Here is a 249,087-nt window from a genome sequence, read left to right as displayed (position 1 = left end):
CTCCCAGTCCGCAGACCTGCAGACTGTTTTTAACTCATTCCAGTAGAGCCCTTGGCGCCAGGCATCTTAGTAAAGCTTCTACTTTCCAGGTAGCTGGAGGAAATGTGCGTGGTGTGATCTGTGGTGGTGCACCTCCCCCTCTGCACCCCACTTTGCACAGTCCTAGGCCCCCAGTGCAACAGACCATCAGCAATAAGAGCGATGCTGATCCCATCCGGGGTGGCCAGTGTCCAAAATATCCAAGCGGGGGAGAGTAATACTTTTTTCTTCTGATCTTTTTTTTTGCCTAGTCACCATAAGACTATTTACTTGTAAGGCCAGTAAGAGCCTTCTCAGATGGTGCTTTTGAAGTTGATGATGCCGCTAATTTGCAAAGGGCTGTAAGGCAGGGATGGGCAAAACATGGCCTGGGGGCTGGATGCGGCCCACCAGGCCATTCTATCTGGCTTGTGGGGCCCCTAAAAATTTAGAAAATTAATATTAATCTGCCCTGGGCTGCCTGTCATGTGGCTCTCGATGGCTTGCTGAAACTCAGTAAGCAGCCCTGTGCCCAAAATAATTGCAGGCCCCTGCTCTAAAGTGTTTTGAAGTCACCAGATAGAGAGCACCAGAGAAGTACTGTCATGGGTGGATCTAGGATTTGGAAAAGGGGTGTGTGGAGGGGGAGGTGTGTCGTCACATAACCCCACACACTTTTCTTCAGCTAAAACAAAACTAGGAGCTTTACTAGTAGGCTAGGGGCTGGATGGAGAGTTTAGAAGGGATTAGGGAGAAGATGAGTCATGAAGGCAGGTGACTGACTCCCTGAGTGCTGCATGACTAGAAATGCTGGTGCCAGGCAATCTTGGAGTGGAGCAGGACTCAGGGACTGGTGGAGGTGCACCCCTCCCAGATTTGCCCTGGAGTATTACTGCTGTTAACTGGCACGTTGATACTACAGGTACTGGCAATTCTAGAAATAGGTTATAATGTAACTATAGAGAAGTCCTTTGAAACTGACAGTAAAGTAATTTCCAGGCAATAATATGAGGACAAGGATGATACCTGACAATGGACCAATAAGCCATAATGCATTATTTATTGACTGATGCAGTGATTTTAGGGTAATCTGTGGAGATGTAATGCTGTTTTTTTTTCTGTGGAGACAGCTAAAACATATTTGGACTGAGATTTCCATAGGAATCTAAGGGAGCTGGAGTTCAACAGACTCATAACTCCCTTTGTTTCCTTGGAAAATTACAGACCAAACATACTCTTAATTGTTGCAATCTTTTTTCGCTGAAGCAATTGCTGTAGTTGCCACAGCAATGCACATGATTCTGAATGGAAGCTGACATGTCCCTGTGAAGATCTCTACTGAGATGTGGTCCAGACTATGAATAAGCTTGAGGACCCCTTGAGGCAGACAAAACTAGGCACACTGACCTGTTAAGATATTTAGTATATTCATGCTGCCTCCTTAACTTAGGAACTAATCAGTCTGCTGTGCTCCCTATTTTACCTATTCAATTTACAGCTCCTTCTGTGTTGAATAGTTTAAAAAGCAATGTGATTACAAATCTGGTATTTATGGCTGTAGCTTCTTATTCATTTAAAAATAAAAATGGCTTCATTTTTTCAGGAAATACTGTACTTAGTTTTCCTTTTAAGTATATGCTTCCACAAAAGCAAATTTATGCTGCCTTGCCTTATTTACTTTTAATGTGCAGGAAGTGTTTTCTGTATACATATGTAGTGGTAATGAATAAAGAGGCTTTTGGTTAATTTTATTCAGCATTCAGCTTTAGGTTTAAAGGGTTCTTGCTCAAATTTGGCCAGTTTACAAAACCTAAAACTAGTAAAAATGTGACCTTTTAAAATTAAATTTCCATGGAAACCGCTATTTTAAAATATGCTTTCAACTGTAGCGGGGCTTTTTTCTTCCTGAGGAAACAATTTGAAATTGTATATAAACAGACAAAACTGCTGTAATGTGTTTTCACTGGCTTAAAAAAATGTAACAAGTTAACAGCATAAATTATGGAAAGTAAATGTAATTAAGTTCATGTTTACCAAGTTGAGAGGAGGGGAGTTACAGGAAAACAGGTGAAGATATAGACAATCAGGAGGATAAATGATAGGCTTTGAAACTGGAGGTTGTCTCTAAACTTAACTCGGAAAAGGAAAAGAACTCTAATGATTTGGATCAAGGAAGCAATGTGACTGTAAGCTCTGCTGGCACAGGGAAGTTTATTTCTTTACAGAGTACACCTGCTAATTACATCCCTTTTGTTACAAAGGAGTTTGTTTTCTTGTGATTGAATATGCACTCTCAGGTTTCTTCAAAATCTGTTTATGCAGATCTGGATGAAAAACTTGGGATTGTGATTCTACGGAATTCCCTCCACTTGACTGTACTGGGAGAATTAATATAAATTTGGATAAACCAAGGGGTTTAAAAGATGCATGGCAGAAGACACAACTTGGCTTCTTATCCAGGACGATTTTGCATAAGTGAAACAAAAGTAAATGAGACTGTATTGCTAATGCAGTAAAAATAACCACAGCATTTTCTGCATCTCTGTTTCAAGAGCTAGGAGTGTGGTGGTGTAGGACTCAATCCTGCTCTTCCTGAAGCCAGTGACAGATTTCCAGAGCCTTTTGTGGGAACCAGATTAGAACCAAAAAAGACAGTGGTGGAAAGAGGAAGGGAGGGATCAGGCTGTTTTCTACATAATTGAGGGGGCTTATTTCTTTCCTAAGAGTGGCTTTATGCCACTTCAGCATCAGGCTACCACTCTAAAGCTGGTTTGTGTTGAAATATCCTTAATTGCCACCTAAAGTCTTGTCCCTCTAGAGCTGTGTCTACACTGGAAGTGCTTTACCAGTGTAGTAACACTAATGTACTACACCAGGCAAGTCTGTAGTTTGGATCCAGCTATGCTGCCAAAAAATGCACTTTGGATGGGTACAGGACAGCTGCTCCTATTGGGAAAATTAAGCTATTCTGGGATAAGTACAGTTTTGGAAGTATATATACAGCTATGCAGGGGCATCTGCTGTCACAAGTTGAGTCAGTCAGGGATCAGACCTCACATCCCTAACAGCTGTGCTGACAGAACACTGTACTGTAGACTGAGCCTACAGTGAGGTTTCTGCCCATATGACTATCTTGATAAAACACACTAGTGCAGGTGGTGTTACATTGGTTTAACTGTCCTTAAATTGTTATTGCATCTGCTGTTTCAGGGAACTGCCATGTTCATACCACTATCAGAATGGCTATTCCAGTACAACTGCATATACACAAGGGTTAGCCATGCCCATGTGAAATAATCACACTGCTAGGCAGAGCCATGCTGTTAGAACACTTGTGCATGGACCAGTTGTTAGGATTTCCTACGCTACTTCCTTCCCCAGGTAAGAGGATGAATGATTGATTGGCTTTCTCACATCTCAGCCACTGCAGGTTGCCGTAATGCCTGCTGGGAACCCCTGGTGGTAGCATAGGTTAGAAACCTAAATATTGCTGTAGTTTAGGCCTGGGGACTCGCCTGCCACAAAGCAGCCCAGGGTTCATGGCAGTGCATTAGTGGTTTAAAACTGCCTTGGTGCCCTTCCTATGCTGTACTAACTACCCTTCAACTAGAGAAGGGGGGTGGATCACAATATTTAATTTTTGTTGTGACAATCTGTCTTGTTCTACAGCCGATGTTAACTTTTAACAGCAGAGCCCTTGTCTAAGAACTGTCATCAAAGCTGGGAAATGATGTAGTACTTCCATCCCCTGTTGTGTTCTTTACCTGCATGATGGCGGCTGATGGGAGGCACAGAATTATTTTCTATCTTCAGATACCAAGAAACAACTTCCAATCTAATCTTTACAGCTATCATTGGAATCAATGAGCTAAATATGAACAAGGTGCTCTAATTTCAGAATAAGTTTCTACACATGGCATTATTGAGTTTTAAATTCACACCTTTCCTTAATCTGAATTAACCTTCTATAGACTGCAGTTGGATTATTACTCTCCATCCACACCAAGTGACTTTTTAAATCCCTGTTACTTCAAACTATTAACTTGAATGGGTATTAAGAGCTATTCAACCATTTGCAGGATTAGACCATGTAATTTCATTGCAAGTCCAATCGTTCAACATCTTGCAGAAAATGTTTATCCGTTTGCGAGACTGTGCCTCTACTTCCACAACAGGGTTACTTGCATCTGTCTAAAAAAATACTAAAACAATCAAAGGGGTAATTATGTTAAGGGATTGGCCCAAACTAAGTTCCTATGCTTTACAGTGCATTAAATACCTCATTGTTCACAGAAGTCATGTTGCCAACAGCTAGCAAAGGCCAAAGCACATAAACAGGTCATAATCTCCACTTCTCTAGGTATGAATCATAAAGCATGTATATGACCACTTGCAGTTATTTTTTTCTGTCTTTTGTCAAAATTCAGATTTTAATCTGTTTAGTCATTTTGTGCCGTGAAAATTAAATTAAAATAAATTGCAGTGCAATTCATAGAGCTACTCCTAATATCAGAAATTATATGATGTCTATCTGCAATGTAATTTAATAATGTGTATATGAACCTACTGACTGATGATGTCTTTGAAATCAGTCTAAGAGGAGGGATACTGAGATCTGCAGACTGCAATACTCTTAACATTACTTAGCGAATATGTTTCCTGAACTAACTGAATGAGCACCCATTACATCTTGGGTAGAACTGAAAATTAGGAGGCAAATTGTTTGGTACATCAGGAGTATATAGAAGACAGCTGACTATACCATTCACAGTCTCAGTTTTCATTGAAATAAAGTTTTTTTGCACCTTCTGCTTGCAAAGTTGATGTAAAACATGAGTCAAGTATAAACTAATGCCTGCTCAAGTCTGCAAAAAACCTCAAGATAAAGGCTTTGAGAAGTGTAAGCCCCTTTAGTTGTCTGACTTTTAATCCCTGGAGATGCCATAATTTGCAGATATAAATTTGGCAGTTTTCTGAGATACAACAGAATTTGGCATCTTCGTGGCTGAATCCACAATTTAATTGTAGTCAGATCTGGATCTCTGCACCTTGCTGGGACTTGTCTGCCCTCCCTGTGAGGGGATATTAATTGGATTAGAAACCATATACTGCACAAACAAGCAGGACAGGGTTAAGAAGCTACAGCTAGCATAATCTACAATACAGACTTCTGATGGCATAGCTGACTCAGTTGGGAAAGGAAAGGAAGGTGTGATCCCTGATATGGTTGGCAGAATCCCCTAATGTAGATTCTGCTATCCAGTCAAAACTATAAGCTATTTGTATAGTATGTTTCATTGGAATAGAGTGCTCCTACAGCAATAGAAAGCATAGCTTTCCTGAATAAGCTGGGGTGGGTAGGGACTGTGGGTTGGGAGTGAGGGACCATACTGAGGAAATGAGGTCATACTGAAGAATGCTTGTGCGTGGAAAAAGGCACTTTTACTACATATATGTCTCTAGAGTCCTGTTTGCAGCCTAGGAATAGAGAAACCCTGAAGTGCGGCCTGCACAGCTCTTTGCCTTGGAGAACAGAACAACTGGAAAGACCTGGGCCGCAGAGAAGATGAAACTAATGGCAAGCTCCTTTTCTCCCCAGCATACGAGATGGGAGAAGGAGCTGGACTGTCCAAGGTTGACACCAATGTCATGGAGCCATTCAGAAAATGCATTAAAAATTCCGTGAAAAATATTAATTGTTGAACATAACCATTAATTTACTGAACATCAAGGACTATATTCAACTGCAAGCTATAGTTGTATTTTGGGGGAGGAAGGAAGAACATTTTATGAGCTAAATCAGCGTGGTAGAATTTAGGTGTTTGTAACACAAGATTACACAAGGCCCTCTCAATAACAGACAGAATACAGATGACTTCTAAATGGGTATTCTTAGTAACTTAATAACATTAAAGAACAAAAGGCATCTGCAGTTCCTGTACTGTGAACTGTCTTCAGAAACTGCTTTTCTATGTATAAAGCCCAGCTTCTAGCATATTGTGATTGCCATTGCACTATAAACAAAGAGCATTTAGATGGCTGTTAGCCACAAATATTATTAAAACAGGAGATGGAGAAATGTACCAGATCTTTTCCAGTGGTCATTACGTATAAAGGCACAAAACCTCACATAAAATGTTTCTGTTTTCATCACTTTAGTTAATTAGAGACACAACAGTAGATCCTCACAAAACTGTGATTATAAGCCTGATGGAAGGATGGGCTTTTGTATGGGAGATATTAAGACACTCTCACTGGTTAGGGATAAAAATCAAACAACAGAAAGTTAAAAGAATTTCTCCCAGATGCCCTATGCCTTCCTGTAACAGAAGAACAGGAAAGGGGTCAAAACTGAGGGGCATATTATATGTCAGTAGCCTGTGAATTCACAATAGAGGGGATTAAGATAAAAAAACAACAACAGGTAAATGAGGTTTTACAAGACACATGGCATCTATATTTAGAATGAGAAGCATGTTAGATACAAAACAGCACATGTAATTATTGTGGGCCATTACTTCAATTGGATCTCAACCTCGCATTTATAGGACACCACAATCCAACTTGCCTATACAAATGTATTTTGCACATGCAACAGCATGCCTAAATTGTTGAAGAACCAGACCCATTAACAGAAGTTGTGTGTACATTAAAATACCACAGAAGCAATTCATCCTATTTTTTCATAGCAAAAGAGAATCACTAGGAAAGTGAAGAAAATTTTTTTTTACTCTTTCTTAAACATCAATGGTTGAACAAACATTTAGATAGGTGCCTGTTAAGACTGACTGCTAGACCAGCAGTTCCCAAATGGGGCCACGATAAACAGGGACCTGGGGTTTTCTATTGGCTGCAGAAAAGCACAGATTTTCCCCTTTAGAGCAGAAAATAATGGATTTCTCCTTTAAAAGAGAAAAATGCGGGAAAATGCATAATTCCAGTCTGCAAGGGGCTGCTTGGCATGGGGTGGGCAGGGAGTAGGGGAGGGGAATCAGAAGCAGGGGTGTCATGTGCATGTGTGTGCGCACATGCATGTGCCAGCCAAAAGCAGCGGTGGAGAGCAGCTCCCACAGCTCTCTCCAGGTAAGTCTATGGGGGCAGGGGAGTAGGGGAAGGGCTAAGGGGGTGGTAGAGCACAGGCAACATGGGGGAGGAGGGCAGGGGGTCCAAGGTGACATGTCAGGGTGGGCATATGCTGGGCAGCAGGGCAGCCCACATCCTCCCCCCCCTTCATGGGCTCAGCTCTGGCTGTGGTGCCCATGGGGGAGTGAGGGCGGGGACAGCTGGGCATCAGTCTTCGCTCAGGATGCAGCAGCCTCTGCCTCCCACTGGCAGCAGCCGGGGCTCTGGCACTGCTGGGGTGGGGCAGAGAGCTACAGGGGCCCTGGCCTTGAGGCATCTGGGGGTAGGTGGGGTCTATGGGTTGGGAGTGAGGGACCATACTGAGGAAATGGGGTCATACTGAAGAAGTGGAGTCATAAATGGGGTCACGCTGAGGAAAAGTGTGGGAAGCACTGTACTAGACTATATTGATACAGCAACTCTGATCCATGCAACCATAGGGTGCTTATTCAAGCAAAATTCTTAATAAGTAACTTGTATTTTTTCTGCTTTATCCCCAGGTTAGAGGAAAGTATATGGAAAAAAAAATCAACAGAAACAACAGGCAACTATAAGTCATCCCAGCCCAAAGGAAAGGTAGCAAAAGGGCTGGGCAACCCCTGTGGCTAAGTAGGGGACTCAGACCTCCTGTATCTGAAAAGAGAAGCCTGCAAGGGTTGGAATTCACGTAACAGCACAAGGAGGCTTATTTGGCACTGGCCCCACCTGTAGGGAGTAAACTAGAAAAGCCCAGGTCTAAACTGACCTCAAATTGGCTACGGCAGGGACAACCAAACGGGGCAGCTGACAACCGACACCCAGGAAAAAGCTAATGTCCTTAATGACTACTTTGCATTAGTTTTCCACCAGCCCAAGGGGATCACCCTGCCTAACAAGATGCAGGATTGCCAGAACATGGGCAAACACACACCCATCATTGGTGAAGACCTCATGAAGGAACACCTTGAGAGGCTGGACACCCACAAATCAGTTAGTCTGGATAGCATGCACCCAAGAGTGCTAAAAGAACTGGTGGACATCGTAACACAGCCATTGGCAAGGATATTTAAGAACTTGTGGCACTTGGGTGAGGCTCCTGAGAATTGGAAGAGGGCCAGTGTGGTGCCCATCTTCAAGAAAGGGAGGAAGGAAGGATCCAGGGAACTACAGGCCAATCAGTTTGACCTCAATCCCTGGAAAGACATTGAAAAAAAAAAAAAAGAAACCATTAAGAACAAGCTAATGGAATGCAATATCCTGAAGAGTAGGCAACATGGCTTCATTGTGGGTATGTCTTGCCTGATGAACCTTATTTCCTTCTACAACCAGGTGACATGTCACCTGAACAAAGGAGTGGAGGTAGACATCTACTTGGGCTTGAAAAAAGCCTTTGACTTGGTCTCCCATGAAGTCCTCATAGTTAAACTGGGGAACTGGAGCTTCAACCTTAGTCTGATGGCTGGGGAACTGGCTCTGTGGCTGGACCCAGAGAGCGGTAGTCAATGGAATCGTACAAAAATGGTGCATGGTGACCAGTGATGTCCCCCAGGGCTCTGTACTCGGATCAGTACTTTTTAACATATTTACCAATGATCTGGGCTCAGGTATCAGAAATAAACTGGCTAAATTTGCTACCACCACCTAACTATGGGGAAGTATGGTCACACTACAGGACAGGTTGGCGGTTCAGGCCAACCTGGACAGGCTTGCAAGGTGGGCAGACCAAAACCTGATGGCATTCAACACGAAGAAATGCAAGGTGCTCCAATTTGGGGGTGGGGGGGAATCCATATCACACTTATAGGCTTAGCAGTGCTACACTTTCTAGCACCACAACCAAAAGGGACTTGGGGGTCATGACTGACCGCAAGATGAACATGAGCCACCAATGCAATCCTGCAGCTGGAAAAGCAAACAAAACCCTGGCTTGCATCTATCGATTCATGTCAAGTAAGACCCAGGGAGTCACCCTCCCTTTGTACTCAGCCTTAGTGAGGCCACAGTTGGAGTACTACATCCAGTTCTGGGCTCTGCACTTTAGGAAGGATATGGAGAAGCTTGAGAGAGTCCAGAGGAAAGCCATGCGCATGATCAGAGGAAAAGAGAACAAGTCTTATGAGTAAAGGCTGAGAGACATGAGACTCTTCAGCCTGGAAACGTGAAGGCTCAGGGGTGACTCGGTGGCAGCCTATAAATATATTAGGGGTGTGCGCCAGGAACTGGGAGAACATCTATTCACCAGGGCACCCTAAGGGAAGACAAAGTCTAAGAGTCACAAACTCTGGGAAGACCAGAGTAACTTCTTTACTATCTGAGTTCCCAAAGTCTGGAACAGACACCCCCGAGAAGTGGTGCAAGCACCTACTCTGGATGCCTTTGGATGATTGGATGCTTACCTTGCTGGGATCATTTGACCCCAGCAGACTTCCTGCCCTTGGGCAGGGGGCTGGACCCAATGATTTTGTGAGGTCCCTTCCAGCCCTAATGTGTATAAAATCTATGAAGTAAAGAGCAAATTCACTTTAAGCTGTCCTTAATAGAAATTATAAGATCAACAGAAAAATGTTGCACCTTTTGAAGGCTTGCATTAAGAAATCCAATGATAAAAAAAAAATCCATTAAAATCTTTAAAAGACAGAAGCAAGACATGACAAAAATAATCACTGGTGACATTTTTATTCAATTGATGTCACAAAAGCTTTGCAAAATAAACCATAAAAACAACAAAATAAGAGACAAAGCAAGTTTGTTTCATATTTACAGCCACCATATTTCAGACAGAGGTGACAGGAATATGTAAACCATACAACAATTTATTTTTTTAGAACAATTAGAGTTTATATTATATTATCTTTTTAACCACTGAAAGAAATCTGTGCATTCCCAACTGCCCAAGGTACCTGATTCCAATCCTCAGACTCTTCCTTGGAATGACTTTCACATATATATTTTAAATATATATATAAAAAAAAAAGTTAGAGACACTTTTATCTCTTTGTAAACAAACAAAAATCCTCAAGTTCATTTTTCCAGGCATTAATAAGGTAACACAATAGAATTAATACTAATGCTTTATTTTTTGGCTATTAAATTAAAAAAATATTGAGTGAAAGGTGAAAACAGACTAATTTAGGATTATCTTATTCTGTTGGATTCTGGATAACAATCAGGAAGTAGTCTTTATCTGTAAGAAAAAAAGGAAAGTTAGTGCCCCGTTATTAGTATTAATTTATTTATTACAATAAATAACTAATAAATAGGTCTTTTCATTCATATGTACTTAAATTCCTTTGCATATTAACATGCTATGAACAAATTAAAACCAACAGCAAAAACTCATTAATAAGCAAAGCAGCTTTAGCACACATATCCATGGCCAATCTTATCAGTCTCTCTAATTTTACCATGGACTAATGCAAGTAGCCTCTATGTAACGGGATGTTCCCAAGTAGCAGTCCCAGATTCTCTCTCAGAATTTGCTTCCAACTCATGCATGAACTCATGGAACAAAGGTGGGCTGAGCGCAACGGAAGTCCCTACATCCTGCAGGCAGATTACAGAATCACAAAATAGTAGGGTTGGAAGGAACTTCAAGATGTCATGTAATCCAACTCCCTGCTCAAGGCAGAATCATCCCTAAGCCATCCCCATCAAGTATTTGTCTAAGACTGCAAGACTACAGTCACCATACTTGTCTTTGGTCTGAAATAATGCTCACTACACCTTTTCTTCTTCCACATGGAGATTCAGGAGCACTGAATGCACATAAGCAGTGTATTTGGCACTAGCACACAAGGGTCCTCCTTGCCATGCGTAGACATTCTGCCCGAGTCATCACCTTTTCAACACAGCCCCCACCACAGCGCTGATCAGGGTGAGGGGCCATCTGTCCTAGGTGAATTGAAACCATATTGCCCCAATTTCTTGTGTGACACTTATCTGGTGACTGAATGAAACATGCAGACCTTCTCTTGGTTAGGTATTTTCTGCTTAAATTTCCACCAATGCTACCATTTAAGTGAAGTAAATGTGTTGGTAATCACTGCTGGCACCATAAGGTTCTTCAGTTTTACTCTGAAAAGTGGGAACAATGGTGGTAAATTAACCCTGTGTTAAAAGGGACTTTTTAGATTTGCCAGTCTAATCCCTCTGGTGCAGACAACCACACCCTATAATTCCTTTTCATAAACTGAACAGGCTCTATCCCATTCCATCTGGTCTGTGGGGCCCTTAAAAAATTTGAAAATTAACATTTTTCCATCTTTGGTTCTTGTAAAAAATGACAGGAACCAGGAGCAGTGGGACCCAGGGGAAGCCCGGTGGGCTCCCACAACAGCAAGGCCCACCCAGCCTGCCCGCCGCCCCAGCTGGAAGACCCAGCAGGGGCTTCTGGCCTGGGACCAGGGGCTGCACCAGTGCAGGAACCTCAGGTAAGTGTGTGTGTGTTGCAGGGGAAAGCGGCCCCTTGCCTGCCCCGTGACCGGTGCTCCCTGCTGCAGCTGCTCACAGCCCATGTGGGGCTGTCCTGAGCAGGCACAGGCAGCCCCATGCAGGCTGTGAGTGGCTGCAGCACAGGATGCTGGCCACGGGGCCGCTCCCCATCCCTGCCCCCATGCTCAGCACCAGCTTGTAACCCACCCCCGCTGCCAGCCTTGGCCCCGTGCTGGCTCTCTCCTGTGGGGCTGTGCCATGGTGACAGCAGCTGCAGCCCCCCTGCTTGCTGCACGGGGCAGTGTTGGCTGCAGCTGCCTGCCCGGAGCTTGCACACTGGGAAGCCCAGAGGCAATGGTGGCAAACACTGCCTGGTGCCCCATGCTGCAGCTGCTCACAGCCCATGTGGGGCTGCTTGTGCCTGCTCAAAACAAAAGAGGGCAGCGGGCACATGGCAGGATGCCCTACTTGTGCCCCCTGCCCCCCCAGCCAAAGCCCCTGGCACCCAGCCTGGGCTCTTAAGTTGTCAGCAGCTACCTAGAACCTGGGCCAGCTGCAAACATCTGCTGCTCCTCCGCCCCGGGCCCTGCCAGTGCCTGCTCAGGACAGCTCTGTGTGGGCTGCGAGCGCCAGCCACAGGGAAGGGGAGAGGCCACTTTTCCCTGCACTCAGCACCAGGTCGTTCCCTGCCACTGAGCAGGGAGTCGGGGCTGTGCCCTGCTCCCAGCCTGTACTGCGAGGGGCACTGGGAGTAAGTGGGTGCACAGGGCCCACACCAGTGTCCTGGGGCCAGCACCAGCGGGGCCCAGAGCAGGGCAGCAGGAGTACAGGGTCCCAGCTGGCAGGGCCTCTGTGGAGCCAGACCAGCTCCCTGCTCTCCCTGCTGGTGCAGCTCAACCCAGCTCCACAGACCCCTGGCAGCCTGCGCCGCTCTGGGTCCCTCTGTTGCTGCCCCCAAGACATTGGTCCCAAAATGGCGGGGCACCCACGTGGCCCTTGACACCTTGCCCAAACTGAGTAAGCGGCCCCATGCTCAAAATAATTGCCTGCTCCTGCTCTATCCTAAACTTAACCTCTTTGCCTCCTCACTCCCCTGGGGGGCTGTTCTAGAATCTCAATGCTCTGATGGCTGGAAGCCTTCTAATTTCCAGCCTAAATTAATTCATGGACAACTTATGCCTATTTGTTCTTGTGCCAATATAATATTTCATTTTAGCTCTTCTCCTTTCTTGGCGTTGCGCTTTTATGTATCTAAAGGAAATAATCACATCCCCCTTCAGCTTTTTTTTTTTTTTGCGCTAATCAAGGTAAGCTTGTCTAGTCTCCTCTGACACAAAGCTTGCCAATTCCCAGATCATCCCAGCAGCCCTTCCCTGCATATGTTCCAATTTGCATAATCTTTTCTGAACACAATACCCAAAACTTGTGCACTGTGTTCTAGATGGGGTCTTTTTAGGGTCTTATAAATATCTTTTAAGATTCCCCTACCTTTACTAGAAATACTTTGACTGATACATAATTGCATTTGCCTTTTTCACAGCCATACCATACTGATGGTTCAAACACCCTGTAATTAGCAAGTACCCTTGCCTCCTATATTATTTCTAATTTATATCAGTTGATCTTGGAATTAATCCCCAGTGCATTATCTTTTACTTTACACTGAAGAATTCATCCCAGTTCTACTACTGTTGTCCTCAAGGTCATCCTGTCCCTCCTGTGTCACATCCTGATAATTCTTGCTGGTGATACCTCCTAACTTCATGTCTTCAGCAAATTTCACCAGTAGTCCTACTTTTTTGTGCCAAGGTCCTTAAAGAAAATATTAAACAAGATCATTTCCTTGACTGATCCATGAGTAACTTCATTATTTTTCTGCAGCCCAATACTTCTTTCCACACAACCCCATTGTCACCCCTTAATTGAGTTCCTTAAACACTTTACAATTTTTGTACGAAACCCTAACTTCACTAGTTTAACTAACAGTTTTCCATATGACACTGAAGTCCAGATAAGAGCTAATGCAGTTTTGCTTTCTAGAACTGTAGCTCTCATACTTCTTTTGGATTGCATACATTTTTTCATAGAATCATAGATAATTAGTTGGGTGAACAAAGAGAATGCAGTGGATATAGTGTATCTGGATTTCAGTGAGGCGTTTCACAAAGTCCCACATGATTGTCTCATACACAAGTTGGAGAAACATGGACTAGATAAAACTACTATAAGGTGGATAGACAACTGGTTCAATAGCTACAAGCAAAGGGTAATTATAAATGCATCCATGTCAGAATGGCAGGAGACTTCAGGAGTCTCACAGAGGTATGCCCTCGGCCCTTGGCTGTTCAATGTATTCACTGATAGTTTAGATGCTGGAACAGAGAGCTTCTTAAGCAAATCTGCAAGACATGAAACTGAGTAGGACTGTGATCATACTGGAGGACAGGAATGCAATTCAGAAGGACCCTGACAGATTGGAAAACTGAGCTGTAGTTAACAGGATAAAATTCAATGCTGAACATGCAAGGTGCTATGTCTCAGGAAGAATAATCAAAAACACAAATACAAAATGGATGACAACCAGCTTGACAGCAGCACCTCAGAGAAAGATCTAGGAGTCTTAGTGGATTACAGACTCAATATGAGCCTGCAGCGTGATGCAGCTGCACAAAAAGGCAAATTTGATTTCAGGCTCTATGAACAGAAGCATTATGTGCAAGACAGGAGTTGACAGTGCCTTTCTACTTGGCACTGATGAGGCCTCATTTTGAGTACTATCAGCTGCACTGGTAGGAGATCATCAAGGACTAGCTATACCTACGTTATAGGGATTGCCCAATGCTTCTGGGCTTTGCTGGTTGCCATATGGAGCCAGAAAGGAATTGTAGCAGCAGGAGAGAAACAGGTCAGGGTTTTTTCCTCCCGCTTTCCTCAGAAGCACTGGGTATTGGCTGTAGCCAAAGCTGGGAGATTTTGACTCGGGTGTGCAAACTCTCCTGCTGGGACTAAAATCCAGAGGCTCCTGGTTAGAGAGACCTGCCCATCTGCTCAGGGGGACCACATTTGGGGTCAGGAAGAAATTTAACCCTAGGAAGGAATTTATGCTCAGACTGGTACAGACATTGACAGCTGTTGTACCCTTTCTTTAGGGTCAGGGTGCTTTCCCTTGTGACTGTGACAAGGTATGTGTTGTTTTGGTAACAGGCAAGACAAAAATTTGTATTGAACAGCCTGGATAGGAGTGATCCTGTCTCTGGCAGGGGGATGTGTAAGAACCTCCAGAGGACCTGTCTAATCTTACTTTTCTGTGGTTTTATGATTCTATATATCCCCCAAAGGATGTCTATACCCAAGTCTAGGAAACAGCTTTCTAGAAACCAGTGCTTGCATCACGGAAAAATCATGTTCATCTGACACACTACCCTTGGTAAATCCATGTTGCATATTCTTCTGTTTTCTATTTACAGCAATGTCTTTATTATTTTCTTCTTCAATATTTCTTTTAAAAGTCTTGAGGTTAAACCAATGAGCTTATAGATTCCTGGATCACTTCTCAACTCCTCCTTACGTATAACTGCTACATTTTTTGTTCTCTAGCCCGATGGTAACACTCACAAGTTGATAATTTATTTTGCTTCTCCCTCAGTTTTGGTGGTGTCCAGTTCTATACAATCATTTCCATTGGCCATCCAGTTCTTGCCTCCATGTTTAATATCACCATCCTAAGGGAGAGTAGTTCTAGGGGCATGCCTAGATTATCTTTAATCCTTACCTCATTCACCCTGCATAAGAGGCCCCATTACTTCTTCCCTTGCTCTCTTACTTACATGGCTGAAGAAGAACCTGTTTACTACATCCTTTGCAAGATCTAACTCAATTTGACTTTTGGAAATAGTCACTTTATTTCTACATTTCTTGACTTCTACAATACAGCTTTCCTTGCTGCTCAGTCATCTCTTCTATTCCTTGAAGATTCTCTTTTTATACCCAATTATTCCTCTTGATTATTTAGCTAGTTAAACCTGCAGCCTCTTCCCTACAAGTGCTTTTACTTGCTTAGGATGCAAGCCTCACATAACTTTTGTACCTTTGACTTAAAATAAGTTCAGGCATCCTCTAAATTCAAATGCTGGCGTTCTAGTTCACTCAAGTTTAAGGTCTTAAAATGGCAAACTTTGACAGTTACACATATATCTTTGGTTATCTTTTTGTATAAGTTAACTTGAATCAGCTCATAAACATTTGGTTCTAAGGTTGTTTTCTATGACCTGCTCTTCTGTAATGTCCTTGTTTCTTACCAAAGACCATTCTAAAAAGAGCATCACTTCTTGTGGGATCAGTGAACATTTGGTGAAGAAGTCTCTTAGCTATCATATCCATAGGAAAGTAGGGCTGGAAAGGAGCTCATATGGTCATCTAGTCCAGCCTCCTGCTCAAGGATGGATATTCTTGACTAAATCATCCCACTCAAGTGTCTTTCAAACCTGATTTTGAAAGTTTCCAAGGATGGAGATTCCACTTCTCTAGATAACCTGTTCCAATATCTAGCCACCATCATAATCAGAAAGTTCCTTGTAATCCCCAGCCTAAATTTCATCTACTGCAGCTTGAGGCTGTTACTCCTAACCCTGTTCCCCAAAGCCACAGAGAAAAGCCCATCCCCATCTTCTCTATAATCATTCTGCAGTACTTGAAGACTATTATCAAGTCCCCCCTCAGTCTTCTCTTTAGGTTAAATAACCATAGTTTTTTCAGCCTTCTGCTGAAGTCTTGTTGGTCTCTGCTGGAGTCTTTCCAAACTGTCCACATCTTTCTTGAAGTGCGTGGCCCAAAACTGGATACAGTACTCCAGGTGAGGTCTCACCAGCGCTGAATAGAGCAGAAGAACCACTTCCTTTGATTTGCAGGTGAAACTCCTGTTAATACAACTCAGTATGCTGTTAGCTGCTGCTTCTTTTTTTTTTTTTTTTTTGTAACAAGAGCATGCTGTTGGCTCATATTTAGCTCATGGTGCACTGTATCAACCAGGTCCTTCTCTGCACTACTGTAACCTATCCAGTTGTTAGGTAATGGGTATTAGTAGCATTTGTTCTTCAATTTATATCTGGAAAGTTAAAGTCTCCCATATTGACATGATCTCTTGGAAGAAAAGTAAAACTAACAATCCAGGGAATTTCTGTCTACATCCAATTTCAGTTCTGTAGGTTTACAGGAAAGTCCCAGCTCTACCCAAGCAGAATCTCTCACAGTATCTTTCCCCAAGTGAACCTGTCCCATACAGATTCTGATTTATCCATGCTGCCCCTTCTTATTTATTTGCAGTCCATCACATGACAAAGTCTGATATAGGCATGGCTCCAAATAAAGGGCTCCCTGCTCACAGAGCCTGTCTAACAATATGCTGCACTCTTCTGGTCCTGCATATCAGTGAATCTCAAGTAACTTCCCACTCCGGCTTGTTTCAGTAGTGAGTCTGGCCATATTAGTCTGGAGCCGCTCACAAAACATGTTCTGGAGATTTCCACCTCTTCTGCTTGTATGTTAACAAGACAACACAAGAGGTTTTGGTCTTCTTTCAAACCTGGTTTTACCGTGTGAAGTGGAAGAGGAGAAACCATTTCCAACACCCAAACAAAAGCAGCAAGCTGGAGTAATAGTCAAGGGAACCTGGAGTAAACCAACACCAGTTTCTTGGCTAAAGCTGGTATATATGCTACATTAGAAAGCAACTGATAAGACTCATTGTAACAGGCCTTTACAGATCCTGTGCCACAGGAGGCTTGATGGGGAAGTATGACAAATCCTGTGACAACAGGAGACTCTGAAGCCTGACATCATTGAATATTTAGGGCTCTCTTACCTGGAGCAACCATGATCTCATTTTTCTTGGAGCGAATCCGGAGGAATGTGAGGTCATTCTGAGGATCAATCTCTCTCACAGTGCTCCTTGCCTTCATAATGAAGCTGTGCATTAAGCCTGCATATTGCATTGTTGTGGAGTTGTCCACGGTGCTTTTGATAGGGATACCTGCAGAAAGATGTGGTAACTGTGGTAGGACAGCTGATAAGGATTAGGGTCATCCCAGATAGCCTGTGTACTCACTAGACTCCACTGTAAACCCCTTTAAACTTAAGTAGATTTTACAGTAAACATTTGAGATTTTTAAAAAACAAACAAACCATGGAGGCAAGTAAACTGTGGAAAGAGCAGGTGCAGAGCTTTTATTCAGACACCACCTTTTAAAGTTTGAGATCCAAACATCATTACACTCAGACAGTAATTCTTAGGCTGTGTTCAACAAAGAGCTTTCAAGCTATATTGTGCTGGTTTTCTCTTACTCCCAGCTGTTTCCATGCACCTCCAGCCTTCATTTCAAAGAGCATCTGCTCAGAGCAAGGAGCAGCTGCAACTAGAAGATGCTAATATTCAAATAGAGGGAAGACAAAAGAACTACCCCTGGGAACCATAGATGGTAGTCAGGCTAAGTGCTTCTCAGCAACGCAACCAACGCCTTCCATATGTTTGTGTAACTTTGATGGGTTTCATCTGACTGGGACAGCTTTAGTTTACAGCTAGGCTCCACAAGGGCAGCTCCTGTAGAGGTTGCTGCAGTTATATTAATAAAGCGGTAGGCAAAATATGGCCTGTGGACCAGAACTGGCCTCCAGAGAAATTTTGTCCAGCCCATGGTGGGTCCTTTGGTCCCACCTGGCCCAGGTGCTGTTTGGCTCACGCTGCATCCCACCACCCTCTGGGCATGCAGTGGGGCTGGGACAGCTTTGCAGCTGGACTGCCTTTCTAGGCAGTGGCGGCTCCTTCCAGCTGCCGCTGCCACTGGCCCCAGCCCCGTGGTACTGGCAAGAACCTGTGCGCACAGTCCGAACCCTGGCCTGCCCAGTGCCTGCTCCAGACTTGCCCGCCCATGATGAGATACAGTCAAATTGCCTTTCTGGGGAAAAGAAAACTTGTTGAGATCATTTGATCCATTTTTAAACAACAACTTCACTGGTCCTTAAGCTTCCTTTTCTAATTAAGCAACATCCTCAGAGCGCAGGACCAGACTGGCACAATACCTTCTGAATTAACAATAATGATTCCTTGGACTCCTTTCTGACTCTGAATCCGCTTTAGTGTTTCTTCCACCTCAGCCTGCAAAGGAAAGAAATGACAGAAAATAAAGCAACATGATGTCTTAAAGGTGTTATTTGCCTCCAAATAATGTTTTGTAATAATATATCTGAAAATAAAGCTGAGCCATTAAGACAATTCAAATAGATACTACTCATTTTGTGAATGCAAAGCACAGATTTCTTTGGGACTACCATATCATCAAAGCCTTTTTTTAGTTGCTTTCAAGCCCATTGTCTTCTCAAGTCATTTGTAATAACAACCCTTTGGAAGCTTCAAATCTGTTCTCTAATCTTTCCTTCTCCCCTCCTCCCAATACATCACACATTCATTTCTTATCATAGGTTTGCTTAGGAGTGCAAGACCATGGAATTTGCCATTATTGGGCGAGCAATTTGGGCTGCTAGACCTTCTTTTAACATTTGTAGTCACACTATGGATGGGATTTATTAACAAATTTTATGCACAGAATTTGGGGTTTATGATTTTTTTTAAAGGCAATTAAAAAAAACCATACGCAAAGGGAATAACCTGGACTTCATCTGTTAGCCTATAACAGAGATTCTACTAAATGAGCAATCAAAATCTAATTATTGCCACCAGTTTAATTTTACTATTCTACAGTCATTACATAATATTTGTGCCAAAGTATTACAAGTTGCTCTAAAGTAGCATCAGCTTCAAAAGATTTTGACAATTCTTTTAGAAATACTCAATCTGACCAATCAAATTTCACTTGGGTCCTCTCCAAGGCTACCACAAGATCAAGTCAATCATGGGTTGACTTTACACAGTACTGAGGATCACCCCATGAGTGGTTCTGGGCACTCTCAACCCCCATTAAAGAAAATGAAGGCAAACAGCAACTTTTCAGGAGCAAGCAAAACAGACTTTTACCAAAAAAAGAGGGGAAAGGAGAAGGGAAATCATGGCAAATGAGAAGAGGCAACGATGTCTAAAAGGCCAAGCTTAGCTATACTAACAATTTTATAGAGTATGTTTATAAGGAATGCAAGAATAAATCAATAAATCATAGACCTGCCACAGTTGTGCCAGAAGCCCCCTTCCCTTTTACATATAACCTACATGCAAATAAATGACTCTCTTTAAAGTCATAAGTGTCACCCCATTAGGGGGTGTTACTGGCTTAAAAAAAAGCCTTACTGGGGTAAACCAAACCTAAGAATTGGCAACTATGGACCTCACAAACTATTGCATACACTTTGTTTTTGCAAACTAAAGCTTGCCTGTCTCGTTCAGTATGGAAAAGCAAATGATTATCCAGTGAAGAAAATCATAAGGGCTGGGAAGGAGCAGGAGAAAATGATATAGGGCTGTACTCAAGTAGGGAATAAGAATACAGCTGGGTATCAGAAAAATAGGTTTATTGAAGAAGCAGTGCAAGGGAGTCCATTGATTAAAAGAAGAAAAAAAAAAACATATGGACAAAAAGAAAAAGGGGCAGTTGAGTTCTGGCTGCATGCCAGAGCAGTCAACAGCAGCTGTGGGTTACGGTGGCATGAGAAGCAATGCAGTGTGGTATGTCTGAAGTACTGATCAGATGGCTAAGGGAATGCTTAAGACTCCACATAACACTGAACCATCTCGGGAAAGTTTAAAATAGTTAAACAGCCTTGCTTATCTATCTGCTTAAGATTTAAACTAGATTTAAGCTCATCTGTATCATGCATGTCCATGACCTTACAATAAAAAGCTTCCCTTTCCAAAGCCTTTAAGATTTCTTCAGAAAAGCATGTGACAGACCATCAGCTATGGTTATGTCTCCATTTCCCTGATTCAGTTGCAGAAAGCTCTGGCTGTAGCCAGCAGCCACCACTTGCAAGCTGTCTCAAGCACATGCACACGCCTGTGCACCTCTGACTGCTCCATTACAGCAATGGTGCCACTACAGTGTGAAGAGTGCACAGGCCCAGGGGACAAGGCCGCGTAGTGCAGCTGGGAGCACCCTGCAGGAAGCTGCAAGTGGGGGCAGGGACGAGGCCGCCGGGGCCGGGGTCCTGCCCACTGTACCGCACGCAGCCAGGGGCCGCGGCCCACGCGAGTTTGGCCCCCGGGGGTGCGCAGCCGCCGAGGTGCAGCACAGACAAGGGCGCGCGGCTCCGGACACATCCCGGGGATCAGCCTACGAGGAGCTCGGCGCCGCGGGGCCAGGCCCGCCGGCCCGCGCTGCTCTGGGCTCTGCAGCCTCCGCGCAGGAAAGACGGCACCGCGGCCTAGAGCCCCGCCCCGCCCAAGTTTCCCTTGCACCAGGCAGCAGCTACAGCTCTTGGCTTCCCCCCTCGCCGCCCCGCAGCCCCTTGGCCGACGTGTCCGCCCGCGCTCACCATGGCGGACGGGACTGACCAGACCTTCCCCACAGCCGCCGCCCCAGCAAAGCCGTCACGACTCCACCGCGCATGTGTACCCAAGCCGGGGACACGGGACTCCGCCACCCAATGCCTCGCACGAAGAGGCAGTAGGAGGCGGGGCTAGGCAGCCTGCATCATTTCCTTCACTGCCCCGGAAGCGGAGCCTTAACACCTGCGCTTCTCCCGGAAGAGGCGGGGCTGGGGGCTCTGTGAGAGGCGCGTGAGGACCCGCTGGATAGCAGGTCGAAGCGAGGCGCGGGGCCTTAGGCCGGGGGCAATTATTTCGGGTGGAGGGCAGCTTTTTAGGGGCCCTGCAGGCCAGATAGAACAGCCTGGCAGGGTACATCCGGCCTATGGGCCGCACTTTGCCCAACCGTTCCAGGAGGTCATCTCTCACCTGTCCCGCCCAGCCAAGCGGCGCGCAGGCGCAGTCTGAGAGCCGGTGACAGGTGAACGCTTGTGGGCCAGGCCCGGCAGCAGCTCCAGAGTTGTCGAAGTTGTCTCGCAGCGTCCACTCGCCCCTGCCCCTGGTGGGAGTATGGGGGCGCTGATGGTACCTGCAGGAGGGAGCGGAGCATGGGTTTGTCTCCCAAACGGGAGCACAATTTGGGATCGCCCAGTACAAGCCCCGTCATGTTGCCCCCTGCACTCAGGCGCACTGCAGTTGCTTCCATCTGCTGCTTTGAGTGGCTTCCCACATGGAAACAGATATTGGTCTCAGTGTGTGCCCTGTGTTTCCTGTCCTAGCTGATGGGGACAGCCTGAGGCAGCAGTTCTGCTCTCCCTCCACCTGGCTGCTGTTAGGAGTCAGCCCATCAGGTTCTTAGAGAAGCCATGCAGATACTGGTATCTAAGCTTACCATGTGATGAAAGAGCAGTTCTCCCTCACCTTTTTGCACTCAGCAAACACCTATGCTGTTGTCTGTCCAATGTATTTAAACATCTAACTTTTTAGATGTTTAAAAAAACATGTGCTGCCTTTATAACACTTTCTCTCAAAACCTGATCTATTGTCCATCTATAGTGAGGGTAAGGTAAATGGTTTATAGCTTAGATCTAGGTGATTTGGCTTCATTATTTTGTATATATCAGTGTCATTCCTCTGGAAGAACATATAACCATGCCCTCCAGTTGCCTACACTGTCATATTCATGGAATATTTTAGCAAGTTTGGTAAACTTCAGCAACTAACTGGTTTCCTCCTGAAGGCCTCACAACCTGTACTGTGGTACATCTGCACAATATCTCCATGAATTTCTTTATGCACTATTTAATACCCCATCCCTTTCTCACTTTCAATCCTGACTTTGTGCCATTTTTCACACCTTGTTCTGTGCTTGGAACACCTTTCCCATTCAAGTTTGAGTCATTGCTCTTCACCTCAGAGCCTTGGATAAGAAATCAAAGATTTTGATGTCAAGATTTCAATAGGAAGTCAGTGGGTGGCTTGCTCCTTGACATGCTCAGCTTTGGGTCATCCATAATGCCTCACAGGAAGAGAAACCTAAAGGTAAAATGAGAAGAAAGTTTTTATTTATCCTCTGGGCTTCTTGGCACATCTGGTATTCCCCCTTTCTCTTCAGATTATGGATTTTTTTGGGGGACAAGCTCTGTCATGCTTGTATAACACTGACAGTAAAACAACAGGACAGCTGAAGCCCTGGGAAAAAGCATGTTCCTGTTGCTGAGCAGGACATAAGGATTGCTAACCATGTGCATTCAAAAATCAAATTAATCAGCCCCCACCTGCACAATCATGAGATGCACTTGAAAAGATGGGAAGCTTTTTTCAAAATTCAAGCTGGGGACTTTAGATTTACCTTCTGGATTCTGGTCATACAATTGAGATGAGGAACTATGTTGAAAATAGGAATGCAGCTGAGAACTGATGCAAGTAGTACTAGCTGATATAAAATACAAAGGACAGCAAAATTCTGGTAGTCTCTTCCTCCTATTTTACCAATTTGTTCAACAGTTTTTCATTTGGAATCTGTTTTGTGGTGTTGCTGAGATGCGATTAGCAAGCTAGCAGTTTTGGAACAGGAAACCAACACGTGCCTAATCAGCTCATGAGGTAGGGAATAATGTTTACAACATGTTGACATTTCCAGCAGGAGTGACTAGCTTTTCTGTTGAGATGAATTCTGCTAAACATATTTTAATAAAGTCTTTCCACTGCTTTATAATGATCACAAACATTGTTCTCCTGCATTGTAGAAAAAAAATAAAGATGTCCATGATTGGTTGCAGATTTTTTTTAACCAGCATGCTAGAGAACATCGTGTAGGAAACGGCTGCACAGTGCTGGGCAAATGAACTAATGATGTAAGGTCCTTTTTGAAAATAGGATTTATTGTAGCAGGTCAGTTGATGCATCTGTCATGTCTGGAACTGAGCCTCTAGCAGGATCTGATCTGCTATCGGATGCTTTGGAGAAAGTAGGAAACCCCTCTGACAAATCCTTTAAATAACTTTGCAGTCTGTAGATATGATGGGGGCAAGGCTGGGCAGAGGAGCAAATTCAAGTGAAGATTCACCCTTGCTTTGACAGAATACAACAGGATGGAATTGTTACTTTCATAAGGACATGAAATAATTCTGCAGGAAAGGGAGAGAATGGGTCAGTTAGCCCAGGCTGATGTGAAGGTCCTAGCATTCTTGAACCAGTACTTAACTTGATACTACAGCAGTACACTGGGACCAAAAGGCTGAATTTGTGCCAATGACTGTTCTACCCCCATAGAACCCTGCACTAGAATTTCATTGTCTGATCTTCCCCAACAGCGGAGTCCTAACCACAGGTAATTAATGGAATCTAATTAATGGTTCTCCATCTCTTGCGTTGGGCTTGTGCAGCTTCATCACAGATGGTAATATCCCTTCTCCTGTTATTTGTGTGTCCATTCTCATTCCCTATCCCCCAGCTTTACAGTCTGCACTAACCCTGCAAATCTTGAAGAGCTTCCAGAAGAGTTTCAGTGAGGTCAATGTCAATTTGTACCAAATTGTATAGGGATATGCAGGAAAAAAAAAAAACAGAAATAGGATGAGGCCCCATGAAACGACATCCTACCATTTCATGTTTTAAATGAAGGAGCTAGGGAACTCACATAATATCAATAATGCAAAAGTAGCATAAAACATGTCTTGTGCTAAAACATGTTCCTCCATATAGCTGTTTTCTTTTCCTGTCCACACAGGTTCCAGGAAGAACTGTAACATTAGTTCACAATCATGCATCACCCTGGAAGCAGAGACAAAATTGGTAATGCTGAAGATGTCATGCAGTCTTTTCTTATGTCATCTCCCTTCATTTCAAGGTCTAGGCCACTCTCTTCTTAACCTTTTTAGACTCAAGTCACTACTTAAGAGAATGCCAGCTCTTAGTTTTCACTCTTTTTTTACTACAGAAAAACAATAGAGCAATTCTTCATGTTGGAAAGAACTCAGAAAGACCCCAACAAATCAGAATGTTTTTGATGCCTATTTGAAATCTCGGGGCTTACCTTTTGAATTATACTTGTGCAGTTTACAGTGCTAACATGACATGGTACCCCTGAAAAGATCTCAAGGAAACCCATGGCAGCACTTTAGTTGAGTATCTGTGGTCTAGGCTTGGTCCTTTTAAGGTTCTGCAGTGTACTCAGACCTGAACTGTTGACAGACCAACATTCTCATCAAAAGGTAGGATCCAAAGGTTATAAAAAACAATTTAGAGATACGGGGGGATAAAGTAATTTTTCTAAATTACAGTTGTGACCAAATCACTCACGTTCTAGAACAAACCTGGAATAACATGATTACTTCACTGAGTTAACAATGGCAAAATTGTTCATGTAAGTGAACTGTTTCCAAGGAGACTTGCTAAGTAGAAGGTTTCAAACCAGGTTATAGGAAAGAAGAGCAGACAAATTCAATTCAATTTCAAACATAGTTTTCATACCAGCAAGGAATGATGACAGGAAGACCAGCTCTTTAAGTACTTTTATAAAAGTATTTGACTTACTGAGATACTGTTACAGTTACCTGAGTATTTCAAATTACAGTTCAAGGAAAATTCAACAATAGAATTTCAGTACAGTGTTTTACAATCCAGTGCTGCTGATCCCAGTTCATGTACTAGTTCACTAGAGCACATATACATAAACTAAGGTTTGGAAAGAAAATGAAAAGACACCATATAAAAGGGCCTGGAGATACCAGTATGGTGGATGGAATTTAAATTACAAATCCAGTGCAGGAAGTAGGAAAAACATGAACTGAAAGAGGAGGGGGGAATACCATAGTTTAATTTTAAGTATAATAAAAATACCAGTAAATTGCTCACAAATTTAATTTTTTTCTTACAGAAGCAAATGGATACATTAAAAATATATAAAACTTCATACTGAAGCAAATTTAAAGTAATGACTTATTTACTGCTCATTTCATTAATATTTTAATATTTCCTGAGCGACTAAAAAAATAAGGCCTTTTCCGCTTGGATCAGTTGGTATTCCTGAACACACCAGAGGCAGAATATCAGATCACAGGCTGCTAATTCATCTTAAGAAATTCAGATACATATTCAAGAATCTCTGCTGAAAATTGTACTGGGAGTCCAAAGTCAGTATGGCTTATCACCTGGCACACCACTTTGTGGGCTTATTCCCGTCTCCCCCAGTTCCCCACAAAGAGCAGAAGAGTGCACCAATTACTCATATTATTTCCTTTTTATTTCAACATAACATGCTGTAAAAAATTAACAGATGTTAGCATTGACAATGCTTACAAAGCAAATTGTGTTTTAAAAGCAATTTTTAATTTGGATTTCAGAAATATTGCTAATTTAACATTTAGAATAAACCTATTTTTAAATGTTAACATTCTGGTCAAAGTTCAATATTTCACTTTACAAATTTATTTGTCAGTAAAGTATTCTCTATTTGCAATATTTGCACATGACTTCTGGTGCTTGGGATATCCAGCCCCCTTTTCACCCACTCTAATACAGCAGTGAAGACATATAAACATGCCATTTAAATTAAAGGAAGAAATGGAGTAAGTGGAATCCCAGATTGCAAAAATATATACAAGCATTTACCGTTTTTCTGAACTAAACATTTCAACCATAAAAATATTTAACAGCCGCACCCTATAGAACTAGGGCTATGGCTGTTTCAATTATAACTATTCTTTATTTAAAAAATATAGGGCAGAAAGCCTTTTGGGTGATATTTGTACATTAACAATATTTCTAGGTCCCTACATGAATCATGAAACTTTATGTAGAACATAAACTATATTCCATAGCTTAATCTTGCATTATTTTTATTAATTTAATTTTATCTCTCCTGTAAATATGTTAAGATAACTAGACTTCATTATAAGAATTATCAACAGAAAAATATTTATAAGGCGTTTTTTTCTTTCTACGTAAGACATATGTTGCAAAATAGCCATCAGATGTTTTGGTAGTTGGCTGATGTACCTCCAGGTAAAACAATAAAGTCAGATCTTTTGTCACCCACCAATAAAATGATAGAATTGGGCCATTTCTGTAAAAACAATTCTTTTACATACATTTCTTAGAATATCTTGGGTAAAACACTCAGGGATCTAAGTACTCTCCCTTACAAGCACACACTGAGGGAGAATTGATCCCTTTACATGATCTGGGACAGAGAAACCTCACAGTAAATCAGGTTATAAAACGTTAGTGTTCTGGCTCTCTCTAGCCCTGGATCAACCTTTCCTTGGGGTTTAGATGGTAGGGATAACAGGAAGGTAACATTTTCAGACTTACAGTCCCTCATTTGTCCAGTTCCAGCTCTAATATTAGAAGCTTCTCAAATGGCTTCTATTGCTAGTCTTACACTGCAAGATATTCATTAGCATACACTATTGCCATTTCAAGTGCCATCTCTCTTTCTATAGATCCTACTGGAATTTAATAATCCGAAGGGAGGGAAAGACAAAGGAGAAAGTTTACCATACCCAGAAAGTGCATTCTTTCCAGAAGGGGAAGTACAATGTAAAATGCCAGACAATTCAAATAATTTAAATACTAGTGAATTATAAATGGAAGTGAAAGATGCATCAGTCCAAATCAGAGTAAGTAAACACTAGAACAGTTACTATTTAAAGGCAACTCAGGGATGAGTTACCTTGAAGTTAGTTTAAACGTCTTGAGAATTGTTGAATTTCTGGATACAGGAACATACAGAAGTCTAATCGGGGCCAAAACTGTCTAAATTGTGACAGTCTGTAAGCCAAGTACTGCATGTCATTTTTCCACCAAAATGTTAAATGACAGAAATTTGAGGCTGGTTTATAGCCACATTTTAGAATCCAGCTGCACTGCTATACTTCTTCCTGACACCAGATAAAACCTTACAAGAAACCATATGATTGCAAAACTTAACAGTAACATCAAGTCTACTTCCCATTAATACAATCTGACAGGAAACAGCAATCTATTAATAGGACTCTAATCAGTGCATTTCCTTGCAATCCCAGGTGGTCCTGTGTTTTGCAAGATGTGTGTTAAAGTACCACAGTGTTAATGTTGCACATGAAGTTGAGTGTGCATGCCTGTATATGCATGTATTACACAGAAAAGGATTAAAATTGTTCTGAGATAGGAGAGGGCACACAAAATGTACCAATAAACTCTGGCAGGCATAAAAATAAGCTAGAATAGGATATTTTAAGAACAAAAAAAGATATGCCATACACTTGTGCCATACTTCTACATCCTCTTAACAATGGTTTGAATCAAATCTCATGTGAGCAAACTCCAGCATGAGAAAAACAGTCAGGCCAATCTTCGACTAGAAACAAGAGCATAAGTAATGGAATCTGCTTAAAGTAAGTACCCAGAGGCTAAATACAAGCTGGCTCTAATAACACTGCTGTAAAGAGGCTTATGAGAATGCTGCAGCATTGCAGCTACCAATAGACTTCCCAGTGCCTCAGTAGCAAAAAATGCTACTCAAAAGGAAAGACAGACCAGTTTTAAAAAACTGTCATAAAGGATGCATTCTAATCAATGGACCATGAAATAAAGCAGTGCTCAGAGCAATTTTAAATCTCTGGTTAGGTCAGATTTCATTTGCAGCTGTATCATTTGCAGGTTTGATTGCTGGAAGTGCCCAGTGGAAATCCAGAAGTAATGGGGATAAAATCTGAGAAAACATCCATTTACTTACACATGAGTAATTGTTTAAATAAATCCAGGTCAAATCTACTTTACAATGAGGTGTGCAACAAGCAGAGGACGTGAAGAATGCAAATCGCACATTGAAACAGCATTCTTCAAGGTGCAAATTCACACAGGTGGTTACTCTTGCCCAAAACCTTCTGTTTCTTCAATTGCAAACAATAATTTTTCTTTCATCTGCTCATAACTCTTATAAGGTGGCAGATCCAAGCGGTTGAAACTGAAAATAAAAAATAGCTTGAGTACTAGGATGGGAATATAAAACCTCCCAAATCCCACAAACCAAACATGACTGTTCCACTGTTCCGTTAACAGAGCTGAGCCATGAATATAACTGAACAAACATACAGGATATTTTTAACACCCTACAATCCAGAGTGGAAATGATACTGAGTTCACAGGTATTTATTTTGTGGTTAGATGGAAGAAAACCCCTACAATTTACTTTTCATTGCGTCTGACTTACCAGACTGTTGCCTGTGAAAGTTTACGCTTCTCTGAATCAGTCTCTAAGGCCAGGTACAGATGTTACACTTTTAGCGGTAAAAGCGACTGGAAACTAATCTATACCCATAACAGAACAGAAGTTTGGCACGCAGACTGGTTTAGAAATGGCAGAACCTGGTCTAAGATTTGCATCTCCCAAACACACCGTGTGTGCTGTTCACTACTGATCTAAACTGTTGCTTACAGAAAAACGTGCAACTTAGATCGATTCCACCTTGGGCTTTTTGAATGCATGTACCTATCCTACGATGCTATCCTGCCTTTCCTTCTGCTTCATTTCAGACTAACACAGCTAACTACCTCTCTGAAAATTAACTGAAAACCAGGGTCTGCACACTGATGAAAGATGACTAGGGAATAAGGGTGTCGTTTTTTGGGTACAAAGCTTGACTCACTTTATAAGAGCCTTATTTTCTACAATTACAGTGGAGCTGTCTACAAAATAAGATTCCCCAACGTTAAAGTATCCCACGTTGGCTACCCAATATTAGTCATTTTTGAAAATGTCAGATCTGAAAAATTTGCACTAGTTAAAAATTACTTATTTTAAAATTAGATGCCCCAGGGTCAATGATCACACTGCTTTTTCTAGAAATGTTCTTACACAAGACAGCTGGTTGGGAGCTAAAATTAAGGCCTTGTTTATGGCAAGTCCAGTGGTAGGGGAAAGACCTGCTGTACAAAAAAATACTTGGGAATCAGAATTGCAACTATTCATACTTTCAGATTAGTCACAATAAAATATGGGACAAAAGGGCTGAGGATAATGTGCCTGCATCTCTACTCATAGCATGAAAAGTCTTCTCAGTGTATGCATTAGGCCTGTGCGAAGTGGCAAGTATTTGCTTTGGATTTAGCCAATTTGGAGGACAGTGATTCAATTCGGAGATTCGAATCACTGTCCCGATTTGAAGTGGCCGAATCAGATCTGAAAGATTCGGTTGCTGCCCTGGAGATTTGGCCATAGACTAAAGAGGCAGCAGACAGCTGCCACCAGCTGGTACATCTGTTGGGGTTGGGAAGGGGCACGGGGGAGGGAGGGATTGGGGCTGGGCAAGCTACCCAGCCAGGGCGAGGGGGTGTGTTACTGGGGCGAGGGGGTATGAGATTCAGACGTGGCAGTGCTTGGAGTGGAGGCTCTGCCCTGCTGCCACCTGCCGAGCCCGTGTTGGGGGCAGGATGCAGGTGTAACTTGCTCCAGGTGAAGTGGGGCAAGCTACAGCAGTGCATAGCCCCCACTCCCAACACTGCCATGCCTGCATCCTGTGTCCTCCTGCGCTGGCTGGCAAGCGGTGGCAGGGCAAAGTCTCCGCTCCTAGTGCTGATGTGGGTGCGGCAGTGCTGGGAATGGGGGCTATGGCCTGCTGGGCAAGCACAGCAGGGCAGAGCCCCCGCTTACAGCTCTGCTGTGCCTGCATCAGTGCTGGGAGTGGGGACTCCGCCCTGTTGCTGCTTGCCAGCTGGCATGGAGAAGTGGGGCACTGTCACGGCTTGCCAGCCGGTGCAAAAGGGTGCAGGATGTGGGTGCCTCTGCTCTGGGAGTGGGGGCTCTGCCCTGCCACGACTTGTCCAGCCAGGGCGGGGGGCTGTGGGATGTGGGTGCAGCAGCGCTGGCTATGCCCTCCTGCCTTCTGCCCAGAGCGAGCCCCTACTGAGTGCCCCCCGCCTCCCTCCCCGGCTGGGCAGCTTGTACCAACCCCAGCCCCAATCCCTCCCTCCCCCATGCTCCTTCCCCCCCCCCCCCAAACTCCAAAAGATTTATCAGCTGGAGGCAGCTGTTTCAGCTGCCTGTTTAGTCTATGGCCAAATTGCCAAATCTTTTCTGAATTGATTCAGGTGCGTCAAATCGATTTGGAGCTTTTAATAGGTCTCCTGATTCAATTCAGATTTGGAGATTCGGTCCCCGAATTGGGCCGAATCGCCTCCGAATCAAATTGGCTACCAAAGCTTTGCACAGCCCCAGTATGCATCACTTGTTCCTTCTCTAATGACCACTGATGAGTGACACACAACATAAATTCTGGCACATTTGCATGTCTATCCAGATGTGCCAAGCTCCATACTATCAACTGAGACAACCACAGTGTCAATCCAGCTGCAGAAGGGAACCAATTAGGATTGTCTGATGCTCACCATTTTTTTCTTAGTTTCACACATAAAGCACTTCTGCAGCATGCAGTGTTTGCTACTGCTAGTTAGGAAAGCCATTATGGGAGACAACTTCAGAAATGCATAACATAAAAAAAAACAAGCAAGTCCTAAGACTGATTCCTTACCCCATGGAGGTCTAAAATACAGCCTGTGTGCCAGGTCCAGCCCATGGAGCCACATCATTTGGCCCATGGTGCTTGAGTGGATCTATATGCCATGTGTGTCAGACTAGGCCTGTGTGCAGGGCCTGGGACCCAGGCTGCACATGGCACTGACTTCAAGACCTGCACTGCACACACCTGGGGCCAGTCTAGGACCTATCTGCCCTTCTCCACATGTTGGATTCAGTGCCAGTGGTGACTACTTTGCCAGTTCAGGATGTCAACTGCATGCAGTGCCTGCTTCAGCTGGTCTGGGGTGGCTGCTACACGCAGCATGGGTCCCACAGTGGCTATGGGATCTGGCATGTGGGGATGCAAGGTGTGGGGAGCAATCTCTGCTAAAATGTTATAAGTGGAGTAGTGGTTGTGGTTGCAAAGGATTATTAGAAACACAATAATAATCTAACAAGTACCCACCAAGTATGACTTCTAGGTAACCAGTTTTCTTTTCCAACTTTTTCAACACAGAACTTTTGGGGTCCATTGCTCCCTGCAATAAAAATCAAGCATTTTAAAAAAGTGTTCATTAATATTTGTAGTTGACATAAGAATGTGTAGGTTATATCTTACTTTTCTTAAGATGTCAAATAATTAAGATTCATATCAAATATAAAGCATCTCAGTAAGACACGTTTATCTTTAGGGGACAACAGAAGAATAAAGCCATCAGCCTCCAATTACTCATCTCTATCCAGATCAACCATCTGCATGATGAAATACACGAACTAAAAGAAACACACTTGAAGGAGGTATAGCAGCACTAGAGATCGATAATGTTTTTTTCCAGCCTGTTGTAATTTAATTACAAGAGGAATTTATGAGACTAGCTAAAGTAAATATATTTTGTACAATTCATGATAAAAGCAGCTGGTCATAAATAATCAAACAGTACTTCTGTCAATTTAAAATATTAGATAATATATTAGAAGGATTCTTCTGCATACCCATGAGGTCAGCAAATCCTCCAACTGGTAATCTGCACGTGCCAGTAACAAACTGTAATAGTCTCATTCTCTTCTCATTGTCAATTTCTTTTACAAACTGTAAGAAGATGCATATGAAACAGATATAGGTACATATTCTATACATATATGTTCAAAAAAAAGCATCAATTATACATTAACAAATGAATTACAATACTGTGAAAAGCTTCCACAGAAGTAATAATTTTATATTTTACACACTGCTTTTAATTTGACAGCAACTCACAAAATTGGAACATTATGATCTCCACTTAAGAGATGTCATAGACACTAGGGGCTGGAAGGGACCTCATGAGATTGAGTCCAGCCCCTCTGCCATAGGCAGCAAGTCTGCTGAGGTCAAATAATCCCAGCAAGATAAGCATCCAAACACCTTTTGAATGAGTCCAGAGTAGGTGCTTGCACCACCTCTGAGGGGCATCTGTTCCAGACCTGGGACACATGGACTGTAAAAGAATTTTTTTCTTATGTCCAGTCTAAATCGGCCTTCCAGGAGTTTGTGGCTGTTAGACCTTGTTATCCCTTGGGGAGTCCTGGTGAACAACTGTTCTCCCAGGTCCTGATGCACCCCTGATATACCTGTAGGCTGCCACCAAGTCCCCCCACCCCGAGCCTTCTCTTCTCCAGGTTGAAGAGTCCCAAGTCCCTTAGCCTCTCCTCATAAGGCTTGCCCTCTTGGCCTTTGATAGATGACAGGAGTGGGGGTGGAGGCTAGGTCACATGGGTATGTAGGTGACTTTGAATACAATAATACAATCACCTCCACTTGGAATAATATACACTTGATATTCACTTGATAGTCTTTGATCACTGGCTGAAAAAACTGGGCATCTATTGTTATAACAGGAATGTAGTCTCCCTTGGAATATACTCTCACTGTGGTGGCTGTATTAATAATGGAAGATGAGGAGAATGCAAAGTAATTTTGTTAACTGTAAGATTATATTCTGGCTGGATAATTAAGCAGTGATATACAACTCAAATAGCCAACAACCGTGTTTTCCAAGGCCGTGGGAATTATAAGGGAATACATATTGTGCTGCAGAAACTGAAGAAATGAATTTCAGGCTTGTCACGTATTAATGGTTGTTAGCAACATAATTTTGTTGCATCACCAGTTCAGATTCATATTTCATAGGAATGCCCTAAAGGAAGGGGGACAACTGAGTAGGAGTCTGGAATACAACTTGAGCTTGGACATCTGGAAGAGTCAAGAATGCTGAACTAACTATATTGACAGGACAAGTTTTAACAGGTTTCCTCCTTTTTGAAGGAATAGGCCTCTCTAAGCTTTGTTGCACTGTAGCAGACCATATAGAATACTTTATCATCAAGCTGAAGAACAGCAGTATTGGTGAGGCAACTACATTTTCACATTTATAGACGTTTTGGGCACTTACACACATGCAGGGAGGCTGCTTTGATGTGTTGTAAATCCAGCACATCAGAACAGACTCCATTAATCAAGTCTGCTGGAGTGCGGAAATTAACACGCTCCAGCAGCCTCCAATGTCACATGTATCAGCATCCCCATGCTGAAAAATGGTACTAGGGCACTTTGAACTAAAGCTTGAATAAGCTTTAGCTCAAAGTGCCCTGCTGCCATTTTTTCAGTGTGGGGACACAGATACACATGATGATCATACACTTTTAATTAGTGTGGCACATCTATAAACACCCTCAGACTTTTAGAATCTGTCAAAATTCTTATCTGTGAGGACTTATTTAAAAAATGTACAGCATAAGCCACTTGGATGCCTGTGGGTAATTATGGACAGCCATATGAATTGTGCAAATGAGAAGCCATTCAATAAATCCTGCTGATTTCTAGCTTAAAGGCAGCACTTAATCCTATTTAAGTCTAATAGCTAGTTTCTGCTAGAAGATGATGGGTCAGCTGTTCATACCTCATTAAGGCTTATTGCTGTGTTACTTACTGAGATGGATCCAACATTTTGCAAGGCTTGGGCTAGGACTTGTCTACCTCAGGTATGAGTTTACAGTATGAATTTACCTCTTTGCAACTGGGTACTTTACTGGCTGCCAAATAAGCCCTCTATATGTGGCTTAGACTGTATGATGGAAAGGCAGGCATGGCTGCAAACCTCTAGAAAAAACTGGGACAACTGTTTTAACAAGCAGGGTTTTAAGAAACATGATGGCTATTGAGTTCTGCTTCTTCAGTTGCTATACAAATATTATTCCTTAAAGCATTGTTTTCCATTTCTCTTGGAGACACTTAAGGTTGAAAATGATTTCCTGATGAGCTGAATATTCAGTCTTAACATTTATAACTTAACTTGTTTCAAACACTGAGTCATAGCATTGTCAACGAGTGGCTATGATGGATAAAAACAAGCAACTGGACTAGTTTAAAACATTATTTTTCTAAGGCCAGAACGTCAAACAGCTATTGATACTGAATACTTGCCACATGGTGATGCTAAAGGCAGACAGGTGAGTATCCTTAAGCATTAAGACAGATGGCTCCAAAAATATGAACTGCCAAATTAAAAAGCAAGCCATCAATAATGGGGGTAGTATATTGGGGCAAATAAAAATTCTTTATAGTTTTTAACATGTACATTAACTTTGGTTTGAAGGGTTGGCACTGAATGATTTGTTTGGCTGGATGCCACCTAGCAGGTGCTACTGGACTCTGGTAGAATTGTGCAGTCTTTACAAGACGAATATTTATGTCAGCTTTTTGGCTGTGAGCTTAGTGGAAGGCTTTTAAATTTCCTGGGTGTCATGGGATTGTGGCATACAATGACAAAGACAGCTTGGATCAGTTCTAATAAACTTTACAGGGAGAGGAGGTTTTGGGTTGTTGTCCAAGCCTACTCCTTGTGTCTGCATTAGTTTCAACTGGTGTGGTGATTACTTTCACAATCTCTGAAGGAATAAAATAATTGATCAAAATGGTAGCTTATGCTCAGGGTAACATCTATGCTGGATCTCTGTGGCAAAGATGGCACATATCCTGTTAACTGAAGTGAGAGGTGGTTAGGCATTTTTCTTGTGACATTCTCTGGGTACATGTCAATACTTGATCTGGCAGCCACTCTAGCCAGCCTGGTGCCTGTGGTGCTGATCCTGGAGTGGCTAGAACAGGTACCACATGCAGTGTAGTCCAACCAGAGCAGCAGCTGTGCGGAATGGCTGCCCAGAACGTGCAGCTTCTCGCGTTCAACCCAGCTACCCTATGACTATGCAGCAAGTGGTGCCTGCTTCAACCAATCTGGGACCTGCACTGCATACATTGTGTGCTGTGTTGGTCCCAGACCAGATGGAAAGAATGTTGCTTGCACTGTGTGTCCTAGAGCAGGCTCCATGTGCAGCACAGTCTGACTGGGGTGGCCACTACATGCAGTGCAGCTGCCATTCTGGCCAGACTTTGCCACATATGGCACCCATTCCAGCTGCCCAGGGTCCATTCATGTTGCGGGTGCCAGACCAGTTTGAGTGGCTGCTGGATCAGGTATGCTGGGGGAGGGTGGAGAGGAGCCCATGGGCCAGATCCAGTCCGCAGACTGGTCCTGTGCCACAGCTACATGCTGTGTCCTGTGTGGGTCAGATCAGACCCAGGAGTAGTGATGGGGCTGGATGGCAGGGCTCCACGGGCTGTGTGACACCTCCACACTAAAAGAACTTCTTTGCCTTAACCCACATTCAAACTGCATAGTAAAGTGCAGTGGTAACAGATGTTTTGCAATTTTGATTTCTGCTCATGAAGCTATGTTTTACATTTTAAAGTAAAGCAAAATTCAAATACAAACCTGCCAAAACCACACAATCTGCCTGCTTGTCCTGGTGTAATGCCGGTAGATGGTATGTCTTTGCCAGTCATTCAAGTCAATCTCTTGCATTCCACATAAAAGCACCTTTTTATGGGGGGGAATAAACATAAATGCATACAGTATTATTTTATTTCTATGGTTTTCACATGCTATAGCAAAGGATACCAATTGTGCTGAACTTGGAAATACCAAATATGACTGTGTGTTCACTTTTTATGTGAACCTCAAGTCTATAACGCAGCTACAAAGAAATATGTAATATAAGTGCCCTGTGGTAAACCATGCTGTCTCCTTTGTACATACCATTTTATTTTTCTTTATAAATAAAGGAAATAGAAGATTCTTTAGATATCACCAATTCTCAGTTCAAGTCAGCTGTGTTAGATACTAACCTCATCTACACTTGATTTTTTATGTGCTAGCTAAACCATTTTATATATTTGTTTCACTATCTGCATTGTCAGGCTACCCTTAAATGAAATTAACTTGAGCTGCTAGGGTTTTTTTGTTAAATAACTTATCTATACAATAAGAACCTAGAGAGGGCCTTTGAGAATGTACATATGGGGAATGTGTTAAATAAAGGCTGTGTACACACATTCGAATAATCTCGGATAACTCACCCACGTTTGTTCTCCTAGTAGAAAAAACCAACCCTACAGAATGCACAGACATTCAAATCCTGAGGCCCCGAAGAGCGAATAGTTTGCAGTGATGACAATGCAAGCAGAGGAAGGCCCTATGCACACATCTCTGCATGCTCTGCAGGATCCCTTGCAGATAGATGGCAGTAGTGCAGAGGGTGGCCCCGATTGGCTACCCCAGACTGCCCATGATCAGCCTGGGTTTCTCTGTAGCATGTCAGAGTTATGAAGGGGGTGTATTCTGGTCCTGCCGGCCGCAGCAAAGTCCTGTGAGCAACACACATCTCCCTGGGGTGAGGGATGTTAGAGGACCATGTTCTCTTTTGAGAGAAGCCAGGCATGTATAGACATTTACTCTCCTAGGAGAAACTCTTCTCAGATGATTTAACTTTGGCCGTTCCCAGGTTATTTTTCTTTTGGAGTGGCCATTTTTATTCAAGGAGAAAAATCCTGAACATCTGTACACTCATGGATTCTCTTGCAAGAGAATCCCAGGAGAAGTTGAATGTCTGTATGAGGCCAAAATGTTTAACAAAACATTTTCCCACCATCAGTTACTTCAACCATCACTGAGCGCTATTCTATAAAATGATAACTAGACATTTGCTTTTTGTTAAACTTGATATCAACTGTGCCCATGAATACCTCCCAAAATCCCTCACCTCTAGCTCCTTAGCATCAAAGTACTGCAAGTACTGTTGTGGAAGAATTTCATTGAAGCCTTCAAAGAAAGCTTGTGTCTGTTCTTCGACACCTCGGGAAAGTCTCCATTCTGCTACTAGTCTGGAAAAGGAAAATAAAAGGTGATGCGTCATTTATATGGTTTCGTGCTACCCTAATCTGCATTTCTTTTGTTAGCCTATTTTGTCATGAAGTCTTATAAGCTATGTTAAAGAATAGTATGGAAAGTTCTTGGGACAAAACACCATTGTAATCTGTAACCATATTTCAATTCAGTGCAAACCAGTACTGAAGTGAAAGTTAAAACCAACAGTTTCTGGCCACCCTGCTAAGAAAAGATGTAAAGGAGCTAAAAGGAGGCAGTATCTATCCAGTACTTACACTAAAGAATGCACAGCAGTCCCTCTGTATTTGAAAAAAAACAAAACAGCTGAATATTTAATATTCTCCCCGGAAATCTTAGCTATTAACCATGAACAGGTAAAAATTAGGTCAAGTTGTACTGGTGAAGATAAGTAGGACTGCTAGCTTACCAAGAAACGACTATGTCCATTTGGAAAGTTCCATATTTGTGTCTGTTAATCATGAAACTTTGCTCTGTGGCAGAAACTCCACTCTCCATAAATAAAAGGGTGAAAAGCAGGCAGGAGACCCGAAGAACCTGAACCCAGGGAGAAGCAGATATTATGCTAAATTCAAGCCTAACCTGTCAGGAGAACTGGAGTCTGAAGGAGAGATGGCTAATTTCTGACATTAATCCTAGCAACTCTGGAGACCTAAAGCAGGACACAGAGCAAGAGACAGTGGGAGTGCAGTAGAATCCAAGCTCTCCCTGGGTTGCTGGAAACTAGAAAAGAATAGGTTTTTGCAGGTCCTGTTTTTTCACCTTCTCCCCACACTAATACCTTTCGAAAAAGGAATGTGGTTCCCAACCAGTATGTGATTTAGAATATATATTCAGTCACACCTTTGTAAGACTTAGTGATATTTATTTACAAATGTTCAATTCAATTAGATACCTTGTCATAGTTCATACATACATCAAATGCCTCAATAACTTATCTCCAGAGACAAATCACAGAAATGATGAAAATTCCACCATACATTTGAAGAAATTCAGTTAATTCTATACCTGTCAGTATATTATGCATGTAAAGTAGTATTTCAGAAATGTCACATCTTAAAGTAGGCTTTTTGCACTGCTTTTAAAATTGGAAGAAGAGATTTCACTTAGAAGAAATGTATTTGGCCCATAATATCCCATGTTCTCTTTCCTAATGTCATGGTAACATTTTTTAACAGAATGTCTCCTCCTAGCATGAATGGAGGAGAGTAATAAAGTCATAATTCTACATTTATGACCAGGGATCCTAGTTTTCTCTGATACAAAATTGCAAATTCTCTGATAAAATATCTGTGATTAAAATTAAAGGACACTCACTCCCCACTACAGTCTCCCCAGCTCTCCTGGTGCCCCTCTTTCATGTGTGCATCTGTGTATGTGTTCACATGTGTATGTATGCACCTGTGCATATATACATGAGTATACATACCTCTCTGAACATATATGGGTGTGTATGCATGTGTATGTGTGGGTGCTGGACACACTCTCATGGGAGGCTGAGGGAGTGGGGAGGTGTTGGGGGAAGATGTGGAGTGGCCGCCTGGCTGGCTGTACAAGGACTGTGAATCAGCTATTGGTCCTTAAGGGAAGCCGCATATGGAGAAGCCAAGCCTGGTTGAGCCAGTAGCACTGCTTGGGTTCCATGTGCAGCCAACCTGGCACTCCAGCCCAGAGTGGGGAGGCTGCAAACCCCTTGCTCCTAGCCAGCTGCAACACAACCCCTCCCCCAATCCCAAGCTCCCAGCCCACTGCAAACCTCCAGCTGGCTGCAAAACTTCCCAGCTCCTGCAAACAACACCCCCCCAACTCTCAGCTGGCTGCAAAACCCCCAGCTCCTAGCAAACCTCCCCACTCCCTCAGCCCCCAGCCAGCTTCCCCCCCAGTCCTGCCCAGCAACCCCTCAGCCCCCTGCAAGCCCTACTTACTACTTCACAGGCTCCAGAAGGAAAGTGAGCCTGACCCAAAACTTGGGACTGACTAAAAGCCTCAGGCCCCCACCCTGCCCCCTCCCTCTGGGCAGGAACTCAGCCACCTGCAGAGAGCTCTTTGCAAAAGGGGGAAATCCACATTTTTTCTGATAAGACTGGGAAATCCATGGTTTTCTCTGTTTTTCCATGGGAAATTGAAAACCTAGAACCCTATTTATGACACAAGTTGTTTTTTCAGCTACAAGACTGTGAAGTCACAAATGAAGTATTACAACTTCAAGGCAGGACTAGCTAGAAGAAAACTAGTAAGAAGAGTTAATATTAAAGCTATTTTTGATCAACAGGCATTAAGATCATGAAAAGTATGAAGATGTAAACAGATGTTTTTAATCTGCATTTGAAAATATTCTGCATTATAATAATTTAATATAAAACAGACTCCTTAGTAGACGTCAAAATCATTCGGTTTCAGGGATGAATACATGCAGTGATTTGCCCAAAATTCTGATATCCAGATTTCTGTTTAACAGAGTGTATAAAATATTGAATCTGGACACCTTCAGAATAAGAGCAGGCCTTTCATTTTTTTCAGTATGACTTCAAAAAGTGATGTCCAAAATATTCTCACCTGCTCTAATAGTAAGTCATTCATAGAAAGCATTTTAGTGATACATTAAATTATGTAGCTACACAAGTTTAACTTTTGCAGTAACTAGAGAAAGAAACAGATAGAGGTAAAGGAATAATAATAATAATAATAATAATGTATCCTCATTTGTTCTTACCTAATATAGTCTTCTTTATTTTCCTCTGTGACCAGAATGTTGCTACCACCTTGTTTCAAATCATGGCTCTTGATTTCACCAAGAATTTCTTTATCAACAGAGAAGTACATTTCCAAGCCACATTCTTCTATATTGTTTTCTCTGGAAGTAAGAAACAAACAATATTTAGTTAAAGAAGTGTACAAAGGATGTGTCAAGTAAATGAGATTTCCATCCACAGCCTTAAGAAAATGTGCTTGGAGCTCATGTATTAAATTAAGAAAAGATTACTTACCTGTCTAATAATCGTGTTTCTTTAAGAGGTACTGTCCTTGTATCTACTGCACTGTTAGTACACTGTTAGCAGCCCTTTATCACTACTGAACGTGAAAAAAGAAGATCCTAGTATGTGTGATCTCTTCCAAATGATCTTAATGACAGTCTCAAAGATGGGCTCCATTTCTGAAGCTTCAGTGAGTTTTTTGAGTCTGCTGGAGATCAATTGAGACTGCTGGAGCGTTCCAATTAGAATGCTCCAATGTGCCTCACTATCTAATGCATTCAGCATCCCGCATTTCAAAATGACAGCAGGGGCATTTTAACTAAAACTTATCAAACAAATTTTAGTTAAACCGTACCTGTAGCCATTTTGAAATGTGGGACACTGAATACAAGTGACGCTGTGGCATTTTAGTTAGGGCAGCTGTCTGGGAGCTGCTCTAATTAAAATGATCCTGTCTCCACCCCCACCCTGGAGCATGTGTATAGACACCCTAAACTCCTCCAGATTAGAGGCTTGTTATAGAATTTCTGAGAATACCTCATCTGTTTTCTTATTCAAAATATTGCAGTCTTCAAAAAACAAGTCATAATGGAGTGGAGTTTTGAAGAACCAAACATCTTTACAGTGACTGCCATTTACTTATGTGCTATATATAAGCACTGCATTGACAGCCACCTTCAGCAATGTTTTTGCTATCAGATGGCTTTGCCTAGATTCCTATGGCAATCTGGCAATGAACTTGAGCAGAACTCCTATTAATAAGTCATATTTGGCCAGTTCAGTTTGGTAGACTCAGATATTCATAGGCAGACTGGAGCTGAAAAGATTTACTGCCAAACACGTGGACATGTCAAGAGCAGCAAGATCCACACACAGCATAAGGAGACAAGATCTTTCACTGATTGCTCCTACTACTCAAGAATGCGTTCAGTTGTAAATCAGGTTTTTTTTCATAACTTTCCTGAGTACAACTAGCCTTATTTATTGAAAGGACAAGGAAACCTGACATCCTGGACAACAGACCAGGATATGTAAGATATTGAGAAGTCTGTGTGCTGTATCTTGGACTACTTCAACTGGAACGGTTGAAGTCAAAACTGCCCTCCCTCATTAGATCTCGAAAGGAAGGCTTTGTAGTTGTCAAGTGTAGCTTATGACGACTTAGGAACTATATTTAAAAAAAATATGTGCAAGAAGACATCATTCAGTTACTTCTGGCTTCTCTTATATAGACATGCGTGAGTCACAGGCTTCAACCTGTTGTAGAGGAGAAACATCTTTTCTTGATACTTCAGGAGACAGAGACTGTGGTCTTCACTGAGTAGCTGGATACCATTCTCCTAAGATGGAGAATTCCCCAAAGGCCCCAGAGATAGTGATAAGATGTAGATGGTGGCATAGGAGATTAGTACCCAGGGTCTGAGTCTGTATATGAATTCTTATGTCCCTGATAGTGGTGAAAGTCTGATCTGGAGTCCTGCCTTCTATAAGACAGTCTATATAAGGACCTTACAGGAAAAGGCTCCTTCCTCTTTTCTAATCCTAATGAGGTAAAAGAATAGCTCTCAAAAACAATGCGCCCCCCTGCCAAATCATCAACCCCCACCCTTCCCCCAAAATAGAAAGAAAACAACAAAACAAAAACCCCCCATCAATAGAGGAACTGTTCTTATAGAAAAGCTAGAAACTTATATAGGATGTGATTCTGTTTTTCTGGCAAAATAGACTATAACAAGGTTGTTACTGAACTCTGCGCTGCACGCAGTAACTTTGTGCAACTTAATATTAATCAATGTTAAAACCAAGGCTGAAAGTAGCCAAGAAACTGTTACTGTAAACTGAGCTTTCACTGAAGTTAGGATCAGAGCCATAACTGCTATAGACATGGATACTACTGCAACAGTTGATAGGTTTGTCAGTACTGTGGTAATATGTAGGGCTGTTTGAAATTTCAGTCCCTGAAGCCATTTAGTAGAGATTCGGTTAAATTTGGTGGCTGAATTTCTGAATCCGAACAGAATCAGGTGACCCTTTAATCTCTCTGAATCAAACTGGAACCCTCTGAATCAATTCAAAAAGATTTGGTGATTCGGAAATAGACACAGTTTTAAATGTTTTTTTCTACACACCACGTGGTACCTTGAGGTTTGTGCACACTGAAATGGGCCATATTCGATTCAGATTTGGCCTGAATCAGGGACAGTGATTCAATTCATCAATTCACATCACTGTCCCCGATTTGATTCGGCTGAATCTAAAGATTCAATGCTGATTCAGATTATCAATGATTCGGCCACAGACATAGTTTTAAATGTTTTTTTGACATATCTCATGCACTTCTGGATCTGCTGGGGGGCCCCACTGCACCCCTCCTGGCTCGGACTGGTGCCTCCTGGGCCTGGGGGGGCCCCCGAGGTCCCCCCGTGGTCAATCACCGAACCGGGCCCCCACTCCGCATACTCCCCGGAAGACCTAGCAATGGGCTGAAAGTACTTCCAATCCACTGCGCTCCTGTGGGATGCTCCATCTGCCCCAACATTGCAGTGTTCAAGAGCCATGCCTGGTATCTTGAAGTATGTAGAAAACACTTTTAAAGCTGTGTCCTTAAAGCTCTCTATGGCCAAATCACCGATTCTCTGAATCAGCATCGAGTCTTCAGATTTGGATTCAGCCGAATCAAACTGGGGACAGTGATCTGAATCAACTAATCGAATCACTGTCCCCGATTCAGCCTTAATTTGAATCAAATATGGCCCATTTCGCACACCCCTAGCAATATGCCTACAACCTGCTTGAGTTACTTTGGAAGGCTTCAAGGCTTTATTAGCCTCTTGACAGTGGGCTTGGAAAAGGAATTCTGTGTCTTCTCCTTGCAGTTTTATGTGTTTTTGTTTTCAATGGATTTGCTCAAATCAGGTTTGATGACAGTCAACATTCTGTAGGAAAAGGAGCAGCAAGCATGCTTCTGGAAGATTTCATTTCTTCCTTCTACCCTGGGCAAACCTGGGTGAGGAGCATGCACCTTCTGAGAAAAAACATCTTGAGATGGTGTTTTTAGGCGTAATGTGAAACAAATGAAACAAATCTTCAAATGGCATGTCTATCAGTCACGTGCCCCTTTCCAAGGCAAACTGAGTATCTTGTGTGGCTTCATTTAATGACATAATTGCCTCACTTGGTGGACAATTATCAAAAAGCAGAAACTTGTGATTAATCATAACTGCATCAGTAGTGAATACTTCAAAGGAAAGATAAAATAGAGTTTCTTAATGGATTAAAAGCAGCAAAGTCTAATCTTTTTACTAGCTGTCCCTTTCTATTTATAGAGCAAGAGAAGGTTATTGGGTGCACTGTGCATACAATAAATTATGTAACTAAGGTTATGCAAAAAGCTTTGACTCACTCATGACCAGTGAAAGGAACTATATGGTAATTAAGACAACCCTGTGCTTTTTATGCCACTGAAGGAGATGAACCAATATACCAAATGGAAATATTTATTTAGATAGATGGGTGTGTGTGTTTGTGTAAATAAAATCACAAACTAGAAAGACTGCTGATTGCACATTTTCCCCAGGAAAGCATTTGTCTGACATGGCATGGAAACATTTCAGCAGTGTAATGTATACACAGGCCACACTATGACTAGTCAGATGACCCTGTGGAACACCTGCTGTCTGGGTTAGAGAGACCAGTTCTTGTAATTTTCATCTTTACATCTCTCAGGACCTTACCTAAGCTCCAGTTTCACAGAATCTCTTCTCAGACATTAAACAACTATTTAAGTTTCCATCAATTAATCTTGATACTGTATTTGGCATTTTTACAATGAGCTTTAGGCATAGAAATTCTTCCCCTCTGACCCAATCAATCAGTTTCTCACTAACTGTTAAATACAACTCAAGTCTTACCAGTACTCTAAACAGAATTTTCAAGGTTGACCTTTTTGAATATGCAATTATTGCTCACTTTCCCTCTTTTTAAGTCAACCCATCCTAACATTTTTTGTTAAGCCTTTAAGGTGTTTGAAAATTATGTTCTTAAAATAAGTTTATATAAGAGCATCTAGTACTCCACAAATGAAGGTTAATAAAAATTGTGCCATTTAATTTTTGCCTCCAATCACATCCACAGGATCCATCTTTTTCTTGCAATCCTATTATTAAAAAGCGGCAATAAATGTTACTAGCTGTCGAAGTCAAATTGATCTTTCCATTTACAATTTATTTCCATTTTTTTTTGGCAGAAGTTGAAAGGCTCTAATCTTCCCAAAATTTTAAATGCTGTAATGCTACATTTTAACTAGGGGTAAAATTTAACCTCTAAATTTGCTTTTTAAAAAAACCAGCATTCTAATGTTATGATGTTTTCTTGTTTTACACTCATTTCTAAAGCAGCTTTGGTTTAGAAGCTCCAGATTTATCTCCCTAGATACGGAGAAAGGTCTTTTAATGGGGAAAGTAGACATGGATGTGCAGAAGCAATAGTAGAATGACAAGATATATATGGGAGATGAAAAATACGAATGCTTTTGCGGTCGTTAAAGGGGATGCAGTGAACTACAGAAATCTTAGACTGAAAAAGGTAACTATTCAGAGCAGTGCTAAGCATTCAAGTGATTTAATGCTTTAGAAATAAAACTGATATTTTGGTCAAAAAGCAGGAATCAGGAGGGAAAATCAGGGTAATACAAGTGAGGTTGATTGATGAAGAATTATCAGAGAGTGAGGAATAGATTAAAATGCGTGGGCAAGCAATCTTCCTTTGGCTCCAAAGGCGTATGTTGAAACTTGGTTCTGGATCTGTACTGAAGGCCAACCCAAATCAAACCTGTTTGTTCAGACTAGGGAGTGAGAAGTTGCCAGCCATAAACAGTAACTACTTCACTGCCTAGAGAAGTAGTGTACCCTAATCACACTTACCCATGGGTCATCTAAGCTCAGGACTGGCTACTGAATAGGCTAGATCTATTAATTTAGTTCAATGTTTTGAAGTGCAGGAAGGTAAGGGAGGAAGAAAAAAATGCATTATTGTTTTTGTAAAGAAACTAACATTGAATTTGAATTTAACAGATTCCACTGAAACACCTTTCAGATTTACAGAAAACACATACAGATTAATGGTGCATGTTTAAAAAAAAAAAAATCAAATTATATAAGAACGTTCATCATTTCCATTCAACAATATATATGATTATGATTAATTTATTACAAGTTTCCTTTGTTTTATGCGGGTTCAGTATATGCAAATTCGCTCTTATGTGATGACCCTTTTTATACCAAAAATTTGTTAAATGCGAGGTAAATTCACTCTTATGTGATTGGTGTGATGGAAGCTGCTGCGCCGCACTCCCTGCCCACCCAGTGGTGGGACACACATGGCGTTGCACAGCTCTCAGGGCTGCTGGGCTCAAACTGCAGTGTACAGTGCCAGCCATCTCTGCCCCACACATAGATTGTTGGGCATGTGCCCCCCAGGCCTCCGCTTGTCCCACCACTTGGTTCAGTACCAAAATTGTCTTGTAAAAGTGGTAGAAATGGGTCTGGGGGTTAGCACAGTCAAGATCTTGGAACGTATCCCTGTTTGTTACATTGTAAAGTGGGTTACCTTTATGCAAATTTGAGTTCCATGCTGTTTTCCAGAAATGTATGAACAGCATAAAGTGAGGAAAGCCTGTATATTTAATTAGATTAATTAGAAGAAAAGTAGAACCAGAACACTAGTTTCTGAGCATAATGTTCAATGAACTATAAAGGACAACAAACTTTACTATTAACCAAATTACTCTATATATATTCTGAAACTGTAATAAAACAACAGTATAGTCAACAGTAGAGTACAGCTCATAATTATATTGTTCAGCATCAAACTGCAATAAAATGTGCTAAAACTGTTAGCATAAAAATAAATAAAACTTAATCTAAATATATTTGATTTCAGGAATGAAAAAAAAAATTAGAAACTCACTTTACCCAGATGAGGGAATTGTAAAACTCTGGATCAACAGATTCCAAATCCTTGAGTCCCACTGGCTTGTTGAGAATACGCTTGTAGAATGGCAGAGAGAATCCTGTATCAATGAATTTCCCATGAAACAAAGCCTGGAGAATATGAAAACAGAATGAAGGATTAACCCAAAGAAAGTTTGGTAACCTGGTATGACTACGATATTCCAGTATAGGGCATCAAATGAACCTTGGAGTCCAAAAGTATTATAATAGGTCTAGAGGCAAGAACTTGCGAGTGACATCTTCTATTGCAGGGGTCAGCAACCCTCGGCATGCGTGTCAAGCATGGCACGTGAGGCCATTTTCCTCGGCATGCACTGGGGTCAGGGAGGCAGCAGCTGTTGGCAGCCTCCCAGCTGCAGCCGGCCCCAGCTCTCGGTAGCTCAGGGATGGGCAAAATACGGCCTGTGGGCCACATCCGGCCCACAAGGCCATTTTATCTGGCCTGCGGGGCCCAGAAGAAATTTAGAAAATTAATATTTATCTGTCTTTGGTTTCTGTCAAAAATGACAGGAACCAGAGGCAGTAGGACTTAGGGGAAGCCCCAGCAGGCTCCAACAGCAGGGCCTGCCCTGCCCCACCAGCCAGAAGCCCCAGCAAAGACCATGTGGCTATGTCAGGGTGGAAACTAGATAAGGGGAGGGAGGGTGGGGGAGGACCCCGGGCAGGGAAGGAGCCCAGGGAAAAGTGGCCCCTCCCCTGCCCCGTGCTGCAGCCACTCGCAGCCTGCACAGGGCTGTCCTGAGCAGGCACATGCAGCCCTACACAGGCTGCAAGTGGCTGCAGTGCAGGGCAGGGGAGGAGCCACTTTTCCCACACAGCACCAGCTTGTAACCTACCCCTGCAGCCAGCCTGGGCCCCGCGCTGGCTCCAGACTCTCCTGTTGGGGCTGCGCATGGTGGCAGCAGCTGCAGTCCCCCCACTTGCCACGCTGGGCAGCGTTTACTGCTGCTGCTACCCTCCTGGACCTTGTGTACTGGGCAGCACAGAGGAGGCAGTGGCAAACACTGCCCAGTACAGCAAGCAGGGAGGGCCCACAGCTGCTTGTGCCACAGAACAGTCCCGAGACGTAAGCCCGGAGCCGGTGTGGGAGCGGATTATAAGCTGGTACTGAGCACAGGGCAAAGCAGCCCCTCGCCCGCCCCATGGCTGGCATCCCACGCTGCAGCTACTCGCAGCCCGTGAGTAGCTACAGTATGAGGAGCCGGCCACAGGGTAGGGGAGGGGCTGCTTTTCCCCATGATCAGCACCAGCTCTTTCTCTGCTGGGGAGCAGGGAGTCTGGGCTGCACATTGTCCCCAGCCTGTACCGAAGGGCTGGGGGGGGGAGGGAGGGGGTGCGGGGGCAGTGGGAGTGAGCTGGTATATGGGGCCCACACCACTGTTCCAGGGCCAGCGCCGGCGGGGCCCAGAGCAGGGCAGTAGGAGTACAGGGTCCTGGCTGGCAGGGATTCTACGAAGCCTGGCCAGCTCCCCCCTCTCCCTGCTGGTGCAGCCCAGTCCCATTCCACAGACCCCTGCCAGTCTGCCCGGTGCTGGCCCTGAGACATTGGTCCCAAAACATTGGGACACTGGTCCCAAGATGGTGACCAGGGGGCGGGGCACCTGTCAAGGGGTAGAGGTACCCATGCAGCCCTCAACAGCTTGCCAAAACTGGGTAAGCAGCCTTCTGCCCAAAATAACTGCCCACCCCTTGGGTAGTTGCTGCCAGCTGGGAGGCCGGGCCGCTCCCAGCAGGCAGCTGAGACACCGCAAACCCTGCTGGGAGCAGCCCGGGCTCTGTGGCTATCAGCAGCTACCCAGAGCCAGGGCCGGCTGCAGCTGAGATGCTACAAATAGCTGCTGCCTCCCAGCCCCAGCCCCAATGGGCGCAGTGCTGGCACCTGCTGCTTTCCTGGAGCCCGGGACCAGGACTAGGGCAGGAGGGGAGCAGCTGTTTGTAGCCTCCCGGCTGCAGCCAGCCCTGGCTCTGGGCAGCTGCTGACAGCCACAGAGCCCGGGCTGCTCCCACAGAATCCCTGCTGCAAGCAGCCCAGGCTCTGTGGCTGTCAGCAGCTATGCAGAACCTGGGCCAGCTGCAAACATCTGCTGCATCTCCATTCTGGGCCCAGCCCCAGCAGCCTCCCAGACCTGGACCCTGGCTCTGGGGAGGCAGCACATACCGCCAGTGCTCCCTGCTGTGCTGCCCTCGCTGCTTCTGCAAAGCAGTGTTGGAATCCAGTGCAGCAGGGCACAGAAAGCTACCTACTCCCAGCTCCCCACTGCAGGTGGGGGCAGCAGTGAGGGGCACAAGCCTGTGCTGCTGCCCATGCTACTCCTCTGCACAGGGGAAGTGTGGCAGGGCAGCGGGGAGCTTGGAACAGGCAGCTTTCTGTGCCCCCTGCTGTGCCTTGCCACACTGGGTTCCAGTGCTGCTTTGCAGAAGCAGTGAGGGCAGCACAGCGGGGAGCATTGCCAGTGTGTGCTGCCTCCCCAGAGCCTGGGGCCAGGTCTGGGAGGCAGCTGGCCCAGGTTCTGGGTAGCTGCTGACAGCCAGAGCCTGGGCTGGGGAGCAGGGGCAGCAGGGCATCCTGACATGTACCCCTTGCCCTCATTTTGTTTTTCTGGCATGCCAGCACTCCAGCATCTTCCAAGGTAGGCACTGTGGGGTTTTTTGGCACTCCGGACAAAAAATGTTGCCTACCCCTGTTCTATTGGATCAATGGCATGGCTGTGATAAAATCAGACAAGAATGCCTTGCATTTGAAAACCTGTCTAACTATCTCAACCATGCAGCTGGTCCATTAAAAGATATCACTCACAAGAATCCTTGCCTTTTGCATAATTTCTAGACCATAATTCTAACTCTACCACAAAATATCTAATACTACCATAATTATTATTGGTACATACATTGCCTGAATATATTAGTTGTTATATACAGACCACCTCATAACAGAATACTAAATAGTTTGTTCATGATTGGAAATAAATTTTGTTTTAAAATAATCATGGAAAAATTAGGATATTGTGGATGTGCATTGTTCTACTGTCTGAACTTACCATGGCAATAAATCTGCCAATAAAACGGAAGTATTTCAGATGGTCTGGATTTATGTAAGAAGCTGGGTTTATCTGTAAACAGTAGTTATCCTTGCCTGCATATTCAAACAGGCAATACATTGGGTTCAACACTTCATGAGACAACAGGAAGAACCATTCCCTGAAACCACACAAAAACAAACAAATCCAAATACATAAATAAAAGAGTGAGACATTATAAACTGTTCTTACTAGTACACACACTAAAGATTATTTTAGGAACTGTCAGCAGTTAAAACTGGTCTCCCTAGAAAAAGTTTAGGATACCTTATACATACTAGAATTGGGTATTCAAATTTGTCCATGGATATAGTACTATTGGTTCTAAAAAACAGTGCGTTTCTGATTAACAAACCAACAGCTACTAAGATGAAGACATCCCTGACTTAAACTTCAGATGTGTTTTATTTAAAAATTATTGCAATCACTTATGGAACAAGTATTCATACTCTGCCTCTATTCTTTTTAGAGACACTGGTTCAAGGATTCATCTTTTAACCTTAGGATCACAGCTAAATTTTAATTTGCAAATATATATCAAACATATATTTGATACTAATGGATAAAGCCTTAATTTGTTTATTGTTAAGCTTAAAAAAATGAACTGCTTCAAATATACTGATATCTTTTTGTCCTACAAACATTTTCATAATTTTATGATTTTGCAACAATAACTAAGGTTAATTTATAAGATTGTATCTAGAAAAAAAATGTTAAAACCAGACTGGCAGAGTGGTGCATACTGCTGCTTTGATTTACTTTGCCATATCCACATATATCCAAAGTTTCCCTTCCTGTCCACATTAATCTCTTTGGACTTGTAACAGTCTTGTTGGGTGAATTTTATGACCTCTACAAGTAAATGCATGCTTATTTATTATTTCAGTTAACCTCTGCTGTTAATTTGATCTGATGTATTATTGCAAAGTTGGGCAAATCTTGAACCTCTTGCTCTTAGTTTTCAGGTGCTTTCGGCTTAAGACATATTCACACAGTGGGATAAAACTGGTTTGTATGGTTTTATGAAAGGGGAAAATTATTCTGATTTTTTTTTAAGGCAGCCCTCATATCTCCTTGTGAAAGTTATTCACACCAAATATTGGCATAAAATTTAAATTATTCATATTTTTATTTTTAAAAATACAAAACAATAGTGATATGTTACCTTGCAACACCTCCATAGTCTAAACCTTCTTCTCCAGGGAAAATTACCCACAAACGTCGTCGCAGATCCTGAGGGCTGAAGCTCATTATCTTAGTCAAAGCAAAACAACAAAAAGATTTATGCCAAGAACAGTTATGAAAAATAAAAACAACTGTTCAGGACACACTGTTATTTGATATCAAACCTGATAGGGCCTGGACCTGAAATTCTCAATAACCATGAAACTGAGCTCAGAGGTTTGCAAAAAGTAGCCACTCAGGAAATGCTCATGAAATTTGACCTAGTCTTGAACACATTTTCAACTAGCAGACTAAAAGATAAAAGGTGTAACAGTAAGTGCAACAAAATGAAATAAAGATTATTAAATGGAACACACTTGACCTTGTTCAGCAGCTTGTCCTCAAAAAGGCAAGACTGTATTCCAACTCAGTGGCTAATCCACAGAGAAAACACAGGATGATTACACCCTGCCCCACGGCAAGATGTCATGCTGACAGGATACTAGCTAGAAGATATGGATTATGATAGGAAGTTCATAGGGGTATGTCAGAATAATTCTATAGTAATTATTATTCTATAAATCAGTTAATTTTTCACATCTTTTCCTTTTACAGTATTTTCTCAGACCATATATTTATAAGATAAAAACCAGCTTGCACTCGTGCAGTATTTTTCTTATACCAAGAAGAAACCTGAATGTTAAAACGATTTTCCCTAGTGCTGCTTTTGGCACAGCATATTTGTGAAAATACTGACTAGGTCAGAGATCATTTTCTAGTTTACTGAAAAACCCTACAAGTGGTGATTTTATATAAAACTTTGACTCAGCAAAGATGACTGTTTTTTCTTTCCCCATAGACCATATTTTTGAATGATCCTATGATCCATATTTCAAAATCTTTCCTAGTTGTCTGCAGTGGCTACAATGGATTCTACATTTATAAGAAACACAATTGTTTTTATAAATTCTGAACCAACCAGCATGAAAGGAAATATTTTTGCTCATATTTTTGTTATATTTCATTTAGATGTATTTTAAAACTCAGTTACAAATAAAGCAATAAAGCTTGCTTCGGGAGTCTGGAGTGACATCTGGATGACATGGTTGGCTCAATACTCCCGGTGTTTGCTTGTAGGAGAATGCTAACATTGGTGGATCTGTCTTCCCACTGGATTTGGATAATCTTCTGCAGGCAGTGTTTATGTTACTTCTCCAACAACTTTAAATGTCTCCTGTACACTGTCCATGTCTCCATTCTGTAGAGCAAGGTAGGGATCACAACTGCTTGATAAACCATGAGCATGGTTTCAGATCTGATGTTGCAATCTTCAAACACCTGTTTCTTCAAGCATCCAAAGGCTGCACTTGCACATTTGAGGTGATGTTGGATTCCTTCATCCATGTCAGCCTTTTGCTAGAGATGGTTTCTGAGGTACAGGAAATTCTTAATGTTCTCTAGAGTCTCACTGTGGATCTGGATTACTGGAGCTAGGGACTGCTCATTAGGAGCTGGCCTTAGTCTTCTGAATGTTAAGCATCAGTCCTATTTTCTTGTATGCTTTGGTAACAACACTGATGATTGCCTGAAGGTCTGCTTTCAAGTAAGCACAAGCTACAGCATCATCAGTATACTGGAGCTCAATGATTCAGGTCAGGGTGGTGCTGGTTTTGGCTTAGAGTTGGCTGACATTAAACAGTTTGCCATCCATTTAGTAGTTTATTTTCATTCCAGCTGGAACCTTGTTGGTGGTCAGATGTAGCACTGTGGCAAAGAATACCGAGAAGAGTGCTGGAGAGATGATGCAGCCTTGCTTAATCTCAAAAGGAACTGTGATAGATTCATTACTGAGAACCACCACCCATATCCTCATGGAGCAGGCAGAAATGGCAACAAATTTCAGTGGGTACCCATACTTCAGAAGGCTACTGCTCGGTTGACAGATGCTAAAGCTTTTGTGAGATCAAAGACGGCCATGTACAGAGGTGTATGTTGTTCCCGGCAATTTGCCTGTAGCTGGTGAACTATGAAAATCATGTCATTTGTGCCTCTGGATGCCCTAAAACCCACATTGAGATTCTGGGAGGAGCACTTTAGCAAGTGAAAGGAGATAGTTCATGAGGGTTCTTCCAATGATCTTTCCTATGGTGCACAGCAAGGGGATCCCCCTCCGTAGTTTCCAGTCAGACTTGTGTCCTTTCTTGAAGATTGTCACAATCATGGCATCCCTCAGGTCATCTAGAATTTCCTCATCATTCCAGACCCTTAAGATGAGGGCATGAAACTGTGATGTGAGCTCCTCTCCTCCCTGCTTAAAGATTTCTGCATGGTTTCCTTCTGCTCCAGATGCCTTGTAATTCTTCATTTGCTTGATGGCTTTCCTCACTTAATTGGAGAGATTTCGAGTTGATCTGCCTGCAGGTTATGGGATGGAGTTGGGAACACGCTTGGCAACAGCAGAATCTCATAGAATCATAGAAGTCGGGTCGGAAGGGACCTTGTAGATCTTCAAGTCCGACCCCCCGCCTGGGCGGGAGAAAAAACAAAACAAAACCAAAACAACCCCCAAAAACCAAAAACTGGACTCAAATGACTCCAGCCAGGTAGGCATCAAGCCTCTTCTTAAAGACCCCCAGGGTAGAAGCCAGGACCACTTCCCTTGGAAGTTGGTTCCAGCTCCTAGCCGCCCTAACTGTGAAGTAGTTCTTGTGGATGTCTAATCTAAATCTACTCTCCAAAAATTTGTGTCCATTGTTCCTTGTCATGCCAGGGGGCGCTAGGGGAAACAGTGTCTTCCCTAAACCCTTCTGGTCCCCCCTAGTGAGTTTATAGACAGTCACAAGGTCCCCCCTCAGCCTTCTCTTGTGAAGGCTGAACAGGTTTAGGTCCCACAGTCTTTCATTGTAGGGTCTGCCCTGTAGTCCCCGGATCATGTGGGTGGCCCTTCTCTGGACCCTCTCAATGTTGTCCACATCCCTCCTGAAATGGGGTGCACAGAACTGGACGCAGTACTCCAGCTGTGGCCTGACCAGCATCGCACAGAGGGGGAGGATCACCTCCCTGGCTCTACTTGAGATGCACCTGTGGATGCACGACAAGGTCCGGTTAGCCCTGCCAACCGTGACCTCACATTGTTGGCCCATGTTCATCATAGAGCCAGTAATGACTCCAAGATCCCTTTCTGCCTCCATGCTCTCAAAAAGGGAGTTTCCCATTCTATAAGTGTGCTGCTGGTTTGCCAGATCCACTTTCCTCCCTTTCTTGAAGATAAGCATGACATTGGCCTTCTTCCAATCTTCGGGCACTTCACCAGAGAGTCAGGAGTTCTCAAAGATCTGTGCCAGGGGCTGAGCTATGAAGGTAGCCAGCTCCTTCAGTACCCTTAGGTGTAAACTGTCAGGGCCGGCTGACTTGAAGGTATCCAGCCTCTCAAGGTGTTCCCTCATTAGGTCAGCTTTGATGGAGCGTAAGGAATCTCCCTCACCCGGGCATCCATGACCCACAGTGGGCAGGGGTGTCCCATGCGACTGGTGAAAAACTGATGCAAAGTACCCACTTAGCAAGTTTGCTTTTTCATGGGGGTCGGTTGTCAGTTGTCTCACCTGGTTCAGCAGAGGTCCAATATTGCCCTTGATTTTCCTCCGGCTCCCCACATATCTAAAAAAGGACTTCTTATTGTCCTTGATATTTATAGCTAGCTGGAGTTTCACCGTAGCCTTCGCTTTCATGGTTTGCTCTCTGCAGGTCTGGACCAGAGCAGAGTATTCCTCCTTGGTGGTGGTTCCAGTCCTCCACCCTTTGTAGGTCTTCCTTTTAAGATGCAGGAGGTCCGCTAGTTCCCTGGATACCCAAGGGTGGTGCTGTGCCCTTCTGCTGCCTTTCCTTCGAGATGAGATAGACTGCTTGCACATCCAGGATTGCTCCCTTGAGGAGCAACCACTCGTCCTGAACTCCTCTCCCCTTTGGGTTGTGGCCCTTTAGGGCCTCACTGACAAGCCTTCTTAGCTTGTCAAAGTCAGCTTTCCTGAAGTCGAGGACTTCTGTATTACTGACTGACTTGCCAGCTTTACGGCAGATGGTGAAGGTGATCAGCTCGTGGTCACTGTCACCTAGCTTCCCTTCGATCATTAGGTCACTGATTAGGTCATCCCCGGTTGCCAGTACCAGGTCGAGCAGCGCTTTACCTCTTGTTGGCCTGTAGACTTCCTGCTTCAGATAGGGGTCATCTATGCACGAAAGAAAGGTTTGCAACCACTTGGATTTGGCTGAGTGGTCCTCCCAGATGTCTGGGTAGTTAAAGTCTCCCATGACAACCATACACTGGGGAGCGTGTGGTCTCAGCCAATTCCCTGGCAAACTCCTGGTCAAGGTCTTGACCCTGGGTAAGGGGTCTGTAGTAGACTCCCACACCCTGGTATCCCCTGTGCCATGTTCCCCATGGATTTTAACCCAGAGGGTCTCAAGTCTTCTGCCATCATAAAATTGATTTTATCTGATTTGCCAGCAGGTGGCAATCCTGCAGAGCAAGCTCTGGGTGAGGTGTGCTCAGGCCCTGGCCTCTGCTGGCAGGCAGTGGCTTTGGCCTTGGCTGGCACCGCAGGGAATGCTGGGTGGAAGCAGCCTGGCCCATCTGGCCACCTGGGAGATGCAGTCTGGCCTGCCCAGGGCCTGTAGGGGTGGACTCCATCTCCCAGGCGTTGTGGAGGATGCTAGGCAGAAGCAGCTCCATCTGCCTGCCCAGCACTGTGCAGCACTAGCAGAGAGCAGGGTCCACTATACAGTGCCAGGTGGGCAGGCAGGGCTGCTTCAGCCCAGTGTCCCGCACCTGGGAGATGAAGTCCAGCCCTACAGGCCTTGAGCAAGTTGTGTTTGGATCCTGGCCTGTGCTGGTGGGTGCTGCCCAGAGTCTGTGGGGCTAGACTGAATTTTCCAGGTGCCACAGGAGGCACTTGGCAGAAGCAGCTCCGCCTGCCTGCCTGGCATCATATGGCATGCTGTAGGTGATCCACATTCTAACCTGGGTGGCTCTGGCTGCCATGGGGTTCTTGATGAGGCTGTTTCTGTCCAGTATTTTCCACAGCACCAGCAGAGACCAAGTCCAGGAGGGCGGGGGAGCAGATGGGCTTATGCTCCTGCTGCTGCTCTGACATTAGACCTGGCCTGGCTGTGGGAGTGTGCGCAGTCCTTAACAGCACACTAAACTCGTTAAGTGGCCCTCCAGCCCAAACAACTGCCCACTCCTGCTTTTGGATTAGCAAGTACTGGGGATTCCAAGGGAGACAGGCAACATTGTGTTGTCTAAAGAGAGAACTCTCCATTTTGTTGTACTGATTTGTCTAAGAATGGCTCTTTAGTTATGTATTTAGTCAGTGGTGCCCAATCCATCTGGCCCCATGGGCTGGATGACTGGCACAGAGCTGGCTGGATCAGGTCAGTGTTGGCGTGAGTCTGCAGTCAGACTGACCCCAAAGACTGATCTGGCCTATGTAGCTCCCCAGAGGCATAGCAAGGTTGCCCATGACCAGGACAACCTCAATGCATGGGGCAGCATTGGCTGCAACCATGCTAATGGCAGTGGTGCAATGGTGGTTATTTTTGCACCTTGCCCCTCAAAAAAAGACCCCTCATTCAGTTACTGGGGTTTGCCCTTGGTCTAGAAATTTGGCAGCAGGGAAGTGGTGGCAATGTTAATTGCCACCAGAAATGCAGCAATTGATGCTGCCACTGCTCACCCACAACAAGATTTCTGGATCCATGGGAAGCCCCACAGACCAGATGACTGGTTCAGTGGGCTGGCTCCAGCTCACAGGGAGTAGGTCAAGCACCACTGCACTTTTCTGTTCAAGACTTTCACTGAAGTGCATCTTTTGGTAGCACTGTGTATGTTGTCTGGTTAACTATCCTATGTAACTAAACTATCAGAACAAAATCTGACCCTCATTTTGCAAAATCATATCAGGTAGAATGGAATTATAATCAAAGGAAGCATTAACAGGTTTATTAGTTTGAAACATCAGAACCTTCTGGGCCAAGCTTGGACTAGCATGATAGTTAATGCTGAAACTTGCCCAAGTTTCCTCACAATCCTTGGAATTTACGGGAGCATGAACATCTAGTAATCTAGCCAGTAATCTACCTTGTGTCCAGAAGATGAAGATGGCAACCAAGAGTAAACCTGGACTCAAACTTCCTCTAGAAGACATTAATTTCTTGTTTTAGTCAGCTGCAAATATATCTAATTCTTTGACATCCCTACCTGCAAAAGATGCCTTGCAGGATTTAGTTCTTTACAGTCTACTTGTTCACAGATTAACAGCTGAGTTGATCTTTCAGGACATTGTGCAAGCCCCATAAATACACAGCCATTGATGTAATATGGTGTTGAATGTACCACTTCCACAAGCTAACAGCTTCTTTGCAGAGGAAAAATGACCATGCTTTTACCTGCATAGTGTTAGGGTGACAGTATTTGAATCTTGGGTAGCATTGGATTTGCAGCTGAATAAAAGGCTATCACCTGTGGCCTAGCAAAGCTGCTAACCACAAGGCAGAATGGTATGTTAAAAGTAACCGTGCAAAATGCTTAGGCAAGCATTTCCCTAACAATGTAGTACTGTTGTAAGATATATAGCTCATGATGTAAAAAGAACAGGAGGCAAACCACCAGCTACTGTTAGGAGATAAAGCAGAAGCAAGACCTTGGGGACGGTGAAAAAATCAGCAAGAAACTGCAAGTGACCAAAAGAAGAAGAGGTCAGAGTCTTAGGCATGCACTCATAACAAAAAGACATGTAAATATATGAAATGCATAGGTAATTCCATGCTACTGAAGTAAACAGTAAACAGAGGCGGAGTTTAAAATGGGAAGGACTAAGGGTAGAACAAAGGAGGGACAAAGTTGGGTAAATGTTAATGAGCATAAGCCAAGGTGTATAAGTATGGAAAGAACTAATATTTGTGGCTGCTCCCTGGTTTTTTTGGAGCTCCCCCGAAACCATCTCCACTTTGAATAAAGTTGTTGACGAACAATGTGTGCAGGTGATATGTGATGGCATTGATCTGTTGTCTCCCTAGTTGTTGGGCATCACATGGAGTTGGGGTCTTAGTATTACAAGAACTAATATTTTTGTCTGTATCATTTTACCTTCTTTAACTGGTTATCAGAAAAACTCAAGGCAGCTATTCAATTTCAGCTATAATGTTCAAAATATCTTCTCTATTCAGCTTCATACAATGAATAAACCAACCTGGCTTAATAATACAATACCTGCTGAAACGAATCCTCAAATAAAGTCTTTCTGCTCACTGTAATCTTTATGTGTTGTGGCATAGCCAGTTGCTGAAATGCACAAATGTTTCAAACATGAAATACACGTTGTTTTAAATCACTGTTTTAAACAACATTCAACAAAGTAACTGGAAATTGTAAAAGGGACACGGTCATCTCACTAGGCTAGAAAAGACAATAAACAGCAGGTTTGGATTTTCAACTTTTTCCTAGGAGCAATTTGTTATTCATGGCTACAGTAAAGCCCACAGGATCTCATATGACAGTTCTGAACTGGTTCCAATGACATAACATATTATTACCTCCTGCAAATCAAGAATTACGTCTCAATAAGAGAAACTCCCTACCCAAATTTTATTAAAAATTGAGAGTTTTGCACCACATTTATATTACATTTATCTTCCTCATAAAATACAAACCACCAAATAATTGATGCAGTATCTCTGCTAGTTCTCAAAGGCTCTTAACTCATTTTATGCTTTGGGCCTAAGAAGTTTTTGATCATATGCTAAAGACCAAGGTATTTTGTTCTCTTAACACATAGGAGGTTTTGAAAATCAAGAAGGTGCATCAGAATGAGACTATACCATCTTGTCCCATAGTACATGATTGATGTTTCAAAAACAAATCAAAATATATAGATTTTTTTGAAGCTTCTGGACTTTATACTTTATAGGTATGTTATCACAGATAAAATTGCATCTTACTTATCTTAACTTAAATCCACTATATTAGTCTTTGTATACACTTCTCAGAATTAACAGCAGAAAGAAATAAGATAAATTTCCCTTGATCAGTTTTGAAAGCTATTACTTGTACAAAACATCAATGAAAAGTGTACCTTCTTTGTTTTAAAAAACTTTAAAAGCAATACAGAAGTAGTTTAAACTTAATTTTAAAAACTCATGATAGTCTGTATTAATTATACATTTAGACTTTATTAACTTAAATCACTTTAATCCATGTTCTAAGTGCTTTCACTGTCACTATTTGACTGAAGCTTTACTGAATGCATTCTTAACATTTTTAATGTGAAATATTTTCTTTACCTGACACCAAAATCGGAAATATTGGACCTTTGCCTTGAAGTCGCGCACATAGGCTATCTGGGGTCCATTGTCTCTGGAACCAGGAAGAAAAAATAAGCTATGAAAATATTTCTGAAACTCATGATACCACTGCTTGCAAACTCTTACACCTATGCCAGTGCTCAGTAGCCTTTTAAAGCCACAGGCTGGATTGAGTTAGTTTGGGCCAGAGACAGGCAGGCACTGGGACCCAGCCACTCCTGCCAATTTTCCCTACAGTGGCACAGGGACAGAACCCACAGCCAAGGCTTGTCCCCATGGTGGCAGAAGAAAGTGCCTGCTGCCAAAATCCCTTGCTGCTGAATGCCACTGAAACCTTACGACTGCAGGCCATATAAAATGGTTCACAGGGGTTGTCAACCCCTGATCTATTTTGTCATTTCGTTTATCTGGTAGGCAAAGCAAAACCATTTTCTAACAGGAGGTGTTTGCTTGGAAAAAGCCATAGTTTGCTTTTTAAAAGAAAATCTGTGAGTAACTTAAATAAAGTGAGAGAGAGAGAGAGAGAGAGAGAGAGAGAGAGAGAGAGAGAGAGAGAGAGAGAATGTTCCTCTTACTGCTTGGCTGGAAGGATTTTAAACTTTCTGACATAAATTTGCAAAACATTTTAAGAGCTATTTATTAAAAACCCAATGTATGTTTTCTTAAAAAAAAAGAAAAGAACCATAAACCCAAAACAAACCAACCATCTAAACAAGCAAAAACACTTACAAAGCAGACTTTCCAGTGCGGGGATCTATGTATGTTGTAGTTCTTCTATTGTGATCCACAAAATATGGAATGCCATCTACTGTAAATCTCATTTCCCAGCCTTCTGGTAAGGGCTTCTCATTTAACTGACTATGGGGCACAAGAAAATACAAAGTAATCAAGTTAATGCATGCTATTAAAATAGCACATGAAAGGACAACAGAAATTAGGAAGAATGCTAGAAAAGTTCTGGAAGTTTCCAAGAGGAATTTTTGTTTGATTTTTATTCTGTCTGGTTTGAATCTTCCGTTCTAAAGCCAGATACCACTATCAGCACTAGTGTAACTGAGGTAAAGCTGGGTAGCACACTAGGTGCTGACTTGTGGGGGGGTGAAAAGGGGAAGAGAAAAATAGTCATTGCTACTGCTGGCTGGCCATACCACTGAAGCCAGCACCAGCACCAGCACCAGCACCCAGGAGCTACTCTGCCCCAAGCACTACTGTCATTATCTCTCTGATTATAAGGTCAGAGACTACCTCATCAGTTTTGCAGCTATTTTCTCTCCCCAAATTGAAGAGTTCTGTATGACAGTGAATGAAATTTAGGTTTAAAAAAAAAATCACAATTATTAAACAGAATTTGCTACTACTCATATTATCATCATCAGAAAGGTGAAAGATATAACAAATCAGAGTCCACATTCAAAAGGCAGATTATGCTGAACTTTGTGAAAATGACCAAGAAATGATAAAAGTAACTTAGAAATAGCAAAATAATACTGTTAAATTTTATACCAATCCTTTATAAATTTAAGATGGCCTCAGATCATGGGCAAGCAATATGTGGCGCACGGGCCAGATCTAGCCAGCAGTGGACTCCATATTCCAGCAGCCCCTGCCCTAAGGCTGGGGCTGGTCTCCATGGAGACCCCAGCCACACCTGCACACAGTGCAAGGCTGGGGTTGCCATGGAGACCGGCCCCAGCCACACTGGCAGGGTACTGCTGTGGCTGCTCCAGAGCTGCTGGGATCTTGCAGTGGGGGCAACTTCGTCTGGGGCAGGGCAGAGCTACGATCTGCAGCCTCCATGCTCCGGGCAGGGGTGCGCAAGCAGATCGTGACTTTGTCCTGGCTTGGGACCAGACTATTACCACGGCAAGAAGCTGGGGCAGAGCCTCAATCTGCTGCTTGCATGCCCCTTCCCAGAAACCAGCTCTGCCCTGGCCCTGGACCAAGCTGCCTCCATTGCAAGCTCGGAAGCAGCCCCCTGCCCTGCCAGCACAGCTGTGGCCAGTCTCTGTGGCAATCCCAGCCTTGCCCTATCACAGTGAAGGTGCAGCTGCAGTCTCCACGGAGACTGGCTCCAGCCATGTGGGCAGGGGCTGCTGGGAAATGGCATCTGGCTGCTGGCCGGATCTGCAATTCCTCCCCTCACCTCAGATACTGCATTTTAAATTTGATGTAATAAAAAATACCAGGGTTGTTCATGTCATCTCATTTGAAGTCAAGAGGAAGAACTATTAAAGTAAAAAGTCCTTTTATTAATTCCAACCCCCCAATAAAGTTCATAATGGCCTCTTATTTTTAAAAGATAGGGATTTTTTTCCATTTCTATCAGTGTTAAACAGTAAAAAGGTGTTGCTGTTAAGCAATGCTCTTGTAATAGTCTGCATGCTTTTTAAGTGAACTTGTCTGAAGAGACTGCAGAGAGCAGTAAGATATAATCCAATCCTTAGTTGCCAGAAATCATAGCCTCACAAGAAAGCAGGGCTGGAAGGTACCTCATGAGGTCATCTACTCCAGCCCCCTGCTCAAGGCAGGATCACCCCCCTAACTAAACCATCCCAAGCCAAGAGTCTGCCTAACCTGATCTTGAAAATTTCGATGGAGATTCTTGTCTGGGTAGCTTGTTCCAATGCTTACTGATCCTCATAGTCAGAAAATGCTTTCTAGTTCTCAGCCTGGCTAACATAATACTTATAAAAGTATATTAAAGTTTCATGTGAAATTATGTAAATTAAAATTCTTACCCTTGACTTCTGGGATCTTCCCACTGTGTGATACGTGTGTTGTGATTGACAAAATATACCCTGCCATTGTTATCAGTTCTTTTTTCTGAGAAGAAATTAAAATGTGAAATTTTAGTATATGTTTAAATTAACCCGAGGCTAAAAGAATCAATCAGCACAGCTACTGGCAATGTCTACTTTCTTTAGGGTATACAGCTCGTCTAAAACTTAACATAGCTGAATCTTCATCTTTTGGTCTCCAAATCATCAGTCCTTGCCAGTTTTTCCACAAGAGGATTCTAGGATATGCAACCTGGTAGTGGAAGGTACTGGACTGTATCATAACCAACCTTCAACAAGAATATTGAAGGTGTTCATCTGATAGAATCCTTAGAACCTAGTCCCTACTCTGAAGAGTTTCTCTATTTTGTATCCGTAGAACATCCAGCACAAGACGACCCTAATTCTGATAAAGAGCTTTGGACAGAGGCATAACACAAAAAAAGCATCCTAAAAATGACAGAATTTATGGCTATTTCTGCCCCTTTAAGAAATGCTTTTTTTCAGCAGGTACCCAAAGTAAGGTCTTTGACACGTTATATTTTTGTGATATATATGTTGTTTTCATAGTTTCTAGGGTCGGAAGGGACCTGAGCAGATCATCTAGTCCGACCCCCTGCCATGGCAGGAAATAATACTGGGGTCAAACAACCCCAGCAAGATGTGCATCTAACCTCCTCTTAAACACACCCAGGGTAGGAGCTAGCACCACTTCTCTGGGAAGCTGGTTCCAGACCCTAGCCGCCCTGACCATGAAGTAGCGCCTCCTGATATCTCACCTAAACCTACCCTCTGCCAGCTTGTAACCGTTATTCCTGGCCACTCCTGGGAGTGCTCGGGGGAACAGTGACTCCCCCAATGCCTGCTGATCCCCCCTGACTAGTTTATAACAGGCCACAAGTTCCCCCCTCAGCCTTCTCTTTTGGAGGCTGAACAGGTTCAGGTCCCGCAGCCTGTCCTCATAGGGCCTGCCCTGCTGCCCCCTGATCATGCGAGTGGCCCTCCTCTGGACCCTCTCGATGCTGACCACATCCCTTTTGAAGTGTGGCGCCCAGAACTGGACACAGTACTCCAGCTGCAGCCTGACCAGTGATAGAGGGGGAAGATCACCTCTTTGGACCTGCTCGAGATGCACCTGTGGATGCATACCAAGGTGTGGTTGGCCTTCCTAACTGCCGGCCCATGTTCATCTTGGAGTCAATGATGACCCCCAGATCCTTTTCTGCCTCCGTGCTGACAAGCGGGGAGTTCCCTAACCTGTAGGTATGGTGCTGGTTGTTCCTCCCCAGGTGCATCACCTTGCAGTTGTCTGTGTTGAAACCCATCCTATTTTCGTCTGCCCACCCTTGTAACTTGTCTAGGTCTGATTGTAGCCTGTTGCATCCTTCCAGTGTGCCCATGTCCCTCCACATCTTAGTGCCATCAGCAAATTTGAACAGGGTGCTTTTTACCCCCTCGTCCAAATCACTGATGAAGATGTCGAACAGCGCGGGCCCGAGGACCGAGCCCTGCGGAACCCCACTGCCCACGTCCTTCCAGGTTTTAGTGCAACAAAAGTGCATCCACACTTTGACTGCTGTTTTCTGTGCTAAAGAAAGGCACATCCACCACAAAAATGGCAGATCCGTGACAAAAAGTTGCTGTTTCAAACAACAACTTCTTTGTTGTACAAAACTTTTTCACACCAAACTTAACATCGTGCCAAGGGTGAGGGAGGAAGGGAGAGCAGCTGGCAAGTTTTCAGGGTACCTATCCGAGACATTACAGCAGCCATCGTGGCTGCCAAGGCTGGATCTTGCTGGATCTCTGGTAGTAGCTGTAGGCGTTTAATACGCATGGTCCAGGAGTGGGGTTGGGGGGGGGGGGGTGAGCGTGGGACATTTAGAGCTGCTGTAATTAAAAGCACCCAGAATGTCACATGTATCAGCACCCCTGCCACCATTTTTCAGCATGGGGATGCTGATACACATGATGCTGGAGCATGGTGATTACCATACTCCAGAAGACTCTATTAAGTGAGTCTGCTCTGATGCGCTGTAATTAAAGTCACCCTATGTTACTATGGCAATAAACACCACTATTGCCAGACCCCTAGGAAAAGCTAGGGTTTTGACAGGGGCAGCAATGCTTTCAGAACCGCCCCCATGCTGCTTTGTGGTGCTGAGCAGCCCTGATGTACCAGTGCCTTGCCCCATCCATGACATTGCCCCTTACTCCTGACCCACAGGCCCCCTGGCACTGCTGGTACCCTTCACTCCCAAGCCACAGCTCCCTCAGCCCCTCTAGCCCTATAGGTGCCCTGCACTCCCAACCCACAGATCCTTGGGCCATCCCAGTGCCCCTCACTCTCAACCCATAGCCCTCATGCCCCAACCCACAGTCCGCCACCCCCCAGTCCTGCTGGTGCCCCTCACTCTTGACCCGTGGGAGGTGGTGGCTGATGCAGCTGGAGTAAAGCATGGAGCCCAGCTCCCCCTCCCCTGCAGGCAGCATGGCTAGAGTTGAGCCTGGGAAGGGGAACGGGAGACAGGCTGCTGGCTGTGGGCTTAGGGGTCCCTGCCCTGCTACCCTCCCGCAGGTGCCTCTGCAGCCCAGGGGGTGGGACCCAGTGCAGCAGGACAGAGTGGGGCAGGGAAGCTTGGTGCTGCTGCCAGTAGCCCTGTGCCGCCATGACCAAGTGACCCCTGCCTGCCCAGCAGCAGTGGAGGGCAAAACTCTATGCCACTGGCATCACTATGACCAGGCAGGCAGAGGGTGCCTCATCATGGTGGTGCAGGGCTCCTGGTGGCAGCACTGAGCTTCCCTGCCCTGCTGCGTCGGGTCCTGACTGCTGGGTTGCAGAGACCCCCCCAGGAAGGGAAACAGGGCAGGTAGCCCTGAGTTCACAGCAGGCAGTCTGCCTCCAGGTCCACCCTGTGCACAAACCTGGGGGGTATGTGCCCCCCCATGCACTCCCCTGCCCTGGAAGTGTGCGTAGCAGTGGGGATCTGGCCCCCTGTCGGCCCCTGGACTAGCCACTCATGGCTCTGTCACACTTCTCACACAGGCCCTGTGGCTGTGCATTCCCACCTCAGGCCCCATGGACTGGCCTGGCTGGGCGGTGCCCCCAGCCCTGCACAACTCCTTCTCTTTCTACAATGTATCCTTCACTCCCCCACTCCCCATCTGACTTGGATAGAGCTGCAGGAGCTGCTCTCCATGCTGCCTGGCTGCCATGTCCATGTCTGTGCATGCACATGGCACCCCCTGCTTGATTGCCCTCCTCCTGCTCCCCCCAGTCCCAAGCAGCCCCTTGCAGGCTGGAACTCTGCCAGGCTGCAAGGGGAAACCCATGGTTTCAAGCATTTTTCTTTTTTAAAGGGGAAAAAACATCTTGCTCCTTTAAGAGGGAAAATCTGCACTTTTCCTTAAAAGGAAAAAAATCCACATTTTTCCATGGTAAGCATAAAACCTGGATCCCTACTTCTTAATTTTTGCTGCTGCAGCTGGCTTGCAGACACGCCATCAACTATTGTTATGACAGCAAGAGCTGTTTGAGTGAACCTATCCTCCTCACTAACAGGAACTCCTAGAGGCAGGGAAAGTTAAGAGACAGTGCTGTATTACTCCCTGCTTGGAGAACATGCTTTGCTGCAGCTTTGTCCCACTCCTACCAGGGGGCTGGCACCTGTGCATACCCCTCAGTGATATATTTTCTGTAGTGCTACAAACTGGAAAACTCCAGATTTGCACTTTACCAGTTCAGCTTACTTAGACTCAACAGTTTATTGCTCTCAATTTAAAAACCCATACATCTATTTTTTCCTTGCATTCCTTCACGTGATATTATAAATCCCAAACATCTGCGTTATTGTGATGGGTCTTCATCCCAACTGGCTAATGTAAGAGCTGGCAGAGGTCATCGCAGAGTCCTTGGCTTAGCTGTACGAGCATTTGTGGTAGTCTGGCCAGGTGCCGGGGGATTGGAAACTAGCTAACGTAGTCCCCATTTTTAAGAAAGGGAGGAAAGAAGACCCAAGTAACTGTAGGCCTGTAAGCCTCACCTCAGTACTCGGGAAGATCATAGAATCATAGAATCACAGAAGTCGGGTCGGAAGGGACCTTGCAGATCTTCAAGCCCGACCCCCCGCCCAGGCAGGAGAAAAAGACTGGACTCAAATGAGTCCAGCCAGGTAGTCATCAAGCCTCTTCTTAAAGATTCCCATGGTAGGAGCCAGCACCACTTCCCTAGGAAGTTGGTTCCAGCTCCTAGCCGCCCTAACTGTGAAGTAGTTCTTGTGGATGTCTAATCTAAATCTACTCTCTAATAAGTTGTGTCCATTGTTCCTTGTCATGCCAGGGGGCGCTAGGGGAAACAGCGTCTCCCCTAAACCCTTCTGGTCCCCCCTAGTGAGTTTATAGACAGTCACCAGGTCCCCCCTCAGCCTTCTCTTGTGAAGGCTGAACAGGTTTAGGTCCCGCAGTCTTTCAATGTAGGGTCTGCCCTGTAGTCCCTGGATCATGTGGGTGGCCCTCCTCTGGACACTTTCAATGTTGTCCACATCCCTCCTGAAATGGGGCGCACAGAACTGGACGCAGTACTCCAGCTGTGGCTTGACCAGTGTCGCATAGAGGGGGAAGATCACCTCCCTGGCTCTACTTGAGAAGCACCTGTGGATGCACGACAAGGTCCGGTTAGCCCTGCCAACCGTGACCTTGCATTGTCGGCCCATGTTCATCTTGGAGTCAGTAATGACTCCAAGATCCCTTTCTGCCTCCGTGCTCTCAAGAAGGGAGTTTCCCATTCTATAAGTGTGCTGCTGGTTACTACTGCCTAAGTGCAGCACCCTGCACTTATCAGTATTGAAACGCATCTTGTTTATGTCAGCCCACTCCTGTAACCTATCCAGGTCTTGCTGCAGTCTTTCCCTCCCTACTAGTGTGCTCACCTCACCCCAAATTTTGGTATCATCAGCGAATTTGAACAGGGTGCACTTTACCCTGTCCCCCAAATGGCTGATGAAGAAATTGAACAGCGTGGGCCCCAGGACCGAGCCCTGGGGGACTCCGCTGCCCACTTCCCCCTAGGTCAAATATGACCCATCCACCACCACCCTCTGAGTATGATCCTTGAGCCAATCGGCAATCCATCTGACTGCGTAGGCATCAATGCCACAGTCACCTAGTTTTTTAATGAGGATGGGGTGGGAGACGGTGTCAAAGGCCTGGCTGAAGTCTAGAAAGACTACGTCCATGGTGACACCTGCATCCATTGCTTTTGTGACCTCATCATAAAAGGCAATCAGGTCAGTCTGACAAGACCTGCCCCTAATAAAACCGTGCTGGTTGCCCTTAAGCATCATCTCTGAAGCCGGCCCATCACAGATGTGCTCCTTGAGGATCTTCTCAAAGAGTTTCTCAAGGACAGAGGTAAGACTGACTGGCCTATAGTTACCCGGGTCCTCCCTCTTCCCTTTTTTGAAGATGGGGACCATGTTAGCTATCTTCCAGTCATTTGGCACCTGACCCGAGCACCACGACTGCTTGTAGAGCCATGCCAAGGGCCCTGCAATAACCCCAGCTAGCTCCCTCAACACCCTGGGGTGGAGAGCATCTGGACCCGCTGACCTGAACACATCCAGCCACTCCAGAAGCTCTCTAACCCGCTCCTCCCCAACCTGAGGTCTGGAGGCATTCCCCTCCAGTCCATCTGGCATTCCAGCAGGGAAGTCCCGGTCCCTGCACAAGAATACGGACATGAAGAATTGGTTAAAGAGTTCCGCTTTCTCCTCTGGCGCAAACACCAGATTGCCCAGAGGATCTTGCAGGGGCCCCACATTACCCGGTGCCTTCTTCATCCTCCCTATGTATTTGAAAAAGGACTTTTTATTATCCTAGATCTTGGATGCTAGTCCTAGCTCTATGTCTGCCTTAGCTTTCCTGACAGCCCTCTTACAGGCCTGAGCAGAGGAAGTATACTCCTCTTTGGAGATAGCACCCCCCTTCCACTGGGTGTACGCCGCCTTTTTGGCAAGCAGGCATTCCCAGACGCCCTTGGTGAGCCAGGGCGGCTTCCGAGCACTCTTGCCCCCCTTGCTTCTTGTTGGGATGGACTCCCCCTGGGCCCTGAGTATCGTTTCCTTAAGGAACAACCACTCGTCTTGGACACTGAGTTGCCCTGCCGTCAAGGACCCCGGCGCCTCACCCACTAGTCTCAACTTGTTGAAGCTGGCCCTCCTAAAGTCTAGGGCTACCGTCTTGCTGCAGGCCCTTGACACCCTGCGCTGGATGGTGAATTCCAGCAAGCGATGATCGCTATCACCCAGGTGATCAAGAACCTGGAGGCCCCTTACCAGGTCATCTCCTGTGGCCAGGACCAGGTCCAACAGGGCGTTTCCTCTGGTGGGACTGTGCACCTCCTGGATTAAGGGGAGATCCTGTATCTTAGAGAAAATAATCAAGGAGCACATCTGTGGGGGGCCAGCAAGGGAGATCATGCTCAGGGGCAATCAGCGTGGGCTCACCAAAGGCAGGTCCTGCCTGACCAACCTGATTGCCTCTTTATGACCAGGTAACTAAATCCTTGGATGACGGTGTCTCTGTGGATGTAGTCTTTCTAGACTCAAAGAAGGCTTTTGACACTGTCTCTCACCACATTCTCATTAATAAATTACGTGACTGTGGCATTGATGCCTGCCTACACAGTTGGATGGGTAAAAAAACTGGATGATGGGGTGCACCCAGAGGGTAGTGGTGGATGGGTTGTACACAACCTGGTGAGATGTGAGCAGTGTGGTCCCGCAGGGCTCAGTCCTTGGACTTGCACTAACATCTTCACAAGCGACCACGATGAGGGCGCTGAAAGCACATTGTCCAAGTCTGCTGATGACACTAAGATGTGGGGCGTGGTGGGCACACTTGAAGGGAGAGAGCAAGGCTGCAACTAGATTTAGACAGACTACAAAAGTGGGCAGATGAGAATAGGATAGGGTTCAACATGGACAAATGCAGGGTGCTGCACGTTGGAAGAAAGAATCCACAGCATACATACAGGCTGGAGAGTTCCCCTCTTGAAAGCACAGAGGTAGAAAGGGATCTTGGAGTCATTATTGACTCCAAGATGAACATGAGCCACCAATGCCAGACTGCAGCCAGCAAGGCCAGCCATACCTTGTCATACATCCAAAAATGCATCTCAAGCCGGTCCAGAGAGGTGAGATACTCCCCCTCTGTGTGACACTGGTTAGGCCACAATTGGAGTACTGCGTCCAGTACTGGGCATCGCACTTTAAGAAGGATGTGGCCAGCCTGGAGAGAGAGTTCAGAGGAGGGCCACCCATTTGGTGAGAGGGCAGCAGGACAGGTCTTATGAGGAGAGACTGAGGGACCAGAACCTGTTCAGCCTTAGCAAGAGGAGGCTGAGGGGGGATCTGGTGGATGCCTACAGACTCATCAGGGGAGATCAAGAGCAAATAGGTAGAGCCCTTTTCTCCCTAGCACCACCGGGGATGACGAGGAACAATGGTAATAAGCTGATGGAGAATAGGTTTAGGTTAGAGATCAGGAGGCAATATTTTACAATTAGGTTGGCCAGAAACTGGAACCAACTTCCTAAGGAAGTGGTCCTCACTCCTACCTTGGGTAAATTCAAAAAGAGGTTACGTGATCACCTGTCTGGGGTCTTGTTAACCCAGCATTCATTCCTGCCTGTGGCGGGGGGTCAGGCTACATGATCTGTTCAGGTCCCTCCTGACCCTAGCTATTATAAGACCTGCAAAATGTGAAAGGGTTCTAAGATATGTATATAAGTACCAAGGAAGTATGGAAACATGAACAGTGGAACGAACTCACATATGCAAATTAAAAGGAGAAAATATAGCACAGGAATGAAAAATGTTTATGTCTACTAATTACATTATTTATTCATGCAGTCAGAGGAAAAATAACTTATTCTTAGTTAGGAGGAAGAATGGAAGTGGTCTTCTCCACTGAAAAACTGTATTTCTTCATGCAATATTATAAATTGCAATTGCCTGCATTATTGTTTTATGCACTGGACTATTACATATGTCCAGACTAGAAGCCCAAATGGCAATATTTTAATCTTTTAATTAATTGAGATTTCCAGAGTTAAACTTCTAGGTTTAACTCTGTGGAGTTTTTAAATTAACATCATTTTGATAACTATCTTGCTTATCTCACTAACCATCACTTAAATTCAGGAGCCGCTAATATTATGAACTGCTGGAATTAGAAAACAAGTTTTCATATCAACTTTTAAATAGGACTAAATTATATTGATTGCTAAAATTATGTTCAGAATGTATTTTATTTTTTGCAAAGATGCTTAGTTGGCAATACAAATGCTTTCACAACCACACAAACTTCAAAGCAATGTTTCGGTAATAGTAAGATAAACAAACAAAAAATCTGCATCATTAAAATGGTGAAGATGAAAAAGAAACATAAAAAAAGTCATGCTGTAATATAAAAATCACTAAAAGTGAAACAGAGTAATACTAGAATTTTATAATCCATTTTGAAATACTACACACAGGAAGTCCTTGACTTACAATGTTTATAAACTGACATCCTGTTTCAACTTTTTCACATCAGTTTCGGCTTTACAACGCTTGATCCGATGCAATGCCACGCCAATGAACAAGTTTGCCGCATTGCCCATCTCCCTGAAGAACATCTGTTCAAATTTCCCTGGACACTTTGTTTAAGAAAGCAGACAAGACTCCAGAAAAAATTTGCAACCAAGACTCCTGAGAAGACTCCAGTTAAGAGCCCTTCAAAAAGTCCAACCAAGAGCCCTTCAAAAAGTCCAGAAAAGTCACCTCAAAGAAGTCTTTCCAAATCAATATGATTGCTATTTACAATATAAATACATTAATGTAGCTACATTACTCACCTATTATTGAGCGAGTACAAAATTTTGGGTTATTTTTGGTGAAAATAGGGTATTGGGCCATCGTTCAAGAACCAATTGCACATTTATAACTTTGTTTCCTATGGGAAACTCGGTTCTGAGTTACACTGTTTCGACTTAAAAGTGGTTTTCAGGAACCAATTGTGTCGTAAGTCCAAGGACTGCCTGTAAATCTTGTCAGGACTTTTGAACTGGTGCTTTTGAACAGATTTAATTAGAACAGATTTTAAATCCATATTTTCAGTAAAGAAAGAGTACCATTAATCAAAATATTTGATAAAATAATTTGGCAAAGCATACTTAAACGTTTATTAAAGTTACATTTTAAAACACTATGTGAACAGGACTTACCCCATCCAGGTGGAAGAGGGCCAAGAGGATCAAATTCTTTGTTCTGTGTGGAAGTAAAGTCTTGGTTCTGCAGATTACAGACAGAAACCATGCATTAATAATTACTAAATGCCAACAATTTGATTTCTAGACCTCTAGTATAGCTATCATATATAGTTAAATAAATACATTCTTGATAATTTAACATGGGCAAAATTGATCAAAGGATTTTTTCCATATAAAAGGCTTAGATTCATTACAAACTGTTATTTCATTTGAGATCTTTAACCTTTTGGAATAAAGAGTCCAAAGCCATGGAATTATCTGTACTATTCCTAACTATTACTAAATAATTGTATCTTCAGTAACATATGACTAAATGGGTTTAAGCCCTTGCTCTTTGAAAAGTGCTTACAACACACAGAAGGAAATCAGGACTCAAAACCCAGGATATATTAAAGCTCAACAGGCAGGAAATACTATTCTTTGGGTTTTTACAGCTTCAACTAATTCCCTTTACTATTTTGTTTTGTGTGCAAATGATACTTAAGAAAACAGACCACTTTCCTTGATAAACTACCTTTAAGCAGTATCAGTAAATGCTGAAATCTATCATTCACTTTTGATCTGCATCAGATTTTGAATTATTTCAACTTCCCTTGCTTTTCCTAACATTTACACACCATTATTGCATTTTACCTATACAAAATGCCTCAGTTGCTTTGTTCACGTGAATTTTCTATCGTGTTCTTCCATTAGCACAGCATAAGTAAGTGATTAAGTAATTCTACTTAAGTTAAAAACCATGGGAACTGTATACAAATAGTTACCCTGAACAAGTTTCCAATCACTATATCATCTGCTTTGACAACAGCTGGTCTTAGACCAGTGGTGGGCAAAATATAGCCCGCAGGACATATCCAGCCTGCTAGGTTATTCTATCAGGCCCACAGGGCCCCTAAAAAAATTGAGAAAATTAATATTTATCTGTCCTTGGTTCCTGGCAGGCACAGGCAGCCCCACATGGGCTGTGAGTAGCTGCAGTGTGGGGAGCTGGCCATGGGGCAGGGCAGGGGACACTTTTCCGTGCACTCAGCACCAGCTTGTAACCCCAACCCCGCTGCCAATCTGGGCCCTGTGCGGCTCCAGGCTCACCTGGGAATGGGGGATGCCAGATAACAAAATATGTCGGTTAATTGAGTGGCATGGGCTGTCACTTCTCTTGCCATGTATGCGGTGTCGTGCCGCCCCACCCACGCCATTGCTGCTCCTCCTGCTGAATCACTGCTGGGCTGTTACGCCCCTGGGCTGTGGGGGCTCGGCAGCACAGGCTGCTTTGCCCTGGGCCGTGGGGGCTTGTAGAAACTGGAAGTGCCACAGTGGGCACTTCTGGTTTCACTTTATCTTACAAGCTGGCATGCTGGTTAATTCAGCATGCCAGCTTGTAAGATGCCAGTTAACAGAACTTTTATCAGACAATGGTCTTTGCCACAGACTTTTCACCACCTGTATTCAGTTAACATACAAACCACTGTATTGTGTCCCACTTCTAATCAGTCTATATGCATAACTATAAAAGCAAGAAAGGGAGTTAAGGTTGCCATTTACTTCTCATGTCCAGAAAGATGCATCTTCTTATTAATATATAATTATCATATAACACACAGAATGTGTTGCAATCTTAAGTCTGGCAACCTTATGGTGGGAAGCTTCTGACACCTTCCTTCCTAAACCCATGTACATACAGTTTCACAGAAGTGTGTAGAAGCAAGGGGGGAAAGGGAAAATGTTTGATTTGCTTGATATACAGTGGAGACTTGCGGGTGGGATTTGGGAAAGGGGATGCTCCTCCATAATACACTTTTAGTTTATACCAAAATACATTTCTCACCCCATATATGAATCTCTGATTAAACTGTTGCATAGCTCCTTGAAGCTGACTGCGTTGCAGTTGCCATTGCTCATAATTCCGGACAGATTCCAATGTGGGTCGCTGCCATGTTGTTGTTCTAGTGAAGTGATCAACATAATAAATTCTTCCCATGTTGTCAACTCGTCGTTCCCAGCTAAGGAATGCAAACAAGGGTCTCAACAGTATGCAGTGACCTCAAGGGCTCAGAAGCGATTTTAGAGTCAAGTTGGTGACAAGGCAAACAGAAGATAAGTCTGGAGGACATGGAGCTGTCTATCCTGGGGCCTGTCAGTGTCTCTCCATTCAATTTCTGGTTAAAACATCTAAACACCTGGAGAAACTAAACTCTAGAATGAAAGATTTAGTTTCACTTGGTTCTACTGAACCAGCCAGGTAGTCATTCCATTTGCAGTTCCTCAAGTACTGCAAGAACTGCTTTACACACCTATCAGGTTCTAGTAAGTCACTACTATTATTATTTAGTGATAATCTTTAGGGCTAGGATTGATGCACAAAGTAACTGCAGCCTATTGGCTTCTCTTAAAAAAACCCCCAACTTAGAATAACCTTTTCAGACCCCTTTGCATAAGATACTCAGTCATGCTCTTGGTACAATTCCATTTTGACTTCACAAAACCAAAAGAGTGCTCATATTATAATTGGTTCTCACTTCCTATCAACTGAAATAAAATTTAACAAAAATGTCAAGCTGTCATATGCTAATGTGAACATTATGTTAATGAAGTCTCCAGGTGAGAAGAATTGAAACCACCAAGTTTACAGTCACTAATTAACCTAGTAAAAATATTGCCAGGGGATTTGTTTCTCTTCGATACAGTATAACCTCATAATTCCAGCATCCTTAGGACCTAGCACCTGTCAGAAATTTGAAAATTCTGGATTTTTTAAACATAAGGAAAGTGCATAGCCTGGTGCAGCCTGGTGAGCTGGATGCCGGTTTGGGGAAGGTGTGGCTTTGCACATGGGGGCAGCTGCCACCATCTACCACCCCATGTCGCTGCTCCACATGCTGCTAGTCCTCCCCCACCCCCAACCACTCTGTGACTGGCTGCTAGGGTTACACCCGTCAAAAAAGGTTGAAAACCCCTGATATAGTGCATTTTTAAAAAGTGCTGGATTTTTGAGAATTCTGGAATTTTGAAAACCAGATTTATAAAGTTATACTGTGTTAGTTCTCACTGCTCTGTGTGTTCTTCTTTTATGTAAGATGCATGAGACTGTAAATCCAAGATAAATGAAGTGCAACCATAAAATTCTTTTGTTTCCCTATTTGTTTTAAAAAGATGCAAAGAAACTAAGAAAAGAACAAATATGATCCTGTTTAAAAGGTGTCATTGGTTGCTGGACTTTGAATTGAAAAAAGCTCTACTTTCTCAAAGCTCTACTGAAGATGTAGATGGAGAATGGTAACCTTGGGCACAGTAACAGGATGAAAAACAGAAAGATCAGGAGATAGGGTCAGATAGGGAAGTACTTATTCCAAGAAGCCTACTGAGTATATCATTTTTTGGAACTAAGGACCTTATGCTATTATTTATGGTAAAATTAGCTGTGGTTTTTGTTGGCTTTCTGCATGATAGTGTTGCCTATTTTCTTTAACCTTGACATGCCTAAAGATCCATTTTTCTTTATCTGTGGACATAGCTGCATAGTCTGACAGGGGATGGCAATCATTTGGGCCCCATGGGCGACATAGGAAGTTTAGCAGAGCTGTCGTGGGCTGGGTCACCTCCTGAGCCCCTGCAACAGCTCACCAAAACTCCCTCTGTGGGATGGGGCTGCGGGCTGGCAGGGAGCTGGAGTGGGAAGGGGGCTGGCACCTTGGATCAGCAACTCCAGGTCAGGGGTGGGTGGCAGCTGCAGCAGGGGCAGCACGGCCAGGGCCCCCACTGCCACCTCTATTGCCTCCAGGCTGCCCTTCTACCCTGAGAAGGGGCTGGAGCTGCTGTCCAGCTTTGGTGTTGGTAGCCTGGGGACAGAGGCAGTAGTGGCCAGGGAGAAGCTGCTGCTGAGCACCAGAAAAAAAGAGGGACCTTGCAGCAGTTGCAGCCACCTTTCTCTCGCTGCTGCCGGAGCCCTTCTCACTGAAGCTGCCCAGAGTCTGTGGGCTGGGGCAGCTGCAGTGAGAAGGACCCTGGCAACTGCAAAGAGGAGGTGGCCATGCCCACAGCCAGGTCTCACTTTTTCTTGGTGCCCAGCTGCAGCTTCTGTCTGGCTGCTGATGCTGAAGCTGGGCAGTGGCACAAAGTTGGGCAGCAGCTCTAGCCCTTCCTTGGGATAGAAGGGTGTCTCCATCTTCATGGCTGCCAGCCACTGCTGCCACCAGTCATCCTGGGTGTGTGGTGGATGGGTCCAGAGTGGGTGCTGCATGACCCGCAGCCAGGGCTGTGCACTCAGTCTGGGGCTCGGGCTCTGCCTGAGTGGGTCTCAGCTGGTCTCCATGAAGACCCTGGGACTTTGGGACAGTGACAGCACAGGCCCAGGGCAGAATAGTAATCTGCTCCCCACAGCTCCCGGGCTCTGCCCTGGCCCCGTGCTGTCACCTCCCCAAGATCCCAGGGTCTCCCCAGCCCCACCCACCCATCTAGCTCCCAGATCCCACTCCCTGCCAGCCCATGGCCCCATCCCAGCCCCCCAGCCAAGCGCCCTGCCCACATGGGTCCTGCCCTAGCAGTGGATGCAGGGCAGATGGGCCTGGGTCCAATGGCTGCTGGAAAGAACCACTGCTGCCAGGGCTGCCAGGAAACGGAGCCTGGCTGCTGAGTTGCCCCAGCTGTGATGTGCGCCCAGGAGCAGTAGGATGTGCAGAAGGCTGGACTTCACCTGGGCCAGTTGGGACCAAGGAACCTGCTGTTGGTTGGACAAAAATCCTTCTGTGGGCTGTATCCAGCCCATGGGCCATATTTTGCCCACCCCTGCTCTGACAGCAGAAGTGAATTCAGATTTTAAGTTGATAACTATACTTCCTTTTCCCCCTATACCTTCCTTCCACCCCTACAAATCCAACAAGCACATAGTGTAGATAAGACTTTTGTTTGCTTTTTTTTCCTTTTGTAAAGACCATTGGCAAAACAGAAGGAGGAGGGGAAAAATGCTTAGCCTCAGCTCTTATGCACAAGCACATATTACCTGTATAGGGGTAGAGATGGTCAGAAGATTCTGTGCTTAATATCTAACATTAACTGGATCACTACGCTTCCTGGGAACTGTCTACACTGGAGTGAACTAATGTGCTTGCACATGCTAATCTGAGACTCCACAAATATTTTTAGGTTATCCTAAAGCACTGTTTCTCCAGGAAACCAGACTTCTTATCCAGACTCACCCTGGAGGAAGAGGCTCTGGCCGATCCCAGGTTGTTCTTTTTTCAACATGATCCACGTAGTACACCCGACCATGCTGGTCCACTCTTTGTTCCCAACTGAAAAAATAGGTAAAAAACTGTTCCAACAATGCGTATGCTGTTTAAAGATAACAGAAGAAATACCTTCTTAATAAAATATTTGCCCTGTAAGCCACTTTTAATAAAACTAGAGCAGTGAATAGGGAGAAGCAAACAGGACAGTTTGCAAGCAGTTTGTGGGGAAAGAGGAGGAAGGGGAAGAGGAACCAGGCACCACATCCTGCTCTGAGAAGGTAACTGAGCCAGGGGTGCCTGTGTGCTCAGCTTGCTGAGGCTCAGCTGTTTGGTGGGTGTGTGTGCTTGGGTGTGTGCTCTGAGCAGCTGAGCAGACTGATTGCGATTGATTACTGCCTGGATGTGACAAAGAGCCCTAACAAAGGGGCCTTCCCAGTCCAGGCCCAGGAGAGGTATATAAGGAGGCAGACCAAGCAACCAGGGGAGCAGTAAATAGGGAGAAGCAAACACGATAGTTTGCACGGGCAGGCCCTGCAGCCTCTCCCTGCCTTCTGCTCATGTGGGGCTTTTGGCCTGCTGATATGTCCTCCATAGGAGGTTTATATTGAGCAGATTCTTTTTGGTATTGGGTGGTGGAACCGGAGCGTGCTCCATCCACTCCATGCATTGACCTGGTATTACAGTGCCTCCAGGACCGGTGCAAAAAACAAACAAACAAAAAAAACAAAAAAAAGTCTGCCAGCCAGTTTGGAGGTCAGTTTGCCACCCCTCTCTTTGAAGGGGAGCCTGAAAGGCAAGATTCTTTCCCCCCCTATGTAATTAGGACTAACTAAAAAGTTTAATTTTAGCAGCTAAAATTCAGCAGCTAGACAAAGATTCAAGCCTATTGTTTAAGTAGAGTCCAGAGTGAGGGGGAGTTTGCTTGGAAACTCACACATTCCTTCACTGTAAGCTTGCTGAGAGGAAAGAGGTTGGAGGGAAAAGGGAACTTTTCTGATCAAGGAACAGCAAACAGGCCAGCTACAGAGGAGTTAGCTAGGGAAGGTCTGCTTGGAGAGAGGGGCACAAAGTGAAAGGCAGCCAAGTAGAAGACCCAGAGACATGGCTGGAGGATGCTGCAATCCCATAGCCACTGCCACTTCCAGCTCTTCTTCTGCTTCCACCTATGAGGTGTCTGTCCAGGCAGGACCACATACCACTGAGGCTTCCCCCCAGGTCCTGGTTTGGTGCTGTGCAGACTGCAGCTTGCAGATTCCTCCCTGTGCCAGCCAGGTGGGGAAATGCCTGCAATGTGACTGGTGCCTTCTGATGATGTTCCTTAGGGAGAAGGGAAGGATACAGGAGGAGGTAGCAAAGCTCTGAAGCATCCTTCACCATGAGGACTTCATAGATTTCATACTGGAGGACACCTCTAGGACTGTGAAGGAAGGACTGCCAGAGGTGGTGCTAGAAAAGAAAAGGGCATGGACTATCAGGAAGGTGGAAGCTTGTATCTTTTGGCGGCAAGAAGTTGTTATCCCCACATTCAGTGGTTTGCCTGGAGAACAGATGTGGAGTGCTAACGAAAAGGAAGAGCCCATTCCATTGGTGGAAGAGACCAGGCCAGGAATCCCCAAGGTGGGGAGGATTGAGACTACTGCCATGAAGAAGCAGCAACTGGTGATGGTGGTTGGAGACTCCCTTCTGCAGGGGATGGAGGGATGCATCTGTTGGTGTTACCTGCCATTGCAGAAAGTCTGATGCTTGCCTGAAGCCCAGAGCCAAGAGATTACTGAGATCTGTCCAACTCTACTATCCCAAGCTGCTCATCCACATGGGCAATGATACCGTCAGAGGTGACCCTAACCATATCGAATGTGACAACAGGCCTCAGGTGCAAGGATGTAGGGGACAGTGGCATAGTAGTGTTTTCCTCAATCCTACCAGTCAAGGGGAAGGACCCTGGCAGGTGTGGACACATCCTTTGTATTGATGCATGGCTGTGCAGGTAGTGTCGGAGTAGGGATTCAGCTTCTTTGACCATGGGATATTGTTCCAAGAAGAAGGATTGCTAGGAAGAGATGGGATCCACCTGACAAAGAGAGGGAAGAGCATTCTTGCAGACAGGCTCACTAACCTAGTGAGGAGGGCTTTAAACTAGGTTTGCTAGGGGATGGAGAAGTAAGCCCTGATGTAAGTGGGGGACCTGGAAGAAGCAGAAGCAGGAGGCAGCAGCAGGGGAGGCTTCATTCTTCCTGAGAAAGTAGGCCAATCTGCTAGTCACTTCAGGTGTCTGTACATGAATGCACAGAGCCTGGGAAACAAGCAGGAAGAACTGAAAGTCCTCACACAGTCAAGGAACTAGGACGTGATTGGCATAACAGACTTGATGGGATAGCTCGCATGACAAGTTGAGTGCCCAAGGGGTTGGTCCTGGGGCTAGTTTTATTCAGTATCTTCATTAATGATCTGGAAGATGGGATGCATTTCAGGGTGATCTAGATAAATTGGAGGACTTGGCCAAAAGAAATCTCATGAAGTTCAGCAAGGACAAGTACAAAGTCCTGTACTTAGGACAGAACAATCCCATGTACCAGCACGGGCCAGGGACTGGCTGGCTAAGCAGCAACTCCGCAGAAAGGGACCTGGGGTTTACAGTGGACAATAAGCTGGATATGAGCCAACAGTGTGCCCTTCCTGCCAAGAAGCCTAACATCATACTAGGTTGCAGTAGTAGGAATGTTGCCAGCAGATCAAGGGAAGTAATTATTCCCCTCTATTCTGCACTGATGAAGCCACATCTGGAGTACTGTGTTTAGGTTTTGGCCCCCCTCTAAAGAAGGGATGTGGACAAGCTGAAGAGACTCCAGCAGAGAACAACAAAAATGGTTTGGTGGCTGGGGCACATGACTTATGAGGAGGGGCTGAGGGAACTGAGTTTATTTAGTCTACAGAAGAGAAGACTGAGGCGGGATTTGATAGCAGCCTTTCATTTTCTGAAGGGGGGTTGCAAAGAAGATGGAACTAGACTGTTCTCAGTGGTAGCAGATGACAGAACAAGGAGCAATGGTTTCAAGTTGCAGCAAGGGAGGTTTAAGTTGTATATTAGAAGAAACTCTCTCACTAGGAGGGTGGTGAAGCACTGGAACAGGTTACCTAGAGATGTGGTGGAATCTCCATCCTTGGAGGTTTTTAAGGCCTGGCTTGACAAGCCCCTGGCTGCAATGATCTAGTTGGAGATGGATCCTGCTTTGAGCAGGGGGTTGGACTAAATGACTCCTGAGGTCCTTTCCAACCCTAATTTTCTATGATATCTGCACCTATCAAAACGCTTTATAGAAGACAGTAATATAAAATAACATGTGCATTATATGTATAAGAAGTATTTTAAAAGAACTGCTTCAAGCATATTTTGAAGGCAGAAGGAAGTATCTACATAAACAGCAACCAAACTCCAACTAGACTAGTAACAATGGCCAGTAGCACTTTTGTGTGCGCGCGCATGTGTGCACGCAAGCATACGTGCATTTAATCCACCAAGTATCAATGATATCGGTCAATTTGAAATGGGGTCTAATCTTACAGTCCTAATTTGGCCTTCATCCATGTGATGTTAGTGGCACTGTCTCTAATATAAGAGCAACAACCTGGCACAAAAACTTGAATAAAATATAATTAAAGACTGAAGTATTTAAAATATGTAAAAGTTTAACCTTAATTCTCATACATACAGAGTTAGTGTGAACACCTAAAATGAACAGGAAGGCAAAATGAAAATGACAAACTGGCGAATGATAATCTGCAGATAGCTCATTTTACCTAAAGCGAACTAGCAGAATAGTTCAGAACTGTAGGGAAACTTCTGTCTCAACTTCTTGTTTCCAGTACAGAATATGTGCAATTCACTCAAATGACTATTCAAAAATCCTCATCTGAAAATTCAAGTTTCAGTAGACTTCCAGAGGAGTATAATACATTCATTTATTTATTTGTTAGTGTGTAATACAACTGCATTGCATTTAAGACAGATTTTAAAATGCCATTTTACAAGTCTAGAATACACTGAGGATGTTTCTTTGACCTTATGGACACCACCCATCTTGAGATATAATGTGGCTTTGAGCAGTTTACAGGGATTGAGATGAAGTATAGAGAATGTGCCAGGACAGAAAAGGGGGTGCATTTATGGCTAAGGAAGCAAACTGGAAACCTTCAATGAAGCCAGTGCAAACTTGCAGCTACTCTTGGCTTGAAATCTCACTTTCCATTCTACTCCATCATCTTCTGTTTCCTGCTGAAGAACAGAGCTGGGCAACTCATAGCAGAATGAATGGGAGATGATGATTTCCTATCATGGAGCCAAGTAGCAGCACTATACTGTATAGCGAGCTGCCAGGTTGTCACTTGAGTATAAAGGATTTAGGACTTTTGATACCTTGGTAGGAGGGCAAGTCAACTTAATATACTGATAATCATATTGCAATTTGATGGTGCTATTTAATAAATCAGCAGCAAAAGAGCAAAGATATAGTCATATTCAAGAGGTGATGCTTGATAAATGGGGTAGTTCATACTCCTCAGATCTATTGCTAGGCTGCCTACACGTCAAACTAGGCAATGTTTAATCAATTACTCCAGGGGCAGCCTGTGGTGGATTTCCATCCCCAATCTCTTCCCTGTCTCTCCTAATTTTTTTTCTCTCTTTCATTGTCTTCTTACCTGTCTATCACTCTGGCTGCTAAGCAACCAGCTCTGCCTGTGTGACCCAGATCAGGTGAGAGGCGGGGGTGGATCTTCCTTTATTGTTTTAAGCAGAGACCTCATGGCTTTGGGGTGGGGGGGCAGGGCAGGCTCAGTAGCCCCTTTCACTCCACCAGGTAGTCATGACGCATTTCAAATTAGTTGGCTAGCAACCAACAGCTGCTGGTCTTCACTGGGCCCCCATAGGTGATGTCAAAAGGTCTATAATAAGCTAAGACTGCGCAGGAGGTAGGCAGAGCAGCCGTGATGAAGAAACACACAGCAGCTGAAACATCTGCAGCTCTCTCTTTCAAGATGCTGAAGTGAGTAGACTGCTGCAACTTATCTAGATATATAGTTTGCTGTAAAGTAGATACATGATCAAAGGCTACTAGCCACACTGTCTGCTCTAGGGTTATTCTGTAATACTTCTGTATCCTGCACCCTTCCCCAAGCCTTCCATCTGTAACCAATAAAGTTCTTCACTGTACCAAGCGTGGTGGCTTTGTTGGGAGAGGCATGCCTTTGTGGCCCCTTGGTCTGGCTGACTAAGGGAGACTACTTTTTGTGCTTCAGGCTAAAGGAAGCACCCCAAGCTTTTGCAGTGGGTCAAGCACCCTCAAGATCTAACAAGGCCTGTGTGCCCCAGAGGGCACAGGGCCCAGAACAGACCATATCCCCTGGGTGGTTGTGGTGGTACCCCCAGGCTTGCAGGTGTGCTCTGAGAAGGGGGCTGGCTGAACGTGAAGCGCCCCCAGGGAGGCACTTGGAGTTTGGCAGGTAGACAAGGCGCAGTGAGGTGGGTGGCTCAGCACAGGAGCGCCCCCCTACTGTTCCGCCACACAGCCATCCTGAAGCATGAATACTGCAAGTTTCATGGGGTAACTTGTGTGTGTGACACATGGCAGATAGGGTATGAAGCAGAAAGCACAGCAGCAAGCTGGGTAGGGAGCACAGGACAGGGAACAAATCAGGCAAGGGAAGGCGTCTGCACTGGCACTTAGAGTGGGACTTAATCTGTGGCATGCCTGCCAAAATGGTTGGCTGCCACTGAACTACAGTGTTCAAATTGAAAAGGTTTTCTTCAGAGCCACAAAGTCTAGAAACTTTTTTCCAAAACCAAACACTTAGCTTAATCACAATTCTGCAGCAAGTAGCTGTTTTGGTGACAAATTCTACAGCCACAGAAAATAGAACATCTTGCTTATGAGAACTAGGTATTGGAAGTCAAAGGATCTAGATTATTTTGGAACCTTATATACCATGCATTGACTGCTCTCCTGAAATAAACAAACATGTTATCTTACAGAAATATATATTCTACAAGATTACAACCTCATTTGAAGACCCTCAATAAAAGGGTTTTACAGCACACCCATTTGGGCATTTGTTACCATTACCAAATATGAAACTATCAGTAAATTTAATCACCACATTTAATTTCTAATACCCAAAGGCTTATTAAACAAAGTAGATATTAAAAAATAAAAAACAGATCTTGATTTTGTTAGTGGGCAATACACAGAAACTATGGGTATTTATAGCAGGAATTATTAAAAAGAACTAAGAAATAGAACACCGAATCCTTACCCGGGTGGAAGAGGACCTTGATTGACTGTAGTGAGTGGCTGAGACGTAGGATTTACTGGCTGGACTTGTCTGGATACTGGAGGTGTCATCAAAGCAGAAGCTGCAGGAGCTGTTGGTTCACTTGTTGCCCCCTCAGGGCTCTGTTCTGAAGGTGTATTTGTAGCTGTACCTGGCAATGATCCTGTATTAGACGCATCATTTTCTGTGGATGTAGATGAAGGGCCACTGACACATGCTATGAAATCAGAGAAAAACAAACACCGACTCAACTGATTTCAGGTCTCATTAATGTTTAAGTCTTAAGCAATCCATTAATTAAACAGGGTAAAAAGGTTCAGTCACCTATTCTCTCTTTCTACTTCTGGGTTTTTCTGTGTTATGCCATCAGCAGAAAGGCTACATTCCTAGCACTAGCACCACCAAGACAGATTTTATATTTTCATGATGAGACTTTCCATTATCTTTAACATGACAATTTGCCCACATCCAATAAAAATAAATGTTTGTAATGGAATCCTTTACTTGCGTTAACTATATTTGTGTTTTTTTAAAAAAATGAACAATAATGAACAATAAAATACATACTCCTATGACACTATTATCTCTCATTCATTACTAACTGGGAAGGCTGTCAGAGGTACCAGCTTTAAAAACCTCTCTTTCAATGGGACCTCACTGTCTTCTAACACTTATACTGACACCACTGACAGATGTGCAGGGAGACCCCAAAGAATGCTGATCATGTAAATATCAGATGCTTATTCCCATAAGCAGTCCCCACACTGAAGGCAATCTGCTCTCTCAGCAGCACCACCTGGCTCCCTTATGACATCAATTGTAAGCACTGAGCTGGCTGGCAGCAGCTCTGGCCAGGCTGAGTATATAAGCCCAAAACCTTTGTTTGGATTTTGGCTGCTCAACACTTTCTTTCAATCTTTGACATTTGTGCCTTTTTCCTGCCTTGAACCCCAGTACCTCACTCCTGCTTCCTCTGCTATGTGTTCCGGATTCCCCGGCTCTTGACCTCTGAGCCTACCCTTGGCTATGACTTGGATATCAGACTAGGAACACAGCTTGGACTTCCTAGTTCTGATCCCTTTGTGCAGCTCGGCTCCTGATCTGTATTCCCTGCAGACTCAGATACAGATTTAAATTTGCACTCCTCAAGACTGCTTATGCCACAATCCTAACACTTTGACATTGCAGTAAAACATTTCTAACCAGAGGAACAATAATTAACCACCTCCCCGCCATCTTCTGGAAGTAATCCTTCAAAAAAAACCCTTTGCCTATAAGAATGTAATAATTTTTATCAAGAAAAATGTGATCAGCACATTTAATAAATGTTTGTGTCTGTTCAAATGCAGATTAATTCATAAATAGTTGATGTTTGACACTGCAATACATACCAACTACTGAAGCAGGTCTACGTGGGGTAGGTGGGGGGGGCCTAGAAGGCCTGGGAGGCCTGGAAGGTTTACAGTTTCCATTTGTGAGTAATGGCGAATCACTGCCATTAGCAGTCCTGTTTTCACTGGATCCTACATCCTCACTGCTTTCTACACCATTTGTGTTAGTCCTTTGTAGGAAGAGACAGAAACAAGAATTATCCTAGAAATGTATAGAAGATATCAGAACAGATAAATTAAACTATTAATACTTTAAATAAGAAAATTATTGAATATATTACAATATTATAAACCTCTCATACAATAAAATTACTGGTAATTTTTTGTAAAATATTACACTATGGCAATAACTGCTTCATAGTCTATTTCAGTCCCGACACACAGAATATACATTGTTTGCCATGTGTCAGACAGGTAATAGGTAAGGAATGAAGGGGTATAAGAGGCCACATTTGGAGGAATGTGTTATTGTAAACAGGAAAATACATGGGACTTAAACATTTGTAATAAATTCTCTTTCTGCTGGTAGCTTTCTTGGGATAAAAATGGTTTCATAAAAATAAGGCAATGAGTGAGTGATTCTCAAAAAATCATACATCTGTACCCTGGTACTGCTGGTTTTGTAATAAAACCTTATTAAAAAAGGAATTAAAAAAAAAGTCACAGGAAATGCTTATAGATTAATGCACATTATGTGTTCGGGATGTAACTGAGAAGATCCCCAAACTCATCTGGACCTCCGACCACCACCCTATGCTACTCATTCACGTGGGCACAAATGACATGGCTTGGAGCAATTCTGGCCAGGTCATGAGTGACTACAGTGCTCTGGGGGATGGGCTCAAGGGTCTGGAGGCTCAGGTAGTTTTTTCCTCAATCCTCCTGGTCATGGGTCTCGAAGGGAGAGTTGTATTGAAGAGGTCAACAAAAGACTCCGGCAGTGGTGCCAGCGTGAGAGGTTTGACTTTTCTGACCACAGTCTGCACTTCAGGGACAGAGGCAGTGGCTTGTTGAGGAGGGATGGCCTCTACCTCACCCTGAAAAGGAAGAAGTTCTTCTCGCCCATCCTGGCTGACCTACATGACAGGGCTTTAAACTGGGATTGCTGGGGGCAGGCAGTCAATAAACAGTTGTAGCCCAAGGGAACCCACTCCAAAAACAGTCCAAGGAAAGACCATGTCCCAGTACACAGGAAAGCCCAGGGCTTCCCACAGCAGCCTTAGCTGCCTGTACACAAACACCAGGAGTTTGGGAAACAAGCAAGAAGAACTGGCCCTCCTCCTGAGTGATGATGATAATGATTTTGTAGGGATAATGGAGACCTAGTGGGACTCCACCTACGACTGGTCCGTAGGTATAGAAGGCTATATCTTGTACAGGAGAGACCCAGTTGGGAAGAGGGGTGAGGGTGTACCTCTCTGTGAAGAAGCAGTATGCTTCCCTTCAAACTGAGTTTAGCAACCCAGGAAGGTGTCTTGAGACCCTCTGGGTTAAAAAAAGGGGGGGGACGGACACATGAGGAAGGGGATACAGTTGTAGGAGTCTATTATAGACCTCCCAACCAAAAGGAAGAGCTGGATCAACAATTCAATAGGAAACTGGCTGAGGTTGCACGCTTTCAATGCTTAGTCATCATGGAGGACTCCAACCTCCCCGACATCTTGTGGGAAAAGCATGCGGCCAAATCTGACTGGTCGTGTCGCTTCCTTGCTTGCACTGATGAGCTCTACCTAATGCACAGGGTATACGGGTTGACTAGAGGAAAGGCACTGCTGGATCTGGTTCTGGCCCAAGGGCGTGATCTGGTGAGTGATCTGAGGATCAAGGAGAAGCTCGGTGACAGTGACCATGAATTGATTACTTCCACTGTCCAACAGGGTGTGCAAATGTCTCAGTAAAACAGAAATCCTCAACTTTGAGACGGCTTGACTTTCAGAAACTCAAAAGACTGGCCAGCCAGGCACTAAGAGACCATGGCCCCTTAGAAAGGGGATTTCATGAGGAATGGTTGTTTCTTAAAAACACCATCCTCAAAGTACAAGGAAAGTCCATTCCATCCTGCAAGAAATGCAGTCAGTGGGCTGGGGAGCCCCTTTGGCTCAATAGAGAACTTTTGGACCTCCTGAAACTAAAGAGAGAAGCCTAGACCAGATGGAAAACAGGAATCATCACCAAGGAGGACTACACAGCACTAGCCCACACCTGTAGAGAGCAGACCAGAAAAGCCAAAGCTAGGGGTGCATTGATAGAGATTCTGGGGGCCAGTACCGATAGCCTATTTAAGGAATCATATTGCTGATACTGATTTGATTTCCGATACAGCTGCCTCCAGCTAGTAAGTCTGGTATGGTGGAAGGGGAGGGGAAGGGCAGATCAACACCCCTGGCAGTGAGGGAGGGGGCAGGGGCAAGTGCTGCCCAGGCGGGGTGGGGGGGCCCGGTGCCGCAGCTCATGGGGGGTGAGGTGGCTCCTGCCACTGCTTGCACCCCAGGAGGGCATGGGACTGTGTGCCACCTGGAACTATGCGGGGCAGTGCAGGCTACAGCCAGGGCTGTGTGGGGCTCTTCTTGGAGAGAGATGGGTTTGGAGGGGGTGCCGGCAGCGCAGGGAGGATGCTGCATCCATCCCAGATTTCACTTCGGTTCCACTCCTAGCGTTACAGCCACCAACTACCTGGCACTGCTCCGGCTCAACCACGGGCTGGGAAGAGCCCAGGCTGTGGCTGGTGGTAGCAGCACTGAGAGCTGACCTGCAGTGAAATTTGGGATGGATGCAGCATCCTCCCAGTGCTGTCAGCACCTGCTCCGAGCCCAGCCCCCAATAGGAAGAGCCCCACACAGCCCCAACTGCAGCCTGCCCTGCCCTGTGCGGATCTAGGGCCCCCCTGTGCTCTCCTGGGGTGCAAGCAGTGGCAGGAGCTCTCCCCTCCCCATGAGCCGCATCTCTGCCCCATCTGCGGCAGTGCCTGCCCCAGCCCCTCCTTGACCACAGGCATTGATAAGCCCCCCATGCCTTTTCCCTTTCCACCACACTGGACTGACCAGCTGGAGGCAGCTCTCCATGCTACTGACTCTGCTCCTTGCTGCCTGAGTGCTGTGCTGCAGCTGCACGCAGCATGAGCATTTATTGGCCAAATTACTGGCCCCATCGGGCTGATATCTGATACAGTGAATTTTCTTTATATTGGTAACAATCCAATATTGGACCAATGTATCGGTGCACCTCTAGCCAAGGCAAAAACCAAACTCAGGCTAGCCATGGGAATCAAGGAAAACAAAAAGTCCTTTTTCAGACATGTGGGAAGTCAGAGGAAAAACAAAGGCAACATTGAACCCCTGGCTAAATCAAATGGGGCAGCTGATGTCTAACGCTCAGGAAAAGGCCAGTCTCTTAAATGATTACCGTATTTTTCGGACCATAAGACACACCCGACCATAAGACGCACCCAGTTTTTATGGCAGGAGAGACTATGTGTGCCGGTGGCCGGCCATTTTTATTGCCGGCTCCCGGCCACCGGCACGGGCGCCGGCTTCCGGTGTAAACAAGCGGCGGATGTCCCGCTCGGGCTCCGCCGCCTCCGCGGGCAAGCTCCGCCCCGTCTCCCCGGGACACGGCATAAACAAGCGGCGGGTGTCCCGCTCGGGCTCCGCCGCCTCCGCGGGCAAGCTCCGCCCCGTCTCCCTGGGACACACACCTTCGGACCATAAGACCCACCCTCATTTTCCCCCCACTTCTGGGGGGGAAAAAAGTGCGTCTTATGGTCCGAAAAATACGGTACTTTGCATCGGTCTTCCACACATCCAAAGAGGTCACCGTGTCAGATTGGATGCAAAGCACCCAGGGGGCAGGAAATGGGTCCACAATTGATGTAGATAAAGTAAAGGAACATCTCGAGAGGCTCAACATCCACAAGTCTGCGGGCCCAGACAGAATGCACCGAGAGTCCTGAAGGACTTGTACATGTTCAGCTTTTTTAAGTAGTTCCTAAACTGTTCCTTCACAACTGAGAGCTGCTCACCTCTTCCCCAAACTGTGCTGCCACGTGCAGTAGTCTGGCAGCTGATTCTGCCTGTGAAGATTGAGGCAAAGGTGGCATTGAGCACTTCTGCCTTTTCTGCATCCTCTGAGATCATGCTCAGGGGCAATCAGCATGGGTTCATCAAAGGCAGGTCCTGCCTGACCAACCTAATTGCCTTTTATGACCAGGTGACTAAATCCTTGGATGACGGTGTCGCCGTGGACGTAGTCTTTCTAGACTTTAAGAAAGCCTTTGATACTGTTTCTCACCCCATCCTCATCAGTAAATTAAGCAACTGTGGCATAGATGCCTGCCTACACAGTTGGATGGGTAAAAAATTGGCTGACGGGGCATACCCAGACAGTAGTGGTGGATGGGTTCTATTCAACCTGGCGAGATGTGAGCAGTGGGGTACCCCAGAGCTCGGTCCTCAGGCCCGCACTGTTTAACATCTTCATCAGCGACTTGGATGCTTTCCTGACCTCTGATCATGCGCATGGCTCTTCTCTGGACTCTCTCAAGTTTCTCCACATCCTTTTTGAATTGTGGAGCCCAAAACGGAACGCAGTACTCCAGCTGCGGCCTCACCAAGGCTGAGTACAGGGGGAGAAGGACATCTCGGGATTTGCTTGAGAAGCATCTATGGATGCAAGCCAGCATTTTGGTCGCTTTACTAGCCGCAGCATTGCATTGCAGGCTCATGTTCATCTTGTGGTCAATGATGACCCCCAAGTCTCTTTTTTCTGTAGTGCTAGCCAACGTAGCACTGCCGAGCCTATAAGGGTGCTGCAGGTTTTTTCCCCTGAGGTGGAGAACCTTGGATTTTTCAGTGTTAAACACCATCGGGTTCTTGTCCGCCCATTTGCTGAGCTTGTCCAGGTCAGCCTGGATCACCCGCGTCTTCTGGCGCAGATGCTTTGCCGCAAAGTTTGGCATCATCAGCGAACTTGGTCAGTCCGCTCCTGACTCCAATGTCCACATCATTAATGAAGATGTTGAACGATATGGGTCCAAGGACAAAGCCTTGGGGAACACCACTGGTCACAGGACACCATGAGGAGTGACTTCCATCAATTACTACCCTCTGGGTCCGACCACAAAGCCAATTTCCCAGCCAGCAGATTGTGGTAGACCCAAGGCCACAACTGGCCACTTTCACCAAGAGGTGATCATGGGATACCAGACTGAAGGCTTTTTTGAGGTCAAGATATATGACATCAATCTCTTCTCCCTTGTCCAGGTGATAGGTCACCGGGTCGTAGAAGGAAATGAGATTGGTCAAGCAAGACCTATCCACAAAAAACCCGTGCTGGCTATCCCTCAGGATGTTGGCGTCTGCCAGTCCATTAAGGATGGCCTCTTTAATAAACTCTTCTAAGATCTTCCCTGGGATAGATGTTAGGCTGATGGGCCTGTAGTTTGCCAGATCCACTTTCCTCCCTTTCTTGAAGATAGGCACCACATTGGCCTTCTTCCAGTCTTTGGGCACTACACCAGAGCGCCAGGAGTTTTCAAAGATCCATACCAGGGGCTGGGCTATGATGCTCGCCAGCTCCTTGAGTACCCTGGAGGTGTAGATTGTCAGGGCCAGCTGACTTGAAGGTAGTTAGCTTCTCAAGATGCTCCTTCACGAATCCAGCATTTATGGAGGACAGGGGATCTCTCTCACCCAGACCTCCCTGTCCTGTAGCGGGCAGGGGTGTCCCAAGGGACCGATGAAAGACCGACGCAAAGTACCCATTTAATAGGTTGGCTTTTTCCTGGGCGTCAGTTGTGAGTTGCCCCATCTGCTTCAGCAGGAGTCCAATATTGCACTTGCTTTTCCTTCGGCTCCCCGCATATCTGAAAAAGGACTTTTTATTGTCCTTGACACTCGAAGCTAGTTGGAGTTCAGTTGGAGCCTTGGCTTTCCTGGTTTGCTCCCTGCAGGACTGGACCAGTGCAGAATAATCCTCCTTGGAGGTGAATCCCATCCTCCATCCTTTGTAGGCCTTTCTTTTTAGCCTCAGGAGGTCTGCTAGGTCCCTGGAGAGCCAGGGGGGCTGCTGTGCCCTCTTGCTCCCTTTCCTCCGAGATGGAATAGACGTAGCTTGTGTATGGAGGATCACTCCCTTGAGGAGCAACCACTCTTCTTGAACTCCCCTCTCCCTGGGGTCATGGTCTCTTAGGGCTCACTGACAAGCCTCCTGAGTTTGTCAAAGTCGGCTTCCTTTTTGTGATTTAGTTTACTGAAGAGTTCCAAGCTGGTCTTCTGCCATACTTGCTAGTATTCCTGTTCCTCGGGACGGTTTGTTCTGGCACTTTCTGAAGTCCAGGGTCCTTACTCCACTGCTCTCCATCCTTCCTTTCCTTAGGATCCTGAACTGTTATCTCATGGTTAATGCTGCCCACATTGCCATCCACTACTACATTCCCCATCAATTCTTCCCTGTTTGTGAGTAGCAGGTCAGGAAGAGCATGGGCTCTAGTTGGTCGCTCCAACACTTGTACCAGGAAGTTGTCCCCAACACTTTCCTGGATTGCCCTCCCTACAGATATCAGGGGGACTAATGTCCCCCATGACAATCAGGGCCTGTGATAGGGACACTTCTGCTAGCTGTTTGAAGAAACGCTCATCCACCACTTCCTCCTGGTTTGGTGGTCTATAGCATATCTCCAACATGACATCACCCTTGTTGCTTTCCCCTCTGACCCTAACCCAGGGACACTCAACAAGCCTATCTTCAGCTTTATATTGAGCTCTGAGCAATCATATGGCTCTTACATCAAGCGCAACCCCTGTCCTCTTCCCCTCCTGCCTGTCCATCTCTACTAATTAAAAAAGAAACATATTCAATTTAGAACTATTGCTTGTAGATGCACTTTCTGAATATACCATAAATAGATTTTTAAAACTCATAATGTAAAATAATATTATCTAAATAACATAAACTCAAAAGGGGTAAGGTTTTCCAAGTTCTACTCACATTTTAGAAGATGCCTTAACTAAATATGTTGAAAAGTACTTCTTAGCTCCTTACAAATTGCTGATTTTTTTCTTTTTCATCAAAAATTATAGTTTTTGAGATTTGTAATAACTATAAGCAGTATAAGAACAAGTGAGTAAAAAAACCCAAGTCCTATACCTTGTTTCATTTCTTGTTCTGGAGCTATCATTCTGTGTGGGACCTTAAACAGAAGAAGGAAAGATAAGAAATATTTTAATGTTATGTAGTTATGTAATGCAACTTCCAAGACGTAAAATAGTTCTTAATACTCAGGTTCATTCCTTATGTGGCTATAAAAATGTGTCAGACAAATCTATGTTCTAGTCACATTTTAGGCTTTTGCTAGTGAAAAGCAAAAAAAAATACCAGTAACACTTTCTTCTCACAAAGTAACACCACATAAGAGAGTTTGGTATTGTGCAGTACTACCCAATACAATGTGAAAAATGGTAAGAAAACATCATTTTTGTTTCTTATCTGATCTCTATGACAGTCTCAAGCAGCCTTCTGCCTCCAAACAACTCTGCTCCTCACTTACTCTCTCTCTTGCTGAGGGTAGGTTAGAAGTCAGGGGAAAAAGCTGAATCTTCCAGAATGTTTTCTTCCTGCTTCGTGGATTCCTCCCTTGGTGACAAACCTTGAGCTGGAGCTGTTGCTTTGCTGGGCTGGGCTAGCTCTCCAGTGCAATCCTAACCTGGTCCCTTTTCCTTTGCCCCATAGGTTATTTCGAGTCAGGAATAAGAACTATAGACAGCTGTAGCACGCGGCCAATCTCTAAACACAACAGCAATGCCTACTGGCCTCAAACAGAATTACAGCAGCCCAGCCTAAATTCTTGAGGCAGTTTTACATGGCACACCAAAACACAGAAGTTGTGATACTTTGAGTTACTAGCACTGAAATGTTTATTACAAATATGTGATTTTCATAGAATTAGAAAAAAGTTGTTAACAGGAGTTGTATAGGAATGTAACAACCCGAACGTAAAATAGTATGAATTAAGCAGGCCAAACAAGCAAACAACTGTAATTCCAATAAAGAAAATATCTTAAATAGAGAATAGTGCTCAGTATGGCTACTTTGCAGACATTAAAAAAAAAATAGCTGTGATTTACTTTAAACTCAGCGTGGTCCTGCACTGAGCCCAGATAAAATAATATTATCTAAACAACAAACTCAAAAAGGGTAAGGTTTTCCAAGTTCTACTCACATTTTAGAAGATGCCTTAACTAAATATGTTGAAAAGTACTTCTTAGCTCCTTACAAATTGCTGATTTTTTCTTTTTCATCAAAAATTATAGTTTTTGAGATTTGTAATAACTATAAGCAGTATAAGAACAAGTGAGTAGGCCCAGAAGAGGCAATGAGTTAGTTGGATCTGGCTCCCCTAATGTCTGTACACATCGGGAACTTTAGTGGGGTTCTTTTGGCCCTTTTATTTAATAGCTGATTGACTCGACTTTAGATAAAAGCACCAAAAAGCCCTGCTGAAACACCCAATCTATACAGACGCTGGTGAGCAGAGTCAGAATAACATGCTGCTTTTTCCAGTAAAACGTTTTTGTTTTGTAACATCTGCAAGTGGCCCACATAACTACAACTGTATTCCATTTGTTTGCACGTAAGAGTGTGCCTTCATGATTACATAAACATTTATATTTAAACAAGTGCTCATTCCTCAACATCCCAACGTCACTTATTTGACAGTGCAATGAAATTCTAACACTAAATGTGTGACTTCACAAATTATCTGTATGGATGAAGGATGGCAAATGTACGGCCTGTGCCACCCAGCTTCTGGTACTGGAAGGCCAGAGAATTTAGGGGTGGATTTAGCAGGGGCCTGAGGCCCTCTGCAGTATCCAGAGCTATGCTGAATATGGCTGTTGGTGGCAGAAGGGTGAGCAAGGGCTGTGCTGATGTTGAATTAAAAAGATCGTGGTTCGTTTCTCGGGAGGTGGAAAAAAAAACTTTCAGCTTCAGACACACTTTATTAACAATACAAAAGGTATATATTTGCAAATAGGGTCAGAGGGAGAAGACAAAAGATCAAGTCCCTCTGCCCCCGAGCATAATCATTAGCAGGCTTTTATCCCCTCTCTCCTGACCACGTGTGCAGAAGAAGGAATTTTTACAACTCATTTCCGGTTCATACAAACATATATGTAAACATGTCGCTTCATACGTCCCATGTGCATTATAATTAACTACTTAAGTATGCGGGGCGGGTAGGCTTAATATGCATTAGGCTATCACGCGTGCGTGGATGGATTCAGGATTACTCAAAGTTCAACCTGAAGGCAAAAAATGGCATTTGCTCTTATCTTAGCCTTAGGAATTTGGGGCCATAAAGAAAGTGTGATTTAGTGTGACAAAGAGATAGTAAATTTGCAGGACAGAGAGGGGGTGATGCCTTAGTACAAAGGGCCTTTTGGTGGCTTTTCCCTTCAATTTCCACCCCCCCCCCTTCCCTCTCCCATTAAGGAGACAAGGATGGATAGCAGCTGTGTTTTTCTTTTTTTTTTTCTAAATCTGCTATTGATAATGCATTTTTAATAATATTTCTAACAACATCCCCCCTCGAGATGCTTTCTGATCTTTACTTCATTCGGGCATATCAAGATAATTACGAGGAATTTTTCTGAGGACCATGACCTTTGCAGCAGTCTGTGCTTTTAGAGGGACTGCTGCGACCTGCATTCCTTCCACTGTGGTGGTTATCAATCTAGTGAGACAAGGAATAAGGCAAGGGATAAAAATCAAACCAGTTAGAGCACACAAAAGCACAAACCCTACCTTTTTCCACCAGGGTCCTCCAAATAATTGAAACCACCAGTCCTTATTCCATGTGGTTTCCCACGTTTGTATTGGTACATGGGCTATTTTTCTAATCTCTTTGGCAATCTCTAAGACTGCTTTCCCATTGTCATCTATTTGGAGGCAACAGTTAGAAAGGTTGAGCTTTCCGCAGACTCCGCCTTCCTCTGCAAGTAAATAGTCTAAGGCCATCCGATTTTGGTATATGGCTGCTCTCATCTGAGAACTTTGTCGGGCTAATAACTCGAGAGCAGTGGCGGTCTGGTTAGTAATTACTTCCAAGACTGCCTGCAACCGGATGATTCTATTCAGCATATATATTGGTGTCCGGTATCCCCAACTCCCATCATTAGCCCATGTAGCTGGTCCATAATACTCAATAATCCTCTGAGGGGGCCACTCATCCTTCTTCCACTTTTGGGAGCTACCCTGTGTCAAACTTACATCAATACTTCTCTTGGCCCTTTTCCAATCATCATACAAAGAGACTCCTAGCTTATTTCCAACCTCAGACGGTAACAAAAAGAAAGCTGGTACAATTACTCCCATATAGCAAGTTCCCGTCCACCCCTGTGGTAGTATTGTATAGGCCCGTCGTCCGCAAATCCAATAGTATCCTCTTAAGGCCCTATTTTCTCTATTGGTGGCATTTGGAGGGGCCCAACCATAGGGCATCTCGGGAAACCCCAAGCCTCCTTCTGGACCCAAAGGACCAGCAACTGCGTGGCCTCCTTTCATGGAACATTCCCATAGCCCATCCTGGTTTTTGTCTGTACAATCTGTCCGATCATCACTTTGATTTGTGGCACTCCAATATTTATTAAACCACACAATTGTTCCATTGGGATGCTGCCACACTAGCCGATTATACCCTGGGCTATTAGGATAATAAAGCCGTTCTAATCTTGTAAGGTTCATCCACCTTACTTTTAAAGTCCATATGCAACGGCTGTGTCCCAACCTTTTTCCTGTACCATTATTACTGATGCAATACTCTCCTAACGCCACTTGGGAAAGTTCCCAACTGTGGTTCTCATCCCATTTTTGACTAGTACTCTTAACATCTGCCTTACTACTTACTAGCCATTTCGGGGCCAAAGGAAAAGCCCTCCAAGGCCACTGGCCTCTGGCCTCCCGAAGCCCCCCACAGGCCCAGCAGTTGGTAAGATTAAAAGTACCTGCAATTCTTTCCATCATATCAACATACAAATTTGTCCCTGGGGGAGCAATTTGGGAAAGCGAGGGTGTGAGCCAGCGGTTAAGGCTGCTCAATTTTGCTTCTTTCATTATGCAGATAACAACAAGGCACATTAAGATTCCCACCATATTTTCCCTTTTACTTTCTTGTCTAATTTTCTGAGCTTTGCTTAAGCCGTCTCAGGCGCACTTGGAGATCACCAGTAGGTTCACAGCTCCACTTGCTGGCTTCTTGTTCCGAAGACGACTCAACTTCCGGAGTGAGTTCGTCTTGGGAGATGTTGTCCTCTGACGCTTGTGGATATCGTTTCACACGAGTATGATGTATCCAACGATCATGGCCAGTAATCTTTACAGCGGTGTGGGTTGTTAGAAGTACCTGGAAAGGGCCACTCCACCTCTCAGTCAAAGGCTCCTTTTTCCACCGCTGCACCAAGACCCAGTCTCCCGGGGAGAAGTCATGTACCGGTACATCTAAAGGCAGACGCTGAAAGGAGGCTGCATACCTGTGAAGAGAAAACAAGACAGACTGCAAGGCAATAACATATGTATGAAGTTCACTATTACCTAATTCAAAAGTTACATTTTCTCGCATCCCAGGAGGTAAGACTCGAGGTGGCTTGCCAAACATAATTTCATATGGGGTCAATTTGAGGCCCCGTCGGGGAGTGTTTCGAATGCAAGTAAGAGCTAGCGGCAATGCTTGAGGCCACTTAAGGCGTGTTTCAATACAGATTTTGGTGAGCAAAGTCTTTAAAGTTCTATTCATGCGTTCCACTTGTCCTGAACTCTGTGGTCTCCATGGTGTGTGTAGTTTCCAAGTAACCTTGAGAGCTTGTGCGACTTCTTGAACCACTCTTCCCACAAAGTGTTGTCCTTGATCCGACTCGATGGACTCGGGCAGGGAATACCGGGGAATGATCTCCTGTAACAAATACTTCACTACTGCAGCTGCAGTGGCAGTCCTGGTGGGCCAAGCCTCGACCCAACCAGAGAGCTGGTCTACCATGACAAGTAAAAACCCGTGATGTCCGGATCGTGGGAGCTCGGCAAAATCAATCTGCCATGCCTGTCCAGGGTACGCTGCCCAGGGTCTACCTCCCATTGGCACAGGGGGTTTCCTTCGAGGGTTTACTTTCTGGCATATAATGCACCTGGTAGCAATGCGCTGAGCTTCTACATATAGCCCTGGGGCTACTGCTTGGCGGATCATTAGATCACCCATGGCCAAACCTCCCATATGGGTTCTTGCATGGAGCTGTTGCAGCACCTCCCGAAGCAATGGCCTGGGTATCATGACTTTTCCTCCTGGTACTATCCACCACCCCTGGGAGTTCTTTTCTGCACAAGCTTTCTGTGCAAATTTATCTTCTTCAGGGGAATACTGTGGGACTAAATCCTGAACGTATGGCCATATGGCATGGGACATAGCCTGCTTGGATACCTCTTCCGCTTCTCCCCCAATAAATGCAGCTTCCTTTGCTGCTGCATCAGCCTTTGCATTTCCAAGCTTATGCTTTTTCTCAGCAGCCTTCCCATGGGCCCGCACATGAATGACTGCTACCTCTTTAGGCTGGTGGAGTGCCTCTAGTAGTTTGATAATCTGGGGGCCATTAGCAATCTTATTCCCAGAGGCAGTAATGAAACCCCTTTCCTTCCACAATAGTCCGTGCGCATGGACTGTAGAAAAAGCATAGCGAGAGTCAGTGTATATATTAACTCGCTGGTCTGTCCCCAGCTGTAATGCTCGGGTGAGCGCAGTGAGTTCTGCGGCCTGTGCCGACCATGAGCTCGGCAATGACTCCCTCCATACTACCTTATCCAAGGTTACCACTGCACATCCTGTTCGTCTTTTTCCATCGATGACAGAGCTGGAGCCGTCCACAAAGTATTCAACATCTGGGTCTTCAATTGGGTCCTCAGCAAGATCAGGTCGCACCTGCGTGGTCTGATTCAGGACCTCAAGGCAGTCATGCGTCGGTTGCCCTGGCTCTGGCAGCAAGGTTGCAGGGTTTAAGGCTGTAGTATGTTTGAAAGTAAGTCCTGGATTAGAGAGCAAAAATATCTCATACCGTGATTGTCTGGAGGGGTTAAGAAATTTCCCTCCCTCAGTCCCTAGGATCTGGGGAACTCCATGAGGAGTGAGTATTTCCATATCCGCACCCATGACTATCTTCTGGGCTTCTTCAACAACCACTGCTGTGGCTGCCACAGCCCGAAGACAGGCTGGCCACCCGAGTGCAACTGGATCTAGAACCTTTGAATAATATCCCACGGGTCTCCAGGTCGGGCCCGATGGCTGTGTCAGCACCCCTGATGCAACCCCTCGATTCTCATGAACATACAGTCGATATGGCTTTTTACTGTTTGGGATGGCTAAGGCTGGGGGCTGGGTTAATGCTGCCTTCAGCAGATCAAAAGCATGCTGCATTTCTTTATTCCATTTCCATTTAGTGAGACTCTCCTTAGTCAGGGATTCATACAGTGGTCTAGCCTTCCCACCGTAATCTGGTATCCATAGTCGACAGAACCCAGTTAGCCCTAGGAATGCCCGCAGCTCCTTGGGTGACTTAGGTGGGGTTAGACCTTGAATCGCCTGTATGCGATCTGCACTCAGGGCTCTGACTCCTTTTGAGAGCTTATATCCCAAAAATGTGACTTCAGACTGACATATTTGGGCTTTTTCTCTAGAGACTTTATATCCTTTTTTTCCCAGAGTGTTTAGGAGTGACTTGGTGGCTTCCTCGCAGAGCTGCAAGTTTGGGCTTGCAACTAGCAGGTCGTCCACATACTGGAGGAGAGTCACTGCGGGGTGTGATCCCTTCCATTCCTCCAAGTCCTTTTGAAGGGCAAGTCCGAAAATATGGGGGGCTGCTATAAATCCTTGTGGAAGAACTGTCCACATGAGTTGGGCTTTATGGAAAGTATCTGGATCCTCCCATTCAAAAGCAAACAATTTTTGACTCTCTCGGTGAAGAGGAATAGAGAAGAAAGCATCTTTCAAATCTAGCACTGAAAATATTTCAGCTTCCCCCGGTACTTGTGTCAAAATCGTGTGAGGGTTCGGGACTACAGGATGGTCTGAAAGGACCTTCTTATTTACTGCCCGTAAGTCTTGGACCAGTCTGTATGAGACCCCATCTGCCTTTGGCACTCCAAGAATGGGGGTGTTATAGGGTGAAGACCCTTCCACTAGCCATCCGTACCTCTTGTATTTCTCTATTAACGGCTTGAGTCCAGCTCTGGCCGCTCGGCTGAGTGGATACTGCTTTACCCGAGCGGGCCCCTCCCCATCCTTGAGTACGATCCTTACCGGGGAGACGAACTTAGCTCGCGCAGGGGTTCCATCAGCCCATACTGAGGGATCTACCCCAGTCATGTGATCTTCTGGACTTACTGCAGGGCGTCGGTCCTCCAGGAGAGCCATCTGATAGTTCGAGCTCTGCTTCACAGGTAGCTGGACCACCATCTGATCGTCTCTGAAAAAGATCTCAGCTTGCAATTTTGTGAGTAAGTCCCGCCCAAGGAGTGCAACCGGGCAACTTGGAGAATACACAAAGGAGTGCTCGAGCAAATGGTCTCCCACCTTGGTGAGGAGTGGTTTACAAACAGGGAGTCGAGTTTGTGTTCCCTCAATCCCTTCTACAAGTACATGCTGTTCACTAGTTCCTGCACAGGGGGGTTTTTCTGGAATCATTGAAAATGTAGCCCCAGTATCCACTAAGGCTTCAAAGTTTTTGCCACCAACCCTAATGGTTACCATGGGATCTTCTCGGGCTCCAACCCGAAGGGTAGTGGTCTTAGATCCCTGTCCCCTTCATTCTGAATCCTCACCCTTGTCTTCTGCCCGCATGAGGTGACCTCTCGGTTCCCCCTCTCTCTTCTCCTTCAACTTCGGGCATTCCCTCTTCCAGTGTCCTTTCTCCTTGCAATAAGCACAAACATCTGCTCCCACTCTTTCTCCCTTCCTCTTCTGTATCCCAGCCTTTCCAGGGTTCCCTCCAGTTATAGCAGCTGCTAGTGCTGCCATCTGTCGCTGAGCCTTTTTATCCTCCTTGCGCTCCTGCACTTGCTCACGATTCCCATACACCTTATATGCAATTTCCACCAGCTCTGAAATCGGTTTCCCAGCACCTCCCTCAGTTTTCTGTAACTTCTTACGGATATCAGCAGCAGATTGACCAATAAACATAAGATTTACCATGCGCTGGTTATCTGGAGCTTCTGGATCCAGATCCGAAAACCTGCGAAACGCCTCATACAGCCTCCCAAGGAAAGCTGAGGGATCCTCCTCTCTTCCCTGTCTCACCTCATACAATTTAGACAGATTGGTAATCCGAGGCACTGCCTTTCCCATTGCTTCCACTATAATTCCCAAATACCGTGCACTCAGCTCTCTGCCCTCTGCAGTATGATTGTCCCATCCTGGCTCTTCTACAGGGTAGGTATCACGCAGAGTACGACCAGCAGCACCCTCTGACTCAACTCTGGCTGCCGCAATACGCTCTGCTGTACCTAACACTAATCTCCTCTCCTCCGGGGTTAGGAGGGTCTGGAGCATCATCTGGACATCAGCCCAAGTGGGTCGATGAGTCTGCCCAATAGATCGAAACAAATCCCTCATCTTTTCAGGGTCTTCACGAAAAGAGGGGCTCTGATTTTTCCAGTTAAATAAATCTGAAGTGCTAAATGGGGTGTAGACGAAAGTTGCAGTGCCTCCTTCCCCAATAACCTCTCGCATCGGACAGTTCAACACCGGCTGTGACTCTACAGGCTTGCGCAAATAATAACCCTTATTTCCTGATTCAGATGAGGCACTTGGCTGAGGCTCACGCTCTAACTCATTAGGTATGCATTGGTACGTCGGTGGTGGTCTCTCTAAGGGAGGGGGCGGTGGTGCAGAAGGACTGGATGCCGAGGAGGCGTCTGACTCATCTTCGCTACCCGACAGGGCAACCGGAGCACGGGTCCGGTACTCAGCCAATTCAGAATCTCCCCCCTCATTAGACTCAGGTAGTACAGGCGGCGCCCCCCGAGCCTTTTTCTTAACAAGCATCACATGAGACTTTGCTAAGTAATTCTTAATCCAAGGTGGCTGATTTTGAACCACCCACAACCAACAATCAATATAAGGAAACTGATTCCAATACCCATTTTGCATAACAATTTCATGGATAGCTATCACTTCTTTCAGCACAAAGGATCCTTTCGGGGTCCAGTGGACCCCAAATGTTGGCCACTCGAGTTGACAAAACTTAATTAAATAATCTTTTTTCATTTTTATTCCATAATCGGCCGGCCTTGCAAATTTATTAAAATGACATAATAAGACTTTTAGAGGGGTATCAATATTGTTTTCTACACGAGAGCTACTCGTACCCATTTGCCCACAAAAATGCGCCCAATGCACACCAAATACCAAAAAGATCTCAACAACAGATGATTTACAATGAGAGCTAAGCCTAGAATTTCTCAGCAAACTTACACATCCTTTGTTTTAGATCCGTACACCAAATTAGGCAAAGGGAATTTGTATACTCACTCAGATACCCAGAGATCTCAATCCAGATTCCAAAGTGTGTCTGCCTCTCCAGAAACTCAGAATTTACATAGGATACTTCCTTTAACTTCCCGGATATCTAGACTTAAACCTCAAATACCAGGGTGAGTCCAAAGTCGGCTCGGTGTGCACAAATCCCTGGTACTGGAGGTGCTCTGTCACTGAATTCCGGGGTAGTCCTCGAGAAGCCCCACGTTGGGCGCCAATTGTTGAATTAAAAAGATCGTGGTTCGTTTCTCGGGAGGTGGAAAAAAAAACTTTCAGCTTCAGACACACTTTATTAACAATACAAAAGGTATATATTTGCAAATAGGGTCAGAGGGAGAAGACAAAAGATCAAGTCCCTCTGCCCCCGAGCATAATCATTAGCAGGCTTTTATCCCCTCTCTCTTCTGACCACGTGTGCAGAAGAAGGAATTTTTACAACTCATTTCCGGTTCATACAAACATATATGTAAACATGTCGCTTCATACGTCCCATGTGCATTATAATTAACTACTTAAGTATGCGGGGCGGGTAGGCTTAATATGCATTAGGCTATCACGCGTGCGTGGATGGATTCAGGATTACTCAAAGTTCAACCTGAAGGCAAAAAATGGCATTTGCTCTTATCTTAGCCTTAGGAATTTGGGGCCATAAAGAAAGTGTGATTTAGTGTGACAAAGAGATAGTAAATTTGCAGGACAGAGAGGGGGTGATGCCTTAGTACAAAGGGCCTTTTGGTGGCTTTTCCCTTCAATTTCCACCCCCCCCCCCTTCCCTCTCCCATTAAGGAGACAAGGATGGATAGCAGCTGTGTTTTTCTTTTTTTTTTTCTAAATCTGCTATTGATAATGCATTTTTAATAATATTTCTAACACTGATAAAGCTGTTCTGGCCCAGCAGCCCCTTGGAACAGCCACTGCTTAGTTTGCTGCTGCAGCTACCACTTGCTTTATCAATCAAGCTTGTGAGGAGCCCTAGGGTCTGGATCTGGCTTGAAGCATGGGGTAAGACTGACACGATATCAACTTAGGATCAGACAGAAGAAGCAACAGCAAGACTGGGAAGAAAAAGGCTCATTTGAGAAAAATATCCACAATAAAAGTATAACTCAATGTCTATGGAGAAATCTCTATCAAGGAGGAAATGTAAACTCGAAGTAGAACCTGAGCTAAAAGATCCAGGATCTATAGCTCAACAACTACAGAGAACTCTTAACATCTTTGTGTAGTCCAATCCACTAAAAAAGATAAACTGGCCAATACTGTGTAAGTCTGTATTTCAACAGTAAGTTGACTTTTTCCTCTTTTTGAGGGGAATAAGGGGTGCCCACATTTTAAGACTCTCTCTTAAAAGTTTTCTCCATTTTATAAAAGGTCTTTAACAAATCCTCTTAATCATACCAGTGAAATACAACAATTTAGATAACATCTATTTTTCTTGTACCTAGTAACTTTCAAAAATAAGACTGACTTCTGCCAAAATCTTGAAGTGACTTTCTAAGGCACAGAAAGGGATCTTTGATTATATGCTTGCCTTATGTGAAAGACTAAATCATTAATACATTTTACAAAGAGTATAAGAAAGTTTTTTTGAAGTAAAAAAAACACCTAAAAAGAAAACTCTTATCTAGAATCTTAGCCAATGAATCCACTTCCAACATTAGCAAGTGAAGAGGAATACAGTAAAGCAGGATAAATAATGTGAAGTTGTATGCATCAAAAACACAGAGGAAAAATAAATGTTAAACCCATCTATTCAAGACCACTAACTTTTATCTGAGCCAAATCTGCACAAAATGAACTTTTCCAGACAGGAGATCTTACAACATCTTCTGCTCTCCTGTGAAATATGAATTCTCATTTCCATCTAGGAGAAATTTTACAATCTTTGCATTTCCCTATGGCTGAGGACTATATACCCAAACAGCTTGCAAATAAAGAAATATTTTTGCAAATATCTAGTTGGTCTAATAAAAGATATCACCTATACCATGAGTTCTGATTCTATTTTCATATGTATTTCTGGTTTATTTATAATGAACAGTTATGCATAAAGTCTAAGGTTGGGTTGAGATCTGTTTTTCCCCCTTGTCTTCACACTTTCAAACCCAGGTTTTGATTTTTCTTTGGAAAGCAGAAATTCTTTTCAGATCTAAGAGTTTAACACTAGTTTCATTACTCTAGTAGAAAGAACCAACTGTAAATCATACTTCCACACAGTGGAGATTTAAAGGTGGAATTTTCATGTGAAGGCCGTTTTGGAAAGCTACCCTGTGCTGCGACAGGCAATTTTTATATAGTGAAAGTGCACTCTGAGAGAAAGAATTTAAATGGGGCTCCATGTTCATAATCTGATTGTTGAATCAAATATGGTAGATGCTACTTCTTTAAGCCCAGCTGTAGCAATCTACATCATATGTCAATAATAACAAAAGTTGTGGAGGCGAAATCATACTTGTGCCAAGCCCAGTGAAGGAAAATGGGGTACAGTAGTTAATAATACAGTAATACTCCCTTTTTCCTTCATTGGACTTAGCATAGGTGTGACTGATGAGTATTTAAACAATTCTATAGATAACATGGAAAATAATTACCCTCTCAAATGTTAGCTGCATAGCTCTGCTGGATTAAAAGAGTGAAAAAATGGAGATTTCACCTTTCATCTCTAAAGTAAACAGATCGGAATCTGAACACAAACAGAACAAATCTGAGTTGGGAGGTGTCATTTTTACAGTACCATTTGAAGTAGAACTACTGGGCTTAAATTATAGCAAAAGAAATTGAGGTTGGATATTAAGAATAATTTTTCATCTATGAGAGTGGCTAAATGCAGGAACTGATTACCTGGAGAGACTGTGGGATCTGTCACTGCAACTTGAGCTGGAAGTCAGAAAGCCATTTTTGTAGGATGGTTTAGAATAAGCTGTTTCTTGCCTTGAGCAGGTGGTTTGGACTAGATGACCTTCTGAGCTCCCTTCCAGCAATATAATTCTAAAACTGCTAACATCTAATTCCTAAAACACATTCAGAAATTCTTTCATGTGTTGGGTTGAACCTTTCATCTCATGATCACCCAGCAGCAAAGTTTATTCACTTCTGTTGCTACTTCAGGTTTAAGCCAGGGGTAAGCAACCCCTGGTACACGCACCAGAACATGGCACAGGAAGGCATTTTGCTTGGTGTGTGCACTTTGGGGCCGACGGCGGGAAAAAGGGCTGGGCTGGGCTGCACTGCCACAAGAATGATCAGGCCCCTTGTGGCTCCCCTGCCATCTGCCCCTGGTTTGCCAACGTCTTACAAGTCAAGGCTGTGGTTGTTTTTGGCACTGCCAAAAAACATTGCCAACCCCTCTTTTAAGCTGTTTCTGATATGCTGTTTGAAAAAATAAGTCAATTTCTCTATCCTATTTTAATTCCTCTCTTTTCAAGAATATATTTCTTTATTTAGTAGATGAGTGCAGTGCTTGGGAAAGCAAATGTGTAAAAACACATAATGAAAACAAATGTAGTGCAGAAAGAGACAATACAAGTTTCCTTCTATAATTCTATGAACATCCCTCAACTCTACTCTGCAAATCCCATATAATTTCAGTCTTTGGCCTTTCTACAAAAAAATTCTAATACAAGCAAATTATAACATTGTTTTTATTAACAGGTTAAATGGGAAGAAGGGCAAGGCCAAACTTATTTTCATTTATGAGGGAGCTGGTCAGAAGTAACAGGTAAAATGTTGGTGACTTAATTCTCTGACTCAGTTTTCCTATAATATTTAAATGGAAACTGAAATTAACATGACATCTGTTTGCTTCCTTTTCTGTATATTTTTGTTTGTTTTTGCGGAAGCAGGACACTAAACATTTGCCATGTTTGAACAGACTAGCCATCCATCTAGTCTATAACAATGGAAGCCAAACTTTTTGGCAGGTATACCACAAATCAGCCTCACACCCTCCCCAAGTGCCACTGTGATTTCTTTCCCCTGTCCAGTCTACTGCTGTTTTGATCCCAGCTGTTCTCCCTGCCCAATCTGCTACTCTTTCTGCTCTATCTGCTGCTGTGCTGCCTGTTTCCTCCAAAATCTGCTGTGCCACACACAGTGGGTGCCTATGGCACTAATGCCAAAAGATGGACACTCCTAGCTTATGACATAGCCTCTTACAGCAGCCAATGTTGGACTCCTTTGATGAATAAGCTTTTCATAATGTTCTTATACCGTGTTATGCAACATAACAGGGGGAAATCTTATGCCCTGGACATGTGTTGACAATCATTATCATTTTTTTTCTCTTATATAACTGTAAATGCTTTTATTCTTCAAGGTTTTTAGTCTTCAAAAAAATTTACTCCAGCTACTGGCAGCTGACAAGGTCAACAGCATAGTGAGAATGCAGCTTGCATCCCCTCTTCTGGCCGTCTTTCAAGAAAGCACTAAATATAAGTCCTTCATGAACAGCAGCTATTGTTTTGAATAAACAATAACAAAGTGGGGAAACTGAAAGATTTTTAGCAAGGCTATGACCCTAAAGTAAAATTATACAGAGATTAAAAATTATCCATATCTGCTGAATATCAAAACACAGTATACTGTATGTTAAGTATTATCCAGATTCTGTAGCACTGTACTATGGCAGGCTGCAAAATCTACAGAAACTTGGGTACACTTATATAATAGATATTTAAAAAAAATTAGTATGAAATGAGCAACTTGGTACATTTTTTTGTATTATTTTGATATTCAACTCAATTTATTCTGCATTACTTCTTTGACATAATGCCACAGATCAACTTAATGCTTGACAACTACATTGAGGAAGCAGTTGGGGTGAGATGAAGTTCTGACATGAAAGAAGCACTGGATGTAATATGGAGCTGAGATGGTTAGCATACAGCAGGGGTTCCCAAACTACGGTACGCATACCTGGGGATATGTAAGACTCTATGGGATATGCGGGAGAAATTGTGTAATGGCAATTTTAATTTTCATGATAATATAGCAGACCCTCACCATTTGCAAGGGATACATTCCAGAGATCCCTGTGAACGGTGAAATCTGTGAATATGTACTGTACTGTATCATGAATGACGTGTGCCCCCATCTGGGGGGCACAGCTGCACTGGCAGTGGTGGGAGCATGGGGTGGCTGCAGAAGCCTGGTGGCAGCAAGAACAAAGCTTCCACATATTGGAATCCACAAATGCCAAATCTGTTAGTAGTGAGGGTTTCCTGTAATTGGCATTTAAGGGGTTAAATATAAAATGTAATGCTGGTAGTGGTAAGTGGGCAGCTGGTAAAGAAAAGGTTTGGGAACCTGTGGCATAGACCAAAGAACAAAAGGTTACACTGTTGTTATATTTCAGTAACATCTGTAAGCTCCAAATCATGATTCCACTTCCACACTATGAAATATCACAGAAAGATAGGGCTGGTAGGGACCTCAAGCCTGGTGACAAAAGTTACATGTAAACTACTTTAAGCCTGTAACAGAACAGAAGTTCTGTGCACATAAACCAAAATGGCTGAAACTGGTTTAAGATAAACCTGGTAGAATGCAGTATCAGACTTAATCAGACTTAACTGATTTGGGTCAAATTGGTTTATGAAGCTTCTGTCCCAGACCCCTTCCTGGTTTAAGCTAAATCATCGTCCCTCAGCATGCCTTCCAGCCCTGGGCTGGGCTGGGCTGTGCTGTCTGCTTCAGCAAAATAGGGTTGGGGGGGGGGGAGGGGAGGAGGAGGGAGGCAGGCACTGCCCCCACTCTGGCAAACCCCAGCTAGGGTCTGAGGCCGGGGACAGAGGTAATCCCCCCTTCCCTTGGCTAAGTCCCCATTGCCCCAAGTAAAGAGTTGCCCTACCCTGCTAAACTTACTGAAAGTTACTGCTGGTTCAGCTGTGGACTATAAATTTCAGAGGCACCTGGAAGCAGGAAGAGAAAGTGATGAGCAACCCTGCAGTTGTAATTCTGGACTGCAAATCCCACAGACCTTTGGGGCAGCAGGAAAAGGAAGTGAATTCACAGCCCATGCTGGCTACGTGCCAGAGAACTGGGCTCTGGTGTATGCCCAGCTTCTGTCCTGAGCCACTGCAAGCATGCGGCTGCATTTCTCGAATCAAAAGTGAATTTGTGTCCAGCGTTTCTCAATTTAATCTCTGCAGTTTAAACTAACCTACAAAGACTGAATCAATTCAGCCTCGGGCTTTTTGACTGTCTGTACTTAGCCCAAGAGGTCACTTAGTTCAACCCGCTCCTCAAGGCAGGATCATTCCTGTCTAAATCATTCCAGTCAGGTGTTTATCTAATCTGATTTTAGAAACTTTCATGGATAGAGATTCCACAGCATCTCTAGGCAATCTATGCCAATGTAATGAAGGCTCTAAGTGGTAGGAAGTAAATCCAACCCCAAGTCTTCTGTCAGCCTCTTTAAAAAAAGGTCAGTAATGCAGGGAATGTTGAGAGAGAAGAGAAAGGAATTGATAAAATACAATCAAATGATAGAAGAGAAACTCAAAACACCTAAACAGTTAACCTTTAGAAACTACAAATAAATAAAAGTTTGACAGCCTAAATGGTTAGATACTTAGAATGAAAAACATTTAATTTATTAATATTCTAGGCACAGCAGATGCATACGGCAAGTAGCACATCCAGTTATGAGTAACACTATTATTGTAGCTTTCTAAAAAGAAAGACATGAACATGTAAGCCAAAAAAATTCAAAGGTTTGAATTTGACAAATGCACTGAAATTAGGGGTGCACTGATGGAGATTTCTGCGGCTGGTACCAATAGCTGATTTTTAAGGAGGCATATTGGCTGATACCAATCCGATTTCCGATACCCGGCCTGGCAGTGTGGTAAGCTGCCTCCAGCTGGTAAGTCTGGTGCAGGGGGAAGGGGGAGGGGGGGGAAGGGGAGATCAAGGCCCGTGAGGGAGGCATGGGGCTGGGACAATTGCTGCCCAGTCAGGGCGGGCATGGGACGGTGCTACAGCTCACCTAGGGGTTGCGGGGACAAGGGAGTGGCTTCCGCTGCTGCACATCATTCGTCTGGGTGCTGCTGGTCAAGTAGTTTGTCTGGTGCTCCCCACTTGCCCGGCGGCTCCCATCATTTGTCTGGGAGTGCATGTGGTAGGTGGGGAGGGGGCGCATGTGCCCCTGGGTCTGTACGGGGTGGGGCGAGCTGGGGTTGTGCCAAGGGCGGCAGCTACAAATTCACCATAGCCCCTTCCCAGCACAGCCCTGCCGGGAAGAGCTTGGTGTAGCCCTGGCTCCAGCCCACCCTGCACAGACCTAGGGGCACACCTGTCCCCATGCCCTCTCGGACAAGTGGCAGGAGCAGCGGCAGGAGCCACCAAGTGAGCAGGTGAGCAATGGATGAGCTGCCATCCAGCGGCTCCTGGCTGAGTGGTGCACAGTGGCAGGGAGCCACTCCCTTGCCTCCCTGGACAAGCCGTGGCACCATCCTGTACCCACTTGGCCCTGGATGGGCAGCACTTGCCCCAGCCCCTGCCCCAGCCCCACACCCCCCTCACTGCGGGGACCCTGATTTGCCCCCCACCATGCTCCTTCCCTTCTCCCTCCCCTTCCACTTACCAGCGGGAGGCAACTCTCCATGCTGCTGGGCTGTGCTCCCCACTGTGGCTGTGCACATAAGCGGGCCATTTATCAGCCACATTTTCAGCCTGATATGGACGATTTCCGATATAGTAATTTTTCTTTATATTGGTACCAATCCAATATCAGACCAATGCATCAGTGTACCTCTAACTGGAATGGATACTGAAAGATTATTTGAGACCATCACAACTGCAAACCTCAAAAGAAACAAAGAGATGTTGGAAGCATTCACTGTTTGCAAGAGTGCAACAGAAGCTACTGTATGTGTTATAAACAAACTTTTGTCTCGTTTTCAGTTAAAATAAGCATATTGTACAGATTATGCATACTGTAAATTTAAATAACTGTTACTCACTTCTTAGATTTGTAGAATCACCATTAGTTAGGAGCTCAGGATCTACCTGCATCCCATCTAGACAAACAGATAAGTCTCCTATAACTTCTACTGGATCTCTGTCACTGACAAGCTGCAATGTCACAACCACCTGCTCAACTGAAAAAGAAAAAAAAATGCAGAAATATCAGCAGCCTCTCTGTTTATGAAATCACTAAAATTTACATTTTATTGCAAAAATTGTCAAACCTACAGGGGAAAACACATCAGGTCTAACCATAGCTTTATATATTAATCATTTTTACTTAAGCTCTTGCCGAATAATAATTAATCCTTTCATGATTCCTCTGAATTGGTATCACTTCCATATCAAAAACAGCAAACTAAGTCTGAGAGGTGATGCAGCTTGCACACAGAAAGGACTAGTTTTGCAACAATCATCAGAACTTTACAGTTTCTAACTCAGGGGTGGGCAAAATATGGCCTGTGGGCCACATCTGGTCTGCCAGGCACTTCCAGTGCCCAGCGCAGCACCCAATGAATTGCACCCCACCCAGCCCTTCTGCCCATGAGAGTGGGAGCAAGGTGCCCATGTGTACAAGCCCCCAACATGCCTTATTGGGCCTTGCTACCACCCTCTTGGGTGGAAGGGCTCTGCCCAACCAGCAGCTTCTGGGCAGGGCTCCTGCTGCAGCCAGAACCTGCCAGAACCTGCTTGCTTGGAGCGGCAGGGAGGGAACTAGAGGGGCTGGTGGGGGGTAGAATTGCAGCTGGGTGGAAGTGGGAGCGCAGTGTGGAGCATGTGCCCAGAGAGGCAGCGGGAGTGTGGAGCTCAGCTGGGCAGGGTGTGGGTGTAGGGACCACCCTTCTGCACTCCTCCCATGGCAGGCAGCCACAACTGCTGGTAGCAGCAGCATGTGGGGAGGTCAAGGCACTTGTGCCCAGCGCAGGAGCAGCTCTGGCCAGTGCTGCACCGGGGGGGGGGGGGGGGCGCGGCGGAAACAGAGCCTGCCTTATTGCTGGGGATCTGCACTGCGCACCTGCAGCTTCAGCGCTCGCAGCGGGCAAAGCTCCATGCAGGAGACTGCTGCTTCCTCTGCTCCCTGCTATGCAGGTCCCCACACTCTGCCAGGAGTGGAGGAAGCCCTGCCCCCTGCTTCTCCACAGAGTCCAGCATGGGGCTTCCCCACTGTGAGTGTGGGAGATTCAGGCGCACGGTGCAGAGCCCCTGCGATAGAAGTGGCTGGGCAGGCTTGCACTGGAGTGTGTTCCTCGCCCCCAGCACAGCACTGGCAGTTTCCTGAACACTTCACCAAACTTGGACCTATAATCCAAGACTGGCTATGCAGCTTTCTTTCAACATGCATGCATCATTGCAAGATACCAAAATTCTGGCACAAGGCCAACATCATTGCACTACAGAAGCCAGGGAAAGACCCAGCAGACCCAAAGAGCTACAGACCCATATCACTTCTATCAGTGGTCTATAAACTCCTAAAGCGGCTTATCCTGAACCGGATCACACCAACTGTTGACCAACAGCTGCTGCATGAGCAAGCAGGCTTCAGAAGAAACTGATCAACCCTTGATTATGTAGCAGCTCTTACAACTGATATTGAGAGAGACTTCGAGAATTGAGAAAAAGTTTTGAATGGTTCTAGTTGATCTAACAACAGCCTACAGCACTGTCTGACACCAAAGCCTTCAGTATAAGCTACTTACCACATTACCAGTCTGGTTAACTTCATCACAGGGATGATCTCGAGTCATTCCTTTACCTTGAGTACATCATGCGGAAAGACAAGTCATTACAAGAGACTCAGGAATGGAGTACCACAAGGCTCCGTCCTAGCTCCCACCCTGTTTAACATCCACACAGCAGACTACATAAGCACCACATCAACCAATACATGTATGCAGATGACCTGGCACTTGCTGCTACCAGTAATAATATATCATCAATAGAAGCCAAACTGAACCATGCCATGGAACTCAGCTTCCTACCCAAAACAGTGGCAAATGAAGTTGAATATACAGAAGACCACCTCAACACTTTTCACCTGAACAATCATGCTGTGAATGCCAAGAAAAGAGTCGTTGTGGAGGGAAAAAGAGTTACCCTTTGAGAAGACACCAACCTGCCTGGGTGTCACTGTAAACAGAAGCCTAACCTGCCACCACCTGGAGAAGCTGAGACATAAGGTCACTTCAGGGACAGCAGCCATTAAGAAACTAGCCAGTACAACATGGAGGGGCAACGTCTCTACCTTGAAAAGAACTACACTAGTCATGGTTTAAGCACCAGTGGAATACTTCTTGCTTGTGTGGGCAAATAGCACCCACACCCACAAACTGGACAGTGCCCTGAATGCTGCACTACGCACAATAAGTAGCTGCCTGGTATACACAGAATGGGAAAACATGTTCTTCTTGGCAGGAATCCCCCCCTCATAACATCAAGATGTCTGGAATATTGCTTGACTTGGCAACCAAACCCCAGCAGGAAGACCATCCGCTACACGATATGACTGAAAAATACCCACCACAGAAACATCTAAGAAGCAGAAAACCTCTACCAGAAAACCCCTACTGTCTTAGAAGCAGAAAATCCAGAAACCACCAGAAACATCAGAGAAGAAGCAGGAGACACTATACTATCGTCATGGCCCCAGAGAAGGCGGGAAGCAATGGAATAACAACTGCAGCCCACTACACAACTACATACAATTACCATCCGCATACCCTCTTGGTCAAACTGTCATGGAAGCCTTGAGCAAACCTGAATTGGCGGCAACCAGGCTAAGGAGCCTTTAATAAAATCAAACATAAAATGTGCCTAACAAATTCACCACTGTGCCTATGTGTCAAAGGAAATCAGACAGCCCAACATACACTAACTGACTGACCTCTATATGGTCCACCAGAGGAAGCAAACAGTCTGAAAGACTGCAGTAATACTGATGGATCTACTCTTAAATGGTTGGAGGAGTCTACTTTCTGAAGTCATACAACAAAGATAAATTACTTACTGGTTAAGCCAGTGCATCTAGTCATGGCAGAACACAGCTAAGGGGAAGTATTACTGAAATGCCTTTAAGCAAAGCTCAGTGAATTACAAGAAAACATCTGGTGCTCCACATGGACAACTTGCTCTCAAGGTAACTTGCTCCAAACTTTGGCAGTGAAGATACACACTTCTGTCAAAGCACTGGCCTCTTCTGCACTATTATAATACCAATAGCTGTCACCAAGCATTTCAATACAGACATATGAAAGACAAAATACACACTCCTTAGAAAGACAGCAAGAGAGAGACAACTTCAGCTTATGCACAACAGTGATGTGGACTCTAGAGATATTTTTCCAGTACTGAATGGCTCTTTCGCAGTGTGGGAGGATGGCAGATTTGGCTAAAAAAGCTATTTCTGAGCCTTATGAGAGATAATACAGCATCTCATCACAACTCATTTTAAAGAAGCAATCAGTATAATTGTAATAGGAAGTCACAGAATTTTATCAGTAAAGAAAACAACAGTTATACTTCAGATATAATTGTTTCTACTGTCAAAATGCAGTTTATTTGGAGCTCCTGAAATTAATCACAACATCTTAAACCAACTGTGGCAAATTCCATGGAAATAATGTTAATATATTTATTTTAACATACTTACGTTTCATATTGTTGGACATTAAAGTTTCATGTATATCCAGGACAGCACCCCCCAGAAGAACATCAGATTTCAATGTCTGATGGCTCCAGACACGAAAGTTTAATTTGCTGATAGGTGTAACAATTCTAAAAAAATGTACAGAGGACAACGGTAAACACTGTGCAGTGAATCACAAATTGTGTTATGCTTCAACCTACACTTAAAAACAATTCTTATTAAAGTTGGAAATATTTAACCAAACTCTGTTAAATTACAAATAGTTTACTACAGTATATAATTTTCTTGTTTTAGGAAGGTGGTAGAAAATCACAAACAGTTAAAACTAAAGGAAAGTCAAAATGGTTCCTAGAACTGTTTATAATTCAATCAAAGACGTGGAGTTGTTTTAATTATTTTAAGCAGGGGACTAAAAAATTAAATTGTATTTTGTGAAAAAATGGTTTGTTTACTATTGGTTATTACAATTAATATCTAAAAATTACTATACAGAAATGTTTTCATTTTAATCATGGTCGACAATGAATAAATTCTGAAAGTTAATCATTTATCCTGTGTCTTCGCCATTGGACCTGTGGACCTCATTTCTTTTGGAGAGGAAATTTTTCAAGTAAAGCACGAATACAGTTTTTCTATTATTAAAAAAGAAGTTTAGAGATCCATGACACTAGGATCTTCGTAAGTAGGTGCGCACCAATGGACATTTTGGGGGCTGATACCGATAGTTGATTTTTAAGGAGGCATATTGGCTGATACTGATCCAATTTCTGATACGGCTGAGTCTAGCTGGTAAGTCTGTTGTGGTGAAAGGGGAAGGGGAGGGAGGGAGTGGGGCTGGGACAGGCACTGCTCAGCCAGGGTAGGGTGGGCACAGAACAGAGCTGTGGCTTGTCTGGTGGTTAGGGGGGGTGGGAAGAGTGGTGGGAGAAGCAGCAGGATGAGCCGCCAGACAAGTGGTGCGCAGCGGTGGGAGCTGCCCCCCTCCCTGTGGCCCCTGAACAAGCCGCAAGTCTGTCTACGCTTGCCCTAGCTGGGCAGTGCCTACCCTAGCCCCAACCCCACTGCCTCCCTCACTGTGGGGGGCATTGATCTGCCCCCCCCCACGCCCCTTTCCTCCCTCCTCCCCTTCCACCACACCAGATCTACCAGCTGGACACAGCTGTCAAAGCTGCCTGGCTTACGCTCCTTACTGCCAGTGTGCTGCACTGTGACTATGTGCACACATGAGCATTTATCAGCCAAATTATCAGCCACTTCAGACCAATGTCCAATATGGTCAATTTTCTTTATATTGGTGCTGATCTGATACCAGACTGATGCATCTATTTATACGTGTTCACTCATGAATGAAAACTATAAGTAGAGGTGACAGTAGTTACTGTGATACTGCAGCACTCTATTGAAGGCAGCTTCAGACAGTGACTGGACAACCAATTTGAAGAATTAGAAGATAAGAACAGATGACTAGTAAGTTGTTTTTATAAATTTCTTCCCTTAAGCATACTATATTTCTGCCTGTTAAGCAGACACAGCTCTGAGGAAGTGATGTCTAGCTCTTGAAGACAAGTTAAGGTTTTTGGAACGTGTACTTCTGAGATACAATAGCTTAGTCTCCTAGAAATGAAATTTGTGAAGGCTTCTTCCTATTTGACACAATCATCTTTCTAACTCCTGTGCAATTAACATATTTTCTGAAAATCTCCAAATCATTTGGACTGAAGTTTAAGGCTGGTTCTAGTCCTACTTCATAGAAGGTGCAATACTGAGGTTCTGGGAAAAGAATCGAGATAGAGGGGACCTATATGAGGGGCTAGTTGGTGAAGAAGTCCTGGATGAGTCTATGGACGATGAAGATCACCTCTGGAACCTGGAGGTGATAGCCTGTGGAACCCAATTTCGAGAGGCACAATGGATAGAACCCACATTCCAGCCCATCTGGGAGACAGAGGTTGCCAGATGGGACCAAGTGGTTTGGCCAGAACTCTGCGCCAGCTGCCCTGCTGTGAGGTGAGAAAGGGGCCACTATATCACATAAAAAGAGGATGGGGGGGGAAGCAGAGGAGGCAGCAGAAATCACGGTACCCTAATTGCACCAGCTAAATATGTTGTGGTTGGCTCACACAAACCCCATGGGTGGACACCTGGGCTAGCAGAAGACCATAGCTAGGTTGACCTGTCAGTTTTTCTGGCCTCACCTTTATTGAGATGTGGAACAGTTCTGTGCTGCATGCCCCGAGTGTCAATAAGTCAGCCTTAAAAAATGCCCAAAGGTACCCCTACAGAGAAAGCTGATTAAAGTGGAACCTTTCGCCTGGGTGAAGTTGGAAATCATGGGCCCCTTACCCAAGACTACCAGGGGACACCAGTTTATACTACTGCAGATGGACTATACTACCCCGAGGCCATCCCACTAGGATCGGTGACAGGCCTGAGGGAACTCCTGAAGTGGGTTTCCTGGGTTGGATTACTCTGGGAAATAGTCACAAATCAGGGGACAAATTTTATGTTGAATGTCATGAAGGGATAGTGCCAGGTACTGAGCTTAAAACATCTGCACACATTGATATACCATCCCCAGACTAACAGACTGGTGGAGTGGTTTAACTGGACACTTAAGGCCATTTCTCAGTGGTGTACCCAGGAAGACCCACAGCAGTGGGATTTACTGATCTCCTTTCTGCTGTTTGCCATAAGAGAAGCACCCCAAGCCTCACTGGGCTATACTCCATTCATACTCATTTATGGGTATACCCCATGAGGTTTACTGGCTGTCATGCAAGGGTGGGAAAGAACAGAAGGCAAAGGGGCCACTCCATTCCAATATGCTCTTGCTTTGAAAGACAGGCTTCAGAAAGCAAATAGAGTAACTGGAGATAGTCTGAGGGAAGCACAGCAGAGATAGAAACAGCAGTATGACAACAATGCAGGGGAGAGAGAATTCCAGGTGGGACAAGGGGTGTTGATCTTACTGCCCAGCTCCACAAGTAAAATTTTGACTTGCTGGCAGGGACTCTTTCAGATATGCTGGGTAGCCCAGTTGACTACTAGGTGCTACACCCAGGCCATAGGCGAGAAAAACAAATATACCATGACAATCTGGTGAAGTTGTGGAGAGACCTGGAGGGACTCCTGACTACTCCACTGACAGGGAAAGAGGAGTTGGGGAGGGTGCTGGAGGAGTCAACGGCAGGTCAGAAAGGGAAGAGGGAGGTCCCCATAGAAAGAAACCTTACTGCAGAGCAGCAGATGCAGTTCAGGTGGCTAGTCCAGGACTTCAAAGATTTTTTTAGTGAGATTCCAGGAAAAGCCAAACGAGCAATACATCAAATTATGACACCGGAGGGGACTACAGTGAGGGAGAGGTGGCAACGGATACCTTACCATCAGTATCCTTTGGTGAAAGAGGAAATAAAAAAAATGCTAGAGCAAGGAATCATCTGGAAATCCAGAAGCCCCTGGCATGGCCCAATAGTGATGGTCCCCAAAGGCAGACAGAACCTTGCGGCCACTAATTGATTTCTGCAAGCTTAACATCATCGCAAACCTCATGATATTTTATTTTTGGTTTATGCTTAAAAAATGTGTCAAGGTGTCTCTGAATCCCACTCCTATCCTCCAGCATATCTAATACTCTCCCCAACTCAGTGTCACCTGCATACTTACTAAGGGTGCACTCCATCCCATCACCTTCCAGGTCGTTGATGAAGATATTGAACAAAACTGGCCTCAGGACTGACCCCTGGGGCATTCCACTTGATACTGGCTGCCAGCTAGACACCAAGCCATTGATTACTAGCCTTTGAGCCCAAACATCCAGCCCATTTTACTAGCCTTTGAGCCCAAACATCCAGCCCATTTTCTATTCACCTTAACAGTCCATTCATCCACCCTATACTTCCTTAGCTAGCTTGTACGAATGTTGTGGGAGTTCACATCAAAAGCCTTGCCGAAGTCAAGCTACATCACATCCACTGCTCATCCCACATCCATAGCAACAGTCATTTTATCACAGAAGGCAATTAAGGTTGGTCAGGTATGACTTGCCCTTGGTGAACCTATGCCGACTGTTCTTAACCTCCTTCTCCTCCTCCAAGTGCTTGGAAATGGATTCTCTGAGGACCTGCTCCATGATTTTTCCAGGGACTGAGGTGAGGCTGTAATTTTTTGAATCCTCCTTCTTCTCTTTCTTAAAGATGGGTATTCTATTTGTCCTTTTCCAATTGTCTGGGAACTATGAAAATTGCCATGAGTTTTCAAAGATAATGGCCAGTAGCTCTGCAACCACTGTTTTTAAAACGAAGAAGGAATGCTTGCAATACTATCTTCCTTCATTACTGCCACTTGTGAAAGCATAATCAGGGAAGGGGAGGCACATACGGTGCCAGATGTAGTATCACATTGCATAAGGTTCTTTATTTCTGATGCTCTCCAACATCACTTTTGTGCCCAAGCAGGGGGTCTCAGAGGATGTCTGCCTAGACGTAACTATGAAAGATCTATATAATAGAAGGCCACACATTCAGGTAAAATCTTTTCTACTTAGAAAATAGCCAGTTTCTCAGACAGTCTGAAACTTGTCATTCATCTTCAGTAATACCAGAATAAGTTTTAATTGGTTAATACTGATGAACCTTAAGGGGAGCAGGAGGAGGATATGGAAAAAATACCAAGGCTTTTCTATCATACTGTACTCCACAGATTTGTGTACTTGAGGAAAAGCTTGTGCTTTGTATCTTAGGAGTACTTTAAGCAAATCCCCCAACCCAGACCCTTTAGAATACTGGCCCTTCTCATCCTATGAACTGTATGAGCAGTGCCGTATGACTGGTACGAGGAAAGACCCAGGACATTTTGTTCCTGAGGCGGTGCCACAGCATTGGGTGCGTGTGTGTGCATGCGTGTGCGCGTGCACAGAAAGTGTCAGAAAACCCTTCTGGAGTCCTTTACAGTAACTTGGATTCAAAGAAATGACACTAACATCGGCAGGAAGTTGCAGAAGCCAGTTTCTGACTTTTCCCTTCTTAGCCTTGTACACCAAACAGCACTATATGTGTGTGAGTGTACATAAAGAGATACCTAGACTCCTTGAGAACCACAAAAATCCCGCTAAAGACAAACTTCGAAAGCCTGAAGTCATTTTTTCTTTCTTTCTTTAAATCTTCTCTACACCAGGAAGATGTGCCTTTTGAAGAGGCAAAAGTAAAACTGGCAGGTTTTCTGAGACAGTGCTCATGTGTTATCAACTGATAAATATATACTCCTTCCCAGACCCCACCATGGATCTGCAGACCTCATTACAATTACGAAAAATACTGAAACCTGTTTTCACATATTTAGAAATGAAAAATTCATTTTTTTTTTATGCCTACTCATGCTTTGGCTTCTCTAGTAGAATGCTGTTAGTTGTTCCAATTTATGGCAGTTATCAAATCTGTCCATTAAAAACTGACTTCAAAACAATCTTAGAATTACTTTTATTACTCTAGTCTTTTCTCTCTTACAAGTTGCACTTTATTCCTAACACATGTAAACTACTTACTCTCCACATTGTTATACTGCTAAAACCCAAATATTCAGCCTGACTACCTACCTTCCTGACAGACTACCTGATGGACTGCTGGAAAGCCCCAGCACCTACAGCCTGTAGTACCTCACCTGGTAGGGATCGTCTATACCATGGCACCAGTCTATCCCAGTCAGGACAAGCCTGTGTACATGCTACCCATACCCCATGCACTGAAAGGCATGCTTCAAACCCAGAAGTACACAGAAGAGACTACTTGAGAGTGATGATGGACCTAGTGCGTTCTCACTGGTGAACTTCTGGGTTCAGAGCATGCCTGCTAGCACAGCTGCACAGAGAATGCTTAGGCCTATTTTGAGCCAGGCCACAATACAGACAAGACTGTAGCAGCCTAAGATGTCCCTAAGTGTAGGCCATGGATACTTCACATAGAAAGACCCCAGGGCTTCCATACCCTTTACAGGAGAACTCTGAAATGTTGTTTCCATTCTAAGCCAGAACAAAAACAAGTTTTGAAATACAGAAATCATTCACAAAGTGGAGTAATCTTTTTCTTCTCCACTACACTGTTCACTTTAGTAAACATTTCCAATGCAGTGGATTTACATAATTATTAGCCCTATTTAGCATACCATAAACAAAAGCAGCATACAAATATGGCTTGTGCATCAGTGTATGCTGGTTGATGGATCTGGGCAACAGACAAGCATTTTCATATTCTAAAACCTGAGCAAGTTGTAAGGATTAAGGGAGGTATCCTGGAATCCTAATGCTTTCTTTCAATGTATGTAAAGCATAAAGGCATAGTTTTTAAGAATGCCCCTTCAAGGGTTAGACAAGGTTCTTTGGGTGAATCTGATACCTTTTATTAGACCAACTTAAATAGCTGGAGAACAATTTTTTAAGCAAACTTTCAGGTTCAAAAACTCTTCATCAGGCTGAGGAAGTTTCAGCAGTTGATGTGTGCTCTTCCTGGATGGAATGAAAAGTAAAGCAGCCAGAGGCTGGGCTGGTCTACATACAAGACAGGCAGTCAGTGAAAATGTAGACTGATGAGTCAATGGGTGAGAGACAAGCTGGGTATGGGGGAGAGAAGGGGGATGAATAACGGAGAAGTACCTGTGAAGTCAGCTATCAGGCAGGTTATAATGTGTCATAAATCCAATTTCTATATTTAGTCCATGATTTTTAGTATCCAGGAGTTTGAAGAATTAGAGTTCATAGGCTCGTCTCTGGGAAGTGTTTTTTTAAGTTTCCTTTGAGGATCAGGACTGAGAGATTGGAGAGAGAGTGGTTTTCTTGTGAGAAATGTGCTCCCACAGGTAATTAGGTATTCCTGTCTTTGACAGCTGACTTCCCAGGTACTGAGGGGGGGGATTTAATAGCAGTCTTGAACCCCAGTTCAGGTGGCTGAAAAGAGGATGGAGCTAAACTATTCTTAGTGGTGGCAGATGGCAGAACAAGGAGCAATGGTCTCAAGTTGCAGCAAGGGAAGTTTAGGTTAGATATTAGGAAGGATTTTCTCACTAGGTGGGTAGTAAAACACTGGAACAGGCTACCAGAGAGGTGATGGAAGCTCCATCTTTGGAGGTTTTCAAAACCTGGCTAGACAAGACTTTGACTGGGGTGACCTAACTGTGGATGGTCCTGCTTTGAGCAGGGGGTTTGACTAGATGACCTCCTGAAGTCCCTTCCAACCTTAACTTTTTATGGTTCTATGATATCCAGAAGTGCTCTTTCGGGAACAGATCAGGGATTTCATATTTGCACTGGAGATTAGATGTGTACAAATATAAGCCATATAGAAGTGTACTTGAGTTGTAGTCTGCTATGTAATTAATTCTTCCTTAGAATTAACAGCTGTGCCTTCAAACTGAAGTATAGATTCTTTAGAAATCCCATGAGAAATGGTTTTAAAAATGGGTATGGGATAGCATCAATTTTATCCCTGAATTTCCTTCCTTTTGACATATTATGCACGTATTGTCATGAATGTCAATATAAAAAAACATTCTTTCATTAACTTATCAAAACAAAACAGCATTTTGGTAAATAAATATTCCATACTATAGTAACACCTAATTTTATATTTTATATAATTATATGCAAATAATATAAATATTTATATTAATAAAATGCTATTGAAAATATAATTACACGTCAATCCTTAAATTAATTGCCAACACAGTATATTTATTAAGCTTAATCAAATAAGCTGTAAAAGCAAAACAACCTTCAAACCTACACTGTAAGATGCTGTTTCCACTTTGGACTGTTTGTATTGTTGCATTTTTCTGTCTTCTTTGACTGTCCGTTTACTGAGACTTCCACATAAGGACTTGGTCCAAACCATTTATTTTTATTTTCTTTTAGTTTTGCTGAAATAACTGTTTAAACAATAAACGATAGTGAATATTCTATTCTATTCAGTAAGTTTCTGTTAAAAATGGTGCTCTCTTTGAAAGCCAGTTGTAGCCCTGTAGACACAAATTTGTCAAGAATGCATACAAAGTTATTTTCCACAGTATACAACAAAACAGCTACCAAGTGGAAATATAAACAGTCATATGTAATGTAAATCTGCACACAAATAACTTTTACCTTTGATTTGCTAGAATGACAGAACCTAGTCTGTGCATCTTGGCTTGAAATCTCAAAAAAGCCCCAAAACAAAACATTAACAAGGTACTCAATTCACACAAAAATTAAAAAATAAAAATAAAATCTAAGAGCAGAGAAATCAGTGCCCATCATTAGTTGTGGCACCAGAGTCTCTTACTTCCATGCAACTAGGCCTGTGGTGCTCACTGTTTTCGTCCTGTGGGCTGAATGAGTGGCATGGGGCTGGTCAGTTGGCTGAATCAGGTCATGTACCACAAAAAGAAACTAGCTGGTTAAAACCAAATTTAGCTCTAACTTGTGATCTGGGGCTATACACTTTAACCAAGAAAAATGATAGTTTGCCTTACAATTTTGGTTTGAAACTCCAATTTTTTTTTTGCCAAGACTACTGAAGCGGATGCTCTTAATAATAAGATTGCATTCCAGTACTGGTGAGTTTACTTTGATAGGTGCTATTACTTTGGTATCTAGAACTGGGTATTGTGGTCTCCTGCTTGGATGTCAACTGAGTATCCAAAGATCTGGCATGGAACCTAACTGCTTTTCTTTTTTTCCACCCCTTCAGAATCGAGTAAATTCTAACAAAAAGATTATCTACAAAAGGAAATCCTGAACTCTCCCAGCATCATCAATATGGCACGATTGGGATCAGTTCCCCAATCCCACAAATCGTGTCTCCTGCCTTGCTTGTATGGCATAGCAGGAGGTATGATTGCAGATCTCATCCCACCACACCCTCAAATTAATGTCTGTCAGGGGCCATATGTGGACAACTTTTACATTTTTTCCAGGGATAGAGAGAAAACATTTTCATAGTTGGTAGTTTCATAGTTGGTAGGGCTGGAAAGGGACCTGAGCAGATCATCAAATCCGACCCCCTGCCATGGGCAGGAAAGAATGCTGGAGTCAAACTACTCCGGCTAGGTGATTATCTAGCCTCCTTTTGAAGACACCCAGGGTGAGAGCGAGCACCGCCTCCCTTGGAAGTTGGCTCCAGATCCTAGATGACCTGACTGTGAAGTAGTGTCTCCTGATGTCCAGCCTGAATCCACTCCCCGTCAACCTATGGCCGTTATTGCTCGTTATTCCCGGTAGTGCTCAGGGGAACAGGGACTTCCATAGCCTGCAGGTCCCCCTTGGACAGTTTGTAGACAACCACCAGATCCCCTCAGCTTTCTCCTGTGGAGACTGAACAGGTTCAGGTCCCGCAGCCTCCACTCATAGGGGCTGCCTTCCTACCCCCTGATCATGCGAGTGGCCCTCCTCTGGACCCTCTCGATGCTGTCCACTTCCCTCCTGAAGCGCAGAATCCAGAACTAGACAAAATACTTACTAGTGATCTGAAGCTGTGATTTCATGGCAAAACCACTGGAAGATCCTGACCTGGAACCACTACTGGCCATAATCCAGATGGGCTAGATCTTGGAACCTGAAAAAGGATGCAATGAAAATATTTTAAGCCTCATAACAGCAGTAGCTAGAGCATCAGAACAAATACAGAGAGAGCTGCAAATTATGCATCCAAATCCAGTTATTGTGTCTTGGTCTGCAAAGTTATGTTTACATGCCATGCTCGACTTATAAGTATACCGTCATCTTACGATGACACTCATTTTGTGAGGCACTCACAAAGATTACTAGTAAAATCTAAAATAAAATAAAATAAAATAAAAATAAAAATCTGCTTTTTGGCATGCGTATGCTATGCAGTGAAAAAAAGAAACACCATGTTTATTTAATTTCCAGTGATTTTCCTGTTTTCCCTAGATGTAAAAGATATATTTCATGTGTCAGATAGTCAGTACACAGTTTACACCCGGAATGGACAATTATTTTGGCTAGGGAGCCTCTTTCTGGAGTTTTGGTGGCTGTCTAGGGCTACACCCCTGGTTGCCATCTTGGGGCCAGAGGTCCAGTGCCCTAATCACTGCCCTTTGCTAACAAAAGTCCCTCCCTCTTTGGGAGGGAGGAGGAAGTACTCCTTTGGGGGAGGGGTGTTGTCATCTTGGAACTGGAAAAAAACAAAACCGTACATTAAAAGTCAAATAGCTACTATAATATTTTAATTTTATTTCAAAAAAATATTTTTGTCCTAACCTGTGTGTGTTTGTGTTGTGTACATATAGAGAGAGTATTGCATAATAGCTCAAAATAAAGTATTACTCTTGTATAGTGTCTGTGGGATGTGGTTGGTGGAGTGTGCTGGGGGAGAGGGAGGGAGTGTGAGGGTATGGTGTGGTGTGCATGGCACCCCCAGTGAACTGCCACTGGCAGCAGCAGCAGGCTCTCAGTGTGATCATGAGCCACACACATGGAGCCCCTCAGCACAGTTCCAGCCAGTTCTGGCCCAGCTTCATCGCACGGGGCTCCCAGTGACTCATGTGTAGCTCCTGGGTATCACGTGCTGCTGCGGGGGGAGGCAGGAAGCAGGAAGGGATGAAAGCAGGAACTCCTCACTTACTACTGCCATGCTCCCACCACTGACAGTGCTGCAGCTGGCCCAGCTGCTGGGGGGCACACAGCATTCAGGCATGTTTCCACCTTCCCTCCATGCTGCCAACCAGCTGCAGTTTCCCTTGCCTGCCCCACTTTCCCTACCTACTGCCTGGAGTGCTGCAGCAGGGACACAAGGAAGAGTTGCCGGAGGTTGGGGGAGCTGAGCATCCCTGGGCGGCTGTGGCAGTGGCAACAATAGGTCTATTTGGAAGCTGGAGTGAGAGCCCTCCCATACACAGGGGTGGGAGTGCAGCACACTATTATTGGGAGTAGGCAAAGCTCGGGCCCATGAGGAGGGCAGCAGGATCAGCCATGGGCTGAACCAGGTAGAATTGGTGGGAAGCCACCCACAAGCCGGATGAAATCACCTGGTGGGCTGGATTCAGCCCACCCCCTATTTACACCATTACATTTTGACTACTTACAGACATTCAGTTTCTCCTGGGGGAGTCCCTGCTTTCCCAGGAGAAATCACAAGTGTACAGATATTCAGGCATTTTCTCCCAAAGTAATAATGGTCACTTCAAGAGAAAAATAACCTGAGAACAACCAGGGTTAAATCACTTTCAGGGCAGTTTCTCCCGGGAAAGTGAATGTCTGTATATACTGACAACACAGGCTGGGTGGTTTGGGTTAGCCAAACTACCAAAATGGGCAGTTTGGATTAGCCAAATCAGGGCTGCCCTCTGTTGCCAGGCAGATGAAACGAGTCTGCAGAGCAAACCAAGATGTGTGCTAATAGTGCAGACGACACAAAGTACAGACTTTTTGGAGGGTAGAACTAGTACCCAGAATGATATGGACTGGCTGGAGGAACAGTCAACAAAGCCAATCAATCAGATTAAATTTGACAAAGTGGAAAAGACTGATAAGTCTACAGAACTTTAGAAAAGGACTTGGAAGTATTAATGTACCACAAACTGAATATTAACCAACAGTGTGCTCTGGTTTGCAAAAAAAGGCCTAACATATTGGGCTGTATTAACAAGCGTCACTTAACAAAGGAAGTGATTATTCCACTATTTGGCAGTGGTGATGTCTCACTTCGAGTACTGCATCTAGTTTTGGGTCCCTCACCTCAAAGATAAGAATAAATTAGAATCCAGTGAAGAATATCAAAAATGATTTGCTTGTCCCATTTTGTCCACTCCATGATGAGGTTTAAAGAGCCCAGTCTACCCTGTCGGCAGCCAGTCTAGGAGCAGAGTCTCAAGGAGACAGACAAATAGATGATCTCCTTGCTCTGACACCTCCTGCAGCCAAGCTGTTTCCAAATGTACTGACACCTGCTTTTCCTCTGGATTAAAACAACAAAGCTGAAAGAGAGACACTGATATGTGAATAGTTCAGTGTCTACATATACACTACCCAGGCTTTTTACACCCTGGAAAGCAGGGCTGCATTAACACACAGGCAAACTAGGCACATGCCTAGGGCCCTAAGCCACCCTCCCATCCACCAGCCTCGCCGTCACAGAGGCTGCTTCCCAGCAGCAGCCCCAAGCCCCACTCCCTGCAGGAAGCTCATCTAGGAGGGTGGCTCCCTGCTGCTGTGTTCACTCCTGCGGGGGGTGGGGAGAGTGAGAGGCCTGTCAGGGGGATATACTCCCCAGATGTGTGCAGGGTAGGGGCAGGATGCATGCGGTGGGCTTAGGGCTCCCTGCCTTGCTATCATTCCCCAGGGGCCTCTGTGGCCCAGCACAGCAGTACAGAGCGGGGTGGGGAAGCTTGGTGCTGTCACCGTTAGCCCCGTACCGCCATGGCAAAGCACCCCTTGCCTGCTTGGCAGCAGAGGGGGTGGTGGTGCAGAGTTGTGCCCCTCACTGCTGCTGGTTGGGCAGAGGGCTGCAGACCCAGGTTCCTGGTCCCATAATCTTGGCACCTGGGGGCCTCCCTCTGGTGGGGGGTGGGGGAAAGAGGGCTGTGGATCGCGAGTCAAGGGGCAATGGCATGGACAGGGCACTGGTATATCATGGCTGCTCAGCACCACAAAGTAGTGAGGGGGACAGCTGAAGCTGGACCCATGTCCTGGTGAGCCATAGGGGCAAGCAGTACTCTTATTTTCCATGATAAAAAACCCAAAATCAAATGCCACAATTTATAGGCACTTAGAATTTATTTTATTATAGTGACTGAGGCACTGGTAGGCTTCCAAATTGCTTTAACATTGTAAATATATCAATAAAACAGTGTGTTTAACTGATACCTATGTATATAGTGGTATTTAATTTTAATTACAGAAAAACATGGATTTGGAGCATTTTAATCAGAGAATCTACTATTTTTAATCAGAGAAAAAAACCCAGGACCCTTGCTAATATTAAATGTAATAATATCTTATGTTTGAAAGCACAGCTATAATATAGAAGCTCATAATATATACAACTTTAAAACTAAAATGCATCTCAGGATTAAATCATAGTTTGCTAAAGAAGACATGAAAAATGTACTTATTCACAGTATTTGTAAGAGCTTTTCACAGAAAAAAATTCTAGCAGCTACAGCACAAACATGGTCCCAGCCCTGTAAACACTTACACGCGTGAATACCATGCAGCTGCACACATGTAAATATTTGCAGAATCAGTATTTAAAACTCTTTCTAGAAATGTATTTTGTTGGTGTATTTCATGTGATTATAGATCCACTAATTTATTATTAAAAATGAAATCAAGGACTGTTATATATCAGTCCGTTCTCCTACCTGCTGTGAAGGCAGATTCAAATGCCCCCCCACCTCCCCCCTTTTGTGGGGGTGGAGTTCACAAAAGATTATTTTTGGCCAGGAAAAAATCTAGTCTAATTTTTTTTTTTTACTATTATTTATGTTTCCCCCCAAAATAATCCTACTTAATTTTTGGTTTAAAAATGTCATTTTATTACAATCTCTTAAAATATTTAAATAAGAAAAAAAAACCCCTCAGTTACTGAATACATAAGACTAGGAGGGAAAAAAGGTTTGAGTTACAGCTTGCATGCTTTTTCACATAAAGAAACAATCAGGGGAAAACATCTAACTTCTGAGATGAAGTTGCATAAAAAATGGCCCAACAGGTAACATACTATATTAAGGGGTTGATCCTATGGGAAGTCAAAGCAGCTATGCTACTAGGTGCAAAAGATTTGTAACCATCTGATCAAGATCAAAGTTAATTATCTAGTGAAGAGGCAATGTATCATTCATTATTTTCTAACACACTAACCAGGTACTTTGGTGAGAAGCAGATATGCTCATAATTACTAAAATGAAAAAGACAGGTAGAAAAAGATGTATCAAATTTAATGTACAAGTTCTACTGAGTTATGAAGCTACTGTATTTTTCTGGGTACAACATACATTTTTTCCAAGCAACAGCTATTGGAAATTGCTGTGCACCTTATATGTAACAAGTTTCTGCCAGTTACAGACAAAAGTGAAAGTAAAATCTACACAAGACTGACAGTGAGCAGAACAATGGGCAGGATCTGCTTCCTGGCTGCTGATGCTGCTAATATCTACAACTACCAGGAAAGATTTTTTTTAGAATTAATTGTGCCTTTTAAGAACAAGGTGCATGTTATATTCCAGAGTATGTTACATGCAACAAAATATGGTATGTTTTACAAGTAAATAAAATCACTACCATCAACCAATACATCATTCTTTATACAAATAAAAGAAAAATGGAAAAGTCAAGACTCCATACATTAGTGTTTCTCAGCCCCGTAGGCTGTCACGCAAAAGTGGGTCACAAGAATATATGAAAGGGTCGCAAACCAACTTTAAAAGTAGATTCTCCTTTAAAAGGAGAAAAACATGGGAAACTGGCTTTTCCCTTGCAGGCTGGCAGAGTTCCAACCTCAAGGGAGTGCTTTGGGCGCCCCCATGCCCCCCACACAGGGGGGCTGGGATCTGGGGGCAGGGGGCAACAGTTCAGGAGTGAGGGGCACTTGGTTTGGCCTGGCCAACATTTACAAATGGGTTCTGGTACAAAAAGAGGTTGAGAACCACTGCCCTACAAAATGATCTAAATCATGGGTGGGCCGATCCAGCCCATGGAGGGGCTTCATCCAGCCTGCTGCAAGTCCCTTAGTCCCACTCAGCTATGGTGCTGCCTGGCTGTGGTGCATCCTACCATCCCTTGGGCATGCAGAAGGGCTGGGGTGGCTCTGCAGCTGGACTGCCGTTGCTATTGTCCCCAGCCTTGTGGTAGTGGTGGGGACCAGCACACACAGCCCTGACCCCACGTGCCCTGTGCCAGCTCCCAGCTCGCCCATCTGGGCTAAGCAGCAGCAGCAGCACAGAAACTGCTGCTCTGTGCATCACAAAAGTGGCTCTTCCGCCTCACTGGAATTTCCAGGTGTAGCCTGCGCAGGGCCGCCCTGTGTCTCCACGCTACTGTCACCTCTGGGCTGCCCCATGGGGTAGCAGTGGCAGCACAGAACAGAGCCAGGGCAGACCCACGTGGGCTCTGGGTGGCTGCATCAGGATGCGCCAGCAACGGAGAGAGGCTGCTTTTACCCTGTGCTAAGCAGTAGTTTCTCTCCTGTCTGAACTGAGCAGCAGCAGCAGTGGCACCACAAAGAAACTGTTGCTTGGCATGGGGCAAAGCAGCCTCTCCCCCTTGCTGCTGCTGAGCAGTTCTTGCTGCAGCCGGTGCCTTCAGCTCTGTCACAACTACCTCTGGGCTGCCTTGTGCTGCAGCAGCAAGCAGCCTCAGGGAAGTCTGGTGCAGTGTGGGTTCTGGGTGGCTGCACCAAAAACTGCCCACCAGGGGTGAGGGGAAGGGGACGCTTTCTCCTATGCCAAGCAACACTTTCTGCCCCACTGCTGATGCAGCTGCTCCGCCTGGTCAGGGAAGCTTGGAGATGGTGCAGGGTGCTCTGGATCAAGCTGCATGCACTGGTACCTGCTGGGGCCCACAGTGGTGGCAGCCCTACTACAGGGCTCAGACCCACAGTGATGGCAGCTGGAAGTAGCTGTGCTGTGCGCCATGGGGCAGCAGGATGCACTTGTAGGTTCCTTGTTTTTTGTCACCTTTTTGGTCTGCTTCAAAATACTGCTCAATATTTATTGTGGATTTTTACTTGATTATTGTAATAATTTTCCAATTGACTGACTGAACTGCCCGGCAGCAGCAAGGGGGAGAGGCTGCTTTGCCCCATGCTGAACAGTTTCTTCATTGTGGTGCTGCCACTGCTGCTCAGCTCAGCTCAGACAGGAGAGAAACTGCTGCTCAAGAGCCCAAGGGCTCTGTCCTTGGACCAGTACTGTTAATATCTTCATCAGCAATCTGGATGAAGGGGTTGAAAGCACCTTGTCCAAATTCACAGATGACACTTAACTATGGGGTACAGTAAACATACTGGAGGGCAGGGAGCGAATCTAGGCAGATCTTGACAGACTGGGGAAGTGGGCAGATCAGAATAGGATGCAATTTAACAAAGACAAATGCAAGGTGCTGTACCTGGGGAGAAAGAATCTCCAACACCTATAGACAGGTGGTGCTCAGAATGGTACTCCCAACAATGGAAAGAGATCTCAGAGTCCTGGTTGACGCAAAAACGAACATGAGCCGCCAGTGGGACAAGGTAATATGCAAGGCAAACCGCATTCTTTCTTCCATCAGCAGGTGCATCACAAGCAGGTCTAGGGAAGTGATAACTCCCCTCTATGTGGCATTGGTGAGGCTGTGGATGGAGTACTACGCCCAGTTTTGGGTGTTGCACTTCAAGAGGGATGTGGATAACCTTGAGAGGGTTCAGAGTAGGGCTACTCGTATGGCTGAGGGCCTCCAGGTAAGACCCTATGAAAACAGACTGAGGGACCTGAATCTCTTCAGCCTCCGCAAGAGAAGGCTGAGAGGCGATTTTGTGGCTGCCTACAAACTCATGAGGGGGTCAGCAGGGAATAGGGGACACTGTTTCCTGGGGCATCCCTCAGGGTTACAAGAAATAATGGCCACAAACTGAAGGAGAATAGATTTAGATTGGACATAAGGAAGAAGTTCTTTATGGTAGGGGTTGCCAAAATACAGAATGGGCTTCTAAGGGAGGTGGTGCTTTCCCCTACCTTGGAGGTGTTCAAGAGGAGATTAGACAGGCATCTGGCAGGGTTACTTAACCCCCAGCGCTTTTTTCCTACTAGGAGCAGGGGGTCAGACCCAATGACCTACCAGGTCCCTTTCGACTCTAGAAATCTATGAAGTCATACGCATATAGCTGGGTTCTATATTAGGAAACTTTTAAGCAAACATGTCTGATGTACATCAGGAACAAACTAAATATATCCAGTAGAAAATGAAGAAAATTATATTTTTAATTTTGTTTTAAATGATAATAGCTAAGTTACCGTTTGTCTTTAGACCTCTGTCATTAGCTGACGGAAGAGTACAAAACGTTTAAGTTACATTTACAGCAAGCTTGTTAATATTTTTAAATTGCTGTGTTAACCTTGTTTTAAACCCTGAATAACTAGGAGCAACTTTTACAAAAGCCTCAACTGTCAAAAATGGAGAAGTAGTTTTGGACCTGATTTTATTAAGTAACAGATGGAATTCATGGATCCTGACACTTGCACAAGAATAGGGGTTTTACTCACGACACACATGGCTGGATGTGGGGGGCCGCACGTGACTGGATGCAAAGCAGCAGCAGCACCACCTGGTGGCAGGTTGCAGCAGCAGACACCATATGCAAGCTCCCCCCCACTTGGCATCCAGCTGGCTGGGCAGCACCTGTGTGTCCTGCAGAGGAGTGCTGTGGCTGCCCCTCCAGCCCTGCTCCTAGGAGGTGGCAGCGTGGGGTGGTGGCCTTCCCAAGTAGTCCCGGGGATACGCATCTCCCTCGTTGACAACCCCTGCCTTGGCGCTCTCACATGCCTTCCTCCCTTCCCAAGACCATTCTGCAGACATCTGTGCAGGCAAATCTTCTATAATACGTTCAACTGAAATATGGTTTCAAACCCTTTTAGTTAAATTGATTCAAACAGCTCATCTTGGTTTAGTTTAACCTGTTTCAAAGCTGTCTGTACTGAACTGAAATATACCTACTTTCATCTAAAATAAGTTTCCTTACTGACTTTTGCAAAGATTTATATGAACTTATTTAAATTGCATCTTAAAACAAGCCCAATTTTCTCATGTGGACAAGCCTTTATTAAGCTACTTAGTTGATGGATGTTCAATGAATTATAGAATCCACTTCACTTTCTTACCTGGCTTAAAATATCACTTTATTCATAAGACGCAAGTACAGTACAGTTACTATTCAGAGTTTATATAAACACACTTATTTACATTGCTTTTTCAACTAACTGATCCAGTCAAATGTATCCAATAATGAAAATATTATATCTATCAAAAAATCAAAGTATTAAATTAATAAAAATGTTATACCTATTAATCTTGAGTATCAACTTTAATTTTGAAAATAAGATTTGTAATGTCACAAAAATATTTCTACTTTTTAAAATCAATAAATAACATAAAACAAAAGTTGTATCGTCCTTTTGTGGGAGTTAAGTTCTTATAAATAAATGTGAAAGGAAGCAATACATTCCTCAAGAAGAGATTACATTAAGTCTTCCAGATAAGAAGGTGAATACTGTTGACAATCTTTCACTTAATATGAATATTGTATTTTTCTTAAGAGTGGAGTGCAAAATTAAATACAGGTAAGTCATTTCTTTCCTCTTCTCCCGCTCCCCCAACTATGAATGTCTCTCTTAAGTTTGCATTTTGTGACTAAGTCTTTGATATGATCTATTTAAGAATTTAGTAAACTCAACTTAAAAATCTTGCCAATTTTTAAAGAGCTAGTAGTAGATCCAGGTACTGCACCTACCCAAGCTCCTCTTTTCCTATGGCTTCACAATGTTGTGTTCTTTTTATTAATTTGATAGTGCATCTTTACATTTGTTTGGGATCTCCATTTTTCAGAAAAGAAAATGTGTTCAAGTTTGTACTCCAAATAATGAAAAACTTTAGCGACAGCAACATGACTGCTAAGTTACATAGTAGGAAAAACACAGGAGGAGGTTATTCTAGTATTACCAAGTATTATGTAGATGCTTGGAAAGAAAAATAATTTAGGAAAATATTGTATCAAGCCATCTTAATTTGGTCAGGAAGAGAATCAAGGATGGTTTTAAAAACAGGAGAAGAGCATCCAGTTTTCCCACTCACTGCTTCATATGCACATCAACAGAAAAAAAAAATACATCACTTTACTACAAGCAGCAGCTAGTAAATTAATCCTTTTTATTTTTAGATAATTTTTTTGTTCAAAGCAGGCTCTCCCCTAGCACTACATTTTCTCACATAGGGCATGCCCCCAAATAAGGTATGCACCTTGTTCTGAGAAGGCTGAATGAAAAGATAAAAAAGATTTTTCCAGTCATGGCTACATGCTGACTGCAGAGTATCCTGCTGCTGTGGCTGTGAGAGGGTTAACAGCATAGCATAGTTCACTCCTCTAGCCATAGCAGCCATCTTGCAGCAGTATCTTCCTGCTTTATTTTTCCATGCTTCCCCATTAACCCACACATTCCAATTTTTGAAGGCTAATTTTTGGGGAAGGGTGAGTATAATATACAAATAAATACAGTATTTAATAAAAAACAAACTCTAGATTATTGTTATGAGTTTTCAAAAAGATGCAAGACTTTGGGCAATTTAGTCCCCCCCCAAAAAAGGGCAATGTTAAATTGACAATCCTATAATTCAGCAGTTGAGTCTTTTATATTTGCCAAAAATAATTATCTTGAATACGTTCCAGCTAATTAGAGGCATTATGAATACAGGTGCACTGATATATCAGTGCCATATTGGATCCGCACTGATAAAAGGAAAATTAACATTAATTGCCCTTTTTGGGCCAGTATAGCTGATAATGTACTGAAAATATAATGTGCCTTCTGGCCAGGGCTCCCAGACACCATGTGCATTTGCACAGCCACACGCATACACTAAGTCTGCAGCTAAGTCTGTACCATGCAGCTAAGTCTGTGGAGGAGAAGGGACATGGGGGAGCAGACTGAGGCCCACCCCCCAGTGAGGGAGGGAGTGGGGTAGGGACAGGATCAGGGGCTGGGACCCCAGGCCAGTGGGACAGAGCCGCATGTGACTTGTCCAGGGGATCAGCATCCTGGTGCTTAAAAATGGTGGCAGGGGTGCTTGAACTAAAGCTCATTAAAGATCACTGTGGGGGCCTAGATCTGTCCCTCCCCCCTCCATGCCCCTTCCCCTCTACAAACTTACCCACAGGGCGCTGCTCTCCACATTGCCTGGCTGCATTCCTGTAAGTTGGTTATCAGATCAGTATTGCCTGATATCCGTATCAGCCAAGAAAATCTTTATCAGTGCACCCATAATATAATTGGTATTCATTACCCAACTATTAAGTCAGTGCTCAATAAAACTAATATAAACTTCAGTTTATAAAGCACACTACCTTTCAGAAATAAGGCATGCTATATCAGCAATACTTACAGTATTACAGCTACCATTCAGTATTAGTTATAAAAAACCTAAAAACATGTCTCAGATTCCTGAAATAGTCTTAACCATGTAAACAGAGGCAGCGTCATAACAGGTACATCTATATTGCAAGTGAAGGTATGATTGCAGCAAAAGCAGAGACAGTCCTGCTTTAGTTAGCACAGGTAACAACAGCAGCAAATAACTTCATCAGGAGTTCTACAAGCCTGCCAAGGATACTGGGTTTTTACTTAAGTTGTTAATGTGCACTTAAGTCCATACAGCTGTATCTTCACTGACAAGGTTAACCCATGTTAACTAGACTGGCCTAGCAAGAGTATTCCTGTACATACCGTCAACCTGCTCCACAACTGTGGGTGCTGACCTTTCGGCAGGTGTGCCACAACGTAAACCCTGAACCCTCCCTGATTGACACTATGATCCCCTTCCCTTGCCCTTTCTGCTCCATGGTCTCCCCCCACGTGACAGAAAAGAGACTGCCTGTGCAGGGGTGTGGGGGAACATATGGACTGGCTAAAAACTGGAAAAACAAGTTTTCTGTCCTTCTATATGAAAGAAGCATATATGAGTGACAACACTGTAGCTGTATACTTGGTTAAGGTCCAAATTCTAACTTTTTACCTAAATACCTATTACTGATCAAGAATGTTCCTTCTACAAATGGCATAGATTAGTAAAAACTGGCCAATCAAGTTAGTGTTCCTAGAGAGAAAGAAACCCTCATAAAGCCTTGCTTGCAATCCAAACAAAATTTGACTCTGGGTCTCCCGAATCAAACAAGATATGCCAAATCTATATGATGCAATTAATCTTAATTTCTATACATAGAAAGCTACTGTTACAGCTTGGATCCGATTTAGGACAAAGTCCTGTGACATTAAGGCATTTCAATCACTATCACCACAGCATGGAAAATTTAAACAGCAAGAAGGAAGAGAAGGTGAAATGACAACTAGATATGCGCCTGATAGCACATCTTTCCTCTGCAGAAATAAAGTACTCTGAGGCAAAAAGTGGAGGCAGCAGGGATGGGAGATAAGAGGAAGAGCAGCCCTTATCTCACACTGTATGAAAGTAGTTGGCAGCTTGGATTTTGTTTCTGAACTTCTGAATTAAGACTTAATGGGTTCAATGTCTTAAAGGGGGCTAGTTGTTACTCTTTGTGTGTTCATACACAGAAAGATGAAGATTTTCATGTACAGAATTAATGTACTTAATTCCATGAAGCCTAATATAGAAAACATTTAAAAGCACTGCAGTAGACACCTAAAGGCATCTGTGAATATAAAATCATACACTTTACTTCACCTGCTTCCTTGTTATGATGCAACCCAATTTCAAGAAGAAGGTAATATTGTATATATAAGCAAACAGCTAAAACTGGTTTGTGATTAGAATCTCAGAATAAGATCGGTACTCAAAGTGGCTAGCTCTGAAATGGCAGCTGCAAATGATACATCAGTCCAGTTCCCATTTCAAAAGCATCCCCCTTTCCACAGGGGACCGGAAGGGTAGGAGTAGAAGAGAACTAAACTAATCCCTGTTATAGAGGCCAGACCAGATGAATGGGTGATCATAATCCCTTCCTACTTACAGAAATAAAGAAAGCACTATTTTAATACTGCTTAGACACAATAATTGTGTTTAAATCAAAGCTGATCCCAGTTGTAATGTTTAAAATACAGAAGTTTCTGTGGACATATTTTCATCAGCACCACACAGATTCACTGACAGTGCTAACATCAGTTTGGGGGCAGAATGTAAGTGCTTCACTACTTCCAGAAATAAACACAAACTACACTCTCATCAAGGTCAGAAATTAGTTCCATGAACACTTAACTACTGCAGCAACGCCTCTTCTGTTGTGAGAGAATGATGGCTGAAAAGCAATATTGTTGTCATAGGCCAGATGTAGGCAGGCAGGTTACAGCATAGTCTGTGAAGATTTAGATCGTCCACTTACTGTCTTATTATAGACCAGGGGTCTAGCCAGCCTGCGGGGCCCCTAAAAAAATTTAGAAAAATTAACATTTATTGGTCTTTGGTTCCTGTCAAAAGTGACAGGAACCAGGGGCAATAGGATACAGGGGATGCCCTGGAGGCCTCCAGGAACAGCAGGGCCCACCCAGCCCTGCCCCACCCAGTCAGAAGCCCCAGAAGGGACCATGTGGCTGCACCTTGCTGGAAATTCAGGTAAGGAGGGGTGGAGAGGACCCCGGGCAGGGAAGGAGCAAGGGGAAAAGCAACCCGTCCCCCACGTTTTTTTTTAAACGTATACACAAATTAAACATATGTTTTACCACAAGAAATTCTTACCTAACTTTTCAGAAAATACTAAACAAATTTACACCAAGGCTGCCTCCAGATAGCAGATGCACTTTGTAGGCTGAAGGTTGTTTCCATAAATGCATTCACTGACATTCTAAAGTACGTACAGCCTACAAATACATAGTAAAACTTAACGAGAGAAGACACTGGACTTATTAACAAGATTCTGTCATTCATAGTTTCACTGTTAGTAGGGTCGGAAGGGACCCGAGCAGATCAGAGTCTGACCCCCTGCCATGGCAGGAAGAGTACTGGGGTCAAACGACCCCAGCAAGGTGTAAATCTAGCCTCCTCTTAAAGACCCCCAGAGGAGGAGCCACCACCACTTCTCTTGGAAGTTGGTTCCAGATCCTAGCCACCCTGACCATGAAGTAGCGCCTCCTGATGTCTAGTCTGAATCTACCCTCTGCCAGCTTGTGATTGCTATTTCTAATCACTCCTGGTAGTGCCCGGGGAAACAGGGATTCCCCCAGTGCCTGCTGGTCCCCTCTGACAGGACACTAGATCCCCCCTCCGCCTTCTCTTGTGGAGGTTGAACAGGTTCAGGTCCCTGAGCCTCCCCTCATATGGCCTGCCCTGCTGCCCCCTGATCATGTGAGTGGCCTCCTCTGGACCCTCTCCATGTTGTCCACATCCCTACTGAAGTGCAGCACTCAAAACTGGATGCAGTACTCCAGCTGCGGCCTGACCAGTGTCACATAGAGGGGGAGGATCACCTCATTGGACCTGCTTGAGATGCATCTGTGGATGCAGGACGAGGTGCAGTTGGCCTTCCTGACTGGATCCCCACACTGCAGGCCCATGTTCATCTTGGCATCAATGATGACTCCAAGATCCTTTTCTGCCTCTGCATTGACAAGAAGGGAGTTCTGCAGCCTGAAGGTATGCTGTTGGTCCTTCCTCCCCAGGTGCATCACCTTGCACTTGTCAGTGTTGAAATCCATCCTGTTCTCATCTGCCCACCCCTGTAACCTGTCCATATCTAATTGCAGCCTATTCCTCCCTTCTAGCGCACCCATTTCCCCCCACATCTTAGTGTCATCAGCAGATCTGAACAGGGTGCTTTTTACCCCCTTGTCCAAGTCACTGATGAAGATGTTGAACAAGGAGCGAGCCCTGCGGAACCCCACTGCCCACATCCCTCCAGGCCAAAAATGACCCATCCACTACCACTCTGGGTGCGGCCCTCCAGCCAGTTAGTGACCCATTTGACTGTGCAGGTGTCGACACCACAGTCCCCCAGTTTTTTTTTTTTTTAATGAGAATGGGGTGAGAGAGTGTTGAAGACCTTCCTAAAGTCCAGAAAAACTACGTCCACTGCTACTCCTACATCTAAGGATTTGGTGACCTGGTCATAGAAGGCCACCAGGTTGGTCTGACAGGACCTGCCTCTAATGAACCCGTGTTGGTTGCCCCTAAGCATAACCTCCCTCGTTGGCCCCTCGTGGACATGCGCCAGGATAATTCTCTCAAAAAGCTTCCCCAGGACTGAGGTAAGACTAACAGGCCTATAGTTTCCTGGGTCTTCCTTCCTCCCTTTTTTGAAAATGGGAACCAGTGGCCCTTTTCCAGTCCTCTGGAACCACACCAGAGCACCACGAGCGCTTGTAAAGCCTTGCCAGAGGTCCCGCAATGACCTCAGCTAATTCTCGCAGCACTCTGGGGTGGAGATTGTCCGGACCAGTTGATTTAAATACATCCATTCCCTCCAGAGCCTGAATCTCTTAAATGGGAGTAATTCAGGATGCAGTAAAGAACCTATCAATTGATGTTGAAAACTGCTAAAGTTATCAAAGTCTTAAACTTTTATTTTCTAAAAAAGATATCCCAGCAATCCTGGTATCTCCAAGAATCTTCAGACTCCCCTGATCCCTTCAACTTGGTGATAAGAGCTTGCCATCAGAAACTACTACTGTGAACTCTTAATAATGATGAATATTTTGGCACTGAAGATATAGTAAGGAATTTATTATGGCCATCACCACTGGGTGCTGGAAATTAGGTTGGATTCTCCCTCCCAATTTTTCTTCACCTGAATGGTCTTATTCCTAGACCAAGTATTGTGGAGATGCAGCTCTGAAGAGAAAAAGGCTAGTGAGTCAGGCATGCTGCATAGCCAGCTGTCACCCAGACAGTACTTTCTGGCTTTCCCTACAATTCCAAATTCTTATATAGGCCTAAGATTGAGGCGCTTGATTTTTGGTGCTCCATTTTTAATAAATTTCACAAGACCCCTGTAAAATGCACATAGCATTAATTAGAGGAAACAAAGAAGATCTTCCAAATGGCAACCATGGAAAAGAATTATCATCAGGTAAAGAAGCCAGTGTTAAAATGAATTTCTTTTCACACATGTAATTAACTTGTAGGGCTCTCTGCCACAGGATATTATGGAGGCCAATAATTTAACCAGGTTCATCAGTGGCTATTATACATGATAGGTAGAAGTGCAACCTCAAAGTAAGGACCTTCTTAGACCTCTGAATGCTGGAAGTTGCAGGGGAAGAGAGGCAAAGGATGCATCACTTTGGATATGCCCCATTTAAATACTCTTGCCCTTGGCATCCACTCTGCTATTGAGAGACAGGAAACTGGGCTATGAATACTGTCATCTGATGCAACATGGTATGTCCCACATTCTTATGCAGAAATTTTTGGTTTTATTTTAGCACTCTCTCATTTTGGTCTAAAGAAATTCCATCCCAAAAACACTTCCTGAGGACCTCTGACAAAAGCAGAACCACACAGGAATTGCAGTATACCAAACAATGGCAAAGGAGCAGCATTTATTTCCTTCTGTACTAATGCACCTCATTTAGCCCATCATGTGACCCAGGCAGCTTTCCACATAGGAAATATCCCACTTTTCACAGCCCGTGTCCCCCACAACCCTGCAAATTCTTGTTAAAAAATATGAGCTTTGCAGACAGCCTAGAAGATCTACAATTTTGGTCCTCAGCAAGGCAAATACAGGCAACCCCTTCTTAGCTCTCTTAATTGGTTTAAAAAACTGAGTGTTAAGCAAAACCAGAAGTATCTGATGACCCAAGATGGGAACCTCAATTGTTTTTAATGACCCAAAATGGTGACTGCGAGTGTTAACACTTGCTGAGTGTTAAGTGAAATCAGGTATCAATTTCAAATGAGCATTATAGCGAAATAGCACTAAGTGAAACAGCGTTAAGGGGGTGTTGCCTGTATTCCAAAGGCAAGGGCTTTTGTGGAGAGCTCTTCTAGAGTTTGTAACTGTTCTATATTATTAAGCATGTAACTGTTTTATATTATTTCAATTTTATATTATATTTCTTTTCTTTTCTGTGTAACTGCCGTGTGGCACTCTCATATTTATGTAACCTTGAGGCCTTTGCTGTTAACCAAAGCAAGTGCCTGGTACCACTTTTTGCTGCCTTGCAATTTTTACTGTTAGTCTAAACAAGTGCCTGGTACTATATTCTGCTGGCAGTAGGCCTCACACCTGTACTCTATAAATTTCACTTATCTAAAAAGTGTCAGTATTGAAGAAACGAAACTTGTGCAGAAAATCTGCCTAGTAACTATTATGTAAAAGAAAATTATCCTCTCTCTGTATGTTTAGCTTATATCATAGTTAGTGTCATAGAGGCAGTCCAATGAACATCTATAAAAGAGGTAAAAAAGCAGGAAGCAGCAGAGACGACGACCGGAAAACTCTGTAGGCCTGATCATCCTACAGACCGGTTCCTAGCCTCCCCACCTGGGTGTACCCCAGCGAAGACAAAGGCCTCGAAAATCCGACAACTGACAACGATTCACCGTGTTACAGTTTTGTACTGTATATCCCATTCATGAGCCGTTGACCAGTTCTGGGACTACGGAGCCGGCAGCCGCACCTAGCTTTGGACTCGTTCCACTGTTGGAGAGCAAGGGCTGGCTCTGGAACCTCGTGAACCAACGGACACCCTATAGATTAAGGAACACTAACAACTTACTCCAAGTTGTCTACTTGTGCCAACTCGGCGAACCTCGAGGGCGGCTATAAAGCTACCCCAATCCCGCCCCACAAGCTGCGCGCTCGCGCAGCTCTGCAAAGCCCGCAGCTCTCCTAAGCGGTGCCTGGCATTCCGCCACAGAGTTACCCTTCTGATTCAGTAAATAAACTATTAGCAGAATTCAAATATTATAAATACATTTTATTTTACATCCAAGTTTCCAGGTATGATATAACCACAATGAATTTAGAAATGCTTAGTTTAATTACACTGATATAGTAAATCCATTATAGGAGCCCTCCTTCCCCATGATAAGTGATATTAATGTTCTTACAACTCATTTTATGACAATTTTAAGACGGTCTGGGAAAGGCATGTATTATGCTATAATGCAGTAAGTAAAATATACCATTTACTAATTGTCAGACCAAATAAAAAGAAAGCAAAACATAAAATATACATAATAGCAGTAAATTGGAAGCAGGAAGAGACAGCCTGTGGACAGCTAAATTAAACCAAATGCAAACATGTAAGTGTATTCCTTATAATAGTTTCACTAAGGCAGATATTTGTGATGACTACTTATTTTAAGTTTTTCATTTTTTTTTCTTTGTTCTGACAAAAGCTACTCTGCCTGTAAATCATTTATTAAAACATAGTGAAATCTAAAATGATAGAAGTAACAGTGGAAGAGATTTTTTTTTTTTAATTTTATTTTCCTCCCCCATTTTTTTAAATTCATGAATCAGAGATGGTTTTCCCCTCAGCAAACAACAGGGATACTAGTGCTCTAAGAATTCCTGTACATCTCAAATGCAAAGCCTATTTAAATCAGAAAAGAAGCAACTAGATAAAAAAAAAAAAGACCTATCACACACCACACAGGGCTATACTATAAGAAAAAAGTTATATTACAATTAACTAAAACTTATATTACAGAATTATAATCTGAACAGAAATAATTCTGTGCACATAAATACATTATCTAATTTAAACGTGCCTATACTAGGGGCTCTGTTTTTATATAACAAAAATCAATTTAAAATTAATCTAGGTAACTGGAAAACAATAACTAGCAGACTACTTCACAGAGTATATGGCATAGTATTTTGTCAGAATCCTTTTGAATGAATTAACTCTGGAGACTTTCTGCACCTCCCTCTGGAGATTATTTAAACAATTTACAGATTTTATGAGAATTTTTTTCCCCTGATAACTAGCATTTCAAAATATTTTCTTATTCCTAGTTCTATACTTCTCTGTAGCACCCTAAAAAAATGTAGTCTTTTTCAGCAGCAGGGCAAGGCACAAAGGGTTGTCAACCCCTACACATTTACCCTAGCTAGGGATTATAGATGTGAAAGGTTAAAGTTTAACTGAGAAGTATAATGATAACTGGTTAGCTTACCAGTGATCCTTTAGCTTGGGGAGGGAGGGCCCAGTATGGCAGGGAAGGGTGGAAGAAGAGCTGAGCCCCAGCAGAAGTCAGAAGGGCAGGCAAGAGGGAAGAAGGGAGGAGGGAGGGGAGGGGGACTAGTATTCATTATGGGTGCACAGACAGACATTTTGGCAGCCCATACTGATATGCCTCCTTACAAAAATTGGCTATTGGCTGATATGGATCTGATTTCTGATACAGAGTTTGTGTTTGTTGTGTGAAAGGGGAGGGCGAGGGAAGGGGCATAGGGGTGAAAAACACCCTTTGCAGAGAGGGAGGGTGTGGGGCTGCAGTAGGCACTGCCCAGCGGGGGCGTGGCAGGCACAGGATGGAGCTTGCACACTGCTCATCTGGTGGCTTATCCAGCAGCTCCCACTGCTGTCTAGGAGGGCAGGGGGTGGGAAGGGAGGGAGCAAGGCATGTGCCCCGAGATCTGTGCAGGGTGGGCTGCAGCTGCTGGCTTGGGCTGAACAGCAGGAGCAGCGGCAGGACACGCCGCTGGATGAGCAACGCACAGCAGCAGGAGCTGCTCCGTGCCCCACCCCCGCAATGAGCTGCGACTCTGTCCCACCTCTACCCCATGCCCCTTCCCTCCAAGCTGTGCTCCTCACTGCCTGCATGCTGTGCGCATGCACAAGCATTTATCAGCCAAATTATCAGCCCTTTCCAGCCTATTTCCAATAGTCAATTTTTTTATATTGGTACTCATCCGATATCAGGCTAATGTATTGGTGCACCTCAAGTATCCATAGCCTAAGAGGAAAACAGGATGTAGCCTAATGACTAATCAATTAAGCTATTAGCTGCTCATTCACAGGTGCTCCCTCTCTCCCAGGAGGGCTTTAGTGGATTGTGTTGTCTAGGTGGGCTTGCTTCCCCCACCCCATCCAACAAATGACTCCGAGCTACTGTGCTATTTGTAAATGGTTTAACCGATATAATTGGAGGAGGTTAAACTAATATTTTTTTAAAAAATATTTACATCCTTACTAGGGATGTGAATGGCCAAACATTTAAATGATAAGTGTATTCATACTAGTAATGCATTACCAATTAACATTCAGTGCAGAGTGAAGGCTGGTGGAGAAGGGAAGCAGTGTGGTGCATCAGGAGCAGGAAAGCAGCTAAAGCAAGGAGAAGAAGGGGAGAGACAAGGTGGGGGGGACCACTAGTACCCATAACTGGATGCTTATCTTGCTGGGATCCTATGACCCCAGCTGACTTCCTGCCCTTCCGAGGCGGGGGCTGGACTTGATGATCTTCCAAGGTCCCTTCCAGCCCTAATGTCTATGAAATCTATAACTTATAACAGGGGTAGGCAACATTTTTTGGCCAGAGTGCTGAAAAAACAATGTGTACCTTGGAAGGTGCCAGAGTGCCAACATGCCAGAGCCCGAAACAGCTGTTTACCCCTGGGGTGCAGGTGGCAAAAGAAACCCAGTCTGCTTGCAGCAGGGCTTGCAGCCTCCCAGTCACTAGCTGGGAGCAGCCTGGGCTCTGTGGCAGCTGCTTAGAGCTCAGCCTGGCAGTAGTCTGTCAAGCAAAATAGCCTTGGGTGCCATGCTCAGCACACATTCCAGGGGTTGCTGACCCCTGACTTAGAAGGTTAAAATGGAAAACAGTGGGCAGCCTATTCATTTGTCTATTAAGCAATTAGCCGCTCATTTACAGGTGCTGGGAAACCAGCTGGTGGAAGGTAACAGGCTAGTTAATTGTAGCCCCTGGGGCAGGCAATAGGCTGGAAAAGCCTCTCACCCACTGCTACCACCTGTGGCTTCAGTGGGCTGTTGTCTGGCAGGGATTGCTAAGCAGGTGCCTGCAAGACACCCCGAGCCTTATGGACTAAACTTGTGGCTCCAAAACCACCCCTTTATCACACCCCATGCCACACAGATGGTATTTAGATGTTGTTTCTAGTGATGAGGCCTCAGTTTAGTTTGGCCTCTTGTTGTCATTGGACCCTTAGCCTCAGTAACTACGCCCTCTGGCACTAGGGTCTCCTCACCCCATTGCTGCACCCTTGACACCAGGGCCTTCAACACAACAATAACCCTGGGGTACACACTCTATCCCTTTTAAGAAGGCAAGCTTCTCTCACTATAATGTACCTTCTACTCATAAGTACTTATTAGCTCCTATAGCCCCTTAATTCTACCAGCAGCAGAACAGCCAGTCAAGCATCTCCAAGTAGCTTTCTCTATGAGGGCTCCTTCCCCTGGGAGCTCCCAGAAAACTGACTGCCTCGAGCCCCAGCCATGGGGCTTATGATCCCAGGGCCCTGCCTTTTTCTGGTCAGCTGACCAGGGGCTGGTACAGGCTAATTCCCTCATTAGGCTGCTGCCAGGGTACCCTATACCTGTGGGGTTTCTGCCTGGCCCCTAGGGCCCTCTCTCTAAGCAGTTTCTGCCCTTAAAGGAGCAGGCACACCTTAGTGCCCTGTGACGACCCTCTAGCCAGGATTAGGCATGTGTTATTAGTTAACCATTTAACCAATATAATTAGAAGAGGTTAAACAATTTTTAAAGTGATATTTACATCCCTGACCCCGGGCAAGATTTATTTATTTTTTTTATCATCCTTTTTCTATAATCGGCTGCCCAGCTTCCAATTCCCATAAGGATACTTGTATCTGCATTAATTAGAATACATTTTGCAAGTAGAATTTCATGCACTACTTAATCAGTAAGATATGGTAGATTGCTTTACAAAATCTCAAAATATCTCTCCTTCCACTAATTCTATAACTATCAAAAAAACACTTTGGCAAGATTTTTTAAGTAATTCCCTGCTGCTTGTTATGAACTTCTAGAAGTTTAATTATTTTTAATATTAATATTTGTACATGTATGTTAGTAGGTTTGGAAGTCAAAATTAGAAAGTAATTGTCAGGCTAATGTTTCCACCACTATTAATTTCTACAGGTCAATATGTGGATTTTTTTAAACAACTTGTTCGCTATACTTATTTGTCTTTAGCACCTTATAATATACTATTCTCTACTACTTGTATCTGTACAGGGCATAGGTGATAGCCGTGTTGGTCTAAGGACATAGGCAAGACAAAGTTCTTTAGGTAAATAGGATATCTTCTATAAGACCAACTTGGTCTAATAAAAGACATCAAATTTACCCAAAGAACCTTGTCTACTTTTATCTGTATACATTGAAGTAGTTCAAAACACCTCTTTAACATGCTTTATCAACAGCTATCTTTAGAAAGCCTACGCTCATTGCTTTCTGATTTATATTTATGTTGCACAAATTTCTGAACAGGAATTAACATCTTTAACTTCCTAATATTACTCGTTTTCCCAGGAAATACTGGTAAATGCACTCTACGCTTTTTTCGATGCTTAATTTGCAGCACCTTGTTTTGTTTTCTTGCTGTGCTCCTAACAACACTGACTGTAAGCCTTACCTGACCGGATAGTCTTGTTTTGTTATGTCCTCATTTTTCATTACCAGAACAGGATCCTTTTTTATCTTCTGATCTTTCTAAAGCCATAATGGTCACTTTTTGCTCCTTGCATGAGACTTGCTAGCAAACTGTAGTCATGTTTTGTTTAAGACTTGCTCTGGTCTGAGTATTCAGATACACACTTTCCCACCAACATAATCTGTCACATTAGGATATCCTGTCTAGCACATATCCATGTTAAATTTCCATCTATGAGGTTTCTCTCAACAGGTTTCACTTATACCCAATAACTGAATTCACAGCCTTTTGGATTATTTCACGTTTTTACTGCTTTTCAGTCTATGAATTTGGGTACATGCAGACTACGTTTACTCACTTTGATTCAGATTAACTCCATCTTGTAATTTCCTTTGAAAGTTGGAAGTACATATGACAGTTTTAAAGTGAAGATTCCTCTTCTGTCCCTTAGGTTTAGAGATGATCTGCACAAAAGAGAAAAAAAACACCCAAGACAAAAAATGGGATCATTCCATTTCTGGTTCATTATGACAAAGATGCCTGAAAGTTTCTCTTATAAATTTAGGTAGGAGGCTTCCTAACTTTTCTTTCTTTTGTATAGAACTCATGTTTGACCTGGTCTGGAACATTCTGAGGCTTCCACAGATCAAGTAAATTGTTGATATAGCACACAAAGGAAAATTAAGTAGTTTTAATTAGATTAAAACTTGGTATTTTCTAAATTTATAGCTACTTAATTTCAAATGACTGTTGTATTTCAAATGACTGTTGTATGTTGCAGACCCAGTACCAAAAGGGAACCAACGTATTTGCGGGGTTTAGGAGCAAGAGAAATATAATGAAGACAGGCTGCCTACCTCAAGTAAATGGGTTTGAGATGTTCTGTGCATGTGGCCTTCTGCACGAGGCTTTGCAATATCTTTACCAGCAGTATTCATTAGGGCCTGTGTATGCCCTCCATCCTCCTAAAGGCCCACATTTTTTTTTTAAACTGCAAGCCTGAGGTTGGCTGGCTAATAACTTAAAATCTCTCAGGCAGACAAAAGGCCTTTGTCATATGAAATTAAGATGGACTGGATGAATATGATGGACTGAGATGAAGTTAACATGGACTTGGCCAGTTTTCAGATCTGACAGAACAAAGTATCTTCTCAATCAACTGGTATCTGTCGCATTCTTTTCCAAATTAGCTGGGCAACAAGATATAAATGGGAACCACCCTCAAACACCCATCTTGAATCACCTGCAAGACCCAGGATACACTTCCTTGAAAGACAAAATGCAGGAACTAAATTGAGAGGGAAGGATATACAACTGGATCAACTAGTTCAGCTAACTCAACCATCTTAAACTGAGGGCTCTGACCCAGGTCTTGGTTGAGAACCACCAGCAGAGAATGAAGATGGCTTCTTCTTCTGAACCTTGACCTTCTTCCTCAGAAAGCCTCATAGAAAGCAGCTTAGCTCTTTGTTTTAAAAATATGTGAAAGTTTGTAGTTTTCCCTTCTAAAAGATGAAATGCATATGCCAAGGAAGAGAACTAGACAGTCTTTTAAAGAGTTAAAAAATTATCAGCTTTTGCATTAACTATTGAACCATTTTACAAGGTACCCATATTAAAGGAATCCAGTTTTTCTTCCCTTTAAAAATATAACTTTGGACATACAGTGTCCACATTATAAGCCTTCCCAAGCCTTTTTTTTTTTTTTGGGGGGGGGGGGAAATCTCATACCTCAGTTCACCTTAAGTTTTGGAAAATGAAAGGAAATGTGACCTTTAAGATTTCTGCAAGTTCCAAAATCTCTCCATTGGTAGAAAGTATGCTCACATTTACAGTGCTGATTAGACAACAACAAAAAAAAAATCTATAGAATTTCTTATAACTCAGCTTTAGTGAGAAGTACCTCTACATTTCAGAGTGAATGCTGCTTTTTCCCCAAACAATAACAGGTATCTTCTGCATCCATCACTCAAGGGAAATACCACTCTACAAGGAAGCCAATACTTAAATTCCAGGGATCTAGGCTCTGAGACACTGAGTACCAACTCTCTAAATCAAGGATGCCAAACATACGGCCTGTCACCAAATTCCCAACTAAAGAGTCTCCTGACCATGGCTGTTGGTGGTGGAGTGGGGAAAGAGAGAGGGGACTGATAACTGTGTTAACCCCCACGCTGTTGCTCGTACCACCACTTGCTCCACTGATGTCAAAAGAAGCAAGAGGGGAAAACGGGACATGAAACCATGCACAGTCCCTAGCAGACACTGCTGGTGAAAATATTCCTAGTTGTTGTCTAAAAGATGCATATGGAGAGAAATTTAAAATAATTGTTAATTTTGATAACTTTGCAAAATTATTTTTTTTTATTATGTATTAGTACCTCATAAATTCCTGATAAATTTCAAAACAAGTCAAGGTAAAGTACAGAAAAGTACTGAAATGGCTAAACTTTGTCTACATGGGAAAGTTTTACTTGTTTCACAGTAGCTAGGGTCAGGAGGGACCTGAACAGATCATGTAGCCTGACCCCCTGCCACAGGCAGGAATGAATGCTGGGTTCACAAGACCCCAGACAGGTGATCATCCAACCTCCTCTTGAATTTGCCCAAGGTAGGGGTGGGGACTACCTCCCTGGGAAGTTGGTTCCAGATTCTGGCCACCCTAACTGTAAATATTGCCTTCTGATCACTAACCTAAACCTATTCTCCATCAGCTTATTACCATTGTTCCTCGTCACCTCAGGTGGTGCTGGGGAGAAAAGAGCTCTACCTATTTGCTGTTGATCTCCCACGATGAGTGGGCAGCCTCCTTTTGCTGAGGCTGAACAGGTTCAGCTCCCTCAGTCTCTCCTTGTAGGACCTGTCCTGCTGCCCTCTCACCAAGCAGGTGGCCTTCCTCTGAACCCTCTCCAGGCTGGTCACATCTCTCTTGAAGTATATACCTATATTATGTCAACACTTATTTCTGTAAACGTGCCTACTTGTGGTTTAGCTTAACCTTTTTTCAAACAATGAGTCAAACTGAAAAGGCGGTTTTGTACCAAAATAACAATATCCACACAAGGAATTATATTACCCTATCTATATGCTCTATAACTGATACAGTGTTTCCTATGTAGACAAGTTTTTCAGATCTTAAGTCACTTGGCCACTTTTGAAAATTTTGCCTTATACTATTTCATAATTAATATACAAACCACCAAGATTTTATTTATTGTATTTGATTTTAAGGGTCATAATAAAAGTACTGAATTAACTATTTAAACTATTTATGTTTCCCATCTCATCAAAAAAGCACAAAATTCTGTTAAATCGGTACACATATCTCCTGTAGAAAACTGTGCCAAGTCTGGAATATTTTTACCAGCATTATTTTGCCTACACACTGAAAGGCAGATATTTCATGCCCTCCCTTGACTGTGAATTTCATTGTTTTTGTCAGAATTGAGTATCTTTTTAATATAGTACGTGCGGTGTATGAGCATTACTGATTATTGAGTATATAGCACTAAGACTACATTCTTCCCCTGGACTGTCACAATAAGGAAAGAGTATATAACTTTGGTTAAAAATTCACTTATCACTTGGCAAACAGAAAAACAAGCTTTTATATTCCATTAGTTGCATTTTACTTCAAACTTTTCTTCCCCCTAAAGGGAGAGGGTAATGCACAGTACTGCTGTTCAGGTTGGAGGGATCAAATGAACCTGTTCAGTTCTGAGGGATTAAGCTACTTTGTAGTTAATGGAAATAGATGATGTTCATTACTTCACAAAAAGCAGTAAAGAGCCCAACCTCACGCTATCTACAAGAACAGCAAAGTGAAGTGACACTGAGAGCATTCCACATGGGCACAGAGAATCACATCACAGATCAAGGGCATGAACTATTAGTTTAACTACAGCCACCAATGAAGAAAACAATTAAAATCATTACCCTGTCATGGTTTATTCAATGGACTTAAAATAATTAGATTTTATTTGGTCCAATTTATTACATTTAACTTTTTAATATAGTAACTTTCCGTTTTTATCTTAACTTGCCCCTCCCCCAAAAAAACCTCTTGGCAAAGCAGTCTCACTTATTTCATGGTGTTATGAATGATAGTTTTAAAACATTTTAACATATTTGTTTAATTCAAAATATTTTAGCACAAAAAACTAAGCAGATGATACCTTTATCAGCAAATCAGAAATTGGATGTCAACTGTTCAAAATTCATTGCGTGTAAAGCGCTATAATGATTTTAAAATATTAATTCTTGTTGTCAGATTTATCTGGCAATTAACTAAGGAGTGCACCAATTATGTACATATACTGCATGCTGAAATTAAAAGTTCACTCTATACATTTGGATTATGAAAATATATCTTGTTTTGACTGGAAGGAAAATGACACATTACACATTAATGGTAACTATGAAGAACCATAAGAAAACGCATAGAACTTCCACTCGCTTTTTAGCTTGCTGGAGACTTATAATATTCATAGCTTTCATACTGAGTACTGAAGGCCAGATTATTTTCCTAAATGCTGGCATTTTCCTCTCCTCTTCCTATTATTGAGCATTTTAGTTTTCCCTCAGGCAGCTTATATTGAAGACCGTTTTGCTGATGATAGTACATAGGTAAGGGACAGGTGGAAGGAAACCCAACCCCTACTTTTGAAGACATCCCATCTCTTAAGTCCCTGATTTGTTTAAACTTCTCCCTCTACTACTCTGATCTGGAAGAAAAAAAACCTGTCTCGACTGGAGATAAAATCTACTAAAGACAGCAGTTTGTAGTTGTCCCATGAATTATCAGATACGAAGATTACAAAATAAGAATTATAAGAATGTTACCTCAAGTCTAGAAAATATCATTTTCTTAATGAAGACAAAACTAGAACCAAAGAGAAAGTAAGCCACCTCCAAATGTTTGTGTTTGTATCACTGCTTCAATACATTTGGTTGTTTAATAGCATGCACATTCCAGGCTTTACAAGAATTCATTAAGCGAAAAAATAGCTGGCTTAGCTTATGTATACAAACATTCTTTTCCCATAGAAAATGTGAGCAAATATGGATTTTACAAAGAGGATTTTTTGAAAATTAGGAATATGCACACACCCCTAAAGATCTGACCATGGGAAATACACTCCTAATGGATATTTGCTGAAAAACCTCAGAGGTGACAACCTACACAAGTCTTAGAAGGCAAGGTTTTGAGCACATACCTGAGTGGTATACCATCAAAGTAGGACTGAAAAACGCTGGCAGGATAGTACACAGAAGAATGTAGAGATAGTGCCAAGCTGTGCTAGTTCCATGCATAGTGGACTTCAGCCTCCACTATCACAAATCCACCATTTAAGTGATCAGATTAAAAGAAAATTTAAGCACGATGCTTGGAAAAATAGAGGCAAAATCAGTACTAGAAAAAGAGACCGGCTTTAGTATTTCTTAGATTTATTTGAACACAACTCAATAGGAGACAAGAAAATGAGACAATAATAAGTATTTCCTCCTACTGGAGTTTGCCAGTCAAAAAAAATATATATATATTGTATTCCTATAAGAACTAGTAAGAATATCATGAAATCTTTTGCAATTCATCCCAGAAATCATATAGTGCTTTTGCATTTAAGTCTTCTCACGCAAATTAACAAAAATGAAACCATCAATACAAAAACACCTGCATAAGAATATAACATTGTGTTCTTTGGAGAAATACAAATGAGATAATCTACATAGGTGCCCTGCTAATGAAGTTGGACTGTGGAACCTGCTTCTTGTGCCCTGAAGAAGAGGGGTGCCCAAAAGTACATTGCTTGCCTCCTGGTACCTCTCTCAGATCCCAGTGAGCTGTGAGAAAGGGCAAGGGCTTTCTATATGGTGATCTTGCTGAATCTGACACTTACCAGGTCCTGTGGGAGGGACTGCCACAGGTCAGTGAGAGCAATCAGGACTAGCTAAAGGGTCCTCTCATTCTGACTGAGCTCTCAGACACCCTCTGCCTGATGCCCACCAACAAGCGCTAGGCACTGACAAGCTGACCCTGAAGTTCTACTGCACCTTCTGGGACATCCTTAGCCTGGACCTCACCGCTGTCTGGGCTGAGTCTGGGGTAGTTCTCCCTGTTGTGCGGGAAGGCTATCCTGACCTTACTGCCTAAGAAGGGGGACCCTTGTGACCTGAGGAACTGGAACCCAGTCTCACTCCTCTGTACATACAATAAGGTCATAGTGAAAGCCATCTCGCTGTGCCTGAAGTCCACGCAAGGGGATGCTTTTCACCCCAACTAGACATACAATTCCAGAGTGCTCCATCTTCAACAATCTGTACTGGTGCAGGACCTCCTTGAGCTTGTTCATAGGATGGCCTGTCATTTGCCCTCCAGTCCCTTGACGAGTAAAAACATTTGACAGGTGTACAATGGGTATGTCACTGGCTCAGCTTTGTTCCTGCTTCATGTGGTTTCTCCAGGTACCATACGCCTCCACAGAGTGTATGGTCAAGTTCTACTGGACGCTGATGGAGACCATCCTGTTCAGGTTTGGAGTGAGTCAAAGTTGTCTGCTATCAGGCCAATTCTACACCCCTGCCCTCAAGCTGTCTCCTGAGCAAGTGGGTGGCAGGGTTGCTGCTCAAGGAATCAACCATGAGAATGGTCCTGTTAGTGTATGTTAATAATGCACTCCTGACTGTCCAGGACCTGGACAACCTGGCATAGGTGGAGGCCTATCAGTCCATCTACTTGGTCAACTGGGTCAAGAGCTCTGGCCTGACAGTAGGTGACAGGTAGGCTCAAACCCACCTGCACTCCAAACATCCAATGGCGTGAAGGCTTGCTGCTCTAGCTGGGGGGTCTACCAGTCACCCTTCCCCTCTGTAGAACTGGCACCAGTTAGAGGTCAAGGTGTCTGAGCAGCTGCAGCCATGGGCGGGTCTGCTGCAATCTCTCTTCCTTCATGGGAGGGCCCTGGTCATCAACCAACTGGTCCTGCCCATGCTCTGGTACTGTTTCAACATCCTGGCCATGCCCTTGGAGCTCCTGGCCAGTTTCCAGAGATGGGCACTGGGTCTCTTCAGGTACCTTGAGTCCTCCCTTGTGGCAGGGCAGGCAGGGCCTGGTCTGTCTCCATAGCCAGGTTCACATCATCTGCCTTCAGGCCCTTCAGAGGCTTATGTACAGAGCTGGTAACCAGGTGATGCAATTTCTGATAGACTGTGCCTTTCTCCATCACCTCTGAGGGTTCTGATCCGACTGGCAGCTCTTCTACCTGTAAGGTCTCCTTAAGCAGGATGTTGAGGATTTGCTGGATTTCTATCAGGACCTCCTCAGGGCCTGGAGGCTGGTCTCTGCCTCCAAGTCCCCAGGGATGGTTGCCCAGAGCGCTGACTGAGTTCCTGCTGAAAATACCCCAGCCGGTGGTGCCAGTGATGGAGATGTCCTGGGTGTGCCAATGAATGCTCCTGACCAATGTCACTCTTATCTGAGACCTCCTCTACTGCCCAGTGCATGGAGCTGCCTATGCCATATACTCCCTACCCCTTACTCTACAAGGTAAAGGCTACCTTGCCATCCTCTCACCTCACCCACATCAACCAGGTCCTGCACAAGGACATTCCCTGCCCTCCCAGTATTCCCCAAGCCCTTCAGAGCTAGTTGTGGGATTGTTGCCTTGGCAAACCCACCCCACCATCTTAGTAGGCTGGCGAATATCAATTTGGTCCACCTCTGAACAGCCCAACGCCACCAGCTCTACTTGCTTGTGCTCCACATAATCCATCATTCCATCCTTGCATCCCACCCCAATAACAAATGGCACGACATCCTAGGTGGGGGAGAGGGGGCGGGGAGGTACAAGGGAACCCAGTAGACATCTGTATTCCACCTTGATCTGCCAATCTACCAGGAGCCTAAGATGGCGGCAGCTCCATGGAGCCATTGCATAGTGGTTTATCTGGTGTGCTTTACAGATACCCCTTATACCTGCTCCTTTCACCAACAGAGGTAGATCCCAGTGCACGCCTATTTCAACTATGCCAGGTTGCTGTTTTCGTTCTGGTTGAACTGTTCCTTGCATCTTTTTTGTTACATACTCCCCCATCCATGGCCCCACCAAGTCCCAAGACCACAGGTACCCTTGATTAATTCAGGGGGGTGGATGGGGGCAGTGGATGCTTTTCTCAGTGTCCCCTTCCAGATAGATCCCTTCTTATTAACCTATGCCCTCACTCTCCTTCCTATTTTCTTTTTATTTGTCCCAAGTAACCAATTGGTATGTCCCCAGTGGCCTCTGTTATTAAGGGAGGCTTATAGTTTTTTGTGACAGACCTAAGCCCATAATCCTACAGCATATTAAATAGGCCTGTGTCACAGTGGCAGAGTGTGAATGCTCAAGGGACAGTCAACAGGGTATGACCAGGGCTTTCTGCCCCACTTCCTCTTCATACCCCTCCCCTCCCCCCGACACTGTTGCTCTCTCTCAGCCTCCAGCATTTAAGGTCTAGAAAGCTCTAATTCAGAGGCTATACCCCTAAACTTCCATGCTCAATAGCCCTTTCCTCCAAGAATTCCCTTTTTGAATCTGGCTAAACCGGCAGCTTCCACAGCATCTTGGTGGCAATGAGTTCTACACTTTAATGACACACTGTGGATAAAAATTATTAGTTTTAGTACTACCTACTGGTTTCACGTTGTGACCTCTAGTTCCTGTATTGTGAGAGAAAATAATAAATTCCTATTTACTTTCTCTTTGCTATTTAGTATTATCACATCCTCCCTCAAACACCTCTTTTTCTAAACTGAACAGGCCAAGCCTCTTTAGTCTCTCCTCATATGCAAGCCCCTCCATAATGCTAATCATACTTGTTGCGCTTTTCTGAATCTTCTCTAGTTTTTCTATACCCTTATTGAAGTGTGGGAATCGAAACCGGGCAGTGTTCAAAGTGCGGACACACCATGGATTTATAAAGGAACACGACAATACTTGCCATTTTGTTTATGATTCCATTCTTAGTAATCCCCAACATTTTGTTTGCCTTTTGACGGTTGCCGAGCACCAAACTGATGTTTTCAGCAAGCTGTCTGCAAGGACTCCCAGATCACTTTCCTGTGTAGCAACAGCTAATCCAGAGCCCAAAGTGTAGGTACAGTTTGGGTTGTTTTTGCCCAGGTACATCACTTTACATTTACCTACATGAAATTTCATCTGCCATTTCGTTGCCCATTCAATCAATTGTGCCAGATCCTTCTGTAGTACGTCACAGTCCACCTTGGTCTTCACCATTTTGAATAAGCAAATTTGGCCACCTTGCTATGCACCCCTTTTTCCAGATCATTTATGAATATGTTAAACAGCACTGGCCCTAACATGGATCCCTGGGGGACCCCAATGTTTATTTCCTTTCATCCTGAAAATTGACCATTTATACTCACTCCTTGTGTTCCATCTTTTAGCCACTTTCTAATACTTGAGTGGACATTCCCTGTAATCCCATGACTACTCAACTTAGTTAAGAGCCTCTAAGGGGAAACCTTGTCAAAAATGTTTTAGAAATCCAAATATACTTTGTTAACAGGATTGCCCTGATTCACTTTGTTTCTAATACCCTCAAAGAACTCTATCTAGTAGGTTAGTGAGGCATGATTTCCCTTTGATAAAGCTGTGTTGATTCTTCCTCAGCAAGTCATGTTCATCCATGAGCTGAACAATTTTTTTTTTTTTTTTTTTTTTTTATTGTTTCTACCAAATTTTCCAGGAACAGAAGTTAGGCTCCTTGGTCTATAGTTCCCTGCATCCTCCCTAGAGCCTTTTTTAAATATGAAGTCACATTGGCAACCCTCCAGTCCTCTGGTACCAAGGTGGTTTTTAGTGATAAATTGCATACTACAATTTCTAATCTGAGCTCCTTCAGGAATGTAGGGTGAATACCATCAAGTCCTGGTGATTTGCTACTGCTTAATTTATCAATTTCCTCTACTCCCTCATCTACTGAAACCTCAATTTGAGTCAGCTCCACTGACCTGTCCCTACCGAGGAGTGGATCCAGTGATGAAATACCCTTAATTTCTTCCACAGTGCCGCATTATATTCATTAGTTCATTTTTAAAGTTTTCTATCTGCAAAACACTGTTACAAATACTAGCTAATGAATTCTGAATACAATCATGGGTGAGCTAGACTAAAGATTGGGAAGGAAACAAGGATATTTCAGATTCTGGGAACTACAGAGGGTCAAAATGTTCACCACCTGTGCAGAAATCTTATGCAGAGGATGGAAGAATGCATGCACAACGGTCTCCATGTAGGGAAAAGTGAATGCTGGAATCAGAGAGGTGATGGCTGCAAATACAAGCCATGCATACACGCATTCTAGTAAATACAAAACCATTATTGCTGTGCTATCCAGTACTCAAGATGTATATCCAAAACAACATCTACTTCCAGCTGGCCACTCTTCTCAGTCACTTAATCCAAAAAGGATGGAAGTTTATTTGAACACAACTCTTATAGCACTACACTGTTTTGTAAACTAATCACCATTAAAGAAGGGCAAACATGTTGTGCTCCACTGGTTTGGGCCATATTACCTCTAGACTGTGGGCTGGATCTGGTTCCCCGAAGTGACTGGAACTGGCCTACAACATGCACAATCAGCAGCAAGCACCTTGGCTCAGTACTGCATCCCTTTCCCAGCCCTGTGCTGTGTTGCTGATCCCCTTCACAGCCCTCCCTGTTCTCTCCCCTCCCCTACAGAGGACACAATTTACTCTCTCCTTCCCTTTTTATCTGCCTCCTCCAGGGAGGTGCTGCTTAGGTAAAGGTCTAGTCCTGTTAGATAAACTAGTAAAACATGCTAGCATGTACACCAATTTAAAACCTAAACCAATATTTATACCAGTACAGACAAAATTTGTACAGAAGACTTGTGGCACAGATTAACCTTTCAGTATGACCTGAAGCTAAATACATTCAGGCACTGACAAACAAATACAAGAAAGATTACATATATGAGGTATTTTCACCAGGAAAAACTGCCACTATCAAGTGCCCTACCAGATAAACATGGGGATTATTAAGTGACATTCCTCAGATCTGAACTACTCCTACTAATGTAGAATTAAAAGCATCTGAAGCAACAGTTCCTAATCCATTCAAAGCTTCGCTGGTTAAAATCAACACCAAATGTCCAGTTTTTGAATTTTCCAATGGCTAACCAGCATTAATGGTTACTAAAATGTGCTTAAGAGGTTATGCTTAGAACTGAGAATAAGGGAAGGCATTACAGCTGAACAATGATGCACAAACATATCCAAGAGTTCCAATAAATTCACTTTCAAACAAAGTTTTCACTATCATTAGTGCAGTTCATGCTGCCTGACCAACCTGCAGCACCCAGTTTTCCCTGAGATTATTTCACTTAACCAGATTGGAAGTTACAAATCACAAAATACCTCAGTAGTCTTGTTTATAGCTGAAGGCCACTTTCTAAGATCTTGGATACAATCCTGCTGGAGCAATAAGCAGTTTAGCTTAGGTCAACAAAGCATGAGTTCTTGACTTGGGAACCAGAAGCAACCATAAGTGCCCTGTCTCAATACTTCAGGTTACTTAAAACTAATAACTAATGCTCCGTGATCATTGGAAATTCTAAATATTCTTGAGGGCAAAGTTTAATTGTGTCTGGTTATCCATTCAATCAAATACAGAGAACGGATCAAACAGGAGAAGGAAATATAAGCATAAACAACATCTTTTGCTATGTCTTTTCCGTTGCTTTGTCTAACTAGCTTACGGAAGATCATTTATTTTCTTTCCCAACTCCTCAATGGTAAAAAATGAAGTTAATTTTTAAAATCCTGCCATTCTCTGAGCAGAATACATGTAGTTGAATATACACCAGGGGTAGGCAAAATATGACCCGCAGGCTGGATCTGGCCCATGGGGTCCCTAAAAAGTTTAGAAAATGAATATTACTCTGCCCTTGGTTCCTGTCACAAATGACAGGAACCAAGAGCAGTAGGACCCAGGGGAAGCCCAGCAGGCTCCCACAACAGCAGGACCCACCCGTCCCCACCCTCACAACTGGAAGCCCCAGCCTGGATTCTGGCTTCGGACCACTTGGCTGCCCTGTGCCGGAAAGTAAGGGGGAAGGGCTGGGGGGGGCAGAGGAAGACCCCAGGGAAATGTGGCCCAGGGGAGAGCAGCCCCTCCCTCGCCCCGTGGCCAGCATCCCGCACTGCAGCCACTTGCAGCCTGCGTGGGGCTAGCTGTGCCTGCTCTGGACAGCCCCGTGTGGGTTGAGAGCAGCTGCAGGAGGGAGTGCCAGCCACGGAGCAGGGGAGGGACTGCTTTTCTGACCCCCCCGCCCCACTCAACTTTTCCCTAGGCTCTTTCCCTGCTCCTTCCCGGCACAGAGGAAAGCAGCCCTTCCCTGTCCCATGGCCGGTGCTCCCTGCTGCAGCTGCTTGCAGCCCGCACGGGGCTGTCCAGAGCAGGCACAGGCAGCCCCAGGTGGGCTGCAAGCAGCTGCAGCATGGAATGCTGGCCAAGGGGCAGGCAAGGGGCCACTTTTCCCCTCACACTCAGCAACCAGCTTGTAACCCAGCCCCACTGCCAGCCTGGGCCACGTGCCGGCTCTGGGCTTGCCCACTGGGGCTGTGTGTGGTGACAGCAGCTGCAGCCCCCCCACTTGCCACGCCAGGCAGTGTTTGCCACTGCTGCCTCTGGGCTGCCCAGTGCGTGAGCGAGATCCAGGCAGGCAGCAGAAGCCAATACCGCTCCACACGGCAAGCGGCAAGGGGGAATGGAACAGCTGCTGTCCCTGTGCACAGCCCCAACAGGCAACCCCAGAGCCAGCACAGGGCCCAAGTTGGCAGCAAGGCCAGGTTACAAGCTGGTGTCGAGCGTGGAGTGGGGGGGAACGGTCCCTCACCCACCTTGTGAATGCTCCTTACCAATACCACTCTGACCTGAGTTGCTGTAGCTGCTTGCAGCCCAGGTAGGGCTGCCTGTGCCTGCTCCAGACAGCTGCAAGCAGCTGCAGCACGGGTTGCCAGCCATGGGGCAGGCAAGGGGCCACTTTTCCCCATGCTCAGCAATAGCTTCTTCCCTGCCAGTGAGCAGGGGGTTGGGGCTGTGCACTGCCCCCCGCCTGTACCGCAGAGCTGGGGGGCACTGGGATTGAATGGGCAGGGAGCCAGTGGGAGCACAGGGCCCACACTGGTGTCTCGGGGCCAGTGCCAGCAGGGCGGCAAAAGTACAGGGTCCTGGCTGGCAGAAGCTCTATGGAACCGGGCCAGTTCCCCATTCTCCCTGCTGGTGCAGGCCAGCCCAGCTTCACAGCCCCCTGCCAGCCTGTGCCCTGCTCTGGGCCCCACTGGTGCTGGCCCTGAGACACTGGTCCCAAGACATTGGGACATTGGTCCCGAGATGGTGACCAGAGGGCAGGGTACATGTCAAGGTGTGCCATGCAGGCCTTGACAGCCTACCAAAACTGGGTAAGCAGCCCTCTGCCCGAAATAACTGCCCGCCCCAATATACACATATATACAAGAATGATCCTGCTGAGAAAGATTTTTTCCTTTTTAATGAAAGTGCTGATTAAAATGAAAAGGTATGATGTTCAGGACCAATCATTTAAATTCAAGCACAAAAGCAGTTCCATTCATGAAGAAGAAATATAAATTGCAAGAAAATACTGTAGTTAGTGAAATTATAAAATATCATCCTATTAATATGCTATCTTCTTTAAATGATTTGAATGAATAACCAATGCAATAATGCCCTTACATCATATTTCTTCAAGGAAAATCTATGTTCTCAGGTTTTTAAAATCGGTGTTTACTCTGTGAACTATTAAAGCAAGCATAAAAATTCCATGCATAACTTTAGAATTTAATGGGAAATGTCACATATTTCTAAAAGATTAGGGTAATAGGATATTCTGCACGGACAAGGCCTCATTTTCTGTTTTTCAAAGACTCTTCTTTTCCAGTTTACAAATGTCTTCCTCAAAAATTACACATTGTACAGTTTAGATTTAAAAGAAATGAAATCTTCTCTCTGCCCAAAAACCTATACTGCAGTAAAAAAGATCCAAACTTTAGCTGCTATCAGTGAAGGACTAGAAGGAAATGGGATGCACTCTACCTTTTCTTTTCCCAACCATAGGCACAGAATTTGCTAGGGTATCTGTCAAATCACAGACAAAGAAAGCTACCAAGCAGATGGATTGTCTGGAACCTTTTTTAAAAAAAACAAACTAGGGAATGCATTAACTTGATTCTATGTCAATTCTAGAAAACCTGGACACCCCAAAAGGTAGATAAGCAAAATGTGACTATATCCTGCTTTCCCTCTGAAACAAAACATGCAGATATTATCATGTTTCTGTAGTTGAACAGAGCTCATTTACAGTAAGCAATTGTAAATGTTCTTTTCTCAGCTATGCATGCAGCTATGCTAAGTGCCACTCCTTTTTTAAGCATGAGGGAATGCCACAGAACCAGCACACTGACAGAAATCTGAAAATGAAAATGCTTAGAAATGAGATGGTAAATTTAAAATTACATGTCAATAGTGTTGTTCATCCTAAATTTAGAAGTGTGTTAATTATCTTCTTCATTCAGGTTTTTATGAATTTTATTTAAAGATGAGGGGAAAAAAAAGTATAGATGCAACTGTTTAAAAACAGTTTAATCTGATTTACTGAACTTTTACAAAACACCGTTGTTCAGGGGTGCATGTGCATTGATCAGGGATGTTAATGCCCAACCAATATTTGTCTGTTAACTAGAAGATGAGCTAGAAAAATGGAACAAAACAAATGGATTTTATAAGCTATAAGAAAACAGAAATACTTGTTTTTAGAATTTTTAACACTCTTTCCAAAATATTTTTAAATTTAAATAAACAAATTGAGACCCCAGTTATTTTAATTTACAGTTGGCTGGGTCCCTCTGCTGTCTTTCTTATTCATTAAATATCCTTCCCAAAATTATTTAATAGTCCTAAAAATAAGTAAACCTCAGAACTCCTGGTTGCTTCACTATGAATTAGAAATCGAATACCTAGGACACGGGTTATCAACCAGGAGTACGCATAGTCCTGGGCATACTTGGACAAGTCCTAGAGGGTATGAGTGGGCAGGAGGGGATGGAGCGCTGCCACCTCCCAGGAGCAGGGCTGGGGCAGGGCAAGGGCAGCAGTGCCCCTCTGTGAGGTGGGAAAGCTCGCACGCAGTGACCACCATGATACACCAGGCCAGTGAGCTCTTCCACCCCGCAGAGGGCCACCACTTCCCACACTCTAGCCTGATGAGCTGCCCTGCCCAGCCCCTGCAGGGGAGGAAGGAGGATCCAAGCAATTATAGGCCAGTCAGCCTCACCTCCATCCTTGGAAAGGTCTTTGAAAAGATCATGAAGGATCATTTTTGTGGGAGTCCAGAGGGAAAAATAATGCAGCAGGGAAACCAGCACGGCTTTGTAGCAGGTAGATCATGCCTGACAAATCTGGTTTTGTTTTATGACAGGGTCACAAAATGTTTAGACATAGGAGTAGGGGTGGATGTTGTTTTCTTGGACTTTAGCAAGGCCTTCAACACAGTATCTCATCTTATTCTCATAAATAAGTTAAGAGGCTGTTTACACAGTCCGGTGGGTGGCAAATTGGATTAGCATTCGCATACAGAGAGTGGTAGTAGACAGGTTGGTATCAACCTGGAAGGATGCAGGTAGTGGGGTCCTGCAGGGTTCAGTCCTTTGTACTCTTTAATATCTTCATCAGTGACTTGGATGTGGGTGTGAAGTGTACTCTGTCCAAGTTTGTGGATGATACTAAATTGTGGGGTGAAACGCACACTCCGGAGGGTAGGGAATGATTGCATGCAGACCTGGACAGGTTAGAAAAGTGGGCAGTACAAAATAGGATGCAGTACAAGGACAAATACAGACTGCTGCACCTGGGGAGCAAAAATATCCAGCACAGCTACTGGCTGGGAAGTGACCCTCTCAGCAGCACAGAAGCGGAAAGGGATCTCGGAGTCATAGTGGACGCCAAGATGAGCATGAGTCGTCAGTGAGACAAAATCATCAAAGCTAACTGCACTTTATCATGCATCAGTAGATGTATGACAAAGAGAACCGAGGAGGTGATACTTCCCCTCTGAGGCATTGGTCAGATCATAGTTGGGAGTACTGCATCCAGTTTTGGGGGCCATACTTTAAGAAAGATGTTGATAGATTCAAGAGGGCCCAGAGGAAAGCCACTTGTATGGTTAGGGGCTTACAGGACAAGCCCTATGAGGAGAGACTGAGGGACCTGGACTTCTTCAGCTTCCACAAGAGAAGGCTGAGAGGTGATCTTGTGGCTGCCTACAAATTCATTAGGGGGACGCAGCAAGGGATCGGAGATACTCTGTTCACCAGGGTGCCTCTTGGGGTAACAAGGACCAACGGTCACAAACTGAAAGACAGCAGATTTAGGCCAGATATCAGGAAAAACTTCTTCATGGTAAAGATTGCCAAAATTTGGAATGGGCTTCCAAGGGAGGTGGTGCTCTCCTCCACCTTGGGGATCTTTAAGAGAAGGCTGGATAGGCATTCTGGCTGGGGTGGTCCGACCCCAATGCTCTTTCCTGCCTAGGCAGGGGATCAGATTCGATGATCTGTTGAGGCCCCTTCTAACCCTAGCATCTATGAAACTATTAACCCCCTGCTCAGCCTCTGGCTGCCAGGGGGACTTACACTAAAGAAGGTTGAGAACCCCTGACCTAGGAGATAGAAAGGACCAAGAAAACAGGCAGAAGTGCTTCATAAACTCAATTCTCCTTGTTCTCTCCATCTACATTTAAGCACCATGGTGACTGTTTGATCTGTAAGGAGCTTTCAAAAGTTGGCATTCAGAACTTTCAGTTATTTTCCACTGCATCATCTCATCTTTTCAAATGTACTTATACCACTTTTTTTATTGAAAGATGTAAGAACATTCACCACAGAGCAGACTGTTATGTACTATTCTGATGATCGCTTAGAAGTGGATTTATTCAGAGAGATGATTAAAACTATCAACAAAACTACAACTGAGGGCACACTCTAAACCAAGCTTTTTTTGTTTGCAAAGCTGCACGAAGCCAAACTACAATTAGAGTCACAAATGAACTGTTCTGGACTTTCAGTCTATGAAGGCAGAACAAAACTTGAATCACTGCTTGCAGGCAGGAGTGCAGAACAGGTGTTACAGAAAAACCTTTATTACTAGTTTTCTAAGCCTTTTTTCAGGTAGATCAAGTCAGCAGCAGTTAAAGTCTAGTGTCGTTCACTTATAGCATTTTGTCTGCTTGTTTACATTCGTCAAAACGGTTTTCCTTTCAGCCTTCAGAAAACCATAACAAAAACAAGAGAAAGTAATGAGAAACAAATGATAGAAAAACAAAAAAATCCTGCATTAGCCAAGGGTATAGAAAAGATTATTTAAATACGAGTTCTTAAATTTTTCAGAAAAGTGTGCAAAAGTTTCCTTGAACTCCACAGGATATAAAGGATGCCTGACCATAAGACAGGTCTTAAGGTTTGCACTCCATTCAACCTCTGCTTTGCACAAATCTCAGGCTGCTTAGTCCATAGGATACTGTGAATTATAGCTAACTAAAGCAGAACAAATAGTTGAAGTGAGATGGAAGAAAAATATCAGTGCCACATAAATAATTTTGTCATTTCATGGTATTGAGGCTTCTTCCCATAGCCATGAAGTTTTGTGGTCACACAAGGGCAAGGCTGGGTGTTTGGATCCAGGAAGGTTACCAGCCAGGATCAAATGCTCCCACTGCACAAGCAGTGGCACCAACGTGTCATCTAACAATGGGCTCAGGTCAACCAGGCGCTACTGGTACCGCACAGCAGTAACCTCACACTGCAGCAAGGCGCATCTGCAGGCCCACGACAGAAAGATCCGTCTGTTTTCACAAGACAAAGCCAAGGAGCCCCAAAGCGAGGGCTGCGCTTAGGGGGGAGGAGGCTGGCAGGAGCTCATTCCTGGGCGAGCAGGCCGGCAGGCAAGCGGCTCGGCTCCAGGGCCGCCCAAGTGGGGGCAACAGGCAAGGCAGGAGGAGCCCCACGGAGGGCAGGAAGCGGCAGGAGGGAAGGAAGAAGGGGAGAGGGGGCGGGACAGGGGCGCAGCGACCGGACCAGACCAGACCGCGCCGCACCCAGCAGCCTCCCCGCCGGGCTGCTCGGGGGCAGGGCTCGGGCGCTGCCGCCGGCCCGTCCCGAGGGCAGGCGGGGAAGGGAGGGACGTGGCGGCCTCTGGCTCGGTGGCCGCGGGGCTCCCCGGGGCCAGGCCCACCCACCAGTTCCGCGCCACCCGCAGCCCCAGGCCGACGGCGCCGCCTCGAGGGGAGGCGGCAGGGATGAAGCCCTCTGCTAGCCCGTGGCGACCGTACGCAGCACAGCAGGTCATTTACCTGGCGGGGCGACGGCAACTGCACCTCGGTCCCACGGCCAAGATGGCAGCCAGGCCGACTCCAACCTGACTTTCCAAAGTCGGGATGGTCGGGCGCATGCGCAGTCTGCGGCAGCTAAGGCAGGATGGGGCCGAAACTACAGCTCCCAGCGTGCCCTGCTGGCACTGCACACGCGTACCACGGCGGTGGCCAGTGACCATTCACTTCACCGGTCCGGTAGCCGCACCCGCCAATTGGGCGTAGGGGTAAGGCCCGTCGACCCGGCGTGGGGCGGGGCCAAGCAGGCTACCCACGACCTCCCATAGCGCAGCGCGGCCGGCCTGGCCAGGCCCCCGGGGCTCTGTCGCTCATTGTCGATCTGTCTCTGAGTCTTGTTCGCCTGAATCGCAGTGCGGCGGTGTCCGGGCAGCTCGGTGCTTCCAGTGGCCTCTCCCGGCACTTTCAGAGGGTCAGGGGCGCACGCCCCTGCAACCGGCCCCGCGCTCACAAAGCCACCCTGCCCTCTCCTTGGCTTCAGACGAACGCAGCCAACTGTGTCGGGCTGGTCGTAGCTACTGAGAACGAGGCACCTCACCACCCACGCTCAGCAATAACGAAACTGCAACAAATTCATGCCTGCCTGGTGCTTCTGGGTTGGTATTGCCTTGTATGTGAGGTCTGAATGCTAGCACCACGGATGAAAGGGACTTGGGGGTCATGATCATCAATGTGATGCTGTGGCTAGTAAAGCGAGCAAAACACTGGCTTGCATCCATAGATGCTTCTCAAGCAAATCCAAGGACATAATTCTCCTGTAGTACTTGGCCTTGGTGAGGCTACAGCTGGAGTACTGCATCCAGTTTGGGGCTCCACAATTCAAAAAGGATGTGGGGAAGCTTGAGAGAGTGCAGAGGAGAGCCACACACATGATCAGAGGTCAGGAAAACAGATCTTATGATGAGAGGCTGACAGCTATGGGACTCTTCAGCCTGGAAAAGCGCAGGCTCAGGGGCGATCTGGTGGCTACTTATAAGTTTTATATAGGGTATTCACCAGGACCTGGGGGAACATCTGTTCACCAGAGCGCCCCAAGGGATGACAAGATCGAATGGTCACAAACTCCTCTGCGACCATTTGAGGCTGGACATAAGAACTTTACTGTCCAAGCCCCCAAGGTTTGGACTAAATTGCTGGCGGAGGTGGTTCAAGCACCCACTCTGAATGCCTTCAAGAGAAATTTGGATGTTTATCTTGCTGGGGCAGGGGGCTAGACTAGATGATCCTCCGGCGTCCCTTCCAGCCCTAGTGTCTACGAAATCTATGAATCCTTCTGGCAACAAGAGGGTAGAGCACGATCTCACCCTCTATAAGCTAAGCTATAGGGTGACCCTAGTAAGGGTTTATGACACAAGCAGTTTTGACTGTTTCCATACAGTAGTTACTTAAAATACAAGAAAACCTTCAGCATGACTTGAACAATGGGAATGGCCCATTGATCAGTTTATTCAAGCCCTGGGTTCAAGCAGCCCCTGAACAGGGTGCTAAAACTAGTTAAAATCTATTTTCACAGAAAAATGAGCAGCTGTGGAGTTGATCACCAGGGATCCTCATCTTCTCTGGTAAAATAAAATCACAAATTCTTATAAAACCCTCCAAATCCACAATTAAAATAAGACCCCACTATATAGTTATCATTTGAACACAATGTTTTATTGATATGTTTACAATTTTAAAGTAATTTGGAAGCCTACCAGTGCCTCAATCACCATAATAAAATAAATTCTAAATACCTATGTAGCCCAGGCAATACTCCAAGATGTAAACCCCTCTCCAATTGAAGGGATAAAAGCAGGTGCACAAGCACTGTGGGAGGTGTAGCGACCCTCCTCCCCCTATAGGGCAGAGCCAGATCACTAATGTGGACTTAACCATATAACTTTTAATGAGAGAACAGTAGTGAGAACGTAACAGTTATAAACCAGAGGGGTATAGGGGACACTACAACACCCTGAGGGGGTAGGATTCAATAAAGGCATCATAGGCATATTCATCCAGTTAACAAAAGACAGTGTTAACAAAATATAAAACACGAACAGCAGAACAAACAATACTGGTTAGTGAAATACAAAAAGGCACAAAATACAAAGTCAAATAACAAGGAATATAGGGCCTAGGTACCTGGAAGGGAGGGGGGAAGAGGGAAAACACAATGACCCCTTTCCATTGCAATGAGAACTTCTCCCCATCACTTCACTCACCCTAAGTCATCCCAGCTGGGACTTGAACTCAAAGAGCCCCCATGTAGTAGGCAAAAAGTCTACCCTACAACCACCAGTACTGGAACTGCTTCAAACTGCTAAGGGTCTTGACCTTCCAGGAACCCCTGCCTCACATCAAGCTTCCTGGCCTCTTATTGGAGGAGCTGGAAGCAGAGCTGGGAACCTCTCAGGTCACTGCTCAGATCCTTGGTGGAGCTGGGGAGCCTCTCCTGCTGGCCACAGCCTCTCACAGGGGATCCTGGAGCCCAGCGGGGAGCCTCTCCTGCCGGCCGCACGTGGCGCTGCTGAGGGTCCAACTGCTGCCTGCAGGTCCTGCTCCTTCAGGTTCTTCTGAGGCAACTGCTCCTGCCCCACTGGCTCAGCTCTTTAAAACTCCTTCCTTGTGGTGCCTCACTGGTCTCTCCTGAGTCATCTGTGCTGCCCCTTTTATCCCCCTCTAGATAACCCAAGGGGTTACAGAGGGTGGGTCTCTGGGGTCTGATCGGTGAGGAAAGGGAATCCCAAGCCCTCCAATCATCTTTTACTCCTTCAAAACCCCTGGGCTAAATCACTACCAGCTAGCCTGTCACACCTATACATAGTTTCATAGTTTCTAGGGTCGGAAGGGACCTGAGCAGATCATCGAGTCCAACCCCCTGCCGTGGCAGGAAAGAGTACTGGGGTCAAATGACCCTAGCAAGGTGTAAATCTAGCCTCCTCTTAAAGACCCCCAGGGGAGGAGCCAGCACCACTTCTCTTGGAAGCTGGTTCCAGACCCTAGCCACCCTGACCGTGAAGTAGCACCTCCTGATATCTAGCCTAAATCTATCCTCTGCCAGCTTGTGACCGTTATTCCTGGTCACTCCTGGTGGTGCTTGGGGGAACAGTGACTCCCCCAATGCCTGCTGATCCCCCCTGACTAGTTTATAACAGGCCACAAGATCCCCTCTCAGCCTTCTCTTGTGGAGGCTGAACAGGTTCAGGTTCTGAAGCCTCTCCTCATAGGACCTGCCCTGCTGCCCCCTGATCATGCAATTGGCCCTCCTCTGGACCCTCTCCATGTTGTCCATATCCCTCTTGAAATGCGGTGCCCAGAACTGGCACCCAGAACTCCAGCTGCGGCCTGACCAGTGCTGCATAGAGGGGGAGGATCACTTCCTTGGACCTGCTTGAGATGCATCTGTGGATGCAGGACAAGGTACGGTTGGCCTTCCTGACTGCATCCCCACACTGCCAGCTCATGTTCATCTTGGAATCAGTGATGACGCCAAGATCCTTTTCTGTCTGTGTACTGACGAGAAGGGAGTTCTCCAACCTGTAGGTATGGTGCCGGTTGTTCCTTCCCACGTGCATCACCTTGCACTTGTCGGTGTTGAATCCCATCCTATTCTCATCCGCCCACCCTGTAACCTGTCTAGGTCCGATTGCAGCCTATTCCTCCCTTCTAGCGTGCCCACTTCTCCCCACATCTTAGTGTCATCTGCGAGTTTGAACAGGGTGCTTTTTACCCCCTTGTCCAAGTCACTGATGAAGATGTTGAACAGTGCAAGCTCAAGGACTGAGCCCTGCGGAACCCCACTGGCCACATCCCTCCAAGCTGAAAATGAGCCATCCACCACCACTCTCTGGGTGCGGCCCTCCAGTCAGTTGGCAACCCATTTGACTGTGTGGGTATCGACAACACAGTCCCCCAGTTTCTTAATGAGAACGGGGTGAAAGACAGTGTCGAAGGCCTTCCGAAAGTCCAGGAAGACTATGTCCACTGCTACCCCTGCATCTAATCTAATACATTTTGGTATCTGATTTTGGGTTTTTTATCATGGAAAAATCAGAGCTTTCCCTCTCCCCTTTGCTCACCAGGACACAAGTCCAGGCCCCCACTCCCAAGCCACAGCCATCCAAGCCCTGTTGGTTCCCCTCACACCCTAGCCACAGCCCCCCCTGGCCCTGTGGGTGTCCCTTACCCCCTACCTGCAGCCCCTCAGCTCTGCAGGTGCCCTTCATTCCCCAGCCACATCTCCACAGCCCAGCTGGTGCACCTCAGCCCCCCTGCCTCTTGTGGGAGGCAGTGGCTGCTGCAGTGCAGTGAAGTGCAGAGCCCAGCTCCACCACCCCCATGGGTGGCACAGCAGGAGCTAATCTTGTGGAGGACAAGTGGGGGTTGCCTACCGCAGGCTTGGGTCGGAACTAGCGCCCTGCCACTGTGTGCACTGCTGTTCAGGGTTGGGGACCCATGCCCCCTAGATCTGTGCGTGGGGTGGGTTGCCTGCTGTGGGCTCCCCACCCTGCTACCCTCCCTCAGGGCCCCTGCAGCCTAGCAGGTGGGACTTGGTGCAGCACAGCAGTGGGGCTGGGTAGGGAAGCTCCTTGCTGCTGTGAGCCCCATGCTCCCTTGGCAATGTGCCCCCTGCCCAACCTGCAACAGTGAGCAGCACAACCCCACTCTGCTGCCCCTGCTGCTGCAGGAGGACAGGGGGCGCATTGCCAGGGCAGCAGAGCTTGCAGTGGTAAGGAGCTTCCCTGCCTGGCCACGCTCTGCACTGCCACACCAGGTCCCGCTTGCTGGGCTGCAGAGACCCAGGGGGAGGACAGAAGGGTGGGGAGCCCAAGCCTGCAGCAGGCAACTTGCCCCCCACCCTGTGCACAGATCTGGGGGGCATGGGTCCCCTTGCCCCCCGGGAGTGCATGCAGCAGTGGGGAGCCGCCTCCCCCCAATGCATGAGCCAATTGCAGCCCTGTCCCACTTTCCTCTGGGGCCCCAGACCCCAAGTCCCACCCAGCTGGGAAACAGCCCTAGCCCCAGCCCTTCCCAACTCCCTCCCTATGGGGGTCTCAATCCCCACTCCACCCTGGACTTACTCTCCAGGCTTCCTGCTCTCCAGGCTTCCTGCTGGCCATGTGCATATACATGCACATGGTGCACCCTGCCTGACCACTCTCCTCCTGCTCCTCATAGGCTGGAACTCTGCCAGCCTGCAGAGATCTCTTTACAAAAGTGGAAAATCCACGTGTTTCTCTCTAAAATGAGAAATCCACATTTTTCTCAGATAAACCCGTGTTTTTCTCCATTTTTCCAGATCCCCGCTGATCACGCACAGGAAGCTGATTTGGCTGAATGTGAACTGAATAGCAGCTAAAATATAATTTTATTTTTAAAAAAGCACTTTTCATCTTTATGAGTTCGAAAGTATTCATAGGTATGATAATTTTTTATTTTTAAAAGTCTAACAAAATAGCAAAATTAAACTTGAGCCTCACAAGCTTTCCAAGTGTAGAATCATTATATTGTCCTTCACCTCTGCAGACAATCATTTCAAGATTGTTCCCATAGTGTTCTTTTTTTTCATGTTAGACACTTATCACCATAGGAGCAATACATTCATATTGATTTAATGGCAGTACCATGTTTGCCTAACTGGGCCTCATATCTTTAGACCAGGGTAAGCAACCTTTATAGCATGATGGGCCAAAATAATGCAGGTCAGTCTGAAGCAGGCTGCCACTTGTGACCCAGTCATTGCTCCTGCATCCCCTGTCATCAAATTCCTGCTGAAGTGCTTGCCACCTGCTGCTGCATGCCCACTTTGACTAACTACTTTAAGACCTGATGAAGAATGTCTTGCATACGAAAGTCTAACTTTATCCTGACTACAAAGTTGGTCCAATAAAAGATACCACTTGAAGAAAGCCATGTCTCTTGCATAATTGCTGTTGATGCACTTTTGATCCACAGCCAAATTGCCCGAGTTTCACAGTTCAGATAAAATAGTTTGGGAGACCAGACCCAGCCCACAACCCCCTGCTCTAGACTAATGACAAATAAGTTTAATGTTATATTTGTACAGTACCTTTCATTAGATTCCCAAAGCTCTGGATACATGTTAGCACTCTCTATATTACATCTATTACCATCTGGGCATTGGAACTTGTATTGCCTTTAGTGGGAATTTCATGTTTCAGAAAAAAGGCAAGTCCAACTATCACACTGCCTTCAGCAGGAGATGTGCATGTATATCTTGGACAGCCTGTTTCTGCCTCTTCCTTTTGTTTCAAAGATACTGGTTGCTAAAGCAGATTCTGATTAACAATTTACAGCAGTTCTTCCCTACGGCATCACCATTGTCATCTGTGCTGTTTTCTCATCTCACCCTGCAGCTGTCATTTCAGAAAAATGTTATTGTTCAGCCTCAGCAACCCTAATCAATTTCCTTTTCAGCTGCTGGTGAATCAGTTGGAAGTTCAATGGAAATGGCTGCACAGTAAATAATAAAGAGAAGGCATTCCAGGTCCACAGACTACTGATTTGTTTGTCTTTGCCAGATACAGACAAAAGTAATGCATACTTCATTCAGTCATGTCTATACTTTCTTTTCTTGATGAAGTCCATCTCTATCAATGAAGTACAGTAACAGATAAAGGAGGAACACCAGGATTATGGGCACCAATGCGATCATGGGTGTACTTGTTTTGTGTGTGTTCTTCATAATTTCTACAGCTGTACAAACCTGCTTTTTGGCTACTTAGAATGGAGGAGCAAATTCACTGGCACTTTTTAAAAAATATGTCTGTGTTGCATGTATCTATGTACTTCATTAGATGCAAGTGCACGTACAGTTTATCTACTGCATCTGTAATAGCAGGGGTGATGTATAGAGGGTGCACGTGGGTGCATGTACACCCCGATTGTGGTGATGCACCCCCTACAAAAAGACTGGCACCCCCCCACCAACAGTGCTGGTGGCGTCTGCAGGAGCTCCTGCTTCCTGCTGCCACCACTGCACTCCTGCCACTGCTGTGCCCCCCGTGCCCAGCTGCCAGGAGCACACGTTGTTCATGTGTAATGGCACGGGTGGAAACAGGACTTCCTATCCATAAACTGTCATACAACTGTACCACAACACTGACCCGCAGGAGTCACCACCATAACTCATGTTTTCAGTACTGCATTTCAGAACATCAGGGTAAACCAACAGCTACCATTTTAACTGCTGCAGTGTCCAGCTCTTTGAAAAATTAGCAATGAATAGAAATCATAGTATTTCCATTTCTTATCCATTTTCCATTTGTGGATTCTAAAGCATTTTATAAACAATTATTAAGTAAGCTTTACAGTTCTTTTGCTGGTAGATAATTGTTATGGCAAGCAATTGCCACATTATAACTAACCTTTTGATTGTAAAGTCTGCATTTGTAATATGAGAATGGCTGGTGCATTGTACTTTTTGTTTAAGCCTGAAATAAACTCCCTTCATCCATTAAAATAGGAATATAGGGTGACACATAAAGAGGCAATATGCTAATGAATAATTATTTAAAATCCTGTTTGTCTACTCCTACATGGAATGTAGGTGTCAACAGGATTAAATAAATGGCTTCCTGCTATCTGGAAAATGGTACAAACAAAGCCTGGGAAGGAGATATGAGGCTACTGCCGTTTCTAGAAAAAACAACGAAGGGGTGAGTGAGATGGGGATTTAATTGGCCTGGAAATTAAGTACTTGGTTGTTGAAGTGCTTCCCAATACATAAGCAGAGGGCGGGGAAGGAATTTTGAGGTGCCTGGGAAGGCAAATACATCCCAAGACAGGAATGTATTTTACAGGAAGGACAATGCCTATTTTGGGAATATTGTTTCTTAGCCACTTACACAGTAAGTTGAACATTATTTTTCTCTGTGTGAAATGAGACCTACAAAATATGACATCACTGCTCTATTGGGAATAAATCTGGTCAGAAAAGTATATATAAATCCAATGAAAGGCAGCGGCATAGGGAAGAATCCTATTTCGCTTTCTGTACCCAAATGGCACCTACTCAGTTGCGTGACTGTTTGTTTTGGTACTTATGCATAGTTTGTGTGCCACACAGCTACTGAACATGCGCAGTAGGCTGTGTGCTGGTTGGACAAGCAGGCAGTTCCATACATTTATGAATCCTGAAAATGTGGTTGGGCAAAAACTCATGACTAGAGGGTGTTTAGATGGAGGAGGAGGGGAACCCTCCCACTTCTAGCACAATGGTCAAGGCACTTGCCCAAGAAATGTGAGCCCCAGATTCTAGGTCTCCTCACGAATTGGGGTTTGGACCTGCATCTCTTCAACTTCCCAGAATAGCGCCCTATCTATGAGGCATTAGCTAGTTCTTTAACGGCCAGGAGAGGGAGCTATATGGGTCCAGGAAGAAGACACGGAGCTAGAAGACGCGAGGCTCCTCAGACTGTCATTGTGGAAGGGCCCTGGGTTCTGGATGCTTGCTTCCAACAGGGTAGAAACTTACCCACTGTCCTCCAGCCAAGGACTATTAAATGAAAGGTGCAGTGGCTCAGTTTCAAGATGAGGGATAGATGATGTCTAATCTGTGGCCTGTGATTAGAGCACTGTGTTGGGAAGTTAGAGAGATGTAGATTCAATCTCCCCTTCACGTGAGGGAAGTTTAAAGTCTTCTCCTTCCAGAGGGGAGTGCCCCAACCAATAAACTATTGGGCTAAGGTACTGGAGGGCCATTTACTTCCTTGTTCCCCTGCCTCCCAGATTTTTGTGTTAGAGTTTTGGGATTTATGTTCAAGAAGCTATAGCTTTAGAATACAGCTAGTTGGAAAAAATCCTAAACACATCTACTTTTTGTAGGAAAAAATAACCATTTTTTGAAAATGGAATACTTTGCAAGAACATTTTCTTCAAAATTTTAAAAATTTGAAAAATGAAAAAAAATGTTATTTTTGGTTTCTTGTTTTCTCCTGGTTCCCACACCTTTTTATGGAGAGAAATAAAGGAGTAAAGAAGGAAAAATACAGTATTTTATTATGGTGTTCATATACATTCTAAATATATTCATTGTGTCCCTTTTCTAGCTTTGGAGAATGGAAATAACTTAGGAACTTTTCAACATTTCCTGGATTTTTTTCCTATTTTTTTGACAAGCTGTGTCTATTAACTTGAGGTATATGTGGGGGCCAATGACAAAGAATTTCTATGCCCCAGAAATTTAAGCATCACTGATTTGCATGGATACATGAAAACTAAGGAGTAGAGGAGATCCTGATTAAGATAAAATGGTAAGAAATGCAGCCACCATTGAGACAAGACTGTATTCACAAATAATATTGGTATAGATATTCAGATTTTGTCTAAGTGGAAGAAGCTCATGAGAGATGAATGGATGAATCTTGGTCCACTAGCTGAATGTCCACTTCATGAAAATCATCAATTGGCATTTGTTGATACTGTTAGAAATCCACTGCTGAAGAACTTAAGGAAACCAAAGAACTTTTTCTACATTAGTCATGCTCCTTTCTGGTCAAACTGGAGACACACTTGTGTGAAGACACTTCCTCTGTTCAATTTTTATCTATTCCATGACTTGTTAGAGGTTTCACTCTACAAAGCTGCAAATCCAGCCCCTTTGTTTGCCATTATATTTATTTTTGCTGTTTCTCAATAGCACTCAGTGCTATGACTGGAATTTTCAAGGGAACCAAAGGGACAGGACCATCCAAATTCCACTGAATTTCCATTGGAATTGGTTCTTTTTATCCTTGTAAGAATAAGTACTTTTGAAATGCAAATACCATGGGAAGTGGGAGGAGACTTTACGTCATAAGAGCTATATTAATTTCTGTTTCCACACAAATGAGTTCCCTTGTTTGCATTGCTATAAATTATTTACACGTGAAAGGCTGAATCATCCAATAATGTTAAAAGGATTATCAGATCTGAGACATATCAGTGATGGGTTAAAAGAATCTTTGACATTATTTCTCCCTGTATTGTATTTTGGGTCTGTGCTGTACTTTGAGTCAGATTAATTCTACTGACTTCAAAAATGACGCTGACATCTGAAGTCCCACACTTGATGGGATTGAATAGTACGGAAAAGGGAGGACAATTCAGTTAACGTGGAATGCAGGCATAAAAGCATCCATCTACCTACCTACCTACCTACCCACACAACTTTACAACCACCAAATTTGAAGTGGCAGGAAATTCCCAGATTAGTTTAGCATGAAAAAATCCAGAGTATATAACAGATGAGACCCAGATGGTGATTTTTTATATATTAAATGATATATTTATATGAAAAGCTAATCCAGAATGAGAATCTATCATTAAATAACATGAGGCTTGACACACAGTTCATTGAAGTCAATGGGATTCTTTCCATTACTTTCAGTAGACTTTAGATCTGTCATTGTGGTAGTAATTGTATTTTCTGTTAACCTAGTGGCGTTCCCCTCCTTACCCCCATCCCTCTTATGTTAGTCCCTTGCTCGGGCGCTCCGTATTTCCGTTCTGGCTTTGTCATGTTTTTGGTATCATGACTCAGAATTTTATTAGTAGATGTTATCTCAGTGCTGGTATATTCCCTACCGCTGTCTCCCTCCCTCATAACTCAGGCAATTTAAAAAACAACAACAACAAACCAAACAAAAAAACAAACTTAAATTTGAAAGCATGTTTCTCAGGAGACCAGCTCTGGCTGACAACGCAAACAAGCTGCATTCTAAATAGAACTTGTATATCTTTAAAAAAAAGCAGGTGTTACACTTGGAACAGACAGTTTAGTGATCCAGACCATTACCAATGCCCTATAATTTTGTGTATTTATCTAATGTACTTTGCCCACCCAATCTGAAGTTTATTTCAGAGCAGCAACTGGTTCTACAGGAACTACCTATACTGCTGACTCACTAAGCTATGACAGTAGTAATGCTAAGAAGTAGGGCTGCTGCCCCTGCAGACACAGTGCTGATATACCACTTTGGATTAGGAATGACCCATTTTAGGCTCAACTTGCTTGTTTCCCAGAGTGGATTAGGAAATAACTCATGTTAGGCTAAACTTGCTACACCAGACTCCAGGTTCAGTCATTAATTGCATTTGTCTTATGCTTGGCAATATGAGTGGGTGGTAAAGGTGGTTTTAAGCCACCTGTATTATACCAACCCAGAATATGAGATTGTTCAGAAACTAAACTAATTCCATTGTCCAGTTTAGATGGAGGCCAGATCAGGGCTGAATGTAATGTTTTTTCTAGGGGTCCCACATTAGTTTGAGCCTGTCCTGGCACTAGGTTCTGTTTATCCCAGTGAAGCTCTCTCTCTGAGTGCAGTGTGTGGACAGACTGTATGTTCTCAAACTTGTCCTTTCCATTCTTTATGCAACAAATACCCAGCGTCTCTTTAGACTTTGGATCACCCTAGTTATTTACATCAAGTGCTGCCTCAAAAGAGAAGTAATAACTGCTGCACCCATAGATGCTCTTATCTAAACTGATTATGGGTCTCATTCAAGACTACCTCTGCCCTCTGATGGGGATTTAGCATTAGGACACAGCTACTACTAAGACAATGCACACAAAATCATAATGCAGGGGTATGAAGACCTGTGTTAAGATCAGGCAGGATGGAGGGACACATAGGATGTAGTCTAATCTCATTTCAGTTAGATTTGGCTAGTTAGATTGGATTGAATTTAACATTATTGGGATAAATACTATAATTATCAGTAGCGTCTTTTATATTTTAGCTTTGTTGACAAAAATCCACTCTAATGCCAATGAAACTAGAGGAATTCCATCAGTTTTGTATCAGCTTAACTGAGAGTTTCGTCTTTATTATCCTTATTATTGGTTCTTTATTTTATTATATTATAATGCAGAACTTCAGGGGCACAGGAAGCACCCAACCTTCCCGTGGGACACTGCAGACATGTAAGATGATACAGTTCCTGCTCCAAAGAATTTACAGTTGAAGATTAGTAACAGATGCAAGATGTTGGAAAGATGGACTCAAGATATTAACAAAGGCTGTCTGTTATTTACGTTGCTTATTTATTGAATTTATAAGCCATGCTTCCCTAAAAATGGCTCAGGACAGCTTACAATAAAAGCCAAAAAAGTATAGAAACAAAATAAAATATGAAGATAAGGTACCACAAAAAATGCTTCCCCCCAAAATTCAAGAGCAATCCCCCCCATTTTCCACTCCCCTGCTTCTGACTAGCTGTCCCCTCCATCCAAGCGAACCTAATTTTACAACCCACATTCAATACTTCTGTACAAGAAAAACAAGTATTCCCCCCATACTTCCCCACCTGTCTGTTACGGGCAAGGGAGTCCTGCCTCCCCCCCCCCTCCATTCTCCTTCCCATGCTTTTCTCAAAGGGGAGGTGTGGTTGTCCCTGAAACCCACTTATCCTCCCAAGGAAACATATTTCAGTTTAAAAAAAAAAAAAGAAAGAGAGCGATAACAAGTAAAACCGTAAAAATACTCCTTTCCCCCTATCGCTGTTCCAGCCAAAGGGTGACCCAGGGTGGCTTCTATTCCCTTTTAAAGCCTATAGGCTGAATATGCCTTTCTCTTTCCATTTGATAGAATAGATTATATACAAAAACATTATGTTAACATGAGGGTTTATATCAGGCAGTGCCCTCACAGTGGGACATTATGTTAAAAAACAAGAAGATTGCAAAACAGGTGCTTAGAGATTGGAAAATATCAGAACAGTGGTGCAACTAAGGCAGTGGGAAGTGGGGAACAAGCCCCAGCACCGACTTAGGGGGGTCAAAATACCAGTCAGAGCCCCATGAGTCACCACTACACAGGGCACAAAATTGCCCAGGTACCCCTCTGTGTCAGAATTAAGGTTCCAGTGCATATGCAACCTGAATGCAACCTGTGTGCACTGCATACACACATAATAATACAGTCTCCTGTATACAGGATGACACAGACATAGGAGAAGAAAGGCTGGAAGGGACTTCAAGAGATCATCTAGTCCAGTGGTTTTCAACCTGTGGTCTACAGGCCCCTGGGGGTCCTCAGACTATGTCTAAGTGGTCTGCAAAAAATGACTATGATCAATCAAAAGCATGTGAATACCTATATTTACAATTCAAAGGGGTCCACGCTTGCATACAATTTTTTTTAGGCGTTCACAAATGAAAAAAAGGTTGAAAACTACTAATCTAATCCAACCAGAACTAATCTAGTCCAACCAATCTAGTCCAAAAAACCCTGTAGATTTGGTATTATTAGAACCACACTAATAACCTGAGCTAAACAGCATGCTTCCTGAATGGGTAGTTTTTCCGTATTTCCTTTTATCTTTGTAATTCAATATGTAGACCCTCGTTTACTATTCTTCATTCATACCATGTACTGATTAAACAATACTGACTTCCTTGTGGCTGCTTTTGCATTGGTCTTGCCACAGGACCTTATAATAATACAAATATAAATCTTTGTTACACCATTGAGGTAAATAAGTGGTATTAAATTCTGTTTTACAGGTGAAGAACTGAAGTACACGGAGTAAGGTGCATCCACTAATTTTGCAAGTCCAATCTGGGCTCGATTGTTCAGAGAAATTGGTGCTATTAGAGATGCACCAACACATTGGTCCAATATCGGATCGGCACCGATATAAATAAAATTTACTGCATTGGAAATCGGCCTCATGTGGCCAATAATTTGGTCAATAAATGGCCATGCATGCGTGCAGCTGCAGTGTAGCATGTAGGCAGTGAGGAGTGCAGCCTGGCAGTATGGAGAACTGTGTGCAGCTGGTAAGTCTGTTGTGGTGGAAGGGGAGAGGGGAAGGAAGGAGCATTGTGGGGGGGACAAATCAAGGCCCCTGTGGTGAGGGAGGCAGTGGGGATGGGCGGTGCCCAGTTGGGGCAGAGTGGGGAGGGGTGGTACCTCCTGCTGCTCCGTACACCCCAGGAGGGCATGGAAGGGGGTGTGACCCTGGGTCTATGCGAGGCATGGGCAGGGTGAGCTGCAGCTGTGGGCTGGGGTGAGGGCTCTGCTGGGCTCTTCCTGGTACATGGGGGTGGGGAGAGGGTGAGGTTGGGCTAGGGCTGCACTTTGGACAGGCAGTGCTGGGAGGGGGGCTATGGCAAATCCTAGGGGGGCTGCACCCTGCCACACAGCCCCCTCCCAGTGCCACGGCTGCCCACCCCAAGTGCAGCCTGGCCCAGCCCCTACCAGGAAGAGCCTGGCGCAGCCCTGGCCCCATCTTGTAGCTGCAGCCCACCCCGCCCGTGCCCCACACAGACTCATGGGCACACCCTCCCCCACTCCATACCCTGGGGTGTGTGCAGTGGCAGGAGCCACCTCCACCTTTGCCTCTAGAATGAGCCACAGCTCCATTCTGTGCCCTGTCCTGCCCTGGCTGAGCAGTGCCTGCCCCACTCCTCCCTCACCGCAGGGGCCTTGATCTGCTCCCCACTGCCCCTTCCCTCCCCCCTCCCTTTCCAGCACAACAGACTTACTAGCTGCATGCCGCTCTACAGGCTGTATTGGAAATTGGATCGCTGTTTGCCAATATGCCTCCTTAAAAATCGGCTATCGGTATTGGCCCTCAAAATCTCTATCGGTGCACCCCGAGGTGCTACATAGCACTTTACATATTCAACTATGCACAATCACTTCAGTTACAATCACAAGTGCTTAGCATTTCTGCAGTCTGGTCTATGGTATCTTAAGTCACTCAACCAGAAAAAGAGGAACACACAATTAACTGTCCTTGTGACTTACCAGCATCAACTAGGAAACAGGGGGCGTGGTGGGGTGCAGATCAAGGACCCTGCAGTGAGGGAGGGAGTGGGGCTGGGACAGGCACTGACCAGCTGGGGCACGGTTCGTCTGGGGGGCACAGCTCCCACTGCTGCAGGAACCCCAGGAGGGCATGGGGGTGGGGTGTGTAACCCCGACCTGCTCAGGGCGGGGTGGGCTGCTGCTGCAGGCTGGGGTGGTGCTGGGCTCTTCCCAGCAGGGGTTGTTCTTCCCGGCAGGGACTTAGCTCCGGGCGGGCAGTGGCAGCACTGGCATAGAGAGGCATAAAATCCAGTTTTCTAGGATTCAGGGATCTATGTTGTAGCTGTGTAGGTCTGAGAAAGAGAGATAAACAAAGCTCTTGGGTCAGAGGCAATATCTTTTATTAGACCAACTAAATAGTAGCAGAAAAATTCCTTTCTGTGCAAGCTTTCAGGTGTATGTACCTGGCCCCCAACAGCTCACCAAAACTAAGCGGTCCTCCAGCCCAAATAATTACCTACTCCTGGACCAGATCTTTTAATGGTCTTCTTTATTCTTAAAAACTATGAATGAATCATAAGGGAGCCAAACAAGGGTTGGCAGGGCAACTTTAATTCTAGCATTTACTAACTTGAGCACCTGACTTTGCAAGTTGAGTGTTATTTTAACATCTGTGAAAAGTAATACCCTAAATTTTAAATAAACAAACCAAAAAAAAGGAAATCCAACATGTGGAACCCTAACTCGGAGGCACATTTAAGCTAACAGAGTAACTGGAAACAACAGTAGTCTCTTATCCTGTATATGGAATGTCTGCTACAGTACAATGAGAAATCCTTAACAGTGTACATTACAGCTGCAAAGTACTAGAATATGGAAGCTCAGAGATCCAGAGGCTTCTTCTGGGGTACACCAAGAGAGACTTTTGGGGCCAATACTGACAGCCGATTTTTAAAGAGGCATATTGGCCAATACCGATCCGATTTCTGATACACAGCCCAGCAGCTTGAAGAGCAGTGTCCAGCTGGTAAATCTGTTGTGGTGGAGGGGGAGTGGGGAGAGAAGGGGCGTGGGGGGGTGCAGATCAAGGACCCTGCAGTGACGGAGGGAGTGGGGCTGGGACAGGCACTGCCCAGCTGGGGCAGGACACGGAATGGAGCCATGGTTCGTCTGGGGGGCACAGCTCCCACTGCTGCACGCACCCCAGGAGGGCATGGGGGTGGGGCATGTAACCCTGGATCTGCTCAGGGCGGGGTAGGCTGCTGCTGCAGGCTGGGGTGATGCTGGGCTCTTCCTAGCAGGGGTTGTTCTTCCCAGCAGGGACTTAGCTCGGGGCGGGCAGTGGCAGCACTGGGAGGAGGGTATAACCACCCCAAAATTCCCTGTAGCTCCCCCAATCCCCTCCCGCCAGCACTGCCACCTGCCCCAAGCGCAGCCCAGGCCAGTCCCTGCCAGGAAGAGCCCGGTGCAGCCCTGGCCCCAGCCTGCAGTGGCAGCCTGCCACTCCCCTCGTGCAGATCTGGTGCACACACTCTCCATGCCCTCCTGGGATGTGCTCCATCCCATGCCCCGCCCTGCCCCAGCTGTGCAGTGCCTGCTCCAGCCCCAGTCCCTCCCTCATTGTGAGGGCCTTGATCTGTCCCCCCCACCCCTTCCACAACAACAAACTTACAAGCTGGACTCAGCTCTCCAAGCTGCTGGGCTGTGCTCCTCTCTGCCTACATGCTCCAGTGCAGCTGCACATGCATACAGGGCATTTATCAGCCATATTACTGGCCACATCAAGCAAAAAAAGCCAATTTCTGATACAGTCAATTTTCTTTATATTGGTGCCAATCCGATATTGAACTGACATATTGGTGCACCTCTAGGTTTTTTTTTGGGTTCTAGAAAGGAGTGTGTCCAGTGGTTACATACCCATTTCAGGGAGGACCCAAGAGAAAGCTGAACTCCTGAATGACTACTTCACCTCAGTCTTCCAATGGACCAAGGGGAAAACAATGCCAGGTAGAGTACAGGATGAGCACAACAGGAATAATCACCTTCCTACTATTGCCACAGAATTGGTGTATGACCAATTTAAAAAATTAGACACATACAAGTCAGAGGGACCAGATGACCTTCATCTGAGAGTGCTGAAGGAGCTGGCCGAAGTCATTACAGAATCTCTGGCAAAATTCTTCCACAACTTGTGGTGCTCTGGAAAAGTCCCTGAGGACTGGAAGAGGGCCAATGTTGTGCCCATCCACAAGAAAAGCAGGAGGGAGGACCCAGGTAACTATAGGCCAATCAGCCTAACTTCCATCTGTAACTATTTTATATATTTTTTTCTCTTTTCTGTATAACTGCTGCGCGGCACTCTCACATTTATGTAACCTTGAAGCCTTCACTGTTAACCAAAACAAGTGCCTGGTACTACTTTCTGCTGCCTTGAAGTCTTCACTGTTGATCAAAACAAGTGCCTGATACTATTTTCTGTTGGCAGTAAGCCACACACCTGTATTCTGTAACTTTTATTTCTTATCTAAAAAGTGTCAATTTTGCAGAAACGAAACTTATGTAGAGAATCTGCCTAGTAACTATTATGTAAAAGAAGTATGCTTAGCTTATATCATAGTTAGTGTCATAGAGGCAGTCCAACCAACATCTATAAAAGAGGCAAAGAAGCAGGAAGCGGCAGAGACGACAACTGGAAAACTCTGTAGGCCCGATCACCCTGCAGACCGGTTCTCAGCCTCCCCGCCTGGGCGTATCCCAGCGAAGACAAAGCCCGCGAAAACCCGACAATTGACAAAGACTCACCGTGTTACAGTTTTGTACTCTACATCCCATTTATGAGCTGTTGACCAGTTCTGGGACTTAAGGAGCCGGCAGCCGCACCTAGCATTGGACTAGCTCCAGTGTTGGAACCCAAGGGCTGGCTCTGGAACCCCGTGAACCAACAGACCCCCTTTGTATCCGGCATACTGTAACTGAAGAAACATCGGAGACTCCAATTCTCGACTGCCTCTCATTGTAGCTTAGACAGCATATCTACGCTCTGTATACTTGTATTTACTGCAACTTCGTTTCAACCGGCCTCCCCTCTTACTCGTAAGAGGGTGAGGCCAGGTGAGTGAATAAAACCTTTTTGCTTTACCTTATATCTACTCTGTAATAACTTCTACTACTAACATCCCATCTCAATGAGCCGTTGACCAGTTCTGGGACTTAAGGAGTCGGCAGCCGCACCTAGCATTGGACTAGTTCCAGTGTTGGAATGCAAGGGCTGGCTCTGGAACCTCGTGAACCAACAGACATCCTATAGACTTATTACAAAGAAAACTAGCAACTTACTCTAAGCCGTCTACTTGTGTCAACTCGGCGAACCTCGAGGGCGGCTATAAAGCTACCTCCAATCCCGCCCCACAAGCCGCGCACTCACACAGCTTCGCAAAGCCTGCGGCTCCCCCAAGCGGTGCTGGAACCGCTAGCCCGGCATTCCGCCACACCAACCTATGGAAAATCCTTGAAAAGTTCATCAAGGAGTCTATCTGTGATAAGTTTGCAGAAGGTAATATTCTGAATGACAGCCAGCATGGCTTCATCGCAGGCAGGTCTTGACTTACCAAACTCATCTCCTTCTATGACCAGGTAACTTGCCACCTGGACATGAGAGCAAGTTGATATTGTATACCTTGACTTCCAAAAGGCCTTTGATCTAGTATCCCATGATGTCCTCGTGAGAAAACTGGAGGATTGTGAGATTAACTCTGAGACAGTCAGGTGGGTAAGAGATTTGCTGCAGGATAGGACCCAGAGAGTTCTGTGTCATCCTGACGAGAAGCGGGCAGTGGTGTCCCGCAATGGTGTTCCTTGGTCCAGTCCTTTGCAACATCTTTATTAACGATTTGGATGTGGTGGTGAAGAGCTCACTAGCCAAGTTCGTGGATGGCACCAAGTAATGAGGAAGCACGGTCACGCTTGAAGATAGGCTACAGATACAGGTGGACCTAGACAGGCTGGCAAGTTGGGTGGATCAGAACCTGATGAAGTTCAGCATTGAGAAATGTAAAGTGCTCCACCTCCCAACACACCTACAGGCTTGGTGGCAGCAAACTTACTAGCACCACGAATGAAAGGGATCTGGGGGTAATAATAGACCACAGTATGAACGTGAGCTGGGAGTGCTATGCTGTAGCCAGTAGGGCAAATAATACTCTGGCATGCACCAATCAATGCATCTCCAGCAAAACCAAGGAGGTGGTTCTTCTGCTCTACTCAGCATGGGTGAGACCACAGCTGGAGTACTATGTCCATTCCTGGGGACCACACTTTAAAAAGGACATGGACAAGCTTGACAGAGTCCAAAGAAGAGCCACTGGTATGATCAGAGTCTTACACAGCAAGCTATACAAGGAAAGGCTGAGGGATCTGGGACTCTTCAGCCTGAAGAAAAGAAGACTGAGAGGAGACCTGGCGGCAGTTTACCACTACACTAGGGGAGTACATCAAAGGCTCGGTGAGCAACTGTTCACCAGGGCACCTGAGGGGAAAACCAGGAGTAATGGCTATAAACTCCTGGAAGACTGATTCAGGCTCAACATTAGGAAAAACTTCTTCACAGTCACGGTATCCAGACTGTGGAATAAGCTCCCTCCAGAGGTGGTGCAATTACCTATCTTGGAAATCTTCAAGAGGAGACTAGACAGTCACCTTGCTGGGGTCACCTGACCTCCCCGTTATCTTTCCTGCTTGTTGCAGGGGGCTGGACCCAATAATCTTCCAAGGTCCCTTCTGGCCTTACAGTCTATGAATCTATGAATTTCACATATAACGTAGAGATGCAATGATACATCGGTCTGATATCGGATTGGTACCAATGTAAAGAAAATTGACTGAAACGGAAATCGGCGCAACAGGGCCAATAATTACCTGTATGTGCGTGCAGCTGCAGTGCAGCACTCACGCAGTGAGGAGCACAGCTCAGCAGCATGGAGAGCTGCCTCCAGCTGGTAATTCCATTGTGGTGGAAGGGACGGGGGGAGGGAAAGGGCATGGGGGTGCAAATCACCCCACCCCCTGCAGTGAGGGGGAGGGGCAGGGGGAGGTGCTGCCAGCCGAGGTGGGGAGTGGGATGGACCCGCAACTCGTTGTGGGGGGGTGGCTCCCACAGCTGTGCACAGAAGGTGTGTGCCATGGTTCTGCATGGGGCAGGGCGGAGCAAGCAGGCTGCAGCTACAGCTGGAGCCGGGGCTGCATCAGGCTTTTCTTGCTGGGGGTGGGGGGCTACAGAGGGGGGCTGCAGCCATCCCAAATTTGCCATAGCTCCCTCCCAGCGCCACTGCCCCAGCTCTTCCCAGCTCAACCCCTGTCTCCCCCCACGCGCTGGGAAGAGCCAGGGCTGCACTGGGCATGTGGCGGTGGTGGCAGTGGGAGGAAGGTAAAGTACAATAAAATTTGGGGTGGCTGCAGCCCCCTCTGTAGCCCCCCATCTTGCGCCCAGACCCTGGTGAGAAGAGCCCAGTGTAGCTCTGGCTCCAGCCAACAGATGTAGCCCACCCTGACCTGCTCCACGCAGATCCGGGGGGCACACGCCCCCGCCCCCTATGTCCCCCCAGGATGTGTGCAGTTGTGGGAGTCCCCCTCCCCCTCCTCCCACTGATGAGCAGTGGGTCTATCCTGTGCCCTGCCCCACCCTACCTGGGCAGCACCTGCCCCTGCCCCCTCCCTCACCACAGGGGCATTGATCTGCCCCCCCCTTTCCACCACAATGGACTTACCAGCTGGAGGCAGCTCTCCAAGCTTATCAAAAATTGTATCAGTATCGACTGATACACCTCCTTAAAAATCAGATATTGGTATCGGCCCCACAAATCTCTATCGGTGCACCTCTAGTATAAGGACAACTATGGGGGAATGTACAGAGACATAGTTAAATAATAACTGACCCACTGACCAGCTATTTGCTGTGGAGGCAGTGGGCCAGGAGATCTGTATATCCCATCCTCAGCACGCATGAAGTTTGCAGCAATACTTTTAGCCACGTAACCCCTTGGACTATGCACCCTTACTACAGAGTACAAGGAGAGTTCTTTTTGCGCGTGCTACCAGATCTCAGGTGCAGGAATGCAAATATACGCAGATGTTGCACACTGTTAGTCAACCCGCCCCCACAGTGCGGGAAACTCATACAAATCCAATCCCTAAAATGCAACAGAACTATATGACTTAATGGGACTTACCACAGAATATCAAGGACAGCTCAAACAACAAATTTCAAATACAGGCAACTGATTCAGAGATCAGCTCTGACCTACTCCTTCACTACTTTTTCTTTAGATTAGTCAACACAATGAAAAACTTTTGCATAACATCTGATGAAAGAAACCTCTGCCTGCAGCTAATTCCCAAACAATACGAGGTCAAACTAATCTCATAAAATATCAGTTATGAGCTAGTCTCCCGGTTTTACATTTGTTGCTGTTGAGGAACTTATTTCACATAGTGGAAAAGAGAAAAGCCAATATAAATATGAACGTTATTGCCTAAACATTCTGATTTATTATGAGGATCTTTGCCTTCCTTAGAAGCTGCAGGCATTGGTTCTTGCTATGGGCAGGAGACTAGGTCAGAAAGACCAATGATCTAGTCTGGTTTGACTGTCTCCTCACCCTCTCAAGCAATTGCACTCATTTTTAGCTTGTTATCTAGTTAAATATACAACAACTAAGTCTAAAGTTCAGAACAGAAACAGTGATTTAATCTGCCTTGAGATCAGCCATTAGCAATTGCTCAATGTGCAGTTTCACCTGAATATCCCATTTTCAGGACTAACGCTGTGAGGCTCTGACCTTCTAAATATGGCTCTCTTGATCTGCATGGATGATCCACCAAAGTACGGAGCATGGTATGAATGTATAACAGATTAACTAGTTACACTGACTAATAAAATGAAGGGCCATATGGAGAAGGTCTTTGTTCTTCCTTTTCTGAGGAAGAGCAAAATATTCCTTGTTGTACTACTGTACAACACAGAGGCTATAGGAATTTTACAATATGCATTCCTTAGGCCTAGTCAACATTTAAAAAGAGATTTCACTATTGATATGCCAGGTAGAGGTATGATTTTTTTAACCAGATGTAGCTATGCCAGTGTAAATCCTAGTATCGGGGCAAATTACTTAGCTCCTATCCGGCCCTAGTTACCCAAGTGGAGCAATTCCCCCTAGATGGCCTGAAGTTACCTGCATGCTCACATTCTGGTTCCTTACAATTGCAGTTCTCTGCTCTGTACTCCTTGGCTAGTAACACCAGTCTGGATCCTGGCTTCCTGATCTTAACTATGCCCCCTATAAGCCCCTTAGTAGTGGCTTAACCTTGGTGACCATTTATATCTTGGTCCCTTGAAGACTTCAAGCTCATTTGCCTGCTTCTGCTTCCCCTGACTCTGACCTGGACCTCATCTATTCCTGATTCCCTAGACTGTGACCCTCTAAAGCAGCATTTCTCAACAAGTGGGTTGCAAGAATATATAAAAGAGCTGTTGACAAACTTTAAAAATGGATCAACAAACTTCAAAAATGGATTCTCTTTTAATGGAGAAAAACATGGAAAACCATGGCTTTCCCCTTGCAGGCTGGAAGAATTCCAGGTTCAAGGGATTCTTGGGGCTGCTTGGGGCTCCCCATGTCTCCATACATCCACCCCCTTTCTCACACATTGGAGGGCTGGGGCCTGGGGGCAGCAGGTCAAGAGTGAGGGGCACTGGGCCATTGATGTTTACAAATGGGGCCCGGTACAAAAATGGTTGAGAATCACTGCCCTACAGTAGTGGTTCTCAACCTGCTTAGAGTCAAGGCACGCCTCCTTGGACTTGAGGTACCCCTCCATAACTTTTGTGAATTGAGTGGTACACCATTTCAAAAAAGTATTTATAACAGTACTTACCCCCTTGAAGAGGTGCCCACTTTGTGGGGATGGAGGAACACTAGCAGGGAGAGCCTGAGCAGGCCTGTATCTGCTTATCTACTCGCACTTCCCATGGCAGTCTTCAAAGGATCTTGCCTCAACATCCTGGTTGAGAATCAGTGCTCTAAAGTCAGACCCTGACTGCCCACATCCCAGCTGTAACCCTGGGTCCTGCTATGGGTGAAATAGCAGTTAGTTAACTGGCAAAAACCCTCCTATTTATACTCATATAATTATAATTTATACTATAATAATTTATGCTGGTTGGGACAATTGGTATAACCTTTACTGGTATAAGCACCAGTTTGCTGGTATAACCATATCCATATTAGAAGGATGTTGCCAGCTAACCATACAATTGTACTAAAATTGTCCTAGTGTAGACAAGATAACATATAGGGCTCATAACAGGATAGGTCAGGGGTGGACAAAATATGGCCTGCAGGCCAGATCCAGCCTACTAAGTGATTCTATCCAGATTGCAGCAGGTCCCTTGGACCCACCAGGCCCTTGTGTGGCCGGCAGCCTGGGCCATGGTGCATGCAACCAAATGCAGAGGTGCTGCTTGGCACGGAGCGCAGATAGCCCTATCCCTGTGCGCGGCTTTTGGTCACATCGGGAACAGTAGTCCATGGGACCAGGTGGGGACGGCATGGTGCAGTGACCAGACTTGGCTTTACAACAGCCCCCACAGGGGCAGCTTGCTCTGTCCTCACACTTCAAGCTGCTGCTGCCAGCTTTTCTGACGTTGCTGCTGGACTTGGTCCTACTGCTAGGGCACTCTGGCCCAGCCACACACTCCCTGCTGCTGGGGGCACCGAATGGAGCAGGCAGAAAAGACTTGTAGGTGTCACTTCTCTTAAGTGAGTTTTTTCTTTGCAAAAAGCTTCTCTGAAGTGAATGGGATGGCTTACAGGATACACAGTTAAGGACCTGATTTCTGCAAGATCAACTACAATATTAATTAAATAACCTGTCTCAGTTGCCTGTATTCTCCCTAAGACAGTGGTTCTCAACCTTTTTAGGCTCAAGGGACTACTCCGTAACTTTTGTGAATTGAGCAGCACCCCATTTCAAGAATTAATTCACATAAGTTTAGGGCTGGTAGGGATCTTGTGAGATCAGCAGGTCCAACCCCACCCTGCTCTGGGCAGGAATGACTGCTAGGGTCATATAACCCCAGCAAAGTATGAATCTAGTCTCCTTTTGAATATCTCTAGAGTAGGTGCCTGGATACTGATTTATTACAGTGTTTACTTCCTTTCAGAGGAGTTGGAATGGGGGAATGGTGAGGCAGAGGGAGCCTAAGTCTTCCCCTAACTGCTTAACTACTCACACCTCAAGCCTGAGTTTTCCCTTATCTGCTTATCTCCCTACACTTTCTGCAACACCTTTTTAGACTCCAGGCACCCCTCAGAAAATGCAAGCTCTTCCAGGAGCAGGAAGACAGTTAGCTGCATCAATCTGAAGTCAAGTGGGAGTCAGGGTAGGGTTGCACCTTAGACTAAGCAAACTATATATGTATAGCTAGCTAGCTAGCTAGCTAGCAGAAGCTTTTGTAAACTGAAGTTCACTTCATGAGGCATCAGCATCCAACAAAGTGGATTCAGCTCATAAAAGCTTCTGCTGTGTGTGCATGCACATGTGGGCACACACACACTTAACTAACTCCAATGGCTGCAACCTCAACCAAATGACAACATGCTTTGAGATAAAGCATCTTGCCCTTGAAGCAAAGAGAGAGCAGAGGAAGGAAAAGAAGAGGAATCCCAGCCTATAGCTTAATCTCCCCTGTGGAAAGGCCTGCAAACTTCTGAAGACAGATCCTAGCTCAAGGATTGGGGTCAAGACACCTCAAGACCTAGCAGTAAACTGATGGAGGGACTGCAGAGGGGTCTGTCTGTCTGTCTCTCTCCGGGTGCTCTGCAGGTGCGTATCTACCCTGCCTTCCACGACAGCCACGGCCCGACACGATTCCCAAAGTGACCCCAGAGACTCCCAGCAGACGAGCCCGTCGCCAGGGCGCCCCCACCCCGGCCTTCCCCAGAAGACCCGCCCTAACATCTTTCCCAGTCTAAAGCTGGCACTTCCCGCGAGGGGCCGCAGGCTGAAGAGGCAGCGCGGCTCGCCCCCCACCCCGGCTCTGCTCGTCCGCGCGGGCCTCTCCGCGGGCGCGTGGCCGCGCCTCACCTCGGGCCCTGGTCCAGCCACGGGGCCCGGAAGCGCCCGCGCAGCTCCCCTGACCCGAGGGCTCAGGCATGTGACAGGAGCAGGAGCAAGGCCAGGGCTTACAGACATGCTCTCATCGCTCAGCTGCCGTCAGTGCGGGCGGGCGGGTGAAGGACCCAGAGCGGGCGAAGGCCCCAAGCCGGGCCTGCCCGCATGCTTCCCCCGGCCGACACCACCTGCCAGCCCCAGGCCCGGCCCGGCCCCGCCCCGCCCCACGCGGGCATTGGCTGAGGCGGGCTGCGGCGCGGAGCCTATTTAAAGCCGGCTTTGGCGCCAGCACCTCCCTCGGCTCTTGATCCGGCGCGCGCAGCAGCTCGCACAGCCCGCCCAGCTCCCGTAGCCCGCGGTTCCGGATCTCGGCCCCGGCATGTCTGACAAGCTGCCCTACAAAGTCGGTGAGTGGGTCCCCGCCGCGCCCGGCGGGGCCTGCAGCGCGGCCGCCACGTGGGGAGCCCGACCCGGCCCTGCGCGGGGCTGGGCAACCTGCCCGGGGCAGCGGCTCCGCCTCTCCCTGCCGGAGCCCGGCGCCTGCCTCCGGCGCTGGCTCCTCGCGGGGCCGGGCCGGGCGTAGGGGCTGTAGCTCCGCGGGGAGCAGAGCAGAGAAGAGCAGGGCCGGCCTGGCCTGCTCCCCTGGGCGCACGGGGCCGCTGGTGTGGCGCCGGGCCCGGCTCCTGTCCCGGTGCTGTTCCTTGCACAGCCCCTGCACGGCTTTGCTGAGAGTGTCTCCTCCCCTAGCTGCTGTGAGCGCTGCTTCACTTTAGCCCCAGAAAGCATGAGGAGATCTCTATAGGCAACTACTCGGGTCCCACAGTTAGGACACATCTAAGCTGCTCCTACAGACCACCTCCACCCATTACATGAGCAGCCCAAAATAGCCCCACTTAAAGCTTCTCAAGACCTTCCTTTCTGCTCCACATCCCACTGCTGGTCCTATTAAAACAGGTCCTAGACAACGTTAACCTTGAGGGCTGAGTTCCCCTTAGTCGCTTTCATCCTTCCCGCAGCAATGGCCCCAAACAATGGCAGGTGCCAGCTAGGAGGACAGCCGGCATGTTCGACTCACTGGTGGCTACAGGCACAATCCAAACCCAGAGGTTTGCCACTGAGTTCTTCCCATTGTGCCTGTTCTTGAACCATCAGTCTGTGGCAGGCCTGGAAGCGACTTTGGGGAGGTGAGCCTGAACAGGCCTCACTGACAAATTTACAGCTCTGGAGGGTGTTGGTGGTCATGATATGCTTAGTGTGGCCTCTCCCAGACCTCCTGGCACCATGACGTAGATAAGCTTATGAGGGCCTATTATGTACAAGCTATTGCTGACCCCCAAAGGGGTGGGCTTAGTTTAGGAATTATTGGAATCACATAGGCCGGAAATGTTTTCTGTCTTGGTAATTAGTCACACAGTCTGATCACACATTAGAATCTGTGATTCCACATCATATTTACTGACTAGCCTTAAGAGAACACGTTGCAAAGTCACTGGTGTTGCAGTTTAAGTTATTCAAGCCCAGGGAGGGATGTACAGAGCTCCTGAAGAGCCGAACATAAGTGGCTTCTCAGGAGCATAACAACTGTCTTACAAAGTGGCAAGTTACGTTATGGCATAGAAATAATGTAAAATAATGGGTTGGGCTAATGTAAAAGATGGGTTAATCTGCCTGTCATGGAGACAGTTGTCTCCATAGGTAAGGCTGGAAACAAGTCCATTGTGAAAACTGTATCCTCCTCCTGTAGAACTTTGGATTTTGGAACTCTTAACCTCGGCTCTTGCTTCTTCAACTAAAGGATTTTTTTTGTTAACAAGCAGTAAATTAGTAATCTTTTTAGTTACAGGACTTGGAAAATGATCTTCTGGATTAAAGTTAGTTTTTTGTTTGGCTGGGGGGAATCATTCATGGCAACTGTGATAGGCAAAGACTGGGTTGTTTTTAATTTGTGAAGTTGTTTTATAGACTGCCAGCATATTCTATGCATATGTGATGAGGCACTCAAAGTCCTTATGTTCCAAAAATAAACCTGCATGCACAGTGATAAATGTAGACATAAGAATTGCCATTTACTGGGTCAGACTATAGGTCCATCTCGCACAGTATCCTGTCTCATGCACCGGCAGAGTGGGTGCTGAAAAGGAGAGCGAATGGGGTATGACCAGGATTTTTTTTCCACTTTTTGTTTTTTTTCTTTCACACTTTCAGACTCCAGCATTTGAAGTCTAGGAAGTTCCAATTCAGAGTCTGTATCCATAACCGCCATGCACAATAGCAACTGTTGCCTCTTTACTCCAAGAATTTGTCTAATCCCTTTATTTTTTAATCTGGCTGAACCATCCGCTTCCACTATATCTGGTGGTGATAGTTTCACATTTCAGTTACATCTATAAATTGTAATGCCTAAAGTAGTGACTTTTAACCAGAGTGCTGTGGCATTCTGGGGTACTATTAGATTGGGGTGAGCAATTTTGGCTGGAGAGGTATGTATATGTGGGAAAGTTGGGGGGAGGGAAGAAGGGGTACACACCCTGCCCACCCCCCAACATGGTACAGCCCTTGCTGGCAATGGCAGCAGCAGCAGGTGGCAGAGCCTTGGGGTGCTTGTAGCCCATGGAGGGGTGACTGCCAGGCGATGCATGACTCCAGTCAGTTCCAGGAGCTCTACATAGCGGAAAGGAGCAGTCAGGCCAGCTTGTCTCTATCTTCTGGGGCTCGCATGCAGCTCCTGGGACTGGTGCTACCACAGGGAAACCCTGCATGGTGGAACCAGAGGTCTTCTCTGCTCCCTGCTGTCAAGTGGAGCTCATGGGACTCTGCCAGAAGTGGCAGGGAGCCACACTCCCTGCTTCCCTGCAGAGTCCAGTAAGCTGTACATGTTGGCAGGGAGTGGAGAAGGCAACCAGTTCCATCGTGTGGGGTTTTCCCCCCAGTGGCGCACCAGTCTTGGGAGCTGCATGTAAGCCCTGTGTGATAGAGGCAGGTTGGCCTGCCTCTGTTCCTTGACACTACGTACAGCTCCCAGAACTGGCTGGAGCTGCATGCTGCCTGGTGGCCATGCCTCCAGAGCCTGGCATGTGCTGCTGCTGCTGCTGGGGCTGTGCACCATGTGGGGGTCTCACATCCCCCACCCTCCCTCATACCTCACAAGCCCCATACAGCCACACCCTGTCTACCCAAACTCCACACTCCTGCTGGGTGCAGGTGGGGCCTGGTCTCCATGTTCCCACCAGCCCCAGCCCCATGCTCCACATTCCTGCCCAGCTGCAGCTTTCCTACCTGGTGTCCAGAGCAAGTGCTGTTGCCAGGACAGGAGGAGGAGCCACTGGAGGCTGGGGAAGCTGGACCGGTCCCCTGGAAGCTGCAGCAGTGGTAGCAGTGGTCCCACTTGGAAGCTGTGCATGCTGGCCAGGGCCCTCCAGCACATGAGGGTGGGAGTGAAGCATGCAGCTTAGGTAGGATACAATTACTTGGTGGGTGCCTGTGGGCTGAATGAAATCACCTACTGGGCCAGATCTGGCCTGAGGGCCAGATTTTGCCTGCTTCTGCACTAGATCCTTTGGGTGTTTACAAGATGTGAGGATATAAGGCTCAGGCTTGTCCCTGCCTCCTGATTTCCCCCCTTCCCCACTACCTGTCCCCTGTGCAAGGAAGTAAGGACTGTCATGTAAAAATTAGTTTTTGAAATTGCATGTCAGTCCATTCACAGAAGTTATGGAGGGGTGCCTCAAGTCTGATGAACAGAGCCTTGAGTTCAGAAAGGTGGAGAACTACTGCCCTAAGGTTAATTTTGTAAGTTAAAAAGAGCTCAGTACTTCTAAAAATTGGGCCACTTTCAATTTATGTCCCCAGATAGGATACTCATTGCTTTCTGTACCTGCATTTGGAAATGCTGGCTTCAGAACTTAATAGAATTCTTTATAATGCCATGGGGGAAAAAAAAGAAACCCTTCATGAGCTGAAGACATTTTGTTTCTCCCAGCTGTTGCATGGTGTCCAGCCTAATCTGTTTCACAGCAGTTGTAGCAAATGCCAATCTAAAATGTATGCATGGTTTCATGTACTCAAGTCCAAACCACCTGTCCTGCTTCTGCTTGCAGCTGACATCAGCCTAGCAGAATGGGGTCGCAAGGCCATCGAGATTGCGGAGAATGAGATGCCAGGGCTGATGAAGATGCGGGAGATGCATGGAGCATCGAAACCACTGAAAGGAGCTCGTATTGCGGGCTGCCTTCACATGACTGTGCAGACTGCGGTTCTGATAGAGACCCTTGTGGTGCTGGGAGCAGAGGTAAAGTGCTATCTTCAGCAAATGATTGCACACCCTTATGAAGAGATTAGACTGCTAGTTGCAGACAGATAGGTTGCATCTTCTGTTTCTTTCTGGTACTGGAGCTGTCCATCCAGAATCCATAAATGCACTGAATGAAATACATGATTTAAACAGGCTGCATTCTGATGTAGGTGCTTGTTTCTGCTGGGAGGAGGTGCTCATGGTCTCTGTAACCCTTTCGTGCCTTATAAGCTGGTATCTTATCAGCTTCAAGAATGATGCCAAAGGCTGCTCCTTGCCGAATGGCTTTATGCTCTGACACGCAGTAGTATTATCAGTCTGCTGGTATCACTTAACCTCAAGTGGATGGCTCCAAAACAGAATAGCATAGATTAAACATCATTCCAGTTCCCTCAAAAATCAGCAAAGCAATTACTAAATCTGAGTATGGACTCTAGCTAGACCTCAAGCTGTCTGAAAACATTATAATTAAAAAAGGGTGGTGACTCTAGAAACGGGTGGAATTTCTCATGTGACCTTAGAGGTCAAATGAAGGTCAAATGACTTAGCCACAGCTCAGTTTTCCACCTGGAAAATGGGAATAGCACTGTTCTATCAATATGGTGTTGTAAGGACAAATATATTAGAGATGGTGAGCTTTTCAGGTATGACAGTAGCAAGAAACATTTAAGGGCTTCAGACGGACAGGAGGCTGTTGTAATTTTTTGAGGGTACATGAAAAGTAACCTGTAAACTGTTGTTAAGGGTTTTCCTTTAAATGTAAGTAGCGTGCATTTTATAAACCTGGAATATCATACTTTGATTTTGGTATTTCAAATGAACTTGTCCATGTCAGCAGTTTCTCAACTATTTTGGGTTCCTGCACCTGTTATTGAGAGCCCACCTCCCTTGTGTGCTCAGCATGTCCTTCTCTGCCCCCAGCAAATCTAGCCCTAATAGGGGCACTTCAGACAACCCAGAATTTTAACACGTCCTATAGTCTGCAGCTTCTGAACAGCCATGACTTAACTTGGGGCATTCTTGTCTAGTAGAGACTCTCAGGTATAATGAAGTGACCAATTGTGTGACCCTTGGGTTTTGATTGTTCAGGGAGGAACAAACTAAAATCAACCACTGCTTGCTATATTGGCAGGAAACTACTTCTTCCTCTAGTTTGGTGATTTGAATGGTTAGCTGATGATAACACAGCAGCTCAGCTGCTGCTCCCAGGGCCCTTGAGGGGTATGGAAGGAGAGCTTGTGGCAAGCCCAGACAGACAACATGGCCCAGATGAAGCCCAAGGTTGGAGCTGGGAGGGAGCACTTGTGAACCAGCAGCTAACTGCTTAATTGAGTCACTCCTGCTGTTTTCCTCTTTAACCTCAGGCTACAGCTACAGCTAGGGCTACTAGGTACTGGTTCCCACCCCTCTGATCTGCTGACTGGATTTATTAGTTAAACAATGGTTTAACCTTTCACATCCCTATTCTGGGTGGAACAAGGATTTGGTCTAACGTCCTACTTCTGCTTCCTCTTCACATTTAATTCCCATCTCTAGAACAGAGAAACCAAGTCATATTTTATCTGGGGACCTTGCTCAAAAAGTAACATTTACTTTTGGTGATGTTCCAGGTACAATGGTCAAGCTGCAACATTTTCTCCACTCAGGACCATGCTGCTTCTGCTATTGCAAAAACTGGTATTCCTGGTAAGTCCTTTTGTGTTCTAACATGGCTCAGACTAAGTGGCGTATGCTGCCAGGTGTGGCTACATCATGAAAACGAAGCTCTAAAAATAAGACTCAAGAGTGGGGGGGGGAATAAACCTCTGGAGCAGTGTCTATTATACAACAATAAGTTTAATCCAAACTGACTTTTATCAGACAGCAGTTCAGCTACCCTGACTCTGATGCTGTTGTACAAACTAAAGCAGGGGTAGGCAAAATGCGGCCCTCCAGGCCATTCTATTCGGCCTGCGAGGTCCCTAAAAAATTAATATTAATCTGCCCTGGGCTGCCTGTCATGCAGCCCTCAGTGGCTTGCCAAAACTCAGCAAGTGGCCCTCTGCCCAAAATAATTGCCTGCACCTGAACTAAAGGGTCCAGGTTAATTCTGGTCTCTAAGGTGACTAAAGTAGCCAGGTGAGGAGTGGGTAAGGGTGTATAGTTGAGGGTGTTTGGTAATGTCCAGCAGATCCAAGGTGAACTACTACCAAAGGGGAAAAAAAACATTGGTTATGGTACTTTAAGTAAAGATGTTCTTTCTGGGCTGGCTACATACAGCATGCAGCATTCTAAATGTGTCAAAGACAGGTTTAACTGCTGTGTGCTCTAGATTAATGATTCTCAATCTTTTCTGTACCAGGACCCATTTGTAAACATCAATGGCCAGCCCCCACCCCCTGTGTATGGGGCAGAAGGGAGTGGGGGGGCAAGTAGCCCCTGGCAGGCTGGAACTCTGCCAGCCTGCAAGGGAAAAGCCATGGTTTAAAGGAGAAAAACGTGGTAAAGGTGAATTCATTTCTAAAGTCTGTTTGTGACCCACTTTTGAGTCGTGACCCATGGATTGAGAGAAGCTGCTCTAGATCACTGGTTTCCAAACTCTGACATATCGCATGCCACCAATTTGAAATGATACAACCTTAAGTACTACCAGCAGACTTTTGTCATACAAAATAATTGTAATAAATCTGTTAACGCGTACCACTGACAGGTTGTCTGCATATCACTGGTGGTACGCATACCACAGATTGCGGCTCTAGATGATGACCCCCAAAGCTGTCTGTTAGAACAAACTGCTGTGTGAATTGAAAGACTACATCGTGGGGTCAGTTTTTATTAGTACAAATGCATACTCTGAAGGTATCTTCATAAAATATGGGAATATTCCCAGCTTTGGGGTAAACCCTGTTCTTTACTGCAAATCTAATGATTGTTGCTACTGTTCTAGTCATCTTGCAGTCAAACTCCTGAATTTGGGATTTACTTTGATTCCTACATGAAAGTCCCCTGGAGCCTTCTAAAATGTTCAGTTTTTGCCTCTTCATGGTTTGTTTTTTTTGTTTTTTTGTTTTTTTTTATGCAGTGAATGCTAGTCGCAAAGTTTTGATTACTCTTTGGTTGTATGTATGCCTGGCCTTGCTTGAGAGTGGTGTTTCAGCTGGTCCTGATGATCTCCACCCCCGAGTACTGAGGGAATTATCTGAGGTCATTGCAGGACCCCTGGTATGCCTTTACAAGTATTCGCAGTGCTCTGGTGTGGTGCCAGAGGACTGGAAAAGGGCCAGTGTGGTTCCCATTTTCAAAAAAAGGGAGGAAGGAGGAGCCAGGATACTATAGGCCACAAGCACCCCAAGGGTCTGCCACCTGCTGCTGCAGCCATTGCCATTGTCTATCTTCTGGGGCTCGCATGCAGCTCCTGGGACTGGTGCCACCACAGGGATACTATAGGCCAGTTAGTCTTACCTTGATTCTGGGTAAGCTTTTTGAGAGAATTATTGTGGTGCATGTCCATGAGGGGCCAGCAGGGGAAATTATGCTTAGGGGCAACCAACACGGGTTCATTAGAGGCAGGTCCTGTCAGCCCAACCTGGTGGCCTTCTATGACCAGGTCACAAAATCCTTGGATGCAGGTGTAGCAGTGGGCGTAATATTTCTGGACTTTAGGAAGGCCTTCGACACCGTGTCTCATCCTATTCTCATTTAAAAAACTAGGGGACTGTGGCAACAACACTTACACAGTCAATTGGATCACTAACTGGCTGGAGGGTTGCACCCAGAGTGGTGGTGGACAGGTTATTTTCAGCCTGGAGGGATGTGGGCAGTGGGGTCCCCCAGGGCTCAGTCCTCGGGCCTGCACTGTTCAACATCTTCATGAGTGACGTGGATGAGGGGGTAAAAACCATCCTGTTTAAATTTGCAGGCAACACTAAGATGTGGGGGGAAGTGGGCATGCTAGAAGGGAGGAATAGGCTGCAATTGGATCTGGACAGGTTACAGGGGTGGGTGGATGAGAACAGGATGGGTTTCAATACTAACAAGTGCAAGGTGATGCACCTGGGGGGAGAGAACCAGCAGCATACCGACAGGCTGGGGAACTCCCTTCTTGTCAGTGCAGAAGCAGAAAAGGATCTTGGAGTCATCATTAATGCCAAGATGAACATGGGTCGACCGTGTGGGGATGCAGTCAGGAAGGCCAGCCATACTTGTCATGCATCTGCAGATGCATCTCAAGGAGGTGATCCTCCCCCTCTATGCGGCACTGGTCAGGCCGCAGCTGGAGTGCTGCTTCCAGTTCTGGGCGCTGCACTTCAAGAGGGATGTGGACAACATGGAGAGGGTTCAGAGGAGGACCACTCGCATGATCAGGAGACAGCAGGGCAGGCCCTATGAGGAGAGGCTACGGGACCTGAACCTGTTCAGCCTCCACAAGAGAAAGCTGAGGGGAGATCTAGTGGTCTGTTGTAAAGTAGTCAGGAGGGATTAGCAGGCATTGGGGGAGTCCCTGTTCCCCCGAGCACCGCCAGGAGTGACCAGGAATAACGGTCACAAGCTGGCAGAGGGTAGGTTTAGGTGAGATATCAGGAGGTGCTACTTCACGGTCAGGGTGGCTAGGATGTGGAACCAACTTCCAAGAGAAGTGGTGCTGGCTCCTCCCCTGGGGGTCTTTAAGAGGAGGCTGGTTGTACACCTTGATGGGGTCGTTTGACCCCAGTAATCTCTCCTGCCATGGCAGGGGGTTGGACTTGATGATTTGCTCAGGTCCCTTCCGACCCTACCAACTATGAAACGATACAAAGGTTTCTGTTTTTCTGTCCTGTCTGGTATGTGTGCTGTTTGGCTGGTAACTGGTGGTTCCTTGGCTTTGCTTTATATTCTAACTAACATGTTTGATGCAGGTTTTAGGGTTCCTGAAATTCTGTGTTTTGAAGTCCTGTTGGCAAATACTATAGCTGTTCCAACTGAGCTGTTTTGTAACGGTTTGAAATGGGCCCAGGTTGGGACAAGCCTGAGGTTTTGTTCTAGGCTGGTCCTGCAGCCAGATCTGGTTTAATATGGAAGCTACATGAAACTGGGGCAGTTCTTGGGAATATAGTTTCCCCCAAAATTGGCTGTTTTAGCTGTATTCCCTTTAAATATCTTCATTCATTTTAACTCCAATGAATGACCTTGTGGATCCCAGTTGTGTGTGGTTTGTTTTTTGTTTTTGTTTTTGTTTTTAAAGGTTAGGGGTGATCATGCAAAGTGACACTGTTTATGCTCTGCCCTGAGGCTGGTGTCCCATGGAAAACTGAAAGATCTGTGGCTGCCTGTATTTCTTGCCTTTATCTTTCACTAAGCCTCCATCTGCATTTGCTGTTTAGTTCCTACCTGAGGACATGGCTGTCTTTGATAACAGTATGGTCTTGTCAAAATGTATCTGTTTCACAGACAGCTGATGAAAGGTTTGCTAGAAAGGTGAAAGCAGCAGAAGAGAAGCTTTCAAGGAAAACTGATCCCATTCTCATTCAGTTGTTTTATGATAATTATTTCTCAGTTTTTCCTGCTAAAAGGTCACATGGTTTAAGGGCATCAGCATCTCTTCAGGCAGGCTGTGATGGTTGTTTGCTTGGAGCCAGTAGGCTTGATTTGACATAAGGCAGCATAGAGCAGTGGGAAGCAGAACTCCTGGGTTCCTTTTCCCAGTTCCATCAGTGACTTTGCTGTGGCATCTGGGACAAATCCTTTAGCCTTTATTTGTTGGTGTCATACCTCTGAGATGGGAATGCTGTTCCCCTTTTAAGTGTTTGAGATCCTCCTAAAAATTCTGTAAACATGGGGGAGGTTTGAGTATTTGCCCTAATGAATAGGCATAAAGAAATTATGTTTAAGGGGTAGACATAAAAAAATAACTTGGTGTTGGGAAATTAAAATACAAGTAGACTGTCTGTCTCTTTAAAATGCTTGTTTTTTTGGTAATGGCTGCATACTTATATGCTAGGAATGTTGCAGAGCCCTGGTTTTCATTGTCGGCTTCTGTTGCATTCTTTATCTAAAATGTGTACGGTTGTCATGCTTGTGTGTACCAGTCAGCCTGTGCTGTCACAATGGCCAAATCTGCTTCCCAATGGCAAGTTCCTGACTTTTAAGGGATTATCTCTTTCATTCCTGCTGTAAAGCTTGTTACCATGAGGCCTTGATATTCCTGTGGCCCAAAGGCCACTTGGGGTCAGGTTAATTAGCAGCCTATATTTTGTAGTCATTTAAAATACCATGTCTGTCTTCAGCCTTGTGCCCTTGCAGGCCAAAGAAATAGGGAGATGAACCAATCAACAGGGAGGCAGTCTTGTTTCTGGCTTGTGAGATCATTGATACAGTATAGAGGGAGTCTATAAAGCTGGAATTCAGACATCCCCTTTCTATATATCATGGAGTTAAAGCTTATTGACAGAATGAGTGAGAGGTGGCTGCTGGCCTCAGTCCTTAGTCTCTGCCTTGGAATTTCTAAAGTTATCAGAAATTAGAAAGAGCTACTGGGTATGTTTCCTCTGCAGAACGAGTGTAATTACAGCATCTTCAACAATGACAGCTTGGAGTACAGAATAGATGCTGGCTTCTTGTGCGCCTTCATGCAGTTGGTTATGAATTCACTGCTATTATTTTTACTTGCGGGAGGCTAGATGATGGCAAGACATGCTATGTTCACAACTTTATTTTTCAGTACAGCCATATTTAGAGGCTCTTCCTAATTCCTAGAAGCTGAACACGAGTTGGGGCAGAAGATGGGAACTGTAGCTTGTATGCATGGCTCCCATTGGTGCTACCTCATTTCTCTTGGTTCTTAAGGATAAGAAGGGAGCTGATGTTCTTGATATGGTCTGACCCAAACTTCCATCATTTCAGGGCATGAAGCATAAGACGCAAGTAATTTTTCTGTTTACTTAGTTCTACTCAGCTGCAGACACATAGCTGATAGTGTCTTTTCTAGCTGGAGGCAGTGATCTGCTAGGGCAGCATGTGCTTTTTGGCTCTGGTACAGAAAACTGCTTATGTAACTTAGATTTGGAAATGCTGATAGAGATGTACTTGCTGGTTGAATAAGAAATTGAACTAATTCTTCTTGCTCTTTTTCTGGTTCAGTGTTTGCCTGGAAAGGAGAGACGGATGAGGAATACTTGTGGTGTATTGAACAGACCCTGTACTTCAAAGATGGGCAGCCCTTGAACATGATTTTAGATGATGGTGGAGACCTTACCAACCTGGTTCATACCAAATACCCACAGCTCCTGAAAGGTAACTTTTGTGGCCTGTTACATTTGGTCATTGTACTTTTTGAGCCTATATGAGATGGCTTGTACAATTGTTTCAGTTTCAACAGGAATCTCTGCTTGTCTACACAGAGTGGAACAGACACAGAACAGTATTTTATCTACCAATCAACATTTAGAACTTATCCAGAACCATAGCTTATTTGCACAATTTGTTTTTAACTCTTGCTCTGCATTGTACCTACGGAACCCATTCTTATATCCTTCTTACATGCCCTTGTACCTAGAGATGGCAAATTCTCTTTTGTACAAGTTTTTACTCCTGCTGACATTCAACACTATTTTTATTTTAGAGTTCTTTAGCCATTACATATTGTAGTATGTGGGCTTTTCGCCTTTGGGATTTTTTTCCCCCATTTCCCTCCTTAGGGGTAACCGTGGGTGAAGCTGTGACTGCCTGCAGCTCTTCTGTGACTGGAGCTAAACTCAGTTGCCTGTAGCATATAATGTACAGGATGGAAACTCTTATCCTATTAATGTCAACAGTGAAGAGTAATGGTAAAATCAGTGGAGATCAGCGTCACATGTCTTTAGTCAAGAAACTGCTGAAAGCAAGTCAACATATTTAATAAAATTGAAAAGGTAGATTAGCATGAATAGCAGTAACCTTGGGGCTTGCTAATGATGCACAATTGCATAATTAGGCCTGTCTTGCAAGCTAATTTAGATGCTGCAATGACAGACTGAAAGCACCAATTGTGCCAGAGAAGTTTGGCACCTTCCCTTATACAGCTTTGTCTGTTTACATAGTACCTGCTGTTTCAGTCTACAGAGCCCATGTGAATAGCTGTAGAAAAATATGGCTGGAAGGGAACTTGGGAGATCATGTCGTTCAGTCTGCTTCTCTAGCAGGATCATCCTCATCTAAACCATCCCAGACAAACATTTGTTTAACCCACATTTAAACTTCCAGTGATAGAAATTCTCTTCTTCTCTAGATGATCTGTTCCTATACTTGGATGTTGGGAAGAATTTTCTAAGCTAAACCTCCTGTGATCCCTGATTACATAGCACATATTGACTGCTACTTCTGCAACTTTTGTCTCAGGTTTTGAGCATTGATTGCTATCTTCCCTGCCAAGACCTTCAATTATCTTCTTAAATCCTGAATCTTCCATTAAGGTGAATGACCTTCCATTGCATGTTACAAGTTCCATGCAAGCATCTACAAGTTTTTTGATTCATCAATATTTACTTGAACTCTTTTCCTATGAAATACTGAATATGAAGTACTTTGCACTGAGAGGATTGTGTTTTTTTCCTTCTGTAATTTCTCAAGCCAGGCAGCATTAACAGCTGCCACCTACAGAGGCTGGCTGAGCACTGCAGCATAGGGGAGGTACTCTGCTTTTCCTTTCTGTAGTCTTGTTATTTCCAGCTTTCCTGCCCCAATTTTGGATTTTCAGATTAATCCCTATTTCTCCAAACATTCCTACTTCATTTTACATGTGTGTGTGTGTGTGTGTGTGTGTATATATATGTTCTCATTTTGCTGTACATGTATAAAGACCATTTGATAGGACATATTTGGTGTTTGTCGCCTGACTCGTATTGTCATATCATCTCACATGTGGTGTATGTTCATCCCTTCCATGTTGTAACTATATGTTGACCAAACCTCTGTCACAGGGGAAGCAGCAAGCAGGCTTCCAGTCCAATCTCTGCCTAATGCTTCCCAGGCCCAGCCCTTGAAGAGGGCAGAGTATAAAAGCCTGTACAAACCCAAAATATATAAATCCTTAATCCCCATACTGGTTTTATTTATATGCTCATTCTGATCCTGGTTCTGGTGAAGCCAGTGAGTGTCACATCAGGTATGTTTTGTTTTTTTTGTTTGTTTGTTTGGCTGAACCCTTACTCTGAACTGGTAACCTTATTTTTTGCGGTTCTATTCTGGTTCATATTCAGCAAGAGACTTTCAGATAATGGTTCAGGTTCTGTTCCAGTTCAGGAAAAAATAAAAGTTCATTCCAAATTTGGTTCAAGTTCAGCTTGACTCCCTGGTTATCCCTATGAGATCATATTAGCTTTTGCTTAGCAGAAGGGCCAGTTCTTGTTTGTTCCCCATGTTCCTGGCATTTGTGTACAGGCAGCTAAGCCTGCTATAGGAAGCCCTGGGCTTCCGTGTCGTTTTAGTCTTGTCCTTTGGCTGGGGTAGGAATGAGTTCCCTTGTTACCTGACCTGTTGATTCTGTTTGCGACTTCCAGACCTTGCAGTTGTTATTGTCCAATCATTCCCTGGCCATCTTGGTTTAAAGCCCTGTCAAGCCAGTCAGCCCTTCTGGCTGAGAAGAGCTTCTTTTCCATCAGAATAAGGTGGGGACCATTCCTTCCCAACAAACTGCTGCCTCTCCCTGAAGTGTGGACAGTGGTTGAAGAAGCTAAAGCCTTTATGATGGCTTTAGCTTTATGATGCAGCCAATGCTGCAGTCTTCTGTTGACTTCCTCAGTATCTCTCTCCCTCCCGTGTCCATGACCTGTAACTGGAAGGATTGAGGAGAAAGCTACCTGCGCCCCCAACTGTCTGAGCCCAGCCCCCAGAGCCCTGTAGTCATTTGTGACCTGGCCAGGATTCCTCTGAGCTGTGTCTTCCATGCCCACATGGATGAGGAGCATGGGGTAGTGGTCAGAAGGATGGATGAATTTAGGAATCCTCTCTGCCATGTTCTGGATATGGGCCACTGGAAGGCAGCAGACCTCATGGGCCATGGGGTCAGGGTGGCAGATGGCTCCCTCTGTCCCTCTCAGGGTGTTGCCCACCACAACCATCCTGCATCTCTTCTTGGAGTTGGCAGCTAGCTGCTTCCCCTCATCCAGAGCCGGTGCTTCTGCTGATATCTGCTGGTGATGTGAGAGGTGAATACCTATTGCTCAGTTCCAAGGGAGGAGTGACCCTGCTACTGTGTGTCTTTGGACCTGAGACTACCCTCTTCCAAGCTTCTCCTGGGTGTGGCTCCTAGCTAATCATCCTGTTGTCCATTTTCACATAGTTGGGCATCCATGCTCTTCTCTCTTCCTTCTTCAGGAGAAGAGCCTGACTGTAGTAGTAATTGGCTTGTGAGCCCTGATGGCACAAAGTCTACCTATCTGGGCCTGGAGCTCAGTCACCTGGGACTCCAGTGACCTCACTAAAAAGCATACACCACAAGTGGGGGCAACCTTGCTCCCATTCCCAGTTGCTGGCAGCTGTGCCAGGCAGCCCCTGCAGCCCGGAGCCAGGGGCTCTGTCTGGGTGGAGGCAGGAACCATGGGTTCCATCTAGGTGATGCAAGGGAAGGGTGCACCAGCTGAGGCTGAAGTGGGAAGCTGCACATCCCCACCATTGTATGATAATAGGCTATGTTACTACCCCCAAACTGGCCTGCAAACTGCTTCCCCTGTTTGCAGTCCCTCTTCGCTGGTTGCTTGGGGAGTCTCCTTTTTATACCCTTCTGGGCCTGGGCTGACTCAGACCCTGTTAAGGCTTTTTTGCAGGCCCAGGTAGCAATCACTCACTCATCAACAACTTAAAATTATTTGCTTTCCTCAATCATTTCTATAACTATATTTACCACAAATAAAGAAATGTATGAAAGGCCAACTTTGAAATCACTGCAACTTAAGCATTTAATAAGGTCTTTTTAGGTGTATTCAGAATGCATCTTTGAAAATACAAGACAAATCTATTTCTTGTTCACTTTTGTGAAATCTCATTGAAAGCAAGGTAATATGGACAGTAAATGTTAATGTGAAGAAAATATGATGCTGTTATCCTGGAAGTAGGGACCTGTTAGCTCATGTCCAAACATAACTTGAGACTTGTCAGTAACGGTAAATTGACTTAAATCAAACCACTTTAAATCGCCTATTTAAATTGGCAAGTCAAAAGTGCAATTTAAATCCTTGACTTTTATCTACTGTCCCATTTTTTGTGTGTATGTATGTATATATTTTTAAAAAGGTATTTCATTAGTCAATGGCCAAAAATTCATGTTGACTTGCAACTAAATCCAGTTTTTACAGTAAATTTAATATATGCGGCTGTGACAGGCTTGTAGCCACAGCGTTGGCCATCATGCCCCCTGGTGGCCTTTGTAGCTCCTGCCTGTTTCAGACTATAATGTTGCTCTCCCTAGATTGCTCACCTGCCACACCTTGTTTTTAATAATCAAGCTTTAATAATGGAGGTTTGTCATGGGGTACCCCCAATTTTTTTTAATTACCCCACTCTAAGGGCATTCTGTCCCACTGTCACCTGCCACACCTTGCTCTTAATAGATATATATTGCAGGAGGCTGCCCTGCATTTATTATAATGACCACCCAACTTGTGCTCATAGCCTTATGGGCCAATCATATGGGTCTCTACCTCCCCTATACCATGTCCAGTGCTTTGCAGATGGCATCCTTACAGATGTTTTACTTACTGCTGATACAGCCCATCACTGGGCCTTATAGTCCCTTGGCCTCTCTCAGCCCCTCTCTGGGTCCTCAGACCTCTGTCTCACACAACCCCTCCCTGGGCTACCAGGCCCTCTGGTCTTTTTCCCAGCACCTCTCTAGGCTGCTAGCCCCTTCTGGTCCCTCTGGATTCATTCTGGTCTCTATTCTTCTGAATGTTCTCCAGGCCCTTAGGCCCATCCAGTCGTGTACTCTACTCCCAGATCCCTCTGGATTCATTATGCCTGCTGGACTCCACTATGTGCCTCGGGGACCTCACTATCCAGGCTGTTGGAATCCTCTGGTCCTGGACTCCATTCTGTGCCCTTCACTGGACCCCTCTGGTCCCACTATACTTGCTGGGCCCCACTATGCAGCTCAGGCCCCTCTTGCTGGGCCTGTGGACTTGCATGGTCTCAGTCTCCCCTACCAAGTACCTTTTTGTTCGAGTGTGCTCCCCTAGCCTTCCCCCTCGACAGAGTAACCCACAGGGCTGTGGGAGCTGAGGCTTTCCAGCATCCCATCCTCTATTTCCTCTTGAGTGGCCCATCTGTGACACTTCATGGAGGCTGCCCTGTCACAGGCAGTCCCACCATGCTAACCAGCTTCAGTAGGGTGCAGTTGTAGGTCTTACTCAGTACCCGTTTTCAGGCCTACCTGATCTTGCATGTCGCTCTCTGGGCTCTCCCTAGATGTCCTACATCTCTCCTAGGCTGCTAACCACTGGGCCCCCTGGCCCTGACTCCATTTCTGTTGAATCCTCCATCCCTGATCCCCCAGCTCATTCTCAGGCCCCTGTCCTTGATCCTTCCTCCTCAGACAACTTGGCACCAGCCATTGTCATCCTGGGCTGCCCACCACTAGACCCCTCCCTCTGCTGTGCTCCCCCTCCCCCCCACGCACCTTTGGCCTCTTCTAGGCCCTGGCCCCACCTTCAGGCTAGTCGAGACTCCAGGCTCCCAGTTCTGGCAGTCTCTCTTGCGGTGGACTGTTTCATCGTTTGGCCCTTCCTGGGCACTCACCCTAGCTTGAACCTGTCAAGGTTCCCAGGATCAGTTCCCAAGCAGCCAGCCCTCTCTTCTCTGGGTCTGTGCTCTTGGGAGGGCCCCCCATAGATCATTGCCTCTCTTAGCTCACCTGGAGCCCCCTGTAGATTTATTTTAATGCAGCCCCTTTCCTACTCTGGGCTCATCTGAGCCCCTCAATAGGCCCCTGTGCCCTTCCACATTCACTGGGGTTCACCCAAATCCTTCCCTAAGTCTCTCTCTAACACCTTCAGCCCTTCTCTCGGGACTCACCTAGCCCCTCAACAAGCCCACAAACTCTCAGCCCGTCTTCCAGGGCTTGACTGGCTCCTTCTTAGGCTCTTGTGCACTCAGCCCCTTACTCCCTGGCCTGGGCTGGGCTGGCCTCTCACTAGGCTGCTGTGCGTACACCCCTTACTCTGGGCTGGCCTGGCTTCTCAACACTGCTTCTGTGCATGCAGTCCCCTTCTCGGGGCACTGGGCCTTCCACTGGGTCCCCAGGAACTTCCTCCGTTCCCTTAGTTCCTACCAAAACTTCCAGATGTCACTTCCCTTGCTGGCATTCAGGAGCTGCAGCCTTTCTGCTTGATGATTTTACTACCAGCCCTGCTGTCAGGCTTTGGGCTTATAGCCATCCCTCCTCCAGTCGGGCATCTCCCTGTCAGTCAGGTGATTCCTTTAATCAGGCCTAGTCTCACCTGCCTGCCCCTGGGTCAGCTGACTAATTGGATCTGACCAATTAGTGGCTCAGCAGATGGTCTGACCTCTTAATAGCAGGCATACCAAGTGCCCTGCCACAAAGCTGTGTCGGCACACCTTAAAGTGAGCCCTAATCCTAATAATTTCCCATTGGGTTTCTTGTGAGCCCCAACTAGCCTCAATCCAGCCTTCAGGCTTGATGGGTCTCTCTCAGCCTGACTAAGTCTCTGTAGGGCACCTGTAGCCTTAAGAGAAAATTTGCATGGCTCCTTCTCCACCCCTACACCATACCCCAGACCTTGTGGATGTTCTCTCTCTGATGTTAACTTATTTATACATCTGGCTTCCTTGGCCCCTCATATCCCCCTAGTGCCTTACAGTGTCTCCCTCAGAGCTTTCTGACCCTTAGTCCCACACGCTGCCCCCGCTACAGGCTCTCAGACCCCTTTGTCTGGCTTAACCCTCTGGCAGACACCTCAACCCCTCTAGGGGTTTAACATTAACATAAACAAAGGCCACTTGCTCGTAAAACCTAGTGATGTTTAGCTAACTCCAGGCCCCTGCAGGAGCCCTGCTTCTCAGTCTCTCCCTGGCAACCATGCAATAACTGACTAGTGCAGGCTCTGGGCTTACAGCTCCAGCCTGAGCCCTCTTCCCATCAGGCGAGTCCCTTGTTAGCTCCCCCCTGCCACCTGCAAGTGCCTCTCAGCCTGCTTACGCCATTAAAGGAGCAGGCACATCCCAGTCCCCTGCTACTGTTTCCTATATATTAAATATATAGCTTAACATAGTTAAATTTTTAGAAATCCTTTATTTTGGTATGCTATAAAATGGTGAAATCTATCTATATCTATCTCTCTATCTATATCTATCTCTCTATCTATATCTATCTCTCTATCTATATCTATATTATTCAGAGATTAATTTTTATTTGTATCAAGCTACATTAAAATGGCAATTTGTATTTAATTAAACTTGGAAAACCAGCACTCAGATTAAGTAAACAATTTTTAATGTTTTGAATACATAAACTTTTTTTATCAAAACATGGTGGACACTTGCAACTAACTTATTAAACTTTCATTTTAGAAGTGTGAACTGTGACTAGTGTATTAAAACAATTATTTCAGGTCACCTGGGGAAAATTTTTGAAATGCTTAGGTGAAAGTCATTTGATTTTGAGTTCCTACTTGCCTAATTCTCATCACACCACTGAATTGGTGGAAGACCCTAACCAAGCACCTGGCACCGGAGTTCTTTAAAGTGCTACACTAGCTTTTACCAGCAGTAGCCTCTTCTGCAGGTACAGAAAGAATATTTTCTTCATTTGAACTGGTTTATTCAAAGCTGAGAAATTGATTGGGAGTTGAAAAAGCAGGAAAGCTGGTGGGTTTTTTTTTTCTCTCCCACTGAATAAAAAGAGGGAGGAGGATGAGATTTATGAGTTCTAAGATCTTCTAGAAAGGGGGTAAAAAATTTTCAAAACCATCTAGGTAAAAAAAAAAACAACCCCTAGTTTTCTCATCTTAAAGTTCCTGCTTCCCTAATTCTCTTTAAAATGAGACAACTCTTGTTTTTACCTATGCTGTTTTGAAAATTTTGACAATTTTAAACATACCCACAGAACTGTTCATTCAAAATTGATGCATTTTATCTTTGTGGAAACTGCTGCAAGTTTTAGTGCATGTATTTGATAAACATGCTTTTTAAGCAGCCCTTTTGTCTCACTTCTACATGGTACAAACCTATGCATGGTATTAATCCAAAGCAAAAGGTTTGTTATTTACCATATAGTTCATTGGACTGGTCTGCAGCAGTGTCAACAGTATTTCAAGCCATGTTGAGTGTGTATTCCAGATGCCCCCCCACAAAGGATTGATGTGCTAATTAGCCCCTCACTCATGACTGGAACCAGGTGTTCTTGTCATGAATCCTGAGACCCTCCAAAAATGTATATACAGATGAGGTGTGGGACAACTTGGTCTGGTTCAGTCTTATGGAGGGTCGGGTTACACTAATCATATATGACAGGCAGACAGAGGAGGTGACAGAGGGATTCTGGGTAAACTGTTTGGTGCCCTGTTTGGGTCAGGAGGGTGACCATATGTCATGGATGGGCCAGGACAATCCTGGATTTTGGAGGTGGTCCTGGCCAGCTGGTGAAAATTTAAAACGAGCGTCCCAGGTATGTGGTACAGAGGCAGCAGCAAGAGCTGTGAAATAGGAAGTCCTAGCAGAGAGTTAAATAGCACATAAACGCTTATTGTTACTTCACAAATGTTATCATCTGTGAAGTTAAGAACAATGTATCATTAGTGGACCTTTGACTCCCTGCAGCAGGAAGGGGGAGGTAGTGGTGTCCCAGATTTCACATTGTTCCATATTGTCACTCTACTTTTTGGTGATTGTTTTCCAGATATTTAAGGCTGGTGAAGAAATAGGATTTACTGGAAATGGGGAAAGAAAGGTGCAGCTCAGCTGCGGGAGTGAAGAAGTTGAAATATATTCAACGTAGTGGCTTACCATTGTTTCAATGCTGTATTGACGTTTTGCCCATAGGCTATAATGGGGAAGCTTGAAACAGCCTATAACTTTTGTCATTTCTGGCCTGATTTGGATGAAATTTGCAGGAATGGTAGCCCCTTCTGAGGGCATGAAGCCTGCCAAGTTTCAAGAAGATGGGTGCGGGGGTTTCAGGGAAACTGTGGACAAGCAAAACTCATGATGGGGTGACACGGTGCGTTAAGGTGCAGCAGGGTGAAAGCTGCAGATATGCTAGCCCCTGCTGCAGCCATGAAGCCTGCCAGCTGTTAGGTGCAGGGGGAGTCTGGGTTCTGGGGCCCTGCACCTCTAGCTACTAACAGGCAAAGCTAGAATACACAGCTCAGTAACTGACACCAATGCAGAAAGCAGGGCAGTACAACCAATGCTGCCTTTTATGCAGTTTTTCCATTTCTCCCCCAGAGCACCAGGATTGAAGAGACCTCAGGGAAGGATCCCTGTAATGGGTCAGCTACACAGTCAATAATGAGAGCAGCCCTTCCCTCTCCTTATTTTAGTTCCTGTTTCCCTGCAGACAAGCCCAGCTTGAGCTTCAAAACTCAAAACAAAACAAGGCAAGTCAAAATGTTTTGAAGCTGTTTTGTTTTGATTTCACTGTTTTGACTCATTTAGAGCTCGAAACAAAACTGCCGGCGAAATTTCACACTGCGTAGCTGTTTAAAATGCTGATGCAAAAGCTCAAACACTAGGTGGCTCTTCATCTCTTCTCTAGTGTGCAGCAGCTGTTGTAATGCCTTGATACCACAGCTGTACTATTGCAGCCTTTGGGAGCATGAAAGAGAGAGTTCAGGAAAAGCCAGGATTTAAATAGCTCTACTAATGAGCTAGTGGAAATCCTGGGATTCAGTTATGTCCCAGGCTTGTAAGAACAGCACGAAAGCCAGTCAGGTGCTGTCAATGTGAAAGATTCATGACAGATTGAGTATTCTGCACCCAGAAGCTCACAGGAAGGATGGGAGTTAAAACTTGTATCTCATTTATATTGGTGGAGTGGGTGTCACATTGATAGTGTCTAAGGATATGGACTAATGCACCTTCTAACCTTTTTAAAAGGGGAGAGGGAGCTGCTAATTGAGTGCAGATCAACTGTTATGATGCATCTCCATGTCTGCATGCCACTCCAGCAGTTAAAGTTGGCGAAATCACTGGTCTGGGAGCTGCTGGTCCAGCACTCAATTGCTTGTCCAGCGGTTCCCATTGCTCATCTGGGGGTGGGGCATGTGCCCATGGATCTATGCGGGATGGGGTGGGGCCGGGGCTGTGCCAAGCTCTTCCCAGCAGGGTGGGGCTGTGCTGGGAAGGGGGCTACTGGGTCATAGCCCCTTCCTAGTGCAGCTCTGCCCCACCAGGAAAAGCTTGGTGTGGCCCCACATGGAGCTGGGGACATGCGCCCCCCCCCCCCCCCCCCCCCCAACCTGGTTGAGCAGTGGGAGCTGCCGTACAAGCAGGTGAGCACCAGACAAGCTGCTGGACCAGCGGCTCCCATATGTGTGGCAAACAGCGTTGCCCCCCCCCCCCCCCCCCCCGGATGATGTAGCTCTGTGCTGTACCTGCCCCACCCTGACTGGGCAGTGCTTGCCTCAGTCCCATTCCTCCCTCACCGTGGGGGTCTTAATCTCCCCACCCCTTCCGCCACACCAGGCTTACCAGTTGGAGGCAGCTCTCCACACTGCTAAGTTGCACTCCTCACTGCCTGTGCTGTGCTGCAGCTGCACGCATGCGCGGGCCAAATTATTGGGCAAATCATTGGCCTGATACGGCCAATTTCTGATATACTAAATTTTCTTTATATTGGTGCTGATCTGATTATGGACCTATTATTATTATTGGCGCCCCTCTTTGAAAATCAGCTGCTGGAAATTGGGGTATATGATAAGCAAGGAAATACGATTGTGACCTACTCTGTGGATACTGTTTTGCTGGTGCTGGGGTGGGCTCTGTGTACCCTGCCTAGTTGCAGCTGCTGGGGTGCTGGCTTCCCCAGGGCTGCTATTTGAACTCTCCCTCTAAATAAACATCTGGCATTAGTGCCCTTCTTGCTCCCTGCCCCTAGTTAAGCTATTGTTGGGATCTCTAGCTGCTGGTTGTGGACAATATGGGCGTTTTATACACATGCTTTGGACGGCCAGGGGCATTTAATTAGAGTGGCTCCAAGACGCAGTCTAATTAAAGTGTTGCATGCATCAGCATCCCCATGCTGAAAAATGGTAGCAGGGGCACCTTACCTAAAGTTTGTTGAATGAGCTTTAGTTAAAGCACCACCACCACCATTTTTCAAGGTGGGGACGCTGATACATGTGACACTGGAGTCTGGTGGAGTGCGGTAATTACCACGGTCCAGCAGACCTGATTAATCAATTCTGCTCCGACACTGTAATTGCAGTGCATCAGAGCAACCTGGATGCATGTACCTAGATGCCCTAGGAGCCTAGTATGCTTGCTGCATTGGCCCTTTGCAGCATGGCTAAGATTACTTTACTTTCCCTTTTTCCATAGCAGAGACTTCTGCTACAGAAGCAGCTCCTGACTTGGCAGGAGCCTTTATCTCTGCAGCAGCTTACTCATCTCCTTGGGCTCAAATTGCTAGCAGCTGCAACAGGAAGGAGTGACAGTCCTACCTTAACCATCTAGCTCAGGCATGGGCAAAATGCCAGATCTGGCTGGCAGTGGACTCCATTTCCCAGCAGCCCCTGCCCGCATGGCTGGAGCTGATCTCCAGAGAGAGTGCAAGGCTGGGGTTGCCATGGAGACTGGCCCCAGCCATGCTGGCAGGGTGTGCAGCAGGGCAGGGGCCTGCTTTAGAGCTTCTGGGATTTTGTGCAGGGGCAGCTTGGTCCAGGGCAAGGGCCATGATCTGCCTGCATTCTCTGGGCAGGGGTGTGCAGGCAGCAGATCACAGCTCTGCTCCAGCTTGGGACCAGTCTGCAGCTCTGCCCTGGCTCTTTGCAGCAGTGATAATGTGCTGCCTGCATGCCCCTATCCGGAGTGTGCAGGTGGCTGATTGCAGCTCTGCTCTGGCCCCAGACCAAGCTACCCCTGCTGCAAAATCACAGTGGCTCCGGAGCAACCCCCTGCCCTGCTCTGCTGAGGCTGGTCGCTCAGCACAGTGCTCCCTATCATAGCAAAGTAGGTGGGGTCTCTTTGGAGACCAGCTCCAGCCATGTGGGCAGGGGCTGCTGGGAAATGGCCTCTCCTAGTGTGGTTTTGAAACCTGTGAAGTTATATACCACTTCAGACCAGTATAATGTCTGGGGTTTAAAGTGTATTTAAATCAGGGGTGGTCAATTATTTGAACTGGAGGGCTTCTTAAGGATTTTTGGTGAGCTGTTGAGGGCTAGTGGGGCAGGGGTGGGGAGATGCCAATTGATCTTGTTCTATCTGACCTGCCAGCTGCCCTGTACCACTCAGCTCTGGGTTGAGGCAGGGCCATAAAGTGTGGAGACTCCTCTGCCCCCACCTGGCTTACTGATTTGTGCTGTGCAGTCTTGACACTGGCAGCTGGGCCCATATGGGATGGGGTGTGATTCAGCACACTGAGTAGCTTCCCCCCCTTTTGCTGCTGCACCCCATCAGGAAAGTTTGGGGAGGCTGCCTGATGGACTAGTGGCTCATTGCAGTGGGAGGGATGGCTGCTTGGTCTGCATCACATATGGGCCTGGCTGCCTGTGGCTGTGGTGCCAGGACTGCACAGCCACAGTGCCAACAGGAAATGGGGGGGATGGATACAGAGGGGTAGAGGAGTCAAGGTGCTGCACAGCCCAGCCTGGCTCAGTGGATCAGCGTGTGGCGCAGCCCTCTGTCCTCAGGCTCCCAGTAGTGGCCAGCGGGCTGGATAGGTGGGACAGTATAACCTGGAGGTCATGTTTTGTCTACCTGATTTAGAATGTTGTAAGCATTGCATCTGTCCACATCTTCAGATGGACTCCTCTCTGAGCTAGGCTTGTTCTCACAGTAGAGAAGCTTCAGAGCTCCCTTTTGGAATCTGAATGATTTTGTCATGCACTCCTTCTCATGATCTCCCCTAGCACTATATTACTCACCAAATCTGTTTGCATTTAAGCAGGAGTCCTCTAATGTCTTTTTTTTTTTTTTTTTTTCCAGGGAAGTCATGCAAGATGGTGATGGTTGATAGATGAATCATTGCTATAGTATGTCCAGTGGTATATACATAGAACCATTCCCCTGTAGGCACTGAAGGGTGAACTGTTATGCCATCAGATGTGCAAAGGGATACTGAAAATACTTGGTGGAGCCCCATTCCGCTTAAAGGTTGCTCTGCTGCAAAGGATCACTAGAGGGCAGTATTGCACTTTCCATTGCTGTCTGCTGTGCTGTGGGCATTGGAAACCAATGATCAGGCAAGAAATGCCCTGTCTCAATTTATCAGTGTCTCTTGATTGTAATGAGGGGGAAATCCATAATGTATTTTGATTTTATGCAATTTCAGTCTCAATTGAGATGGAAGTCTGGACTGAAAAGTAATTTGATTTGTGGCAGAAGTTTCTACTGCATAAGGATACACTCGCATTAAGTTGCTGGCTGCCCATCTTTTGAGGATGGGGAATACTAAGCCTGTGATGGCAATAATTAAGCCCATGATGCCTTGTAACAGGTGTTCCCCAGATGCTAGGATGGTGCAAGGGGAAGTAGCTCTTATTTCCACTGGTCTAAACTACAGACAATTGGTCTGCATAGCTTCATCTGCTTTGCTAACAAGTACCCCATGGAGATCTTGCAGATAATGATTGGGCTTGATGTGAAAAGTAAAGCTACCTCACTTGACTCGTCTCCCGAGAATTCTCTGAAGCTTCTCTGTTTTCTTTTCTAGACATACCCTTGCTCTATCCTCCCTTCTCCATCTCAGCCTTTGCTCCCATTTGGGGTCCTATTTAGCCAGTCATGACTTTACAGCCCTACTGCTTCTGCTTCCATGCCAATGGGCACGAGTGAGGTTGAGATTGGTATGCTGTGCTCTGAGTGACAGCTTCCCTCAGTCTCAGCCACAGGAGGACTTAGGAGCTTTTTGTCACTTTTTGTTCTGCTTGAGTGAAGCAGGAGACAAGCCCTAGTGAAGATCTTTGGGCCATCTGAGACCCTTCTGAAAAAAGCCATGCTCAAGAAATTCATCAGGACAGATAAGCTGCTCTGAGAGGAAACTAAGCATGGGCCTTGTTACACCTTACACTGTGAGCTGCACAAATGTTGATGAGTATTAGTAGAGCTAACTCAAGTTTGGATCAGGCACCTGAAGGACTAAAAAGTAAGAATCCCCCTTTCTGTTCCAGGCTGCCTCCTGTGCCTTGGGGTTCCCCTTTGCCCTCCACCCATCTACTTGTGACTCCCTATGCTTTCTGTCCCAAGGGAGCAAACAGGGAAGGGTTAACCTGCCTAACTGGCTGCTGCTGTGGCTGCTGGGTTGCTGCTTTTCTCCAGGCTGAGCCTGGCTGGGCTCAGAGAGATAATTACAACCTTACAGTGCATTGGAGCAGACTTGATTAATTGAGTGTGATAATTTTGGCGCTTCAGCAGCCTTCCGTGTCTCGGTGTCTGCACACTTCAAAATGGCGGCAGAGGCGCTTTAACAAGCTTGCCAAACAAGCTTTAGTTCAAGTGCCTTCTCTGTCATTTTGAAGCACGGGGATGCTGATGCAGGAGAGTCTGTGATGCTTTAGAGAAGCTCTTGGAACTACTCTAAAGCCTGCCCCCCCCCCCCCGAGCATGCATAAAAGTGCTGGTAGAAACTAATCCAGGTAATAGAGTAAGAATCTATAGTCCTTGTTTAGACCATACTTAACATAGTTCAGTCTGTGGATGATTCCCTTTTCCACAGTTTCCCTTTGAAGTCGGCTTTTAAAGAAAACCTAAGAACAGCTACTCTGAGATCAGTGGTGGAACATCCAGGGAGGTAAAAATGAATTAATGGTTGTGACTGCTTTGTTCCTGTGGGTTTGATTGCTTGTTTGCCTCTTCCTTTCCTCCCTCTATCCCTCCCTTTGTACCTTCATATTTAAATCACCCTCCCCATTTATATGCTGGTTTGTGCATGGCCTTTCACATCTGAAGTGAGCTCCAGCTCAAAAAAAACCTGTGGGGGGTGTGTGTGTGTGTGTGTGTGTGTAATTTTGTTAGTCTGTAAGGTGTAAATCTACCCTGTTGTTAAAGTAATAAACATGGTTCAGTTGATGGCAGCAAGCTGAATAGTTTGCATGTTACGTTTCTTCTCCTTTTCCCCAAACCAAATATAGTTTGTGAACAGCTCTGATGGAACAACCAAAATAATATTATTCCAGGCATAAGTCTGGTCCCCATCCTCAAGATCAAACTAATATATCCTAGTGGATAGAACTCTGAAGTGGGACTTAAGAGTCTTGGGTTTGTGTCAGTGGTTTCCTAGGCGACCTTGGACAAGTCCCTTCACTTTCCTATGCCTCAGCATCCCTTCTTTATCAAATAGGGATAACATCAACACTTTTTGTAAAATTCTTTGAATGACATGGCAATGCTATGACTGAGTTGGGAATAATGATTGCTTGTATTGCACAATAAGGGAGAACAAAATCTTGCTCTGACTAGGAAGAACTTTGCAAAATAATAGTTGACACAAATATCCAGTACTGCTTGCAACCTGAGCTATAATCTTGTATGAACGTGTGTATGTGAAGATAATTCCTTGCTAAGCTTTCTTCCAGTAGTATAACTGTGTGAACAGAGCAATTTGTGAGAAGTTTAATGTTTGGAGAGCTATTTTACAGCCTTCTCAGTAGAAAACCTGTTTTTATTAAAAAGTGTCCCATAAATTTTGCTTCAGTGGATCAAAAACTTCCAAGGCCATAATGTGGAAGGCAGTAATTTTTCTCCATAAGTCTTTAGATGTATGTAGAATTTTTGCATGTATTACACTTTTTATCTGTTGCTACCTCCCTCCTCCCCCTTGCCAAATTAGCTGGTATGGTGTCAATTGTGTTATATAGAGATGCTACTTGTATTGGTGGTTTGTCAGGCTGCTTAACAGACTTTCTTTTTCCTGTGGGTTTTAAAACTTTACAATAAAAATTAAATAAGGTTTGTACTGGCTTAATTTTTTTTTTTTTTTTTTTTTTAACTCCAGGCAAATAACCCCAAACCCTAAACATGTAGGCTGGACCTTGAGAGTAAATATTTCAGAATTCCTCATGTGATTTAGGAGCCTGAGTCCCTTTGCCTGTTAGTGAAGCACAGTGATGTGACTACATTAGAAGTCTACCTTTTGTGGATTTTGGATCCTGCTGGAAATTCCCTTGAAAGCCAAAGTTTAGTGATAGTAACTAATACTTTTTCATAGTGAAGGAGAATTCCATTAAAATTCTGATGCAGCTGATCAGTTACTATTAGTAAGAAAACAGGAGTAGCAACTTCCTAATTTGAATCTTAGCTTGCTAGGTTTAGGCTTGACAGGACTGAGCTCTTCCACAGCACTATGCCCTTCCAAAGCTCCCACAAATTTGAGCTACTCTTTAGAAACTGCTCAAATCTCTGAAATGGGTATTTTCCCTGTTTTGCAGATGGGGAAGCAAAGAGGTTGTGTCTTAAGCAAGGTCATAGGATTAGTGACAAAACAAATTTAGAATCTAGGCATTCTTGAATCCCAAACTTAGGCCCAGTCCACCAAGCCATATTTTTGCCATCAAAGTGCTTACTTAGAAACATGCATTGCAGGCTTGCTTTTGCAAGTCTTCGTGTAGACACTGGAATGTGCATGAGATCATTCATCTTGGCAGTCAGTCACTAGATTGTTTACAATGCTTTAGAGGGGCCAGGTTTTGTGTTTCATACTGCATGGAGGAATTCTTTGCCTTACCCTTTCCAGCAGCCCTTTTTATTACTAATAAAGTCGCATCGGAGACTCACGTGGTGTTCACTGACTGAGGGAGCAGTCTGTGGTTGCTGTATTGTAATTTAGTGCCAGTGAGTTTAAAGTCCAAAGTGAATCCATATTTTTGCCCAAGAGAAATTGCTTCCCTGACCCCCAGCCTGAGGACTTATCCCAGACTGTAACCTTTCAAGCTAACTAAATCTGACTGCAGGCTCCATTCCCTCAAGAAATATATTCTTTTTGAAGTGGTTTCTCTAAATACATTTGGCTAATCATCCTTCTCTCACAAGCATATAAAAGCAACATCTTTGAAGCTCAGCCAGCAGGTGTGGTGAACACTGCTGTAAGCCACCTGACTTTACTCTAGTTAATGGAGGCTGTCAGTAATGGAGAAGCTGCTATTTGGCAATGTGAGCTCTGCTTTGGACTCAAATGGTCTGGATGCTGTATTTGTGACTGTAGGGCCTGCCCCACCCCGGGCTATAGAATTTGTTTCCTTCCCATATGCAAAATGGGAGCATAATAGGGATCATTGTCCCAGAGTGGTTTTTCCACACTGGCTCTCAGGGGTGGTATTTGGATAGACATTAAGAGGTGGTCAGGCATTCAAGTAGTAGTGCATAGGTATGTTAGGTGGTACCTATGAGTTGCAATATTGACTTGCCACAGTGCTGCAAAATAGGAGGGGGAGTAATTGTCTCTTTGGAGTGATGGGATGGAGCTCTGAGAAGGGGTTTTCAACAGCTTTCTTCTAATGCAGACTCTTGGATATTGCAGGTATTCAGGATTTCACTGATGTGTTTATTTTAGACTCAAACAGTGTAGTAGAGCAGTGGTTCTCAACCTCTCTTATACCAGGACCTATTTGTAAGCATCAATGGCCAGTCCCAACCCAGTGCCCCTCACTCCGGACCCACTGCCCCCAGACCCCAGCTCTCCAGTGTGTGGGGCAGGGGGTGGGTGTGTGAGGCATAGGGGGCCCCAGATAGCCCCTTGAAGGCTGGAACTCTGCCAGCCTGCAAGGGAAAAGCTATAGTTTCCTACATTTTTTATCCTTTTAAAGGAGAATCCATTTTTAAAGTTTGTCTGTGACTTTCATATATACTTGTGACCAACTTTGCAGTTGCAACCCACAGGTTGAGAAACACTGCAGTAGAGGGACATTATCGCTTCTTCCCTTCCTGCAAAAGATTTATTTTAAAGGAAGCTTTTTTAGTAAAACTGTGTCTATATTTGGACTTGTCTGTTTGCAGTATATCACTCTGAATTCTTCTCCTCTCCCCTGCAGGAATTAAAGGTATCTCAGAAGAAACAACCACTGGCGTTCATAATCTGTATAAGATGAAGGCCAATGGGACCCTAAAAGTGCCGGCCATCAACGTCAATGACTCTGTCACCAAGGTAAAGCAGCCATCGCTCTAAAGCTGCCTGATGGCACTGATAAACAATAAGTTAATGTTAGAAAACAGTCTTCTTGCTTCCCTGCCTAAGTGTTGGTACTTTTCTTGTTCTTGCTAAATGAAGCTGGCTGTACTTAGGGGCGTGATGGGAAATGGATTTTGACAGGTGGCTGGGGTGAGTATGTAGAGGGGTCTGGGATGTGTCTGAATTAATGAAATGTGGCAGTTCAAATGGCTGCCTTCTGTTTTTTGTGGTGTCATTGACCTGTTTGTGTGTTAGAGGTATCTCCTCATTTATTAGTAGTATAGCAGCACCAAGAGTGGGGATCCCACTCTCCCAGTGGAGATCAGGATTTTTAGAATGAGGCTCATTGTTGCCCAGAAGATTTTACAGTCCATCTAAACAAGACAGATAAAGGGTGGCAGGGAAAATTGACAAAGGGTAGTGAAGTGACTTATCCAAAATCACAAAGTGGTCAGGGGAAGAGCCGGGATTAAGAATCTAGCTCTTCAGACTCTGTATACAGTGGCCTTTCCACTAGACCAGTGGTTCCCAAATTCTGACAGACTGAGTACCACCAATTTAAAATGATACAGCGTTAAGTACCACCAGCAAATTTTTCATACACATAGATAACAGACTGTATTAAAACAAGATCAAAATTTTTACTAATCATAAAACATTGTTATCAGTTATAGTAGCCATCTAAAACGATTGTAAATGGGGGGGGGAAAAAAAAGACAAGACAATATAAATTTACCCATCCAGAGATGCTTTTGGGGATGTCTCTAGTAGGAAGGTATAGGAGCTGTAGGGGTGCATGGGGAGGGAGAGGATCCATGCACGCTCTGGCAGGATGCAGGGTACTGTGGGTCAGAAGTAAGGGGCAGCAGCAGGGCTGGGGTGCTGTGGCTTGACAGTGACAGACTTGCACACAGACATACATAGTGCCCTGTAGGTAAGTTGGTGGAGGGGGAGGGGCAGATCAAAGCTCCCACATTGAGGAAAGAAGTGGAGCAGGGGTGGGGGTGGATGGGACCCTCTGGCTAAGGCTGACTGTGGGACAGAGCAGTGGGTGGCTTGTCTAGGGGTACTGGGGGTGGTGTGGCTCTCTACCACTGTGTGCACCCTGGGACAGGCATGGGGGCACATGCCCCCTGGATCTGTGTGTGGGACAGAGGCAGGCAGCCTCCTGCAAACTGGGCTCTGCTCCAGGCTGTCTTTGCCCTGGAAGCCTTGTGCAATGCCATGTGCCTTGTGTGCTGGCTGTACATGCCTCCCATGCCTGCCCTGGAGTGCGTCAAGTTAGGGGAGGCCCCCCCCCCCCACATCCCTGGAAAGGCCCAGGCCACCTTTGTGCAGGCCCTGCTGTGGGGACAGGGCAAGCCAGCCTGAGGGAAGAGAACCCCTGGGGAGCAATGGACTGCTGCTGTGCTCTGCACTGTGCTACTGCTGCCTCCAGAGCTGCACAGGATGCCATGTGCCTGCCACCACTGGACAGGCAGAGGATGCAGTGCAGCCAGTGTGCGGCAGATGCATGGCATCGTGTGAGGTTCCTGGGCTAGTAGGAGTGTGGTGCGGAGCCCTGTGTGCAGCCACAGCACACCTCTGCCCCATGCACAGATTTGGGGGGCATGTGCCCCCCTTGCCTATCCTGGGGTATGCATAATGGTGGGAACCCCCCATGCCCCTAGATGAGCTGCCTAGGCTCTGACTGTTGCAGCACCTTCCCCAGGGGCCCATTCATCCCAGCCCCTGTCTCTGCCCCCCCACTCCCCTCACTGTGGAGGCCTTGATCTGCCCCCCTTCACTCCAATGCACTTATCTACTGGGTGCTGCTTGACAGGCGGCGCTGTGTTCCTGGCCATGTGCAGCAGGATGCTGCTGGGCTTGGTGTGTGCAGCCCCTCCCCCTGGCCTTCCGCATACCACTTCCAGGTTGTCTGCGTACCACTGGTGGTACATGTCCCACAGTTTGAGAACTGCTGCGCTAGACAATGTTTATAGCCTCCCCACCCCTCCCCTTACACCTCAACATCAATAAGAGAGTGACTTGAACAAGCTAGTCTTAAGCTATTGTGAAACTTCCAGAAGTGAACTTTAGTTCTGGAAGGGAGTGTGCGTCTTGCCGACTTGTATCAATAGCTTGAGACATCATCCTGGGGGTAGAAAAATGGGTCAGATTTAGACATTTTAAAATATGAGTAGATGCTGTTAGACCCTGACTCCATGCAGCGGCCAACGACTAGGGAGACGACGATCCAATTGCTTATGGATCCTGTTACTGAGTAGCCAGAGCAAGCAGGGAGCAAACACTACTTGCACACATTGCTTGCAACAGCTTTATTCAGAATGGAGATGGCTTTTTTTTCCCTCCACATTTATACACTTTGGTTTAGGTTCATTAACATTCACTACACCTTTGTCCGTCCTTGTATTCCACCCATTTCTGCTCCCATCTCAAGCTCTGCCTCTGTTTACTGTTTGCTTCATTAACATGTAAATGAGTGAAATGCATAGGCAATTCCATGTCTTTGCTGTCAATGCATGTATAAGACCTTGACTTCTCTTCTTTGGTCAGTGGGCAGACTTTGACTAAAACCTGAAAGTTTCTGGAGGCTTCTTCACCAATCACCATTCACTGTTTTGCATATGTTCATTTTGGATTCTGTTACCAATTACACATTGTTGTTCACATTCCAGTCTGTTTTATTAGTCTCATGTTGTACCATCTTCCACATTCCTAAAATGTCACCTCATTCACAGCACACAGACTTGCACAGATTTACTTGCTACTTTTTACAGAAAATGGTTGACACAGTTAAGATGGTTACTTAGCATAAACAAATGGCTGGTTTAGATATCATTCTGCTTTGTGGTCAGCAGCTCTGCTAGGCCACAGGTTAAAGCCTTGTATCAGCTGCAAATCCAGTGCTCCCCAAAATTCAAATATTGTCACCCTAACAGATGCCTAGTGAGATTTTTTTAGCTGTGCCTACCAACTGATTCTTGGCCACTGAAGTAGCAAGGGGGAATAGAAATCTCAGTAGACACCTGTCTCCTTCAGGCCTGCAAATACCTTTTAAAAAATTGGCACTTAACATCTATCTTCTGGTCAAGGGTTGGCTTTTGTAGGACACAAGTGTGCTTGTTCTGCATGGATAACTTGTCTGAAAGAAAAAAAAATCCCATTCTCTACTATATTTCAGTACAGCATATAACTACAGTGGAGTCCTATCTTAAATGGGGGTTACGTACTGAAGTCAGCGCGTAAGGCGAGAATCGTATATAGTTGAAATCGCCTTTCCTGCTGCGCTCCTCGCCCCTCTTGTCCTCCGCTGTGTTGTCCCACCAGGGCAGCCAGCTGAGCGTGAGTGAGCTGCTGCCCCCCAGCCATGCCAGCGCATGCAGACAGTACCACGCGGTGGCGCACTACATGCCGTGCCCTGGCTGGTACCCAGCCGCCAGCCCCAGGAGCCAAGTGTGTATAGCTGAATTCGCATAAGTTTAAATACGTGTAAGATGCGACTCAACTGTATTGGATTGTATAAATGGGGTCATTGTGCTGTGACAGAACTCCTTTAATCTACACCCCTGCCCTTTCAAAAGATGTGTGGCTGCTTAGTGGGTTTAACAGAGATTGAACAAAAGAGCTTTTTAGTAGTTGTATGGATGTGGTTTCTACAGAGAGACTTTCCTTTTCCATCATCTATTTTCACGTCCTGCCCTCTGTTGGTGCTTAGCTGGGACCCTTGCACAATCTTTTATGGGGCACTCAATCCCTCTTTCCTTAATTCAATGATTCTCAACTCTTTCAGATTTGAGACATTGAGGCACCCCTCAGAAAATGCCACCTCTTAGTTTTCATTTGTTTTTTGACTACAGAAAAATAATGGAGCAATTCTGTTGCGTAAAACTCAGACCACAACACGTCGGCATATTTTTACCACTATGGATCCCTATTTGAAAACTATGGGTTTCTTTTGTGCTGGCATTACACAGTAACCTGTGGCACCCTTGAAAGGGTCTCAAGGCACCCCAGGATGCCACGGGACTCTGGTTGAGAATCACTGTCTTAATTATTGTTAGGCCCACTTCTTTTTTCTATGGTTTTCCACATGAATAGCTTACCTCACTCCCCTGACCACGTAGGGCATGCCTGTGATTCTCAGTCTTCTGTCCATTGTGTAGGAATTAATTGCAGTTGGGAAGAAGCATATTTCTCCAGCATTATTTTTAAGTCTATAAGAACAGAAGACTCTGCAGTGCAGCCTATTTATTAGGCGGTTTTGGAAACTCAGATGATTCTAGCAACCCTTGCTGGAGCTGTTTAGAACTGAGCTAACTTTTATTCTAGTGTCAAATAATACTTAACTTCCAGTGTTGCTTTTGGCCTCTGAATACTCCATGATGCATGCTGTCTGTAGTTAGAGGTCCTTTGAAAGCTCATGATTTGAGTTTAGAGTCTCTTCTCAGAACACTTTTCCCCCAACGTTGTAGTTTTTCTTTCTTACCACCTTTGCATAAACAATAAACTGTAACAGAGGCAGTATTTATTAGGGAAAGGGGGTGGGGAGGGATGTTTGAAGCATCCTTTCCTTAAAAGCCTTTCTTGGGCACCACAAACCCATTTTTGCATCTGGAACTCTGCTAATGTCACTCCCCTGGGACTGTACCCACAATGGGATTCTTTGGTTCTAAACAACAGATTTGGGGCTGGAGAATCGTATCTCCCAAATGCTGCTTTTTCTCTTTAGGAGGGTGAGGACCTAAGAGGAGCCTGGATGGAGGTTAGGAATGGTGGGATATGGCCAGTACTTCCATATGGTGCAGACTTTTTTTTTTTTTTTTCCAAATTAAGGTTGCCTTAGGAATTTGAATTTTCACGTATTGGGAACTTTGTAAGAGAGGAACATTAAGCCTGTGTCTTTGTAACAACATTCCTGATTTGGTGGTATGTGGGGATTGTGAATGAGCCACTGCTACTGGAAGCAAAGGGCCGCGTCTTGTAGTGCAGAATATGCAGCTGCTCACTATGGACTGGCCACTGGCAGGAGAGACAGCCTGGCAGCATGACCTATAGCTGCATCTTGCATATCTCTTATTAACTGTAACATTCTCAACAAGTAGATTTTACAGCAGTCACTTATGGGCAATTCTTAACTTTCACTGATTTGTATAGAAGATAAAATTGAGATCTGACTTTCTCTTGGTTCTTCAATGCAACATTGTTTTTATGAATGTCTAGTAGTGTCTGCCTTATTTTTAGGTTTCAAAACACTCCGTACTCCTGAATACAGAAATCTTAGTTCTGTTCCTATGGAAGAGAACACTTATACAATGTGATCATGTATAGCAATGGTAACCTGTGATCTGTGATTTACAGAAATTAGTGCCAGTTCAGATCATGGTGTACAGTATGTGATCACTCAAGTAATGCACGAACAGAAAGCAGCCAAGTTCTGCATTCAGTTGAAATAGCTACATTCCCTAGCCTGAGGATATTCTGAGCTGTAGAACCATTCCATTCTTCTGCTGTCACCTTCCTTTCTGTCTTTTATGAGGTGGGGATTGTAATTCATTCTTAAGTCAGGTGTTGGTAGAACCAGGTCTGGGAATTGCAGCAGTGTCTGACACCGCTCAGGGAGCCATAGGAGCATGGAAAGTGAGAGTGGAAAGGAACCTCAGGAGGTCATCATCTAGTCCAGGGGTTCTTAACCTTTTTTTGTACCAGGACCCACTTATAAACATCAATGGCCAGTCCTGACCCAGTGCCCCTCACTCCCAAACTACTGCCCTCAGGCCCCAGCCCCCAAGTGTGTGTGTGTGTGTGGGGGGGGGGGGGCACAAACAGCCCCTTGCAAGCTGGAACTCTGACAGCCTTCAAGGGAAAAGCTGTGGCTTCCCACACTTTTCTCCTTTTGAAGGAGAATCCATTTTTAAAGTTTGGTCACAACTCTTTCATATACTCTTGTGACCCACTTTTGAGTTACAACCATGGGTTTAGAGAAGCTGATTTAGTCCAACCCCCTGCTCAAAGCAGGACAATCCCAGCTATCTCATCCCAGCCAAAGCTTTGTCTTGCCAGGTCTTAAACTTCCAGAGATGGAAATTCCAAAACCTCTCTGCGTAACCTGTTCCAGTGCTTTACTACCCTCCTCATGAGAGATTTTCCCTAAAACCTAACTTAAACTTCCTTTGCTACTGTATATTATCTGCCACTACTGAAAACAGTCTAGCTCCATCCTCCTTGTAAGCACCCATCAGGTAGTTGACAGCTGTTATTAAATCCCACTCCCATCTTCTTTTCTTCAGACTGAATAAATCCAGTTCCCTCAGTCTCGCCTCATAAATCAGGTTCCCCAGCCCTCTAACCTTTTTGTTGCCCTCCACTGGACTCTCTCCAATTTGTCCACATCCTTTCTGTAGTGGGGGCTCCAAAACGGAACACAGTATTCCAGAGGGGAATAATCACTTCCCTTGATTTGCTGGCAACATTCCTACTAAGGCAGCCTGGTATGCCATTAGCCTCCTTGGCAACAAGGGCACTCTGGCTCATATTCTGCTTATTGAACACTGTAACTCCCAGGTCTTCTTCTGCAGAGTTGCTGCTTAGTCGATCAGTAACCAGTTCTGCCCTAAGTGCAGGACTTCGTACTTAGAATCATAGAAAGAAGAACCAGAAGGGACCTGGTCTGGTCCCCTGCAATGGGCAGGAGGTAAATTGGACTCAACGAGCTCAACGAGGTGCTTGTTTAGCCTCCTCTTGAACACCACCAAGGATGGTGACTGCACCACCTCCACTGGAAATGTGTTCTAGATTCTAGTTACCCTTACAGAAAATAAGTTTTTCCTTATATCTAACCTTTTCTTTGGCTAGCTTGTGGCCATTGGTCCTAGTCCTTCCAGGGTGTGCTTTTCTGAAAAGTTGCTCTCCCAGATTGTGGTGTTTTCCCTTGACATATCTGTAGAGGGCTATCAAGTCACCCATCAGCCTTCTTTTACTCAGACTGAACAAACCTAGATCCCCAAAGTCTCTCCTCATAAGGCCTGTCCCCCAGGCAGTTGATCATGTGGGTGGCCCTTCTCTGCACTCTTGAGCTTGTCTACATCCTTCTTGAAGTGTGGTGCCTCACCAGTGCCAAATAGGGGGGAGAGGAGCACCTCTCTGGATCTGTTGGTGACACATCTGCTGATGCACTCCAGAGTCCTATTTGCTCTGCTGGTGACTTCATCACACTGGTGGCTTTTATTCATCCTCTGGTCAATTATCGCCCCCAGGTGCCTTTCAGATGCAGTGCTAGCCAGTGGACCACCACCCATTGTAGAGATATGGTGAGGGTTCTTCCTACCCAGATGAAGGACCTGGCACTTCTCCTTGTTGAACCTAATCTGATTACGTTCAGCCCATAGGACCAGCCTGTCAGGGTTGTCCTGGATCTTGTCCTATCCTTGGACATGCTTGCTTGTCCCCATAGCTTGGTATATCATCTGCAAACTTAATCATTGTGCTTTTCACTTCCTCATCCAGGTCATTGATAAAGATGTTAAAGAGCACGGGCCTAAGCACTGGTCCCTGGGGGACACCACTGAAGATGGTGAGGCCATCCCATCAATTACTACTCACTGGGATCGGCTGCTGAGCCAGTTGCCAACCCACCTCACTGTAGCCTGATCTAGGCTAGTACTCTCCGGCTTAACTGAGAGGATTTCATGGGTGTTTCACTTTGAAGCTGTTTCAACACGTTTTTGAGCTTGAAACGGCGAAATCTAAATGAAACAAAAGGCTTCAAAATGGCTTTGAAACAAAATGAGGGCATGCATTGTGTCTGACTACCAACGGCACAATGCAGATGGCCACATGAGGGTCCCCTTGGAGTCGAAGATCTCCCTGTCTCAGACTTCTGAGGTCTCCATGCAGATGGAACCCATGGTTCTCATCTCCATGCAGATGGAGCCTCTGGCTCTTGGCTGTGGGGGCTGCCTGGCACAATTCCAGGCACATGGGACCAGGAACATGGCCATTGCCCCTTGCGAGGTTTGCTCCACTTGGGAGTCTCTGTGGCACCAGATAGCAGACCTCCAGGCTACAGTCCAGAGACTGCAGTCAAGGATGCTATGCAGGAGAGACTCCTACTGCCAGGCCTTTCACCCCCTGGAGGCTAAGGGTAGGCCAAGGTTACCTTCCAGGACAAGGGAGGACTCCAAGATCTCCCAGACTGTCCAGCCAGGGGGTCGGGCCAAGGAGGTCAACGACCCCAAGGCTCACTGCACCAGGGTCTCCTCCTCTCTGGAGCTTTGCAACAGGTATGTATCTCTTGCAGCCCCAGTAGAGCCTGCAGAGCTGCCAGCTCCTGCAGGTGAGGGAGGATCACTCACAGCTACCATCCCTGCTTTCCCTAAGGCCACACGTAGAGTAGTTGTTGTGGGAGACTCCCTTCTGATGAGGACTGAGGGCGCGGTCTGCTGCCTGCTGGGAGCCTGTATTTGGGACGTAACAGAGAGGATCCCAAAGCTCATACAGCCCACCAACCACTACCCTATGTTTCTTACCTGTGTGGGCACAAATGACACAGCTTGGAGCAATCTCAGCTGGGTCATGAGAAGCTACAGGGCTTTGGGAGCGGGACTTGGGGTTGGTGGCACAGGCGGTGTTTTCCTCAATCCACCCAGTTTTGGGCTATGGGCTGAGGAAGGAGAGGAGGATCAAGTTAGTTAACCAAAGACTGTGGTGCTGGTGTCATTGTGAAGGCTTTGGCTTCCACGATCACAGTCCGCTCTTCGTTGAGAGAGGCAGTGGTCTGCTGTGAAGAGATGGCCTCCACCTCACTGCACTGTGGAGGAAGCTCTTCTCAGCCCAAATGGCTGACCTGCTTGATTGGGCTTTAAACTAAGCCTGCCAGGGGATGGGGGACTACTGCCACAGCAAGCCCACTGGGCAACTTTTGCAAATCCAGCAGGCTAAGGCACCCAAGGGAATCCACCCCTAACCCAGCCCTGGAGTGATGTTCTCCTGGGAATGTAGGGAACACTAGGGCCTCCAATGGGACACTTGCATGCCTGTACACCAATGCCAGGAGCTTGGGGAACAAACAGGAGGAACTGGTCCTATTGCTAAACAAGAATGACTACAATGATTGGGCCACATGTATAGACAGCTATACCTGGTACAGGAGAGATCGTGCAGATAAAGGGGCGGGGGTGTAGCTCTCTATGTCTAGGAAAAGTACATGTCCCTGCAAGCTGACATTGGCACCCAGGGAGAACGACTGAAGACCACCTAGGTTAAAATCCATGGTGAACATGGCACAGGGAATACAGTGGTAGGAGTCTACTACAGACCTTTTAATCAGGATCAAGAGCTCAACTAGGAATTTGCCAGGGTACTGGAGGAGTCTGCATGCTCCCGGTGCATGGTTGTCATGGGAAACTTCAACTACCCAGACATCTTGTGGGAAGAGCACTTGGCCAAATCCGAATGATTGCAAAGCTTCCTTGTGTGTATGAGCTCTGACTTGAAGTCTGTGGACTGACAAGAGGCAAAGCGCTACTCTACCTGGTACTGGCAAAGTCGGATGATCTAGTCAGCAACCTGTTGATTGAAGGGAAGCTGAGACACGGTGACCATGAGCTGGAAAGAGCCTGGTGCCACCCCTGCTGCAGCCCCAGGAGTGGCAGATGCCACCTGCCTGTAGCCACTGGGCTGCACTGTGCCCTGAACATCCTGGTGCAGTGCAGCCCACTGGCTGCAGGCAGTCAGCAGTTTGCTGTCATCCCGTGCGCAGATCTGGGGGCTCGCACCCCTGGGAGGTGTCCAGCATAGCCCTCCTTGGGGCACAGTCCCCAGGATCTGTGCATGAGATGATAGAAGGTACACACTGCACCCAGCGCCGGTCTCAGCCAGCAGTGACAACCTGCTGTCATCCCGCACACAGATCTGGGGGCCCATGCCCTCGGGAGGGCTGGTGGGGCTGTGCCGGACTTTTCCAAGAGTGCAGACCCCTGGATCTGCGCTCAGGATAACAGCAAGCTGCTGCCGCTGGCAAGTGATTAGAGTTTTGCTTTTAACATTTTGAGGTGCAGTTTCACAAAACTCCCTGCACCTATCTCCTTGAAACTTGGGAGGCCTCGTGCCCTCAGAAGGGGCTACTGTTCCTGCAATTTTCATCTGAATCAGGCAAGAAATGACAAAGTTATAAGCATTTTAATGATCTCCTTTATAGCCTATGGGCAAAACGTCGGAATAGCGAAACAACAGTTGAAACGAAACAGAACAGCTTTGAAATAAAAGGTCAAAAAGACACACTGTCCCTTTGAAACAGCAAAACAGAAGTCAAACTAGATTGCCGCTGTCCTAATGTGTGGTAATCCACTAGCCAGGTGTCCTGTACAGTTGTTTGAGGTCCAGTTGTGACACTTGGAATAATGATCCATAGACTGATGGAGCAGTAGTTTTGGAAATTTTAAATCTGAGGCAATGCCTCCCTACCACATACATGCAAGAGGCTGTCCATTCCCCTGTGTACAGCAAACTCCTATTCTTTACCATTTGGTTGGTAACTTGTGGTAACCTCATAGAGGTTGTTTTCACAAGTCCAAGCTATAGCAATAGGTGCAATAACCACATGTTATGTCTTTTATTAGAGGACTCCCTGATCAGGATTTTTGTGACGGCAGCTATCTGCTATAACCATATGGACTAAAAAGCCAGTTAAAAGAACGTAACTGAAAACATGTTAAAGTAGACTCCTATCTTTAACTGATAGTGGTTGAAATTATTTAGCTGAATGTCAACTTCATGGTTTGTGGTACTTTTATTGTAAGTGTATTTAGGTCCTTTCAGAATGGGAAACGTGTATCTCCTGTTGTTCTGAGTGATTGCTTTGTCTGTTCTGAAACTGCTGCTTTCTTCCCCAGAGTAAATTTGATAACCTTTATGGTTGCCGGGAGTCCCTTATCGATGGCATTAAACGTGCTACAGATGTCATGATTGCTGGGAAAGTGGCCATAGTGGCAGGCTATGGTGATGTCGGCAAAGGTTGTGCTCAAGCCCTAAGAAGCTTTGGAGCCAGGGTCATCATCACTGAAATTGATCCAATCAATGCACTGCAGGCAACCATGGAAGGTGAGATGTTGGAGAGATGCAGAACACCTGTATATCTGTATCCCATTACAGAGCACTAAGTGAAATTGAACCAATTGTTACTAGGATGGCATTTCTCCCTGCCCTTTGGGTAAAGGTGGTGCCAGCAATGTCATTGTGTCCTTAATGAACTATTCCTGTATGACTGGGATTAGTAGATAATACTCTGTTTTTGTGTTAATACTCTATTTTTCTGTTAACCTGTTTGATGATATCCTCTCTCAATGGTTACTTGGGTTTGAGGTTGCTTCACCATTCAAACTTTGGGATAGAACCTCTCTGTTTCAAGATGCTGTAACCCAATTTCTGAACAGCTCTTGAGTTGAGTTGATCCCCTTCATTCACACAACTTTAACTTGAAGATTGAGTTAAGATGCCAAAGAATCTCTTTACTTGAAAATACCAAGTCATTGTGTTGCTTATCCTGAACGTTGCGTTATATTGTATAATGGATAAGTCTCATTATGCAGCCATGCTTGAAAGCAGGTGTGGGCAAAATATGGCCCACGGGCTAGGTCCAGCCCACCAGGACACTATGTGGCTCACGGGGCCCCTAAAAAATTTAGAAAAATAATATTCATCTGCCCCTGTCGAAGATGACAGGAGCCAGGAGCAGTAGGACCCAGGGGAAGCCAAAGCAGACTCCTGCAATAACGGGGCTGGTCCCCGCCCAGCCGGAAGGCCCTGTCTAGCACACTTGAGTAGAAAATTGACATTTTTCCTTTTGACTTTTAGGTTATGAGGTCACAACAATGGAGGAGGCCTGCAAAGAAGGGAACATCTTTGTCACCACTACTGGATGCACAGACATTGTGCAGAGCAGGTAGTATCCAACCATTGGCTTACTGTAAACTTCCTGTGCACCTAGACTTTGAAAATGACTGTCGTTAGCAGCACAGTCTGGGTTAGCACAGTGGCCATTCATGCCTGGAGAGCTGGGTTTAGTTTTGAAGAGCAGGCAGTTGGGATTTTGGTCTCCTGGTCCCAATGGACATTTGCATACATTATATTTGATCTCTTTGGGGTGCAGGGCACAGAATAAGACTAGGGAGGTGCCATGGGTTGAGGCAAGAGGAGTCTTGTAACTACAGCTGTTGGTAGAGCTGTTTGGGGTGGCTCCAGGGTCTAGAGGAGCCTTGTAAGTCAGGACTAAGACACTTAGGCAGCGTGGGGGGCAATGAGGTTGGTGCACAGTCCTCTGACCCATGTTTGATTCTAATTTCAGGGCCATAGACTTGCCCCCAGCCTTATGATGATAGTTATACTGAGAGGTTTAAATTTGAGGAAGTTACTTTGGGACAGGTCCAGGCTAATTTTATGCCCATTACAGATCTTGCTGTGGCTCATAAAGGAGTGAGACTTTTGAGTACACATGGCAAGCATAAAACATATCTGTCCCTTATCTTAGCACCTATCTCACAGCATCTCCATTCTTGTACTTAGCATCTCTGCTCAGGGTCACCCTGATTGCCACATTTGGGATCAGGAAGGAATCTTACCCTCCTGCCTGAAGCAGGGGGTTGGACTAGATCACCTCCAGTTCTGTTTCACCACTAGTTCTCTATGATTTCTATGATTCCACGCATCTCCACTGCCCTCTGTACTGCTGTACTTATGCATATTTTCCTTAAAGGGTAACAGTGACAATGGATTGATACTATGATTAAATTACCCACCCAAATTTGTTTTACACTTTGGTCCTCACAAGATGGTCATTGCCTCACCTTGTGGTTCACTGCGGCTCTGGACTGGAACTTGACCTTTCTCGAAGAGCATTGCTACATTGTCAGGCTGCAGCAGTGCCTCCTAGGGCCAGAAAGCCAAGCCAACCCAAGCCTCTCTTTTTATGTACTGATCATTGACAGAGCCTGTTTTTGGGTTTTTTTGCAGACACTTTGAGCAGATGAAGGATGATGCTATAGTATGCAACATTGGCCACTTTGATGTAGAAGTTGATGTGAAGTGGCTAAATGAGAATTCAGTGGAGAAAGTGAATGTTAAGCCCCAGGTAAGTCATCCTTGTGCAGTGCTCTACTTTTATCTCTCAGGCTAATTGGCAAAGGATGCAAATCTGCACTGCACAGCATTGGTGCAATGGGTACAACTAATGCATGAGACCCATTAGTTCAGGACCATTGTTAAGAAAAAGCTCATGTTCTGGCTTTGTGTCTTCTGTGACTGAGTTGAGAAGGAAGATGCAAATTTACAGTGGCCTAACCAAGTTTTATAATGGCACTGTTAAATGGGTAATGATCATTTGTGGGAAGGCAGCTTTGAGTTGGGAAGGAAGTAGATGTAACAGGGTGTGCGTGTGCAGTGCCACTAGGTTGCAGTGCATGTGACTGCTGCCCCTCTCAGGTTTGGTAAACAAGTAAGCAGAGCTGGCCTTAGGAAGTTGACAGAGGAGCTGCAGAAAGATCTCTTCATGCTGAGTGAGTGGACAAAAAATGGCAGATAAACTTCAATGCCAACAAGTGCAAGGTAATCCACATAGGCAAAAATAACCTGAACTATATGTATACAATGCTGAACTCTGAATTAACTCTTACAACTTAAGAAAGAGACTGTGGAGGCATGGTAAATAACTCTAAAAACGGTCTAAAAAAATTAACTCATTGTGCAGCAGTGACCGAAAAAAGCTAATAATGTTGGGTATCATTAAGGGAATTGAAAATGAAATGAAAATCATCCTGCCACTATAAAAATCCATAGTGTAACCACATCTTTAATCCTGTGTGCAGTTCTGGTACTTAAACATCCCCCTATGCAGGAGTTCTGGAGGCTGATCTAATTGTTATTGGAAATGACAGCTCCAGTATTAAGTGCTCTTATTTAGCAGAGGTCCAAGGAAAATCCTTTGGGCCCTAAAGCAAAGGCTAGTGTTATATACAATCCTGAGCCAGTGTCTCCACATCTTTTAAGTTGTTAGAGAAATCTGAATCTTGCCCTTTTTGAAACAGGTTTTTGGGGGCCTCATTTAAAGGTTGTTTAGGGCCTTTCAATTTTCTCCCTTCCTGATTCAGAAGGCTTGTTTATGCCAAAAGCTTACACTGACCTAAAGCCACTGTGCAAGCTGACCATACTGGCTGTCTCCTGTGGCCCCCTTCCCCATATTTTCTGTGCATCTTATAGTTCAGGTGTGGGCAAAATCTGGCCTGTGGGCCGAATCCAGCCTGCCAAGTGATTTATATCTGGCCTGTGGGCAGGTGGCTCCCCACCGCATGCAGTCCAGCCCATGGGCAGCTGGCAGTTCTGGCCTGGGCAGATGGGTGGGTGGGTGGGACTGCTTCTGCCCAGTGCTGACATAGCAGCATCAGTGGTGGATCAGGGGGAATGCCCTGATCCGCACCTGGAACCTGCCGGGCGTATTCACAGCTGGTTCTGGCACCTGTCTGGGGCTGCTTCTACTGTCTAGGTGGGTGCTGGTGTAATCTGCAGACAGGGCCAGTAGGTGGGCCTCTCTGTAGTGGGGAGCAGGAGAGGGAGAGGGAGGCATCTCTGAAGGTGAGGAAGCACCACACTGCCACCACACCTGTGTGGGTTTCCCATAGCTGACCACATGTCTGTGTGGGGTGATGGTGGCTGCTGCATGTGAACTGCTGCCCCATTGGCTGGGCAATGTGTGTGCAGCTTGCAGAGGAGCACCGCTGTGCTCATCCCCCTGGACCTCCCCTTGGGAGCAGACACAGAGTGAGCTGAGGTGGGGGGTAGGGAGGTGCCACAGTGTGCCATGTGGGGCTGGTGGTGCCCAGTGCACCCCTCCCGCTCTCCCGGGAAAGATGAAAGTATGGGAAGGTGCCAAGGGAGATGGTGCTGCTGCACCCCAGGGCGTGGTCTGTGCCAACCTGCCTGGTGGTACATGGAACTGGAGCAGCACTATTGGCCCGACTGGGATTGGCACATCCATGTGTGGCTTTCCTTAAGGGCAGATAGCATGCTGTTTCGGTTCCATGTGCTGCTGGCTGGGCAGTCACTCTGTCTTCCTCCAACACCTCCCGGCTTCCTCATCCCCCAGCCAGCAGCAGGTGGAACTGGAGCGGCGCTATTGTTCCTTAAGGGAAGCCACACGTAGAGGTGCCAAGCCCGGTTGGGCTGACAGTGCTGCTCGTGGTCCATGTGCAGCCAACTGGGCAGCCCCTCCATGTCTTTCACCAACACTGCAGCCCCCAGTCAGCTCCACGCAACCCCCCGCAAGTTCCACTTACCTCACAGTTTCCAGAAAGGAAAATAAGCCTGAATCGAGCCTCAGGCCCCACCCTTCCCCCTCCCGCTGTGGGCAGGGCTGGAGCTTTCCTGCCCTTCTTGCAATTGGCTCTTGCAGGCTGGAACTCGGCCACCTGCAGAGCTCTTTGCAAAAGCAAGAAATCTGTGTGTTTTCCTGCTAAAAGCTAAGATCTGTATTTTCTCTGATTTAAAGATGGAAAATCTGTGGTTTTCTCTGTTTTTTCCATGGGAAACAGAAAACCCAGATCCCTGGTCATATGTAGGGACCTACTCATATGCAGGCACATAGTAATGGACCTGCGTGTGTATGAATGTGTGTGTATATATGTGTGTATGTATATATAAATAGAATCACCTTGATGCATGTCCACAGACTAAGTGAGGAGTGGACTGTAATCTTATGGACAGTCGGGCATTGTGATCTAGTCCCAACTTTAGATCTGGATCAGGGACTTTTGGATTTCTCAGAGCAAAGTTGTGTCAATTAACTTTTATGTATGAATAAGGTCCAGGTTCTCTAGTATGTATTATATTACTGCCTAAGGGTTTTAACTAAGGTCAGCAAACAGTTGCATTGAGAGTGTGAGGTCTTCAAGACAATCACTGTCTAAACAGACAAAGGGTTAAGGGCAGGAGAGGTGAAATGACTTGCCTAAGATCACCTGTCATGGCTTCTGGTGTAAGGCTTCATCTACATTGTCTTCCAGTACAGGCTTCCCTTGCTTTATGCTGCACATGCAGTCCTGGAAAACGGTGTACAACTCAAATTCACATAAAGGGAGCCCACTTTACAATGTAACAAATAGGGATACATTCGACCTTAACTGTACTGACCCCCAGACCTATTTCTATCACTTTTACAAGACGATTTTGGTACTCACCAACAGCAGACAGTACACACAAGCACAGGGTGGTGTAGTGAATGTTACCATAGTGGGGATGGCAACTACCGAAACATGTATTTGGACAATGAGCGAGGAGCACAGATCCACATGGGAGACTTATGTTGTGGCGCATGTCACTCTCAGAAAGCAGCGAACTGCCAGCTTCCACCATACCGATGGCATAAGAGTGAATTTATCTTGCCATTTTTGGTATAAAAATGGTCAACTCATAAGAGTGAATTCACACATACGGAACCCGCATAAAGCGAGGGAAACCTGTATATTAATTGTTACACTGGGGCATACAATTGGTTAAAGCCCCTACCTGCCCTGGCAGAACATTAATACTTTGTCTGCTTTAAGCCTGCCACAAATTAACAGTCCAGCACACTCTCTAAGTAATCTTATTCTGTGGGGCTTATATTCCTGTTTGTTTTGGGGTAGGCAGTGTGCCTTCAATCTATGCCTTCTGAAGGAAAAATAAAGGAAATAACTGTTACAAACTGTATAGAAAATTCACATGCAAATGCGTGCATACTTAGGCAAGGAGATTTTCTGCCCACCTCTTTATCGTGATGAAAATGTGTCAATTTGGGCATGAAACATGCTGCATCCCACTTCCCAGAAATGTGGAACTTCCCTATCAAATTCTTTCTAAAGCAAAGTTTAATTGTATGCCAGATAACTGTTCTTTGTAGGAAAGTTAAGAGCTAACACACCAGGAGTATTTTTCCTTTTCTCCAGGCCAATGTGGAAAATTCAGCAGGAGCATACTAGTAATTCTAGAAGACCCTATTGGTCATACAGGGTCAGGTTCCCCAACATAATGGAGTGATCCCTCTAATCTTCATAGCTTCTTTCTCTATAGCAGTCATCATTCTTTCTCTGTCCGTGTTCCTTCCCCATGACTATCCCTATGTTGTAAAGGCAGATTGTGGTTAACAGTCTGGAGGTTGAGCAGAGTAAATAAGAATGAAAGGCTGTTCCACAAAACTCCTTGAAAATTTTCAGTCTTGAGAAAAGAAAGCAGAGCAGTTTGGAAAGAAAATCTGACCTAGTAGCTCAGATTTCTGTACTGAGGACATTAGAGAAGGTGTACAATAGAGGTCCGAAATGAAACAAAACATTGAGGTATGCCAGGACCTGGGTAACTTTGGGAACCTGGGTTTATAATGCATGTTTTTTGGTCCAGTGGTAATCATCGAAGAACCAAACAACACCAATTATGATATCCAAGGTTAATTCACCTGCAACTCTATCAACACTAAATGCACCATTGCCTGCTTAGAGTGCTCCTCTGCTATCTACATCGAACAGACAGGACAACCTCTACATATAAGCCTGTGGCAGAACACTTCAGCTTCTCTGGCTGTTCTGTCACTGACTTCAGAATAGCTGTTCTTAGCAAAACTTTTAACTTGAGTGGGAAATTTTGGAACAAGAAATCAGCCACAGCCTGGATTGTGTTCAGTATGGTCTAACTAGGGACTGGATTCTCATCCTGTTCCCTGGATTAGTTTTTTGTGTAACCCCTTTGTTCCTATGAGATTTACTGCTTGGCTTCTCTGCAATGCTTCCCTCCTGTCCCTGCCTTCCTTTCTAGCTTGTATATTAAAATCACTCTCCCTATTTGATACACTGCTCTGTGCATGTCCTTTCACAGCATCTGATCTGATCTACCCATCCAGATGCCCTTACTTCTGACCTACAGTCCCTTGGCCCTGCCAATGCCTCTGAATCACCACCTGAAGCCCCCTGGCCTGGTGTACCCCTCATTCTAACTTATAGCCCCCCCTTACTCCCAACCCACAGTCCCCTGGCCCTGCTGGTGCCTCCCTCCCAAACTAGCCCCCATACCCCACAGGTGCCCAACTCCCCCACTAGCAGTGCCCAAGCCCCAGCTGCTTCCTGTGGGAGGTAGCAGGTGGTACAGCCAGAGTCAAGGGTGGAGCTTGACTCCCCTCCCCTGTAGTGGCACAGCTGGAGCAGAGCCTGAGCGGGGTGCAGGGACAGAATGCAGGCTGCTGGCTTGGGGCTCCCTGGTCCAGGACCCTCCCCTTGGGGGCTCCATGGCCTAGCAGGTGGGACCTGGCACAGGAGGGAGTGCCATGCCATGGCTGCCAAGCTGAGGCACACCCTAGTGGGGACACAACTGCACCGCTACCATACTTCACCTTAGTGGCCATGATGGTACGGCACTCCTTTGTGTACTGGGTCCCACTGCAGGTGCCGAAATCTTGCAACCGAGTGTTGATGTTGTGACCCTTTTTGGGGTCACAACCCACTGTTTGGGAACCACTGCTCTAGAGGACTGCTCTTTAATGTAGGACTACATGTATCCCACATGGGCAGGGCTAGGCTGGATCTCAGCAAGCACCAATCCAAATGCTGTAGTATCAGGATCACCTGCGTAAACCCCCACAACTCTACTGTATCCTTTCCCTATAACTCTTCCTATTAAAGAGATATGGTTACTGTATTTCAGATTCCAAACCTGCTGGAATTTTCTTTCCTGCTCTCTATGTATAACACCAGCTTGCACATGGATGAACTGTTTTTGTCTCCAAAAAACAAATGGTCTTGCACAAATAACTCATTTGCTAGGAAAAGACTCAAATAGTTGAGAACAACAGGAGATTGGCTTTGATGAGATACCCCAGACATGGTCACTGGATCTCATCTCAGACAGGCTGAGTTACCTGGTTACTGTATACCTTTATGGGGAGTTAAAGTTAGAAATATAGGGGTTGTAAGACTCAATAATGCCAACTCTTGCAACTCGTAATTTCTAAAAAATCATGAGACTTGTGATTTCTAAAATCAAATTCTTTCTGACTCATGATCTTGTGACGGAACCCCCAGATCTCAGGATTTTTGCTACTGGAGCATGTAGAGAGCAACCAGCTAGTAAGTCTGTGGAGGGCAAGGGGTGGGGGGAGCAAGAAGGGGCAGGAGAAACAAATTGAGGCCCGCATATCAAGGGAGGGAGTGGAGCAGGGGCTAAGGTGAACAGGAGCCTGAGGCTAGGGTGGGTCCAGGCCAGAGCCACAGGCAGCTCATCCAGAGGCACAGGGAGGGGGTGCAGCTCCCTGCAGCTGCATGCATACCCAGGGCAGGCATCGGGGGCATGTGCCCACCGCCCCCCCAGCAGGGCAGAGGCGGGCTGCCTGCTGCAGGTTGGGGCTCTGCACCCTGCTGCCTTTGCCCTGGGAGCCACATGACACCAGCGTGCCTCCTGCTGCCGGGCAGGAAGCGGGTGTGGTGCAACTAGTGAGCGGCTCCTGAGGCAAAGTTTGCCCTGGGACCCATGTGCTGGCTGTGCCACGCGTTTCCTGCCCGCTCGCTGGGTAGCAATGGCATCACGCAGCTTCTCAGACAAAGGAAGCAGGGTGCAGAGCCCCAAGCCACAGCCCATCTCTGCCCTGCAGGGGGAACACCCCCATCATGCCACCCCCAGGGGTGTGCACAGCTCCAGGGAGCCATGCCCCCGCCCCCCCGCCAATCTTTGGATAAGCCACCCACAGCTCTGTTGCATGACCTGCCCTGGCCCTGGAGGCCCATTCACTCCAGGCCCTGCCCTGTGTGAGTCTTGATCTCCTCCCCCACCAGCCCCTACCCTGCGCTTACCAACTGGGTGCTGTCTGTGTCTTCATGTCAGTGTGTCTGCCCTCTTACTCCCAAGCCCCAGCCCCAACCCAGCTCTGCTGCTGCCCTTCACTCCTGACCCACAGTACTCCATATCCTGCCTAAGTATGTGGGGCCCCTGCTTGCCCCAGGCTCCAAACCCTACACATGCCCACATCCCCCCACACCTTCACAAATAACCCCCCACACACTTCAAAAATAGCATTTCATGATTTACATGTCAAAATCTCTTGATTTAAGAGCCTGTCTCATAATTTTTGACATGGTGGGGTTGGCAATACTGAGACCTATGCCCCACTACTGACATTTTGTTTCAGAATAAAATTTACTTCAAATCTCCATTTAAAAGAGCCCATGAGATATGCAAGAAGCCACATGCCTCTGTCATCCAAAAAGGTGGTGTTCTCAAATGTGAACTGGAAAGATGTAAAAAAATTCAGGATACAGGGTATATTTCTGCACATTTCTTAACTCAACAAACTTTGCCACATGCCACAAAACAGTTTATTCAAGGAGCTGTTGCACAGTTTAACCCTGCTGCTGCTTTCCTGTTTTTACAGCACATATGGAAGCTCTATTCTGTGAAAGCCAATAGTGGAATCTTAACCACCTCTGAGTTGCCCATAAAGTTTCACTAGTATCATAATTAGTCATAGGTTCACGTCTCTGGATAAACAGAGAAGAATGGATTTTTCTGTGCAGCACCTTTGAAAAGACACAGTCCATTTAAGTTTACCAAATTATGAACAGATATCTTTGCCTATTCTATTAAAAGCATAAATTAATCAAAGCCAAAAAAACAAGCCAGTGTTTTTACTTCTCTTTCTACTTTTAGTCTTTACATTTTATTTAGATGGGACAAAAAGTCAGTGTTCTTTCATTTCTGGTTTTTGAGCTATGGCATTTGCATTTCAAGCCCTGAAGGGTAAATTTTAAATTAAAAAGTGCTCCTGTTTTCCATAGAAATATTTCTATTTAGGTTATAGAAAAACTCGTAAAACTTTGAGAAAAATTAAACTGATGGTGTCAATTTCAGTACAAGGGAAAAACCTTAACGGATAACAGCTGTGCTACTAATTCTTTCCCCGATGTGTTTTGAGTACCAGAAACATTCCCACTTCTATGGCTCTTTGTGTCTGTGATTTACTTTCAGCTTGGTATGTAAATAAAGTAAATGTAATCACCTCTAACAGAAGCTGTAAACAGAAGTATAAGTCAAGCTTCCTATACTACTAAAACCAAGTAGGATTAGCAAGGTAGTCTGACAAAGTAGTAGTGGCAATGTTTATGAGGCAGTGGTTTTCCAGCTGTAATTTAAGGGGCACCATCCTTCCAGGAGGTTCAAAGAAATATCAGAGGAGTAAACAATTAAACTAATGGGAGAAAAGCAAAAGGTGACCAGTAAAACAATCTCTTATGGAAAGGCCAATATAATAAAAAAATTGAGAACAGCTGAACTGCAGGAAAAAAAAATCTCTCGGGTCTACTCCTACTGGTACTGAGCAGAAGCTAGAGAAAACAGGTCAGTCCCACAGTCATATTTTACTTTGGACTGAATGGACATTATTATGTGAGCATATGGCAGCGATATCAAGCACCTAAGGGCCAGGATTTCAGATAAGTCGTTTCCATTTAGATATTTCAGTGAAGTTGCCACCTCAAGGGAAACGTTCAGCGCCCAACAGCTCCCACTAAAAACAAGGTGCTGGATGCTGGCCATTTGTGAGGTCTGGGCCTACAGCTTTCTAAGTTTTCTTGTTGGAAATGCATCATCATTTTCCAACAGCCAAACAGGCCAAACTCAGATGGAATTATAAGAACAGTCAATCAGTTTGTCAACTGACAACTGCCCTCCAGACTCCCACAGGTAGAAATAAGCCTTGAGGTACCAGAACAATGAGGGACCTCCTGATTACGAAGGGACTGCATTTCAGCTGTCTTTTGCTCAGGATGGGAGAGATCCTGTTCTCAGAGACCGAGTGACAAAAGACTCCGTTAAGGGAGGATAGACATCAGTATAATAAAAAATGTTTATCATCAGATCCAGATGATAAACAGTGCAGTTTGGGAGTGAGGGGCCATGCTGAGGAAATGGGGTCATAAATGGGGTTATGCTGAGGAAAAGTTTGGGAAGCACTGCTCTAGGCAGTAGGCATGCTGAGAAACCCAGAGAGCCAGAGAAATGCCATCATAGTCTGTTTAAATGAGTAGCAGCTGCCAAGGTCCATACTGTGCAAGACCAACCTACTGAGAATGGACAGGCATTTTTGACTTGGGATGTTGTGTAATGTCAGTGTCAGTAACAATCGAAGTCTGAGGTCTGTGTCTACTATTGGGTCATCAGTGCAAGAATAGTGGAGGTTGGGGATGGAAGTTGCCATGCTTTGGATAAAATATGGTGCTGCTTGTGGTGTCATCATCTCTCACTTGCATTTGCTTTGTTTCTTGTGAAGGTGGACCGGTATAAACTGAAGAATGGTCGTCACATCATACTTCTGGCAGAAGGCCGGCTAGTCAATTTAGGTTGTGCCATGGGTCACCCCAGCTTTGTTATGAGCAACTCCTTCACCAATCAGGTGTTGGCACAGATTGAGCTGTGGACCAGTAATGACAAGTATCCTGTGGGAGTCCATTTCTTGCCAAAGAAGGTATATTACAATGCAAAGCATTAACCTTATTTCTATGCACTTGCACAGATAGAATCAGTTCAGTCCTTCAGATGGGCGCAGGCATGTGAGTAGGTCAGTGGCCTAAAGTCCAGCTTGTGTACATGTTCATTCAGAAGGCATGTGACAATATGGTGTCATAAAAGCCAAAGGTGTTAAGAGGCTTGTGCCAGCCTTGTTTCTTGGTATGTTTTCTGGTGTTACCTCTGATTTTCATTAAAAATAACCCTGGCCCTGGATTTCCATCACTTTTTGTGGAAAGCTATTGCAGAATCTAACAGCCTGTTGTTGAGATCTTCCCTCCCTGAAGCTTGCTTCCTTTTTCTTCCCTATTTTTATCCAATCAACTATAGTTAAAACTAGAGGTGGTTAAAAAAAGTGTGAAAATGTTTATACAATATATTTGAAAATGAATTTTTACAGTTTATAAATGTTGTAAGTGTGAAATGTAACTCGAAACTTAAGTCGAGGGCTGCCTGTATGTTCAGTATTTGGAGTAAGGGCCTGTGTTAGGATGCCTGAACTTTGGTCTCTGCTTTGGCATAGTCTTGCCATGTGATCTTGGGCAAGTAACTTTTACTTCTCTCTTTCCATCAGAAATAATACTTCCCTGTTTCAAAAGTGCTATGAGGTTTAATTACTATTAAGTGAGTGTTGTAATATCTGCTCTCAGTTGGAAGTGTTACTGATGAAGTGGTGAATATATCTGATAATGGCACCATTTTTATCAGCAGGCAGAAATTTTGCATTCACATATGGCGTCTAACCTATGAACAAATTAATTCTCTTACTAGACATTAAATTAAAGGTGGTCCTCTGCATCAAGTTATGGTTGGGGCTTTGAAGGCAGTCTGTTCTAGTCATCAGGACTAGACTTCAATGTTTTTTGTTGTAGGAATGCTGATAGTCAGATTCTGCTTTTAGTAGATGAGCTGGGTGTGAGATGTAGCCGTGGTTCTATCCTATTCAGGAAGCCTGGGCAGAGTTCTGTCTGGCTCAGTAAATGTCTTTGTCCTGGAGATATAAGCCTTTATAACATGCCAGGGAGGATATTGAATGCTCTCCCTCTGCTGTTGTCAGAGACAGAATAGAGGGCTAAATGAACCGTTGGCCTGACCCGGTACAGCACTTCTTAAGTTCTTATGTTTCCCCTGAGTCTGTCCAGCTTTGCCAAGTAGGCCTTCATGCTAGCTTTCCCTTTCCCCTTCTGAGAGCTAGTAGTGCTAGTCCAGAGCAGGCCTTGTGAACTGGAATTGCAGTTGGCTGTTATACAGGAGGGAGGGTTTACTACACTTACAATCCCTTTGGGCACCTGAGAAGGCAATCTGGTCCTAATTGGTTAAGTGTCCATCTTATCTCTGCAAAATCTCAATGCCGTACTTAGATTTGCCACAAATTCCCCTGGGTTTTTCTTTAAACTTAAAATTATCAGTGGATTCTTTGTTCTTGAAGGAATCTGGATCATGTCACAACTGTCATAAATTCCATATATAAACAATCATCTGGTCTTAATTTTCCAAAACAAGCCTGTGAATTTGACGAGATGGTCATTGTTTGAGAAAGAAGTTGCAGTTAAGCTCCATCGCCTTTGAAATGTAACCAGGGCCAGAAGTGAATGTGAAAAGGCTTTCCTTTGGTAAATAGAATAAATATGTAAGGACTTGTTTATGAAGTGTTCACCAAAGGACTTCTAAGTTTCCACTGCCATCTATTAAAATAATGGGTCAGAGAGGTGTTTTGGAGATCGGATGCAGAAATCATTCAAGCCAGACCATGGGGTAAAGCACCTTTGTCATTCCCCATGAAAAATATCTTTCATTGTTAGTTCTCTTGGAGATTTAAATGGTTTTAGTTAGCCATTAACATTTTCTAATAAAGTTAAATCTTAAAGTAACAGCAAAATCCTTTGTTTATAAAGCCCTTGATGCTTTTTAAGCGCTTGTCTTGCGAATAAAAACTAACCCAATTGAATTGTGTAAGGAAGTTGCTCCCTGGGTAAACCATATAGGCTGCTTCTTCACATTATACTTAAGGTGTGATTAGCTAGGTAATCGCTCCTTAAGTTGTGACCCAGTTACATGTTCAAACAATTAATGGCATGTTAAAATGAGCAATAAGCTGGAAAGCTATTCCACAAAAATGTGTAATAACTTTGTAGCTTGTTCTAAGCATGCATGTGTGGCCAAGTGCTCCCTTGTGGCTGGGAGCCGCATCAGCTGAGGATTGCACCACCTGCTTCCAGCCCTGCAGCTGACAAGACTCACAGTGGTGGCTGTGTTGTCAGCTGTAGGGCTTGCAGCAGGAAGAGTGCTGCTTCCCCTGAGAGCCTTGTTGACTGGAGTGGCAAGGTCTTTGGCTGTAGAGCTTGCAGTGGGGGCAGCAGTGCCCTCCCGACTGCAAGCCCTGCATCTCACGAGGCTTGCAATGGCAGCAGTGTTCCTGGCGCTTCCCCCACTGTGAGCCATGCAGCCCATGTTGCCTGTGGGGCTTGCAGCTGGTGCAGGTGGAACCCAGAAACATGATGCCAGGCTTTCTCTCTACTGGCCAAAATACATGATTCGATCTAATGGGTGATCTCACAGTTGTGCTTCCAGGCGTGATTGTGTATCATAGAAAATCAGGGTTGGAAGGGACCTCAGGAGGTCATCTAGTTCAACCCCCTGCTCAAAGCAGGACCAGCCCAAACTAGATCATTCCAGCCAGGGCTTTGTTGAGTTGGGCCTTTAAAAACCTCTAGGGATGGAGATTCCACCACCTGTCTAGGTAACCTGTTCCAGTGCTTCACCACCCTCCTAGTGACAGTTTTTCATAATATATCCAGCCTAAACATTACTTGCTGCAGCTTGAGACCATTGCTCTGTGTTCTTCCAACTTCTTGGCTTCAGCCCTCAGCCCCGTTCAGTAAGTGTCCCACGCCGGACTGAGGCGGCGTGCGCATGGACTGAGGTGGTGTGCTCACGGACTGCTACTCCTTAGAGGGAACATTGTTTGCAACCACAGTTCAGGTAGTTGAAGGCTGCTATCAAATTCCCTCAGTCTTTTCTTCTCCAGACTAAATAAGCCCAGTTCCCTCAGTCTCTCCTCAGAAGTTGTGCACCCCAGCCCCTTAACTGTTTTTGTTGCTCTCCACTGTACTGTCTCCAACTTGTCCACATCCTTTCTTTAGTGCAGGGCCCAAAACTGGACATGCTACTTCAGATGTGGCTTCACCCATGCAGAATTGGGGGGAATAATTTCTTCCCTCAATCTGCTGGCAACACTTCTACTAATGCAGCCCAGTATGCTGTTAACCTTCTTGGCAACAAGGGTACATTGTTGACTCTTATTCAGTTTACTGTCCACTGTAGCCCCCAGGTCTTTATCTGAAGAGCTGCTGCCTAGCCAGTTAGTCCAAAGTCTGTAGCAATGCTTGGAATTCTTCCTTCCTAAGTGCAGGACTTTGCACTTGTCCTTGTTAAATCTCATGATATTTCTTTTCACCCAATCCTCCAACTTGCCTGGGTCACTCTGAATCCTAGGCATACCTTTCAGCATATCTTCTATGCCCCCAGCTTGGTGTCATCCATGAACTTGCTTAGGGTGCAATCCATTTAATCTTCCAGATCGTTAATGAAAATATTGAACAAACCTGGCCCCAGGACTTACCCCTGGGGCACTCTACCTGATACTAGCTGCCAACTAGACATCAAGCCATCGATCATTATCTGTTGAGCCCAACTATCCAGCCAGCTTTCTGTCCATCTTACAGTCCATTCATCAAACTCATACTTCCTTAGCTTGCCTGTAAGAATGCTGTGGGAGATCATATCAAAAGACTTTCTGTCAAGGTATATGACATCCACTGCTTTCCCTGTGTCTGCGGAACCAGTTTTTTTATCAGAGAGGGCTGTCAGGTTGGTCAGGCATGACTTGCCCTTGGTGAATCCATGTTGACTGTTCCTAATCACCTTCTCTCCCAAGTGCTTAAAAATGCATTCCTTGAGGATCTGCTCCATGATTTTTCTGGGGACTGAGGTGAGGTCTGTAGTTCCCTGGATCCTGCTTCTTTCCTTTCTTAAAGCTGGGACCTTGTAGATCTTCAAGTCCAACCCCCTGCCTGGGCAGGAGAAAAACTGGGCTCAGATGACTCCAGCCAGGTAGGCATCAAGCCTCTTCTTAAAGACCCCCAGGGTAGGAGCCAGCCAATCTGCAATCCAATTGACTGTGTAGGCACCAATGCCACAGTTGCCTAGTTTTTTAATGAGGATGGGGTGGAGATGGTGTCAAAGGCCTTGCTGAAGTCCAGAAAGAGGGGGTCTTTTGTTTAGAAAATGAAAAATTATAGGATCACAGGGCTGGCAGAGAGCCTCATGAGGTCATCTAGTCCAGCCTCAGACTCTCCAGCCTCTTTATAATCACCCTTCATGTATTTGAAAACTGTTATCAAAATGCATAGTTGCAGCTGGACAATCTAGCTGGACACTCAATAATTGCCTAGGATCGTTTTGAAAAGAATTGAGACACCAACATACAGTATCTTATGCTTGGTATCTGAATACAAATTTGATAAAATGCAGCATTTCAAGTAACAGAAGTCTTAAACATTTTAAAAATCAAAAGTGAGCTATGAAAACTAGAAAACTCAATGTTCCGTTAACTAAGAGGACTGCAGTTCTCTTTGGCTTTAAAAAAACATGAGTTCCCTCATTCCTTTAAATACCTTAATAATGTAAAGACTAACACAATAAAAATTGTTATTGAATCCTGACAAAAATACCAGAGAAAGAATGAAAATGAGTGGCACTTTGATAACAACAGTATCTGATCTTCGGTATCACAGGAGACTCAAAAAGTGTCTAAGAACCTAGAAAGATATTTTATGTAAAAAGAATACAGTTATATTTTTCAGATCGAAGAACTGCAGTATAAGTTGAAAGGGAGGAATTCACGTGTCAAATAAGCCTTTATGGATATCTATATATATCTATATATATCTATATATATATATATCCCATAATCATCTGGGACCTCACTCAGGTTGCCATAAGTTTTCAAAGATAATGGCCACCTACTCTCAATCACATCAGCCAATTTCCTTAGCACCCTCAGGTGCATTGCATCTGGCCCTTTGGACTTGTACACATCAAGCTTTTCTAAGTAGTCCCTAACCTGTTCTTTCACCACTGAGGGCTGCTTACCTCCCCAGACTGTGCTTCCTGGTACAGTAGTCAAACTCTTTTTGAGTTGCACTGGATCCGCCATGTTCCTTTTCAAATTTAAATGGATGATTATTTTCAGGAATATAACAAATTGTTTCACAACACTCAGATTTAGTACTTGGCTGTATTTATCTCTAAATGTTCATATCATAAATGCCTTACGGCTTACTATTTTCCTTGGTTAGATATTTACCTAATTAGCCTGTTGACTGGATTCTAATTCTTCCTTGCTCTTCAAAAAAGGACTACTTTATACAAGAATGAATTGCATGTCATTGCCAAAGACTTTTTAATTTTAGCTTTCCTATGAGTTTTTTCTGTTCTTTCTCCTGATGTTTTGGTGTACTGTTATCCAAACTCTGTAGCTTGTTTTTGTTTGGTTTCTTCTGTATTACTAGTTGCTCCTTACCGTTTGTTCTTATTTAGATTTATATCCCCCCCCATCCAGAAGAGTTCACAGCAACTTGTAATAAATGACATATAGCCCACAGATTAAAAAAACAAACAAACATATCTTCCCGAGTAGCATGTTGAACACTGCTTTCTGAAAAAGCTGTCCTTTCCAGGGTGTGGATAAACTCAAGAGGCCATCCATATGATCAGGGGCCTGGAGGATAGGCCCTGTGAGGAGAGACTCTGGGAACTGGGTTTGTTCAGTCTGCGTAAGAGAAGACTGGGAGGTGACTTGATAGCCTCCTATGAGTGTGTCAGGAGTGAACACCAAGATCTAAGAGAACAACTCTTCAGGAAGGCACCCCTTGGGAGGATGAGGACCAATGTGCACTAGCTAGTTGAGGAAACATATAGGCTGGACATAAGGAAAAAATTATTTTCCCTAAGGGTAACTAGAATCTGGAACATACTCCTAGCAGAGGTGGTACAGTTGCCATCCTTGGAAGTGTTCAAGAGGTGGCTGGATAAGCAACTCGTTAAGCTCGTTTGAGCCCAATAACCTGCCCATGGCAGGGGACCCAACTTGATAATCTTACAGGTCCCTTCCAGTCCTTTGATTCTGTTTTTGGCCACGGCTTTAGTTGGTCTGTAAGGTACAAATCTACCTTGCTTTGCACTTCACTTCCAACTAATACTGCTTCTTTCTGCCTCAATAGCCCTCTGCAGGATAAACATACTTGCTCACCTGCTTGTTTCCTCACTTAACTTTTCTTTGCTGTTTTTAGATCTTTATTTCCTTTGACAACCTTTTACACAACCTTCTCTCAAGCTTATTTTGGCCCTCTTACTTTGCTTGCATTTTTTGATGGGTTCATCTCCGGGGTGGGCAATTATTTTGGCTAGACAGCCAGTTTAGGAATTTTGGTGGTGGGGGAGGTGACCCAGCAGGGGGGAGGTGTGCTGATCATGGGGAGCATCAGTGATCTTATCGGGGCCAGGCTTGTTTGTCCCATACCCAGCACCAGGGACACTGGACAGGATGGAGCGGGTGGGCAGGGTCTCCATGGAAACCAGTGGGGACCCCTGTGGGCAGGGCACACTCAACCCTGTGGATGGGATGGGGCTGCAGGTGGGCATGGAGCAGCATCCAGGAGCAGAAGGGGTGGGGAGCAGTGTCCAGGGCCAGGATCATGGGGTGGTGACAGTGCAGGGCTGGGGCCTGGGACACAGCCACGATCTGTTCCCTGCACATCTCTGTGATGGGTGCTGGAACTGGATTGCAGCTTTGCTCCAGTCCCTGCCCACCCATCTCACTCCTGGACTCCTCTGCCCATAGCTCCATTCCATCCACCTGGCTGAGCATGCCCTGTCTGCTAGGTCCATGGAGACTGTCTGGCACTCTGCGCAGTGGATGTAGGGCAGATGGGCTGTGTGCCCAGGTAATGGGACCAGGTCCAGCAGTGATGTTGGAGACCCTAGTGGTAGCAGCTAGAAGGAGCCGCCACTGCAGGGGCTGCCAGGAAGCAGAGTCCAGCCACCATGCTGGCCGTGCCCCACCACACACCTGGGGGTAGTAGGACCAGCTGCACAAGTCACAACCCAGGCCACCCCCTGTGTCAGGGCTGGGTGGGACTGAGCCACCTGCTGTGGGCTGGATCTGGCCTGTCAGCCAGATCTTGCCCACCCAGGGTTCATTTCTATTCCTGAGCCAGCCCCTGCCCCCCATCTCCTTCCATTCCCTATGCACTTCTTTCTAATACTTTATTTTTGCCACCTTTCTTTTGGGCAACTTCTTCGTTCTTGAAAATGCAAGTTAATACTTTCAAGGGTTTCTATCAAGGTGTCTGACCTCCTCATATTTTCCTAAAGTATGCACCAGCCTGGAATACCTATTAACTCACCAGGTCCCTTTAGGAATTTCTACTTTCAATTTATGACCCAACTAAACTATCGTATTTACACTCATGCCACGTGTACCTTTTCCCCCAAAATCAGCCCACCAAAAATGGAGCACATATCTTAAGTGAACCACATACATTGACTTTTCAGAAGAAGCTGATTTTCTTCACCTGAATAGAAGCATGGAGAAACAGAAACAGGGAGACGTGCTGTAATGGCTGCCACTGCAATGGGCTGGCAAGCAGTAGAGGCAGAATGTAGTTTTAATCTTGTCTCAGTTCCTGCTGAATTAGCTATGGCTTTTGGCTGAGCAACTAACAATATAATGTTCTGTGGGGTTAGAGGAAAACAAGCTGAAAGCATGGTAGGGGCTCTGCCATTCTAACTTTTTTACTATTCACCATAACCTGGCAGACTTGCTCTTGTTTTGTTGTAGTTGAATAGTTCACTTTCTGGTTTTTACCTGTAAGAGGGTAGGAGTAATGCATTGAGGAGATTTCACTAGGTACAAAAAACAACTTCATGAAAGTTTTCTGCATATTGAACTGTTGTCTCTTACTTGAAAGTTAGTCTAACTGGGATGAAGAAGATGATGGGGATGCTGTAATTGACCACTGTTTGTTACTGACCGCTCAGTTGCCAAAAAGTAATTGCACATGGTTCAGAGGGTCTTGGGATGAATTGGACTGCTTGACCCTTCTTTCTTTGTGCGTCTGTTATGTATCCCTCTGCATTTGGCATTGGACATTCCTGATGTGATATCCAATATTGCCATTGCTGCATTGAATCCATCAGACTTCATTCAGTGTGGTGATAAACTGCTTGTTGTAATGCTTTCTTGTTTTCTTTCAGCTGGATGAAGCTGTGGCTGCTGCTCATCTGGACAAACTGTGTGTGAAGCTGACTAAACTGAGTGACAAGCAGGCCAAGTACTTAGGAGTATCAAAAGAAGGGCCCTTCAAGCCAGAGCACTACAGATACTGAGCAGCCAGTGCTACCCAAAGAACAGCATTCGGGGATTAAGAGCTTCCAAAGCTCTTGCCTGTGCCCTGGGTTCTGACAACAAGCCTTCCTTCTTTCCTCCTCTATGCACCCAACACAAGCCCTTTCATTCTTTAAAGTGCAGGCACCAAGACTGCTTGGGAATGGACTCATTCTTGCATACAGGAAATTGGCTCTTTAGCTAATGCCCTAGTGGACTGGATCCTATATATGCTCCTATTGCCTTCTGAGTGAGGCAGTAAGTAAAGTAAATAAAACTCAGTACCCCAGTCCTTTCAAGTGAGTACTGCTGGTAGACAGACACTGTTAGTTTGAATAGGCTAACCGATAATATGGGGGATAAATAATATGTAATAATGGAGATAGTTTGTTAGTACCTTAGGAGCGGTGGAAGTGTCACCCCCCTCTCCCCCCTCCATTTTGTGCAGAAGTTCTGGTTTGAATTTTGTGAAACAACTGGTTGAGGTGAATAAACCATGGGTATTGGGACATTCTGCAGCATGCTGCCTCCTTAAAAATTAATGTGCCTCTTTTTGGTTGCTTACTTTGGGATCTGTCTAGTGTTCCTCCTTCTAGGTTAAGACTTGAATTGATTTCCTGGGTCATCTAGTGCAGCTGTCTCCTCCAAGGTGTATAGTCCTATATTTTAATTCCAAAATAAATCAAAGCCTTTTCATTTGTGATGTGATTGGCTTTGAAAGTCCATTGAGGAGGAGAGTGGAAGGATGTTATTCTCTGAAATGCCAACAGTGTACTGCTGCCTCTTATTTGGTTTTGTAAGTTGTGATATCGTCTGCATCTTGTCTGAACTGGTGTCTCACAGTGCTTTTATTAAAAACTCCCAAATGTGATCTGGTTTAAGTTTATTTCTTTTCACTAAGGAGGGAGATGTTTGTCTTTCTACACAGCAGCTCCATTTTAGGTGCCAGCACTGCCTCAAGCAGATGTCAGAAACCTCTACCTTTTGTATATGGGTTTATGTATAGGGGTGACATCTCCTTTTAACTCATAACTAACTCAAACCGTTTGTGATGCAGACTAGCATACTAAATGCTTCGCTGGACAAGCTGCTCCAGCTGTTGTAAATCACGTCACACCCTTGTCTCGTACAGTAACTGTACTTGCAAAGAAGATGCACAAATCTTGGGTCTGAGCCTTTGATCACTTGCCACTGGCCAAAAGCAGCGTTTCCGGAGAACACTCTAGTGGGTTATCAGCAGGATGTGATTCGTTTTCCCTCAAAATGTATTCTCTGGTTCTGCATCTGGCTTTGCTGAGGAGCTGTATCAGGAAAGCTGACTAATAGAAGAGCAGTTTGAGACGAGGGGATGAGGACAAGGAGGAAACTGCTTAAGCTGAAGATTACATATCACGAGTGCATGTGGTTCCTGATACTGAAAGGTGGACACTGACCACCTATGAGAAATCTAAGGTGTTAGGCCTCCTCAGACAGCCAGGGCCTTTCATGTGTTATCTCTGTTAGGGGTGGATTTGGGGGTCAGGGATATACATAGAGCTACCAGCCCTATAAATACACAGAGGCTCCAATAAAGTTCAAAAGTATATATAAACTCGCCATCGCAACAAAAACAAGATTAAGAGTAGGAAGTGTACATAACATCAAGCATTAACTCTATACACTGGTTCACTGCAATACACCATAAACAGACCTGCCGGGGGGCAGCGAAGGGCAGTGTCAGGGCCGTCACAGGCTCACTGAGCTGGAGTGAC

General features: G+C 45.2%; 3 protein-coding genes and 1 pseudogene across 3 annotated transcripts; 2 read left to right on the top strand and 2 right to left on the bottom strand.

Annotated features, from left to right (window-relative positions):
• Positions 1-9,779: 9,779 nt before the first annotated feature.
• Positions 9,780-21,175, bottom strand: DYNLRB1 (dynein light chain roadblock-type 1). Its single transcript, XM_090020496.1, has 4 exons — positions 21,025-21,175; positions 18,625-18,700; positions 17,411-17,578; positions 9,780-10,303 (listed from the first exon to the last, which is right to left on the bottom strand). Exons 1-4 carry the CDS (start codon positions 21,025-21,027, stop codon positions 10,260-10,262), a joined length of 291 nt encoding a protein of 96 aa, XP_089876622.1. The 5' UTR covers positions 21,028-21,175; the 3' UTR covers positions 9,780-10,259.
• A 3,845-nt stretch (positions 21,176-25,020) lies between these two features.
• Positions 25,021-161,950, bottom strand: ITCH (itchy E3 ubiquitin protein ligase). Its single transcript, XM_090020495.1, has 25 exons — positions 161,832-161,950; positions 143,740-143,845; positions 121,573-121,668; positions 119,863-120,004; positions 112,097-112,221; positions 108,447-108,584; positions 91,059-91,101; positions 83,916-84,085; positions 82,507-82,741; positions 76,165-76,260; positions 72,798-72,972; positions 70,928-70,994; positions 61,624-61,708; positions 59,615-59,743; positions 58,865-58,937; positions 57,795-57,866; positions 50,529-50,617; positions 49,325-49,484; positions 46,243-46,376; positions 40,014-40,154; positions 37,158-37,278; positions 35,831-35,935; positions 32,013-32,109; positions 31,486-31,558; positions 25,021-28,469 (listed from the first exon to the last, which is right to left on the bottom strand). Exons 3-25 carry the CDS (start codon positions 121,640-121,642, stop codon positions 28,370-28,372), a joined length of 2,640 nt encoding a protein of 879 aa, XP_089876621.1. The 5' UTR covers positions 121,643-121,668; positions 143,740-143,845; positions 161,832-161,950; the 3' UTR covers positions 25,021-28,369.
• LOC149856564 (U2 spliceosomal RNA) lies at positions 76,738-76,905 on the top strand (annotated as a pseudogene).
• Positions 161,951-187,020: 25,070 nt separating the features above from the next.
• Positions 187,021-248,207, top strand: AHCY (adenosylhomocysteinase). Its single transcript, XM_090064852.1, has 10 exons — positions 187,021-187,179; positions 190,870-191,060; positions 192,674-192,749; positions 198,159-198,311; positions 216,191-216,303; positions 227,220-227,427; positions 228,181-228,268; positions 229,336-229,453; positions 238,652-238,846; positions 247,207-248,207. Exons 1-10 carry the CDS (start codon positions 187,152-187,154, stop codon positions 247,336-247,338), a joined length of 1,302 nt encoding a protein of 433 aa, XP_089920978.1. The 5' UTR covers positions 187,021-187,151; the 3' UTR covers positions 247,339-248,207.
• Positions 248,208-249,087: the final 880 nt, after the last annotated feature.

The sequence above is a fragment of the Crocodylus siamensis genome, chromosome 10, assembly GCF_052110815.1.
Source record: "Crocodylus siamensis isolate JL-2025a chromosome 10, ASM5211081v1, whole genome shotgun sequence".
Taxonomy (NCBI): Eukaryota; Metazoa; Chordata; order Crocodylia; family Crocodylidae; genus Crocodylus; species Crocodylus siamensis.
Note: the sequence above shows the minus strand (reverse complement) of the source record. Positions and strands in the feature narration are given on the sequence as shown.

Excerpts from the sequence above, each read along its gene's own strand:
- DYNLRB1 (XM_090020496.1), bottom strand. Across the intron at positions 17,579-18,624 it reads CATTATTGTTAATTCAGAAG|GTATCCCTATCAAAAGCACC; the intron begins GTATTGTGCCAG and ends ATCTTTCTGCAG. Across the intron at positions 10,304-17,410 it reads TGAGATCATGGTTGCTCCAG|ATAAAGACTACTTCCTGATT; the intron begins GTAAGAGAGCCC and ends TTTTTCTTACAG.
- ITCH (XM_090020495.1), bottom strand. The coding sequence starts at position 121,642 with ATGGCCAGTAGTGGTTCCAGGTCAGGATCTTCCAGTGGTTTTGCCATG. Across the intron at positions 37,279-40,013 it reads AATAAAGAAGACTATATTAG|ACTAGTAGCAGAATGGAGAC; the intron begins GTAAGAACAAAT and ends TTCCTTTTCCAG. Across the intron at positions 31,559-32,012 it reads AGGATTTGCTGACCTCATGG|GGAGCAATGGACCCCAAAAG; the intron begins GTATGCAGAAGA and ends TTTTTATTGCAG.
- AHCY (XM_090064852.1), top strand. The coding sequence starts at position 187,152 with ATGTCTGACAAGCTGCCCTACAAAGTCG. Across the intron at positions 192,750-198,158 it reads TGCAAAAACTGGTATTCCTG|TGTTTGCCTGGAAAGGAGAG; the intron begins GTAAGTCCTTTT and ends TTTCTGGTTCAG. Across the intron at positions 238,847-247,206 it reads TCCATTTCTTGCCAAAGAAG|CTGGATGAAGCTGTGGCTGC; the intron begins GTATATTACAAT and ends GTTTTCTTTCAG.